Source organism: Microtus pennsylvanicus, chromosome 1 (genome assembly GCF_037038515.1).
Source record: "Microtus pennsylvanicus isolate mMicPen1 chromosome 1, mMicPen1.hap1, whole genome shotgun sequence".
NCBI lineage: Eukaryota > Metazoa > Chordata > Mammalia > Rodentia > Cricetidae > Microtus > Microtus pennsylvanicus.
This window is the reverse complement of record NC_134579.1, coordinates 167,177,359-167,460,145: the sequence shown is the minus strand read 5'-3', so window position 1 is coordinate 167,460,145 and position 282,787 is coordinate 167,177,359. Positions and strand designations below refer to the sequence as shown.

Here is a 282,787-nt window from a genome sequence, read left to right as displayed (position 1 = left end):
TAAGTAAGACTTCTTCAAATTTCAACTGCATCACAGTGAGTGGAGGCTTCTCCAGATAGCAAGTGACCATTTTCACCCCAGTAAATTCCGCAGTACTGATGCTCTGGCCTCAGAAACCAAGTTGGAATACTTCTCTACCAGATCACAGTAGCAAAGAGTCCTTTGTCACAGCCATGTACGACTAAATACTGAGACCATGTTAAGTGTTCCAGCTTACTAGAGAGCATTAATAGTTGTGAAAGTAAGTTTTGGGGCGGGAGGGGGGGATTCGAGACAGGGTTTCTCTGTAGCTTTGGAGCCTGTCCTGGAACTCACTCTGTGGCCTCAAGCTCACAGAGACCTGCCTGTTTCTGCCTCCCAAATGCTGGGATTAAAGGTGTGCACCACCACCGCCCAGTTTAAAATCTAATTTTTTTTTTATTTATTTTCGCCTTACTATTTTTATGTGTATATGTGTCTGTCAAACACACATTAAAACAAAAATAGCTGGATATGGTGGCATCGGCCTTTGATTTGTGACGAAGGGGCAGGTGAATGGGTCTCTGTGCATCTGAGGCCAGACTGGTTTACAGGATGAATTCCAGACCAGTCAAGGCTTCACAGTGAGATTCTGTCCCAAAGAAAGAAGGGGTGGTGGTGATGGAGAAGTTCATAAAATTTGTGACACTGTATAAGATGCCAGAGTAATAGTCACGAAATTTCTCGGACTCCAGTTAAGGGATGTGGCTCAGTTAGCAGAGTGCTTGCCTAACATGCAGGACACCCTGAGTTTATCCCCTAGAGGTACCTAAATGGGGCGTGGTGCTGCATGCCTGTGATCTCTGCAGGAGCGCAAGGTCATCTATGAACCAGGTGGTGGTGGCACACGCCTTTAATTCCAGCACTTGGAGGCGTAGACAGGCGGATCTCTGTGAGTTCTAGACCAGTTTGGTCTACAGAGAGAGTTCCTGAACAACCAAGGCTACACGGAGAAACCCTGTTTCAAGAGGATCATCTTTGTTTTTTTAAAATATTTATTTATTATTTATTATGTATACAATATTCTTTCTGTGTGTATGCTTGCAGGCCAGAAGAGGGCACCAGACCTCATTACAGATGGTTGTGAGCCACCATGTGGTTGCTGGGAATTGAACTCAGGACCTTTGAAAGAGTAGGCAATGCTCTTAACCTCTGAGCCATCTCTCCAGCCCCCCAAGAGGATCATCTTTGACTGTGTAGAATGGGCTACTTAAGACCCTCCCTTAAAAAAAAATATTCTTCGATATGTGAAGACAAAGACTTCAGGCTGCTTACAGGGGCTGGGAAGGCAGTTCTTTTGGTAGAGTGGTTGGCTTGCACAAAATCCTGAGTTTGGTTTTCAGCATTTTATAAAGTGACCGATATGGCACCTAGTACTCAGGAAGGAGGTGGAGGCCCACTGCGTGCTACAAAGAAGGAGACAGACAACACTGTTCCAAAGACTTTAATAATCACCACATAATCGGGTCACTCACTATCAATAAGAGCCGCAGGACAAGGACTCTGGAGGCTTGTTTCCCCTGTCAGTCGTGAGCAGCGGCAGAAGCAGGGATTATAAGCACAAAAACCATAAACTTTCGTTGCCAAGTTACAGTTACAATCTTCACCAATCGGGAATCAAAGACTAGGGACACCGAACGTAAGCCTTTCAGTCCAACCAATGAGATTCATTTGTTTTTTTATGTTGTTAGGACAGCCATAATGTCTTAGAGAACTTAAGATTCATAACAACTATTTCTATCAGAGGAGGTTGGTCAGCCATTGGAGAGTTCTCAGCTCCCCTCCGGCTTGAGAACCTGAACTTTATTTCACCCTACAGGTAAGATGGAGTCTGAAATCAAAATGGCAGTACTTAGGCCAAGGTGCTTTTGCCTGATCCGTTCATGATGAATGCAGGCAGGTGTGCTCAACTCCACTGCTTAGGGAATCATGCTGCCAAGAATGGGTTTCCACATCAATCAAATATTCTGGACAATCCTCCACGGGCATGTCCACCGGGCAACCAGTCTCCACAATCCCTCTATCTAGGTGATTCTAGATTGTGTTAAGATGACGGTTGAAACTGACTGTTGGGTTGGAGCCTCCAGCTCACCCTGGATAACCTGGAAAACCCCATTCCCGCCTCTCTCACCAAACCCCGCCCACTCGGAGTCTCCGAACAAAGGTGCCAAAATGTTCCGTTCCGAGTTCTTAGCGACTTCTCCAGCTCCTCCACTGAAGGTGCCAGCTGCCCAAGTTGCCGCCTGAAGTGGTCAGCTTTTGACCTTACTTGGGCACAAACCCGACTTGTGGCAGACCCGTCATCACCCCTCACCTACAACCTATAAAAGTTCTTTCCTTTTGGGGCATGGCTTCTCCTGCTCAGAGTAAGGCTTGGGGACTGCCAAATGATGAGGCCAATAAAAAAAAGGAAGGACTCATTTTACCTCTGTCAGTTGGAGTTTGGACTCAACCAGGATGTCGCCACAGGGCTGGCAGCAGAAGGTTGAGAACAGAAGTGAAAAAAGTCTTGAGGGAGGATCAACACGCCTTCGCCAAGTCGAGGGTCCAGACATCACTGTTAGAGCAGAAAGATCCTAAGTAAAGATGCCAAGATGTGTGCACACTGAGGAAAAAACCAAGAAGTCTTAGTGGAAATGCCTGTGAGGGAAACAACGGGCCATTTCTGCCTGTATCATGGGCATCCTTCTGAGCTCGCGAGAACAGGGGAGAAATAGGACAGTCGATTTCGACCTAAATTGTACACTGTTCTGACTGCCGATAATGCCATCCAGCAGACGTGAGAGCTACCCCTGAGAGTCAGCTGTCCCGCAGTCATTGTGAACAACCTCCGCAGGAGTCCAGGATGGCACAGTGCTCTCGTTTTTTACGACGCTGGGGGAACACATCCAAACTTGTCTACATGGAATGTGCGAAGTTTGAATGCCTGCGAATGACTTCATTAGAGCATTGTTTGACTCAAAGACGCAGGGGTGAGCCTCAAGGGTTCGTTCTGTGAGCTTTAGAAGCCTCAAGTCTGAGATTGCATGCAATAACTTGAAAAAATGTAAATAGAATCTGGGGTTGTCTGGTTAGAAGGTGATAACTGGAGTAGATCTTTGGATTTTCTAGTTCCCAAGAAATCTGTAATAAAGGCGATCTTGTCTTGGTGTTTAGCGATAAACATGCAGAACAGATTTTAAAAGGGAAGAAGGAATTGCAAATCTCCAGCTACAGCCCGAGAGTCTGTGCAGCCGGATGGTGCTGGGAACATGAGGTAGCTTGCCCCAGTTGTCTGTCTAAACAGATAAAAAGATGATTAAGCAGGCCAGTGGTTTTCAAGGGTGTTTCCCAGGGCATTGTATTCAACATTAGCTGGGATTATGTCAAAAATGCAAATTTTCAGGCCCTACCCAAGAATGCTAAAATAACAAATCCTGGGAGGGCCCGAGTTGGTGGCTTGAAATCTCCAGGACATTTTGATGCCCAGTTCAATTTGAAAACCGAGTCAGGCCTAGTCGGATTCATTTTTTTTCCTCTGACAGGAATTTGGACAGGGTCATATAAGAGTCAGTCGGCTGGCTGTGGGGATGAGAGCTAAACCTTGGCGAAAGGGAGGTTCTGAGTAAGCTGAAGGCATGAGTAAGCAGAGGTATGAGTAAATGGGGCGGTTGGCCCGTCGCCATAGCAACCGCGAGGGATGGCAGCACACGCCCTCGCGGTGGGGAGGATTGCATGCCTGTGGCCGTCAAGAGAAACCAGAACCCCAGTGTGTAAAAGTGCATGGGACTTGCTCATTTTCATTCATTCCCAGCCAAGCCATATTGCTGCCGTTCTTTTCCTCTGATAATCTTACCTGTGTGTAGCCTGAAAACACACTTTCCGTTATTGGAGGTAGCCTAAGTTCATCTACGTTGTTTCCAGAATTTGAACTACGTGTGTATGTACAGTGGAGGGGGCTGGTGCCTGAGGAGGCCAGCAGGGGGCGTCACAGCCCCCGGAACTGGGGTTATAGGAACCATGAAGGGCCTGGCTTGGATGCTGGGAACTGAGTTTGGGTCCTCTCTGAGAGAACACTCTCTTAACTACTGCTCTCTCTCCAGCCCCTGAATCCACGTTCTTAAAATATAAAAAGATGATATAGCGCCGAAGCCAACTAAGCAGAAGTGTAAGTTAAAGGGATGACTAATTTTTAAGTATAACATTTTTGTTTTATTTTACCATTTATTTATTCTTTTAAAACGGTTTCACGTAGCTGTGTCGTTGAGGTTGACCTTGAACTTCTGATCCTCCTCTTTCCAGGAGTTCTGGGGTTGCCGCTGTGTGCCAGCGCTCCAGGTTTACACAGTGCTGGGGACTGAATTTAGGGCTCCTATTTACTAGGCAAGCATTCTGCCATCCAGTTGGGCCACACCCCCAGCTGCGTGTGTGCTTGTGTCTACACTCCACGCAAAGGCCAGCAGTCAGCCCTAAGTCAGGAAGCCTGTTTTCTCAATTTTCATTACATTTTATTTCTTTGGGCAGGGGGCGTATACCACAGCATAGGTGTGGAGGTCAGAGGTCAGCTTGCGGGAGTCAGCACTCCGTTTGCGGGCCGTGCCACACAGAAATCAAACTCAGGCTGGCAGCTTGGCAGCGGGTGCCTCTCCCCGCTGGGGCATCTTGCTAGCTTGGCACACTTTGTGGTTTTGAGACAGAATCTCTCACTAGTACCCGGGGCTCATCAATTACAGTAAAGTGCTTTGCCACTGAGCCCCAGGAATTCTGTGTCTGCCTCCCCGCATGAGGTTACAAGAACACACTCCTATGTGCGGCTTTTTACTTTGTTGGTTTGTTTTTATCTTTGAAATAGGGTCTCTCTAGGCTGGCCTGGAACATTCTCTGTAGCCTGACAGAAATCCACCTTCTCTGCCTCCAGAGTTCTTGGACCAAGGGTTTGTGCTCCCATCTGGCTCATGCCCAACTTTTATTCTTTCTTTTTTTTTTCTGTGTGTGGGAAGAGGGGGGCTATCACCTGACTGGCCTGGAACTCAGAGATCTGTCGTGCCTAGCTTTTTTGTTGTTTTTGTTTTTGTTTTTCAAGACAGGGTTTCTCTGTGGCTTTGGAGCCTGTCCTGGAACTAGCTCTTGTAGACCAGGCTGGCCTCAAACTCACAGAGATCTGCCTGCTTCTGCCTCCCAAGTGCTGGGATTAAAGGTGTGTGCCACCACCGCCCGGCGCCTAGCTTTTTTTTAATTTCAAGATTTTTCTAAAATTTATTTTCTGTGCATTGGTGTGAAGGTGTCAGATTGTCTGGAACTGGAGTCACAGACAGGAGTCAGCTGCCACATGAGTGCTGGGAACTGAACCCAGGTCCAGGGGAAGAGCAGTCCACATTCTTAACCACCGAGCCACCGCTCCAGCCTCCAGGCCTAGATTTTTGAATGGGTGCTGCGATTCACCTCAGGTTTCTTGCTTGTGTGGCAAACACTTTGCCAACCGAGTCACCTCCCTAGCGCATTTTCTTGTTTGTTTGTTATTGTTTTTGTTTGTTTGTTTGTTTGCTTGTTTTGGTTTGGTTTTTGAGACAGGGTTTCACCATATAACCCTTGGCTGGTCTGAAACTTGCTATATAGACCAGGCTGGCTTTGAACTCTTAGAGATTCCCTTGGCTTTGCTTCCTGAGTGTGCAACGCCACACTTGTTTGGTTGTTGTCTGTTTTTGTTGGTTTTTTTTTTGAGAGAGTCCAGTGTACTAGAGGCTAGCCTCAAACTGTCATGTAGCAGAGTGACATAGAACTCCTGATCTTCTTGTTCCCACCTCTCAAGTACTAGGATAATAAACATGAACCATAGACAGGGGTGGTAGGTATACACTTTTGATCCCAGCAATTGGGAAGCCAAGGCGGGCAGATCTCCGAGTTCAAGACCAGCCTGGTCTACAGAGGAGTTCCAGGACAAACAGGGCTACAGGGAGAAACCCTATCTTAAAAAAAAAAAAACAGCTGGGCAGTGGTGGCGCACGCCTTTAATCCCAGCACTCGGGAGGCAAAGGCAGGCGGATCTCTGGGCGTTCGAGGCCAGCCTGGTCTACAAGAGCTAGGTCCGGGACAGGCACCAAAAGCTACAGAGAAACCCTGCCTCGAAAAACCAAAAAAACAAAAAACAAACACAAATAAGCAAAAACTGTGAACCATGAAGCTTAGGAATATTGCTTTATTTGTTTATGTAGTTAGGTATATATTTGTCATTATTGTTATTATTGACACAGGGTCTCTCTGTAGTCCAGGCTGGCCTAGAACTCATTATGTACCCCAAACTGACTTGAAATTATTACTTCTCCTGTCTCTGTTTCCCTAGTACTGAGATTGTGTTATTTCTCATGTCTGGCCATTATTACCAATGATTTGGCCGGGGCCTGGTTTGGTAGAAACACCTTTAGTACCAGCACTCAGGAGGCAGAGGCAGGTGGATCTCTGTGAGTCTGAGGCCAGCCTGGTTTACATAGTGAGTACCAGGACAGCCAGGGCAACATAGGGAAACCCTGTCTTGAAAAAAAAAAGAAATTAAAAATAAAAGAAGGAGGGGGAGAGGGGAGGCAACCTTCGTGCTTAGAGAGAAGCTTTGAGCGTTGATGACAAGCCGACTGGTATCAGACTCGAGGGCCGCATCAGAGCTTACACCCTTCCTTTTCCTTCCTAACCACACGGTTAATCAGCACCCTGCCTTGGTCTCTGCTGCCACCGTCATTTGCCAGCCTCTCCTCCGCGCACATTGCTGCTCCTGCTCCAGAAGCTCATCCTGCTAGCTGCCTCCCATGGAACCCTCCTTCCCTGAGCCGCACTTGGCGCCACATTGCTGCTCCTGCTCCTGAAGCTCATCCTGCTAGCTGCCTCCCATGGAACCCTCCTTCCCTGAGCCGCACTTGGAGCCACATTGCTGCTCCTGCTCCTGAAGCTCATCCTGCTAGCTGGCTCCCATGGAACCCTCCTTCCCTGAGCCGCACTTGGAGCCACGTTGCTGCTCCTGCTCCAGAAGCTCATCCTGCTAGCTGCCTCCCATGGAACCCTCCTTCCCTGAGCCGCACTTGGAGCCACGTTGCTGCTCCTGCTCCAGAAGCTCATCCTGCTAGCTGGCTCCCATGGAACCCTCCTTCCCTGAGCCGCACTTGGAACCACATTGCTGCTCCTGCTCCAGAAGCTCATCCTGCTAGCTGGCTCCCATGGAACCCTCCTTCCCTGAGCCGCACTTGGAGCCACGTTGCTTGCATTGTTTCATATCTGTTAGTTCGTGTGTGTGTGTTTCCTTGGCCTAATTTTCTTCTGTCTCCTTCGAACAGTGCTGTGTTTCTTCTGTGTTACTGAACTGATAAATGGAGTGTTGTCTTGATTATAGGGTATGGAATCTGCTTAACTCGGAGGAATATTTTCATATTTGTTTATTGTATTTGCTTGAGTATTTTGCTCACTTGTATGTCTGCGCGTCATGTGCTTTCTGGAACTGGAGTTATGGATAACCGTGAACTGAATTGTGGGTGACTTGTGGGAATTGAACTCAGGTCCTCCACGAGAATAGCAACTGCCCTTAACCACCAAATCATTTCTCCAGCCCCCAGAATCTTTTGAAAAAAATTGTGAGGGTGACATTGTTGAGGGTTCCACTGAGTGGTGACACATTTCTTTTCACTCCCATTCATGCTTGGGGTGACTCATTTTTGACCTTTGATCAAGCTAATCTATTTCTTATTTACTTCCTGAGAGAAGTAATCTGACTCTGACTGAGACATACTAATAAGTCTTTGAATTATTAAATTTTGTGTATTGTGTTTATCCTCTACAGTAAGAGCAGAAATTCTGCAGATCAGGGATCCAATATCTGAAGTGTGTGTGTGTCTGTCTGTGTGTCTGTGTATCTGTGTGTGTGTATTTATATGTGTGCCCATTTCTCTGTGTGTATGTGTGTGTGTCTGTATGTCTGTATCTGTCTGTGGTGTGGCTGTCTGTATGTCTGTGTGTGTCTCTGTGTGTATATGTCTGTCTGTATGTATGTCTCTGTGTGTATATGTGTGTCTGTATATCTGTGTATGTGTATATGTCTGTCTGCATGTATGTCAGTGTGCCTGAATGTGTCTGTCTGTGTCTGTGTGTCTGTATCTGTGTGTGTGATACTGAGAGTTGAACACAGACTTTCCAGGTTAGCATTGTATCTGTTTGCCTTTGCCAGACTTTTCGTTTTACACTTCCCAGCAAACACAGAACATTCCTCCATAAAGACTGACTTACTGAAGACAACTCGACAAATAGTGCTTCTTTCTCCTGCTTCGGGGTCGCAGACAGCTCAGGCCAGCATGTTGCCTTGCAACAGAGAAATTGTACAAAGCTGTGGTCCTCGCCACCTGCTGAGACGAGCCAGGAATCCCTGCTCATGCTCAACCCTGCCTACAGCTTCCCCATAATTAAAACTCATAAAAAGGGCGGGGATTCACATGAGTCTCACGCTGTCTCTCACTTCCCAGAGTGTTTGGATAGCTACAACGGATGACAACACAAAGTCTGTTGTAGCAATGATCCTCTAGCCAAGTCATTGTCTCCTGTCCCAAGTCCCTGTGGAGCTGGTCTTAGTTCCAAGGCTTTTTCTTCCTTCCTACTCCTCTCTCCAGGAGGTTTGCTAGACTCTCATAGATGAAAAACATACCAAGAGCAAGCCAGAGTCAGATAGAACTCTCCCCCATCCTTGACAGTGAGATGAACTTCAGCAACCAACGACTTGAAACCATGTGGGTGTCCTAGAAGCAGGTGTGCCTGGACAGTCTAGGACAGTACTGTGCTGTGATCTCAGACTGGACTGTGTATAATAACTCTTAAAATTAGATTTTCTTCTTATCGTGCAGCTCCTGAAAGTTAGAAAGAGTAGAACTTCTATTTCCATATCATATCTGTAAGAAGGAACTTTGGGGGACCGCCCAGATGTCCTGTGTTAGTGGTGGTGGTTAGAGCCCAGGCCATCCTTGAACTAGCCACGAATCCAAGACGGACTTTGACCTTCAGACCCTCCTTCCTCCACCTTTGACCTTCCGATCCACTTGCCTACGCCTAAGTGCTGGTATTACAAGTGTAAGACACCTTGCCCAGCCAGCCCTAACTTCTTAACTGGAAAACACAGTCTGTGCTGGGTAACTGTAATCTAGTATCGGTCTTTTCAGCAACACCCACTCAGGCAGATAATAATCGCTGTTGACAGCATCATTTTCAAATTGTTGTAGCTTCTGACTCGAACAATGGCAGATACACATCTAGCTGCAAGAACAATTAATACAGCCAATAGATACTTACCCAAGACCAGAGCCGTGGATGGAGAAGGAATGCAGATCCATGCTTGGCTCATTCTGGAGCCACTCCTTCCCAAGCCCCATTTGCAAGGGTGCTCTTTCTGGGTGGGAAGAATTAAACTGCAGTTGCTGTACCTGCAAGCGAAGGATATGAGGAGCAATTCAGAGTTCCAAGATGATGACCTCTGGAGCCAGAGAGAAGGCTCAGCAGGTGAAGGCCTTTGCTGCCAAGCCTGAAGACCTGGACTTTGCTTCCTGGGACCCACACTGTAGAATCAGAGACGCCACCAAGTTGTCCTGTGATCACCACATGAGTGCTGTGGAACACACACACACATAAATCTTTTTGTAAAATGACCACCTTTGAACTCCTAACAATTCATTTTTATCACCGACACTTCCATTTCCATCTTGTTTTCTTAGCCACTCCCCGTTCTTCTGGAGCTGTAAGTTGGAGTGTGTATCAGCTATGTCTATAGAAGCTAAACTTCTCTCATGCGATGGCCCTTAGGTGTTCATCTCGCAACAGTGTTCATATTCACCAGCATCTACTGCCACTGCCTGAATGTCTTTAGGGATTGACCTGCCTAGGGCAATGGGAAATGAAGAAAGGATAGACACACGGACAGACACAAGTACAGGAAAGCTGTGACTAGGTGAGCTGTGTGCTGTGATGGAGATGCAGCAGCAGCCAAAAACCTCAGCATTTTATACACCTAGACCAAGAATATTGGCTTATTGTAGGAGACGGGCCTAGCTAATCTTCACAGGAAGTCTCTTTAGGAGAATCTCATAGTTTCTCTGGTCAATCGTTCACAAACACTCACACGTGGACTAGAGGAAGTCTTTCCCATCCCTCCGAGCCTTCCCTAGGGTTAAGATGGCTGTGCTCATGTCAGCAATACACATTCACTCAGGGCTTTCTCCACTCCCCACAGTCTGACTCTTCCACAGACGCTCAGAGCACCTGCCAGAGATGCATCTAGCCAGACCTCAGTGCAAATCCCCATTCTCTTGCTGTCAATAACTTTAAACCTTGGGGATGGAGAGCTGGATCAGCAGTTAAGAGCAATTGCTGCTCTTCTAAAGGACTCGGGTTTGATTCCCAGCACCCACATGAGAGATCACAGCCATCTATAACTCCAGTTCTAGGGGTTTTGACAGCTTCTTCTGACCTCTGCAGCCACCATGCATACATACAGACAAAACATTCACACATATAAAATAAGATAAATATTTTAAAAACACATAAGTTTCCATAGAGCCTATAAAGAATGTGTGGGGTGGTCAGCACAAATGATCTTATATTAAAACTGTCATAGTTACGAGCTCTGGATAGCGAATGTAGGAAGACAATCAGGGAAAATGACACCTGTTAAGTTCACTGAGGTTCCTGCGCTTGCTCTGTGAGCCTAACCCCTGTGTAGGAGGTTACTCCCTGTCCCTATACAGATCAGTGTGTGAGAATGAGCTAGCAAGATGACTCTCTGCAGACCAAGCCCGTTTCTGTGCGCAATGGTTTTACAGCCACAATTAAACTCCTGTGCCTGCTTCTAAGCATGCGTCTTTGGAACACACCTCTTTCTCATACTCAAGAGGGCACATCTGTGCATGCACCCTGGTGACAGCCTCGACCTTCTGAACCTCCCTCGGCGAAAATGGCTTCCTCCCAGATGGACTTTTAGACCAGGACTTACTATTTTAGTAGCATCTCCTACTGTCGGCTTGCTGCCGTCTTCCTGGCTAAGGTCTGAAGTAAAAATGTCTGTCGTGTGATCATAGTAAAACACGTTTCATTTACACTTTCCTTTTAAACAGACTGAATTCTTACTGTGCAGATAGAAGATTAATGGCTTTTAAATTTTTCCACTTGGGCTGGAGATAGAGTTCAATAGTGTTGTCCAGCATCCTCAAAGCCCGGGGCTTCAATCCCAGAAAACCTGGTTGCATTCAGTTGAGCACAGTGGTGCATATCAGTAATCCCGGCACCCTTGCCGGCACCCCCGAGGCCTGCATCTCAGGAATCAAAGCCGTCTTTGGCTAAGCAATAAGTTTGAGCTACATGAGGCCCTGACTCCAACCCTCTCCCCCTTTAAATCATATTGCCAGCTCTAGAAAGGTAGTGTCATTTTATTAATGCATCTAGGTTTCACTTTTCCTGTTTTCTCTCTCTCTTGTGTGTGTGTGCGCGCGTGTGTAGGGTGGATGAGTGTATGTGTGTGTGTGCGTGTGTGTAGGGTGGATGAGTATATGCATGTGTGTGTGCATGTGTGTGCGTGTGCACATGTGTGTTGGGTGGGTGAGTGTGTGTGTGTAGTGTGGGTAAGTGTGTGTGTGTGTGTGTGTGCCTGTGTGTGTGTATAGGGTGAGTGAGCGTGTGTGTGAGCGTGTGTGTGTGTGTGTGTGTATAGGGTGAGTGAGCGTGTGTGTGAGCGTGTGTGTGTGAGTGTGTGTGTGAGTGTATAGGGTGAGTGAGCGTGTGTGAGCGTGTGTGTGTGTGTGTGTGTGTGTGTGTGAGTGTATAGGGTGAGTGAGCGTGTGTGAGCGTGTGTGTGTGTGTGTGTGTGTGTGTGTGAGTGTATAGGGTGAGTGAGCATGTGTGTGAGCGTGTGTGTGTGTGTGTGTGTATAGGGTGGGTGAGTGTGTGCACCCATGATGAGGTCAGAGGAGGAATGTGTTTTCCTTTATTGTTCCCCACTTTATTTTTTTTAAGATTTATTTATTAATTATGTATACAGTGTTCTGCCTATATGTTTGTCTATAGGCCAATAGAGGTTGTGAGCCACCATGTGGTTGCTGGGAATTGAACTCATAACCTCTGGAAGAGCATCCATTGCTCTCAACTGCTGAGCCTTCTCTCCAGCCCCTCCCCACCTTGTTTTTGAGGCAGTCTCCCACAGAACCGAACGTTTGTTGTCCTGGCTAGGCTGGTCAGCCAGTGAGTCATTGGGATCCAGCTCTGTGTTTCTGCCTCCTAACACTGGGGTTAGGAGTACACAATACACAGCTTTGCCAGACTTCTTTTTTTTTTTTTTTTTTTTTTTTTTTTGGTTTTTCGAGTCAGGGTTTCTCTGTGGTTTTGGAGCCTGTCCTGGAACTAGCTCTTGTAGACTAGGCTGGTCTCGAACTCACAGAGATCCGCCTGCCTCTGCCTCCCGAGTGCTGGGATTAAAGGCGCGCACCACCACCACCCGGCTCCAGACTTCTTTTTTTTGTTTGTTTTTTCAAGACAAGGTCTTGCTAGACAACTCTGGCTGAGATTCGCCTGCCTCTGCCTCCCAAGAGCTGTGTTAAGTTAAAATCGTGTCTTAAAGTCACTGTGCAGCCGCACGCCTTTACTCCCAGCACTCCGGGGGCCGAGGCAACTGGATCTTTGTGAGTTGGAGCCCAGGCTGGTCTACAAGAGCTAGTTCCAGGACAGGTTCCAAAGCTACAGAGAAACCCTGTGTCAAAAACAGAAACAGCCAGGCGGTGGTGGCACTTGGGAGGCAGAGGCAGGCAGATCTCTGTGAGTTCGAGGCCAGCCACCTGGTCTACAAGATCTAGTTCCAGGACAGGCTCCAAAGCCACAGAAAAACCCTGTTTCAGAGAGAGAGAGAGAGAGAGAGAGAGAGAGAGAGAGAGAGAGAGAGAGAGAGAGAGAGAGAGAGAGAGAGAGCGCAAAAACAAAAACTGTAAAGCCACTGTGACTGCCTAAGACATTTGTAACAGATTTTTCTCCTTTTCTTTTTCTTTTTTTTGGTGGGGGGGGGAAGGAGAGGTGGAGACAGGGTTTCTCTGTGTAGCTCTGACTGACCCAGAACTCGCTCTGTAGACCAGGCTCGTGTCATGCTTTTCACAGGGTGAAAGAGATCCCAACTCCAGCCCCCTTATGTCCCTGCTTCCACAGTGTGTGCTCCGGGGCCTGCATAACAGCTCCCAGTCCTGCTATTTTTTTTTTGTCTTGTTTTTGCATTTTTGGTTTTCTGAGACAGGGTTTCTCTGTGTAGGCCTCTCTCTCCTGGAACTCACTCTGTAGACCAGGCTGGCCTTGGGCTCAGAGATCTGCCTGCTTCTGTTTCCCGAGTGCTGGGGTTAAAGGTGTGCACCACCACTACCCGGCATCTTGTTTTGGTTTTGAGACAGGGTCTCATGTAACCTAGGCTGGCTTCAGACTCCCTGTGTAGCTAAAGATAGATTTGCACTCCTAATCCACTTGCCTCTCTCTACTTTTTAAGTGTTTGGATTATAGGCTGGGCCACCACATCAAACTATGTATCATCTTGGGGTTTTTTGTTTGTTTGTTTTGTTTTGTTTTGTTTTGTTTTGTTCTTTTTTCAAGGCAAGGTTTCTCTGTGTAACAGCCCTGGCCTTCCTGGAACTAGCTCTTGTAAACCAGACTGGCCTCAAACTCACAGAGATCTGCCTGTTGCTATGTATCATCTTGTTTTTCTTTTGTTGTTTTTTTTTTTTTGTTGTTGTTCATTTGTTTGCTTTTAATCAAACTTAGGGTCTCACAAATGCCAGGCAAACACTCTGCCACCTACGTGCACCTTTAACCTACTATTTTGTGTAGGTGTGTAGTATTTGTGTGTGCATGGTTTACCTGGGTATCTATGTGTGTGGAGAACCAACATCAGGTGTTTTTCTCAGTTGCCCTCCACTTTATTTTTTGTAACAGTTTCTCTCACTGAGCCCAGAGCTCACCAATTGGCAAGACTGAAGGGCCAGCAAACTCTAGAAACCCACCTGCCTCTGATTTCCCAGAACAAGAGTTACAGATGCATGCAGCTATGCCCCGACACAGTGTTGAGATGCATACAGCCATGCCCAGACACAGTGTTGAGATGCATGCAGCTATGCCCAGACACAGTGTTGAGATGCATGCAGCTATTCCTAGACACAGTGTTGAGATGCACACAGCCATGCCCAGACACAGTGTTGAGATGCATACAGCCATGCCCAGCCAGTGTTGAGATGCATGCAGCTATGCCTAGACACAGTGTTGAGATGCATACAGCCATGCCCAGACACAGTGTTGAGATGCACACAGCCATGCCCAGACACAGTGTTGAGATGCATACAGCCATGCCCAGCCAAATGGTCCTCCCATTTGCATGCAGGCTCCCTTCTGTTTTTAGTAAGACAGAGTCCAGGCTAGTACGGAACTTTTTTTAAAATCCTTCTGCCTCTGCTTCCCAAGCCACACATAGCTAAGTATTCTCCTAATGAGACATTCTTCTGGGCTCTTTTGGTTCATACTTATTTTCTCAGAAGTTGTGCAAGTGGGTTGCTCTATTTTGGAGCAAGTTTCCTACTTTAATGCCACAGAAATCCCATAATAATTCATCGGGGAGTTTTCTGTGTGGACATGACTGTAAGTTCATGAACACAAAGGGGCATTACCAGTGGCTTTCGGTGAGCTCGTGCTAACTTCAGACACACTTGAGGAAGAGGAGAGATCTCCACCTAACTGTGGTAACAGGTTCTACTCGTTCCTCCCCCCACTTTCCTACTCATTTTTCCCCATGGAATCTGTGTTCCAAGAAACACAGCACAAACTGAGGGTGCAGAGCTATGCCTCAGGTAACACTGGTGTCCTTCCGCATCCTGCACACACCAGAATGCACTGTTGAAGCTTGGTACATATGTGGTAAATCGGGCAAAATCCGTTTATGGATAAAAATCCAGCATATTCCTGAACAATGAGAACAGCACTGGCTCAGGGAAGAAAGAACAGCTTGACTTTTTCTGGTGCTCCCAACACTAACACCACACAGGAGGGTGGAGAGGTGGCTCAGCAGTTAAGAGCACTGTCTGCTCTTCTAGAAGACCCAGGCTCCACTCCTAGGACCCTCATGGTAGCTCACAAACCTCTGTAACTGCAGTTCCAATGACTTCTTCCGTCTCCAAGGGCATGGGGCACAAATGTGGACACACATACAAGCAAAACACCCTTAAACATAAAATAAAAACAAATATTCAACTTTCTAGATATATCTCTATTCAGTATTATATCACCAAATGCAGTCATGTTTGATTTAAAGTTGAAGGTTTGCCGAGTGGGATGGCACCCATCTTTAATCCCAGCACTCCGGAGGCAGAAACAGATCTCTGTGAGTTAGAGACCAGCCTGTTCTAAATAGTGAGTTCCAGGCAAACCAGGGCTACATAGTGAGGAGCTGTCTCACCAGCAAGACACCTCAGCAAGTAGAGATGCCTAAGAGCAATGGCCGAATCCTGCAAGGCAGAAATAGAGAAGTGACCCCGATAGTTAGGTGTCTTCTGATCACCGTGTGGCTTCTCCAACATCACCCACACCACCTTCCCCCATCTCACCCCCACACACATGGAGTTTCAGCCGGTATTTTACATGCCTGTAACCCCAAAACCTGTAAGGCTAAAGCAGGAGGCTCACAAAGAATTTCAAGTCATCTTGGGCTACATAGTGAATTTCAGGCCCAGCTGAATTAGGAGACCCTATCTCAGTGTGTGTGTGTGTGTGTCTGTGTCTGTGTGTCTGTGTGTCTGTGTATGTGTGCAAGGTTGGAGGACAAGGGTAAAGTACACTAAGAAAAAGTAATTTAAAATTTCTTGTGATTGTTGTGTTTAACAACACAATTGTGTTGACAGTGTCCTGGGAGAGATACCAAAGGCTGATTTCAAGTGTCATAGAAAACACAGCCTTGCGGTGCTGGGACAGGAGAGAGTCCACAGAACAGGGCTGACTTTCAGTGCTGGCTTCCTGCTCCAGATGTCACTGCATTCTAGAAGAAGAAGGCTAAAGACATGTCTATCATCATAATGCAGACTATAACACCTACATACAGGTATCTTTCCTAATAGAGAAGCAAAAGAGAAAAACTCAGGACGTTTTTTCCACCCCACGCGTGCTAAGCCCTTGCTCCACCACTGAGCGACACCACACCTCACGTCAACTCTTCAGCTGCTTCCTAAACTACGAACACCATACTGAGGGACACTGAGGTCCCTCCACAAGACCTCAGTGCTTTTCAGGAGCAAACGACCTTGTGGTTGAAACAAGAGTGCCAGGAGGAGACCAGAGAGGACACCGCAGCGCATCCCCCATATGGCAGGCACTGGCTTATCCACCAGGGCAGTTACAACAATCTACACGCACTGGCTGCCAGAGGAGCTTGCTGTGTTCCGGAGATAACCTAGAATGTCTATCAGGAAGTCCTGGTTCCTATCAGGGCTCCAGCTCTCTGAGCTTTCCTCCTTCCTTAGGCATATGCCCAACGGTGTTACACGCTTGGAGGGCAGACAGCCTTGTTCACGTCTCTAGCCCATCTCGTGTGTAATGTCTTGCTGATAGATAATGTGCTATTGGATGATCGATCACTTACCAAGTACTATAAAGCAGCTGTGAAACCAATTTTTTGCTTTTTAAAGATTTTTATTTTATGTGCATTGGTGTTTTGCCTGCCTGTATGTCTGTGTGAGGGAGTTGGATTCTGTAGTTACAGACAGTTGCTGTGAGCCACCATGTGGTTCCTGGAAATTGAACCCAGGTCCTTTGGAAGAACAGTCAGTGCTCTTAACTCCTGAGCCATCTCTCCAGCCCCTGGATGTTGTTGTTGTTTCAATGATTTTTTTTATTTTTATTTTATGGCATTCTTTTGCTTGCCTGTATGTCTGTGTGAGAGTGTTGGATCCTCTGGAACTGGAGGTATAGACAATTGTGAACTTCCCTGTGGGTGCTGGGAATTGAACCTGGGTTCTTTGGAAGAGCAGCCAGTGCTCTTAACCAATGAGCCATCTCTTCAGCCCCATGAAACAGTTTTTAAATGTCACTTAAAGGCTGTTTACAGACTTTAATGATGCTTGCTCTTATTTATTGTAGCACCCTGGTGACTTAGTCCAGTGAGAAAGGTCTATATTGCCACAGCAGTCTTTGAGTTCACCTTGGTGGACTCAAAGCACACACTGTGTGTCCTGCGCTCAGAGAGCAGTCTTAAGAGTTCAGCTCGGTGGAGAAGCACACACTGTGTGTCCCGCGCCCAGTGAACAGTCTGTGAGTTCAGCTCGGTGGAGAAGCACACACTGTGTGTCCCGCGCCCAGTGAACAGTCTGTGAGTTCAGCTCGGTGGAGAAGCACACACTGTGTGTCCCGCGCCCAGTGAGTGAGCACAGTACCTTCACATTGATGTCTGATGACGGCATGACCAACAATAAAGGGACTTGCTTGCAAGGGTTCCTGCTCATCACTGACTAAAAGCATTCAAATGTTTGTTTCTGGACGGGAAGTGCTTTCGGGTAACACTCAGGCTCTGATCTTAGAAGGAGAGCCTGCAGCCTCCCTCAGCTCATCCCAAAGGATTGCCTTCTAGGTACAGGACTTTATCCTTTTAGCTTTCGTGAAAGCCAGGGAATTTGGAAGAGGATAAAATGTAAGGTGGGGGTAGGGGGTAGGGGAGGAAAGAATGGAGGGAAGGAAAAAAGCAAGAGAGAGAAACTGAAGTGTTTTTCTCTACGTTAACCAATCATGTCATGTTTTTAAAAAGTGCGTTGGTGTCGCTGTCATCCGGGAGTCTCACTATGTAGCCCTCGCTGTAACTCTACATAGACCAGGGGCCTCCTAAGGGCTGAGGTCAAAAGGCCCTCTCCACTCCACCAGACCTAGTGGGATGAAAGGCCGGAGGCAAAAAGCTCAGACAGAGGAAAAGTTCCTAACCCGGAACTCACCCTGTAGACCAGGCTGGCCTTGAACTCATAGGTCCTCTTGCCACTGCTTCCCAAGTGTTGGAACCAAAAGTGTGTGCCACCAACACCTGTGGAGGAAAAGTTTCTTTAGGCTATGGTGTCAGAAGTCTCGGTCCATGGTCACCTGACCCATGCTGAGGCCGTGAGTCTCATCCGGGAGTGATGAAAGAGAACATTGCTTGTTGAGAAGCAAAGATGAGCAAGCAGAAGGGATTGGGATCATGCCCCTTCAAGAACATACCCCATGGACAGACATAGCTTCCTTCCCCTGCACTCCTCCTCTGAGAGACAGCATGCTGGGGGCGGGGGCGGGGCAGGGAGGGCACCTACATGGGAATTGTTCCCAGAGACTCAGGTATTTGACCTCTTGTTCGTTAGGGAGTGGCACTACTTGATAGGGGATAGGTTTTGAGATTTCAAGTGGCCAAGCCAGGCCTAGGGATCCAGACAGAGAACTCTCAACTCCTTCAGCGCCAAGTCGGTCTGCCTGCTGCCTTGCTCCCGGCCATGACATTAATGGACTAAACCTCTGAAACCAACTGTAAGCCAGCCGCCAGTTAAATGTTTTCTAAGGGTTGCTGTGGTCATGGTGTCTCTTCTCAGCCACAGAACAGTGACCAAGACACATGCCTTCCCTGTAGCAGGGCAAGCTGACCAGCAAGTTTTTAACACAGCCTTTGGAAACATTTGGGCTCCACCACATCAGGTAATAGGAGAGAGAAGCATATTTTGAGGACATTACTGTTTACTGGGTCTGGAGATCAGGCTCTGCCCTGCTCTAAATCATTCTATATCGTATAAAACAGTGGCTTTCCAGGCTCTGCCCTGCTCTAAATCATTCTATATCATATAAAACAGTGGCTTTCCAGGCTCTGCACTGCCCCAGGAGACTCCATTTTGAGGTAGAAAAATGACTGTGTCCCCGCCCTCCAGCACAGATGAACGAATGACTGATTCCTGGGAGCAGAAAGGAAGCCATTCTATAAATTTTGGGGGGTGAATGGAAACTGTAGAGGTACATGGTCATATTAAAGTTCTATCAGGCCCAAGACTGATATCAGACTGAGAAAAGGGAGCAACTCCCTGGGGTAGTTTGTATGAAATGGCCCCCAGAGACTCACAGGGAGTGGTGTTATTGGGCATCTGGTAGCTCACAACTATTTGCCTTTCTAGCTGGCCTCCAAATTCACCCCCACACCCATGACATATGCTTACACAGACAAATACACATAAATACAAATAAAATAATCTTTAAAAAAAGAGTGGAGGCTGGAGGGTTGGCTCGGTGGCTAACAGCACTTGTTGCTCTGGTAGAGGACTTGGGTTCGATTCCCAGCACTGACATAGCAGCTACAACCTCTGAGGGCATCAGACATGCACACAGCGTACTGGCGTACATGCAGGAAAATATCTATACACAAAATAATAAAATAGGTAAGTATTTTAAAAATTAAAATAGAAGAACCAGCATTTGCCACAGCCAGGTTACCAAGGTAGGAGGATTAAGGGATGAATATGTTGTCACTGAAATGGCTAAATCTTATAAATTCCATACAATTTTTCCAATATTTACTTTATTTTTAATGGTGTGTGTGTGTGCGTGTGTATATGAGTACAGGTACCTCCAGAGACCAGAGTTGTTGGATCCCCCTGGACCTGAAGTTATAGGCAGTGTGAGATGTCCAAGAGGGATGCTGAGAACTTAGGATCCTCTGAAAGAGCAGTCTGTGCCCTTCACTGCTGAGCCATCTCCCCAACCCCAGCCTAACACTGTGAAAAGACACATACGTATCTATGTTGCTAGTAGCATAGTGTACTTAAAATGGGATAGTCTGGATACACGCAACTGAAAACTATGTAAAAATTTACAATATAGCAATAGACATATGGGGTTGGGCATAATAGCCATGCCTTTAGCTGTAGCATACAGGAAGCAGAGGCAGGTGGATCTCTGTGAATTTGAGGTCAACCTGATCTAGATAGCAAGTTCCTGGACAGTCAGAGCTATATATTAGAGAGCCCCTGGAGACAGAGAGGAGAGAGAGAGAGAGAGAGAGAGAGAGAGAGAGAGAGAGAGAGAGAGAAGGAAGGGCCTATGGTATAGTAAATGGTGCTAGAGGAAGATTATAACTTCTATAATAATAATCATAGCTAACATTTATTTGTGTGGCAGGTGCATATCTTTCTGTTCAGATAGCTTGTTTCTTGTTTCTCTAAGGCCCCGTTGTTACTAAACAGCAGGCGCAAACCATGACCTCAAGGTGGCAACTTAAACCTGGTACTCTTCATCCCTGCTGCACGAGCGACTGCACTGATGTTTATCATCTGAGACCAGCAACCATCGCTCGCCCTCCAGACTGAGACTGTAGTCATAGGGGAGGATGAAGCTGGAAACAATGTCCAGCAAAGAGCCAGACTTGCTGGTTGTATCTGGGAAACGGGGATAACAGAGATTAGAGAGAAGAGGATGGCGGCTGTGGCCACGTGCACGACCTCACTCCACACATACTGAGTTTGCGCTTTGAGGAGCTTAAGATACATGCAAGCTTCGCATGCGTACGTACACTGTCCAGAAGGAATCATGACGTCACAGCGAAGTGGTGATGGTGATTGCTAAGGAGCCGAACAATCTAGAAACAGGAACGAATTCTCAGGAAGAAACCGTACCTCTCACTGACCCTGCTTCAGGGTCAACTGTCAACTGGTTAATTAAAGAACTTTAACGGGGCTGGAGAGATGGCTCAGTGGTTAAGAGCACTGCCTGCTCTTACAAGGGTCCTGAGGTCAATTCCCGGCAACCACATGGTGGTTCACAACCATCTGTAATGAGGTCTGGTGCCCTCTTCTGGCCCGCAGGCATACATGTAGACAGAATATTGTATACATAATAAATAAATATTTAAAAAAAATAAAATAAAGAACTTTAACGATGGTGCAAGTCCAGGGCCAAGTTATCTTGGGTCCTCTTTAGACCATTAATGGCCATTCATTGCCTACCTCTGTGTGTGAACCAAAGTCTTTGTGATCACTCAATAAATGCTCTTGAATCTACAGACACTACACAGATCCTGCCAAGCTTAAGAGTGTCGGGTAGTATCTGAGCCCTATGGCAGAGAATCCCTAAACTGGCTTCAATTTGCCTACTTAATGTTCACCAATGTATCTGAAATGTACCCTGATCATCACACTCTCATGGAACTGCTCCCACACTGAACATGGGAGTTGGGGTGACCCAATCTGTGTTCCCAGGCCATGACCAAATGTATTTGGCTCCAGAAGAAGAAAACTCTTATTTCCTTTGAGATGAGAGTTGTGTTTATTTTGTATTTACAGGATACAGAAAAACGTATTTGTCTTCTGAAGCAAGCGATCACTAAATAACCCAAAACTTGGGGCTCTACTTCCTCAGCCTTCAAGCGCCTGTGGTTAGAGACCTGAGCTCCTGAGATCAGCAAACTTACCAGAATTTAAAACATGAGCCTGGGGGCTGGAGAGAGGGCTCAGAAGTTAAGAGCATTGCCTGCTCTTCCAAAGGTCCTGAGTTCAATTCCCAGCAACCACATGATGGCTCACAGCTATCTGTAATGGGACCCTCTTCTGGCCTTCAGGCATACACACAGACAGAATATTGTATACATAATAGATAAATAAATATTATTTTAAAAAAAACATGAGCCTGTTCATTATTTAATCTCTGTAGTTTTCTTTTTAAACTGAGATTCTAACTTTGCATGCTATGTGCTAAACCACAAAACACGCAGACACTTTTGCCTGCATGTCTGCAGACCCGAGGACTCACCAGCAATGGCAAAGGGGACCCATCTGGGAGAAAAAGTGTGGCTGGGAAACGGTGACGAAGGATGCTTCACTGTATTTGCTTTATACAATGTATATGTTTATGTGTTCAATTATTGAATATTATATGCACACTCTATATGAGTCAGACAATTAAATGAGCATAAAATGACAAGCAGAAGCCTGGGAGTGGAGCAGACCCTAATACTTTCAGTGCTTTATACACTACTGCCACTCCCTACTGTGTAACTTCTACCAAAATTGATATTTGAAAAAAAAAATGTATGTGCGTGCACGGGTATCCAGGGGAGGGGAACCAATAAAGTTTTGGTGCTTGTGAAAACAAGGGAGTTGAAACATTTTGGCCTCTGGCTAATGTGGGAAAAACTCAGCTATCAAAAATCTCCAGATAAGGTTTCACAGAGCGCCCGAGGCGGTTTCACTCCTCACAATAGCCACAGTGTTGAAACAGGTTTGGTGGTGGCCAACCTCCCCGCCCATAGGCTGCAGGGCTTTTGTGCGCTCTTGTACAACGAACTCATTCCGACAGGACAGCTCGTGCCACCTTTTCAACCTGAATTGCTCCACTGGGTTCCAAACAAACTCTAGATGGTGAAATGCATTTCGTGAAAAGGAGAGTGGTCAAGTTAATTAGGATTTTAGCAGGTATCCTGCCGCACACTGCAACCCCAGCAATTGTGAGGTAGGAGCGGGAGGAGCGGGAGTTCAAGGCCAGTTTTGGCTACTTAGCCTGTTCAAAGTCAGCCTGGGCTACCTGAGATTCTTCTCCCCTCCCCCCCCAAAAAAGCATGAGACCAAGAGAGGAAAGAGAGAGACAGAGAGATAGAGAGACAGACAGAGAGAGAGACAGAGGGAGAGAGAGAGAGACAGAGAGAGAGAGTCAAAATTTTTTGGAATTTAGCTTTGAGTGAGCATGGTCTGTGAATACAGATTCAAGACACTCCACATCTTGACTCTGTATAGTCTTACAGAAGTCCTAGCCAAGGCAAGTTGAAAACACACTGGTGAGTACACAGGCCTCAACTGCTATCTGCTGCCATTCTTAGCTTTTGAATTGCAGGAAGTTAGTGGTCTGCTAAGTTAATAGATTCCAAAAGACTTTCTTAAAACGTCTCTTAGTCACAGCATGTTAGTTTCGACACAGAGGTGGGCAAGGAACAGTCATTTGTGGAGCTAAAGCTAGCCTAAGATGAGGACCTGCACCATCCCAAGCTCTCGACATCTCTGGAGTTTCCGTCTTTGTGGCCACAGCCACCGAAACACATGTTAGGGCAGAAGGGGCAGAGGCTGAGTGAGGAGATGCTTTTGCAGAGGGCGAATTCCATTCCCAGCACTCATGAGGAGCGGCTCACAACTGCCCGTAACTCTAGCCTCTTCAGGCACAAGCACTTAAGCGTACTTAAAAAATCTTTTAAGAAAAAGACGGCATCCTATCTTTCTTTCTTGAGACAAGTTCTCACTGTATAGTTCTGGCTTGCCTGAAACTCACTGTGTAAACCAGACTGGGCTTGAACTCACAGAGATCCACCCATCCTTGCCTCCTGAGGACGCTGGGATTGAAGGAATATTATCACCATTCCGGGCTTGATTTTTCCAGATATTGAGAATTTCTTCCAGGAGTGGGATAGAATGGTGTTGGGGGAAGTGTGACTAGAATGTCTTATCCAGTTCACCCTGCGTGTGGTACAGGACGTACTGACAGGTATACTGACGGATCCTCGGGGTCTCATGCTTGTAATCCCTGTCTTCTGGCTGTGTCGTCAGAAGTATATCCAGTCAGTTGCTCATCTTCTGGATTATCAGTCCTTAGGAGCAAGCTGTGAAGCAATGCCCCACGACTGCTTGCTCATCACCAGGCAAGTGCTCACCTAGCTCCTTTGAGGCTCTCCACCTAGGTGTTGGTGGGGTCGCCAGGAGCTTCTGGTGACTGTACTGTCCTTCAGGGTCTAGCACTTGGCTTTGGACCTTTTCCGATACCATCCCAAGTCAGCAGTGTTCCTTTCAAACACGCTGTGACCTCCTCTGGCTGTGGTGAGCATGCCGTACAGCTCAGTGATGTCCTCGCTGCACCCCACAATCTTCTCGTTGTTGGTTAGTTCAGTCTCCACCCAGATTGCATTTATGATTGCTTGATTTTATGCATATGTGTTTTGCTGGCATGGAAATGCAATAGCTGTGTGTCGGGTGCCTGCAGAAGTCAAGAGGGGGCATAGGATCCCCAGGAACTGGAGTTACAGATGGTTGTGAGCTGTCAGGTTCTGAGATTCAAACCTGGGTCCTCGGAAAGACCTGCCAGTGCTCTTAACATTTTTCCTGTTGCTTCAGGCTGCATTCTAAAATGCCAGGAAAGATGATCACAAACTTATTGCTGTCAGTCTTGAGGAGCTCATTGGTGTCGGGCAGGGAGGACAACTGGGTGGCCTCCGTGTTCTTGGTATGCATGCTGTCCAACCATTCTGAGGATGACCAAAACCTACCAGGACCTGGACACCTGGGAATGAAAACTGGCCTGGCTAGTTCACTGCACCCTTTGTCCACTAAAGCCTTATTAGCTCCAAGGCAACGGGGCTAAATAATACTCCAATCCCAGGAGCACACACTGCCGAGCATGACTCTGCCTCTCCTTCCCTGTATGTTTATACAGAAATAATGTTTTCCTGTATCTTACCCTCTGCAATCCATCCACCTCATTATTCAAATTCATGAGACAAAACCCAGAAAACTGCTGGTTTGGGGTGGCCTTGGTGACTGTGGAGTTCCTGGGAACCCAGTCGTTCAAGCTAAGCACAACAGAGGTGAGAAAATCTCCATTATTCTCAAAGACACTCGGAGACACTCAGATATTCCTGTATCACAGGCCCCAGTATTTAGTTATTTGTGTGTTTATTCATTTATTTATTTTTGGTTTTTCGAGATAGGGTTTCTCTGTAGCTATGGAGCCTGTCCTGGAACTAACTCTTGTAGACCAGGCTGGCATTGAACTCAAAGAGATCCACCTGCCTCTGCCTCCTGAGTACTGGTATTAAAGGCGTGCACCACCGCCCGGCTGGCATTAGTATTTTAATACACCAATGAACACAGAGTGTAAAGTTAGCTTTGGCCATCTGTAAACTGTTGTAGTGTAGTGGTGGGTAAGAATGGACTACAATATACAACAAATCCACGTGGGAGTCTATATGGGGGTGTATGAAAGAGAAAGTTGTGCCGGTAGACCAGGAAAGGGAAGTGAGGCAAAAGAGAACGAGAGACAGGCGGAGCTCACTTTTTTTTTTTGTTTGTTTGTTTTTTGTTTTTTGAGACAGGGTTTCTCTGTAGCTTTGGAGCCTGTCCTGAAACTCGCTCTGTAGACCAGGCTGGTCTCGAACTCCCAGAGATCCACCTGCCTCTGCCTCCTGAGTGCTGAGATTAAAGGCGTGCACCACCATGGCCCGGCCCGGAGCTCACTTTTATTTTTATATTTTTATTTTTTGGTTTTTCGAGACAGGGTTTCTCTTAAACAGGGCTTGGCGCAGGTGTACAGACCTTACAGCAGCCACGCACGTGATGTAGTGACGTAGGGCCATAGGCTGGCTAGACCTTTGCCTGAATACTGACAAGAGCAGGCACGGCTGTGGGACCCTGGGGCTGGCTAGGCACTTGCCCAAATACTGACAGGTGCATCTTGCCAGGTGACAGGGAGCAGGCCAGCATAATGACTGGATACTAACATAAACGATACTGATTTTATCTGGATTATTTTATGGTGTACATCTACCCCGAACTGTTAAGATAGACAGGAGATGGCCATCAGCAGGTTTGGAAGCCAGGGAAGAAAGTCCTTCATAGTCAACTTCAGACACAACCTCCCATTTCCCATTAACACACACCGGTGTAGGGAGAAATATGGCTGCTCTTTCCCAAGATCCAAAATATGTCAAAGGGGGGGGGGCTGGAGAGATGGATCAGTGGTTAAGAGCATTGCCTGCTCTTCCAAAGGTCATGAGTTCAATTCCCGGCAACCACATGGTGGCTCACAACCATCTGTAACGAGGTCTGCTGTCCTCTTCTGGTCTGCAAACACACACAGATTGAATATTGTATACATAATAAATATTGAAAAAAAATATGTCAAAGGAAAGAAAATGGAGGTATCAGACTAGCCAAAGCCCAAGGAGGAAAAGCTACTTCCCTGGGTCAGAATAGAATCTGAGTTCTCTCTTTGGTCCTATCTGGAGATAAAGACACTCCGATCAGTCTCAAAGATGATAATAGCATTACACACATATACACAAATAAATACTCTCTTAACAACTAAATCAGAAATATAGTCTCATTCAGTAGCAATGCTATTTCTGATAAAAGAATCCATAAACATGCTATTATTACAAGTGTGCTCTGCCAGAAACACACATGAACACATTAATGTCTTTCCACAACGTCAGAATTTATTGAATAACAGTAAACCCGTCAAGTTCATTTTAAGGCTATTTGTCATATAATTCCCACCTACCTGGTAATCACTTGATAATTCACTCAGGTGAATACAGGTTCTTTTATGCCAATCTTAATTACTAAGATAACTCTCATATCATACCACACAGTAAATATATCTGCGCATGTATGGCTTACAGAGAGAATATCAGCTACAGAGGCTGCAACAGAGTTCAAAGGATTCAGGGCTGGGCTGAGCATCTGTGTTGCCAAATCAAGCAGACCAGGGCCAAGAGGAGCTGCCGCTGCCGCTGGTGCTGCTGGGGTCGGGTTTGAGAGCAAGGCTGAACAAGGTTTGGAGTAGGAAAGTCTTCGCTGTCCGAGCTCCCGGCAGGGGAACAGGTGGACAGGCAGGCAGCTGAGGAGGCTGCCTCAAGTGTAGGAAAGTCAGCTGAGTCGGGAGTCTGGGGTCCTTTACACACGCATCAGGTATCACAGGATAGGCTGGTATAGGGCCATGCTATCACAGTGTCAGGTCCATCACTTCCTGGGGGCCAGGTGAGAAAGTTATACCCTTCCCAGCATTTGGTGTATCTGTTCCTAGCCTGGTTTCTCTGATACGTTTTAGTACACCTATGTACCCCTATAGCTGCAATTCACGCCTATAAACTTACAGACTCCCGCCGGGCGATGGTGGCGCACTCGGGAGGCAGAGGCAGGTGGATCTCTGGGAGTTCGAGACCAGCCTGGTCTACAGAGCTAGTTCCAGGACAGGCTCCAAAGCCACAGAGAAACCCTGTCTCGAAAAAACCAAAAAAAAAAAAAAAAAAAAAAAACAACTTACAGACTCCCTTTCTACTTCCAGGAATAGGCTACTCACCAGTCTGTGCTGGCAGGTGGGGTACAGCTATCCTCTTTCAAGATGGAGGCAAAGGCAGCTTGCAAAACGGAGGCTCCTAGGGCACTGAATAGCTTGGAAGGCCACTGGTTTACTCGACCGAAATAACCTGGAGTGCGGCATAACCAGATCTCAAGAGCTATCTTGCTTAAAAGATGATAATCACATTTCCTTACAGAGCTGTAACTCTTGGTGACTAGGTGAGGGACTGGGAGAGCTCACCAAGCCTGACCTCCTGGCGTGAGAAAGGTCAGACCGTGAAAACAGCTGCTTACTCCAGCTCTGTGTCCACAGGAAGTCTTTACCCCAATATAGGCACCATGATTTTGTTTTGTTTTTCAAGACATGGTTTCTCTGTATATCCCTGGCTGTCCTGGAACTCACTTTGTAGATCAGGGTGGCCTGTTGGGGAATGTACTTGGGACTCACACGGTTTAGTTAGTAAGGTGCCACTGAAGTCACATGTCCCAAGTGATTAATTTAAATTGGACAGTCCACATTTCAGCTCTAAGGAACCGAAACTGCTTTCAGGAAGATGCAGTGACACTTTGAAATTCACCTGCATTTTAATGTTACCTTTTGCAAATGTTTAGTCCAAACTTGCAAAACTCTTCCAGTCGTGTTTGCTATTGCAGTTTATCTACATGCACTCAAGCTTCTGCTTTTGTTTTTGTTTCCTGCTTCATCAGGGTGGTATGACCTACACAAAGGCAGGAAAATGACTGGTCTCCTGTCCCCACCAGCTCATCTCTCTAGGTTTTCAGTCTCTTCATCTAGAAATGTTTGAGACAGACATGGTGGTACACATCAGTCGCAGCGCTCCAGAGGCAGAGCCAGGCGGATCTGGGATTCAAGACTAGCCTGGTGTACATAGTAAGTTCCACCCAGCCAGCACTACACAGTGAGACCCTATCCCCCCCCCCCAAAAAAAACCTTGCAAAAGCAAGATTTACAGCTCAAGATCAATATATAAATACACATTATTTATACATATGTATGTATATATTATGTATATTTAGAGAGTGTCTCTTTGTAGCCCTGGCTGTACTGGATCTTTTTTTTTTTTTTTTTTTTTTTTTTTTTTGGTTTTTCGAGACAGGGTTTCTCTGTGGCTTTGGAGCCTGTCCTGGAACTAGCTCTGTAGACCAGGCTGGTCTCGAACTCACAGAGATCCGCCTGCCTCTGCCTCCCGAGTGCTGGGATTAAAGGCGTGCGCCACCATCGCCCGGCCTGTACTGGATCTTGATAGGTAGACAAAGGTGGTTTCAAACTAAGATCTGTGGACTAGTCTTCCAAGCGCTGGGACTAAAGGCGTGCACCACCACACCCAGACACTGACCCAGCATCTTGACTTGGCCTATCAACTCAAAACTCCTCAGTTTGCAATGAGAGAAGCACAAAAATGACATGTTCAATTCCTATCATTTTTGGCAGAGTAATTTTATCTGAATCTATAAGTTTAGGAAGCTCTGGCTATTGTCTTGGATAGCCTTTTACTTGGATAAGCCTCACCCTGGGAATACACCTTCCTGATCACGGTATCCCCTTTTAAACATCTGTTCTAGTAAGAGCTGACTTACTGCAGCTGATGAGAATACTGATATTTAACTAGTTGGAGATAAAGATGTCCATTCCAAGCACTTGAACAATGACAATATCAATGGATGTTAATAAGCAAGGGGGAATTTTTTTGAGGGGTTCCACCTGAAGACGAAGAACTAAAGGAAACTAATGACCGCTAGAATTGACCTCTTCCAGGGATGAGTTCCCATACTGTTTATCCAATGAAAAGTGGACAGCCCTGAAATCACATACATGAAATATGAACTCAGCAATTTCATATTATTTGTGAATGCACACACACATGCATATGTGTAAAACAGTACAAAAAAAATACTAACTTGTGGGAGGACACGGGAGGTTCAGAAGGGGGAAAGTGACAAAATTCTATTTCAACTAAACACAAATTATAAAGCTTTAACTGTATGAATGTGCTGCCTGCATACACGTGTACAAGCATGTAATTCTCATCATGAGGGTGTTGAGTCCCCTGGAACTGAATTTAAAGACAGCGAGATGCCATGTGGGTGCTGGGGACTGAATACTCAATACTGCTGGGCCATCTCTCCAGCCCTTACTTGAGGTTTTGCTGTTGTTTTAGGCCACTGTGAATGGGATGGCATCCCCTGATCTTTCTCAGCAAGTACAGAAAAACTAGGACCATCAGTGCATGGTAGCACATACCTTAGCCCCAACCCAAGTTCAGTGGCCAACCTCTTCTACACTGTGAGACCCTGTCTGGGGGAGGGGGGACCCAAAAACTAAAGTTTTTGTTGTGTCCTAGGAGTGTGAGCGGAGGAGGCACCACTGTACTGTATCTTTTGAAGGACATGCTGGCTTCCCCATCAGTACTGCTTTGTTATATTGAGTTCTGTTTGTTTCTTCAGGGCTTGTTACCATGAAGGGAGGTCACACTTTGTCAAAGGCTTTTTCTGCATTACTGAGATTACTGGACTTGAGAGGAATCTTAAATGTCTCTAACTATGCTTGTGTCCCTGGGCTGAAACTTACTGGTTCTGGTATTTTGAGCTGTGCATGAGCTCAAGAAGTCCAGAATACTTTTGGCTTTGCTGGAGCTGTTAGAAGCCACTCAAAACCTGGGTCATCTGATTCAATGCTGGTTCAATGTGTTCATAGCACATTCGTTACATGTTAACCATTCAACCTCTAACATTTCACCTAACTAGTCTAGCCTCTCTCAAACCTGCCTTCAATTTTCACTAATTCTGTTTTATTTTAAACCAATCTGCTTTGAGCGCCACACCCTCTTATGCTGGGACTGAAGGCATATGGTATCACAGCCCAGCCCTCATTTCAATGATCTTGCATTCCCACTATAGACTGTCAATGGAAAGTTTATAGTTTTATACACTTATTTTTTTTAAAGATTTATTATTCTGCCTCCCTGTATGCCCATTCGCCAGAGGGCCAGATCTCATTACAGATGGTTGTGAGCCACCATGTGGTTGCTGGGAATTGAACTCAGCCATCTCTCCAGCCCCTATACACTTATTTTTTATGCATCTATACTTGGCACTGTGGTTAGCACTTATTGCATACTAAATTGAACAAATGAAAAGCTTTTGTGTGAGGGGGAACAGACATCGGGGGTTAGAGGACAACTTGTGGAAATTGGTCCTCTACCGTGTCTTTTCTTGTTGGCTTTTTGAGACAAGGTTTCTCTGGAACTTGCTCTGTACACCAGGCTGGTCTCTTTTTAACTTGGAGATCCGCCAATCCCTGCCTCCTGTGTGCTGGGATTAAAAGGTGTGCCACCACACCTTTAAGATTAATTAAAATCATCAGGCTGACCTCCTGGGATTACAGACAGGAATTCAGTCAAGACACTTATCACCCAGGCAGCAGTAAAGACACTTCTAACAAAAGACTTCTAACAGATGAAAATAGAAAGAAAACTGGAAGTCAGGAAAGCACAGAACTCAGCTGAAACACACGCATTCATGGGAGAGCCTAAAGGCAAGAAGGGAAAAGATCCAAGCAGAGCCAATGGTGCCTCTTCCGCTTCAGTAGCAACAGTGGAGGGGGTGTGGGGAACTCAGTCACACAGTAGCATGTATTCGTCCAGGAGAATAAAGGCATCAAATTTACTTATTTGACTTGTGGCACAAATGCAAATCTCTTATGCTCACTAATTTAACATCGAAATTCTCACCAACAGTTCTATGCATCATATACAAGCATAGTGTTTGATTTTTTTTTTTCCCCTAGGGATATCTATTCCATCTACAGGGCTCACGTGATCCTCTTACCTCAGCTACCTTTTAGCTGAGGAATCTAGTCATTCCAATCCTGGTTTGTTAAACAGAAAACCAGCAAAGCATCTTCTAATTTAAGCCCATCCGAGAATATCAGAACATAGCATTTTTCATGCTTACTAGTCGAGAATATCAGAACATAGCATTTTTCATGCTTACTAGTTAAAACAAGCAAACAAAAACCCCAAAGCAAGCAACCAACCAGCCCCCAAAATGACCAGGAGCAGAGATAGAGTCCCTGCCAAGCAAACTTCAATAAAAAATTGTACAAGACCCCTACTGATGGCTTCAGAGTCAAATCTATAAAGGGCTGTATGTAAACTTCTACCTTCAAATGCTTGTGAAATTCTCTAGTTTTTGGTTGATATCAAGCAACAGAAAACTTTCTGAATGTTACTAGACAATTAAGCAAACTTTTATTGAAGTTTACATTGTGGTACAGAAATACATTTCAACCGATTAAAAGTCCAACACCAACAAAGAAATTATGGCACCAAAACTTCCCCTCTTGCAATCAAACTAGGATCACTATCCAATCTACAGTTTGTTTTCTAGGCTTCTTTCCACAAACCTATGCAAACTTCAATATTAGAATTCATAATTCTATAAGATGGAAGAATCAGACCGCAAACTAACAAAATCTACTGGGTTACAAAGTTAGCTTAAATAAGCACTGGCCCTCCAAATAGCAGTCCAAAACATTAGCTGCTGTGCTCACTATAGAACCACACTGATAAAGCTGATTGGAGGCTTCCCCAACGAAGCCTTCAATCAACAGCATGCTTAAAGTAAAAATCCAGACAGTGTTCCAACCACTTGATTCCAAACCAAGTAGATTCTATGTTTAGAAACGCTAAAAAAGTGTTTCATTATAAATACAGAAGGAACAAGACATCACTGTATCAGTCCAGAAACACCAAGAAAACAGTACAAGGGCAATAAATAGGAAATTTTAGTCCATTCTGCTCTTCTCCCAGCAGTTTATATACCACAATATCTGCAATTGCCACTGACATGCCAACTCTTGAAAGCCTGTGTTTCTAGCCCCAGCCCCCACTGACTATCTGTGTGTGCATATACGTTTACTATCTGGACAGTCCTCACTCTGGGCAGCCTTTCATTTGGTCATGTGAACAGCATGGTAAAGGAAGACCATACAGGAAAAGGTGAAGTCAGAACAGCTCACATGCATCACACACAAAAATGCAACTTCTAAGTCACAGATAGAAATGCCACAGATTCTGTTTTGAATCAAATTTTCCTTTTAGTAGAAACTGATGGCAACAGGTTAAAAGTTGACAGTGCGTACTGAGGTCAGAATGTCTAGGATTGACTATCTGCTTGACTTAGTGGACTTACTTCCTCCTGTCAATACTAAGTTAGTGAAGGCATGGCAGACACTCCATGAGAGTACAATGCATAGCCTACTGTTTCCATTGAGTCCGTAATGAGTTCTCCCTGCTAACCCACCCCTGGAGAGAAAATGCTTTTCATTTGATACATTCAGTTTTGTCATTTGTCTTCCACAGTTCAAGTCAATAAGAAACATTATGTCTTAACAAAAATGTCAGAGACCATCTCCGAAATCCCCCCACTTGAGGGGGGGATATTTTAAGTCCAGTGTAATAGTGTATTGCTTTAATTGGGGGGTGGGGTGGGCGTGAATTGAGAGAAGAGGGGAAAACTTTGGTGACAGAAGAAATCAATCACAGGATTATAAATGCAGGAAGAACTATTGAAACAGTAGGACACAAAACAGTCACTGGAATCAGCATTTTCTTACAAGGACTCAACTTGTGGAAGAAAAACTTTAATTGCCATTGCATAAAACACCTGTATGAAGTAAAAATTGGTTTTGAATAACATTAGTAGAGAATATGCTCTAGAAAGTGGAGGTAACTGGATGTAAAAACTCTGGCAGCAATTTAATAGAACAGTCGCAGATGTTCAGTTGAGGCCAGCATCTAATGAGGACGAAAGCCTTGTCTGTGGGGGATTTTGGATGATGCCTGCAGAAATATTACACTGTTCATAAACCAAATTGAATCATTTTCACAAGTGTTGTAGAGATTCATACAGTCAAAGTTCTTTTCTACATGCACTTCAATTCCACAGCAAGAGTGGCGTAGAACACCTAAACACAGAAGAGAGCATTCATGCAAGATATCTAACTCCTTGATAGAATAATGCATACACTTCAAAATGATTACACTATCATTACATCTAGGGCTTTCTGCAACTATAAGGTGGTGGTCATGGAGAGCACAGCCCCCAGGATCAAAATCTAGAAAGTAGCCACCACCTCCTGTGTGTCTTCTCTTTTTGCGTTTTTTCTTCTTCATTTTTCTTAATCAACTCTGCTGTTGTTGCTGCTTCTTAGCAAAACTGGTAAAAACAAAATTGTAATCATTGAACATAGCACTCTGGCAATCAAGACGTTTAAAACCTTCAATCTTCTGGGGTGAAGAAAGCACTGTGCGACATTTAGAACTCTGGGGAAAGATGGAAACAAGCATTAGTACTTCCAATCTCCAGACTATTTTCAGACAACAGTGATGCTGTCAATAGATGACTACCTCACTCTAACTGCAGCAGCAATAAAAAGATTGATTTTCTTAATGCATTTATTTGTGTATGTAGATGTCATGTGGTGAGACGGGGTTGTATGATTCCTTGCCATCTCTGTGTTTTGTGAGCCAGCTGATGTGGGTGCTGAGATCTGAACTCGGGTCCTCTACTAAGGGTGCTCTTAACTGCTGAGTTCTCTCTCCAGTCCCAAACTAAGGCATCTTTTTTCTTGTGGGCTGAAAAACAGGCTGTCTTATGGTTTCTGACCAGGCTGTCAACAGGGAGCAGTGATAGAAAGGAGCTTGCTAACTGGGTGCCATATAAAACAAGGATTGCTGAAAAATCTAATGAAGTATGTAAGGTTTCTCTGCTCCAAGTAACCCCAGTGAATGGCACCCAGCTCTCACCCTGTTATACATTCGTGGCAATCCCATTACCCCATTCACCTTGAGGTCTTATCACTCATAGCTGCCAGATTAGTTGGGCTGGGAAGTATTTGCCTAGCATGTGCAAGATATGGTCAAAAGAGAAAAAGAAAACAGAAGTCAAATTACCTGATTAACAAACAAGGTGGTCACAAATTTTCCTGGCTTGAAGACTTCCACAACCTTCCTGATCAGGTCATCATAGGAGGTCTGACTTAAGTTTGTTTCAAAGCTAACATAAGAGAATTCTGGTTCTGGAGTGATGTGAATAGTCCAATATGTTCCCTTAGAGAAAAGTTTTATTGTTATTAATAATACAAAGGGAAAATACAAATATTAAGACAATTACGGAAGATTCTAATTACTTACATCCGATTTCATTCCATTCATCGAGTAGCCACAAGGATTGAACAGTGTGGCATCAATGACAGAACCTGGTATCAGGTCACGAATTCCACTCTCACGAGTGACATCCTTTGCAGTAACACCATCTTTCATGTAGAACTGGTCCATAACTGCTGGGTCAAGCTCACTCATCAGAATTTCCAGGGTTTGATCTGGCTGACTGATTACTCGGCTCTCTGGGAAATCCAAAGTATACAAGTACCTAGACAGAAGCAGAACATAATCCACAGACAGTTCAGAATAAGCCTTACATTGGTTCTTTCAAGAAGCCCATGTCCAGCCAAGCAGTGGTGGTGCACACCTTTAATACCAGCACCTGGGAGGCAGAGGCAGGTGGATCTCCAAGTTCGGGGCCAGCCTGGTCTACAGAGTGGGTTCCTGATGGTCAGCTAGGGCTACACAGAGAAAACCCTGTCTCATAAAACAAAACAAGCCCATGTCTCCCTCTCATAATGGCCACACTTTAAACCTCACAGCAGTTTGTGGATGCCTGTTAAGATCAAGTCAGTCAACATTCCAGCCTGGAGTGGAAGGGGGGAGGGGTGTCACAAGGCCCCCAACCTCAATAGAAAAGACAGTGACAACTGATGGCTTCCGAGGGAAGAAGAGTCAGCTTTCTTTAAGGGTTCTAAGTGGCTGACCAAACTCCAGTGGCTAGCTGCTCAACACCCAGGAATCCAAACACTCACTCTACCACAGAACCACACCCCCATCCTTTTCCCTTTTTGTCTCACTATATGGCCTTTGCTGGTCTTGTTCCTCTTCCCTCAGCTTCCAGAGCAGCTAGGATTAGGAAGCATACATAGGCTACCAAGGTCTAGCTTAAAAAAACACTACTTCCATTTCCTCAAAATCCACACATATGGGCAACAAAACCAAATCAAAATTACATACCAACAGTCAGAATTCATACGTCCCATACAATATGCTGCTCCATCTGTAAGGAAAGAAGATATTTGGTTCATTATTAGCCATTCAATAAACAGTATTATTTGGCACCTATTAAAAACATCAGTGAAGAGAAATTAAAGTGGGTGAATTCTTAGAATGCTGTTTTAAAGGTCTGCTGTATGAGCTGCTGGCACCACATGGCATCACCGTCATGCCAACACCAGGAACCAAATCCGGGTCCTTGGCAAGAGCAGCAACTGCTTACACCACCCAGTTCCTCCCCTTTGCTCTTAAACACCCTTTTTTTGGGGGGTAGGGGGGCTGCCACTGATACTCTTGAAATATAAATGGTTGAGACAACTACCAGAAAACTTTACCTTCTTCCTAAACTCCCACAGGGCAGAGAATTGGCTACTTTCCTAGTCTTCTAATCAAGATAAGCCGTTTTACTTACATATCCTTCCCAAACTTCCCTTAGCACAGTAAACCAACTTGGAAATGACACCAAGTAAATACCCACCACTCTCTGGCAGCACGTAGTGTCTGAGGTCATAAATTACTGGCAAATGTCTGAAGTCTTTTTATTTCTTGAAGTGTTGAAGATCAAATTCAGGGCCTCATACATGCTAAGTATGCGTTCACCACTATTTGTGAGCTACACATACCTTACCCTTAGATTTTCACCTTTAAAGCCATTCCTGTAAGTGATTTTGCAAAGTTATTAAGACGTCTTAGGTTTAGTGCCATCTACCTCATTTTTTGGGATACTGGCCCTAAAGTCTGCAGAATAGGCAAGGCTGTGAGCCACAGAACCTACAAGTCTCTGCGTCTACAGTCCCAACACTACAAACTCATTCCACCACACCTGGTTGGACCTGTCCTTATTTTAAATGTAGATCAAATTTGGGTCCTTATATATAGCAAGCAACTTAAAATTAATTGTACTCTCTCCCCAGCTGCTGTCTTTGAAACAAGTTCTCATTATCTGGCCCAGACTAGCCTTGAATGTTAAGGCTCAAGGGCTCCTTCAGTCTAGTTAGTAACCAGGGAACAGGTACAAGCCCCCTTGTCTTGCTTCCCATGACATTCTGTTCACCTTAACAGTACTGACATTATTTTTACAAGTGCACAATACAACTTGTAAACCCACAACCAAAATTTGTCTGAGATCTTTAACACCCAGGTAAAGAAAAACAAAGCACAGAGAATATAGTGCTACCCCCTGCCCGCCCTGTAGCAAATAATTTAAACAATCCCAGGAGTTCTAGTCCAGCCCCAGACCTCAAAGATCGTGAGACCCTGCTTCAGAGATCACAACAAAACACCCATGCATCTTTAAATAGTTGCATCCCCAACTTTAAAAGACAAGAATTACTACATTCTATTTTTACTTACTTGGGAAAATTGCATTAAGAAACTCGATTTCTTCCTGGAAATTCCGGTGTGGGTACCCTTGGTGAGAAGGCTTCATGAAATTCTTACGAGAATAAAAGAAGCTCTTAAAAGAAAGAAGAGAGATCTTTAAGATTTTTCCCCTAAATCAATTTTTCTACATATAGAAAAGACAAGAAAATAAAAATGTTACAAATATTCCAACTGTGAAGCACAAATTAGTGACCAGAATGACATTAAAATGCATACTTTCACTACTGCAATGTACTTTTTAAGCTGGAATGGAAAACAGATCTCACGATTCAGGCTTACATGGAAAGTGTTTTATAATAGTCAACACTAAGTGCCTATGTTTTAGATTTCTTACAAGGATAGTTGAGTAATTATTCATAACTATACTAGTGGTGCAGGTATGCTGGTTCACAGCTTCGATCTTTGCACCAAGGACACCAAAGCAAGAGTGTAAGTTTGAGACCAGCCAGGACTCCAAAACCAGATGCCCCTCATTTCCACTCCCCCAAATAGGCTAAGTGCAGTAATGTGCACCTACTAATGAACTCCAGAAGAAGGGCAAGAGAACTGAGTTTGAGACAAGCTTAGGGTATGCCCCAAAACACCATTAGCAGGGCAGTCAGTATAGTTTAGTGACAGAACATTGGATCAGCACCATGTGAAGCCTAGGGTTCAGTCCCAACCACAGGTGCAAAGAAACCAATTCTGACATCAATAACATTCCTTTCTTTGAGGTAAGATACTGAAATCTAACCAAAACAAAAACCATTATCAGTTTTAAACATGTCCAGCACTTACTTGAATTGAGTCAAACCCACTGTAATCCCTAGCAAGCTTCAACAGGGGAACCAGTGCTTTCAGTAAGAGGGTGGTACCACATGTCTTCAAAATGAAACGTCTCTTGGAGACAAACATGCTACTCTCACTGCAACAGAAAGGCAAGCGATCATTACCCCAGCATGTATTACTGAGAATACAATTAGTGTAATGTACATCAATATTTGTAATTTTTACATCACCATTGGATATACTTTATATTAGAACTAGAAAATTAGCTCTATATCCGTTTATAGTTCATGTCTATAGCCTACATTCAGTCATTCCTCATTCTACACATACACATGTTAATTCTGAACATGTGGAGTACATGCATTTACCCTGAGATTGTGTGATTTTATTTTCCTTTAGAGTGAATAGAATTCAGTTTTATTTCCCATTCACTCTTATGTCTGGATACCACACAACAGCCTAACCAAGTGCGGCTGGTAGAGTTGTGTGCTCACCACTCTTTACTAAATACATACTTTTACCTCCCCTTAGACACGACTGCTCTCGTATGGTTTTTTCACTTAACTAAATAACAAGCCTTTTGAGTAAATCAATTCTTTTGTAAAACATTATATACTTGGCATGCTGCACGGTAAACATTTTGACAAACATTTGCGTATGCCAACACAGACTTAAGTGTTTTTTTTTATTATTTTTTAATATTGATTGATTGATTGATTGTGTGTGTGTGTGTGTGTCTGCAGGCCAAAAGAGGGCACCAGACCTCATTACAGATGGTTGTGAGCCACCATGCGGTTGCTGGGAATTGAATTCAGGACCTTCGGAAGAGCAGGCAATGCTCAACCACTGAGCCATCTCTCCAGCCCCCAGACTTAAGTTTTAAAAAAAGATATTATGTATATTTATTGAAAGGCCCAAGGTTTACAGTATAAACTATTCAAAGCATTTATTGGTTAAACAAACCTTGGACAGATGTGGTACCATGACAGCTAGGTTAAGGCAAGGCTTTAAAAAAAAAACCGATCTAGAAACAAAAAAATTCTATTTCACACCAGATTCTTAAAATGGAAAACAGATTCTGGTAGAAGAGTGGTATTTCACAAAGACTATGATCAGGACAGCAACTCAACACCTACAGCACTTACCTGAGTACATAAGCTTCCTGCTTGTCAGTCTTTGTCACACTTATGATTGAGCATTGCACATCCTTCAAAAGGACATCCCACTCAGATCTGTTAATGCAATGAAACTCACAATTAACAACAGTACTATTTCTACCAAATTTTACTCTTTAAGACCTTAGTCCTCCATTGTTTGAGATGGAACCTGGTCCATAAGAGGTAAGTACTCTACCACTGAGTTATATTTCTAGGCTCTTAGGAATTTTAAACAGAAAATGTGACATAGTAACTAAAACCATTTAATCTATATTTGAGATAGCCTGGAATTCATGTACACAGGCTGGCCTCCAAGAGATCTGCCATGCCTCTGACTACTGAGCAAGCACTGTTATTATGACCATTTCACTTTTTCTTCTAACTTAAAAGCCAAAGGGGCTCACCTGATCTGGGAACTGGAGCTACAGATAGCTACAGATGGTTCTGTTGTCTAAACTGGGAACCCAATCCATGTCCTCTGGGAGGGCAGTCACCGCTCTTTATCATGGGGTCCTCTCTCCAGCTCTCCATTACTATTAGAAGCAAAGAGTGTGTATTTCTTTTTTAAAAAACCGTGCTCTTTTTCTTTTGAGACAGGGTTTCTCTGTGTAGCCCGGGCTAGCTTTGGACTTGGGAGATCCACCTGTCTCTGCCTCCCAAGTGCTGGGATTAAAGGCGTATGCTACCATCACCCAGCTTTTTTTTCAGTTTCTTAACAGTTACTTCAATACTTACATTCTAGACCTTATACTTCCTTGCTGGGATTTGAGCTGTTCTTTGCACAGGGTACAAACATCCTTGGCCTTTACCTACTCCCACCCCCAAGCTATGCCAACCAAAACACCTCCAAATATTGCCAAATGTCTCCTGGTAACAATTGTCCCCAAATAAGAAACACTGACCTAAGTCAATGAGAAAGTATCCTTTAAAAACAAAAATTATATACAAGAATATCTGATTTACGTATTTGTTTTTACTAAGCTTTGATAATTTAATCATTTCCAACCACTAAACTAGTATGTGATCCTAATAGGTTGGTTTTGTTGGCTACCAATTTGAATCCCATGCTTAACATCCGCAACATCAAGACTTACAAACAGACCAATTTGGTGAAAGTTAATACAGGCTAGTAATCTTGGTGCAGAATTAGGAATAAGGCACATATCTTCAACCATTATTACTGATTACACTAGACTTTCTAAACAGATAAATACCTAACTCAGAAATGCCTTAGCTAACTATAAAGTCCCACTGTCTTCATATCATGTAGACAGCAATAAAACCTTTCCTCTTTAAAAAACAAAGAAACATGGGCTGGAGAGATGGCTCAGTGGTTAAGAGCATTGCCTGCTCTTCCAAAGGTCCTGAGTTCAATTCCCAGCAACCACATGGTGGCTTACAACCATCTGTAAAGAGGTCTGGTGCCGTCTTCTGGCCTTCACGCATACACACAGACAGAATACTGTATACATAATAAATAAATATTTTAATAAATTTTTTTTTTTTTTTGGTTTTTTGAGACAGGGTTTCTCTGTGGTTTTGGAGCCTCTCCTGGAACTAGCTCTTGTAGACCAGGCTGGTCTCGAACTCACAGAGATCCACCTGCCTCTGCCTCCCGAGTGCTGGGATTAAAGGCGTGCGCCACTACCGCCCTAAATAAATATTTAAAAAAAATAAAAATAAAAAACAAAGAAACAAACAAATAAACCTGTCAACACACCTTCCTGTAAAGCTAGCAGGTAATTATTCCAAGACAGACAACATGTTCTTAAACCACTCAGTTCTGCCCTCATCAGCAAAAATTACCATAGATGTTAATTAATAGACTGTCAGAGGTTCCAACAAGACATTATTTACAAAAAGTGTATCTTTCCACATTTCTTTTTTTGGGCTTTTGGCCGTAAATGTATGCACCTTCATAAATCATTTGGTTGCTAAGCCAACTGACTTAAGAGTTTTAAGTCAGTGCTTCCCTTTATCCCATGATAGAAGAAAAACTACTGACTACTCTGAACATCACCACTGGTTGAAGAAGCATGACTGGCTGCTACTAAGATGGAGGAAACAAACACTATATAGTTATCTCTTACTAAATAGAACTTAACTGTCTAGTTAAAAGCTGTGTGCTGCTTGGCACTTGTGAATATGCTTTTAACCTAGCAATGGAGAGGCTAAGGCAGCTCCAGGCCAGCCTGAACTGCACAGCTGTTATGTTAAATAATATATGTTAAATAATCATATAAACTAATCACAAGATGATATTAAGCATCTCTGTAGTACTTATCAGGCTGAATTCCAATTCCAGCCCTCCTCAAAGTGAAAGTGAGCAGCAATTACGGAACAGTATAGATCCCCTTCCCACACACAGGAAAGTTAGCTCTAGAAGAATACTCCCAGCATAACTTATAATAGCCTAAAAAAGGAAACCCTATCAAAAGAGCACATTAACATTAAACAGCCACAAATACTCTATCAAAGTCAAGACCACCCAGTTAAAAAGGCAGAAGGGAAGCTGGAGAGATGGCTCAGTGGTTAACAGTAGGTTACTGCCTACTCTTATAGAGGACCTGGGTTTGATTCTCAACACTCACATGGAGGCCTTTATTTTTTACTCTACCACATCGTTATTCTTTATCATTTTTATTTTAATTTTTTTTTTTTGGTTTTTCGAGACAGGGTTTCTCTGTGGCTTTGGAGCCTGTCCTGGAACTAGCTCTGTAGACTAGGCTGGTCTTGAACTCACAGAGATCCGCCTGCCTCTGCCTCCCGAGTGCTAGGATTAAAGGCGTGCGCCACCATCGCCGGGCCGCTACAGACTATTTTTAAAAGACTTTTATTATTACTGTGTGTTTTGCCTGTATGTATGGCTGTGTACAACATACATTCCTGAGCCGGGCGATGGTGGCGCACGCCTTTAATCCCAGCACGTGGGAGGCAGAGGCAGGCGGATCTCTGTGAGTTCGAGACCAGCCTGGTCTGCAGAGCTAGTTCCAGTTCCGGGACAGGAACCAAAGCCACAGAGAAACCCTGTCTCGAAAAACCACACACACACACAAAAAAACATACATTCCTGGTGCCCACACAGGGACTATGAAATCAGATTCACAAGATAAAAATACTTGAAACTCAGTTGGGTAGTGGTGGCGTGTGCCTTTAATCCCAGCCCTAGGGAGGCAGGAGGAACTCTGTGAGTTCAAGGCCAGCCTGGTCTATAAAGTTGAGTTCCAGGACAGCCAGAGCTGTTGCTGTTAACACAGAGAAACCCTGTCTCAAAAACAACAAAAAAAACTAACACACACACACAAAACAAAAATGTACACAAGGAGACAGAACAATGCCAGTAGGCAGACAGAATGAAATCAGATCCAAGAGAAGAGCTACATCCAGTCACCTGAAAGGTTCGTAGAAATGATGGTACAGGGATTCTATTGCCAGAGACTATCTGAACAAGGTGGCCTGAGATTTTAATCTATAAATCCAAGTGATTATATAGCACTTCCTAAGTAAAATGCCTGGTTTCAAAGTTCAGTTTACCTAGTCACTGTTTAAAATTCAACAAAAGGCTGGAGAGATGGCTCAGCGGTTAAGAGCACTGCCTTCCAAAGGTCCTGAGTTCAATTCCCAGCAACCACATGGCGGCTCACAACCATCTGTAATGGGGTCTGGTGCCCTCTTCTGGCCTGCAGGCATACACACAGACAGAATATTGTATACATAATAAATAAATATTTAAAATAAAATAAAATTCAACAAAAGCTACCAAGTTAGTAGTGAGCACAGAGTTTGACTAAGGTCTCTTTCTGAGAATCTTATACTCAGGCCATCACTAACCCTAACCCAAGGTAGTCCTCGTGTCAAGTCACAAAACACATAGTATTGTAGCTGCTTACAACAACCTCCAAAAGCAACCACTGTGCAGAGGCAGGGAAATTTCTACAGTTCAAAGGCCAGCCTAGTAAACAGAGTGAGCTCCAGGACTATTTAGAAAGACCCTGCCACCAAAATAAATAAATTAAAAAAGGGGGGGGGGATTCAGGGCTACTACCCACATTAGGTGGCTCACACGTATGTACTCAGGTTCCAGGGAATCTGATGACCTCTTCTGCCCTCCAGCACCAAATCCAAGTGCACAGCCCCAAACAACTAATAACTAAAGCTTATTCATGTGCTCCCTTCACGTGAAGTACTCTAAAGGGGCATTTTGTCTTAGCACTAAAGCTTGGAAAGATGGATTCATTTTGCTTCAAGGGTCTCTTCTATTCCCTCAAACCATCCATACACAGAAATCACTTTCAAGTGAGTTTTGTATCTAAATACGAAATGTAAAACCATCGTGGGAAAACATCTTCCAGACTGAGATTAGCAAAGATATTTAAAATAGGGTATTACAAGAGCTACCAGGGAAAATTATTACCAATAAACTAAATGTATGCATATGCATGCAGTAGCCAGATGACAATTTAGGAGTGTCTGTCTCCCTTCAGAAAGGGCTCATGAATCAGCCCACCTCTTACCGGACCCTGCCTCCAAAGCATGAAGCATGATTAATAAAAGCTCAGAGAGAGAAATTGGGGTTCAACCTTAAGATCTAAAAAGCAAGCCAGGCCAACCTGGTCTACAAGAGCTAGTTCCAGGAGAGACTCCAAAGCTACAGAGAAACCCTGTCTTGAAAAACTACACGGGGAAAAAAATCTGAAAAGCAAGTCAGCCAGCCACTGGCTCTTACCTTGACCTCAGTATGAAATGGCAATCCTGCATTCATGAATCTCAGAATGAGACTGTTTCTGAGAGCTGTCTCCTCCCGCATTATAATCCTCTGTAATTCTGGAATTAAATATGTGTACCTCTACTGCCTGGTTCCTATGGCAAGCTAGTGCGTCTACTGGGATTAAAGGTGTGTTATTGCTGCCCTGTGTATAAGGCTGGCCAGTGTGGCTGTATTACTTTTCTGATCGTCCGGCAAGTTTTATTTATTAAAATACAAGTGAAATGCCACTATTCAAGTACAAACTTAAACAACCCCCCCCAAAAAACCAGAATCAAAACAAAACAAAAAAATGGGTTCTGCACTGCAGAGAGATCAAGTTCAAACCCTAGTACTTGGCCAACTCAGAGTATCTGCCCAGCTCTAAACCCTAAAGTCCCAGTCTCCTGATAGGATTACAGGTGAGCAGCACTTCCTCAGGCAGTGGAGCAAACCTGAAATCCTAGCAACAATCCTGGCAATATACAGGCAAGACACCACCTCAAAAATGAAACAAAATGAAAGAAAAATATGTGAATCCAAATTTACTTCTTAAAAGAGCATTCCAAGGATACAAGACGGATTGGGAGGGGGATCACTTTGCAGATCAGGCAAACTGCAAGCTCATAAAGATCCAGGGCCTCTGTACCTGAGCACCAAGATTAAGGCACACGTCACCACATCCATCAAATTTTATCATTATTGTCTATGTGTATCTGACATGCATGCCACGATGTACTTGTGTATGTCAAAGGACAACACTGGGAGGTGTCTCTCCAACTTTTATTGTGAGCTTCTGGGATGAAACTCAGTTTCCAGGTTCGCTCAGCAAGTCTTTATCCACTAGAGTTCTTGCCAGACTGAAATCTTACAAACACTAGAAGATGTTCAAGTCCACCATTCAGCAACACGTGTGTGTGTGTGTGTGTCTATGTAGCCCTGGCTACCTGGATCTTGCTCTTGTAGAGAGAGCTTCAATGCCTGCCTCTGCTTCCAGGATGGTAAGATTAAAAGCATGTGCCACAATACCCAGCATTGCATTCTTGAAAGCTGCCCCCCAGGCAATATATTCCTCCATCTGTTAGGCCTTCAGTCTACCACTGACCAGTCTTGCCAGATGAGTTTGCACTTCTGTTTTACGGAAATGAAATCTAACAGTGTGCACTTTCGTCTGGCTTTTCTCAGCATATCTGTTTTCAACAGCATTCATGTGGGGTTTTTTTTGGCATATATGGTTCATTTATTGTTGGGTAGCATTCTGTTGTATGGCTTTACAGCTATCCATTCGCTCTTTATTTTATTAAAGGTATGTACCAATTCCTAACCACCCCTCTTCCCTTTTGGGGTTATCACAAAACTGCTATTAAAATTCTTAAGTCCCTTTACGGAAGTAGATTTCCTGCTTTTGCTAGCAAACACAAATTGACCAATTGGATCCTTCTTTTTTTTTTTTTTTTAAATTTTCAAGACAGGGTTTCTCTGTAGCTTTTTTTGGTTCCTGTCCTGGAACTAGCTCTTGTGGACCAGGCTGGCCTTGAACTCAGAGATCCACCTGCCTCTGCCTCCCCAGTGCTGGGATTAAAGGCATGCGCCACCACCGCCAGGCTGGATCCTTCTTAAAACTATATACAGCCTGGTTATGTTAAAGTGGTCCTCTGCTTCTTGCAAGTGTGAAAAAACAATGCTTATTTCTAAACGCATGGTATAGTATCTTTTACTATTTATTTTTAATTCTTTCTATATGCTTCAAAGGACTGCTTCTTTATTTTAACTGGTCTGTTGATCTTTTAACTTCAGCTTCTATTCTGTTCACATTTTGATAGCCATTGAAGATTGAAGGCAGTATTTTCAGCAATGACATGTAAGGACATTCTGATTATCAAATACTACTCACCACAACATAGTTTAATGAGTTCCAAGACTAGCTTGGTCTACAAAAGTTGAGTTCTGGGCCAGGCAAGGATATATGGGGAAACTCCTAAACACAAAACCCTGAAAGTTTATTTTGTTCAAGAGTGGGCTCAAAGTCTGGATAAAAATAACTCAGTGGTGGTGCATGCCTGTAATTCCAGCACCCTGAGGCAGGTAGATCTCTTGAGTTTGAGGCCAGCCTACAGGACAAGTCCCAGGACAGCCAGGGCAACACTGAGAACCCCCGTATCAAAAAAGAAACAAAACCTTCCACAAAATACCAAATTGTTATTTGACACCTTTAACATAACATTTTATATCACTAATACTGTTTTCTCCCCCCCACCTCGGTCTAAAAAAAAAAAACCAGAATCAAAAACTGTTAACACCTTGATTGCTGTAAATACCAGCTTACTTAATCCTATTACCCCATGGTGTTTCCATTTCAGAAACGTTGCAGGGCTCCTCCAAAAGACTTAAGGCACTGACTAGGTAGGTTTATCTAACATCTACTGTTTTCAGACACCTTTAAACCCTCATAGTAATAACCAATGCGCAACTTCTTTATTTTGATCGGTCACTGAAAAATAGTGAACTTCTTTCAGTTCTTTCGAACAGGTTTCAGCTACTACTTGCATAAAGCTAGCTGCAGAAGAGTGCTTAGGACTATAATGTGTTAAATGTTTACGAAGCATGTAAAAATCACACTGAAACAGTAAAAATTTCAGTTGTTTGGTTACACACAAAGTTAAGTGTGGTTTTCGAACATCCTCAACCCAAGACACACATACACACACAGTTTATTTGCCTACATGTGCCTGTGCTCCACGTGTGCAATGCCCACAGAAGCCAGAAGAGGGATGTCAGAACCCCCGGAACCAGAGTTACAGATGGTTGCACGCAGCTATGTGGATGCTGGGAATTGAATCCGGGTCGGTCCTCTGGAAGAGCATCCAAGTGCTCTTATCTGCTGAGCCATTTCTAGAGCCCGTTAGACTATGAGGTTGGGGAAAACAACATCTTCCCTTTATTAAAGGTGTGACAGATTTCAGGCATACAAATGTTTTTGTAGTTTCCTAGAGAATCCCGTCATTCGGTTAGTACCAAGATTTTCTAGGAGACGCCCATCACAATCACCAGTTTTCCATCTGTGAGAGCAACAAGCTTCTCCGTGATTATTATGAGATTAACGGTGAGGTGTTAAAAACTGAAAACGGCACACATGGCAAACGAGACATGAAAACTAAAACCATAAACGCTGCAGCTCCATTTCCCCCTACAATGGAAACCTCCGCAGCAACTAGTAGGAACTGCGTTTCCCAGTGTGCCTTAAAGTCTCGGCAGCACGTGGCCGCCGGGATTCTCTTCTCGCTTTTTGTCAGAAGACGGTTGCAACGCGCAGCCAACATTCCTAAAACGCCCATTGGTCCACACCCTGGAGCCAGGCTCCCGGAGGGCCCAGGAGCTCATTGGTCCGCCTCTCAATGAACCGGACCACGTCGGTTCCTCCGTCACCCTAGTGGCAGTTGCGCCCCGAGGAACATTGCGAAGCCCACGTCGCGGCCCCCAAAGCCGGCAGCTGGAGCCACCGCCGGGTCCATACATTGTCACCATCAGCCGCACTTCTACGCGCGATTCCATTCTCCACAGGGAGACCACCAACCGCTCTGCGCGCGACCGCCTGTGGTCGCGTGTGACCGCCCGGGTGCGAGCGGGGCCCCAGGTCCCTTTGCTCCCGCTGAAGGCATTAAATAGGTCCCGGGGCTGGCCGGCCTCCACCCCGCGATAGCGAACAAACCCCTCCGTCGCCGCGCTCGCCCGGACCTCCCCTCAGTAACAGGTTACACAACCCAAGGTCAGGAGACGCGGGGGTAAAGCCCCGGACGGTCCCGGGGCGCTTTGCTGCAGGGCACGTCGGGGCGGCGGCGGGCCCAGCACTGCGACACGGCCGCTCCCGCCCAATCCCGCCGCCCGAGCGCCACGCGCGGCCGCCTAGCCCGCGGCGGGAGGCCTGCTCGCAGCCCCGCGGCCCAGGCCCGCCCAGCTCTCGCCCGCGCCGGCACGCCGAGCCGAACCACACCTGCCGGGGAACCGCACGCCCCCAGCCCCGGCCTCGTTACCTGAGCACGCGGCCGCGCCGGCCTCCTCCCCTCCCCCAGGCGGCCCCGCAACGGCGGCGGCGGGAGAAGCCAGTTCCCGCCCGCCGACCTGGCCCCACCTGAGGCCGAGCCTCGAACCTCGCCGCACCCCCGAGGTCCCCCGCACCCACCTTGGGATGGTGCGAAGATCCCCAGATCCCTGGCTGGCGTCGGACTGCTGCCTGGAGAACCAGACCTCCAGCAGTTTCTCGGTTCCTTCGAAAAAATGTGCAGCTTCCATCACCGTGAGACTAGCGAACAACCAACAACCACAGAAAATCAACTAAATTAAATCTCTTCTCCCGCCGCTCCCGCCGCCGCTGCGGATTGTTCCAGCTGTGTTACTAAAGTTCAGGTTCCTTTTTTTTTTGCTATAATTTTATATTAACTTTTTTTAAAAAAAGGACTAATAAAATTTTCCCGGCTATTTTTGTGAGCGAAAGTTGAACGTGAGTCTGTTGGAAATAGAGGCAGATACAGTTCAGTCTCTTGTAGTCCGCTGCTTTCCCGTTAGAGAGAGTTGAGCGAGCGCTAGCTAATGTCGCCGGCCATACTGTGTAAGCGAGGGCGCTGCGTGAGCGCAGACCTTATATAAGGCCTCCTCCCCGGCAGGCCAGGAAGTGACGCAATAGCCCCGCCCTCGGGGCCTCATAGGGGCAGCAGCGTGTCAGTCAAGCGTCGCCGAGCGCCTGCTGGCTGGCAGCGGGCCTACGGGGAGTGCAGGCGACTACCAGCTTGGTTGCAGATGGAGTGGCTGCTGTTCCTTGAGCGGGAGACTGCACTGTTGTCCGGCTGGGGACTTGGGAAGCTGGGGTTGCTTGTGGAGCTGTTGGGGAGAGCGGGAGCTAGACAAGGTTGTCCCCCGCTGCAGACAGCTGGTTAGCAGAAAAAAACGAGGGAGCCTTGAGGGGCGTCTGCGAGGCTCGGCGGGGGCGGTGACCACTGCTCGGTCGGCGTGGTGGCTTTGATCCTACGAATTCACCGCTTCAGCCCAGGGTTTTGGGGTTTTGTTTGTTTGATATATTTTTTTAAAAACACCATTCTTTCATGTGCTTCCTCGAGACGAATGCTGCCAAGGCTATAAAACTCAACGTTGTCAGTGACGTACGCGTTGCCCGGGGTCGGACTGGAATGCGTTTTAATTCTGCTCGTGCTTTATCTGATGTGGGAATGAATGCCGCTCTCGACGGGTTTACACAATAGCCAGAAGCGTTGTCTTCCTATTTCAAAAGAGAGGAGCAATGGGGCTCCCAGCTTTGGAGGGCTCCTGCGCTATCTACCTCCCACCGTGTGCCTCGCCTAGCTTGGGAGTTGGCGGGGTGTAGCAGCCACCTTTATTACCCCGTGATCCCATAGGTCAACGGGTGGAGATTTAGTTTGCAAAACTTTCCAGGAACTAGATTTATTAAGCATAACACGAGATTGTTTGGCAATTTTTGTCTTTGTCTGTTCTTAAAGGGATGAACTAATTGAAAGTATTTCTCTCAACCACCACCACCCCGCAAATTTACAGTGCTGTCTCAAATACCTAAGAAGGATTTTCAAAGATATATAATAATAGTATAAACAGGTACCGAGACTTTTCACTTATGATAAACTAAAGCATAAATTAGGGGTCAAGTGTTGAATTAGTTATTTATCTTAAGTAGTAAGAGATGGTGACAAAGTTATTAGTTACTTGGGAATACTGGGGTAGGGGGAAAGTCCCCAATCTTGTAAAATTAAAAACTATCATTGTCAATGACAAAGTGACTTGTCCTCATTGTCATTAAAGAAACACACTGTTGAAATTTGCTTTCTGCTACCCTGAAGGCTAGCTCTTCTCTTACAAGGGAATGGAGTCACACGTCTCCATGAGATGAGGTAGGTGCATAGGCTTTTGCCATGGTTTTTAAAACATCTAATTCAAAGTGGGAATTAGGACAAAATATAATGTTCCTTATTTATTATAATAGTTATTCAAGGAGGGATGTGGTTATACTTGGAATAAAGATTAAAGGAATATTTCTGTGTTTTACAAGCTGTTCAATTATTTGATGGTTGCTTATTGAAGTAAAGACTCTGCCTACTAAACCACCTCAAACACTAATTGTGGTATAAATATAATTTGACTTATAATTACTTATAATTAGTTGCTTTTTCAATTACTATTATGTTTTTCCCAACTTAATTTAAGTTAACGAAAGTGCCAAGAATCTTGGCAAGGTAAAACATTGTTAATTTAACACAGGATAACTTAGCTAGTGTCAATGAGTTGCATTGTTTCTTTGTAAAATGTATCATTTTTCTTAAGGGCCATTATTATATTATATTATATTGCTCAAGTCACTTGTACTTTTAACTAAGGCAGTTAGTTTTTGCTTATATTTCACAAAACTGATTATGTCCAGAAGTTATTTCTCAACATTCTTAAACTAGTCTTTCCTTTTTTTTCATTTTGGTTTTTTGAGACAGGGTTTCTTTGTAGCTTTGTAGCCTGGAACTCACTCTATAGACCAGGCTGGCCTCGAACTCACAGAGATCCATCTCCCTCTGCCTCCTGAGTGCTGGGATTAAAGGCACGCGCCACCACCCGGCTAGTCTCTTTCTTTCAATGACCATTCTTTCCCACTTTAAAGAAAAATGAGAGTGATGGCTCAATTGTTACCAGGAGTTGTTGCTCTTCCAGAGGACAGAGCCTGCTTCCCAGGTACACATGCTGGCTCATATTCATCTGTGACTCCAGTTCCAGGAGATCCAGCAGCCTCCTCTCTGGGCACCAGGCAAGCACAAGTTATATATGTACATGTATACATACAGGCAAACATACACAAAAAATAAAAATAAAATTTTTTTCAGAAGTGTTTATTTTACATAGTTTTGCCATCTTTTGCTCTTGTCCTAAGAATTACAGCCAAGGACTTCAACTATATGGCCTAGGCTGGTATTGGCCTTGGGATCCCTCTGTTCCTGTCTCCTAAGTGCCAGGATCATGACCACTCATTTTCTTTGTAGTCACTCCCATTGGAATCTTACCCAGTTTGGGTGGAGAGAAGTTGGGGACTGAGTCCAGAGTTTCCAAATGCTAAACATATGCTGTACTACTAGGTCTGCGTGTGTGTGTGTGCTTGTGTGTACACGTATGTCCTCATCTTACATGTGGAGATCAGAGGACAACTTTGGGAGGTTGGTCCACAGAGGTCCCAGAGATCAAACTCGGGTCATCAGACGTGGTGGCAAACCTTTACCCACGGAACCATTTTTCTGGCAGTCCAATCCCCAACTCTAAAACTCTTTACTTAACTTCTCCCTTCTGCTATCACCCATTTTTTTTTTCTGTAAAAACTCCCCCACAGGTGGCAAGGTAGATTCATATTTGTGGCCTGTTACTCTTCATTGCTCCTTCAGATCCCAGAAATGGGTTTTTATCCTTGGGGATTAAATAAAAGTGGTAGTTTTCAAGGTCCACATTTGGTCAAACCTAATGGTTCCGTCTTTAAATAGTGATGTAGTATATCAATCCCTCCCCGCAAAGCTGGGGTTTGAACCTAGGGCCTCAGGCAAGCTAGACCAAATATTCCTAGCTGTGCCCGTCCTTCCTGAAACACTGCTCTGGCCTCTTGTGGTAGTAGCCTCTTTGGTTTTCCTTTTACATTGGATTTTCTTCCTCACCCTCTCCTCTGCCTTTCCCTTTCTATGCAGTCTTTCCCAGATGAGACTTACTTCGTCCAGTTAATACTTTTTTGTGGCCCATCCATCTAAAAATACCTTTCAGATTTCTGCCTTCAGCCCAAGCATTTCCCTTTCATTCCAGATCTTGGCGGGGCTTGGACTACTCCAAGGCCAAATGAACATCCAGTTGCTAACATACCTAAAAAGGATGCTTCTTTTAACAGCAAAATCCATCTCCTTCCCATAAAAACACAAAACCCAGTTGTTCCCCAGTACCCTAGCTGACCTTTGCGCCTCTGCCCTTGCCTCTGTGTGATATACAATATTCATCTGCAACTGTGGTTGCTCAAACCCAAAGGTGTCCTTGATCTCTTTCCCGTAGTTCCTCAAGTGCAATCAGTTACTAGGGCTCATCAAGCACCTACACTATTTCCAAAATCTGTTCTCTTTTCTCTGTCCTCACTTCTCCCATCGTCACGCTCTGAGTCCTTAGACGAGTCCTCTGGCTTGTTGCTGTCTCTTAGCCACGTCAGTTGATTGACTTGAGGCAGAAAGTGATATTTTTAGAGTACAAGCCTAGCTTTAACACTTAGAAAAAAACTGCATGCAGGGGCGGTTGGGGCACACACCTTTAATTCCAGCATTTGGGAGGCAGAGGTAAGCAGATCACTAAGTTTGAGTCCAGCCTGGTCTACATAATAAGTTCCACGACAGACAGGGCTACACAGAGAAACCCTGTCTCAAAAAGACAAGGGAAGGGTAGAGCAAAAACTGTGTTATCCTAGCTGTCCTTGTTTCATTTCTAAAATAACCTGACTGCCGGGGGAGGGGGAGGGAAATGGGAGGCGGCGGGCAGGAGGCAGAAATCCTTAATAAATAAATAATTTAAAAATAAATAAATAAATAAAATCACAAACTGAAAAAAAAATAAAATAAAATAACCTGACTGAAACCAAAACAATCAGAACCCCACCTTACTGGAGAAAGGGATTTATTCTGCTCACAATTCCAGGTTGTGTCCATCACCACGGGGACGTTGACATTGCAGTGGCTGGAACTTGAAGCCTCAGTTATATCCACAGTGAAGAGCAGAGAGGAGTGGCTATAAACGCTGGTTCTACTCAGCGCCATTTCTCTACTTTTCTTCTAAAGATCGTCTATCTATCATCTGTATTTTTTTAAATACATGCCTTCATGAATTTATGTGCACCAATGCTCCTGGTGTGTCCTTGTAGGCTGGAAGAAGAACTGGAACTCCAGGCAGCTGTGATCCACTACATGGATGATGGGAACTGAGCCCTGGTCCTCTATAAAAAGCCACAATGTTCTTAACCACTGAGCTATCTTTACAGCCCCAATTTCTCTACCCTTTAACAGTTCAGGATGTAACCCTGAGGAATGGTATTGCCCACAGTGGGTTAAGTCTTCCCAGCTCAATTAAGGCAGTCATGACAGCCACAGACAAGCCCACAGAATAGCTTTATCTAGACAGTGTTTCATTGAGGTCCTCTTCCCAGGTGACAGGTAAGACTGGCCATCACACTGGCCCTCTGTGCGAGCCCATCCTGAAGACTGCGCCACCACCATCATCTCTACCATTCACTCAGTCATCAAAGCCAAACTAGCCTTTCTACCTTTAGGTAAATGAATTTATCTTTCTTTTACTCTTTGTAGGACTTGTTCACTCTTTTGTTTTTATCCGTGGAGACAGACATGTTGTCAGCATGTAGCCCAGGTTGGACTCAAACTCTTCGTCTTCCTCCTAAGTGCTGGGATTGCAGGTCTGAGTCATCAGGTCTGCCTCAACTTGTTTATTCTAGTAATTTGAGGTTTTGGTTTAAACGTTTCTTCTGGGAGCTTACCTATGATGGAGGGTGCAGATGTAGTGATCCTCAAACACAGTGATTCAAAAAAGATTAAAGTCTGTTTATCCTGGCATAACAAGCAGAGGCAGGCAGATGGTCCAGAGTAAATGGACAGCTCTGCCCCGGGAGATTGCTAACCTGTTTTTCTCCTGGGGTGTGTTGATAGAAAAAGAAAGACAAAACAGTTCTGAAACAAGAGTCGTTTATTTCAAGCCTCTAGGGAAGACCCTACCTCGCTCGGAAATACACTCAGGGTAACGTCTGCTCCTAAGGGACACTGTTCCACCAGGACATGGTTCCATTAGTAAAGGGATTGCAGAACCATTTGTAGTCACAGAGGGAAGTAGGCAGCCATCAAATCAACAGACTCCAAAAAGTTGGGGAAATCTGGGCTAGCAAGATGGCTCAGCAAGAAAAAATATTTTTCTCCAAGCCTGATGACCTGAATTCCACCCCTAGGGTCCACATCGTTGGAAGGAGAGAACCAACTCCTACAAGCTGTCAAAATGTCCTGTAACCCTAACATGTCTGTCCCCATCCCCCCCACCCCCACTAAATAACTAAAACCAAGATTCTGGTACCTTTTCCTTCCTAGCCAGAAAAGCTCACTTGACCTTAAAATAAACTTGAGGACAGAGCTGCTGATAGCACATGCCTTTAATCCTAGTGCACAGGAGGCAGAGGAAGGAGGCTCTGTGAAGTTGAGGCCAGCCCGGTCTACAAAGTGATCCCCAGGACCGGCCAGGGCTATGAAAACAACAACAAAAGTTCAGGGCTTTAATCTAGGAGAGACACATAAAATGGTGTCAAACACAGAGACACAGACATCAGTGGTAAATAGCTGTCTTAGACTTCATTCAACCTGGACTGCGTTTTTAAAGTCTGAGACGTGATCTATGTCACCCAGGTTAGCCTGGAGCTCACTCTCCTCCTGCTCTGTTCTTGCCAGTGCTGGAATAGCAGGCATGTGTCACCTTCCCTGGCTCCATATTACTTTGTTGTTGTTGTTGATGTGACAAAATGCCCGACAAAAGCAGCATAAATAAGGAAGGGCTCATTGTAGTTAATGCTTTAAGAGGGAATATACTATAATCCATCATGCAGTGAAGACATGCTGGCAGGAATGTGAGACGGCTGGTCACACTGCATGAGCAGTCAAGAAGCAGAAGATGATGATGACTGCTGGTACTGCACTCACTTCCTGCTGTTTATCCATTCTGGTACCCCAGTCCATGGGATGCTGATGCTCACACTCAAGGTGGGAACTCCAGTCCATGAGGTGCTGATGCTCACACTCAGGGTGGGTACTCCATCCATGGGATGCTAACGCCCACACTCAGGGTGGGTATCCCAGTCCATGAGGTGCTGATGCTCACACTCAGGGTGGGTACTCCATCCATGGGATGCTAATGCCCACATTCAGGGTGGGTACCCCAGTCCATGGGATGCTGATGCTCACACTCAAGGTGGGAACTCCAGTCCATGGGATGCTGAATCCCTCACTCAGGGTGGGTACTCCATCCACGGGATGCTGACGCCCACACTCAGGGTGGGTATCCCAGTCCATGAGGTGCTAATGCCCACACTCAGGGTGGGTACCCCAGTCCATGGGATGCTGACGCCCACACTCAGGGTGGGAACTCCAGTCCATGGGATGATGATGTCCACACTCAGGGTGGGTACTCCAGTCCATGGGATGCTGATGCCCACATTCACGGTGGGAACTCCAGTCCATGGGATGCTGACGCTCACACTCAGGGTGAGTAGCCCAGTCCATGGAATGCTGATGCCCACACTCAGGGTGGGTACTCCATCCATAGGATGGTGAATCCCACACTCAGGGTGGGTACTCCATCCATGGGATGCTGACGCCCACACTCAGGGTGGGTATCCCAGTCCATGAGGTGCTGATGCTCACACTCAGGGTGGGTACTCCATCCATGGGATGCTGATGCCCACACTCAGGTGGGTACCCCAGTCCATGTGATGGTGATGTTCACATTCAGGGTGGATCGTCCCTCCTCGGGTAAACTTCTCTGGAAACATCTTCAGGGACATTTCTAGAGGTGTGTTTTCTAGTTAACTCAGAATCTAGTCCTGTCGACAATTCTAACCACGATAGGCTTCTTAATTTACAGTGCTCCATCTTCCCTGAAAGTCCCAGCACTCTAATCAGTGAAAGATGCAGTCTTTGTTCTCATGACTGAAGCTTGTACATGTCTCGCCACATTCTGCCCTGCACGAAGAGGAACTCAAGAGTTGGAGAACAAGCAATTTCTGCATACAAACATGATCTGCAGAGAGCATCAGTTTGATTTGTGCCATAGTTTGAACAAAATTGGTCCTTACCAAAATTTAGTTGCTGCCAATGTACTGGCATTAAGAGATGATTAGGTAGTGGTGATGCACAGCTTTGATCCCAACACTCTGGAGGCAGAAGCTTGTGGTTTCTGTGAGTTCAAGGTCAGCCTGGTCTACAGACCAAGTTCCAAGATAGCCAAGGATACAAAGAGAAACCCTGTCTTGAAAAAACAAACAAACAAACAAAAAAAGATACAATTCTACATAACATATACTCCTGTATGTGCTGTTACTTATCTATTGCTGGATAACAAACCATACAAACTTTAGTGGCATAAAATAGACACTATCTCCCTCTTTCTGTGGATCAGGATTTCCACATGGCCTAGCTGCAGTCTCCACCCCAGGGTCTTTTACAAGGCTATAATCAGGTTTTCATTTTCTTTTAATCAGTTTGAGCTGCTATGGTAGAAGACTGTACAGAGAACCTTAAGAACAATAAGAGTTTGTTTCTCATAGTTCTGGAACAGGAAGTCCAAAACTGGGTGCCAGAGTTGGGTTCCAGGAGGGCCCTCTGCCAAAAACCACCACTGCATGGGGAAGAAGATTCGGAAGCTCTCAGAGTCCTCCTCCTCCTCCTTTTCTCTCCATTCAGGAGGATTCCACCCTAAAAACCTATGGACTTTCTGAAGGCCCTATGTTAATATCACATGGGGAGTGGGATATCAAGCTATGAATTCAGGGGGCTGTGACAGAACATTCAGTCCTAACAGCCCACCCTGCACTCATATTTCGAGACTCAACCGGGAAAGGGTTTTCCAAGCTCATAAGCTTGCTAGCAGAATTCAGCTCTTTCTTAGCTGCTGGACAACCGAACACCTTTGCATCATTGCCACACTTTTTTTTTTAATTAAAAATTTCCACCTCCTCCCCTCTTCTCATTTCCCTCTCCCTCCCCCCTTCCCTCCCCCTCCCTCTCCAGTCCAAAGAGCAGTCAGGGTTCCCTGCCCTGTGGGAAGTCCAAGGTCCTCCCCCTTCCATCCAGGTTTAGGAAGGTGAGCATCCAAACAGACTAGGCTCCCATAAAGCCAGTACATGCAGCAGGATCAAAACCCAATGCCATTGTCTTTGGCTTCTCAGTCAGCCCTCCTTTTCCACCACGTTCAGAGAGTCCGGTTTGATCACGTGCTCCATCAGTCCCAGTCCAGCTGGCCTTGGTGAGCTCCCGTTAGATCAGCCCCACCGTCTCAGTGGGTGGGCGCACCCCTCGCGGTCCTGACTTTCTTGCTCATGTTCTCCCTCCTTCTGCTCCTCATTTGGACCTTGGGAGTCATTGCCACACTCTTGTTGAAGATGATAAGCAAGCTGCTTTGAAGGATAATGGAGTCTACAGGCCCATGCTAGGCAAGTGATCCACCATTGAGCCATACCCTGCAGTCATTCATATGCTTTCGGTTTGAATTAAAAATAACCAGATCCTGAAGTTGGCTCTTTCTTGTTTGTGAGAGTCCATTTTTACATTTTCAGGAAACTTGGGAGGGAGTTGATATCACAGTGGTAGCACAAATTTGGTTATGGTCAAATTATTCACTTCAATGAGATAGTGAACACCGCAGTAGGGGTTCTTGATACCGTCAAAAAGGTGTTAAATGTTTACCAACTCTGCTGCTTGGTTTTAACTGTTGACTTGACCTAGCCGAGAATCTTAATGTGCAATCGTCTAGGCCATCGCTGGCTTGTGGTCCTGTCTGTGGGGATATTGTTCTGACTGAAGATCCAGCCTATTGTAGGTGGCGCCATTCCCCAGGCAAAGGGTTCTAAGCAGTATAAGAGAAGTAAAAGCTAGCTGAGAGCAAGCAAGGATCCATGCGTTTATTCTCTATGCTCCTGACTGTAGAGATTATGTTTTAAGTTCCTACCTCAATGTCACCAAGATAATGGACTGTGACCTAGAATTGTAACCCAAATAAACCCTTTCTTTCACTATGGTGCTTTTCACTGGGGCATTTGTCACAACAACCAAGGCACCAACATACCACTGGTTGGAACAAACCTGTGAGGCTAATGGTGTTGAAAACATGGTTTTTTTCCTCATGTGACATATATATGTATATATACACACACATATATATGTGATGATATATATGTATATATATACACACACACACATATATATGATGGTACTACTACAAAATATAGGACAAATGGAAGAAAGAAAACACCACTAAGAAAGAGAAGGGAAAGCAATGGAGGCACGGAAGTGGAAAGAGGGAAGCAGCAACAGAAAGACCAAAAGCATGAGTGGTTCACATAAAATCATAAAACAAAAGGGTTTCAGACACAGGCTGGAGAGATGGTTCAGCAGTTGAGAGTGCTGCCTGCTTTTCTGAAGGACCAGGTTTGATTCCCAGCACCAACATGGCAGCTCTCTACCGTCTGTAACTCCAGTTTCAGAGGACGCATCACCCTCTTCTGACCCCATGGGCACTGCATGCACATGATGCACAGACGTGTGTGCAGGCAAGCACTCACACAGGTAAAGTCAAAATTAAAAGACAAATTTAAGTGACAAATATAACATCTCAAAATCTCTTTGACTTTTTTCGAAACTACATGGACTTAAGAGATATGCCAAAATACAAACAAATAAACAAAAAAGCCGATTGGGGGGGCAAACATGAGAAAGCTGTATTACTTGGAATGACTGTTCTGTATTGTATCTCAACTTATCAGACATGGATGAAAGACAAGAAACAGAACTAGTGTGGTGGCTTATTCCTGTAAGTGCTGCCAGTTCAAGGCCAGCCTGGGCTATAAAGTAAGAGCCTATCCTTATAAAACCAAACCAAGCCGAACAAAAACAAAGAGACAAGAGAGGGAAAAAATAAAACTAGCGAGACTATGGCATCAAAATATAGCAATCTTGATGTCTCCTAGGATGAATCAAATACTTAATAGCTGATGAAATAAAAGTGGCGTGTGCCTGGGTCCCAGCACTCTGAAGACTGAGAGAAGAGACTATGGCTTTGATGTCAGCCTGGGCTACATAGAAACTTCAAAACCAGCAACCACAACAAAAACAGCCTGACAACAAGCTTAGTGGAAGTGGACAAAGCCATTTATAAGCAATGTAGTTGGCTATTATCCTGCCAAAATACACTGCCATAATTTTCTTCCTTCCTTCCTTTCTTTCTTCCTTCCTTCCTTCCTTCCTTTCTTTTATTTTTTATTTCTTTTTTAATAATTTTTTAAGATTTACTTATTTATTTATTATGTATACAATGTTGGCATCAGATCTCATTATAGATGGCCATGAGCCACCATGTGGTTACTGGGAATTGAACTCAGGTCCTCTGGAAGAACAGTCAGTGCTCCCATCTCTCCAGCCCTAGTTTTTATTTCTTGAGACAAGGTTTCTCTGTGTAGCCTTGCCTGTCCTGGAACTCTCACTCTCTAGACCAGACTGGCCTGGAATTCAGAGATCCACCTGCCTCTGCCTCCTGAGTGTTGGAATTAAAGGTGTGAGCTACCACTGCTCTGCCAAAGTGATTATTTTCAAAAGTGTTTGGGCAGCCGGGCGGTGGTGGCACACGCCTTTAATCCCAGCACTCGGGAGGCAGAGGCAGGCGGATCTCTGTGAGTTCGAGACCAGCCTGGTCTACTAGAGCTAGTTCCAGGACAGGCTCCAAAACCACAGAGAAACCCTGTCTCGAGGAAAAAAAAAGTGTATGAGCAGTAGGAAGACGTGTCAGAAGGGGACTTGCTGTATGAGCAGTAGGAAGACGTGTCAGAAGGGGACTTGCTGTATGAGCAGTAGGAAGACGTGTCAGAAGGGGACTTGCTGTATGAGCAGTAGGAAGACGTGTCAGAAGGGGACTTGCTGTATGAGCAGTAGGAAGACGTGTCAGAAGGGGACTTGCTGTATGAGCAGTAGGAAGACGTGTCAGAAGGGGACTTGCTGTATGAGCAGTAGGAAGACGTGTCAGAAGGGGACTTGCTGTATGAGCAGTAGGAAGACGTGTCAGAAGGGGACTTGCTGTATGAGCAGTAGGAAGACGTGTCAGAAGGGGACTTGCTGCTCCTGCAGATGACCCAGGTTCAGTTCTCAACACCCACATCAGGTGGCTCATGTCACCTGTTACTCCAGTCCTGGGGAGCCTGACACCCTCTCTGCTCTCTTCAGACACCTGTACTGGAATTATAGGCATGAGACAATGAGACATCACATTCAGCAAAAGCTTATATATATATACATATATATTCATTAACCTTTTATATTTTGAAATAGGGTCTTTCTCTTTTTATTGATTTTTTTTGTTTCCGGCCTTCTCTGAGCGTAAGTTGTTCAGGTCACCATTAGGGGTTTCCTGCCTCAGCTCCCCAAGCAGCTGTAATACAAGGTAGTTTACACCAGGCTTCTGAGTTTCCATTTGAGGAGTGGCTATTCCTTTTCAATTACATTTTTAGTGGATGAGGTGAAGTGGGCATGGCATGGCATGTGTGGGGCTGTCGGAGGACAACTTGCAGGAGTCCTCTCTCTCTTGCACCGTGGAGAGCCAGGGATCAAACTTCTCTCTGGACTTGGTGGCCACACTTACTTTCTGGCTGAGCTATCTCATTGGTCCTTGGGACAGGTTTTTCGTTTTGTTTTGGTCTGGTTTTTTATTTGTTTGTTTGTTTTTGTTTTCAGACAGGCTCACTTTATGCAGCCCAAACTGTCTTGGAACTCACTTTGTAACTGGGCTGGTCTTGAACTCACAGAGATTCTCATGCCTCTGCCTCTCAACTAAAGGTGTTCGCCACCATGCCTGGCTCTTGGAAAGTTTTTGATGGAGTATCCCCAATGATTGCTTCATGAAAACTTCATGTCTACCAGTGACACAGAAAGACTAGGGAAGGGTTAAGAGTCTGAAGTTTAAGCTACGGCTTTTAAAGTCTGCAGGGGACAGGAGAGATGGCCCAGCTGTTAAGAGCTCTCCCTGATGTTCCAGAGGACTGTGGAGGAAGAGTGGATCACAGCCGCCTGTAACTCAGTTCCCAAGAGTCTTACGCCCTCTTCTGGCCTCCACAGGCTCCTGCATACACATCATCCACATACACAGACACACCTGTCACATACACTCCCATAAACACAGCACAAAAGTAAAAATCAAATAAAATCTTTTTTTCTTTTATGAGACAGATATCCCTGGCTGCCCTTGAACTCACTCCGCAAACTAGACTGGCCTTGAACTCAGATATTCTCCTAATCTCTGCTGCCAAGAACTGGGATTAAAGGCGTGTGCCACCACCACCACCCAGCAAAAACAATTTATTTTTAGAACTTGTGCTTCAAGAAATAACAACCTTAACCAGTTGCATGCTGTTTTATGCTTCTCTCACCCCCGAGAGTGGGTTTCTCTGTGTAGCACTTGGCTATCCTGGAACTCACTCTGTAGACCAAGCTGGTCTCAAACTACGGAGAGATCCACCTGCCTCTGCCTCCCAAGTGCTGGTCACTGGTTCATATTGAGCTACATACTTTTCTCCCTCCCTTTCTCCCCCCTCCCCCCTCCCTTTCAACCCTCTCCCATGGTCCCCATGCTCCCAATTTACTCAGGAGATCTTGCCTTTTTCTACCTCCCATGTAGATTAGATCCATGTATGGTCTCTCTTAGGGTCCTCATTGTTGTCTAGGTTCTCTGGGTTGTGAATGGGTAGGCTGGTTTCTCTTTGCTTTATGTCTAATCGGGTGGCTTATGGTTTTAATGCCAATATTTGGGGGGCAGAAGCAGGCCTATCTCTGCAAGCTTGAGGCAAACCAGGGCTACAAAGGAGACCTATGTAGAAAAAGAAACAAGGAGAGGGAGAGGGAGGAAGAGGCTGGGGCTACAGCTCAGTAGTAGATATAGGTAGTGTTTAGCATGTTGGTAGCAATGGATTTAATCGCTTGTTGTGTTACAACCAAATGTTGCAAACTGTATAACAAATGCCACCTTTAGACAGAAAGAAAAGCTCCTATCTTCAATCCTGAATGCACCCTACCATCTATGTATCCTACCTTCAATTCCCACCCAGTGCTGGGGATGAATGCAGGGACTCACGCTGAGTTCTGCTCCTGAACCACGTGTGACTGCAATGTGACTTCATTAAAAGACCACCTGGAGGCAGGAGAGATGGCTAAGGGATAAAGGTGCCTGGCACCAAGACTGGTGAGTTGAGTTCGAGCCCCAGGATCTGCATGGTAGAAGGAAAGAGAGATCAGCTGTTGTAGGTTGTCCCCTAACCTCCACCTGCACGCTTGCTTGCACAGGTGAGGGTCTACACACTAAGTAAATGCATAGATAAATCCCAATAAAATAAATTTTTTTGTTTTGTTTTTTCGAGACAGGGTTTCTCTGCGGCTTTGGAGCCTGTCCTGGAACTAGCTCTGTAGACCAGGCTGGTCTCGAACTCACAAAGATCCGCCTGCCTCTGCCTCCCGAGTGCTGGGATTAAAGGCGTGCGCCACCACCGCCCGGCCCAATAAAATAAATTTTAAAAACAAACACAGCAGCACACACTTGCGATCTCCTAAACATTCTGGAGAAGGAGTCAAGAAGGTCGCGTGGTCGTCCTGGGCTACACAGTCAGTTTACAGTCAGCTGTGGCTGAAGGGCAAGCCTATCTCAGAAACAAAAAACCACAACAACGGGAATATAAGCGGGCTCCGTCACGTGGAATCAGGTGGGCGTGGCTGGTGTGCTCTGGATCAACCCCTTCGGCCCCAGGGAACCACTTCTCTGTTCTGTGCTATGTCCTTGAAACCAAAGGCAACTGGCTACCAACGCCTCAAAGATTCAGGTCACGTTATTGCTGATGCTGAAGTAGGGAAACCCCTCTCATTGAAACAGAAGGATTGGAGCCTGTCCTGGAACTAGCTCCTGTAGACCAGGCTGGCCTTGAACTCACAGAGATCCGCCTGTCTCTGCCTCCCAAGTGCTGGGATTAAAGGCGTACACCACCACCGCCCGGCTGAGATTTTTTTTAAATAACAAGAATAGATAAAGGTTGAATGATTATCTTCTGAAGTTCTCTCTGTCAGTGTGAAAGCAAGAGACTTTGGCCTGCTGAAACATCTTTTCCTCGTGTTAAGTACCCATGGTCTTGTTTCTCTTAGAATGTTAGAGAAATTTACCCATAAATCAAGGTAAATCTGAAATAGTTGAAAATGGTGACTGGAAAACATATTTCTTTTGCAAAGGCTTATTGATTGATTGATTGATTTTGTGTGTGTGTGTGTGTGTGTGTGTGTGTACATGTTCTGTCTGGATGATTGTCTGTGCACATGCATGCCTGGTGCCTACAGAGTCAGAAGGCGTCATCCCCTGGAACATGTCAAGAACATGTGGGGGGGGGCTGGAGAGATGGCTCAGTGGTTAAGAGCATTGCCTGCTCTTCCAAAGGTCCTGAGTTCAATTCCCGGCAACCACATGGTGGCTCACAACCATCTGTAATGAGGTCTGGTGCCCTCTTCTGGCCTGCAGACATACACACAGACAGAATATTGTATGCATAATAAATAAATATTAAAAAAAAAAGAACTGAACCTGCTACTCTGCAAGAGGGCCCTCTGCAAGTGCTCCTAACTTCTGGGCCACTGTAGTTAAGTGCTCCCAACTACAGTCCCGAGAAACAGTTTTCTTTACCAAACACATTCATAGCATTGTTTTTTCCATTACTTTTTGAGACAGTGTTCCATCTTGTAGCCTAGGCTGTCTTAGAACTCAGTATATACCTCAGGCTGGGCTTGAACTAAAAATCTCCCTGCATCACCCTCCACCTACTAGAATGACATAAGCTACTGTAATGAGTTAAGTAAAAATGCTGTGACTCCCTGGCTGCTGCAGCGGCAGAAACACTGCAGGTCCCTGACCGGCGGCAGGCAGTGGGTCCCAAGAGCAGCCAGTCCTAGGCAGGGACTGGCACAGGTCCCCAAGTAGTGGCAGTGGGCCACAAGGAGAGACACACAGATGGGCTTGCCACGAGATCACACTGCAGGTCTCCAAAGGCGACTGGTCCCAGACAGGGAACCATGCGGCTGGGATAGGCACGCCATGCGGAGTGAGACTGGATATTTATTTAGTGGGCAGGAAACCCCTAATGGTCACCTGAACAACTTACGTTCAGAGAAGGCTGGAAACTATAGCTCTGTCGTAGAGTTCTGCACAAAAAAATCAATAAAAAGAGAAAGACCCTATTTCAAAATATAAAAGGTTAATGAATATATATATATATAAGCTTTTGCTGAATGTGACGTCTCATGCCTATAATTCCAGTATTCAGAAGACCAAGATAAGAGGATTACCATGAGTTCAAGGCCAGTCTGGCCTATACAGTCATTTCCAGGTCAGCTAGAATGAGACCTGACCTCAAATATGAAAATAAAAAAAAACAATAAAAAGTAGTATTTTTCATTTTTTGAAGTGAATTTTAATTCAATTCTGATATAAAGGCTGTGTGTTTGTGTTGTTTACAATTATTAAATACTTATACAAGAAAGATAGATACCAATGAAAATTATCATCATAGTGGAAGATAAATTATTTCTGCTATGTGTAAAAATGAGATGACTCCCTATGGCCTTTTCAAACATCCTCAGTGTTATTCTTCTCCTCCTCTCTCCCCTTCTATACGGATGTACCTTCCCCTTCCAAAGTAAGGCTTCCCCAGTTTTCCCATTTCCTCCTTCATATTACTTATATTCTTCAATCCCCTCTCTAGTGCTCCTCCACCTCCACAGACCCATTTTACTTTCCTTGTTTGGGCAGTTACTCCAGGTTATATACTCACATCTGAAGATATGGAGCTAGGACTTCTGGTGGTTTGAAAGAAAATAGCCCCCAAAATGAATGTCACTATCAGGAGATGTGGCCTTGTTGAAGTAGGGATGACCTTGTTGGAGGAAGTATGCCATTAAGGGACGGACTTTGAGATCTCTTTTGCTCAAGCTCCACTCAGTGTGACACTCAGTCCGCTTCCTGTTGCCTTTAGATAACAATGTAGCTAGATGTAGATATAATGTCTGCCTGCACATTGCCATGCTCCCTGCCATGATGATAATGGCCTGAACCTCTGAAACTATATGGAGCCACCTCAATTAAATACTTTCTTTTGTAAGAGTTGCTGTGATCATGGTGTCTCTCCACAGCAAAAGAAACCTTAATTAAGACAGAACTACAGATGAAAGAATACTTGGAATTTGTGTTTCTGGATCTGGTTTACCTCATTCAACATAATCCTTTCCAGGTTTACTTGAAAATTTTTTCATTTACTTGCCAATATTGTTATTTCATATTTCCAAATTAACCTTTTAATTTCTTAAGGCTTATTCATTATGCAGTGTTCTGTCTGCATGTTTACCTGCACCCCAGAAGAGGGCATCAGATCTCATTATATAAATGAATGTGGTTGCTGGGAATTGAACTCAGTACCTCTAGGAAGAGCAGTCGATGCTCTTAACCTCTGAGCCACCATTTCTCCAGCCCCTAACCTTTTTATTTTCATTAAAAAAAATTAAATCATGGGTCTGGGGCAATGGCACTGCTGGTAAATTTCTTGCCATGAAAATGAAAAGGCCTGAGTTTGTATTCCTAGCACCCACATAAAAGCCAGGAATGGAGATGTGGTCCCTGCTTGTAATCCCACTGCTGGTGGAGGGGGCAATAGGATCCTGGGGTCTTGTTCACCAGCTACTATGGCAGAATTAGTGAGCTCCAGGTTCAGTGAGAGACCCTATTTCGATGAGGTAGAGAGTAACTGACGAAGACATCCAAAGTCGACCTCTGGCCCCACCCACAAAGCAGTTGTGGGCTAATCATGGTGGTGGTATATGCCTGTAATTCCAGCACATGGGAGGCTTAGGTAAGGGGAACCTAGGCTCCCATAACAAGATCCCCTCTAAAAAAAACTTTTGTAGACAATTATTTGAACGAAACATTGTAATAATTTAGCTTTGATTTTCCAAATAATCCTAGTGTTGCTTTATTTCCTTTCTACCCTCAAATTACAATGCAGGAGTTTTATAGGGAGGAGTGATTCCCGTCTTCTTGTATGAACTCATATTCCTTTCATAAACCTTGGTGACCCACATAAAAGTTAGTCATAACTCATCTGTATTCAGGGCTCTTGTGCGAAGTCCTCTGTTGCTTAACTTGACAGGCCTGTAATCTGAAGTGTGAGATGGGGAGTTGCCGACAGTTCCCAGCAGTAGGATCTTTAGCAACTAAGGTGTGGCATCACCCAGGATGCGGATAAAGGACATTCCTCTTGTCATATATGTTCTGTTCTATATCTTCTGTTGCATGGCAAGCTCTAATACAGACATTCCAATCCTTAAATAAAGGGAAAAAAACCAAAGGAAAGGCAAATGCAGCTACCCCAAACTCAAAGTCCTGCACAACTCCTGAAAATTCCTGGAGACAGAATCAGTTGGATTTTTCTTCCCCACTGCCAAGTTGTGCAGGCTCAGAGAAGTTTCCCCACAAGAGCCCAGGAGCTGCTCTTTTCCATCTTCCTCTAGGAGAGGCAGATTCGCTTCTGCCTCTCTCCCCACTTCTCTGTTTCCCCCTTCTCTGTCTCTTTCTCCTCCTCCTCCTCCTCCTCCTCCTCCTCCTCCTCCTCTTCTTCTTCTTCTTCTTCTTCTTCTTCTCTCTCTCTCTCTCTCTCTCCCTCTCTCTCTGTTCCCCCCTTCACCCTTCCTCCTCATAACCCCCTGAATAAACATTCAACCTCACCCTGTAATTTATAAAAAAAAGAAAAAAAAAGAGCCCAGGAGCCTACAGATCACAATTACCAAGGCACACAGGTATGGCTATGTGGCAGCCTTTCACAAGATGTTCAATGCGGAACCTACATTCATAAGCATCCCATAATGAAATAGAAGAGTTTCAAGACTGTGAGCACTGGAAGGCACACTGCGGGGTTGGATGAAGAGCTCCTGACCTCTGTTGTTGGTTCCAAAATCTTAGGTAGTTAAAGCTAACATGCAAACTTAGGCCTCTGGGTTCTTTTTGTTGGTTCCTCTCAGCTGACTAGAATATGCTAAGGTTGGGGTATGACTTTTACTTATTCATGAATTAGTGAGTTAATTCCTATCTAATGAATTAACTGATTAAATTAACCATCTGTTCATTCAACAAATAGTTATCAAGTACTTATATATGGCACTGTGTTAGTTCCTAAGAGTATAGAAACTGAGACACAGGGGCTTAGTGGTAGACCAGTTGGCTTACTAGAGGTTAGAGGCTGGAGACTTGGGAAGGCAGGTTGGAAAAGTCCCTGGTTGAGTTAGGGCAGTCCTGGTGAGAACTCAGAAGACAGCTGTAATGGGAATGACTAGTCATGACCAGTGATCAGAATGTTGGTAGAAACATGACATAAAGGCAATTTTAATAAAAGAAGATATTGGAAACTGGGATTAAGATTATCTCTTCTCGGGGCTGGAGAGATGGCTCAGTGGTTAAGAGCATTGCCTGCTCTTCCAAAGGTCCTGAGTTCAATTCCCAGCAACCACATGGTGGCTCACAACCATCTGTAAAGAGGTCTGGCGTCCTCTTCTGGCCTTCAGGCATACACACAGAATATTGTATACATAATAAATAAATAAATAAATACTGGCTGCAGAGCCATTGGCCCTGAACACAGTCATGCCTCAACACACTGCTCTTTATTTTTTTTTTAAAAAAAGGTTATCTCTCTTTTGACAAAGTAGCAAAGTAAAAAAGTAGCAAAGGAAAGAGCTTTAAATTTAAGAGATATGAACTAAATTATATGACAGAAGACATTTCTTTTTTTGAAAGTTAAACAAAATTCACATTTTATTTAGATTGAAATAATCTGTACAAAGTTGATTTTATTCACCAAAAATAACAGTAATATTTTCTGTATTATTTTTTAGATAAACCACAACACGTTTATTTTTGTAGGTTTTGCTTATAAATCAAGACACGGCGGTAGACACAATCATGTACGAGAAGAAAACAGACAAGTTGGTTGCCTGTATGGATGGCCTTTTCCTGTCTTCACCGTGAAGTGGAAGTGAATTTACCTGTGAAAAGGGCTATGGAAATGTGGGCTCAACAAAGGAATGTAAACAACAATAACCAAATGGGAAGCGACTGCTCCTGGCTCTTCCATTCACATGTTCCACTGAGGTCCTTCTGTCCTGAACAAACTACGCTGAAACCTGCTTGCTGAACTCATAGACTTCTTTTGTAATTTCTGTGATAGATCATCATACAGCTGGATTCTGTTGCTTTTTTTTTTTCCTTTCTTTTCTGCTCTTGCAGTCCTGAGGCATGCGCTTGCACATGCTCAGCAAGTGCTCCACTGAGCTATACCCCAGCCGTTTTGTTTTTGAGACAGATTCACTATGAAGCCCAGGCTGGCCTAAAACGTGTGATCCTCAGGCCTCTGCCTGGCAGAAGACGTTTCTAATGTAACCTCTGTGTTTGTTTACTTATTTTTTTTGAGATGATACTATTCCATTATGTAGCATAAGCAGGCTTCTTTCTAATTTATTTACCATTTGTTTGTGTTTGTGTGTATGCACACACAGGTGCGGACGTCATGGAAAATACAGAAATCAGTAGATAACTTTTGGGGGTTGGCCACCACACTTGTGCAACAAGCGTTCATGCCATTGAGCCAGCTCGCTGGCCGTTGGCTAGCTTCATAGTCACATATTCCTGCCTTTGCCCCCCAATCATGTCTAGTTCTATGGCTCCTCTCTTTCTTTGTGTTTCATGTGTGTGGGTGTTGTGCTTGCATATTTGTCTGTGTACCACATGTGTACCTGGTGTTCAGGGAAGCCAAGGGTGTTGTTGGATCCTCTGTAACTGGGGTCACAGATGGTTGTGAGCCACCACGTGTGTACTGGGAATCTCTGAAATTGGGGTTCTCTGAAAGAGGAGCCATTGCTCTTAACCACTGAGCCATCTCTCTACTGCAGCTTTCTTTTAACCCCACACAATACAGTGAGAGGAAAATGATGTCACAGTGGAAATCATGATGAAAAAGGACCCAGAATTCCGAGATTTGAAGGATTTTTCAGCTGGTATGAATGAGGAGAGATGTGTTCTCGCATACACAAGGGGTAGGGAGATCATAAAGAATGTGGCTAGAAGCAAGCCAGCTGTCATTCTTCAGCACTCCAAAGGCATTTCAGAACGTTTCCTTGTTCTTCTTTTTTCTGAGGGAGGTGTGTGTGAGAGAGAGACAAGGTTTCTTGTGAAACAGTCCTGGCTGTCCTGGAACTTGCTTTGTAGACCAGACTGACCTTGAACTCACAGATTCCTCCTGCCTCTGCCTCTGCCTCCCAAGTGTTGAGATTAAAGACCCATCATCGCCTGGCTTGTTATTTTCTAGAGACAAGACGTTGTGATGTTGTCCAGGCTGGTTCTAAGCTCCTGAATTTAAGCATCCCCTCCCTAAACATGCCCCACCTAAGCCTTCCAAGTAGGTGGGATTTCAGGCATACCCCATGAATGCCTGGCTCATTGCTGGGATATCAAAGCTGCCTCCCTTAAGCCCAAAGTTTGAGGGAGGCTGAGTGATTTGGGGGGACTAGACCGGGCTCTGTCCATGAACTTGTTGCCCCAGATCTTGGAAGTCTGCTCTTAATTCCAGCACAATGCCTTGGCTGACTCAAGCCAGGGTTTAAGCTAGGTGTGGTTGGGAGGCAGCTCTGAGGAGCTAGGCAGTAAGTGTTAGCAGTTGCTGTGATAATTCTGGTGCACAGAGCTCATAAATTTGGTACAAAGTTGCTCCACCTATCTGTCAAATGCTGTATCAGATAGCCCAGAGCAATGCTTACTGTAGCATCCTGGATTGGACCAGGTTGCTCCCACGACTGGGAACCGTCAGTGTGGGATGCTAGCCTGCAACTGCTGCAGGCACAATTCTCTGATACTTCCCGGATACTCCCACCTACAGCAGCAGCTACTGTGTGTCGGAGTGCATCGCAGCACAACACCTCGGAGAGCCAACTTCCTACACGGTGTACCGGGTGGGTGGGACACAGAGTCGAAGCAGACTTCCAGCTTTGGTTTCGTATTGTTTACTCTGTTCCCTTTTCGGCCACTCGGGGTCTGTTTCTTTCTGACTTCATCTTGCTATGAAGGAGGTGTGGGTCACCTCCAGTGGATTTCAGAAAACAGGAACGTTAGTTCCACAAGCTCTCGGTGGGAAAGAGAATTTACTTTGAGATGAACCACTCTTTGAGTCTCACTCCTTCATTATTTATTACTTATTTATTATTCCCCATCTGAGTTAGATGAGACTTTGGACTTAAGGTGTTAGAAAGAGTTGAGGGTTCACAGTTATTGGGAGGGTTTATTTCACATGGGAGAAGGATATGAAGGGACAGAATATAGGCCCTGAATCTATCCATTTGATTTTACAGATTTATCCTAAAAACATGCAGTAGCTTTAGCCAAGAAACCACACTCCCCTTTTAACAAGTGAACTTCACAGTGTTTATCTCTCACGGAATGAGAAATGTTTCTTTTCCTGTGAAGGAACTGTAGCTACCTACCACACCTAGCTCGCTGTTCTGGGTCTCCCAGCAACCCGATTAGCCAACTGGGGGAGGAGGTGGCAGTCGGTTCCACTCAGTGCCCTCTTCCTTAGGCCTGGTGGCCTCCAGCCTGCTTGAGAAGGCTTTCAAGGAAAGAGGCTGTCCTTTGACAGGAAGCATGCGGTTTTCTGGCCCTGCACATGATAAACTGGGCAAATATGCCTTAATTTAGAATTCAGAATTAGGACCCCCGGTATCAGCCATGTTCTTTAGTAAGCAGCACCCCTCCATGGCTTCTGCATCAGCTCCTGCCTCCAGGTCCCTGCCCTGTTTGAGTTCCTGTTCTAACTTTCCTTCAGGATAGACTGTGACAGGAACATGTAAGCCATCGTAGTCCTAAGACATACATACATTTTGAAAAGAAAAATTGGATGATACACACCAAATAGCTAACAGCAGCTACTTTTCCCACATGAGCGTGGGTATTCAATCTGAATTTGTATATAAAGTCCCTTATTCATTGAATAATTTCCCAACGATCTTTCACTATTTTTGCTAGGCAGGTGCTCTACGACCGAGGTACATTTCAGCCCCTTTAAGATGTTTTATTGCATGATGACTATTTACTTGAGGAAGTCCATACTATAAAGTCAGTTCTTTTCAGCTTTAGCTTTTCCTGTGTCTTGAGCTGAGAGTTCCAACTTCATAACATTTCCTCAATCTGTGTGGATGAGGCTGGCCTTAAAAGGGGGTCTTCCTGTCTCGGCCTCCCGAGGGCCGGGATTAAAGGCATGAGCCATCACTGTCCAGCATGTTTTCTTTTCTTTTCTTTTTTTGGTGTTTTGAGACAGTGTTTCTCTGTAGCTTTGGAGTCTGTACTGGAACTCATTTTGTAGACCAGGCTGGCCTCAAACTTACTGAGATCGCCTGCCTCTGCCTCCCGAGTGCTGGGATTAAAAGCGTGTGCCACCACAGCCTGGCTACGTTTTCTTATTCTTATGGTCACTGTCCTCTCTCTAGCACTGCTAGAAAGGCCCTCGCCTCCAACCGTTGGCATTATCCCACCAGGCAGACACTCGCATCCTCACAGCCAACTTGGCTGTCACAGTATAGTGATTTAACTGTCACGAAGCTTTCACTGGACACTAGTTTTCGTGTTTCTGTGAAGCAAATTTCATAGATGGACTTACACATGATCAATCAGATGACTTTAGACTACACGAGCTGGTATAAATGCACAGCCCCTATTCTCAGCTACCCGGGAGGCTGAGGAACTAGGCTCACAAAATTCCATGAGTTTGAGACCACCCTGGCAGTCATAGAGACTCCATTTCAATAAAAAAGTAATGTCTGTTACTACATGTTATCTGGGTAGACTTTATCTATGACTGCTTTATATCACATGTAAAGAAGCTCCTTTGACTTAGCTCCCGACAAATGCATTGTTAGTTAAACTTTATAATCAAACCAAAACAGAACATAAAACCCCACATGTTTAATATAGCACATGTAATTATCATGCTGTATATCTCTAGTACTGGAAGAGATAAAACCTCCAAGTACAGTTTCTCCTGAGTGAGTATGGCTTTCAAACCATCATAAAGTTGAAGAATAAGCTGACCCATTAGAAGCTGGAACATATACATATCTGAACTACCAGAGTCCATGTGCTGAGAGGCTTGGGTCTGGAACCCTGCCTTGGGGTGGCAAGGAAAAGAAAAAAGGACAGACACATAGATGCATGCACATAAAAGCTGGGGTTAAGGGCTGGGGCGTGCAGATGCTGATTGAGTGGTCTGCTACCAATAAAGCCTGGAACCTCAGTGTGTGTATCAGGCCCAGTGCTAGGGGAGGGGTTAGCTCATTTCGGTAGCAGGTTTCTGTAAGTGGGCAGTCTCAGGGTGGGAAATCCGGGAGGAGGAACCTGCACTTGCTAGTATTTGTACACACTGGTCACTTGCTCACCCTCGGACCCTGGGGGATGGCTTTGCCATCCCTCTGAGCCTCACCCAGGAGGGCTTTGCTGTTCCCAGCAGACTGATGTACTCAAGTCATTGACATGGTTGTGTCCATGTCAACAATACACATTCACTAAGGACTTCATTCAGTCGAGGTTTCCTCCATCCCCTACAGTGGAGAGCGCACATGTGTATGTGTAGGTGTGTTTGTATATGTGTGTATGTGCATGTATGGATATGTGTGTGTATATGTGTGTATGTGCATGTATGGATATGTGTATGTATATGTGTGTATGTGCGTGTGTATATGTGTGTATGTATGTGTGTACACTAAGGATCAAAATGTTCAATGAGACAATCTTTATTTTATTTACCTTTTTTTTCGCAATCCATTTTTTAAAAAAGATTTCTTTTATTTATATGTATCCGAGTGTGGATGATGACAGAGGTCAGAAGAGGGTATCAGATGCCCTGGAACTGGAGTTACAGTGGTGATAAGCCACGTCACATGAGTGCTAGGAACCAATTCTGGCCCTTTGGAAGATTGCGAAGCACTCTTAACCACTGAGCACTCTTTTTACAATCTTTGAATTCATGTTCTACTTACTTGTAAGTCTGTGACCATTTGCTCTGTAGTGTTGAGGCATAGACTCTAACCCCGAGGAAGAGCTCAATAACCGTCTGTTATGCTTTATTGCATGTTAGAGCCCGTGGGCCCCAACAGAGACTGCTATTTTCCCTAAATTGACTGGTATGGAGTCGGAAGGAATAATCAGACACAGTTTACACGGTCATCACGGAAGGGCATCTCAGGCTTCTTCTCTCCTGAAGATCTCCCCGCCTTTATTATCCAAACAGCTTTTATACCAACACATAAACTGAGCGGGAAAATGCACCAGACCCATCTCCTAGGTAACCAGATGAATGGCGTTTTGTCACATCCGCATCTACCTGTCTGCTGTGTGTGCTAGCTGTCACGTAGGCTTGAATCAGCATCTCTATAAGGCATCCTCCAAATTACTGAGAAAGGAGCAACAACATTCTGACCCTTTGTTAGGCGGAGACAGCCTGTCTGCAGGGCTACGTGACCACCTCAGGTGGGGCCTATGGCTTTAGTGCCTGGTTGCCACGCCATATCGACATATGGGCCTACAATTGCAGTGTCCATGCGCATGCTCTTATCTTATTGAAACGTAGTGAGAGTGTTTATTTCCAGAGCAGTCAGTTCCTGTCCAGGAACAGAAGCCAAGGAGAAAACGTTTGTGCAGAAGCCGTGGGATGGGTTGTGCGGATGAATGACAGCCCAGTTTCACACTGTCCATCCAGTGTGAAAAAATAAGTCACCCCTTTTCCTGATGAGTCACTGTAGTGTCTGCTGTGTTCCCACCAACACCAAAACAAGGTACTGGCTCAAGTTAGGGCTGGGCATGGGTGTGTGAGTACTCAGTGCTCACGTGACCCACGGTGCCTGTGGTCTGAGCACCACTGTAGGTGCTCTCTGTCTCCGGCAGGTCTCCGTTGCTCACACTCATGCCTCACTATCCAATCAGACATCATTTACAAGACATAAACGTAGGCTTTGCCAGTAATGCCAGCACTCGGACGACTGGGACAGGAGTACTGGTATTTTAGTCGTCCTCAGTTACATAACAAATTCTAGGTTAGCCTGAGTTCCCTAAAAGCCTGTTTCTTTTTTTTTTTTTTTTTAAAGATTCATTTATTTATTTATTGTGTACACAGTGTTTGGCCTCCTTGTATGCCTGCAGGCCAGAAGAGGGCACCAGATCTCATTACAGATGGTTGTGAGCCACCATGTGGTTGCTGGGAATTGAACTCAGGACCTCCAGAAGATCAGCCAGTGCTCTTAACCTCTGAGCCATCTCTCCAGCCCCCTAAAAGCCTGTTTCTAAAAACAAATAAGCAAACAAACAAGTAAACAAATGAAAAAAACCCATAAACTCAAAGATAAACTTGTTGTTACTGGAGTTTTGGGGCAGACGTCCTGGCTCCAGAAGTTGTAACAGGCTCGAATCGGCCACTCACCCTAACATGCCAATCAAGGTGATAAACAGCTGTACAGCACAGAGACGGGAGAGCTCAAAGTTCTTGCCAGCCCCTGAGACTTTGAGAGAAGAACTGAAGGAAGCTGGCGGGAGATGGTGGCTGCACTGGTCCATCTTAGTCCTGGTTCTGCAAGAGGTGCTGGTGAAGTTGTTACTGTGCTCACCACTTAATTTACTGGGGCTCTAGGTGTAGTTCATATGCTTAGGTCCGTGTGAAACTGGGGGTTTAGTCCCCAGCACCAAACACTACCAACAAAGCAAAACAACAGAAAACTTTTCTCCCCTCGGGGGACAGGAGTTCCAGACAGAGTTTCTCTGTGTAGCTATGGTTGTCCTGAAAGTCACTCTGTTACCAGTCTGGCTTCAAATTCACAGAGATCTCCTTGTCTCTGCTTCTGACGTCCCGAGATTAAAGGTGTGTGTCACTACCAGCAGGCTTTTCTTTTCCTAAAGAACTTTATAACTAAAATATGCTCATCATTATTCAGCGAAGCGTAATCTTTTCTCCGTAGAGGGTCTTCCTTCAGTGTCCGTGGCTGCTGACTGATAAGGGTAGCAGATGCCGAAGGTTTGAATGGCTAAGGAAATTTCTCAAAATAAAACCAAGCATCTAGATGGACTCAGTGTTAGAGCGCTTGCATGACACAAGCAAGATCCTGGATTTGCTCCTCAGCTATGCGAACTAAACTAACAAATGAAGCACAGGATATCTGCCTCATCTGGGGTGGTGAGATGGTTCAGTAGTTAAGAAAATGTATCTCAAGCCGGGCGGTGGTGGTGCATGCCTTTAATCCCAGCACTCGGGAGGTAGAGGCAGGCGGATGAGTGTGAGTTCGAGGCCAGCCTGGTCTACAAGAGCTAGTTCCAGGACAGGCACCAAAGCTACAGAGAAACCCTGTCTCGAGAAACAAAAAACAAACAAAAAAAAAAAAAGAAGAAGAAAATGTATCACAAGCCAGGCAGTGATGGCGCATGCCTTTAATCCCAGCACTTGGGAGTCAGAGGCAGGCATATCTCTGTGAGTTCGAGGCCAGCGTGGTCTACAAGAGCTAGTTCCAGGACATTTCCAGAATATACAATATCTTCTTCTGGCCTTTGAAGGTAATTGCACTCACATGCACACATGTTATAGAGACACACAGTCACACACATAATCAAAAAGTTAAAAAAAAAAGAAAAAATTGCTACATCTATTGATTTTCCTATCACAAAAGATTTCCCTTTAGGACATGATGCTGTTGGTAATGTTTTATTAGCCGTAGAGGGTCTTTCAAAATTGGAATCCAGGTAATTTATATCTAAAGTCCCAGCATTCAGGAGCTGGAGGCGGAAGACTGCCATAGAAAATTGAAATGTATTGTCAAAAACCCTGCCACTGTTTTAGCAACTAAGTTTATGTATTTGAAATCCTTTGTTGTTATTTCAACAATATCTACTGACTCTTCACTATAAATAACTAGATTTAGGTAAATGACTATCTTTGCTTACTCACTAGCCCCAACCTCAGGCTCCTTTTATAATTCTCTTGCTTTTCTACCACACCTAAGGTGAAGGTCTGAGTCCTTTGAAGCCATCTATGAGGCTAGGATCAGCTCACTCTAAATTGTTAACGCTGACACTCTGCCTCTTCCTTTGAGTCACAGATGCTCTTTATGACATCTAGAATGATGACTAATGGTCAGGTTTTAACTTACCGTTCCCAGACCCATCAGAGAAATCACTGCAGTAACTACAGCGTTAAGAAATTGATTTTTAAATAATAAGACTTAAATGTTGAAATTACTCCTTAATCCACTGACTCCAGAATGGCTATTATGTTAGTCATGAAAACAACATTAATCTTGCCATATACATCCATCAGAGGTCTTGGGTAACTAGGTATATCGTCAACAAATGGTGAGATTTTTGAAGTGAATCTTTTTTTCTGAGCAGTGGGCTTAAGATATTGAGTGAACTGCATTTGGGGAAAAAAGATGTGCTGTCGTGCAGGCTTTGCTGTTCCATTTAGCAAGCACAGGCAAATTATACAAAGATTTTGTATAATTCGTAAAGGCTTTAGGATCTCCGGAATAACAGATAAGCACTGGTGACTTAAGGTGAGTTGGGCGTGGTGGTGATGTTATTCTTTTTTAAAAAATGCTGCAAGATCCCAGCGGCAGTAGGCAGCAGAAATGCTGTAGGTCCCAAATGGTGGTAGCGGGCCATGTGGTGGCAGGCAGTGGGCTCTGGGAGCAGCTAGTCCCAGGCAGAAATGGCTGCCGGTCCCAGAGCGGTGGCCTGAGCGGTGGTGGCAGGCCATGTGGTGGCAGACAGCAGGCTCTGGGAGCAGCCAGTCCCAGGCAGAGGCGGCTGCTGGTCCCAGAGCAGTGGTGGCGGGCCATGTGGCAGCAGGCAGTGGGCCCCAGGCAGAGATGGCTGCTGGTCCCTGAGCAATGGCTGGTCCCAGGCAGGGAGACACATGGCAGGCGGGCAGAAGACAAAAACATGGATAGACACGACATGCAGGGTGAGGTTGAATGTTTATTCAGGGGGTTATGGAGGAGGAAGGGTGAAGGGGGGGGACAGGGAAAAAGGGAGAGAGAGAGAGAGAGAGAGAGAGAGAGAGAGAGAGAGAGAGAGAGAAGAGGAGAAAGGACAGAGAAGGGGGGAAGCAGAGAAGTGGGGAGAGAGGCAGAAGCAGAAGAGAAGCTGCCTCTCTGAGAGGAAAATGGAAAAGAGAGCAAGCTCAGGCCGGAAGCTGAAGATCAGCCTGCCTCAGCGGATGGGGAAGGGTAATGGGTGTGGCTTGTCTCTTAAAGGGACCAAAACCATAACAGGTGATACACACTTGGCCGGCACAGCTCTTGGGAGGCCAGGTGCTTTAGGGACTTCTCTCTAGGTGACAGCTCGGCTGACGGGAGGAGAGGGCTGTTTTGGCTCACAGCTCAAGGCACTTCCATTATGATGGGGAAGCTATGGCAGCGGGAGCTTGAGATAGCCGGTCTCATGGTATCTGGTGTCGGGAAGTAGGCGTGGACAAAAGCTGGTACTCAGGTTTAATTCTCTCTCTCTCTCTTTGCTTTTTGTTTTTTGGTTTTTTGAGACAGGGTTTCTTTGTGTAACAGTCCTGGCTGTCTGAAAACTCACTCTGTAGACCAGGTTGGTCTTGAACTTACAGAGATCCATGTGCCTCTGCCTCTTGAGTGCTGGGATTAAAGACGTGTGCCACCACGCCTGGTTCCTATTTCTCCTTTTTATTCAGTCCTGGACCCTAGTCCTTGGAGTGGCACCACCCACAGTTAAGTTAGTCTTTCTACCTCAACTAACTTAATATAAACAATTTGATGGAGATAGCCCAAGGGTAACCTAGCCTAGGAAGTCTCTTCCGTACGTGGCCAGGGGCTAACCTAATCTCTGTAACTCCTCACAGGTATTCCCAGAGGCTTGTGTCCAGACCATCTGAGGTAGACCTTGTAACTGTCACAAATGAGCCAGGAAGATTGAGAAATCAAAACTAGCTTTGACTGCATAGTGAGCTCTTTTCTCAAACAAAACACAGTAAAACAAAACACCTTACATAAAGTCATCAGTTGTACTAGTCTCTAACAAGGAAGGCAGCTTGGCATGAGGCCAGACATTGATCTCTCTCCTCTTTATGAAAGTCCTTGATGACAACTTCCTCCAGGTACAAATGTTTCATCTATGTTGAAGAAAAATCTATTGTTTGTTGTAGTCACCTTTATCAAAGTCTCAGCTCGGGCTGGAGAGGTAGCTCAGTCATTAAGAGTGAGCATTTGGGGCTGGAGAGATGGCTCAGTGGTTAAGAGCACTAGCTACTCTTCCAGAGGTCCTGAGTTCAGTTCCCAGCAACCACTGGTGGCTCCCAACCATCTGTAATGGGATCAGATTTCTTCTTTCGGTGTGCACGAAGACAAAGCACTCATACATAAAATACAAGAATAAATAAATCTTGAAAAAAGAGAGCGAGAACCTGCTGCTCTTCCACGGGACCCAAGTTCAGCTACCTGCTCTCACACTGGGTGGCTGTGTGCTCGGTTGGTAATTCTCTTGAGATACACTGTGATCCCTTGGTGAAATATTGCTTGAAGTCTCCTCCTGTCTTCATTCCATGATAGACTTTGCTGACTTCGTCCCATCTAACCGCCCTACCCCCCAAAAAGAGACTATATAAGGTGCTGTATTTTTTTATTTTTTTATTTTTTTTTATTTTTTGGTTTTTTCGAGACAGGGTTTCTCTGTGGCTTTGGAGCCTGTCCTGGAACTAGCTCTTGTAGACCAGGCTGGTCTCGAACTCACAGAGATCCGCCTGCCTCTGCCTCCCGAGTGCTGGGATTAAAGGCGTGCGCCACCACCGCCCGGCTTTATTTTTTAAAAATATTTATTTATTATGCATACAATATTCTGTCTGTGTGTATGTCTGCAGGCCAGAAGAGGGCACCAGACCTCATTACAGATGGTTGTGAGCCACCATGTGGTTGCTGGGAATTGAATTCAGGACCTTTGGAAGAGCAGACAATGTTCTTAACTACTGAGCCATCTCTCCAGCCCCACTGTACTTCTTAATAAGCTTGCTTGGCATAAGACCTAGCTCATGCAAGACCTCACAACCCAGCTTTCCTGTCTTCTTTATGTTTTCATCTCCTGGCTACCTTCACTTAGGACCCTGTCACCGAAGAACAACCTGTTGGTCCAGGTCAAGACAGATAGTCAGGATAAAAATCAGAACCTGAGGCTCACTCATACACAGTGGTATGATGTCAACCAGTCATGATCATGAGACATTTCTAACTGTAATGTTCTTAGTCCACAAGATTATTAGAGGAATAAAAAGACACTATGAAATTGTGTCCCCTAACAGTGCGGGTGTGCAATAAATGTTACTTTCTTTTCTTTCCCTTTCTTGTGCCCTGGGTTGGGGCATGGCTCAGTAGTAGAGCATTTGCCTAGTATGTTCAAGGCCTTGGGTTCAATCCCTAGCAGTGTAAAAATAAATACAAAAATAAAAAATTTCTTTTTCATGCCTTACTTAGAATGCATAAAATGACTTTCTACTCTCATGAAGTATGTTGATGATGGTATGTTATATATCCATGAGAAAATGTAAAATATTAAAATAATTAGCACTTGCTTATTATTAGCACATAAGATGCAAATTATAAGATTTCCACAAAGGACCAAATACAGGTTACAAGAAATACATTAAAAAGATTAGAAGTTCAAATTGTGGGAAACTGAGTAGGACAAGATGCCTGCCATCATCCAGAGATGAAGGTAGTTAGCTCCCTTATGAAAATAAACAGTTACGAGAATGAGTTTAAGATGAAACACCGAGCTTCCTAATCACCATACTCAGAAAGTTACATGAGGAAGTTATCTAAGGACCATTTCCACCTACCCAGTTAAAAAAGATGGATCACGTGGATCACTGACCCAAGAACATCAAGCAACTTAATTGGATGTATTTTAGCAGTGCGATTGGAGAGTAACTGCTAATCTATCAAGACACGACTTTTAAAAGTTTTTTTATAGCAGGAAACTAAATATAGGTGAGATACAGGTTGAATTTCTTCTTTTGTGCAACTAAAAACCAGCATAGGCTAAACTAGAATTGCTGAAGAAGCTCCCTAGGGATGGATCAGCTCTACTTCTCAGAAATCTTAACTCACACAACCAGAGAACAGGTTATCTGTCTGCTGCGGACACGACAGAACTCCATCCAGAAGCATTCTAGTCTATATAGGAAGCAGGTAGACAACCAAAAGAAACTCGTGCTTAGAGGATGAGAATGTGGCTCAGTGGTAGAGTAGTTATCCAGTGTGTGTAGGGTCCTGGGTCCTAAGCCCCCACTGCAAATAAAAAGTATTTTGTATCTACTAATATGGACCATGTCTTCATTATCTTAAATAATATCAGCCTGCTCAACGGGAGTTATTCCCAGTAAGATACATAAAGCCACACTAATCAAAAATATATTGAAAACAAAAAAACAAAATACAAAATATTACGCTTTATGATTTTAAAGAAGAATATTAAGCCAGGAGAATCTTCATGAGTTCAAGGCCAGCCTGGTCTACATAGTGAATTCCAGGCCACATAGGCTACATAGAGAGACCCTGTTTCAAAAAACAAAACAAAAATACCCAAAGAATCAAAAACTAAAAAACCACCAACTGAACAAGAAATAATAAATAACAAATAAATAAATAGAAGTATTAGCACAGACATGCCTATGAATTTTCTAAGAGTTTAAAACAGAAATAAATAATATTTGAGAGATGTCATAAATGAAAATATTTTGGCAATCATCCATAACGTAGTAGTGACATTGTTGTTTATATGCCTCTAAAGAGTATCTTTAAGTCCACTAAAGATACTTAAGACATTGAAGTCTTTTTCTAGCCAAACAATCTAGATCTACAATGTTCACACTGAAGAGCATAGACTTATTTATTTAATCAGTATTCAAACTACTTATAAGATTTTTGATATAAAAGAATAGTCATATCAGAGGTTAGAACCTGTGTTACGATGCATGGTCACCAGAATATGCCTAAAGCCTTTTCTGGGAGTCTGGACGTTAGGATCTGGGTAGCAATTTCCTCCTGGTTCAACAGGTTCATTAAGATTCAGGATGTGAACAGCTCACAGGTCTCAGGAAATCCCTGAACTTATCAGATTCATAAGGCCCCTGCTGGAGAGATAAGACACCCAGATCTGTGGACTGCTTGCATATTCAGACAGCTTCAGGGTTGGAGCTTTCGTGAGTCAGCACCCAGGCTGGGGTTAATCTTTTGGAGATGCAGCTGCCTTTGAGTCACCCGTGTTCCTGTAAGTAACCTCAATAAACTTTTTAACATGCTGAATTGGACTTTGGTAGGCTTGGCGTCATATCAGTGCCTTATCTGGGGTGAGGAGAAGTTGGTTCATGTCTCTGCAGGAAAAGCTGTGGAATAGGACCAGTCTCATAATCTGAAGACTGTTTTAATTTGTTGATATGTGCACTAGCAGCCTCAGCATTTCAACATGTATTAATGCATTTGCACCTCACTGTACAGGCAGCCATTGGCCTCCTTCCCTGCGACGCTGGGTGCGGTGCCACAGGCCTGTAATTCCAACACTTATTAGGTGAGTCAGGAGGAACAGGAGTTCAAGATCCTGCTCAGCTATGTAAGAGGTTCAGGACTAGCCTGGTTTAAGACAGATGCTGATTCAGAAAACAAACGGAAAAAAAAAAATGAAAGCCCAAACTCAGAGCATTTCCCTGACATACATAGACAGGTGTGGAAGAAATCATATTTCTCTGTTTAAAGCTGACTTCTATGTGGTTTATAAACCGTGATGAGCAATCATGTAAGCTTGAAGAGGCCGCCCCGAGTCTGCTTTCCCCTTCCGTTCACACATGCAGTGAGCCCGACTTGAAAGATTGACAGCTCATTTCCCCTCAGGACTGGTCCGCTGGAGTCTGGGCAGGCACGCCTTTCCCTTTCACTTGAACCAAGTTGCCAAGGTAAGTTTCTTTCATCGTGGGTTATCTGCCTGAGCACGGCACTTTCATTTTTAGAGCGGACCTTTCACATTCTGCGCAGGCGTGCGCTTATGACTTGTTACCTGTGGGGTCATTATCTCGGAGGGCTGTGAGTGTTTGTTTAAACGAGGGAGTGGGGTAGCAAACCACCAGCAGGGAACACTGGAGCTAAAATGTTCAGAACTGGGGAGAGGGCTTGTGGAGTGAGTGCCACGCCGGCCAGCAAGAGCAGCCTTGGGAGCCTTTTCTCTGTTTTCCTGGAAACACTAAGTCATAGACAAGGAAGGTTCCTATGTAGGGGTGCTGCTGTCATCTTGAAGAGATTTAACAAACAATACCTCCAGTTCTCTGAAGTAACCAAAACCTTGGTCCAGGGATTGATCAATTTACTGGGTTATTGTTTTGAAGTTATTGTGTTTATTGTATATTTGAGGGGAAAGAGGGTCTTTTGATCTGCCTACAAAAGAAAATAATTTTAAAAAAAATCTATATTTATTGAGGCAACGTTTTTCTGTATAGCCCTGATTGTTCTGGAACTAGCTCTGTAAATCAGACTGGCCTCAAACTCAGAGATCTGCCTGCCTCTGTCTACTGAGTGCTGATATTAAAGGTGTGCACCACCACGCCCACCTTATTTTTTTATTTTTAATGATGTATATTTCTGTTGTCTGTGTGTGGGTATGCGCAGGTGAGTACATATGGTTCTCCTTCTTCCTCGGGATCATGGGCTGCTGGTCCTCCACGGGGGAGAGAGCAGACGTGGGGAACAGGGTTTGGAGGGCTGTGGATATGATAGAGGCAGCCCTGGAGACGATTTCAATGAGACAATGCAACTTTATTCCAGAGTATAGAAATATGTAGGTTTGGGGACAGTAGCTGGGGAGTCGCCTAACTTGCCGTAAACAACACACTCCTATCATAAGACTTCGTATGTGATATTAGGGTCCTACAGCAAAGCTCCGAGTCCAGGTCTTAGTTACCGTGTCTGCAGCAGGGAAAGGCTTCTAGCAGGGAACTGTGCCAAGAGTCACGCTAAAGATAAATGAGGCGTCCAGGTTCAGAGACAGCTCTAGATAAGGTCAATACTCTGGACCTAGAGGGTTTTTCCAGATAAGGACAGGGAGAGAGCTGGAAGTCTCACTGGGGAGGGAGTCCCTTATGTCGTCGAGCTTGGATAAAGCTATCGGGCCATTATAGACTGCAACCTCTGACCAGCAAGGCCTCCCAACAGGTGTAAGTGTCTGCAGAGGCCACAAGACAGTGTTGGATGCCTGGACCTGGAGTTATAGGTGGGTGCCTGGAACGAACCAAACTTGGGTCCTCTGCAACAGCAGCATGTGTTCTTCTTATTCCAGCCACCCTTGCTGCAAGTGGCCAATGTTAAAGAACCTCACCACCTGAAATTTATCTCAACACGTTTTTTCATAAACCCTGGGAGAGAATTGCTAATATTTAAGACAGAAAAACACGCTACACTTAAAGACCTCAGCCTCCAATACCAGGAAACAAACCTTGAGCCAAAACTGTGCTCCTCTCTAGAGTCCTTGCTGATTGTGACACTACAGCCTTTTAAGGGGAAAGGTCTCCTGAACTCAAAGGGTGGGGTCTCTGAGTTTAGCATATCAGTGAAGTACTAAATAGGATATAAGGCCATAATATAGGAAGCTAATTCTATTGTCCTACTCTACCTTGGGGTTCCTGTATCCTAGGAATTTATAAGTTCAGGGGAGACACTAGCTGGGATATAAGACATGGCTGACACCCCCCTCCCCCACTGGAGCAGTCTCTTAGATGTGACATTGAGATGACCATGTGACTTTTGTTTGGATGTGTATGTGCTGATTTGACTTCCACTGATTCATGTATGTTGAACCATCCTTGTGTCAATGAAATAAAATCATCATGATCATGTGTGTGAACTTGTCAGTGTACGTGTACTGTTGAATTCAACTTGCAAGTATTTTGGGGTTTTTTTTGTTTGTTTGTTTTTTGGTTTTTCGAGACAGGGTTTCTCTGTAGCTTTGGAGCCTGTCCTGGAACTAGCTCTGTAGACCAGGCTGGTCTCGAACTCACAGAGATTTGCCTGCCTCTGCCTCCCGAGTGCTGGGATTAAAGGCATGTGCCACCATCGCCCGACTAACTTGCAAGTATTTTGTTGAGAATTTTTTTGTCTATGTTCTTCAGAGAAATAGTTCTATGGTTTTGCTGCTGTTATGCTTTAGATTTATTTTATTTTATGTATATGAGTGTTTTGCCTGGATGTCTGTGTACCATGTATGTCTGCTTTCTGAGAGGGCACTGGACCCCTGTAGTTGTAAGCCACAACTGGGAACTGAACCTCGGTCCTCTTTGGGAGCAACTAGAGCTCATAACCACTGAGCCATCACTTTATCCCTGATCTACAGTTTTCTTTTTTTTCTCTTACATCCCTATCTGGCATTGCTATCGCTGGCCTTACAGAACAATCTGGGCAGTGCTCTCTCCCACTCTATAGAACATTTAGAGGAGCATTGGCACTAATCTCCTCCTCTAAGATGTGGTAGAACTCAGAAGTGACTCTATCTGAAATGTAACCTTATTTGAAAAGAAGGTTTTTATAAATGTTTTCAAATTAAAGGAAGGTTGTAGTTGAAAGAATTAGAATTGGCACAGGACTCACTCACTAAAATCAAGTTCTTAGTACAAAGGAGATCTATTTGCCCCAGAGGGAAAAGGGCAGGGAATAAGAGACAAAGACAGGAGACAGAGGATGAGAGAGAAGGGGAAGAGATCAAGAAGAAGGGAAAGGGTTTTAGTCCTAGAAGGATAATAATGGACTTTCTCTGGATAGAGAGGAGACAGACGTGGCCCACAGGCAAATGGCAGATTATAAAGTGGAAAAGGGGAAACCCCAAGTTAGGATGAGGTGTTCAATTTTAATTGGGCAAGTTAATTAGAGCAGCCAAAAGGGGACTTTTGATTGCTAGACTTGAATTTAATACTTTGATAGCTGGATGTTGGTGGTCATCCTGAGGAGGAAGTGACCAAATAAGGCAACAGAACTTGGTGGGTAGTTTTAGAACATAATCTAACAGTTTATTGAGGAGGAGGGAAAGAGGACAGGTAAGATCTTCCAGAGCCATGTTTGCCATGCTTGGGCCTACTAGATCCCTTCAGCTTAGAATGGACCCTAAATATAATATCGCTGATATCCTTGTAAGAAGAATTGAGTCCACAGACAGAGGGAAAATGGCTACGTGAGGATGAAGTGTACAGGAGTTAACTGTGCACAGACACAGTGAAGATGCTGTGTGAGGATGAGGTGCACACAGGAGTTAATCTTCTCTAAAGCAGAGTGAAGACAATCCCCTGAAGTTGGAACCATAGGGATTCTCCTCCTCTATAGGCTTCAATTGGAACACAACCCTTCAGACAAGGTGATTTCAGGCTTCTGGTCTCCAGGCCAGTGGAAGCAATTGATTCCTGTAGCTATTGAGTTGGAGGTAGTTTACTGTGGCAATTCTAGAAAGCTGACATAGGCATGAATGAAGCCTGTATTTAGGAACTAAGGTCAAGCAGCCCTCTGTCAGCTAGGTCTTTTTCTTAAAAATCTGTGTATGTTTGTGGTATATATAGTGCACGCCCTTCTTCATAATCTCTGTGTGTTTTATGTATAGTGTATGTGTACATATGTGTGTAGGTACATACGTTTATGCATACTTGTGGAAGTGTAATGTATACTGTATTGGTAAATTGTTTGATCTTACTGTGAGGCTGGCTCTAGAAGCAGAGCTGACCTCCACACACTACTTGAGACCCTAGTATGTGTGTCTCAAAGTGTTCTTGTTGTGTAACAGAACATTGAAACATTCTATCTCTTCAGGGAAGCTCCTTAGACAGGAAGGTAAACAACTCAAAATACTTCAGGAAGTTCCTGAAACTGACCAGATTCACTATGACCCTCCCTGCCAGGGTAAACAATAAAAACAGTCCTTCTAAGACCAAGAGTCAAGTTGCACGCACACATGAAAAAAATCTATGAGAGGAGATGAGCTGCTTGGAAGAGGGGCAAACCAACTAAGACACCTGGAAAGGACACAATCCAACCTCTTGAGCAGCCTGCAGGCTCTGCAGTGTCCTCCTGGTTCTCAGCTTTTGTGAGCTGTCACCTGTGCTGGGGTGGAATTTGATGATGCAGCTGCCTTTGACTCATTTCTGCTTCTCACCCACATTCCTGTAAGTAACTTCAATAAAACTTATTGGTTCACCAAACTGGACTTCTGGTGGTATACATACTTGGTCTGTCATGGGCTCCCTATCTAGGGTGAGTAGTCAGGTGTGTGTGTATGCGTGCACGTGTGTTATATGTTGTATCTTTCCAGGAAAAATCTTGTTACAAGATTCAAGTGTATTCAAGGCTGAAGGTCTGGAACCTTCTGGGAGAGTTACTCATGTAAATCTATGCTAAAAGGCAAAGGAAGCTGCACTCTTAGTTCTGTGGGCAATGGCAGCCACAATAGGTGGACTGCTCAGGAAAAGAGGGGCTTTGATCCACTGCTTGGCTTCTTCCTCCTACCTTCATTCTTTTGAGATCCAGACTACAGGATGCTGCTATCCACATTTAGGGTGAGCCTCCCTCAGTTGCTATCTCATGTTAATCACCTTTGCAAATGCCCTTTACAGGCCGAGACAGAAGTGTGTTTTAGTAATCTCTTAGGCACCTCTCAATCCAATCAAGTTAAGCAAGATTAACCTCATAAGTCCTCTCCTTGTCAACCTGACCTCCGAATACATTTCCTTATGGCATACTTAATCTCTGAACAAAGATAGCTGTAAGGTCATAGATTATTAGTGCTCTCTATACTAATATAAGAAGAGTCTTTAGCAACTCTGGGTATAATCAAATTGGAGTACCCATTCCAGAAGTCATAAAGCCAGCTAAACAAATTCATTCCTACAAATCTATTTCTTAAAGTCACTTTTTGTATCAACATGTGTTTTACAGTTGCCTACATGTGTAGAATATGTGTGTGTGTGTGTATGTATGTGTACAAATACACATGTGCATATACATACACACACATACACACAGATATATGATTTAATAGGTTGCCTTATAGATTGGAGGCTGAATAGTGTAATCGTGGCTGACTGCAGGCTGGTCAAACAGTAGCAGCTTAGTCCAAGAAAGTAGTAACCTCAGAACAAGTGGACCAATGATGCAGTCCTATTGTTAGGCCGAGGGCCTTGGGAGCTCTCTGAGGATGTGGTGAGTCAATTTTGGAAGGTGGAAAAGCTGGAGTCTCAGGTCCACGGTGAGGGCAGCAGTAGGTGCACCCTCTAGGAAGAGGGAAACTTGGGCTCACTCCTTTCTCCCATCTTTGCCCCTCCAGGCTCCCAGTCTGTCAGTGCCACCCACATTTAGGATGGGTCCTTTCCCTCAGCTGATGTTGGGCATGTAACTGCCTCTGAACACACACACACACGCACACACACACGCACACACACGGGAATATGCCTCACTGATCTCCTAGGTTTCTTTGATTCAACCAAGTTGATAACCATTATTGGAGCTTTTGAGTAACGTGACCCATCAGTAGAATCTCTGCCTCCATAGGAATGGGCTTGCCCTAACACCTGAGGTTTTTATGCACGGTCACTCTGGGTATAGCTTATGAGAAGTATGGTTTCAGTATAGACACAGAGCTCAGCATGTGGAGCCTCTTGTTTTTGGTTTTTTTTTTTTTTGGTTTTTCGAGCAGGGTTTCTCTGTGGTTTTGGAGCCTGTCCTGGAACTAGCTCTTGTAAACCAGGCTGGTCTCGAACTCACAGAGATCCACCTGCCTCTGCCTCCCGAGTGCTGGGATTAAAGGCGTGCGCCACCACCGCCCGGCTGGAGCCTCTTGTAGAAGGAAATCTGAGAGGGGTTGTTGTGTCCAGATTACGACCCCCAGAGGGAGACCACCAGAAAGGCCCAGACTGTATTAAGCAAGGTTTAATTAGCATAATACAGACATGTTCGGAACCCCTGTCTCCAACACCTCTGCAGCAAGGTAGAAAGAGGAGTTGTATCTCATCTGTGGGGTAAGTTTTTTAAAGGTATAACTACAATAAGGCTTTCTGAAGCTGCTTTTGTCATGGGTGCAAGGTCTTTTGCTCTCTCCCATCCTGCTTCTTTATCACCAGGTGGCTGGCTGGGCTGAGCTAAGTGACCTTGTGCTCAGAATCTCCCGGGTGGGAGAGGGGAAGGCCACTATCTTCCTGGGAAAACATTCTGCTAGGAAATTTCTTCTCACCCTTTTGAGAATAAGGGGTGAGGGTCGCACAGGGTATTTTCACATCCTTTACATTAAAGTGGGTAAAGGAGCTTGCCATCAAGCCTGCCAGCCCGAATTCGATCCCTAGACCAACATGGTGAAAGGAAAAATATCAAACCCTGTAAGTCATTATCTGACCTTCACATTTGTGTCATGGCACGCCTGTGCTTACACAGCGCGCGCGCGCGCGCACACACACACACACACACACAACACTTTTTAAAAGACTGCATAATAATACGTAGGTGGAAATGTCATCAGTGCTGGGCATTGCACACAGGGTCGATGAATATTTCTGTTGTTTCTGGGTCTTTCCTTTTCACACTATAGAACTCAAAAACAAAACTGAAAAACAATAACCCACATTATGTCACCTTGCAAGACAGAAGAGTACTGCAAGATGTCCTCCAGAGTCTTGAATGGTGATGAATGTATAGTTGGTTTGGTAGAAAGAGCTTTGGAACATCTATGGAAAGGTAGAGAGAAAGCAAGGTGAGAGTTGGTCTGCGAAGCCGTCTTAATTATGGCCCTAGGGATCTTATCCTATAGCGAGTCCTGGAAATAGGATAACTCATCAATTTCCCCGAAGTGAGGGGAGAGGGCTGGAGGGCTGGGCTTATTTTTTTCACACTTATCTATTTATGCGTATGTGTGTGTTTGTGTGTGTGTGCATGGGCACACGTGTGCCTTGCCACTGCACATTACATGGCGGTCAGGAGACAATTTGTGGGATTCAGATCTCTCCTTCTACTGTGTGGGTCCTAGAGATCGAACTCAAGTCGTCAGGCTTGCCAGCAAGTGTCTTTACAGGTTGAAGCATCTCACCAGCCCATGGCCTCTGCATTTACCAGAATGTTTTTTACCATAATAATAACAACAGGGGCTGGAGAGCTGGTTCAGAAGTTAAGAGCATTGCCTGCTCTTCCAAAGGTCCTGAGTTCAATTCCCAGCAACCACATGGTGGCTCACAACCGTCTGTAATGAGGTCTGGTGCCCTCTTCTGGCCTGCAGTCATACACACAGAGAGAATATTGTATACATAATAAATAAATAAATATATAAAAAATAACAACAGTAACTATTGTTTTTGTTTTTTTTTTTCAAGACGGGGTTTCTCTGTAACCATCCCAGCTGTCCTGGGACTCACTTTGTCGCTCATTTCCTACATGCTGTAGGAACGCGGCATGAGCATAGGCTAAGGTAATTCCTGAAGGCTGACAGCAGGTAGGAGTCTCAGTAACAACTTCAGGGATTATATACTTGTGTCCAGAAGAGTATCTGGGAAGCCGGTCAGATCACACACCATACAGGGTAGGATTCAGAATAAACTCTTGGCCTGCACTGCTAAACTGTGTGTGTGTGTGTATCCATGTGTGCATGAGTGCATGCTTGTGTGTGGAGGCTAGAGAGAAACCTCTATTAAATAAAATATTTAACTTGTGTGTGTTTATTTGAGCTTATAAGAGGACATCAGAAGACAACTTGTGGGAGTTAGTTTTGGTTCTCTCTTTCCACCGTGTGGGTTTTGGGTGGGGATTGAACTCAGGTTGTCAGGCTTGGTAACAAGTGCCTTTACATGGCTGAGTCATCTTGCTGGTCCATTTAAAAATTATTATTGCTCAATTGTACCACAAGGACATGTGCTCAACTATGTTCATAGCAGCTTTGTTTGTCATAGCCAGGACCTGGAAACAACCTAAATGCCCCTCAATCGAAGAATGAATAAGAAAAATGTGGTACATTTACACAGCAGAAAAAAAATAATGACAGCTTGAATTTTGCAGGAAAATGGATGGAGCTAGAAAACATTATTTTGAGTGAGGTAGCTCAGACACAGAAAGACAATTATCACATGTACTCACTCATAGGTGGTTTTTAAACATAAAGCAAAGAAAGCCAGCTTACAAACCACAATCCCAGAGAACTTATATAACAATGCGGACACTAAGAGAGACTTACATAGATCTAATCTACATGGGAAGTAGAAAGTAGAAAAAGACAAGATCTCCTGAGTAAATTGGGAGCATGGGGACCTTGGGGGAGAACTGAAGGGGGGAGGGGAGAGGCAGGGAGGGGAGCAGAGAAAATGTAGAGCTCAATAAATATCAATAAAATAAAAAAGAAAAAATTATTATTATAGGCAGGGTGGTCGTGGCACGTGTCTTTAATCTCAGCACTCAGAAGGCAGGAGGATTTCTGTGAGTTCGAGGTCAGCCTAGACTACAAGAATTAGTTTCAGAACAGACTTCAAAGCTACAGAGAAACCCTGTTTCAAAAAAACAAAAATTATTATTACTTTTTTTTCACGATAGTGATTCTCTGTTATCATCTTGGCTATTATCATCTGTTATCATTCTGGAACTCACTTTGTTAACCAGACTGGCCTTATACTCAGAGATCCACCTGCCTCTGCCTCCTAAGTGCTGGGATTAAAGGTATGAGGCATCACATCACCTGGCAAAAAATTATTTCCTTAAAGATAGGATTTCACTAGATTCACTATAAAGATCAGTATGGCCTGGGACTCACAGATATACCAGCTTCTGCTCCCCAAGTGCTGTGATTAAAGGGCTTTATTACAATTTTCTCAATGGTGGACAGGATGGAATCCAGGGCCTCAAGTATGCTCAGTAAACATTCTCTCACTAAACTCTATCTTCTTTATAGACAGAAGTTCCTGGCCCACCTGGTCTCGCAGCTGTTCAGTCCCAAAGAAACACACAGAGGCTTATATTAATTATAAACTGTTTGCCTATTATCTCAGGCTTATTACTAACTAGCTCTTACAACTTAAATTAACCTATAATTCTTGTTATGTTTAGCCACGTGGCTTGGTACTTTTCTTAGTAAGGCTTTCTCAGCTTGCTTCCTCTGCATCTGGCTTGTGACTGGTGCTCTGCCTTTCCTTTTCCCAGAATTCTCTTAAGCTGGTTTCCCTGCCTATACTTCCTGCCTGGTTACTGGCTAATCAGCGTTTTATTAAGTACGAGTGACAAATCTTTACAGTGTATAAAAGCATTATCCCACAACATACCCCCCCCCCCTTTTTTTCTTGCCTGAAGATCAGAAGGTAAAACTAAGCCCCTCTAGAGGCCAGGCAGGGGAGGAACACATCATTAATCTCAGGATTTGGGAGACAGAGGCAGATGGATCTCTGTGAGTTCAAGCTTACCTTGGGCTACACAATATCAATGCAGAAACAGACCCAGGTGGTGGTGGGTCACACACTTTTAATTCTGACACTGAAGGGGAATATAAAACAGGAGGAGACAGACGCTCAGGGCTTAGTCTGCAGTGTCCCAGCCTTGGTAGAGGTAAGATTTTTCTAGTGGCATGCAGTTTTGCTTTTCTGATCTTCGGTTTGAACCCCAGTATCTGTCTCTGGGTTTTTATTATTCATGCTACACTCCAGTTTAAAAAATTTCTATTTATTCTCAAATAAATACTCATTTATATCTGGATCTACAATTTAATATTTTAATTCCTATGAAAAACAGGAATAAACAAAACATATCTTTTAGGGATTTTTTAGTTAAGGATATAATGGGCACAAACCCCATTATTTACAAAGAACAACTGTATCAGTTACTTCTTGCGTTGCTGTGACAAAAGTCCCAATAAAAGCAAGTCAGGAAATGTCTTAGTTAGGGTTTCTATTATGAAGAGTCCCCTTGACAACTCTTATAAAGGAAAGCATTTAGCTGTAGTGGCTCACTTATAGTTCAGAGGTTTAGTCCATCACCATAGAAGCGAGGCAGCATGTGGGCAGACGTGGTGCTCGAGTGGTAGCTGAGAGTTCATACATCTTGACTCATAATTCCAGCACTCGGGAGGCAGAGGCAGGTAGATCTCTGTGAGTGTGAGGCCAGCCTGGTTGACACAGTGGATTCCAGGACAGCCACAGAGAAAGAAAAATGTATTCTTAGGGTTAGACATGAAGCTCAGTGGTAGAATGTTTGCCCCAAATGCACAAGGTCCTAGGTTTGGTCCACAATACTAGGACAAAAGAAAAAATCTGATATTCCAACATTGTACATACACTGTATGATTTCTAAATCTATATATTTCGACCAATATTTTAATTGTAGAGTAAAAGCTTCTCTAGTTGTTATTTTAATTTTTATTCCTTGTCAGCATTTCAAAGTCAGTATGTCCTAACTAAATGCATCTACTTTCTCTCAAATGTTGCTTGTGATCCTGCATTTCCTACTTTGTCAAAGTTTCTACCATATTGCTGAAGTTCTAAACCTTAAAGTCACGTGGGAGTCTTCCCTCTTCATGAACTCCACATTGGATTAACCCCAAGTTCTGTTGAATTTGATCCCTAAACAATGCCCAGCACGTGTCCTTTCCTTACACCGAACACTGCGGTTCCACAGTTCATGTTCTTACCAGCACTAATGTGATAGCCCCTTCACTAGTATATCCCTTTACTCTTTCCTCAACAATATTGTCAGAAGCATTTTAAAAAGCAAACAGACTGATTATACTTCTCCTTAGCTCAGAAGTCTTTGATAAGTATGTGTAGTACATACTTGTAGTCACAGCCCTTGTGAGGCCAAGACAGGATGTTCCTGAGTTTGAAGCCAGTCTGGCCTACATAGTGAGTCCCTAAAATAGACTGACAAATCTTTAATGACTTCTTCTTACTTATAGAACAATACAACCTAAGACATTGAGCATAAAGACTCATAATTTGGCCTCTGCTTATTTGTGCTGTCTTCTCCATTCCCTTTCTTCAGCTTAGTCTCGGGTTCAAACTGGCTGCTTCCTCATGTGTCATGTCATGACAGTGCACAGGCCGTGCTAGCTGCTGCTCCCTGCCTTCTCGCTTCTTCTTCAAGGCTTTAATCCATCCTTTAAATTTTAGCTCACTCTTTTCCTTCATGAAGGCTACTCACCCGGCCTAGAAATAATCCTGCCCGTTTCCCACTGTGCTGTGTGCCCTGTCAGTTCATGTAAAATTTGTGCGCACATCTGTTAGCTGGGTCTGCAATACTAGTGAACTCTGGTTCTTTCCTCGCCTCCCTTCTCTTCCCCTCTCTTTATAGCTGAGGATGATCTTGAATTTCTGATCCTCTTGCCTCCACCTCCACTGTTGGGGTTCCATGAATGCTTGTTTATGCCTGAGTTTGTGTGGTGTGTGGGACTGGAGACAGGGCTTTGTGCATGCTGGACAAGTACTACAGCAGCGGAGCCGCACTGCCAGCAGTAACTCTCATTCTTAACTGGAACAAGATCTTGGCCTTCAAGATTTGAGAAAGCAGCTCAGCAAAGGGCTGTGGTAGGAAGAGCAACCCCACCCTGATTTTACAGGAGTTTCTGAAAATCTACAGGCAATGTACTGTGGTACTGTGCTTTTTTTTTTTTTTTTGAATTTTCGAGACAGGGTTTCTCCGAAGCTTTGGTTCCTGTCCTGGAACTAGCTCTTGTAGACCAGGCTGGCCTCGAACTCACAGAGATCCGCCTACCTCTGCCTCCCGAATGCTGGGATTAAAGGCGTGCGCCACCACTGCCCGGCTGTACTGTGCTTTTTAAAGATTAAGAGTTTACTTTCCATGTTGCTTAGGGTGGAATCGGGCATTCCTCCTTTTGTTCTCCTACTGGATGTTACATAGGGGTCCTATCCCAGCACCATTCATGTTTACGTCTGTGTCTGAGCACATAACATAGGAGACATGCCATTATAGGGGAGGAAAAATAACCTCACCATCCTTCTAAATTGCTTGGTTAGTCTGCAAATTAAATTGGCACAAACAAGATTAGCAGAAGAACTACCTAGGTTGGCTCCAAACTCCCGTGTTCAACAGATTCTCCTTGACTCTGCCAAGAGCAGGTAGGTCTACAAGTGACCATTCTGCCTGTTCTAAGAGAGCAAGGTTAGTTGTAGATGTATGCACGGGAGTCCCACAGAATGAAACTGCAAGGCCAGATGATTGAAGCTCATGACACACAGAAAGGAACAAGAATTTCAAGTTTTAGTAGGTAGTGGGGACAAATTAATTAAGGAAAGTTAAGACAGCCTCCCCAACAGTAATATTGTCTACGAATAGCTAAGTTGCTTTCCTGATGCAGATACTTTATAAAATTTCTCTTTAACATTCTCTTTACAAAAAATGTTCCCTTATATTTTATTTTGGGTAGTGGAAGGGAGCCGAAACTCGTGTGCTGGATGGATCTCAATTTCTTTTAGTTTAAAAATAATCAACATGCAGAGGGACACATTTTTAGCGTGGCACGTTCACATTTTTGAGGTGATGTGTCCTGAGCCCCAGACACCATAAACGAAGCAATGTCATGATTAAGATAAATTTCTTAGGCCTCCTAGGTGAGCCTATTATGCACAGGCTGTAAAAACGCTTTACAACCCAGCAAAAAATGATTGTTTTTCAAACGCTGCATTTTCCAATCTTCCAGGCACTTTAATTGTTCTCAGACAGATGGTTAAAGCTCGACTACCGCACCCGCATATGCTAGGATAAAACCCGACTAGAGCGCCAAGAAAAAGATGATTGGCTGTGGGCCCCGAGAAGTTACACGGTTCCCCTAGCAAGAGCTGGGAAACCGCTGAATGTTCAGGTTTTGAAAACGGTTTTTGCATCGTAAAGAAAAAAGATTAACCTATCAGGAAGAACCGAGCACAGTCAATTACCAATCAAGAGCGGGAAAGGAGCCAAAGCCGGAGATACCTACGCACCACAGAGGACGTCATTCTTCAGCCTCTGCCAATAAGCCGCGGCAAGGGGCGGGGCAACAGGAGGATCGATTGCCCAAGAAAACAAACAATGTGTAGTACAACTGTCTAAACCCCAGCCCTCGGCTCCGGATGCCCTGGAATGAGCTCCCGAGCAAGGCGCTCGTGAGGTGCTCCCGGCTTTCTTCGCCCAGGGGAGTCGGGGCCGGTTGTCTCCTTTCCAGCAGAGCAAAGGCTTCCCTCCCAACAGCTCCCACGGGCTTCCAGAAAGCCCGCTGTAACTTCGCGCTATAGTTTACAGGAACAGCGAGTCGCCGGCTACCTGAGGGGGTGGGGCGGCGGCTGTGCGCAGGCGTTCTTGCCTGGTGGAGGCGTGGCCGAAACGGCCCGAGGAACCCTGGGAACTGTATTCCTCGCGTTCGAGAAACTGGTGCAGCTCCCGAGGTCTCTTGAACTACATTTCCCAGGATGCCTCGCGACCTCGGGGCGGGCCGTTTGGTTTGTTAATGAGTTCGAGAAAGCCGCGGCGCGGCCCACCAGGTTCCAAAACAAGGAAATGAAGGGGGGAGGCGGGACTGTGGGTGCCTGCGGGAGCCTCCGCCGCCACCGCGGAGGAGGAGGAGGCGGAGGAGGTGGCTGCCTCGGCCGCCGAGGAGTCCCTTGCTGAAGGCAGACCGCGGAGCGGCGGGCGGCGCGCGCGAGCCCGAGCGGCGGCTGTTGGAGAAGTGGAGCGGCGGCGGCGGAGGGACTGAGTGGCGGCGGCCCCCGCGTCCCGGTTTCTCTATGGGGGAAGCAGACAATGGATTATGATTTCAAGGCGAAGCTGGCGGCGGAGCGGGAGCGGGTGGAGGATCTGTTTGAGTACGAAGGGTGCAAAGTGGGACGCGGCACCTACGGGCATGTCTACAAGGCGAGGCGGAAAGATGGGTAAGAGCGCGGGCGGGGGAGTGGGCTCGCCCGGTCCCCGCCGCTGCGGCGATCCGGAGGGCTGGGTGGGTCGGAGCCCACGGGGCGAGGCGGCGTGGGTCGGGAAGCGGCGTCCCGGGGCCGACTCGGGGACACTTGTACTGCCGCCCCCCGCTGGCCGGTCGCGCCCCTCGAAGTCGTACAGCGCAGCCCCGTCGGGGGCGTCGGTCCCGCCGCGACTCGCCGCCGCTGCGTGCTTATAGCGGGCGACGGGACCCGGTGGAGACCGCGCCTGGAGGTGGAGTTGAGAGGTTTGGTCCCGGGGGACTCGCAGAGGTCTGGGAGGGCTTGACTAAAGAGTTACCGCTATGGCCCTGTGCTGGTGACGGTCGTAGTGGAACTTCCAATCGGCGCAGCGCCTTCCCGGGGCGGCTGTTTGAATGCTCGCGGGGGCGCCGCCCGTGTGGTGGCGGCGCGCTTGGGTCCTAGCAGGCCCTTGGGGGTCTGACTCCCTGGGCGCTGTCAACCCAGCCAGCATCCCTGTGACTTACCTGCGGGCTTCCTGACACTGACAGCTCACCTGCTTCCGATTCCACGTCCTAACGTCCTGAATTCAGCAGTCTGAAGATGGAGAGATAACTGATTACTACAGGCGTTTGGTGTTCTTTAGTGCCTGCCTTTCCTGCCTCATGGCTATTTTAGGCATTCCTCCACCCCCCTTTAAGACAAGGTCTCTCTGTGCACTCCTGGCTGGCCTGGAACTCAGAGATCCTCCTGCCTCTGCCTCTCAAGTACTGTGATTAAAGGCATGCTCCACCACATCCCCCCCTTTTTTTTTCTTCAAGAAGAAATCTTGAGTATTGTATCCTCCTGTCAAATGACTGTGAGCTTTGGTAGTGTATATCGAGAACCTAGACCATCAAGCACAGAAAACTGAGTCACAGACTCGGACCTGAACCACAGATTCTTAGGAGTTGAGGGAAACTATAGGAATCTCTTGGGAAGCATTTATAGATTGTTTTATTAGTAAAAGACAAACTTGATAATGTATCGCGATGTCTTCTTCAGGGCAGAGCAGGACGGGTAGCTCCTGCTTCTGGCGTACAGATGATGGGTTTAAAGCCTGTTGTCTCCTTGGTCCCATCTCGGAAGAAATTCCTTTTCCCTGGGTTCTGTAACTAGGAGAGACAGTCTCCGACGCTAAGGACTGTCAGACTATACAAAAGAGAGTTTTTAGGATCGTAGTGGAGCATTTTGAAAAGCAGATTGTCACCACAATCTTCTATTTGAAGTGCTAATTAGGGTGCCTTCTTCACACTCCTGTAATTTGATTGGTTGGGTAAAGAACTCTAGCATCAAAGTAGGCAGTGTACATGCTAATTTTATAAGAGAAAAAAAGCATAAGCGTATGAAGTGTTTCATATACAGTGCTCTGAAGATTAAAAGTACTGTCCAGGTTTCCAGGATGACTACTGTTGCAGGTACAACTGTACAGGCCAAGCTACTCAGCTGAACGAGTTGTTTCTTTTAATTACCATGTGTCCTTGAGCGCTCGCCAGGAGCTGTAGGGTACTATAATTGACTTGTACTTTGTCTTTGGAGTACCCACTCTAATGGTTAAATTGGTATTCCAGTGGGAATCCGCCCTGGGATGTTTGAGAAAAGGAAATCCAGTGCTACTGTTTGGACATTGTTACAAAATAATTGAAGTGGATCTCCCCCCCTTCCATGCTAACTTTGTAATACACTTCATCTAGAATTAAAAATAGTTTTAATTTAAAATATTTTTATTTTTGCCTGGAAACTTTGAGAAAATTTAAAAATATTCTGATTTTGAATTTCATTGAATGACGGAACTTGCAACAAAACCCATTGCCTGCCTGCTTCTCCGTGTTTTCCATTATGTCTTTCTAACAGATCTTGATTTAAATACACTTTTTCCTTGAGTAAAAGTGATAAGTCAGATAAATAAAATAAGGTCAGTTGTATGTTCAAGGTAGAATTAAAAACAGCAGCAACAACAATAACAAATGATTTATAGGCAGAGGCAGGCAAATCTCTTTGAGTTTGAGGCCAACTAGGTCTACAGGTCGTGTTTCAGAACTGCCAGGGCTACACAGAGAAAGTCTGTCTTGAGAGACAAAACAAAATAAAAAACCCTCAAACCAGACAACCCCCTAACCCCAAAACCAAAAAATTCCTACTTAGAAATACTAGTTCAGACCACTGTATCACATGTAAAACAAACCGTGATAGGTTTTATTTATCTTATTTTTCTTGGATTGAGTGTTGGTCTAGATTCCTGGATTTACACTAAACACCCAAATCTCTTGTTGTGGGCTGCTGGTGGGATTAGTTTTATGTTCATTACTAATCAGCAGTTTGAAAGAACAGAAGGTTTTGGTGATGGTTCTCAACAGTGGTGCAGATTTGCTTAGTAAAAGATTTTACCCTCTGATCATTGTGAAGTACTGTTCACCTCTTTTCAGGTTTGATTTTGGTAAACTGTGGGAAAAACAGTGATGCTTGATGCTATCGTAGGGAGCAAGGGAGATGTGGGCCTGCTTGAGAGAAATGACTCCAGCATATATAGCACTCTATGGTTATATCCACACACTAACATATATCAACAAAAAATGGTTAGGTCTTTAGAATAACGGAAGACATAACCCTCAGTAGAAAAGCCTTTGCTTAAGCTTTAGTGATAGCTTACACACAGTTCTTCAAAGTGAGATATTTAATATAGGCTGTATCATGCAGTGTAAATTTATAGCACGCTAGAAATGCAAGATGTGTCTGGTTTTTTAATATTTAATTGGTGCATAAAGATTTACATACTTGTGTGGTACTAGATGATGTTTTGATCCATATATACATTGTATACTGATTAAATCAGGGTAAAGGTGTCTCCTTGCATATTAATGTGTCAAAAACACTCAAAATTCTTGTTTCTAGCTTACTTGATCATGTTGGATATCATGATTATATACAGTTTCTTTGCTGTACAACATGGCACCAGGGTTTATTTCCTCCAAGGTTTTTTTTCCTTTAATAGTTTTTGCTCACTAATTTTTTTTTGTTTAGAAGGAAAAATTGATTCCCTTTAACGAAAACAATCAGACTTGGGCCCTCAAGATAGCACGTCGGGTAGAAGGACCTGTTGCCAAGCATGGGGCCAAAGTTGGCTCATGGGGATGCACATGGAGGAAGGAGAGAACCATTTCCACAAAGTTGTCCTCTGACCCCTACGGCTGTGGCATGTGGGCTCCCTCTCTTCTGAGGCATTCAAAGTAAATAAGTGACTAATAAAATAAAATCAGGTTTACCTAAAATTCACTTATTAGAAATATTTTGTGTGGACTCTGGCATCCATCTGGAGGTCAGGAGACCTCACTGCTTCTCATCTATCTTTATCTAGTTCTGGGGCTGAATTCAAGTTGTGCTCCTGGCATTATCAGACCTTCACCTGCTGAACCATCTTGTTGGTCCAAATTTATTTTTGCTGGGGATAAATCTAGGGCCTTGAGACTACTAAGCATGCAGTCTGCTCTGAGCTATGCTTCCAGCTCCAGGATATTTTAGATTTTTTTAGTCTGAGTGAGAAGTTATGCAGTTTTTCTTTATTAGTAGAAAGTTCTAGGCTGTGCTGGGGATGTAACTGAACTGGCAGAGTGCTTGCCTAGCACCCCGAAGGCTCTGGGTTGTACACCACGTAAACTGGTCTTGTAATCCCAACTCCTAAGCGTGTGGAGCCAGGAGGATCACAAGTTCAAGACCATACTTGGCCATATATGTCTCAAAAACCAAAACAAAACTGAACATAAAAATTTATAGTGACAAGCCTGAAGACAATGCTTTTCTAGTTAGGAACACTTTTAATAAAAAGATATTGTTAAAATGTCTTTTCATTAAAAGGGCCAGAAAAACCCGACGCCACAGCGTAGAGTTCTGTATGAACACTTGGCCTAATGTGAGTTGCATTTCCAAGACTAAAAACAAAGTTTTTGATTCATGTTTTTGAAAGGGACTTTAATTCAGTGGTTCTCAGCCTTCCTAATGGTGCAGCCCTTTAATACAGTTCTTCATGTCGTGGTGTCCCCCAACCATAAAATTATTTTCATTGCTGCTTCATAACTGTAATTTTGCTACTTTTATGAATTGTAATGTAAATATCTGATATGCAGGATGTCTGATATGTGACCCCTGTGAAAGGGGTCGCGGCCCATTGGTTGAAAACCTCTGGTAATTAAAAATGAAATGGCTGCCAGGGCTCTTAAGGAATTTGAGTTCTTTTCTGTGAGTTGGAGGCCAGCCTGATCTACACAGTGAGTTCCAGGCCAGCCAAGGCTACACAAAGAAATCCTGTCTAGAAAAAGAAACAAACAGGAAAAAGTTTCGGTTTTGTCTTAAGGTTTCAGATGAGTGGTGTGTGATGTTTTAATGTGTCATTAAGTCCTTTACAAGTAGATGTAAGTACTTGTGGGTATACACGGGCAAATAGTAGGTGCAGCCGCATCTGCCTATTTCGAGTGGCGTTTTCACAGTTGCTTGGTAGATGAGCATGTTTGCCTTTTTATTGGTGGCTTCTGGAGGCCGAAGAGTGGTTAGCTCTGTGATAATAGTGTTTTCCAACTGTCAAGAACTTTAGACCGTCTAGTCTGACTCCCCTTTTTTGCACATGGGAAACTCAGAGCTCTGAGAGGTTTGTTGAGCCCATTGTCACACAGCACTTAGGAAGCCTGCGGTCTAGATAGGAATTCTTGTATTTTGTGGTACATTTTCCTTCCTAATGAGAAGCAAGCCAAAAAAGCCAGTTTGCCTCTAGCGTTGGTAATTTTATTCTGAGCACTCCTTTCATGAAAAAAAAAATGTACCCATACCAGAAATATGGAAAAAATGACATGCAAAGGGCATTTATAAAAGGAGTGCAGAGGAGGAGGCAGCATTCGGGGTAAAGCTCAGCGCTTGAATAAGACTCCAGATTCAATCCCCAGCGCAAGGCAAACAACAGAAGAGACTGTGTGCCTAGCTGCTTCTGCTGTTGCTGCGGTAGGCCTTTATTCGCTGTGCGCGGCAGCGGGATTGGGGTCTGCCTTCAGTCTTTTCTCACCGTGGACAGCGATCCAGGTCGCTGCCATTGTCATTTCCTGAAAATTAAGTCAGGCATATTTTATTTTTGTTTGGGAAAACTGTACATTTCTTATGTCCCACAGGATCAGATCTACTCATCAGTACCTTAATTAGGCATCGAAGACATTTGCAATGAGATCCTGACCAGTTCCCTGATTCACTTTCGTAGTGCTGGACTATGTTTTCTAGGACTTAGGTCTTTCGTGTCTGACATTTTAACTAGAATGGGGTTGTCATTGTCCCGATCTCTTTATCCTCACTATCTGCCAATTCTTGCTCATGCTTCAATACCCATCTCTCTGCTTTCTTCCAGAAGTCTTTCCGTAGTCACTCGCTGAGCTCAGCTATGCGTCGCTTCCTCCTTCCCGATGTAGCATCACTATAAATGATGTTACAGTCTCTCAGAAATTGTTAGCTTCAGTGTCTGCTTCAGGGTTGAGTACACACACAATCAAAACTTATGCTAGCTGTGTGTATGGCACATACTTGTAATACCACCCATTACTCAGAAGCTGGAGGCAGGAGAAACACGGCTTCAAAGCCCAGCCTGGGTCTCATAGTGAGACGTTGTTGGAAACAAACACAAATTGTTGAGTTTTTAAAAGTGCCACAAATGGGAAAATGTGTTCTCTTAACCTAAGAAAAGATTGAAATTATATATATGGGTGTACACACATATACATAAAACATGCATACATGCATGTACCTATGTATGTACATGCACACACGTATGTGTATATAGTATACACACAATCTGTACACATAAATACATACACAGTACATAAATACACATAAGGTATATAACACATGTATGCATAAAAACCATACATAATGCATGTGTACATATATATACTCACAATATATACATTGTATATATGTATAGTTTTTTGAGACAGGGTCTTACTGTGTAGCTCTGGCTGGCTTGGAACCTACATGCAGATGCGGCTGGCCTTTGACTTACAGAGAACCGTCTGCCTCTACCTTCTGTGTGCTGTGACTCAAGACATGCACTAATAGGCCTGATTTTCCCCCCAGTGACTGTTTGAAATTGAAGTGGTGATGTTATATGAAAGAGGTGACTAGATATATTTCTGTAGCATTAACCAGACCCAGCGATTTTAGACTAACCTGAACTTGAACGTCCGATCTCTTCCCCACCTTTCAGTGCTAGGGTTATAGGCACAAGTCCCAACAACACCTGGTTAATGTAGTCGCTGGAGGCAAAGCCAAGGCTTTGTAAGCCTAGGCTGACCCAGTAGCAACGTAGCTACTACATTCCCAGCTCTCTAGCTCTAGTCAGTCAGTCTGTCAGTCTCTCTCCCTCTCTCTCTCTCTCTCTCTCTCTCTCTCTCTCTGTTTATATAATTTTTTCCCCTAAGGAGTTATACCTTTAAGCTGCCTCCCTCCATTTTGGGACAAAGGCTTGCTATGTAGCCCAGGCTGTTTTTGAACTCGCCATCCTCCTTGTTCCAGACTCCAGAGTGCTGGGACTGTAGGCGCATACTATCTATCATACCTTACAGTTTCTTTTAATAGATGTTGAGAAGGAAAATAGTTATTTTGAAATAGTAAGCATTTTCCCTCTTCGACCAGACCAGTTTTTGCTAGACTGTGAATTCTGTCTTATGTGCTTTTAATAGCAATTTTATAGCAATGCTTAGGTAATGTCAGCACTCATATATTTTAGGAATTCTTTTTTGATGTTACAGATTTATGGTAAAAGTTATTTTTAGCATTTAGTAAATGAGGTAAACATTGGTTTATATTATATAGCTTACTTTTTGTAATACAAACTTTCAAAAACTTTATTTTTGAGGCCTAAGGGAAATAATTTTTCAGTGACTTTTGATAAAAGCAGTAGTCAGCAAACTTTATGAAAGAGCAGATATATTTAGATCTTGTGCAGCCCTCTCAGTTGTGCTGACCTGCAGTTGAGTCTGAAGTAGATAAGACCAGTGTTGTAGATACTGTAAAAGGAGCTGCGCCAGGCTTAGACATGAATTGAAGATTCCTAATTAGTATTTCAAAACAAAGTATTTTGTGGGCGGAAGAGGTGGTTTAGCAGTTAAGAGCACTTTGCTACTCTTCCAGAGGACCCAGGTTTAATTCCTAACACCCACATAGTGGCTCATAATCATCTGTAACTCCAGCTCCAGGGTGTCCCATGAACTCTTCTGGTCTTCATGGGCACCATCCATGGATGTGGTACACATAGATACATGTAGGCAAAACTGATACCCAGAAAATAAAAAATAGATCTTTTAAAAAAGTATTTTGTAAAGTAAACAACATGCTTATTTAATAGTTGCCAAGGACATGAAAAGTAGGCAGGGTGACAGATCTTCCTGTCACACACTTTCTTCTCTGGAGATAGCTTCTAGATGGGTTTTCTTTTTTATCTATATTAAGTGGGCCATTTGATATGATAAATGCTGTGGTCTGTATATTTCTCTTCTTAAACTTCTACTACTTGAAGATTGCTCATTGCATGTTTTAGGTGCAGAATGGTTTGTTAATAGTCTTACTGTTTTCTAGTTTGTTGGCGTGTTTTGACTGTCCCTCTTGATGAAACGTTAGGGTTGTTTTTAGTACTGACGCTAGTAAATATCCTAGTAAGTGCAATTTTGCATATTAATATAGCTGGAAGTTAAATTCCTAGAAACTCTTTACCTTCGGAAATAATGACTTGAAATTTTTTGCTAATACTGTGATGTACAAGATACACATCTAAAGACTGGAGATTAAGAAGAGGCTTTAAAGATCCTCATAGGACAAGTGATGAATTGTTTGCTTGCCGTAGGACACGTGCATTACTTTTAGATGGTAATGTTTTAGTAGCATAGAGTTTTAAAATATAGTGCAGGTAAGTATTGATGAAGGAAGTATTTTTTACTTTTTTGTCACTTATTTTGGGACTTGATATACTGGATAAATAGGTTAATATATGATAATAAATGAACCTGTTTTTGAAAAATAATATACAGTCAGGGTTAGATGTTTCTATAGACTATTCATACTTAATATATAATAGTTTGACATTTTCTTGGTGGTATCATTAGGGTAAGAGTACTTAGATCTTTTTTGCATCTTAAAAGCTGAATTTTCCTTGGTATGGTACACACCTTTAATCCCAGCAGTGGAACATAGAGGCAGGCAGGTCTCTGTGAGTCCAGCTAAGTATATTAACAAGTTCCAGGCCAACCAGAGCTGTGTAGTGAGAATTTGTCTCAAAAACAAACAAACAAATCCCAAACCCAAAGATCATCCCACCTCGGTGTTTGTAAAAGATGAACTTGTTGTTTTGGTGTTGAGGCTATGCAATGTTAGTACTCCCTTTTGGTGCTAAAATAGAGTGACAAGAAATTCTATTTTTAGAGTTCATTTTAAAGTTAAGTAACTAACTCAGCCATTTCTTAAAAATAGTGTTTTTGGTCTGGAACCATGCAGAGTTAGCCAATGATGCTATTTTAAAGATTTTGTCCATGTATAAATAGCCGAGAGTCCGACACTTCCTGGAATAGCTGTTTGGAGCATGCACCATGCAGGATAAAAGAGAGCCTCAAGGGAGGTGACAGGATGTAATTCAGAATACGGGTGTGCAGCAGTCAATTTTTTTAAATTGAGGTTTGAGTTCTACTGGCGAGCAGAGAAATAAAAAATTTTAAAGTCCCCAGATAATTGATATTCTCAAAAAATATCCTTAATTTCAAATATAGTAAGTCCTCTCTTATGGTACTGGGGGATCAAACAAATATAGTAAGTCTTACTACAGGAAAAGCACAGCTTTCTTGTAGAGACTTTAAATGCATTTTCTATTTAAAAATAGAAAAGAAAAGAGTAGTTTATAATACAATACTGTGTTCCAAACACAGCTTTAAATTTATGTTTGCTGTGCCCCTTGTACATGTGGGTTTACCATAATCCTCAACTGCATAAGGGCCACATGAAGTTTGCCCCGTGTTGTTGAGGTGCGATGTTTGCACAGCCTTGGGATCCTTTGTTTAGCAGTCCATAGGTAGGTACATAGAACATTTCAAAGAAAGTCATGTAAACACATCGCATGGAAGCTTAAAAGCATTGGCTTTCCTCAGTGCTTTAAGTCACTTTAGAGAGACAGTAGCAGTAACCGCACCGCAGGACAGGAATGCTGGCCAAGCCCCAGAGCTTTTGGCATGCCTACTTGAGGTTCTGGGTTTGGTTCCCAGCCCTGCAAGAAAGAAAAAAACATTTTTTACACGCAAAATGAAAAAGTAAGCTAACTTTTGAGAAAAGCAGTGATGCTGCATGCAGCTTTTGAGTTGCTGGTGAGCATATTTAGCTTTTCCTTTTTTTAAGGGTTTATCTGATTTGTATGTATATATGCTGCGTGTGTAGGTGCCCTTGAGACTAGAGGAAGACCTGGAGCTCGGTAGAGCTGGAGTGCCAGGTGCTTCTGAGCTACCTGACATAGGTCTTTGGGGAGAGCATCAGCAAGCTCCCTTGAACTGCTAAGTCATTGTTCTAGCACCCCCCCCCCCCGTGACCCCTTAAAGAATTGTGTGTGTGTGTGTGTGTGTGAGTGTGTGACTGTGAGCACATGTGCCATGGTGCATATGTGGGGGTCAGAGAACAACTTGGATGTGTCCTTTCTTGCCTTCTCTCATGTGGATGCTGGGGTTGAACTCAGGTTGTCAGGCTTGGGGTGAGCCCCTTTAGCCTGAGCCATGTCTGCCCCTGCCCCTTGAGTTTATTTTACAGTCATTTCAAAAATAAGAGTGCTCTGTGGTAATAATGGCCTGTTAGCCCAGCACTCAGGTGGTGGAGGAGGATCCTCAGTTCAAGGACAGTCTGGGTTACTGAGCAACGTGCTGCTTGTTTCTCAACAACTGTCCTTACCACCACCAACCAGTAAAAAACTTTCCAGCAAAAAACCTATAATGAGTCCACTTGGTGTGTAAAAGTTTTAATCCAGTTTTCCAGCAACTAAGAACTTACCTGTCTGTCTAGGCCAGTGGGTCTCAGCCTTCCTAATGCTGCAACCCTTTAATACAGCTCCTCATGTTGTAAATTACCCCAGCCATAAATTTATATTTTCCTTGCCATGTCATGACTGTAATTTTGCTACTGTTATGAGTCCTGTAAACATGTGTTTTCTGATGGTCTTGGGTGTCTTCTGTGAAAGGGTTGTTCAACTCAAGGGCGTCGTGACCCACAGGTTGAAAACCACTGGTCGTGATGTTAAATATTCACACATATCTTTGATAGACTTTGCCTTGAGTCTGTGCTGTGCCATGCCGTGCTCAACTGCACTACTGTGGTGTCCCTAGGTAATAGGAAGTTGTCAGCTCCATTGTGTTATGGGACCACCAGTATGTGTGATTTATCATTGGTTGAAATTTCATTATGCAGTCATGCATGACTAATAGGAAAATGTACAGAACCAGTGTTGTTTGTTGATGTTTTAGTGGAAATACTTTTACTTTTATTTTTTTAAATTATTAAATATAGCTCTATATAGTGAAAACCAAACTTTCAACAGTGCAGTTGTACATAAAATGTAAAATCGCTTCTCAGAAGTAAACAATACTGTTAACCCTCTTATTTTATTCTGTTGCTCGGGATCAGACCTAAGGCTTTGGAGTGCCAGTAAGGTGTCTTGGCTGGTAGAAGTTCTTGTGGCTAAGCCACAAGGTGGGAAGAGACATTGAATCTTTTGACTTCCATGCATGTGTGTGGCACATGCACAGCCACACCCATACACAATAAATAAGTAAATAAATATGATGATTAAAAAAGCCTAAGACATCGTGCGATGTTGATAACTACATTGAGCTGCTATCCCAGCCTTTAGCAGTATAACTTTAATTAAAACTTTATTACCCTTCTTTGTGTGTGCACTCATGCCTGTGTGCTTTAGGTTGTAGATATTCTAAGTTCTTATATGTGTAAAAATGTACTTTATTTTCATACTTGGTTGACAAGTTTGGCTGTGTGTAGAAATTTTAGAATTATTAGTTATTAAAATTTTTTTCTAGTACAAAACTACTGCTTTTTTAGAATACGTCATCCATGGGACATTTATTTGAAACTTTTTTATTCACATATGTTATTTATTCTTCTCTCATACATTATATCCTGACCTTAGCCTCCCCTCCCTCCACTCCTCCTAATGCCCTCTCCTGTTTTTATTCTTTAAGGAATTTTCAGTTATTTATGACTCTGCCACTTAGAGATGTCTGGAAGGCCGGAATCTTCCCATCTGCCTTGCCTCCGGTGTCTGTAGTGCTGTTTCTTATTGGGTTGATGACTCGGCACTAATTTGAACTCGAGAGGTTAAATTTGTAATGAGCAGTTTTAGTCTTGCGCTTCTCATCTTCCGCTCTGGTTAGGGAGCCTTTCATGAGCCCCTTCTTTTGTTTGTGAATACGAGGGGACATTGAGTGCTGTTTCAGACGGGCTTGAGTAGCTCAGGTGGCCTCCGGCCTGCTATTTGGCCAAGGGCGGTCGTCAGCTGCTCATTTGGCCTCCTCTACCTCCTAAGTGCTGAGATTACAGGGAGAATTCTTGTGTCCTGCTACTGATTGGATTGTTTCTTCATGCTTTCTTCTTCAGGTTTATGTGTTAACCAGCATTCTCTTCTTTCTTGACTCTTCCTTCAGTGCCTTTTGAATTCGCTGTCAGTATTCAGTCTTCACACTTCTGTATTAGAGATTTTTCCTTTAATTTCCCAGGTTATTTGGTCTTTAGTGGGGCCTGGAATCTTATTTATTATGACTAAATTCAAGATTCTGAACTTCTGTTTTAAGAGTTTCCAGTGTCTTGTTGCTATAAGCAGTTCTTTAATTTTTTTCATAAGTAGCTTTTAAATAAATTTTTAGGTGTGTTGTGTGTGTGTATGTGTGTATGAGAGAGAGCGCTGGTGGTGTGAGGATTGAGCATGCTCATGACATACATGGCTTGCATGTGGAGGTTAGAGAACAGTTTTCGGGAACATGCTCTCTTCCACTTGCTGAGGATGTTTCCTTCTGCTGCTGTACAGCACAGGCTAGGCTAGTTGGCCTGCAAACATTCTTTACCTCTGCTAGGAATTCTTTTCTTATGTTGTTGGGTTTCATTTGTTTAGTATTTTGAGACAGGGTCTCATTATTTAGCCCTGACTGGCCTGAAATTCCCTAGGTGTCCACAAGCTATCCAGGATGCAGAGATCCAATTGTCTCTGTCTCTCGAATGCTGGGCTTCAAGGCATATGCTGCCAGTTAAGGAATTCTTCAGTAGATCTCTTTTTATCTTTTATTGCCATATATCTTTCTTTTTTCCTTCTTAGGTTTTCTTATAATCTGATGCTACACTAAGACAGTAGGAATGTTTTTCTATTTAACTTTCAGATATATATGTATTTCACTTACTAATATCTAGGGCCTTTGAGTGGCTGAATTACGCCTGTTTAAGTGCTGTGCTTCCTGCAAATTAGATCTTTGTATTTTCTAAAAGTTTTCTTGTTTAAATGACTAACAAGGAAGGGACAGTTTTGTTTAATCCCCTGCACATCCAGAAAAGGTGGGGCAGTAGAGGCGGGTCGTGTTAAACAGGTGTCATGATAGAAAGGACTGGCACAGTAGTGACAGGGTTAGATCACATAGTAAAGACAGTCATGTCACAAAACTCCTGTGATAGAAATGATAGAAATTCCTGTGGTAGGAGTTTCTGAGTGGTCTCTGCCTGTCCACATTTCCATCCCCCAGCCCATCTACAGAGCTAGTCCTGTTTTTGCCAGTCAGGGTATCCATTCTCTGTCTGCCTTCTACCTGTGGATGCATTATTCCTTGTAATCGTTCTTCCATTTGTGTAACTAATTTACTTAGAACTTTACTGCAGTCCACTTGGTTCCTTCCGTGAACCAAGTATTGTGGCACAGATATAACACAAAGGCAAATGGGAGGTATAGTCTGTTTGCAACACCAGGATGTAATATACAGAACAAATTACTAATAACAGTTTACAAGGCATGGAGGGGTTCAACCCAGGGATTCACATTTGGGGAATATTTTGGAAAATATATTTGCTATGTATTTCCCACTTAAAATTGATAAGACGTTTTACAGACGTGTGATTAGAAGAGCAGAGGCAATGAATTACTTGAAGGAACCTGCTTTCTGTACATACCAAGACGTTTGTATTTGTACATAGGGATGCAGAGCAATATGGCAGCATGCTAAGGCGTGAGCTTAGCATGTACAAGATGCCAGCATGGAGAGGGTGAGGTGGGCACGAAGTCCAGATGCCGAGGAGCTTTTGGTAGCGGTGGGGAGAGGGAGTCAGTTGTCTTTAATGGTGCAAAGTTGGTCTGTTGATCGACTTGCGACAGGCACTCACCTGTGAGTGGTTAGTTGGTCAGTGTAAACTGGATTCGGTGTCAGCCAGTGGGGGAACGAATGAGAACAGGGAGTTGGGTAGGTAGGAAAATGGGGGTGGATGTGGGAGGAATTGGGCGGGGAAATACACATCAAAACACAGTGTATGAAATTCTCCAAGATTTCATAAACCCCTTTTGCTTTAAAAAGAACAACATGTAAATTTCTTTATTGGAGAAAGCAAAGCCCTTTGTTTGAAGCACGTGCGCTTGTAGTTCCAGCTAGTCTACGGGCTGAGGAGGAGGCTAACTTCGGTCTGGAGTTCTGTGCCAGCCTGGGCAACATACCAAAACCTTGTCTCTTAGGAAAGTTTAAACTATCATAAATGTATTAATTTGCATATTATAAAAACCAGTATATGAAAACGACAGTAAGGAAAGCTAGGGATTTTTAGAAAAATCACGAAGAATATAGTTGAGTGTGATAGTGCACACCTGTACTCTCGGAATTCAGAGCTTGAGACTGGGAGATTGAGTCCTGCCGGGTCACCTAGCAAGGCGAAGTGACCTGACAACCAAACAAGGAAGGCAAATTACATGTGAACACTCAGAGTAAGTACTACTAGTATTTTGGTCTATTTTCTTACAGTGTGTTTTAAAAATAATTATACATAAAATTCTGTGTAGCTACTTGGGAGACTGAGGCAGGAAGATCACTTGAACGCAGGGTTTTGAGATCTGGGCTACATATTGAAACCCTATTTCAGGGGGAAATTTTTGATAGAGGGGTGGAGAAATGCCTATTCAGTTAGAAGAAGTGCATACTGTTCCTGTAGAGAACCTGAATTTGGTTCCCAGCATCTGTATCTGGTTCCTAGCACCCACTTTTGGGGGCTTATAGTTAGCTGTCTGTAACTCAAGCTTTAGGGGCTCTGAAGTCTCTGGCCTCCATGAACACCTTCACGCTTGTGCACATACCTATGAATACACAATTGAAAAAATATAAATCAAAAAAGAAAAAGAAGAAGAGAAGAAAAGTTGGGTGGTTGGTGCATGCCTTTAATCCTAGCTAGTAGCTCTCGGGAGGCAGAAGCAGGTGGACCTTTAAGTTTAAGTCTGGTCTACATGGTAAGTTCCAGGCCAGACCCCGTCTCAATTAAGGAAAAAAAAGATCCAATTCAGTGTGCTTTAGAATGTTTACAGAGTTTTATAAAATACTACTGCCTAATTCCAGAAGATGCTCATCCCCAAAGGAGCCCTGGACCTTGGGAGTCCTTATTTGTTCTCTGATCTCAATTCTGGCAAGTGCTATCTGCCTTCTGTCAGTGAATGATAAACAATCTGGCCTTTTATGACTGACCTACTTAACTCAGCTTATTTTCAAGGTATACCATGTGGCAGCATGTACTAATATTTCCTTTTGTGGGTGAGTAATAATACAGCCACATTTTGTTTATCCATTAATGAAAATTTGTTCTCTCTACTTTTTTGGCATTTAAGAATAATGTAAATATGTATACATATTTTTGTTTGAACATATGTCTTCATCTGTTGAGCATATACCTAGAAAGTAGAATTGCTCAGACATATGGTAATTCCAATATAGAACTTTATGAGTATTTGACAAAATGCGTTGCACATTGGGTGCACCATTGTACATTTTTACCTAGTGTTTATGTTCAATTTGTCTTTAAAAAATATTTCTAGTCTTTGAGTTTTATACATGCATTCAGTGTATTTTGTATCTGTTTTAACTTCCTTCTCCTCTTGTGTTTTCCCAAATCACCTTGTCAGCTTCATATCTTTTTGGTCTCTGTCCCCATGTCTGTCTGTCTCTCTGAATAACTCCCTGAGTCCAGTATATGTGCAGGAGCATGGTTGACTTACTACTTCTGTGTTTTACTATTACTTATTAGTCTCTGTTCATTGTAAGAACTTTGAATTTGTGTGTGTGTGTGTGTGTGTGTGTGTGTGTGTGTGTGTGTGTGTGTATACAGACACAAGCACAGACATGAATGCTCATGTCTGCATGAAGTGCCATGTCATGTTTCTGGGCCAGAGCTGATTCTCCTCTTCCTCCTTTAAGTGGGTCCTGAAGATGAAATTAAGTCACTAAACTTGCTCAGTAAGTGCTTCTACCTCCTGAACCATCTCAGCAAACCTGTCCTCTGTTCTTTAAAAATACTGTAACTATTCTAGTGGAAATGATTTTCCCATAGATTTTTATTTTCCTATTGGCTTATGATATTTAACATCTTTCCATGTACTTACTGATCATTTATTTATATATTTTCAAAGAAATGTCTATAGAAGTCTTTTTCCTATTAAATTGGGTTCTTTTGATTATAACATTTTAAAGGTTTGTAATTATTCTCTTTAATTGCTTGTACATAATGTTTAAATTTTTTCTCTTTTGAGACAAGGTCTCATCAGGTATACCAGGCTGCTTCAAACTTGGTGATTCTCCTGTTAGTCTCTCTCTCTCTCTCTCTTTTAATATTTTTATTTGATTTTATATGTATGAGTGTTTTCCTTGCATGTATGTCTGTGCACCACATGCAGGCCTGGCACTCACAGAGTCTGAGGATCCCCTGGAACTGGATTTACAGACAGCTGTGAGCTACCATGTAGGTACTGGGACTTGAACCCGGGTCTTTCTGGAAGAGCACTTAGTGCTCTTAAGTACTGAGCCATCTCTGGCTCCTGCTTTAGTCCTTTTCAGTGCTAGGCCTAGGATGTTATAGAATTGATCTTGGAGATTCCCTGGAGTACCACAGAAGATTTACTCAGGGCACTGTGGACATTTGGGTTTCTGAGAGAAACTCATCTGTCAGAACTACCAGCTCTGAATCGTTGGCATCTTCCCTTTTAGGTTGTGCCTTTTAGGACTCTGGTTTTGATGTCATGATGTTGGGAGCCTAGATGTTTAGCTTATTGTGATAAATGTAGTGGCATTTCATTTGTATTTTAATAAATAAAACTTGCCTGAGGATCAGAGAGTAAAACAGCCACACTGGCCAGCCTTACAGACAAGGCAGCAATGACACACAACTTTAGTCCCAGTAGCCACACTAGCCTGCTATAGAAACCAGGCGGTAGTGGTGCATGCCCTTAATCTCAGAAATAGAGAGGATTATTAAAACGGGAGGAGACAGCTCTCAGACACAATCTCATTCTGAGATTCCTGGAGGCAGGATCTTCCTTTTTGAACTGAGGTAAAGGTAAGAGTCAGTGGCTGGCTGTTTTGCTTTTCTGATCCTCAATGAAATGCCGCTACAGATAAAAAAGCAACTGGTTTGCAAAAGAAATGATGTGGAGCAGGAAAGAAGACTGGAGATACTGAGTCTGATTCCAAGAATTCTTTTAAGTATTGTTAGGTTGGGGAGGGGAGAGACAGCTCCCTCCCTCCCCCGTCCCCTCCCTTCTCTTCCTTTCCCTTTCCTCCCCTCCCTCCCTCCCTCCCTCCCTCCCTCCCTCCCTCCCTCCCTCCCTCCCTCCCTAACAGGGTTTCTCTGTGTAGCCTTAGCTGTCCTGGAGCTTGCTCTGTAGACCAGAGATCTGCCTGCCTCTGCTCTGAGTGCTGGAGTAAAGGCAAGTGCCACCACTGCCCAGCTTTATTTCTTATTTCAACATACGAGTATTTTATTAATATACAAATATATTTTGCTTAGGCAGAAACTCTTAGTAAGTTGCCTCATCTAAGTACTTCTTAGCGGGAATTGTTTCTTTTTACCTAAGGACTGAACAGATTGCTAAGATCCTAGCTTGTGAATGGTGGCGATCCTTTACCTAGATATGGTCAGTGCTTATTGGCTACTTAGTTTTCCATATTCAATAGATATCTTTTTTTACTATACAGTATACAGAACTTTTACTCCTTTTTACTTGTTGGGCATTTAGAGACTTTCTGCCTTAAAAGGCAAAATCTAATTTTTGTCTACCTCTGTAGCTGAGGAGGACTACCTTAAATTTCTGATCCTCCTGCCTCCACCTCTCAGTGCCTGCACTAAGGTACTTGCCCAAATAATGTGGTGCTTGGGATTGAACCCAGAGTTTTCAGTGGCAACATACCAGCTGAGCCATACCTGAAGCCCAACATTTAAAGTTTCTTTATATTTCAAACTAATAATTACTCATTTCTTCATTCTTCTATGTTTTGGTTCATGTGTGATTCCTCCCCCACTCCATAGTGATGTAAATTGATTTATTGTGCCAAATGCTGTAAGTTTTAAAGCTTTTGATAGCTATTTCCAAATTTATAAATAATTTCATGCACTACCACTAACAGTATATGAAAGTGTCTCTAATTTATTTATTTATTTATTTTGAGACAGGGTTTCTCTGTGTAAAACAGTCCTGGCTGTCCTGGAACTCATTCTGTAGACCAGGTTGGCCTCAAACTCACAAAGATCCTTCTGCCTCTGCCTCCTGAGTGCTGGGACTAAAGGGTGCATTACTATACCTGGCTTCATTTCAATTCTTTAATTGTGTGTGTATGTGTGTGTGTGTGTGTGTGTGTGTGTGTGTGTGCGTGCGTGTGTGAAAGAGGAGAGAAGGAGAGAAAGAGAGAGAGAGAGAGAGAGAGAGAGAGAGAGAGAGCGCGCACACACGAGTGTTCGAGCTGGCACATACTTGCTTCTGAATGGGTATGGATATCGGGACAATTTTAGGACTCAGTTCTCTTCTCCCTTGGGTTCCAAGAATTGAACTGAACTCGGGCTGTGAGGCGTGAGTGGCAGCAGGCTTACCTGCTGACCCGTCTTGAGCCCCTCGGTTATGTGGTACATTTTACACATGAAACTGTCTCTGTTTTAGTCTGTGATTGAGAGCTGGTGGCCCTGTGGTCTAGCTCTTTGGAGCTGGAGTTTGTGGTGGAGGTTCCTGTTGTACTGATCTTTACAGTTGGTAACGTCTCCAGGCTGTTTCTTGCAGCAGTTCCCCCATGTAAAGGGATGCATTTATACAGTCTTTTCACCTACAGTTTTCTACTTTTATATTAAAAGTCATATTCAGAAATGCAGTCAGTTAAGAATCTGACAGCTTTCTGGCTAGCTGTATTCCTGCTGTTACTTACCTTAGAATGAAGGAAAAGTTTCAAAGATACACACTGTACCATTCAGGAAAATGGTGTTCTTGTTGGCTTTCTATTGTTGCGATAAACACCATGACCAGAATCAACATGGAGAGGAAAGGGCTTGTTTAGGGGCTTAAGTGTCTGTCACAGCCCCATAGCTGAGGGAAGCCACAGCAGGAGCTGAAGCAGCTACTATGGAGGAACACTGCTTATTGGCTTGCTCCCTATGCCTTGCTCAGTATGCGTTCTTATTACACACCTCAGGGCAGCCTGCCCGGGGTGGCACTGCCCACACTGCCTGGGCTCTCCCACGGCAGTCATTAATGAAGAGAACACCCCACAAGCTTGCCTATGGGCAGTCTGATGGAGATCGGTTCTCAACTGAGAGGCCCATTTCCCAGTTGACTCTAGCTAGTGTCAAGGTGAGAAGAAACTCTCCAGCATGAACGGAGAAGAAATAGTGTTCCATATTGTGTTTGATGTAGAACTTATTAGCAGCATTAAACAGAATTTCTTGCTAAGGAGTAGAGGGCAGAAGCCATCCAGCTTTCCTTAAAATGAGCAGAGAGCATACACAAAGACACTTAGGTGTGTAGAGCTCTCATTTTGACTTCATGTAGAAGAAAACCTGATCATTATCATTGTGAAAAAATAAGGGCCAGGTATAGTTGCACATGTCTTTAATCCTAGTGTTTGGGAGGCAGAGACAGGTGTATCTATGTGAGTTCTAAACCAGCCTGGTGGTCTACATAGTGAGTTCCAGGACAGCCAGAGCTACACTGTGAGACACTGTCTAAAAATAAAAAATAAAGGGGGCTGGAGAGATGGCTCAGTGGTTAAGAGCATTGCCTGCTCTTCCAAAGGTCCTGAGTTCAATTCCCAGCAACCACATGGTGGCTCACAACCATCTGTAATGAGGTCTGGTGCCCTCTTCTGGCCTGCAGGCATATACACAAACAGAATATTGTATACATAATAAGTAAATAAATAAATTAAAAAAAATAAAAATAAAAAATAAAAAAGCAAACAAACAAAAAAAGAAATAAGAAATTTGATTTTTTTATTGGAACAAAAAGTCCAGGGATAGTTTTTGATTACTTGAGTATATTATCAAGTGTTCAGCTCCTTCTGTCTGTTCTGTGGCTTCTGTCTAGGTCATTGGTTCTCAACCTTCCTAGTGTTACTTGGGACCCTTTAATAACCAACCGTAAATTATTTCATTGCTCTTCTTATTTTGGCTTTTCGAGATAGGGTTTCTCCATAGCTTTTGGTTCCTGTCCTGGAACTAGCTCTTGTAGACCAGGCTGGCCTTGAACTCAGAGAGATCCACCTGCCTCTGCCTCTGCAGGTGCCACCACCACCTGGCTTCATTGCTATTTCATAACTAATTCTGTTACTGTTAACGACTCCTACTGGAAATATCTGATATGTGATCCCTGTGAAAGGGTCGGTTGAGACCCGCAGGTTGAGAACCTCTGCTATAGCTGTTCCAAATGATTGTTGTGCCTCCATCATAGACAGGATGAGGAAAAGGGGCTGTGTCAACCAAGTTGTGTACACGGCTTTCAACCAGGCCGCAGAGCCAGCTCTCTAGCACCTACGTTACCATGGCATCAGTGTGGAAAGAAGTTCAGGATGAGCCAGTATAAGGCAAAGTTGGGAGTTTATGAAAAGCCATTTTAAACAGATCTTATTAAGCACAGGGGCTAACAGAAAAGAGTATTTAGGGAAAGAATAAGACATGGTTAGGTGCATATGGACTTTTCAAGGGAGAATAGCACTTTGTTGTCTTTATAATAGTCGTATGTAGAATGTTGTTGATTTCTGAAGTCATTACTGCTAAGAAAACGGAACGAAGTCACAAAGTGGTTGCTGAGGTGCACCTGACAGGTCACATTTGGTAAGGGCGCATTGCAGCACGGGGCTGCAGGTCGCTAGGGTGTAGTCACTGTTAACAGCCTCATTTCCGAAATTCCCAGGTGCCTGCACGAAGAGTGAGAGTCTGCCTGAGGTCATAGACACTGAGGCCTTAAGCCTGCTTTATTATTTAATATTTGGAATTTTCTACATGAAGAGATGGATGTATAGTTGTTAGATCACAGGGTGAGAGTACCACATTCTTCAGAAGGGCCGAGTCGGGGCTGTGGAGATCCAGCGGGTCAGCTGATTGCTGTGCGAGCACGAGGACCTGAGTTCAGTTCCCAGGGCCTGGGTAGAAGGCCAGATGTGGCGGCTTTAGTTTATAACCTAGTGCTTCTGCAGTCAGATGGGTGGTGGAGACAGACCCCCAAGAGACCCAGGGCAGCTCACCTGGCATGCAGTGTCCAACAGAAGAGACCCACTTCAGACAAGGGGGGAGCTTGAGCTTGCCCTCTGATCTCCACAAAGTTGAGCCAGACTGTTAAGCTCCTATCAGAGTAGGATGCTGCCCCCTCTCTTTGTCCTTGCCTACCTTTGCTTTTGGCCTCTCTCTGTTATTAGGCAGGTGGTCTTTTGCTGTTTTTATTAGTATTTTATTGTGGGACTGTTAAATGTCTTCATTTGTCTATTGATTATCTTTTGGGTGCCCTACTCTTCCCTTCAGTAAGCGTTAGATGGTGGCTAAGATTGTGCTTTTAATTTAAACTGTATAGATTTATAAATCTGATTATACTCCTTAGGCGAATGACTCGGACAAATTAACGCTGTGTCTTTGTTTTCCTCATTGGGAAAATGTATACTAGTGTCTACCTTGTGGGGCTGTTGTGAGGGCATGAGGTAATCCATGGGAAGAATTTAAAACACCTGGCAGAAGCTCTGCTCCTTGGGGGTGGAGTGGCGTGGTGTGGCGTGGTGCGGCTTGGCACATGCCTTTAATCCCAGCACTTTGGAAGGCAGAGGCAGGCAGATCTCTGTGAGTTCGAGGCCAGTCTGGTCTACAGCATGCCAGTCAGGACTGATGCATAGAGAAACCCTGTTGGAAAAACAAAACAACAGAAAGAAGCTCTGCTGCTACTGTTAAACTCTATGCACTGTTTTTTGTGGAGGGGAAATACCTAGAAAAGTGTACTGTTTCAAAATAGGTATCAGCAAACACAGTCTTAGCACGCTTTCCAATAAAAGCTGCAAAACCTGTGCCACCTCAGGGTTGGGGTGATGTCTAAGCCTTTGGTTTCAGTGAGGTATGTGTAAGTTGTGAAAAGATTTATATATAAAGTGATAGGTATTTTCTGACTTTTAGTCATCAGCAATTTCAGTCATCAAGAAAGGGCTCATGAGCTGTGTATCCACTCCCCAGGCATTTGTTCTGTAGAAAGGTTAGATGTTTGCAGGATTTCTATAAAGGACCAGTATACACACAAATAGGCCGTGCGTTCTTCTGTGTATGCTGAGTTCTGTAGTGGTGAGAAAGCAACACTGTTTGGTTTTTACTTAAACAAATAAAAGTCTTACTGAGCTCCATGACCCTTGACTTTAACCCCAGCATGAGAGCCAGAAGCAAGTAATCTTTGTAAGTTTTGAGGCAAGTTCCAAGCCAGCCAGGGTTACATAGTAAGTCCCTGTTGCAAAAACCAAGCCAATGCCCCCCTCCCCAACCTAAGTCTTGTTTCTGTTTTTCATGATTTGACATATCTAACAAAATCAAAAGAAACTTCACTAAGGTACATGTAGTCTTTGAAGTTTGCTTATGATTGTATTTTTTAAATAGTAGGAAAAAACTAAACCAAAGCAACTATATGCTTTTAAAAAAAGGAGCCAGCTTTGATAAAGAAGCTAAAAGAGGTGTGGGAGGAGACATTCCTGCTATTTTCAGATTTTATGTTACTGTGCTTTTACCTGGTAAGAAAACCTTTGTAACAGTTCAAATGGTCTATCCCACTGCATGGAGGTGTCCGACATCTGCACCCTGTCTTTCCCCACTCCCATAGCACCTCAAGAGGCTGGGAAATGCAGTGCCCTGCTTTCTCCCTTAGAAAATCAGTTGCCCTGATGAGAAGAATGGATTCATATTGATTGGTATAGTTAGTGATGGGACTGTAGGCTGCATTGGGATGGAGCGCTACGATGTGAGACAGATAGACTGTTTTCATTATGAGCTAGCATTGTTCATAATGTTTAGGAACAAACTCGTGAGTCTTACTACATTTTGGCAGTGTGTGCAGAGGAAACAAAACAGACACAGGTGAGAGTCTTTTGAAACACATGAGCCACCGTGCTGGAGAGATGACTCAGTGTTAAGAGCACTGGCTGCTCTTCCAGGGGTCCTGAATTCAGTTCCCAGCAACCACATGGTGGCTCACAACCCTCCATAATAAGATTTGGTGCCCTCTTCTGGCCTGCAGCAGACATACAGGCAGAATACTATTTACATAATAAATAAATCTTTTTTAAAAAAAGCACAGAAGCAATGTCATTCAGTAAGTACTCAGGATGAAGGTTGGCAGTACATTTGCGGAGGAAAAAAAGATGATGACCATGTGGGCCTGGCTAAAGAATTTGGCCTCTAACCTGGCAGAGAATGAGAGTAATGCATTCCAAATGGAGTAGATTCCAGTAGTTCCCAGGACAAAAATAGGCATTTTTTTTCTGGTTGTGCAAGGAATATATGTTGCAAAAAGGGAACCATTAAACACTGTGATAAGCTCCTCTAATCCCTTTTACTAGAGGTGGCCACCATCCAGCACCTGCATAGTCTCACAGAAGGTAACTTTGTAGTTACTTCTCACAGTGTGGGTGGCACAGAGGGCAGGAGAGTGAGAGCTGGAGCCTTAGGACAGAAGTGATGAGAGATGCTGTGTTTCTGGTCCCTTTGGTAGCTGTTGGGTAGACAGAATAGGGCCGGGGAGGCTCAGGACTTAGGAGGTAGAATTCAGTGACTGGTTAGAATTCAGTGACTAGTTAGAATTCAGTGACTGGTTAGAATTCAGTGACTGGTTAGAATTCAGTGACTGGTTAGAATTCAGTGACTGGTTAGAATTCAGTGACTGGTTAGAATTCAGTGACTGGTTAGAATTCAGTGACTGGTTAGAATTCAGTGACTGGTTAGAATTCAGTGACTGGTTAGAATTCAGTGATTGGTTAGAATTCAGTGACTGGTTAGAATTAAGTGACTGGTTAGAATTCAGTGACTGGTTAGAATTAAGTGACTAGTTAGAATTCAGTGACTGGTTAGAATTCAGTGACTAGTTAGAATTCAGTGACTGGTTAGAGGAGAGGGGTGGAGCCAGAAGACTGGCCAGTAAGAAGCTTGAACCAGATTGTGACATCACTAGGCAAGATTTGGATAAGTGATATTGACACATACTTTCTTAAATTTATGTTTTTGGTCATAAGTTGCTATAGTTTTCTTCTTCTTATTTTTTCCTTCCCCTCTTCCCTCCCTTCTTCTCTTTTCTTTTTAAGACAAAAGCTCACTCTATTTCCCTGAATGGCCTGGAGCTTACTAGTCTGGTTTAGAAGTCACAGAGATCAGCCAGCCTCTACCTCCAGAGTGCTAGGATTAAATGTGTGGGCCTCTATATCCTGCTCCTTTTGATAATAGGCCTCATAATGGGTGTGAGGTAATATTGGAGCGAGGACTTTTGTTTGTTTTGAGACAGTCTGCTAAGTAGATGAGGGATGAGGCTGCTCTTGTACTGGCAATGTTTGCTTTCGCCTCCATATGTCGGAATTATAGCCTGTGCCACTAGGTCAGCTTCAGGATTTTTTTGTTAATGTGTGTATGCGCGTGTGTGTACACATATTTGTGTACTTGTATGTGCTACAGGCATGTGTGTGTTGCTCAGAAGACACCTTGTGGAAGTTACTTCTCTTTCGTATGTGTTTCAGGGATTGAACTCAGGTTGGCAGGATTGGTGACAGAGCACTCAAACCTGCTTACTGAACTGCTCCTCCTCCTCCCAGAGACAGGGTTTCTCTGTGTAACAGCCTTGGCTGTCCTGGAAATTGCCTAGTAGACCAGGCTGGCCTCCAGTTTACAGAGGTTTGCTTGCCTCTGTCTCTGAGTGCTAGGACTAAAGGTGTCACCACCACACCTGGGTGTATCAGAGTTCGAAACATTTCTTTTTTTCTTCTTTCCTAGTTATTTGGTGATACTTTAAAAGAGTGTTACATAATGGGATCGTATCTCTAACAGCTAGTAAATATATTTTGGAGGTTGTTTTCCCCTCCCACTTTTTGTTTGGTGACTCTGTCTCACTATGTAACTTAACACTGGCCTTAAACTTAAGGCTTCCTGCCCTCACCTCAATTCTCAGATGCCCAATTATCTTGGAGGTTTTAAGAAAATGTCTGTTACTAGGAAAGTGAAACAAATAGATAATTTTTAACCTGATTAAATATTTAATATTTTATAGGAGTAGTTTCTGAAAGTATGTTCCCTGGTTCTTTTTGTTTTACGGTACTGGAGCAGAGTTCCTTTCCCCCATCCTGCCTAGCTGCTTTCTCATTTCAGTATCACCTCAGAGCTAAAGCTTGCTCTTGGAATAGCTGCAGCTTCCTAGTTTACGCCCCCTTTCCCTCTGCGTTTGCTCCCTTCCTGTGTGTGTGTTTAAAACAGCACAAGAATGACATAAGAAACTTTTAATGACACAAATCCGTGTTAAACCAATGACAGCTCTGCTGTTGGTGGCCTGGCATCTAGCACCTGAGTGTTGAGTTGAGTTGCAGGAGCACACTGGGTTCCTGGTCCCACTGCCTCAGCAGGTCCCACTGCTGCCAGTCTGCAGTCGTGGTTTCTTCAGCCCTCAGAACGTTTTTAGGAGAGACTCTTTGGCCTGCTTGACTTAATGGTACATAAGAACTCAGTAAACTGACAGAATGAAGATGAACTGAGATGCCAAGAGAAGATTTCATTGCAAGCGCCGTGAGCAGAGAGATGCCTTCTCCCAGAGTGACCACCAGGTCTGCCATAGCTAAACCTTTGACAACCCTTCATTGGCTTAAAGCACATGAGAAGATCAGCTTCTTGTTATCAGGTGTACATCATCTCTGCCATGTGGGACATTTTCTTAGGGATATAAGAGCAATACTCCATGTGGCCTGATTGTCCTCAACAGCCACATCATCCACAGAGACAAGTTTGCTCGGAACAGGATCTAGGGGAGCCAGACAGAGTTCTGGTGTGCAGTGATGGGGAGTAGTCCTCAAGTGATCTTGGTTCTAGGGCCACAGGAGGGACAGTCTGCAGAGCTGAAAAGGAATACACTTCCATATCATGCCATCTCTTGCACTGGCACTCCTTGCCTACACACACACACAGGGCTTGCCCTGGCTTAGCTTGGAAACAGACGAGAAGTCAGAAGACTTTCTAGGGAGACTTGGGTCACACCAGAGGGCTCCATCGGAGGGTTCTTCTTTTTACTTACTGACGGGAGCCTTGGAACCTAACTTCCCAGAGACTCAGTGCCTGCCCCTGAGGTCTCTCCTGTGTTGACCTCTTTGGGGCTTGAAATCCCTAGCCCACTACTGCCTTTGGGTGTCTCAGTCTGGCTTCTGTGCTTGAGCTGGCTGCTGGGAGCAGATGCTGAACTTGGGAGGATGAAGGACGACGCCAGGTTCTCTCTGCTCACGTGGATTTAGGTTTGCTGTCATCTGTTGCTGTTCTGATGCTCTGACATTTGTGCCACCTCCAATAGACGAGACACGATGGACCCCGACATGTCCACTCTTAATTTCTTGAAGGCAGTTTGTAGGCTTTCTCCTCCTCTCCATCCTTGACTTCAGATTGCATTGTGAAAGTTCCTGCACTCCTATGGATGTTCTCGTTAATACTTGCAACTGGGGTGCTCCCAGGGATCTGGCCTATCCTCAACCTCTGCCTGACTGACCCAAATCCAAACCCTGCAGCTAGAGCCCCTGGTGTGTTTTAAATAGTTCTCTCCCTATATTCTCAATAATTTCTAAGAAGAAAATGTGCTCTGAACTGTAGGAATCTCCATATTCTATTTTGCGAAGTTTATTTTTCTATTTAATTAACATCTTTTATTTTCCACATACATATATGGGCTCTCACATAATTAAAAAACAGTTGGTACTTTCTGTTTGTATGCATTCACGCCTTTTTGTTCTATTAGTTTTTTTCAATAGCATAAATCTGTTTTTTTTTTTTTGTAAGTGTATATAGTAATTCAAGCTCAGTGAGTCAGTGTTTGGTATTTTTACATATTCAATTGCAAAATATATGATGACCTGTGGTGTTAATTTATGTTGTTGAGTTTCCTGTCAGCTCTGAAGTCTGAATCCTTGGTAGATATGTAGACTTAGATAGACGTTTGCCGTTTTATGTTTTGGGAAGTGTAACTTTAAATCTACATAGACTGCCTTGCTTCTGCTGTATTCATGGTTTCCAGGAGAGCTTCCAGTATGGACCTCGAGTGTGGGAGGCGGCAGACTCTTCAGTAGAAGATAAAGAGTGTTATCTTCTAGTGTCACTGTGTGTGCTGGGGAGGCTTTCTCTGAGTGTCACCAGAGAACAGGGAAAACAATACAGCAAATGACCGCTGTGGTCAAATTTAAGATACATTTAATTCATATTGCTAAAATCAGGAGAGAGCGAGAGCGAGAGAGCGAGAGAGAGAGAGAGAGAGAGAACGCTCTAAAACTCTGGGGCGGTGAGAGCACTCAGTGGGTAGACACTTGCTGCCAACAAGGCTGTTGCGTTTTAATCCCTGGAGCCCACGCAGTGGAAGGAGAGAGCCAGCTCCTGCAGGTTGGCCTCTACTGCCTCATGCACACTGGCGTCTGTGTGCTTGCTTGCATGTACACACACAAGTAAATGTAACAAATCCTAGAAAACTGTATAGTGCTGGATGGTGGCTTTCCCTCTCTCCACCATTAAGATTCAGAGTAATTAGTGAAAAGAGAACACTAGTATATTGTCTAATGCACTGTCATTTTCTCAGACTTAGCTGCGCTGTGGTTTCTTCCTGGGAACTTGTCCAAGTCATTATTCATGTTGTATTCTTCCCTACTGCTCCTTTTACTGAAAGATTGCTTCACAATAAATAGAAGGCAGCCTAATCCGTGACTCATGACTGGAGGATAGACAGTCTTATGTTAAGTTCCATGTGCCAGAAACGCTGCTTTCCAATATGCTAATTATCTCTTCCGAACTTGTTAATATGCTCTTCTCTCAAGTTTGCTCTTGTTTTAGTAGAGAAACAAACACATCCCACATAGTTGTAAAATATGATTTATAGAAGCTTTTTAATGAATTGCTTTTAAAGAAAATAATGAGATTAGATGAGAAATTGTGGCATACTTTTCTTGGGCGGTGTTTCTTTGATGAAAAAAGGGGCCATTTTGCTATCTACATGCCGACTATTATACTCTTATGAGTCTGCACCGCTGCTGATGAAGTTTCTCTGCTTTCCTGGAACAGTTCTGTTAAAGAGAGTGCTGTGTACATGCATGTGCACACTTCTTATGAATGTGCCTTGAGTGTTGGGCCTCCCCTTCCATCTTGTCCAGTTCACACACCAGAGTGCAGCCTGTGAGCCCCATCTGCAGATTCTCTCTGTCTCTAGCTCTCTGTAGGTGCACAGGGGTCACAGGCATTCCGGATGCATCCGGATTTTATTTTGATTTGTTTTAGGCTTTTATGAGGCATTAGAACTCAGGTCTTCACACTTGCATATTTGCATGACAAGTACTTCTACCTACTGAGACGTCTTTCTCAGGTCTAGTAGTTTTTAGTTTTCATTTGGAGACAGGTTTCAGCCTTCTCGCTGTGTAAATCTGGCTGAGTTAGAACTCTCTGTTGTGGACTAGGCAGACCTCCAATTCTCAGATATGTTCTTGCCTTCGTCCCTTGAGTGCTGGGATTAAAGGTATACATCAACACATTTGGCTTAGATTTTTTTCTTTAATTAATAAAAGCAGCTTACATACTGCTATACTCCAAAGCATAAACTTAACAAGTTTAATAAATTAACAAGGTTAATTTGTAGATAGATTTTGAATAAGAATTAGAATAACTGTTTTTGTTTTAATTTTAGAGTAATTGTTTTATGTCCTTTGAAGATTATGCTCTTTTAGATATTGAGTAAGCAGCTGTACATCGCATCTCCTGTTCAGGATGTGTGGTTTATGTGAGATTGGGTGGTATGCATTGTTCAGTCTCTGGTTGTGCTCAAGATAGAGTCAGTCCATTTGACAGTCAACTCTCACTTCCTCCTGCTGCTTAGTGGCAGCAGTTTCAGGCTGTTTAGTGGGGTGAACTATAATTTTACATCTGAAACCCTGCCTTTTCCTTTCTTCAGTGAGTATTTTTAATTTGTTGGTAATAATTGGAAGTGATTTTCTTGAACTTTTCTGTACTGTAGCATAAGTTCTAATAGGTTTTAATAATAAAAGTCTGGAGTCAGATATAGTGGAAACCATTGAGAGACAAGGAGCAAAACCACAGCCGCCTTACCTACTCAGCTTCCCAGCTGAGAAAGTACTGAGTTCCTGTCTCCTCTCACCTTATCACTTCCTCTCTCTGCCCAGCCATGCACTTTCTGTCTGTGCAGACCTCCAGACCTCTATGGTTAGCTAGTAGCTAGCTCTGCCCTCCGTTCTTAGGCAAGCTTTATTTGTACAACAAGATATTACCGGGCCAGTCCCAGCACTCAGGAGGCAGAGGCAGGTGGATCTCTGAGTTCGAAGCCAGCCTGGTCTACAAGAGCTAGTTCCAGGATAGGCTCCAAAAAAAAAAAAAAAGATATTACCACATTATTTCATTTCTAAATTAATTAACTATTTTTATTTGAATTATGTGCATTTATTTAATGTGATATGCTATGTATTATTAAGAATCTCAAAGAGTTACTCTTAGGAAAACAAAAATTCATCTCATTTACTCCCCTATCCCTTATTAGTTTCTTTGAGAAATGAAATTAACTATATAGTTATAAAAAATTTAAAAATTAATTAAAAATCAGAAAGAAACTGTGTGTGTGTGTGTGTGTGTGTGTGTGTGTTACATACGTACGTGTGCATATGTATGTGTCCGTGGGGGTGAGAGGCCTCACATTCCCTTTGGAGCAAGAGTTACAGGCAACTGACTGTAAGCTGCCCATTATAGGTTGCAGGAACTGAATTTAGGTCCTCTGCAAGAGCAGGGCATACTCTGTTGAATCATCTGCTGAATCATCTCTCCAGGGCATCAACCCCTCACCCTGGTTTTTTGAGAGAGAGTCTCATGCCATTTTGCCTCTTGTTATATAGCCAAGGTTGACAGTGAACTTCTGATTCTCTTGTCTCAACCTCCCAGGTGCCAAAGTTACAAGCGCATCATCATACTTGGTTTTACCTGGTGCTGGGAATTGAACCTAGGGCTCTGTGAGTGGTAGTCAGGCACTATCTCAACTGAACTACATCCTCAGCCTGATGTATGTATGTATGTATGTATTTTATATATGAATGATGGGACCATTGTTTTCAAAGTGCTGTTGTTACAGGCTCTGTGCACCCTTCTGTTTCCACGACTTGACTTTCACATTTCTGTCTCCCTTCAAAGCTGTAGGCATTTGAACATCTCCTTTTACACACTACCAAAGTCCTCAACTTAAGTTCCCTGAAACACCCCCAATCTGTCCGTTTTAACTCAGTAAATGTACACTGTTCCTCATTGCCCAGCCTGCTAACAGGGCCATTCTTGGTTGTCTTTCACTTGCTTCTTTACTCTTGTTGTGCTGGCACTGTGCCCTAGTTATCTTTCAGATCCATCTACTCTCTTGATTTCTTCTGCCACCACCCTAATTTATATTATTGTCCCCATACACGTAAATTACTTACAAGGTAATCTTTACTAGTTAAAGTAGTCTCTACTTCTTCTATTGTGTCTTCACACCTCCAAACTACCCATAGGGAAACAAACTGTTCACGATTTTTAACTTTATGTTTAGGATGACGTTCCGGTTCCTTCATGTGACTCACATGTTCTGCTTCGTTCGGCCCTGCTTGTCTCTTTGTCAGTGTTTTCCCTTCCCTTGCTCTAAACCAGCCTTCAGACGTATCATGCTCATTTGCATGTGAGCCTTGGCCGTGCTGTTCTTTTCTCAGGAGTATAAAGACACAAAAAAAATTGCTGTGGTGATTAAAGCTGAATCTCTTCTGCTGGAATATTGCCCCCTCTGCTAAACTCATAATCTAGGAGGTGTTACTTACCCTGTCGGCTTTCTGTGGGATTGTAGCATGTAATAGGACTCAAGAGTCTGTGTTGGGTTGGTTTCTGCCATGTAGTGCGTACCATGAAAGGACAACTTTTTGCGGTTCATAACAAATGTGTTGTGCTGTAGGGTGGTACCGATTTGTGTTGATTCCAAAAGCTGATTAATGGTAAATGGAAAAGATAGCTCTTCAGTATAGATTAAGAGTACAGTGGCTCCTCTTTACTGGTATTTACCTTTGATTTTAATTGGATAACAATTTAATTAGTGTCTTGGTTTTTAACTTATTAGTGATTTGAATTTAAAATTCTTGGATTGGCATTTGTATGAAATACTTAACTTGATAAGGCTAGATTTGCCTGAGTAGTTTGTTTTTAGAAATCTTGTAGCCCAGGCTAGCCTTGGACTCACTGTGTAGGTATAGATGACCTTGGACTCCTAATTCCCCTGCCTCTACATCCCTAAAGGTGTGTATTAGTAGGACCATTAAGTAAACAAATTCTGGAGAACATATATGGAAACTCTTGGAAAAAAATGGCTATTACATAAGCAATTAATGATTATTATAGAAAAACCAGAAGAGGTAAAGATAGTAAAATAGTAAAAATAGTCTCTCCATTGTTAATAATTTGTGTAAGATGTATTTTATAGTACACACAGTACACTTTGTGATACAGAAATGAGGAAATGGTTTTATAACTTGCTTTAAATGTTCTAATGCAGGGCTGGGCTTGGAGGCACACACCTTTGATTGATGTAGGAGGGTCTTCTGTCTATGTGTTAACTTTCATTGGTTAAATAAAGAGACTGCCTTGGCTTTTTGATAGGACAGCAGCTTAGATAGGCGGAGTAGACTGAACAGAATGCTGGGAGAAAGAAGCAGAGTTAGGCAGATGCCATGGCTTTCCTCTCTCAGACAGACACGGGTTAAACTCATGCCAGTAAGCCACAGTCAAGTGGTGATACAGATGATTAGAAATGGGTTAGATAAATATGTGAGAGTTAGCCGTTAAGGGGCTGGAGATAATGGGCCACGCAACAAATTAATTAATACAGATCTCCGTGTGATTATTTCGGGCATAAGCTAGCCAGGTGGCCGGGAGCCAGGCAGCAGGAAGTGGCCCACTGCTCTTTTCACATTTGATTCCAGCATTTTGGAGACAGAGGCAGACTGATCTTTGTGAGTTTGAGGCCGACTTGGTCTACATAGTGTGGCCAGCCAGGGATATAAGCTAAGACCCTGTCTCAAACAACAGCAAAAACCAACAAACAGTAATAAAAACGGTTCCAACACAATTTTATTTGTATGTTTGTCTCTGAAAAAGATAGCTAACATTTTTGTTTGGCTTAATGATTTATGTGCCATGGTGATTCAAATTTCAACTAAAATCTTCTAAACCAATTAACTTTTTCCTTGTAAATGTATTTCATAGATTGTTGATCTTATTGAATTAGGAAAGAAACAGTGGTTAGCATCAACTAGGAAAGGTATGCTCAAACCCACACTTAACTAAAAGAGGATGGGCTGGAGTGACTCAGTGGTCAGAGCACTGGTGGTTCTTGCAGAGGACCTGTACTCTATTCCTAGCACCCACATGGTGGCTCACAACTGTAACTGCAGTTCCAGGGGAGCTGATGCCTCTGCTGACCACTTCACAGATAGCAGACATTTAAACGGTGCATATACATATACTCAGACAAAATACCCATTCCCATAAATTAGTAAGTCTTTTTTTTTTTTTAGGAAGATGCCTCAGTGGCTCAGGTTTGAAAGAACCATCCATGATGGAAAACTAAGATATTTAAAATGTAAAAAAAAGAAATATTGATTTTAGTATCTTGAATCGTAGTAATCTTTTTGAATATTTTGTTTTGAGTAAATTCTTAGGATTTGAAGTACTTTCATAGAGTATCTCAGAATGAGGCTGGAGGTTGCCTTGGGTCTAGTTCAGTGGTAGAAAGGAGGCTTAATTAGTCCCTAGACAAAATGGACCCAAGGAAACAGTACTGCTTGCTCTAATGATCTCACTCTATCTGATCCGACAGAGCTAGACTTGAGAATGACAAAATATTTGTATATTTTTCCATTCCTTGCAGACAGAAGCAGTTGCTTTCTGGTGAATTTTAAGACATGCTGTTTACTATTCCAGGGAAAATATTGATATAAGGTTCTAACTATCATTTTTATTTGATTTTTTTTCACATGTATTTCTTTTTGTCGTTGAAATTTTGCAGTGCAGGAGTGTGTGAGAAGATTTTTCCTGGGGAGACATAACACCCCCCCCCACCCCTCTCTCTTTACTCACCCCAGATAGATAGTCCAGGACACACAACATGTATACACACACACACACACACACGTGCATGTGTGCATATATACACACATACCCACCCACACACTCCCTTTACTCACTCCAGCTAGAGAGCCCAGGACAGAGCAAAGTAGGGATACCACCAGAGTCTCACTTGGTAAACCAGTGAGCTTGGGAGCAGAAATGACTCAAAGACAGATGCATCACCAAAGCCCACCCCAGCACTAGTGACAGCTCATAAAAGCTGGGAGCCTGGAGCACACTGCACAGCCTGCAGGCAGCTCAACAGGGTAGACAGTGTCCTTCCAAGTGACTCAGTTGATGTAAACCTTTTCGAGTCAGATGGGCTTGTCTTAGAGTCTATGTAGCTTGGCTTGTCTGAGGGTGAGTCTCCTCAGTCTTTACTGTTTACTCTTGGGAGGAGGGGCATAGTGAATCTGGTCAGTTTCAGGGACTTGCTGAAACTATTTTGAGGTGTTTATTTTCTGTCTAAAGGAGCTTCTGCTGCAGGATGGACTGTTTAATGGAGAAAACCTGCTATACAGCAGAGGAATCCAACTGGGACCTTGCGTGTGCTAGGCGTGATAATTAATCTTCTTTGACAACCTGATGAGACCTGTAATCACCTGGGAGATGAATGGCCTTTGTGCATGCCAGTGGGAGATTATCTTGGTTGCATTAATCGAGGAAGCACCATTTCCTGCAAGGATCCTGGACATCAGCAGGTGTCCATTGTTCTTTTCTGACTCTGGATACAAAGTTGCCTTGACTTTCCTGCTCTGGTGCACAGCATTGAGCTGTTAACTGAAGTTTAGGCTTCCTTCTTTAGTTGGCTAGCAAGCACTCTCCTACCTTAAATGACTCCCCAGCCTGCCTCTCCCTTTTCCTCCCTGGTATGTTGGGCTAGGGCCCAGGCTGAAACTTGTAGACATACCTATGCCTTCCTTCTCTGTCTTCTGGTAATCTGGGACTGTAGGCGTGCTCCACCATACTGTTGGGCATGTATCTGGAAAAGGAATTTTTCTAGATTTTCTTACTACTGTGGAAAATTTTAAAAGTAGATCAAGACTGGTAAAGTTTATTTCTAGGCAACAGATACTTAATTTCTACTGCTTGTAAGTTTCCATGTTAGTGACTTCTTATTTGGAGATGGAGTAAGGGATATGAGTTACTTCGAAGTAATTTTAGTAGTTTATGGTAAGATCATAGAATTTTTAAAATGCTAACATAATTATCTTACAATATTTTTAAATATCCTACAAATAAACATTCATAGCTATTTTTCCTTCTATGGAAAATAGATTTTCTCTCTTCATAATATATCCTGATTACAGTTTCCTCTCACTTCCCTCCCAACCACACCTACCCCCTTCCATCTCTTATTAGAAAACAAATAGGTTTCTAAGGGATAATAATAAAATATAGCAAAGAAAGTATAATAAAGTAGTAACTATCATATTGGAGTTGGACAAGATAAACAAACAGAAGAAAAAGATCCCAAGAGAAGGTCTGTGAATGAGAGACCCACTCACTCACACTCAGGGGTCACATAAAACTAAACTGGAAGCCATAATACATACACAGAGGACCTGGTGCAGACCTGTGCAGGCCCTGTGCATGCTGCCTCAGTCTCTGTGGGTTCATGCGAACTTTGATTATGTTGATTTACAGGGCCTTGTTTTATTGATATCCTCCATCCCCTCTTGTTGAAATAAGGGCGGTGGGCTGCGTCCCCAGCACCCCGCCGCCCGCACGGCTAGCTTTACTCGAAATAATTACATGGAAACTGTATTCTTTTAAACACCGCTTGGCCTATTTCTATCTAGCCTCTTCTAGGCTAGCTCTCACACCTGGACTAGCCCATTTCTAATAATCTGCTGTAGCCCACGAGCTGGCTTACCAGGAATGATCTTAACCTGCGTCTCTCTGGAGTGGGAAAATCATGGCGACTCCTCTCTCAGCTTCTTTCTGCCAGCCTTCTGTTCTGTGTACTCCACCCACCTAAGGGTGGGCCTATCAAATGGGCCTAGCAGTTTCTTTATTGCTTAACCAATGAAATCAACAGATTAATATATGACACTCTCACATCACCCTCTGGCTCTTACACTCTTTCCACCCCCTCTTCCTTGGGTTTCTGAGTCCTGAGGTAAGGGATTTAATAGACCCCTCATTTAGGGCTGAATGTTCCAGCATCTGTGTGTAGATTCACAAAGGAATGGTCCCAGATTTCAGTATTTCTGAAGGGTATGGGGAGGGCTTAGAACCCTTGCTCTGAAAGTGTGAGGCCCTGAGTTTGGATCTGCCATCTCCACATCCAGTGTGGGCGTTATAGGTATGAATAGCCATGTCCAGCAATTTCCACATGGGTCTTGGGGATTTGAACTTAGGTCCTTATGCTCAGGCTCACACATAAAAAGCTGGATATGGCCGAGTATTCCTGTAATCCTAGCATTGGGTGGCAGAGACAGGGAGATTGGAGAGTTGAGGGAGCTTGCTGTCCATTCGCTCTTACAGAAACTGAGATTGCAGCTATGTGAGAGCCTGTCTCCAGGTTAAGGCAGAGATAGAGGAAGACAGTGGGTGTCATCTTCTGGCCTCTGCATGCATATGCATGGGCATCTGCATACTCACACTGTGTTGTGTGCTTATACCATACAACATACATACACAAAACACATTTCTGAAATAATGGCTCTGTCCTCCCATGTTGCTTGTGGTAAACCCAACTTGAAAATGTCTAATTTTTAACATAAGACAATGTTTTACATAAAAGGTTTGGTTTACACTAAATACTTGCTACTGGATATGTTCTTAGACTAAACTTAATTTTTTTGTTTAAGCTTAACACTTTTGATAGTCATAATTGTAGTCATTACTGCAAATATATTTGTTTTAAGGTCACTTTGACCTTTTTTTTTTATTGAGAAAAGGAAAAAAAAACAAGTTTCCGCCTCCTCCCAGCCTCCCATTTCCCTCCACCTCCTCCCACCCTTCTCCCCCTCCTCCCACCCTTCTCCCCCTCCCCCTACTCCTCTCCCCCTCCCTCTCTAGTCCAAAGAGCAGTCAGGGTTCCCTGCCCTGTGGAAAGTCCAAGGTCCTCCCCCCTCCGTCCATATCTAGGAAGGTGAACATCCAAACTGGCTAGGCTCCCCCAAATCCAGCACATTGCGTAGGATCAAAACCCCGTGCCATTGTCCTTGGCTTCTCATCAGCCCTCATTGTTCGCCATGTTCAGAGAGTCCGGTTTTATCCCATGCTTTTTCAGTCACAGTCCAGCTGGCCTTGGTGAGCTCCCAATAGATCAGCCCCACTGTCTCAGTGGGTGGGTGCACCCCTCGTGGTCCCGACTTCTTTGCTCATGTTCTCCCTCCTTCTGCTCCTCATTGGGACCTTGGGAGCTCAGTCCAGTGCTCCAGTGTGGGTCTCTGTCTCTATCTCCATCCATCACCAGATGAAGGTTCTGTGGTGATATGCAAGATATTCGTCAGTATTGCTATAGGATAGGGTCATTTCAGGTTCCCTATCCTCAGCTGCCCAAGGAACTAACTGGGGACATCGCCTTGGGCTCCTGGGAGCCACTCTAGGTTCAAGTCTCTTGCCAGCCCTAAGGTGGCTCCCTTAACTAAGAATTGTGCTTCCGTGCTCCCCTATACAACCTTCCTTTATCCCAATCATCCTTTTTCCCCAAGTTCCCCCCATCCTCCCCTTCTCCCTTTTCTCTCCCCATCTCCCCTTACCCCCATCCCACCCCACCCCCAAGATCCCAATTTTCTCCCCGGCAATTTTGTCTACTTCCCATAGCCAAGAGGATAACTATATGTTTTTCCTTGGGTTCACCTTCTTACTTAGCTTCTTTAGGTTCACCAATTGTAGACTCCGTGACCCTTATTTATGGCTAGAAACCAATTATGAGTGAGTACATCCCATGTTCATCATTTTGGGTCTGGGTTACCTCACTCAGTATAGTGTTTTCTATTTCCATCCATTTGCATGCAAAATTCGAGAAGTCATTGTTTTTTACTGCAGCGTAGTACTCTAATGTGTATATATTCTACACTTTCTTCATCCATTCTTCCATTGAAGGGCATCTAGGTTGTTTCCAGGTTCTGGCTATTACAAATAATACTGCTATGAACATAGTTGAACAAATGCTCTTGTCATATGATAGGGCATCTCTTAGGTATATTCCCAAGAGTGGTATTGCTGGGTCCAGGGGTAGGTTGATCCCGAATTTCCTGAGAAACCGAAACACTGATTTCCAAAGTGGTTGCACAAGATTGCATTCCCACCAGCAATGGATGAGGGTATCCCTTCCTCCACAGCCTCTCCAGCAAAGGCTATCATTGGAGTTTTTTATTTTAGCCATTCTGACAGGTGTAAGATGGTATCTCAAAGTTGTTTTGATTTGCATTTCCCTGATCACTGAGGTTGAGCATGACCTTAAGTGTCTTTTGGCCATTTGAACTTCTTCTGTTGAGAATTCTCTGTTCAGTTCAGTGCCCCATTTTTTAATTGGGTTAATTAGCATTTTAAAGTTTAGTTTCCTGAGTTCTCTATATATTTTGGAGATCAGACCTTTGTCTGTTGCGGGGTTGGTGAAGATCTTCTCCCAGTCAGTAGGTTGCCTTTTTGTCTTAGTGACAGGTCCTTTGCTTTACAGAAGCTTCTCAGTTTCAGTAGGTCCCATTTATTCAATGTTGCCCTTAATGTCTGTGCTGCTGGGGTTATACATAGGAAGCGATCTCCTGTGCCCATCTGTTGTAGGGTACTTCCCACTTTCTCTTCTATCAGGTTCGATGTGTTCGGACTGATATTGAGGTCTTTAATCCATTTGGACTTGAGTTTTGTGCATGGTGATAGATATGGGTCTATTTTCATTCTTCTACAGGTTGACATCCAGTTATGCCAGCACCATTTGTTGAAGATGCTTTCTTTCTTCCATTGTATACTTTTAGCGCCTTTATCAAAAATGAGGTGATCATAGGTTTGTGGGTTAAAATTCGGGTCTTCTATACGATTCCATTGGTCGACTTCTCTGTTTTTATGCCAGTACCACACTGTTTTCATCACTGTAGCTCTGTAATAGAGTTTGAAGTCAGGGATGGTAATGCGTCCAGAAGATCCTTTATTGTATAGGATTGTTTTGGCTATCCTGGGTTTTTTGTTTTTCCATATAAAGTTGATTATTGTCCTCTCTAGATCTGTGAAGAATTTCGATGGGACCTTGATGGGGATTGCATTGAATCTATAAATTGCCTTTGGTAGAATTGCCATTTTTACTATGTTGATCCTCCCAATCCAAGAGCAAGGGAGGTCCTTCCATTTTCTGGTATCCTCTTCAATTTCTTTCTTCAATGCCTTAAAGTTCTTGTGAAATAGATCTTTCACTTCCTTGGTTAGAGTTACCCCAAGATATTTTATGCTGTTTGTGGCTATCGTGAAAGGTGAAGCTTCTCTGATTTTCCTCTCTGCTTCCATATCCTTTGTGTATAAGAGGGCTACTGATTTTTTGGAGTTGATCTTGTATCCTGCCACATTACTAAAGCTGTTTATCAGCTGTAAAAGTTCTTTGGTGGAGTTTTGGGGGTCGCTTATGTACATCATATCATCTGCGAATAACGAAACTTTAACTTCTTCCTTTCCAATTCGAATCCCTTGATCCCATTATGTTGCCTTATTGCTATTGCTAGAACTTCAAGCACTATATTGAAGAGGTATGGCGAGAGTGGACAGCCTTGTCCTGTTCCTGAGTTTAGTGGGATGGCTTTGAGTTTCTCTCCGTTTAATTTGATGTTAGCTGTCAGCTTGCTGTATATAGCTTTTATTATATTTAGGTATGACAATGACAAAGAGCTTCTCATGTCTAGTGTTGGATTTTTTTTTTTTTTAATTTTCGAGACAGGGTTTCTCCGTAGCTTTTTGGTTCTTGTCCTGGAACTAGCTCTTATAGACCAGGCTGGCCTCGAACTCACAGAGATCCACCTGTCTCTGCCTCCCGAGTGCTGGGATTAAAGGCATGCGCCACCACCTCCCGGCTTTAGTGTTGGATTTTTTTAAAGGTGTCTTTGACTCTTGGAAGGAGCATTGTCAGTCCAGATGTGGAAATTTCATTCTAACTATGTGTGTATATTTATGCCTAGACTTGGGTTTGCATTTGTGTTTTCTTAAGCATCAATGAAGTCTTTTTTCTCTTTAAATTCTTTGGCTTTAATTTCAGTGAGTGTGTGTGTGTGTGTGTGTGTGTGTGTGTGTGTGTCTTTAAACTCCATAAATTCTTTGAAGTTTGTGATTGCTCTTTGAAATTCTGGTCCTGGCATTCATCTAGCTGATGGTCACTGGCAAACCTCTCTGTAGATTGATAGTGTTTGGGAAAAGATACTGGTTTGCTCTTTCATATTTTTAGTATTTTTGTGTTGAGATCTGGGTATGTGGACTTCTTTTGTTCTAAATTGTAGTATGTGCAGGTGGGTTGGCCTGGAGGTTGGAAATGGCTTAGGAGGAATGCAGTCAGGTGGACAGAGGGGGCTAGGCTGGCGTATAGGGTGTGCCTGCTGGTCCAGTCCTAGAATGTGAGGGCAGGTCCGGCTGGGTGCAGAGGGTGGGTGGGATGTGGCATAGGAGAGGCCTGTGATTTAGGGGATAGGGAGGGTTGATCTTGGCAGAAGTCTAGATATTGGTTGTGGCACAGGCAAGGGTAGCCAGAGGGGCATAGACACTGGATATGGGACCTCGGTTAGATCTGGCAGTTGGAGGGGGTAGGTGGAAGGGAGGGTCAGATAGAGTCGTGGGGCTAGACAATAGAGATGGATGTCACTATCATTTATTAATTTATTTTTTCTTACTTGCTTTGAAAAAGGTAATGATAAAAATTTTAATTTTTTTTACCTGTCCCATGCCTGTAACACAAGCTATCAGGAGGGGGTGGGGCAAGGATTCAAGTTCAAGGCCTGCTTAAGCTGACTACCTAACAGGACCCTGAATGTAACAAGGCTCAGGATGTAGATCAACAGTAGTATGTTCTCCTGGCAAGGGTCTCAGTTTGGTCAGTACTGGAAAACAACGTGCTGTTACATAATAACAACAGTAGTTCCAAAGAAATGATCACTACTGTGATGGGTGAATATTGGATTCACTGAGTAATTCAGAGTGATAATAACAGGAAGCTAACTTTTGGTTCCTATTATTCCAGATACTTAGTCTCTGTTGTTTTTTTCTTGTGTGTGTGACTGTTTTAATTGGGGTTTCTATTGTGAAGAGACATCATGACCACAGCAACTCTTAAAAAGGAAAACATTTAATTGTGGTGGTTTGCAAGTTTAGAGGTTTAGTTCTGTATTGTCTGGGTGGGAAGCAAGACTGTGTGCAGATAGACATGGTACTGGAGCTGAGAGTCCATACAACTTGATCCTAAGGCAACAGGAAGTGAACTGTCGCTGGGCGTGGCTTGAGCATAAATGAGGCCTCAAAGCTTGCCTCCACAAGACCACACTTACTCTAAACAAGGCCACATTTCCCAGTAGTGCCACTGCCTATGAGCTTATAGGGGACAATTACATTCAAACTACCACAGTGACATTAAGCTTTCTGGCCTGCAAAATCAAATTGTCACATATTAAAGGAAAGGACATATGTTGATATATTCCAGCATCTTCTTAGAAGTAAAAGAAATATTGGCAAGATTAAAGTGTCACAGAGTTTGAAGAATGAATGTCTTATAACACCATAATTTTAGATTCCCAAGTTTTGATAATGGTGTTATTTGAATTCTATTAAGATTTGGAAAAGCAAACTTACAGGATGAATCTCTAGACTTGTTTTCTCTGGGATGTCAGAGGCAAGTGTGTCTTCACAAACAGTTCTGTCTCTCTGTTCTCCTGGCTTTTCCTCTTTTTTGAGTCCTTCAGAACTGACCTCCTTACCCATGTGCTTCTTCTAGGTTGGCAGTACCACGTCCACAGGCTCAGGTTGTCAAGTGTTAGCTCTAATCCGATCTCAGTTTTGTTTTTAGTCTTAGTTTATTCATCCCTCCTCACTCCATCCTCAGTTTTAGCCATGCGTGGTAATGATGCTTAAAACCCCAGCAGCTGGATTACCATAGGGTAAGTTCAATCGGGACTTCAAAGTTGGACTTGAGGGCAGCCTGTGCAGCATAGCAGGACACAATCTCAAAAAGCCCAAGCCAGACTATCCGATCTCCCCTAGAAGACTCATGTCAGCCTCACCCTTCACCTGCCCTTTTTTTTTTTTTTATATATATTCACTTGGGACTGCCGGTCCTCAAACGATTCCCAAGTGTTTATTTCCTAGTCTTACTCTCACCCCATGCTATGAAGAGCATTGCTCTTGAGAGTAGAAGGACATGGTGTCAGAGCTGCCCTTAGATGCTGCTGTGGTCTCTTCATGTCTAGGTGGAGATCTTAAGCTCTTTTCAGATCAGAGCTAACAGTCTGTTTTCACCTCACAGTTACCCCGTAGAAAGTTTTACATGCTTCAGTCTTACTTAGTCCTTCCTATAACATAAATGTCCTGCTTTGTTTTCTGTTGCTGTAATAAAACCCATGACCAACGGCGACTTGGAGAAGAAAGTGTTTATTTCATCTTGACAGTTACAGTCCATCACCAAGGAAGCCAGGGCAGGGACTTGAGGCAGGGACTTGAGACCATGGAGGAATGATGTTTTTTGGTTTGCTCTCCATGGCTTGCTCAGCTGCTTTCTAATACGACTCAGGACCAACTGCCCAGAGGTGGCCCCTACCCACAGTGGTGGGGGGCTCCACCATCAATCACTAATTAAGAAAATCCCCAGACTTGCCTGCAGACCAGTCTGGTGGAGGTATTTTCTCAGTTGAGGCTTCCTCTTTCCAAATGACTCTAGTTTGTGTCAAATTGACAGACCAATGCAATAAACTCTTTTAGACAATTGTCATTGTGTTTGGAATGAAAGTTTATCTCCAGGTCTCAGTTTAGGTTGAGTCATTGTTTCCCTGGTGGGTGGTATTACTGTTCCCACAGTCAGACAAGGTAGTGGCCTTACTTATCCCCAGCCATCTTTCCCGTCACGTACACAGACAGGGTGGTTACTAAAGTTGTCAGTTTTGATTCAGAAATGTGCTTATTTTCTCGTTTATTTTATTCACCTAATTTTTGGAGACAGGGTTTTGTGTATAGCCCTGGCTCATCTAGAACTCTCCATGGAGACCAGGCTGGCCATGAACCCACATAAATCCACCTGCCTTTGCTTCTTGAGTACTGGAATTGAAGGTGTGAGCCACCATGCTTGGCTTAGAAATATCTTTTAATCCGTCATTTCTTCCCATGTACTCCTTCGTCTTTTCTTACCTTGATGCTTGATGCAGCCTACCAAGTGTGCTCTGCCACCATTTTCCCCTTCTGTAGCCATCACAATTAGCTTTCTGAGCAGTAATCTGTGAAGCTATCTTTTCTGTTCTTAGAAATACAGCCTTTTTTTTTTGAACCTCATTCTTTGCTGTCATTGCACACCTGGTTCTGAGTCATCCTTCTGATCATGTATTGTTTCATGCTTGTCTGTTTGCCTGGATTCCCCAGCAAACTCTTTTCTGCTCTGGGAACTCCTTCCGTAGAGGGATGACCTGAGTGACCTTCAGCTCCAGAAGTCCCTCGCATTCTGTGGGGCCTTCCTTGTGTATGTCCTGAGGGCAAGGAGCACAGGGGTTTCTTGTTTTTAGTTACCTCTTACTCAGGGTGCCACAAGATGGGCTGTGATATTTGGGGTAGTCAGTGTCCCAATCTTGTTCTTCTCTAGAGTATGGCGTAGTGCTGATGAAGGTCAAAGTATGGTGTACAATAATAGGACTTCTCTGTTTTCATCAGAAATAAAATAGATTTTAATCTTTATTTGAAGGTTTATTTTTATTGCAAAGGTTTTTAAAAAGATTTATTTGTGTGAACATGTGTGTATAAATGCACGTTTGTCTGAGTACATTGTGTGCATTTGGAGAGAAGAAGACGGTCAGGCGCCCTATTGTGTCATTCTCTGCCAGTTTCTTTGAGACAGGGTCTCTTCCTGAACCTGTACAGGTGTGTGCAATATACTTGTACAGACAGCATTAGCACTTTAGAAAGGTCTACTCTCACTTATTGTGGGTGTATGTGTGTAGGGGCACGTGTGTTTAGGTCAGAAGATAGCCTTAGATGTTGTTCTTCAGGCATCTTCCACCTTTTTGTTCTTTTGAGACAGTCTCAGTGGCCGGGAACTACCAAGTAGGCCAGCAAGCCCTAAGAAGGTGCCTGCCTCTGCCGCCCCAGGGCCAGATTATAGGAGTGTGCTTCCACACCAGAGTTCTGTTTTTTCCTTTCCCTTACAACAAGGTAGGTCCTTTTCAACCGGAACTGGAGCCCCAGTCTCACAAGTGCCTTCATGTTCTTCAGTAGTACTTGGACTTGTTCTGCTGCCACTTGGAGGGGTTCCAGGAAGGGGACACTCGGCATAGATGACAGCAGTAAGCTTCCCTGCCTCATGCGGAAGTTAGACAACTTGCCCCTCTCCTTCCGCTAGGGCCTTAAACATTGAGCTGTCTGACCAGCCCCACATTCATAGTCCTTTTTTTTTTTTTTTTTTTTTTGAGACAGAATCTCTCTAAATAGTTCTGGCTGTCCTGGAACTCACTCTGTAGACCAAAGTGGCCTCTAACTCAAGAGATCTACCTGCCTCTGCCTCCTGAGTACTGAGATTACCAAGACAGGTGCCAAGTTTGGTGCCTGTGGTCTTTATGTTAAAGTTCTGACTATTGTCAAAGAGTCTTGTGCTCCCGAGACCTTGTCGTTTCTTATGCTGAATCTCATAGGTGCCTCTTGACCATTCATCGTGTGACAGCATAAGACGATAACTGCGGACACACACATACACACACATACACACACACACACACACATACACACATATACACACATACACACACATACACACACACATACACACACACATACACACACACACATACACACACACATACACACACATACACACACACATACACACACATACACACACACATACACACACATACACACACACATACACACCACATACACACACACACACACATACACACACATACACACATATACACACATACACACACATACACACACACATACACACACATACACACACATACACACACACATACACACACACACACATACACACACACACACACACACACACACACACCATTCCCTCTCAATTTTAAAACTTTGAATCTTAAAATTAAAGGTTTTCCAGGGTCTTATTAATTTAGTATATGAAAGTTATATTTAAACTTTTTAAGTGAAATAATTACTAGGTTTGTTCCTTGTTTCTATCCATATAATTTAGGGTAGGGCCTATGCTTTAGTCTGTTCTCAAGCTTTCAAATTCCTTTGACAGCCTGGATATGAAATTAAAAAACTATTAATGTGATGTGTTAATTTTGCACTTTTTGACTTACTGCAAAAAATCTTAAAGTTTCCATAGCAACAATAACCTATCCAGATTGTGTAATATTCTTTACAGTATTAAAAATAAAACTGCAACTCCATGAGTTTCTGGAGCACTTCATGTAGGAGAACTGGGAGTTGAGAGATTTCAGTGAAAAGAAAGTTGTGATTGAATGTGGATAATTTGTCAAAAAGCTTTTTATAATTTTAAGAATTGATAACTTTAAATATTCAACAGCAGATAGCTGGTAGTTATATGAATACTAGACACGAAACATGTGCATTGTGAGTATTTGTCTCAGTATCCCAAGCGCTCTGGGCTCCATGCATCAGCTGCTCCTGCCTCAAGGTAGGAGGTGGTTCTAGCTTTAACTGCTCTCGGTCACCTGCTTGTGCTCTTTAGTGGTAATAAATGGTCTGAGAAGCCAGGAAACAGGGAAGAAAGAGGAAAAGGATCATAAAAGCTTTTCCTGATGTTTGTGTTTGCTCTCTAAAACATGTCTAATGAACCTGGTATGGAGGCACAAGTCTTTCATCTCAGCACTCAGGAGACAGAGGCAGGCAGATCTCAGAGTCAAGGCTAGCCTGGTCTATCTAAATACCAGACTAGAGCTTCAGACCAGTCAGGGCTACATAGTAAGATCCTGTCCTAACTGCTCCCGTCATCTGCCTAAGTTAATCATGTTGAAAATACCAAACATTATTAAATAGGCAGTTGTTTTTGGAGTATCAGATTATTTTGGATCCCCCTCCATGCTAACTTAAATCCATTATATTACCAGTACCATTAAGTAGCTTGATTCTTGCATCTTAACATGTGCTTTTAATTTTTGTATACTCTCAAGTGTACATTTAGATGTATATACTTAATAGTAGTATAATCTGTATATTTTTCTAATATTCCATAGTTCTTCATTGCTTTCCATGGCTTTGTTGTTGGGGTTTCTGTCCTGCTCAGTTCCCGCAATAGTTAAGTCCAAAGAAATCACATAGAGGTCTACATTAGTTATAAACTGATTGGCCTATTAGCTTAGGCTTCTTATTAACTCTTATAACTTATATTAGCCCATCATTCTTGTCTATGGTAGCCACGTGGCTCGTGATACCTTATTCAGCGAGGCAGACACATCTTACTTCTTCTGTGGCTGGGTCACGACTGCCGACCAAGCTTTTTCCTCTTCCCAGAATTCTCCTGTTCTTGTTGCCCTGCCTCTACTTCCTACCTGGCTACTGGCCAATCAGTGTTGTATTAAAATACAATTGACAGGGTACAAACCATTGTCCCACAGCAGGCTGTGATAAAACACTGACCAAAAACAACTTGGGAGAGAGGTTTTATTTTATTCCTACCACTGAGGGAAGTTGAACAGGATTCTGGAAGCAGAAACAAAAGCAGAGAGGAGTGCTATTTACTGGCTTGTTCTCCATGGCTTGGCTTAGCTTGCTTTCCTATACAACTCAGAATCACCTGCCAAAGGGTGGCTCTGCATGAGTGGGCTGGGCCCTCTCACTCCAGCCATTGATCAAGAAAGCGTCACACTGACCCGCCCGGAGGCCAGTTTCTCAGTCCCACTTACCCGCCCGGAGGCCAGTTTCTCAGTCCCACTGACCCGCCCGGAGGCCAGTTTCTCAGTCCCACTTACCCGCCCGGAGGCCAGTTTCTCAGTCCCACTGACCCGCCGGAGGCCAGTTTCTCAGTTGTGCTTTCCTCTTCCCAGGTGACTCTAGGGGAGCCATTTTTTTAAAAAATGAAAATAAAATAAAAGATGCTTAATTATCCTGATTGGCATATAATGGAAAAAATAAATAAAATACTTAGACATTTTATTATTAATCTATTTATTTATTCATTCATTTATGGGAGGAAAGCATTTATAATTCATTTATTTACCCAAAGTAGGTAATTAAGAAAATATTCAAAAGAACTTTATCTTCCCTCCTTCTGTTGTTTCCATCTGTCTGTCCGTCCGTCTGTTCATCCGCCCACCCACCCATCCATTCATCCATCTATCTGTGGTAGAGATTAACCCTAGGGCCTTTGGCATGCTAGGCAAACACACTACCACTGAGCTACATCCCCAGATCACAATGGTATGTTAAAAGGTACATTATAAATAACATCTAAACTCTTTTGTTTACTATTAGATATAGAATGGGAAAAATGAGAAATAGTTAAGTATGACAAATGTGCCAGTTCTTTGTTGTTGTCCTTTAATAAAACCATCATGTCATGTGCATCATGTGCCTCTAATAGAGGCTCCTGGTCTTCCTAATGCTGTGGCTGTATAGATAGGTTTTGGTTTTTTGAGACAGGGTTTCTCTGTATAGCCCTGACTGTCCTGGAAGTCGGTCTGTAGATCAGACTGGTTTTGAATCCACAGAGTTCCACCTGCCTCTGCCTTCCAAGAGCAAGATTAAAGGTGTATGCGACCACTGTCCTGCTAAAGTTTACCAGTTCCCCTCCTTTTCATTTTGTCAGTGTTAGGGATTGAACCTAGGACATTCTACTGGAAGTCAGGAGATCTACCACTGTGCTGTGATAGCTCCTGCCCTCCAAAGACTTTTTTTTTTTTTTTTTTTTTGGTTTTTCAAGACAGGGTTTCTCTGTGGTTTTGGAGCCTGTCCTGGAACTAGCTCTTGTAGACCAGGCTGGTCTCGAACTCACAGAGATCCTCCTGCCTCTGCCTCCCAAGTGCTGGGATTAAAGGCATGCGCCACCACCGCCCAACGCTCAGAAGACTTTTTTGTTTGTTTTTTGAGACAGGGTTTCTCAGTGTAACCTGGTTGTCCTAGAACTCACAGAGATCTGTCTGCCTTCTGAGTGATGGAATTAAAGGTGTGCGGCACCATACCTGGCTGCCGTGACCCTTTAATATAGTTCCTGGTGTTGTGGTGATCCCCAACTATAAAATTATTTTGTTACTACTTCATGACTATAATTTTGCTACTGTTATAATGTAAATATAATGTAATAATAATGTAAATATCTGTTTTGATGGTCTCAGGCGACCCCTGTGAGTACCCCACAGGTTGAGAACTGCTGGTCTGGATAGTAAATATTTGCAAATATCTGATAGATTTTGCCTTGAGTGCTGTGCTCTGCTGTGCTGCTGTGGTATAATAGGAAGTTGTCAGCTTAATTGTGTTATAGGACCACCAATATGTGTGATTTATCATTGGTTGAAATTTCATTATGCAGTCACGCATGACTAATAGGAAAATGTACAGAACCAGTGTTGTTTGTTGATATTTTAGTGGAAATACTTATTTTTATTCTTTTTATTAAATATAGCTGTACATAATGAAAATCAAACCTTCAACAGTGCAGTTGTACATAAAATATAAAAGCTTTTCTTTTTACTGTCTGTTTCTAATTTCCTTTGCTTCTCAGAAGTAAACAGTACTGTTAACCTCTTATTTTATTCTGTTGCTCAGGATCAAACCTAAGATGTCTTGGCTGGTAACCAAAAGACAGAAGTTGGAGGGACATAGATCATGTCCCTGTTGTTAGAACAAGCCATGACATGATTTGTGTTTACCAGAAAATCAAATCACAGTTATGACTGTCAGCTGGGACCATCTTGTGGCTGCTCTGGTGTCTGTACACTGAGGATATTAACTATTAAAGTAGCCACTCATCTGATCCCCGCCTCTGTTATTGAAACACTATATTGTATTGGTTAAAACCCTGATAACTGTTAGGCTTCCCTATATTCCTGATCCTGTCTCCATTGCTTGGTGCTGTTTTTTTTTGTTTGTTGTTTTCAGGCTTTTCAGGTTTCTCTGTGTAGCTTGACTATCCTGGAACTCCCTCTGTAGACCAGCCTGGCCTCAGACTCACAGAGATGTCTGTCTGTCTCTGCTGTGCCAGCACTGCCCGGTTACCTCACTGCCCGGCCGCCTTTGCTTGTCTTCGTGCCTAACTGCTGCATTTCTCTGGGAGTTTGGAGAAAGCGATGTTGGTGCCAAGTTTGGAAATCTTAAAACACTTTTGCTTGGCGCCTTGGAATTTGGGGCCAATTAAGTGAGTCTGGTAGTTTTTATCTGTTGGTTATTTTTTAGTGATGGTTTATAACAGAATGCTTCTGTAGACTGCAGATAATTAAGAGGGGAGTGATAGTCATCTTACAATATGTTTGAGTTTATATTTATCCTTGTTTACTCTTTGAACTAGAGCTGTTTAATATTCTATTCTGTTCATTTTGCCTTTCATGTTTTAGTTCTGTCTGGTGTTTTCATTATAACATGATTTTTTTGGTATTTCATATTTCTATAGTAGAAATATTATCAAAAATAATAAGCAGTGCATTGCATAGTGAAAATGTTTACATGTCATTGAGAGACTAAATACATTTCCATTGTTTTTATAATTATAATTTTAAATCTAAAAGTAATATATGGAAAAATAAAGCTGTTTTGTTTCTTTTTCACACGCAGAAAAGATGAAAAAGAATATGCACTGAAGCAGATCGAAGGCACAGGGATATCCATGTCAGCTTGTAGAGAGATTGCAGTAAGTAGATAAAGATGGTTTATTTTGTTACCAATATTGCAGTTTATTTTCAAAGAAATTAATATAAAATATGCAATAATGTATTACTTAATTGTATATTAAGTGGTAATTTCACAGATTTAATTTTAGGATATTTTATATAAAATGGGAAAATCTGTAACAAAATCATTTGAAAGCCACGTTTGAACATTTTCTTGATGATTTGATATTTGTAATTTAGAGATAGTGAATAACATAATTGCGTTAGTGAATAATTATTGAAGGTTATTTTTCTGTAATTTTAAGTCTAATATTTCTTTTTAAAAATAAGAGATTTTACTTATTTGTTTATATGCATGCATGACTACACGAGCTTATGTGTACCATGTGTGTGCTAGTGCCCAAGGGGTTAAGAGGGTGTCAGATCCTTGAACTAGAGTGACAGGCACTGTGTGTTGCCTCATGGAAGTGCTGGTTCCTCTATCCGAGCAGTAAGTACTTGGAGCCACCGAGCCAGCTCTCCAGCCTCAAGTCTAATATTTCTTTATAGCAAAGGGGTGTATATTATTAAATCATGTGGTTTAATTTTTTTCTAAAATATATAGTGATAGATTTTACAGATTGTCACATAAATCAGGCCATCATATTAGAATAAAAAATTTGTTTGAGTTAGGGTTTCTCTGTAGCTTTGGAGCTGTCCTGGAAAGCTCAGAAGACCAGACTGGCTTTGAACTCGCAGACATCCATCTGCCTCTGCCTCCTGAGTGGTGGGATTAAAGGCGTGAGTCCCCCCCACCGCCTGGCAGGATAATTTATTAGAGAAGGATAATTCCTTTCCATGTCTTTCTCTAACTACTCTTGCAATAAGGCAAGGGTAGCCATATCTGATGAGGATTTTCTAAGTACTAATCCACTACATTTTTACAATTCTGTGAAGTACTTTTAATACTTATATATTTCATATATGAAATATGCTTATATATGAAATAAGTCTACCTGTTTCATACCAGAAAACAGACAAAACTATAATTCTGGTTTTGAAGGCTTACTATTGCAGTTTCTCATTTTATTTCATCAATAAGGTTTTTTTCTTTTCTTTTTTTTATTGATAAAAGGAGAATAATAAAGAAAAAAAAACAAATTTCCACCTCCTCCCTTTTATTGGGCTTTATTGTGCTTTTCATTTATTAGAGACTATTCCCTCTAAATTGTTAAGTATTTAAATGAGGTATGCTTAGTAATTCAGTAATTCTTTTTTCCCTTTCCTTTCCTTTCCTTTCTTTTTTTTTTTTTTCAAGACAGGGTTTCTCTGTAGCTTTGGAGCCTGTCCTGGAACTAGCTCATGTAGACCAGGCTGGTCTTGAACTCACAGAGATCCGCCTGCCTCTGTTTAGTAATTCTTAAATAGTTGTTTACATTTTTCATATCCATAGGTGTGTGTGTGTAGATTAGATTTATTAAGGGAAAGTTAGAAAACTACTGAGAGCAGGAGGGATTCCAAGGGTAGAATACCAGGTCTCTCTCCCTTTCTCTCTTTGTCTCTATTATTCTGAGACAGGGTCTTACTATAGAGCTCTGGCTGGCTTGGAACTTGTTACATAGACTAGATTTGCCTGGAATTCAGAGACCCTCCAGCTTCTGCCCCTTCCCAAGTGCTGGGATTAAAAGCATGTAGCATTTGCTGGCAAGGATCTCTACTTGAACGTAACTCTTATATCCACAGTTCCACATTCCTGCCTTATTCACTGGAAACATGCCATAATTCTTAGTCATAAGAAAACGTGGTGTTAAAAAAAAAAAACTCACAACAAAAAACCCCATGACATGGCAGGAAGTCTGTAGGCTTGGGTGTTTGGCCAGGTGGTAAGTTAGTGGTAAGTTCAGTTTCTCATCTGTTACTACTTAATTTTGCTGGCCAGTAGAAGGCTAGCGTTATAAGGGACGTGGGAATCAGGCTTCAGGACTGGTAGCTTAGGGACACCGCACACAATATCATTAACCAAAGAGAAGAATTATTTTTTACCTTTATATGTCATACATTGCCAGACCAAATATTTTCTAGTTGATATGGGCATGTAGTTAAAAGATTTTGATGTGGAAATAATTGGGGAGGACCAATTATAAGGGCCAATAATAAGTAAAATTATTATTTTGAAGTTATGGTGAATAAGGCAGGTTTGGGTCCTAGAAAAAGAACTTGTAGTTGGGTTGTGAAGTTGGGATTGTATACAGCAAGGCAAGAAGTTTACGAATGAGGGTGCATCGTCATCTCATGGCTCACTAAAGGACAGTGCCCTATCACCACAACATTGTGTACAGTTTTCTTTAGATTTGCTATGTATGCATGTATGCATGTATGTATGTATGTATGTATGTATGTATGTATGTATAAATGTTTTGCCTGTATGGATGTCTGTGCACCATGTGCTTGCCTAGTGTCCAAGGAAACCAGAACAGTCTGTCTGATCCCCTGAAACTAGAGTGAGAGACAGTTGTGACCCACCATATGGGTTCTGGGAATCAAACCCGCGTCCTCTGCAAGAACAGCCAGTGAGTGATCTGAACTGCTGAGCCATCTCTCCAGCCCCTCACTATTATTTTGAAACAGTGTTTCATATTGTTGCTCAGGCTGGATTTGAACTTATTATTTATTCATATTGTAACCCAGGCTGGATTTGAACTTACTATTTATTTACTATTTAATCATATTGTAGCCCAGGCTGGCCTTGAACTTCCTGCCCCAGTCTCCTGCCTCAGTGTCTCATGTGCTGGAATTACAAGGTGAGAACTTGTACACCTGGTGCCATATCACACGTTTATTCTGTTTGAAACTTATGGGCCAAGTCTGAATTGTAGTGCTTTATGGCTTTACAGTATGCAACAATAGGGTGTAATTTTGGATGATGAACACGCCAGGAGCATGTGAATATTAGCATTTTAGGTTGAGATTACAAAGAAGTTCAAGTATAAAGAATCTTGTATTTGTAGCCTGTGTGATCATATAGTTGCTACTTAGAAACATGGTAAATATCATTAATTCATATCTACTAGTTTGCTTCATGGTTATAAAATTTAAACATGTTATTTATAAAAATATCAAATGCTATAAAAAAGGATGGTAAAATCATTTGGTATACCAACACTTAATCTTTATTACTATTTGTATATATATTTAAGACCATTTGCTTTGTAAAAATTGCCCCCCAAAGAATAGTCTATTACCTTTTTGTGGAGTGTGCTTTAATGTTAAGTAGTACAAATGTATATTCCAACTATAAAGCTAATTAAACAATTTATTAATCATTCTTGGTTATGTGGGATATATAACAAATTGTACAGTGGAACTCCTTAGTCCTCTTAAAAATTGAGATGTTTGCATAGCAAAGAGAGGCTAAAGGGTTATTAGGGCAACAGGCTAAAGAAATTAGGCTAAATAGGTACCTTATTCTTTTTGAACTATTATGATAAAACGACAGAGACTAGATGTCATGAAAGCATCTGTCTGACCCTTCTGAAGACCAGAACCTCTAATATCAGTGCACTAACAGGGTGAGTCTCATATGGGCCTAGTTCCCTGTTTATTACAGATTGCTGGCCATCCTTTCCTTGTGTCTTTCTGTGGTTGAAAGGATGCAGGGAATCTCCCCCTTTTAGAAGGGAACATTCACAAGGCTTTGTTTGCTATCTGACTTAATCACCTCCCACCTCACAGAGGGCCCAAGAAGTAGTGGCTTCAGTTTGGACATTAGGATTTAAAATTTTGAGTTGGGGCTGAGGCACTTAAACATTCAGTTTATTTAGCACTGGGATGATGGCTCGGGAAGGTGCTTGCTGCACAAGTCTGCAGACCGACTTTATCCCTGATACCCAGTAAAGCTGGGTGGGCCTGACTGCATTTTTGTGTTTCTGAGGCAGAGATGGAGGTTCCCCAGAGCAAAATGGCCAGCTGGACTCACTGAATCAGAGAGCTCTGGGTTCAGGTGCGAACCCCTACCTCAGTAAGTAAAGTGGAGTACAATCTAGGAAGACACTGATGTCCACACATGTGGCTATACATGCACACATATCACATACATAAACACAGAAAACAAAAACCTCATTTGTGTTATTGCCAGAGAGCAGAGACAGGCCAAGAAGCCGCCTCTCCCCCAGTGCTGAGAATTGAACCCAGCACCTCATATAGCAACCACTGAATTTCCAGCACTAATCCTGGCTTGTCTGCTTGCTGCCTCTCTCAGTTCTGGCCTGCAGTGCTGAGAAGTCGTACTTCCTCAGTGACTTCTGCTTGGCTATTTCCAAATCTATGTATGTGTCCATCCACATTCCAGCTCTGGTGTTCCCAGGGTGACAGGGAGATCAGCTGTTAGGAACTGTCACTTTCATCTTTTGTACTCACTGTGCAGTAGGTAGGCAGGAATGGAGTGGCCAGTGAAGGACTTGACTCTGCTTGTTTTCGCTGTTGCTCTCTGACTGGGCCAGCCGGCCATTTATAAAGTTCAGTAGAATGCGTATAACTTTAGTATAGATGGACAAGCCTTTGTTTTTTTTTAAATTATGAAACAGAATTGGTAGAATGCATATTAGCTGGTAATTAACTCTGAGACAAGCTTTGAAATATCCACGAATAAAGCTGTTTAAATTCTCCTAATTTATATCTATAGAATTAACATTATGGGTTAAATTTCATGTTAAAAGTGGAGAAGTGCATGGCATTAGACAATAATTTTAAGAGTTTTATAAATAAAGTTTTTATTAACTATAAAAAAGTAGAGAAGGTGCTGGAGAGATGGCTCAGAGGTTAAAAGCACTGGCTGCTCTTCCAGAGGTCCTGAGTTCATCCTCTTCTGGTATGTAAACATACATAGAGGCAGAATGTTGTATATATAATAAATAAATGAATCTTAAAAAATAAAAAGTAGAGAACTGTCTTGTTGGAATTATTTTATTGTATCATTTTATGTTTCAGCCTAGAGATCCCTCAACTCTATGTCCAATCTTGTGAAAGTATAGATTTGTGGAACAAGGACTATAACTCAGAATTTTACCCTTCCTGTGAAAGGATTAGATTTCTATGAAAAGTCTCTAAAAGCTGACCACTTTTTTAGAAGATATTTTTTAACAGGATGTTCTATGGTGATTTTTTCATAAAAAGTTTACATGGTTTTTAGAGCAGAACTAAAGAAATTTTATGTGCTTTATTTTGAACAGAATCTCTACTTTTGGATGTTTTCTTCTTTTTTTCCTTGTTTTTTTGAGACAGGGTTTCCCTTTGTAGCCCTGGCTGACCTGGAACTTGCTCTGTAGACTAGGCTGGCCTTGAACTCACAGAGATCCGCCTGCCTCTGCCTCCCAAGTGCTGTTATCATAGGTGTGCACCACACCCTGGGATCCCTGAGTTTGGGGCCAGCCTGGTCTGCATTGGAATTCTAGGCCAGACAAAGCTACATGCATAGTGAGACTTTGTCTCAAACAAACAAAATATCTTCTATATTAAAGTATAAAATTTACTATGTTTCTATGTGTGTTTGTATGTATCTATTTATATCTGTGCACACCTTATACAAGTGCTTGTGTGTCCATGTGCGTGTGGAGGCCAGTGGTGGCTGTCAAATGTCTTTCCTAATTGTTTTCCACCTGTTTTTTTTTATTTTACATAACATTTTTTTTAAATCTTTGGGAATTTATAGTGTGTTTTGAGCATATACGCAGTTCCTCCCTTATCTAGCCCCTCCGCTTTCACCTTCTGACATCTTACTTGTTGAGGCATAGTTTCTTCTTTAATCTGAAGTTTGCCCGTCTGGCTAGACTAGCTAACAGCAGGTCTCAGAAATCGCCACCCCCCCCCATCTGTGGCCGTGCACAGGGAGTACAGGTGTGTGCAGCCTGCTTGGCTGTTATGTATGCTGATGTTAGGCCCTCCTGTTTGCATAGAAGCAGTTCACTGACTGATCCATCTCTTCACGCCTTAAACTGGAAGCTTTAATTCAATTAATTTGAACAGTGATCCTGGATGACCATTTATCTGTTATTATTTATTTGCAGAGAGTGTGTACATGTAGGCACGCGCGCGCGCGCACACACACACGCACACGCACACGCACACGGTGGCCAGAGAACTACTTCCAGGAATTGGTTCTTGTTTCACTTTGTGGAGGCAGTCTCTAGTTGCTGCACGACACACCCCAGAGTGGCCGGCCCATGAGCTTTTGGACTCACATGCCTATCTCTCCTCTCACCATGGGAGTGGGGTTCAGGGATCACAAGTACTTGTTTGTGTGTGCATACTTGGCAGTCATGCCATGTTTGTGGAGGTCAGAGGGCAACCTGTACATGTCAGTTTTTCTTCCCACTGTGTGGGTTCAGGGATTAAACTCAGATTGTCAGACTTGGAGGCAGTTGACTCTCAAAATAAGACATTAAAATGAGGGAAAACCACAAAGAAAACTAAAGATATATTCCTTGGATTTCATTGTAAGGTGGGAAAGAACTTGGGTTCTGGATTCAAATAGATTTGGGGTTGTGTAGACTCCATCATGCCTCCTGCTTGTCTTGAACAAGCTGATAGTGCTAGGACCTATTTTACCTATGTTTAGGTACCTATAGAGATGAGGATTTTTCTTTTCTTTTGAGACAGGGTCTCTTTGTGTGTAGCCTTGGCTGGCCTGGAACTCATACAGAGAAAAGGCTTAGAGATCCATGTGCCTCTACCTCCATAGTACTAGGGTTAAAAGTGTGCACTACTATGCCCAGCCTTTTTTATTTTCTTTTTGTGGTCAGCTTCATTTTTATGTTATAAAGGGTTTATTTTTAGGTCACAATTCAAAGTACAGTCCATTGTGGAGGGAAATGAAGGGGCAGGGACTTAAAACAGTGAACTCTCATTTCCCTGAGGTTGACTCTGCTAGTATTGTAGGAAGATACATTATTGATATCTTTAACAGAAGTCTGCTAAATATTTCTTTGTTTGTTTATTGAAATAGATAGATTCTAGCTGTGTAACTTGCCTGACACTTGCCACTGGGTTGGCTTTGAATTTGAGGCAGTTGGCCTGCTTCCGCCTCTCAGGTGGTGAATTACAGGTGTTCCCCACCATGCCGAGCACGTACATACTCCTTTCAGAAGTTCAGTACTTGGTATTGTCTTTGAATACTAAGATATTTGGACAGTCTGTCACAACAGAACATACACTTGTCTCCCCCAGCTATACCAGTTGGTAAATACTGGGCACTCCTTTTTGTGATACTTTGTGAAGCAAAATTTTTATGCTTATTAAAGTCTTTTGAGTTTTTGAAACCTGGAGTACCCTTTTCCTCAGAAAATGTTGAAATAAATGGTGCTGGGGCCACAGTCTATTCTCTGAAAACCCGTCAGTCACTCAGGTGCCTGGATTAGGCTCTCTGGAGGGGAGCTCTTATCTGCTTATCATTGTGCTATGGGGAAGCACATTCTCTTACTTGTAAGTGCGTGTTCATTGATCTTTGTGTTTTGCACACGTTAGCTGTTCTGCTGCTCAGCTCCAGCTGTAGCAGGATATGCATTGTGGATTCAAGTCCTGTACTGCTGCTCTTGAGACAAGGTCTCAGTATGTAGCTGAGATTGGCCGTAAATTTTCATCCTCCTGCCTTAGCCTCCCAAATGGTGACAGGCAGGCTCTTTCAGGTTCTTGGGGTGTAAAAGAAAGAATAACTGGAAAAAATGAGACAAATGCAGGGGTTCTGTGGCAACCAGGAAGAAGAACTAGTATGTGTCTTACCCAAGCCGTACAACTTGGAGCTGGTTCTTTGAAGACAGGGTGAGCTAAGGGACTTGGGAGGCAGCTGGTGGCAGGGTGTCACATGTAAGTAGCTGTGTTATGTAGCTAGAGACCAGTGGACAAGGCAGCCTAAGCAGGGAAAGTCCACAGTGAGGTGGTGACACGGTAGTGCACATGGTAGAACACTTACGTGTGGTAAGAGAAAGGATTTACTCCAGCCCCAGCGCTGCCGTAGAGACAGCCTCACTTCCTGTTCTGTTTGTGTTTCTGCTGATAAGAGGTGCTCACAGAAACCCGTTGGGACAGTGCAGTCAGGATGAGACCGGGTGTTAGCAGATACCCACAGGAATTAGACTGTATTTCGAAAGCATGAAGCATAAATTTCAGTTTTATAAGCTTCTTGGCATACTGAGCAGGTCTGGTCATCGAGAAGATTGACTCTGTTGTTTTTCTTAGAAGAATGTTTTAATTAATTGGAAATCCTACACCTTGTAGATTTTAGTGATACATAATTTTTTGAGGGGGTGGTGGGTGATCTGCCTTTCTGGTATGTCTGCCAAGGTTCTTTATATTTCTTATATTAAAAAAACAGGTACATAAGCTCATATTTACCTGTGGTTTCAGACTTGAGATGTTGCCAGCATGGGGTTCATTTGAGTGTTTTCTCGTTCAGCTTTTAAAAATCACCCCCGCTCTACCCTGTGTCTGTTTTTCTTTGTGCTGGACATTGAACTCAGGAATGCATGGTAAGCATGTGGGCGCCCACTGCATCACACCCCCAGCTCCAGGATTCTTAACGCTAAGGTTTTCCAATGTAGTGATTCTATCATGTTATCAATTAAATATATTTTAATACTTCACGGCATTCTTCTTTGTCCTTGCCAGTTTTTATATTGTGTGTCTTTGTTAATTTATGTTGAGTGCTGCCTATTTTGTTATCTTTCTGAAAATCATAAAGTACATTTTGTTCTTAGCACACTGAGCAGGGAGTACCAAGAGGGATGTTCAGATTCGGGTGAGCTGCTGCACCCTTTTCCAGTGTTACTTACTTCGATGTTTTTTTAAATTTTTGTTGTCTAATAATAAGCAGAGTTAATTTGAGATGACCTTAAAAGTGTATATCGGTTTTTTCACATATACACACAACACACGCACACACCCCATCCCAATGTGCTATTGTCTCAGTATGAACAAAAGATAGCGTGCTAAAATAGGCTTCTGGAGTTATGGCAGGTTAAGTTGGTAATAATTAAAATAGACATTAAACATATGTAGAGAAAATTATTCCCTTCTGTGACATTAGATGAACTTGAAGTTGATGTCTTAAGTTTTAGTATCGTTTAAAAATTTGTATATTCCCAATAACTGATCTCTGAAGTTTTGCATAGAACATATTCTATTCTACAAATGATTTAAGAAAAGGATAATATGTGGGTTTTTCAAGTAAAATCCTCGGATATGAAAGGTCCCATTGGTTTTATTACAGTGTACTTTATACTTGCAATAAGAGGTGCTTTACTTCGATGGAACTAATTTGTCAATTTATCCAAAACTACTTCTCTTTATCCCAAGTCTGTGATTTCTATAAAAGGGCCAGGCTATCAAATACTCCCCAATGTGGGCACATTTACTTGCTGAGACATCCTACTGGTCTATAAAATTAGATGCTTTTAATCCAGTGGAAAAAGTAGGCTAAAAGACACCTACACAACTCATTGAACATGGAGACGTTGAGCTTGTTCCTACTTAGGGCCTTCACCCCTACTGACCAGACCAGAGTTTACGTTACGGGAACTCTGCTCACTACCAAAGCAGAAAGGGGAACACCAACCCAGCTGTAAACCCTTCTGTCTGCAGCAGTGACTTGCCTGCAGGGTGCGCCCTGCACTAGTGACACAAGGTGTGTGGGAGTAACCAACCACTGTCTGATTGACTTTAAGGCCTAATCCATGAGATGGAACCCATTCCTAACACTGCTCTGATGGTTATGAACCTGAGACTAGATAGGCCGTGGACCTAGGGGAAAACCAAACACTCCAACAAAATGATTCCTGATGACATTCTGCGATATTCATAAATCAGTGTCTTGCACAGCCATCTTCAGAGAAGCTTTCTCCTTTAGTAGATGGGAATCAATACAGGGACCATAGCTAGACAATGTGCAGTGAGTGGAAGACCTTGGAACACTTGGTACTGTATGGGATAGATATCTCAGAGATCCACCTGCCTCTGTCTCCCAAGTGCTAGGATCTAAGTTAGGAAGAACATCTATTTTTGTTTATAGCAGACAGATCTATAATCCCACGAGAAAGAAAGACTACTAGGTACTTCTGAAATAAACTTTGCCACAAAGAACAAGCAATACAGACTCCAGAGTGAGGCTGAGACTTGGAGGAAAAAAGCCCACTCCTTGCAGTAATTTTGCTATAGATCAAAGAATATTTATTGCAAGGTTCTGAAGAGTTATAGTTATATATAGAAGGGTTTTCTTTTTTAAAAAAATAAATGGAAAGAAAACTATGAGAACAAGTGCATAAGTAACAAGAGAAAATAACTAAATTTAAGAATCAATTATAGGATCAAACTATTTGTAGTATAATAATAAGCTTTTACAGATGTTTAAATTCAATATAAGAATTTTGGTAAAATTTGCATTTTTTCATAATCTATTGAACTGTGATACTCACAAATTAATATTAAGTAATACATAAATTATTTTGTTACAACACTGATGAACAGTGACTCAAAAACACACACACGCGTGCAGGCGTGCGCACACATACACGCTCTCACACACACACACAATATATATTTCAAAAGGCTTAAGATCTAGAGGTAAAGAGTAACAACCTATATCATTCTAGATACACAAACTGTTTTACTCAGCGATACAGTATAATTTACAGTTTACTAGTGCTATATAACAGTCCCACTACTTTGAAAACACTTAATATTACTACCGATGTGGTATGTTAAAAATATCCCGATTGTGGATTTCATGATTGTTTACGATGGAACTTTTTTCTTTTTAGATATTAATGCTTCTACTTTTTGAAAGCTCCGATTTCTTTTTTATTTTAAATAGTTTTTGTTTGTTTTGCCAGGTAGCGGTGGCACATACCTTTAAACTCAGCACTCAGGAGGCAGAGGCAGGTGGATCTCTTGAGTTTGAGGTGAGCCTGGTCTACAGAGTGAGTTCCAGGACAGCCAGGGCTCTGTTACACAGAGAAACCCTGTCTCAAAAAAAAAAAAAAAAGTAAAAAACCACAACAAGAAAAAAAAACTTGGGAAGAAAGGGTTTATTTGGTTTACACTTCTGTCATAGTCTATCATTAAAGGCAATCAGGATTGGAACTCAAGCAGGGCAGGAATCTGGAGGCAGGAGCTGATGTAGAGGCCATGGAGTGGTGCTGCTTACTGGCTTGCTTTCTTATGGTACCCAGGACCACAAAACCAAGGGTGGGAATGCTCACAGTGAGCTGGGCCCTTCCACATCAATCATCAATCAAAATGATTCACAGGCTTGCCCACAGCCAGTCTGGATGGGACATATTCTCAATTGAGGTTCCCCTTTTCCAAATGACTGTCTTGTGTCAAGTTGACATAAAACTAACCAGCATACCGACTTGGACACCTCTTCCCTCCACCAGGGTATTTAAATTAGGCCTGGGACATTTCCAGACCTTTCTTGTTAATAGTTAGTTACTATGTAATCAGTCCCTCTCCTCTTTGCTTCTGGTGTGAGACTGGATACAGAAGCATCCCTGGGCTGGAAGACAGGTCTTTCCTGAGTAGAGCATCTGATATACTACTCAAGACAACTGTCATTAATGTATCTTTGCTAATGTAGTGCTGTTATCTTATAAAATATCTCTTAATAATTTGTTTTCCAAGTAAAGAAAGAATATGTAAAGCAATACTGTTAGTGATTCTAACATGACTATCTTGGCTGCATTGTGAAATACTAGGATTATCTTTTTCTCAGATGGAGTCACTAACTGTTCTTTGAAGCTACTGGTATTTCAGAATGATACTAAAATGGGTTCCCATAGCAATATCCTACCAGTTTCTTTTGGCAAACATTGCATCTTTTTACAAGTTAGATGCAGAAAGAGAAGTGTTTTCTGAGTTTATTTATAAAACCAAGCCAACAGTTTAGTCTTTATCTCTCAAGAGATAAAGGAAAGGATTGTTAGATTACCAAAAATTAATGAAAGATTTTTACATGAATTTCATAGGTAGCCTATTGTGTCTCTTTGTCCTCTTCCCCCTCCTCCCCCTGCCCTCTCCTCCCTTTTTCTCTTCTTTTTGTTTTTTGAGACAGTTTCCCTGTGTAGCCCTGGCTGTTCTGTAACTTGCTCTACAGACTGAGCTGACCTTGAGCTCTGCCCCAGTGCGGAGGTGAGTGCTGGGATTAAAGGTGTGCACCACCACTGCCACTCTCTGTGTTTACTCTTGTGTAAAAGTTTATTTTTTTAAGAATAAAAAAAAAGATTTACTTAAACAGCCACACTCAAACTCCTCAGGCACCCCGAGTTTAATAATGGAAGTCTAGTTTAAGGTGCTCGTTGCCTGTGCTCAGATGTGCTTGAGACTGTGGTAGCCATGCCTGAGTGGTCCTTTGAGAGTTTGCCCAGCTCCTTGGCTGCCTGGGATTTTGTGTGGTTTGGCTAGATTGAGTCGGGAGGGAAGGTCTAATGCACGAGGGTGCAGGTGAAGTTGCTTCCCACTGTCTGCCTTTAGGAACACACATGCCTCTCATTATTTGACTCTTTTTCTAAGAAGTATTAATAACATTAATCTGGCGTTTTCTCTAGTTTTCTTCTCTAAATTTGATTTAGTGTTTTGTTAACCCAGACTTCTGAGGTTTTCAGCATTTCAAAAGCAAACCTAATTCCATGTTTTTTAGTTTGGGTCTTTTTGCTTGATGCAGTGTGAGTTTTCAAAGCATCAGATTCAAAGAAATCCTTTGAAGCTAGCAGAAATTAGATTTTAGGAAGTTAGTATTTAATATCCTTCAGTAATCGGTTCATTTAGCAGATTCCACATACTCAATATGTATCAGAAAAAAACACAGAAATACTTCAGTTCCAGTGGACCTTACCTGGTAGGGATCGGCTGAAGAACCTTTCTTCTTGGCGTCCTCCCACTTTCTGCTCACAGGGTCATGACAAGGCCTCCTCTGGTTGGTGCCGGCCCCTTAACTGTGTAACTTATAATTCTGAGTGGTGGTGTGCGTTTTATTTTCTATTTGTGTGTTAGTTTTAGACTTTAGGCACAGAAACAAAGGTCCTAAGTACCTCCTACTTTTCCAGTCAGGTTAGATGAGCTCTTTCATTTTCAAGATTTATCCTTAGTTTGCATGTCTTAATCTTATTTCAAAATGCTTTTCAACTTCAGTTTCATTTTTACTTTAAAAAATGCTTTTGAAAAAAGGTCTAAGTATGTAGCCCAGGCTCGCCTCCAACTCTCACTGTAGCCCAGGGTGCCCTTGAGCTTGTATGACTATTTCTGTCTCAGCTTCTGAGTGCTGCCATCAAGACTGGTTGGTTCACTTTTGCTTCTGTTGCCTCGGTCTAAATCCTTAGTATCTTTTTTTTGCCTAACTTTTAGCAATAATGTTCTGTTCTGCTTGCCTCTCTGCCAGCTTGTCCTAAATATAGCCACTGGATTAATCTCAGACTGCAGACACAATTAGGTTACTCTGTAGCTGCAGAATCTTAGCCTTGTAGACTCAGAAGGCTGCAGTAGACACTTTGGTGTCCCTCAGCATCCTTGAGGCGAGTCCATATGGTCACTTGTGGTTTTTTTTTTCTCTTTAACACCAGGTGCTTGTTGATGTGTGATTCTTCTTTTTCCCTTTATATTTCCAGACACTGGAGTGGGTAAAAGGGAAGCTTAGGAGTTGATGTTTAGCAGTGATGTGCTTGTGTATCAAGTTGTGAAGGGATGAGCTCACAATTGCTAATTTTGGTTGTCAACTTGACACACCTGGGAAGAAGAAGCCTCTCTATCTGATTGACCTGTAGGGATTTCTTGATTACTAATTAATCTAGGCTGGTTGGTTGTGGGAGGTACCTAGGCTGTTGGTGGACCTAGACTGTAAGAAAGGTAGTGGAATATGAGCCTGGCAGCAAGCTGGAGAGCTGTATTTATTTCTCTGTGACTTTTCCTATAGTTTTTGCTGGAGCTCCTTCCTGACTTCCCTTAGACTGTGACCTGGAAGTATGAGCCAGTTAACCCTCTCCCCCCATGCTGCTTTGGTGAGAGTGTTTAATCACACTAAGAAAAGCAAACTGGAATGTTCTGAATAGTATTGCTAAGGAGGCTGTCTCTGTGGCGTTGGGTCTGTGATGCAGTTAGGTAAGGTCTTTTATGTACTTAGTTACATTGTTGTGGTTCTGATTTGATTGTTCTTTTTAAAACAACTTTTTAAACTAGTTTTTAAGGAGTGCTTATTGTATGTGGTGTCCTAGTTTATGGAGTAAATGACTACCATTTGTAACCGATCTTTGTTAACCCCTCCCTAAACAACAGAAAGGGAATCATCTAGTACTTGATAGAGAGCAAAACACCACAGTCCACATAAACAAAACCGAACAAGCTCTCACATGAGTTGAGTCCATGCTCTGTTCATGTGGTCATTGATAGTTGAAACACTGAAGGGCCTCGGACTCCCCCCCCACCAAAAACAACAACAACAACAATACAAGTAAGAACTAGAAGCCACCCACTATGCTATCAAGTTTCCTGAGAAAGCCACCTAACAAAACTCACCTGCTTTTCAATTAAATGCTACCCTTTATTGCTGTCACTGTAAATTATCAACCCTGCTTTAAGGAAATAAGAAAATAGTTTCTTCTAAGCCAAAATACAAGTGATCATAGTTTAAGGAAAATAGAGCTTTCCTGAATGACCTATCTCTACCGTGGAAAAGCTTGGCATGGTTTTAAAATTGAAGTTTAATAAAATGTTTGAACCTAAAGGTTGTCGTCTGTGTTAGTTCATTTTTTGTTACACTAAAAACATACCTGAAGTTGGTTAACTTTATAAAGGGATTTATTTTGGTCTTAGTTTTTGTCTTACTTAGGGTTCTGTTTCTGTGAAGAGACACCATGACCACAGCAGCTCTTCTAAAGGAAATCATTCAATTAGAGCGGCTCTCTTACAGTTCAGAGGTTTAGTTCATTATCATCATGGCAGGAAATGGCAGTGTACAGCAGACGTGGTGCTGGAGGAGCTGAGAGTCCTATATCTTGATCTACAGGCAACAGGAAGTGAACTGTCTACCACACTGAGTGTAGTTTGAGCAAAGGAGATCTCAAAGCTCACCCCCACAGTGACACACTTCCTCCATCAAGGCCACATCTATTCAAACAAAGCCACATCTTCTAACAATGCCACTCCCTTTGAGGGCCATTTTCTTTCAGATCACTACAGTTTTGGAGGTGGAACATCTAAGATCGGGTGACCCTGTTGATCTCTCCTTTGGTGAGGGGCCAAGTTTATATGATATCAAGGCATATATTTCAGGTGGGAACAAGCTATCACATTGCCAATTGGAAACCAGAGATTAACCAAGGGGTGTGGCTTCTCATATGTGTTAACTCAGGACTCCCCAGGAACCACCATAACCCTTTCCCATTGACCTGGCAACTTCTCATCTACTAGATCATTGCCCCACTAAGGACTATAATTCTAACCCATGAACTCGTGAGGGTACAAATCACACACCCATACCATACGATCCGTGGTTCTTAGTTTCCATAAGTAAACTATGTGAACTTTATGACTGGCTTTTTATAGAATGGGGTCCTCATTGTGATCTGCTGCCTCTGTGAGCTGGGATCAGGGCTGTGTGCCACTTGCCTTGGGTATAATGCTTGTTTTAGGATGGGTGGTGATGGTTATACTCCTGAAGGTGTTCTGGAACTAATTGAATGTGTTATGTAAAAGCGTGAAAATTTTCATCTTGTGATTTTTACATTGATTGAAAAAAATTACTCAGAAGCTGGGCATGGTGATACATGCCTATAGTCTCAATATTTGGGAGGCAGAGGCAGGAGGATGTGGAGTTTGAAGGCAGTATAGCATACACAATGAAACCTTGTTTCAGAGAGAGAGAGAGAATATGAATGAATTCTGAGTGATATTATAATTCTTTCCTTAGCGAAATAGTACCAAAATGAATGAATTCTGAGTGATATTATAATTCTTTCCTTAGCGAAATAGTACCAAAGTTAAAAAAGCTAACCATTGTTTTGTTTTTTAAATAATTTTTAGAGAACTTGAAAACATTGTGGTAAAATGTACAGGGTTTAAATAAGTGCTCTTGGAGCACATTTCAGTAAGGAGCTGCGTGTTTGGGGGCTTGTTGGAAGGCAAAGAGGCTTCAGAACTTGTCGCCTCTGTTCAGCCTGTTAGAGCCTGTGTAGCCTGGGCCATTCTTACAGGTAGGTGGCCTTCTCTTCAGGTCACCTGGCATCGTTCTCACACTCTTTATGGCATTCTGGAGCTGCTTGAGCTCTTGGTGGTGTTACTGTCACAAGAACATTTGTCACCCAGGATTTTATTCTGCATTTAATGTGAATCTCTGACTCCCTCTAACCAGCCTTTAACCTTATTGTCAGTCAAGACGAGGCTTTCTGTAGATGCTAATAAAATAGATCCATACAGGTCAGCTACTTCTCAAGGTCAGATATTATTTGGTATTTGTAGTCTAGTTTTATCCAGTGAATGTCTTTTGAATTTGAGAAGATAGGTTATCTTGAGAGTCACTTTTTTTTGCAAGTAGGTTCCATAGAATGCTAGAACTGGAAGGGTTTGTAGGACATGTGGACGTTCTTATTTGGAAGAAGGGAGGCGTCTACCACAAAGGTACATTAGGTAAGGTTTCTTACTGTCTCTTGGAGGCTTGTAATGTACACAGCCCAAGAGAAGCCTTGCAATCTGTACATCCAAGAAACTTGTTGAATACAGCACTTCCTAAACTGAAACCAATAACAACTGCTTACTGTCATTCTAAATGCTGCACACTGTAGACAATTTAATGTTATGCTTCTATGTGAATGTCAGTGCACCGGGTTCATTTACACCCTCATCACTACAAACCGATCAGCAGTAGCCTATGCTGTGGTGCTGTCATGGCTAAGATGTCACTGGGTGATGGGAAGACCTCAGCTTTGTTTTCATCTGAGAGGTCCACAATCACTTAGGTGACCCATTGTCATTATGCCGTTACATAGCTTGTAATTAGCGAGGATGCTGACAGCATAACTAATAAATAAACAGTTGATTACTTTTATTCTCAGTAGAAAATAGCTGGTCTGTTGTTAACATATGAGCATTTGACATTAGTATTATTATCACAACATAGTCTCCATATGACTGTAGTGTAGGTCATCTCCCATTAGGCCATTTAGTGTAGGATTTTGGCTTCTCATATACTTGAATTTATTTCTTATTTTTTGTGGGCCAGGAAGAGAACCCAGGACCTCATACATGCAAGGCCAGTAAGCATTTTTTTTCTGAACTGCACCTCCATGTTGTAAGGAGGGAGGCTGCTTGTTGGTTCCTAGCTGCTTAGCTCCAAAATAATCACACAGAAACCATATTATTTAAATCACTGCATGGCCCATTAGCTCTAACTTCTTACTGACTAACTCCTACATCTTAATTTAACCCATTTCCATTAATCTGTGTATCGCCATGTGGCAGTGGCTTATACCAGGTAAAGTTTCCAGTGTCTTGTCTCTGGTGGTGACTTCATGACTTTTTGACTCCGCCCTTCTTTCTCTCAGCATTCAAATTAGTTTTCCCTGCTTTTGCTATAGGGCCAAAGCAGTTTCTTTATTCATTAATGGTAATCACAGTATACAGAGGGAAATCCCACATCACCTCCAGTATGAATTGGAATCTTTTTTTTACAAAGTGATTCATTTGCTGTACAGCTTTTCTTGTTTTTGAAAGCGTTATTATGGATATCTAACACTTGTAAATGGTTAGATGAGTTGTAGCACACACAGCATCCATCCACACCCCATTATTTGTGCAGTGGTTGACACCAGCAAGAACACGGAGCCTACAGTGTCAAGGACCAGAACCCTCTGATTATTTTAGTGATGTTGTGGTTTGAATATTTGTGTTTCCATGATTGTTTTCACTTTGGAATCCTAACCCCTATAGTAATAAGCAGTTAGTGTCTTCGTGAGAGACCCTTGCTTCTTTCATCACAGGCCATTACAGTGAGACAGGAAGGCTGTCACAGTCACTGAATCTGCTGGCACGTTGATTTCGGAATTGCCAGCTTTCAGAACTGTGTGAAATAAATTTGTTAGACCACCTAGTCTGTGGTAATATGTTGTAGACAGTAGCTCAAATGGACCAGACAGGCATTTATTTTATTTTCATCTAGACTTGCTATCTTTTAATGGATGCCCTAGTGCCACTGCCGAGGGTCGTTCCAGCATGGTTGGCTCCTGTACTGGACAGAGAGTCAGGGCTGGCCGTGATGGGCACAATAGTCTCAGTGCATTCCCACGTGCATTGCTGATAAGCCAGAGCAGCTCTCTTGTAAGCTTTGGTACTTAGCCAGAGTCAACAGTTTATCGTGAGTCTTTCCATCACTCTGGCTTTTGTATTATTTATGCTTTCTCTGGTTACGGTGTTCTTCTCAAATGGTGTTGATCAGAATATTGAAATTAGAGTTAATGCTAGAGACTTTATTCCATGATGATAAATTTCTAATGTCAAACACAAATCATCTTTCTTGGCATATATCACCAACAAATGGGCGGAGTGCTTATAAGACGTTTTCTCTTGGATATTGTTTTTTGGTCAGACTCTGCCGTGTATCTGTATCAGTACTTGGCATGTATAGAAATTTCAAGAATATGTTAGTTATTTAAAGTAAGTTTTCTGCCATGATTGTGAACTAGATTTAGAGTTGTGGACTGGGCCAGCCTGGTCTTCATAGTAAGTTTCAGGACATCCAGGGCTCTGTAGAAAGATCCTGTCTCAGACAATACCTCCCTATCCCGCCCCCCATCAACCTAAAAACCTGAATTGTAGATTGGATAGAATTCCAGGGTTGTTACTTATTTTCTCCCATAGATAATTGGAAAAACCACTTTGTTTTTCCCCTAAGAAATTGATTTCTAATATGGAGGATCCTGGGTAATGTTTAGTTGCCTTTATACATGATGAATCTGTCAATTTGCTGCTTCTCTCTCTCTACACTTCACTTCTTTCACAAGGCAAAGCTTTTCTAATTGCCTTTTCCTTAGGCAGATTCTGAATAGAAGAGTAGAGAACCAGTTGCAGTACCATGCTGTTATTTAAGACTGGTTTTAGTATTTGACACAGAGTTTCTTTGTGTAACAGCTCTGGCTGTCCTGGAACTCACTTTGTAGACCAGGCTGGCCTCAAACTTAACAGAAATCTGCCTGCCTGTCTCTGCCTCCTGAGTGCTGGGATTAAAGGCATGTACCACCACCAACCAGCACTTAAGACTATTCTCATTATCTGTAGAATTTAGAAACTTTTACCTAATAAATTTATTTTCTTTATTATTGTTGTGTGTGTGCCCTGTGCTTGTGTGATGCGCCCGTGCCAGTAGAGCGCAGTAGTGGGCAGTTCTCTCCACCCTAATATGGGCTCTGGGTGACTGAGCTCGGGTGAGCAGACTTGGGAGCCACAGTGCTTTATCCACTGACCGTCCTAGCCCAGTTCATCTTGTACCATGTTAGTGGTTTCCTTGTTAAAACAGTAAACTGGTAGAATGCGAACATGTTGTATTACCCTTTAAATGAGAGGTCATATTGCAGTGTCATCATGTCGCTAGAAGCACATGAAGGAAGAACTTCTTAGAAGGTTGGTCAGAAACCTGCCCTCCATGAACCCTTACAAATATATGCAGATAGGGTGATGGGCTTGGAGACAGTAGGAACAGTGATGTCGCTAGGTCATGTCCCCTCTGTCTTCTTACCTCGGGGGAATAAAACAGGAGAGAGCCAGTGCTCAGACGCAAATCCTGCATGCTGCAGAGAGAGTCACCAGGCGGCACACTCAAGAGTGGACAGCTTCAGAACAGATGGAAAATCTTTGCCCTGGTCAAGAAACACATGAACTAGCCCAGTCTAAACTAGTGGTTCTCAACCTGTGGGTCATAACCCCTTGGGGAGTTGTTAAATGACCCTTTCACGGAGATCTCCTAAATAATCAGAAAATATAGAGTTTACATTATGATTTGTGACAGTAGCAAAATCACAGTTAGGAAGGAGCAATGAAAGTAATTTTATGGTTGGAGGTCCCCACAACATGAAGGCTGGTAAAAGGGTCGCAGCATTAGGGAGGTTGAGAACCACTGTTCTAAACCAATACTGCCTGTTGGAGCTCCTTGTGGTGAGGTAAGCACCTGTTGCTGTCCAACAATGAAGCCTCAAGTTTGCAACCACTTTAAGTCTTACAGTGTAGGTAGAAACTAAATAATTACCTACAACTTGAAAACAGGGTCTTCTTCTGTATGTTTTTATATTAAAGAGTTAGACAAATATATAAAGGTTTTTATTATAATACTTATGACATTAAGTACGTAATAATCAGAGCAACACAAATGTACTATTTAAAACCATCTTTTAAGCCCAGACAGTGGAATACTGGGGCAGCCATTAAAACTACTGACTAAAGTGGATGGTTATTGAACAAACATTTGTTTATATTATGTAAAAAGGACTCGTTACAGTTTGGGGGGGGGGTTGAAAATGTTGAAAAGTATTATGTTTTATGTGTATGTATATTGATAAGTAGAATCTGGAACTAAGGCATCAGAAGACTTTGTTTATAGTGAGGCTGTGGCTCAGTAGGAGAGTTTTTATCTAGTAAAAGCAGGGAGGGTTTTCGGTGACCCCCAGTTACAGGGTATGTGGTGAGGGGACTAGGGAAGACGAGGGAATTACTTTACCTTTAGTTTGCTATTAGCTGTGTGACTTTGTATGAGGTACTTTATCTTTTAGCTTCTGCAGTTTTTCTGCTATGAGAGACATCTAAAAGTAGTGCCTTTTTACCCTGAGGAGCTTTCTCATGCAACACCCCTACCCTCCTCTAGTGGAATCCCCCTCCCCCGTGATTTACCAGAATGACAGTGGACATGAGAGAGTAAAGGAGCCTGCAGTGTTCTTTAGGTCATTTATTAAACGTGAAATTGTTCCACTGGCCCCAGGCGTGAATGTAGGGTGGTGATGCTGTAGACGTCCGGGAAGTGTGTGTTTAAGGGTTGCTACATGAACATCAGCATGGGAGAACTGGAGCACCCGTCTGCGGTGGTACCCAGGGTGTTGTTGGCATTGCACTCTAAGAGCAAAGATGGCTTTCAAGACAGGAAGGGAGTTTATCAGAAAGGCACCAGAGAGACTCTGACTTCAGCAAAACCAGTCTCGCAACTTGGGAAAAAGAAGTTTGATGAGAATCAGTGGAAAGGATCCTGATGGATCTATGCTTTTGGAATTCATGCCATAAGATGTATTAAAAACAAAAAAGGGACCTTTGTGTTGCAAAGTAAATGCACAACTGAAAAAAGCAAACCAAATAACTCAAGTCTATCTAATTGGATTTTTTTCAAGATTAAATGAAATAATGTAGCTGTGTGATTTAGCACAGGATATGGATCATTTATTTATAAAATATAGTAAGTATAATATACAATTATATATTATCTGTATACCCATATGTTTATAATTAATTAATATGTACTATAGCAATAAATTTAAATATTACTTTATTATAACTAGTAATTATTATTTATTAATTCCAGTTGTTTTTTATTATTAGTCAGTAAATAGATGAGATATTAATATATGATGTTTATGCAATTGTATAACATTTATATTATATGATATATAAAATATAGTAAATGTCATCTCTTTTATGGTCATGGTGATTGTTATTATTGTGAAATGTATATGTCAGTAGAGACAAAATTAGAAGGTATATACCAAAATACTCTCTGGTTAGTTGCCTTATAGATGACTTGTATGTTTTTCGTGTGTGTGGGGGGGTGGCGGGGGAGATTGGTCTTGTATTTGAACATATATGACTTTTGTAACTTGAAAATGCTTTAAACCTTTTGTGTGCCTGAATCAATAATGTTAGGCATACTGTTAATTAAAATGACTCATGCTAAGTAGAAGAAAGATTTATGATCTCTAATATAAGTTTCATCATCCTATTTAAAATTGCAACATCGTTTTTATGGCCATAGAAAGGAGAGATAGCTCAGTGGTCAAGAGCTCTTGCTGCTCTTGCAGAGAAGCCGTGTTTTATTCCCAGTACCCACATAGCATATAGCTGCCTGTTGCTAGAGCTCCTGGGACAGTGCCCTCTTCTGTGCTCCTCCATGCACATGGTGTGTATAAACTAACGTGGGCCAAAGCACAAGGTAATCATTAAAAAGAAAGAAAACCTGTGAAACCAAGACTAGTGGAAATGTAATAATATAATTGAAACACATTCCTCTATGTTGAATTGTACTCCATTCATCTGTCTGTCTGTCTGTATGTCATCCATCCATCCGTCCATCAATCCATTGACAAGGTCTATAGTCCTGCCTGTACCAGGAACTCTCTTTGTAGAACAGGTTGCTCTTGAATCCCTAGAGATCCACTTGTCTTTGCCTTTAAAGTGTTCAAATTAAAAGCATGTACCACCATACTCAGATTTAGAATTACATTCTTAATCATAATTGCCTATGAGGAAGACATCTTGCATCTTTTATACAAGAGCAGATACTTAGAGTTATTTGGAAAGGTCCTCTCATGTGGAGACAGTAACATACAGCTTAGGCCATTCCCAAACTTGTGTGTAGCTGAAGTTGACTTTGAACTTTGAACATCCTGCTCAGTAGCAGTCTTGGTTTTCGATTGCTTATCTCTGGGTTCAGATTCAGCAGCTCCGGCAGGTATCTGAGCTACAGGAAAAGCTGTATGCGAGGGCACGGTGACACGACTGGACCACTCTGGATAGAAAGACAGTTTATTCGGGGAGTCCCACTGGTGGGGAACGTGCTGTCAGTCTTATGGGAACAGAGAACAGGTAGTTGTAGGCCATCACAGTCTAGATGTTAGTATGGGGCTGTTTGTGGTGATCAGGAACTATATGCCCTTTGTCCATTTGAGGTGGATAATGGAAATGGTGGCTTTTTCTGACCAACAGAAACCACTTCATGGGATTGCTGAGCAATGCTGAGTTTAGGTTTTTGTTTACTGGACAGCAAGCCTCCTGGGTATCACATCAGTCCCGCTTGAGGAACCCAGAATGTTTAGGACATTGTCAATAGCATTGCCATTTTAGGGCTCACTTTGAACCTAACAGAAGCCTCATTAGAGTATTACTTTAGGTGGGTAGGTAAAAAATTGAATTTCTAAACTTAGTGGCAGAGGTCTTTTGTATTTCATTTTGTTTTTAGTCCCTGCTACTTGTTTAGTTCCAGACTCCAGAGTATGTTAGTATGCATTTTTACAAGGATCCAGATCTTAGGTGGCAGTCTAGCTAGAGAGCCAAGCGAGTCACTGAACCCAGTAGCTGTGGCACGTGTCTGCTGGAAGTGCTGGTGAACGTGCTGCCCTTGTAATTGAGAGAGGATGGAGATGGACTAGGGAGGGGAAGGTATGCAGGGCAGAGCCTCCACAAAGGCTTGAGCTAAGGCTTCAAGATGTTTGTGGGTTGATAGAAGAGCCTGTGTAGGAGGTGGGCAGGCTGCAGCAGACAGGAAGCCATCAGGGCAGGGATGGCTTTAGGTTCAGAGGAACTGCTGATACAGCCCCGCTGCTCTGAAGCTTGATGAAAGCTTAACACAGGCTTAGTTAGCTTCATTAGGCGCTAGAGACTTAGAACTAAGGTGCTTTGAGCTGTATTTGTGTGAGGTCCTGATGGTTTTGTTTTTAATGGTGTCATCTCACCAAGTCACCATCCTCCCACCCCCCAAGAAAGTCACCATTTTAAAAAGAGCTTTGTTAGTTCTTGTCCCACTGTATCTTTTTGCTACAACTCTAAGGGACATTGCTGTTGTTTGTTGTTGCTGTTTTACATTTTTTTTTTTTTTTTGGTTTTTCGAGACAGGGTTTCTCTGTGGCTTTGGAGCCTGTCCTGGAACTCACTCTTGTAGACCAGGCTGGTCTCGAACTCACAGAGATCCGCCTGCCTCTGCCTCCCGAGTGCTGGGATTAAAGGCGTGCGCCACCATCGCCCGGCTGTTGTTGCTGTTTTAATGTTTTGTTTTTGTTTTGTGAATTTAGGTAAAGGAAGAGGAAGCTAGGAAGACATGCTGGGGATTACTAGCTATATTGTCATAGGAGGTCTTACTAACATAGTCCTGTGCTACTTGATTTTTTAAAAAGTCATTCTGTTAAAATTTAAAATCTTCAACCAATTACACATTAATTGGGGCTAAAGTAAGCAGATAATTAGGAAAGAGTCGTGAAATTTGTGTAGATGTTCATTTCCCCCATATATTCTCCTGTTCCCTTATTTTTAAAATGTTGTTGTCTCTCATGTTGAAACAAAGCAGAGTGACACAGAACATTCCAGAGCCCTCAGTGATCCTCTAGTCACTGCCTTAACCATAGAGGCAGCCTAGCTTGTGTTGCATCTTGCCCTTGTTTCTTCTTGAGTTTAGTTTAGTATTTGCATTCCCACACATGCCTGGCCCCGCGGGTGCAGCGAGTAACTAAACAAGAACAGACATGATAATCTTGTCTGTGGAGTTTAAATTTTCAGTAGTGAAAGCTCTTCCTCTTGGTTTCTAAATACCTCCAATAGAATTTGATAGTCTAATAGGAATTTCCCCAAGCTTTTTAAGATTGTCTGTTCTCAATCTAGAAAATTTAAATATTTAACGTACTACATTTACTCACTTGTTGTATGTTGTAGAGATTCAAAAGTGATGTGGCGTGTGTGTTTGGAGGTCAGAGGGGCAGGCAGCCTTCAGGAGTCTGTCCTCTCCTTCCACCATGTGGGTCCCATGGGCTGAACTCCGGTCATCTGGTAGCACTTTACCCGCTGAGCCAACTCACCAGCCCATAACATGGAAAAATCTGAATCTGTGTTTTTCTTTTTCTTCAGCACTAAAGTAGCGATTGTAAATAAACAGCTTCTTACAGCCTTTTTGAAGTTTTCATAAAGGTTAAAGAAATTCCAGAAAGATTGTATATCTAGTTTTACTTTGACAGTTACTTTTGTTAGTATCTTTCCATCTCAACAATATTCGTGTTTTATCTCAGTAGTTTGAGATAAGTCACGCTACTGTAGCATCTCTTCACCTAGTTCCTCCTGATGCCATTTAGACAGTGTAAGCTTTAAAAAATCTCCCTGTTCTGAAAGATTAAAACACGTCTCTTGCCAGGCGGTGGTGGCGCACGCCTTTAATCCCAACACTCGGGAGGCAGAGGCAGGCGGATCTCTGTGAGTGCCAGGCCCAGTCTGGTCTACAAGAGCTAGTTCTAGGACAGGCACTAAAGCTACAGAGAAATCTTGTCTCGAAAAAAAAAAAAACCAAAAAACAAACAAAAAATACCCCACGTCTCTTTGGCTTCAATTTGCGTTTTAAGTAGAAGTAGTCATGTCATTCCATCTCTTGTATTACATTTTTTGGATTGATTTTTTTTTTTTTTAAGAAACGGTACAAATCAGGCAGCATGGGTCTTTGCTTAGATCAGATGGGGTTTACAAGCTTGCCATTGGCTGAGTCTAGTAATAGTCAACGCACACACACATACACACTTGCACATAACATGCAAACAACATGCACACATCTACACACATGCATAAGCGTCTTTGAATAGATGCTAAATATCAAACCCCAGAAATCAAAGCTTGCTTTGTAGTGTGTACATATGCACTGTTACATTTATCTAATTATTCATTTTCAATAAACACTTGGGAGTCAGACATCAGGGTAAGAACCTGAATGATCAGAGAAGTGGCAGAGAAGCCACCAGTGTTTTGTCTCTTTGGCTCCTCCATCCAAGAGAGATCCTCTGTAAGCCCCACCCTACTCTTCCTGTCTCTCTCTCTGTCCTCAGTCCTCCAAAACCTCTATAGCTAATTTTGGTCAACTAGTAGGTAGTTATGCCCTCTTATTCAACACAGACTATGTCAGAATGTGCTCAAAACGACAGTACACCCTTTTTATCTAAATAAAAAGGGAAAGTTTTAACTCTTAACATAGTAAAACTTATACAATAAGAATAATTATCAGGTTAAGAATTACATTCGCAATGTCCAGTCCATTTGCACTTGGCAAATTCATTATCTATCTGTCATTATCTTGGTGAGTCCAAAGTTTTGTATCTAATTTACTTTCTACCCTAGCTTGAATTACCAACTCAAAACTGCCTTTTTATGTCTTTCAATCTTATACACTTTACATCTCTTTTTTGTTTCTTTTCTGAAGTTGATAAGAAGGAAAACTGTTTAACTCTCTAGTTTTCAACTCCCATCATAGACCCGAGAAAGATATAATATTACCCGAGTAAACAGGAAGTACAGAGCAAACAATCTCCAAAACTAAGAAATGACAGAAACAACTGGCTGCCTAGAGCGTCATCCAGGGTTCCTCTGTAACGTGGGGGCATCCATCTTCAGCCTACAGGCCTAGAATATCTGGCAGACTTTTCTGTGAATCAGGAATTTTGAAGAACTATCCTGTCTTGTCTAGGGAAATGTTTGGCAGTCACTTTCTTTTGTGTACTGCTTGTCTAATTTGGGCAGCATACTGTCACCAGTCAAGGCAAAGGCTTTTTTTTTTCTCCCCCAGTGGCTAACTTTTTCCAGAACGAAAGCAAATTCTATATGGAGTTTCTTCAATGTCCATCATCTTCTCTGAAGTAGATTGATGCTACCAGGAGCAGACATATCTTATTGCCATAAATAGCCTTGTTGTTAAAACATCTTAAATGCCATATTCTGTAGATCTCTAAAGTGTTTGAAGACTACCTGTCTATCTAAAATATATGTTTGTTTGACCTTGAAAACATACCTAACATGGCTACAAGTTTGATTGTAATAGGTGACTACTACTACCCTGCATTTCTTTATTTTCCTAAGTAGTTTGTAATAATAACTTTCAAAGATAAGAAATTTGCATTAGATTGTTAAATGAACTGCATGGGTATAATACCTTAAACAAGAGTAGAATTGTATGTTCAGTATGTTCTAACAAAAACAACTAAAATTTGTATTATACAAATAATTATACAAAAATGCCTTAAGCAAGAGTAGAAACATATATACAGTATAACAAAATAACCTTAAATTTGTATCTATATACAAAAATCCATACCAATGTAAAATATTTAAGAATTGTAGTTACTTTTTTAGTTTAAAAGTAGATTCAATAATCTACCCTTTTAGTCTGTCATTTCTGTATCCCCTTTTTCTTTTTTGAATGAGATCCCTGAGTCTAATCTCCTTTGTTCTTCTTTTTTCCTGCGGTTACCAATAACAACTTGTAATCATCCCCCTAAACAATGATGAACTTTAATAACCCACCAAATGACCAAAAACTACACACCCCATCTCTTTGGAATGTGGGTGTCATGTTCTCTAGATTGCTTCCTGTTGTCTGGAGGGCGATGGCATCTCTTTGGGACTCTGAGAAAATTGAGACAATGGTCAAGTCCTGGGAGAGCTATCTGAATCATTTGTTGTCCAGTCTCTGTGTAAAGAGTATAGAGCTTATCTAAAATCCTGGCTAGAGCAATAAGGCCGGACCATCTCAGCTAGCTGCCTTGAAATGTCCTGCGGAGTTTGTAGTTCAACACTGATCTTTAGGTGGTGTTTGTCAATTTAGTAGCATTACCACAATCTGGGAGGAATCGTAGTTGTGGGGTCTCATCATCCTTCTCACATCTTCAGAGTTTGCTGCTAAGTTTGCTGTTAGGTATGGTCACAGTTCACTGCAGGAAACTTAAACATTTTAAAGGTCCTATGCAGCAGATTCGGAAAGGTTAAAGGACCATGATTTGTTAAGTATATCCAGATTCTTGATTCTTTGTTATAGAGACTCAAGCCTAGAATCATGTACAGGAAGCTAGAAGAAGCCTTTTTCTCAAGTTAGTTACCACTTTCTATGACCATTAATATCACGACAGAAAGTTTAATACATACAATATATATTAATCTTATAAATGTTGAGATATTTATACCTTAAGAAAAGTTTTGAAGAGTCAAAACCAAAGTATTACGAGATTAGTGTCAATAGAATAGAATAGTTCCTTAATTTTGGTTTTTCTTCTGTCCCATAGTAGGTGACTCTTCTGACATGAGACAGATTTTGGATTTTCCTTTAACAGTGCACTAAGCACAGAATTATTGACAATTACAGTGCAGTGAGTTTTTCCTTGTTTCTTCCCCGAGTCCTTCCTCCCTGTCCCCTTTCTCTCTCTCTTTTTTTTTTCTGACAGTGCCTTGAAGTCTTCCTGCCTTAGTCTCCCAAGGGCTAGGATCGAGGCTGCTCAACCACACTTGTCTGACTTTTCATCATTATAATTTAGTAATTTCTAACCTTTTAAATCTAATCATTGTTACTGTATTTCCATGAAAGCTCTGCATCTGCTAGTTTGATTCTTTAGAAGAGATTACAGTTGGACTATCTAGCTTAGTGGTGGATGCTTGTGTGGTACCTGCAAGGCCCTGGCTTGGAACAGACATTATTATTTTCAGCACCACACAAAAATACAATAAACTTCACACACTTCATATAAACATAATTTTTAGTACGTGTTGATTGAGCATAGTAGATGCTTAGTATAAAGACAAATTAAAATTAATTATTTCTTTGGGTAAACTCACCCCTCTCTGTTTTCTTGTAATACAGACATAGGTTTATTAGCAGACTCGGAGCAGAGTGGTCTTGTGTGACAGAGACAATGCAGTAGATACTTCCTGGCTTGTGTTTAGTTCGGAGCTTTTAATTGCATTCCTTGTTACTTTCGGTAAAGCGTCTGGTGTGCTTTGGAATGAAGGATGCATGATTGATTAATTTGAGTCTGATTTCACTCGTTCGTCATATTTCCTTCGGAATGTCTAAAAGACATTATATCTAAAAGACATTAATCAATTTGTGTTGGTAGTTCAGAGGTTAGTTATTACTCCAAACCCTTAAGTATAATTTGTAAATAGTACTGTAATTTCCTATAATGTCTGAAGTGGGCATCTAACCACTGGGATTTAGAGAAAGGCAGAAGGGGTGGAGGGTGCATGTGAGGGATGGATTAGAATGCGCCTGAGAATTAGGAGATTTTACCAGGCAAACTCCAGTTTCTGTATTTATTTCATCTTCATATTTTAACTTTGTATATTCACAGTACCATTTGTAACAGGTATTTTCAATATTTTCATATGTAATATATTACATGAAAGCTTACTTATGCTTACTTAAGCTTACTTATATCCTGTCACAGTGAGGGAGATGTAAACTTATTTATTTTAGATCTCACTTGACTTAATATTGCTCTCAAGAAATATGTGCAAAACTTGAAGTCAGAGAAAAAAAGAACCCATTTTTTTTTTATTGTGTAGAAAGATAAATCGTTTTCAAATAGCCACAATATTGTGATAGACTCTGTTGAGGAGTGTTTCAGGCACTTTGTAAGGTATAAAATATGCCATTTTCCATCATGACTTATTTCTTTCTGCCTTGAGTGGTTAGCTTCTTAAAGAAATTACAGTAGAACTACATCGCTTCCCCCTTCCCCCCTTCAACTCCTCCCAGTACCCTCCTTCCAACCTCTCCCACGCCCACCCCCAAGTTGGAAGCCTCTTTTGCTTTGTTATTATACATCTCCTCTTGCTTCCCCCCTCTGTGTATGGTCAAATGTCTATAAATATAACCTTCTGAGTCCACTTTTGTGTGTGTGTGTGTGTGTGTGTGTGTGTGTATGGTTTCAGGGCTGACCATTCTAAATTGGACAGGCTAGTTCTTTTCCCTGCAGTCATTAGTTGCCTGTTCTTTGTCTAGAGGTAGACCCCACAGAATTTCCCCCTCCAGTTTAAAATGCCTGTCGATGCTGTCACTTCATGATCTTGTTTGTCCAGCCATTTCTAGGGAAGACTGTTTCACAGAGGGCCTCCTGGTATTCTACTTCTTATAATCTCCCCCCCCCCCTTCCCTGAGCCACAGATGTAGGAGCTGTGGCATAGTTCTGTCTGTGGGGACTCTCCGTGTCCCACTGATCTCTGCATTGTGTCCATTTGTGTTTTCTACGATGGTCTCCGTTTGATGTAAAGACAGAGGAGGGGTGGGAGGTAGCTACACTTAGCCAGCAAATGAGGCTCATGCGCTTCTTGGTGCTTATTTCCTTTTCGACCTAAGTACAACTAGAGCTCCGTTTTTATCAAGATATTATCTTATGCTATACATTCTGCAGAGATCATCACATTCTTTTGTCTTAACGTTCTTGCAAGAAATGGCAATTAAGAGTAATAACTATAATTTGTCAGGAGTTTGATTTGTTATAAGCATTAAGTTTATATACTTAATCACTCTACATTCATTTATTCCTTACTGAAACTGTTTTATGAGGAGATAACTTGATCTTCCACAAGACTAAGAGTTAAGTAACTTACTTTGTATCATACTGCTAGTGAGTCAGGACCCACTTGTATTTTTTGCGTCCTATGTGATGTTGTATTGTAACAAGTAGCTGTGGGGAACATTGACCTTTTGGAGCTTATGACTGGTACCTAAGCATCGCTACTAAAGTGTGTGTATGTGTGTGTCTGTGTGTACATGCATATACATGTGTGTGAACACATGAAAAATAAGAGGAACCTAGAACCATAGTTGGGTTACTCTGCTTCTCAAACCCCTTTCATAATATGAGTGCCACCTGCTGGAGGGTTACAGTGCACCTAATATGATTTTGCAATACTAGATTCAAAAAGGCCTGTCGAAGGCGTGAAAGTGTCAAGTTTCAAATGCTGATTATTAATGATTGTTTTTAGGCTCATTCCCCAGTGATATTGGGCAGTTCTCCCAATTTACTATAAAATTCATTGCTTCATTTATTATGTTGTTTTAAAAATGGATTTATTCAGTACTTTCTAAAATAAAGTCATGGCATTTTTTTTTTAATGTAAGAGAAAGTTTGTTGACTCTGTGAGTCATATTGTTATTTTAAAGAAATGAAACAAGAATAGAAAATTAGTTTTATTTTAGGAAAAGTAAGTTATTGGAGTATAAGGATTTTAGAATCCCTTTAAAAAATGTCTGGAACCCTAGGGAGCGTTATAGACAACACAAAAGGTATTGTGGGTAAAAATAGAAATGGGGAGCATATTAGACAATACGAAGAGTGTGTGGGTAAAAATAGAAATGCACGTTGGGATCTTTAGCTTGGTAAAGAATCCTGAGGCTCGGTAGAGTAAATAGTGCTTTAGAGAAAATCTTTCGAGCTCTATCTTTAGATTTGTTTGTGTGTGTTTAGGACAATGAAAAGTGGGTGCTTTTTATAATGCTCACATGTTTGGAAGGGGAATCAGATAAAATCTGTGTCCGTTGGACCTTCTTCACAAGGTTGCATTGCTATCAGGTTAGCACACTGAGTATCTAGCACAGAGGTTAGCTTTTAGTGTTGTCTTAGGAAAGTCATAGCCTGCTGAACTGCTGTTTAGACGGCTCTAATGTGTATTTGTAGTTGCACGATACCATGTAGAGCAAATGTTTGTTGAACAAAGAGAAATGTGGTTTTCATCTCACACTATTAAACAAGTACTAATAATAGTTTACCATATATTTTTATAAACAAATCATTTCTATGGATGTTCAAAATATATCACATTTTAAATGTTTAAAACATTATATCGCAACATTGTAGTAGTAAGTCCCATTAAAGTCTTTTTTTGGGACTGGAGATACAGCTCAGAAGAGCATTCACTGCTGTTCCAGAGGATGTGAGTTGGATTCCTAGCACCCACATCAGGTGGCTCACCACTGCCTATAACCCCAGCTTCAGGGGTCTGATGCCTCTCACCTCAGACACCTACAGACATTTCACATACTTGCTATACACACACACACAATTTAAAAAATCTTTAAAAACCCTTTAGTGTATATATCTGAAGCTGTAATATATGAATATACCATCATCCCTTTAGTGTCTGTATCTGAAGCTATAATATATGGATATACCATCATCATCAGTTTTGTTATCATTGAACACTAAGGTTGTTTATTGCTGTGCCGTTTGCTGGCTTCTGTGAATAATGATAGATAGACTCAACTTTTTGCTTGCCATGAAGTCAGGGTAGTGATACACTTTTGAGTGATTTTTATCTAGGACCTAGGGTTTTGTTTGTAAACCGGTCTTAAAAATACCCTCGAGAGCTGATGGCATGACTCAGTGATAACTGCTTACCTTGCAAGTGTGAGGACCTGAGTTTGCAGCCCTAGTACCCACATAAACAGCCTGGGTGCAGGTGCTTGTGATTGTTAATCCAGTGCTGGAGGCAGACTGGTGAACTTTCAGTGAGAAACCCTTGCCCAAAAGTAAAAGTGGAGACCGCTGAGGAAGACACCATGCATGGTGGCTTCTGGTGTCCACAAGCACATCCTTATGTTACTTTTCTAGTGGCGTATGTATTAATTGAAAAAAAATACACTCAGAAATATTTCTGATAGAAAATGGGTTGTCAAAAGAAAGCAGCATTTTGCAAAGCTGTTGTTTTCAGGTAGGCTCGTGAGATTTAAGTCATTGACAAATATTATTGAGTGCTTAGTTATGTCATAGGTGCCATTTGAGCACTAGGGATATAAAATCAACAAAAACTTTGCTATTATGGAAAATGGCAAGCAACAAATAACTTCAAAAAATTGCAATGAAAGAGCCAAAGAAGACTTTCTTCGGAGGTGATATTTGAGACTAGGCTAAGCTCCCTCCTCTGCTTCCCCTAACTGTTGCCTTTGCTGTTTCTGAGAAGAGCAGATGGAGTTGAAGGCAGGGGGAGTAGAGGTTACCATGCCTGTGTTTAGCCCCTAGACACTGAAATGAAGATGCTGCCTTGGGGGAAGAGATGTGGGCAGAAGGCATGGTTATAAGTAATTTGCATTCGTGTTATTCAAATCCCATAAAGTAGATGAGACCACCAAAGCTAAATACCCTCCAGACTCCTTCAGTGTGCCTGGCACTGTGTCATTCCCCAGGGATACAGAAGTAAATTAAAATTGGCCTTTGAGAAGGTCCTGGTTAATAGGGAGGCAGATGTAAACGGTTAACAGAATAAACTGTGTATATATTCTGCCTAGTGCACGGTTCAGTGAGACCAAGTCTGAAAGCCCTTCTACACTTCACTGTGCTCTCTCACCGCCTCAGCAGCCCATCCCTGCGCATGCACAGAAGCCTTCACAGTGACTGACTCTCCTTTAACTTCAGAACGATTTTGGGTGTGGTGGTGCCGGGGGGGGGGGGGGACACAACTGTTTCATCCTGTATTGGCTAGAATGACATAGAACTAATGTGTCATCTAAACAAAAAGCAGTGCCGCTTGAGCCAGCAGCACAAAGGTAGACACCATTAGCTGAGCACCTGCTCTTCTTCCCCCCACCGAGGAGAGGGATTGTTAGCCTTCCTGCCCTTCAAGTAATGTTGTAGCACAGATTGTTATTAGAATTAGATGGCAGCGAAACATTTGCATAGAATCATTTTGCAATTTGAAGTGTTCGATAAACAGGTAACAAAAATGAAAAAGCACTCAACAAAAGTCTAATGAACTAAAGACATGAAACTGCTTACTAAGATAGGTGTTATGGTGAGCGTTTGTTTGTTTGTTTGGTTTTTCAGTGGTTGTTTGTTTTGTGAGATAAGGTTTTTCTGTAGCTTTGGAGCACGTCCTGGAACTAGCTCTTGTAGACCAGGCTGGTCTTGAACTCACAGAGATCCACCTGTCTCTGCCTCCCAAGTACTGGGATTAAAGGCATGTACCACCACTGCCCAGCAGTTTTTCAGTTTTTATTTTTTTTAGCTTTTTTATGTGTATGGATGTTTTGCCTGTATGCATGTCTGAGTACCACATGTATGTAGTACCTGTGAGGGCCAGAGGAGGGCGTCAGCTCCCCCTGGAACTGGAGTTTCAGAGCGGCTGTGTGGGTGCTGGGAATTGAACCTAAGTCCTCTGGAAGAGCAGCCAGTGCTCTTAACTGTTGAGCTATCTCTCTAGCCCTATGGTACACATTGGTGACACCAGCACTTGAGGCTGAAGGATCACATGTCCAAAGCCAGCCTTGACTAACATAGGTTGCTTGTTTGTTTGTGTGTGTGTGTGTGTGTTTGTGTGTGTGTACATGTACACATTCAGAGTCTCATACATGCAGGGAAACATTTTTCTACTGAATTGTGTCCCATCCCTATTTATTTATTTATTCATTCATTCATTCATTCATTTAAGATTTCTGTCTCTTCCCCGCCACCGCCTCCCATTTCCCTCCCCCTTCCCCATCAAGTCTCCCTCCCTCATCATCCCAAAGAGCAATCAGGGTTCCCTGCCCTGTGGGAAGTCCAAGGACCACCCACCTCCATCCAGGTCTAGTAAGGTGAGCATCCAAACTGCCTAGGCTCCCACAAAGCCAGTATGTGCAGTAGGATCAAAAACCCATTGCCATTGTTCTTGAGTTCTCAGTAGTCCTCATTGTCTGCTATGTTCAGCGAGTCCTGTTTTATCCCAGGCTTTTTCAGACCCAGGCCAGCTGGCCTTGGTGAGTTCCCGATAGAACATCCCCATTGTGTGCCCATCCCTCTTTTTGCTTTTTGTTTTGAGATGGAGTCTTACTAAATTGCCCAGGCCCTGAATTCAGTTTGTAGCCCAAGTGGGCCTTGAAGTTTAAATTGTCCTGCATCAACCTCCTGAGTAGGCCTGTGATTATAGGACTTTGTCAGCATGCCTGGGGAGCTCCTGTCTTTAAAAAAATAAAAAAAAAATCAATTACTGTTCTCTGTGCTTATTAATTCTGCACCCTGGTTGAGTAGTGGGAGGCAGGCACATTTACAAGGCTTTACCCTGAGCCCATGCCATCGTTACTGCTGCCTAAGTAATGTGCAGGCTTTGGTTTCATGTGCTGATTTGGTCTGTCCACTTTCTTGTCAGGGTGAGTTGAAGCTTGTGCACTGTGAGGGCCCTTCTTTTTAGTGTAGAGCCTCTGCTGTGTGAGTCAGCTCTATACCAACGTGATAGATCCCTGAGAAAATCAAATGTCTTTGGGCAAAGGTTTGTTGTGGTTTACTGTTTCAGAGATTCAGGCCACGGCTTCTTGGCCTAGGGCTTGTGATAGCACAGTGCCTCACAGCCAGAGCGTGGGTGCCTTCGGCAGCAGAGACCTCTTGATAATGCTCAGCCTTTTGGGGCAGAGGTTGAACTGACAGCCCTACTTCCTCCTCTACTTCCCAGTATCGGTGTGGACTGGGAACTTTAGCATGTATGATTTTAGGAGATGTTTAAGATCCAGACTCCAGCCATTTATTACCTCCAGTCTATCAGCGCACACAATACTCACCATGCCTGATAAGCCCCATAGACGCTAGAGTGGATAAATGTCGGGATTTTAAGTTTTCTTTCCTCTTTTTGTGAAATATATATTGAGCTCTGATACTGTGCTAGGTTGGATATAAATTGTCATGTACATGTATGTGCATGTTTGTTAAAGCCAGAGAGCAGCCTCGGGTGTCATTCCTCAGTCCTTTCTTTTGTTATTTTGAGATGAGGCCTCTCACTGACCTAGAACTCAATAAGCAGGCTAAGCAGACCGGCCAGTGAGGGAGGCAGCCCTCCGCTCAGCCTCCATCCCACCGTCTGCCTGTGTTCACCCTGGTACCACGACTGACTTTTTCAAAAAGCATTTTAAAATACAGGTTCTAAGAACTGGATTTCAGGTCCTTGTGTTTACAGATCTCCCCAGACGCAGTTAATTCCTGTTAGTGGCGTAGTGTTCATTTTATCATTTTACATCGCATCTTTTAAACCCACCCTATGTATGAAATGCACATAACACACGCGTGCTGTAGAAAAGCATCTGAAAGGTGCTGACAGAATTTTTCTCCACTGATGCTATTGGAAAGCCGTTTTCCCGTTCATGCAGCTCACCTTGCACTTTTAAATTTGAAAAGTTCATCTGGAAGCTGGGCAGTGGTGTACACTGCACATGGATAGTGAGTTCAGGTGTGGCCTGGGCTATATAGTAAGACCTTGTTTCAAATTCAAAAAATCTGTTCAAGTATGAGCAGAATTCCCTTCTAAACCCCTGCTTGTTGATGAGTCACGATCTCCTTCTTTGTCTTGCATTCATTCAGCTTTTGAGAGAATTGAAGCACCCCAACGTGATCGCATTGCAGAAGGTGTTCCTTTCTCACAGCGACAGGAAGGTGTGGCTGCTGTTTGACTACGCAGAACATGACCTTTGGGTAAGTTTAAACTTGCTCTGCCCAAAGGGTTGTTTTCTGTAGGTAAGGGGCATGTATGCAGGCAAAATGTCCTACTAATGCACGGGAAAGAAAGCTAGCTGTTCACTGCAGCTCAGAGCAGCTGAAGTAAATGTTGCTTTTAAAAAGGCAGTATCTGTTAGACCCGGAAGTTTCCCCTGAGGAAGTTTGCTAGCATAAGAGACTCGTTCTCTGCAGGCAGTTAACGGCAGTCTGGTGACATGCACAGTGAAAACTGGGTCCTTTTTGTGGAGTACACACGGCTCAAAGTTGATCCAGTGTATGCTTGTGAGTAGGTTTTAAATGAAAGTCGCTCTCTTACCATATCTTGATATTTAAAACTGTGTCTACAAATAAAACTATGCATATAGTTTTTAGAATGCCTTATCAATACATAAAAGAACCAGAGCATTTAAAACATTTTGTCTCTAAAACTGCACCCCTAAAAATCCAAATGTGACAGTTAAATTATGGATAAATTTGTTTTAATATGTTATAGTGTGCCTTCTACATAAATCAGAAAATCTTTCTAAGAACAGCTGGACAGGCTTACCAGGTCTGGCATGTCTTCTGAAGTCCATGCTGTCAGAGAGCTGTTGTGAGAGCTTCCACTGTTTCTCTTAAATTCTTCTTAATAAAAGTTACATTTTAGGGCTGGGTAGATGGCTCTGTAGGTAAAAAGTACCTGCTCCCAGATATAAAAACCTGAGTTTGATTCCTCCAAGATCCACACGGTAGAATGAGAGAACCCATTTCTATGAGTTGTTTCCCATGCACACGAGCGCGCGCGCACACACACACACACACTACATTAATAAAATGTTTTTAAATGTTGTTTTGCTTATCATGATAATGCATACCTGTAATTCAAGCCCTTGAGAGGTGGAAGCAGCAGAAGCAGGAGTTGAGGTTATTCTTGAGCATGAGTTTAACATTATCCCAGGCTTCCTAAGGCCCATCTCAAAACGCAAGCTTCTTCCCCATTTGTCATAACCCTCCGTTATTTCTACAAAGCTCACTTGATAATGATAAAGCTCACTTGGGTAGTCGCGTGGGCTGCTGCGGCTCAGCAGTTAGGGCCTGAGTGGGATCTGATGGAGGCGCAGGTGGGAGTAGAGGAGGCTGTAGCATCTCCTCCCTTGCACTACAGAGCTTTTATAACCACATTTAACACGTGATGTGAAAATGGCCTCTGGTTATTGACGCCTCAGCCGTTTGTCTCAGGTTTGAGATCAAACAATTATTATTTCAAGTTGTTAAAATTCTCCAGTTTCTTTTCTCTGTTCTTTGTTTTTTTATTTTTTTTAAATTTATTTATTTTTGGTATATAGTGTCCTGGGCACCAGATCTCATTATAGATGGGTGTGAGCCATCATGTGGTTGCTGGGAATTGAACTCAGGACCTCTGGAACAGCAGTCAGTTCTCTTAACCTCTGAGCCATCTCTCCAGCCCTCTCTGTTCTTTCTGTAATATTAAATTGTAGGGACATAACACATTGTTTTGTGCCTAGAGAAGGTAGTACTTTCCCAGTAATTCAGATATATCCATTGTCAGTGATGTTATCCAATATACTAAGTACTGACTTTTTATGTAACAGCCAGGATTTACAGTTTGCCATTCTTTCTTCTCCCATTCGCACAGAATATTACCAGTACTGTTCTTAGGCATGTAAGTGTGAATTCTTTTTACCTTTTGAGGCTATTTAGTGGAAATCTTAGTGTTTTTATGCGATCTGACCATTATAGACCCACATTAACATGGTCACATTCATCCCCCAAAACATTTTTTGTTTTTTTTTGTTTTTTTTTGTTTTTTTGTTTTTGTTTTTTTTTTTTGGTTTTTCAAGACAGGGTTTCTCTGTGGCTTTGGAGCCTGTCCTGGCACTAGCTCTTGTAGACCAGGCTGGTCTTGAACTCACAGAGATCCGCCTGCCTCTGCCTCCCAAGTGCTGGGATTAAAGGCGTGCGCCACCACCGCCCGGCTCCCAAAACATTTTTTGGACAACCTTATTACTCAGAAATTTTTGTATCATTAATTAAAAAGTTCATTGTAAAATACAGAGCATTTTGATTTTGATTTTTGTTTTACCTTTGGCAGAGATATGAGCGGACTATGTTATTACAGTATGTTTTATTTTCTAATTTTAGCATATTATTAAGTTTCACCGTGCATCAAAAGCAAATAAAAAGCCCATGCAGTTACCAAGATCTATGGTTAAGTCGCTGCTTTACCAGATTCTCGACGGTATCCATTACCTCCATGCAAACTGGGTGCTTCACAGAGACCTGGTAAGTCGCTCCTCTTCATACAATTATAACATTAGCTAAGACAAATTTATAAATACATACCAAAGGAGGGATAAAAACTTACCTGTAACCTACAATCAAAAGACTGGAAGCTGATGGCATGGTGGCTGCTGTCTGTAATTTCAGCACAGGAGAAGCTGGAGTAGGAGGATTGCCATGAAGTCAAGGACAGCCTAGGCGGAGTGAGCCTGTCTCCCCTCTTCTGTCCTCCTCTCCCCACCCCCACCCCCTCTTCTTTCTCTCCCTTTACCCTTTGCTGAGTGCAGTAGTGGACACCTGTAACCCATACTCAGCTGGGAGATTGTAAGTTTGCAGCCAGCCTGGGCTGCATAGCAAGACCCTGTCTAAAATAACAAAGAACCAACCAACCAAGATGATCTTTAAACATCTGATGTCTGTTATTCCATTAAATTAATCCGTAGCCATAAAGTGTCAATGTGATTGTTAAACAAATAGTAATATATAATTTTAATATTCAGTTAATATGTAAAGCTAGTGCATAAAGTACATAAAGTGTCAATGTGATTTTTAAACAAATAGTAATACATAATTTTAATATTCAGTTAATATGTAAAGCTACTGCATTTCACTTCAATTATTCTTTATATAAAAGCACTGATAATGAAGGTTGACTTCTCATTTCTTTCTCCTTAAGACTTAAGCTGAGATCATGACATTACCTCTTGCAAAAATAATGTTATTACCAGCATTACTTAATAGTAAATAAATGACTATTTACTATTAAATAAATAGGTGGTGGTGGCGCACGCCTTTAATCCCAGCACTTGGGAGGCAGAGGTGATCTCTGAGTTTGAGGTCAGCCTGGGCTACAGAGCGAGTTCCAGGACAGGCTCCAAAACTACACAGAAAAACCCTGTCTCCAAAAACCATAAAAAAATGAATAAACACATTTAAAAACTAGAACATACTTATTAGACGAATTAGTCACAGTGCAAATGTTTGGTATTATATTTTAATTCAGAATATATATAATAAACATTTATTAATAATCAAATTATGTGCTAAGTACTCATTTTCTTTTCAGCTTAGATTCTTAATATTTTATTTAGGATAACTATAATCCTCATAAGTTTACCCTTTAAGTGTTATCCTCCCCTTGTGTGATTTTATAATAATTTGTTTTTTTTTTAAGTTTGCAAATTTTAGATCCAGAAATGATTAGGGTTAGTTTAGGTAGGTTCCAGCTTTATTAACTGAGGAGAATTATTTGCTACAGAAAAGATGGAATTCATAAAGAGATGTAGTTAGTACCCTTTAGTACCTTGTCAGTCAGACCTGGAGTCTGCCTTGACCTCCTCTTATTGTGACATTGTAGTTGAATTGCAACCGAATAATAGTGACCTTGTGCTCACTATTCATTAATTTAGCATTTTAAAGGAATTTTAAGGCTCTTTAAATCTTCTAAATTTCCAGTTTTGAATTTACCATTAGTCATTATGTTTTAAAGTGGTTCATTTTGGTACTTGAGATTGCTTTGAAATCATACATAGATAGCATTTAGGTTTTGTATTTTTAAGGTTCTGATCACATTTAATCAACAGTGAGAATCTTTTGTTCAGGACTGAGTTAGTGTTTTTCTCATGTTTTACAAAGTTATTTGTTCTAAGTAGAAGAATTTATCAGTTTCTTTGTGATACTGTGATCTGAACGCCTACTGGTTCTATTCAGTGTGACTGGGACTCAGTTTTTCCTGTTTAACTTTGCTCTCCTTTAGTTTCCTCTCTCCTGGTTTTGTCAGCATCCTCTTCCTTGCAGAGAAACAGACCTACCCTTTATACAGACCTTCTTTGTGGTTTACATCCAGAGCGTGACATTGTCATGTCTAATACCTTTTCTACTCATCTGTTTTTATCCCCTGTGCCTCCTTCCTTGCTCAGGCCCTGATATATTAGATCTTTCTTTTATCACGATATCAGCTTCTGTTTTTGTGTTCTTTTAGTCTTTCTCCTTCTAGTCCATAATAGACCTACTAGCCACTTATTAGCCTCTCAGGAACTTTGGGATATAATCTTAGAAAAAGTAAAGTTTAAGTTTCTTATTTGGTTTTCAGGATCTTACTGGATATAGCTCTAATGACTTCAGATGTTTACTTTACTCACCCCTCCACCCTGTCCCTTGCTGCATGCTTTTTAATATTGGTTATTCCTGTACTGTCCTAAGGTTTCTTGCCTTAATGCCTTGCATTTCCTTGTATTATTATACTTTGTCTCTACATACTTAAATGTACTGTTGTCTTTCAAGGCTCAGCACAGATACTAAAGCTTGGGGCTGGAGATGACTCAGCAGTTAAGCACTGGCTGCTCTTGTTAAGGACCTAGGTTTGGTTCCAGGCACCCACATGGCAACTCACAGCTGACTGTAACTGTAAATGGAGACTGTGCTTTATTTTCCTAGCCACCCAGACCAAAATAATCACACAGACACTATATCCATTACAACACTGTTTGACCAATGGCTCAGGCATATTCCTAACTAGCTCTTACCTCTTAAATTAACCCATTTCTATTAGTCTATGTATCACTATGAGGCTATGGTTTACCAGTAAGGTTCCAGCATCTTTCTCCTTTAGTAGCTACGTGGTATCTGCCTGACTCTGCCTTCTTTCTTCCTCTATTCTGTTTGGATTTCCTGCTTTGCTATATTCTACCCTGCCATAGGCCAAAGCAGCTTCTTTATTAACCAATGGTAATAAAACATATTCACAGCATACAAAGGAGAATCCCACATCATACTAAATACTAAAGCTTGGTATTGGAGATGGCCCAGCAGTTAAGCACTGGCTGCTCTAGCCAAGCACCTAGGTTTGATTCCAAGCATCCATATGACAGCCCACAGCTGACTATAACTCCAGTTCCCAGGGATCTGGGGCTATCTTCTGGCCTCTACAAGCACCAACCTGGTGCACAGACATTCATGCAGAAAAAAAGCACCAATACATAATAATAAATTTAAAAATTTAAAGCTTACTTTCATAATCTATCTCTACTTTGAAATGAAATAATCATTTCATTGTTATTCATTCCTGTTATACATCATTTTTATTCTCTTATGGTATTTGTTAATATCTATAGATGTCTTAGATCAGCAGTTCTCAACCTGTTGATCAAACAACCCTTTCACAGGGGTTGCTTAAGATCATTGGAAAACATAGATACCTACATTACGATTCATAATGGTAGCAAAATTACAGTTATGAAGTAGCAATGAAAATAATTTTATGGTTAAGGGTCATGACATGAGGAACTGTATTAAAGGGTCGCAGTGTTAGGAAGATTGAGAACCACTGTCTTAGATCATCTCCCAGATTAAAACTTTCTGAGAATCAGGGTTTATGATCCTTGTTGTATACAATAAATGTTGTAGAAAGGCCAGAATATTTAATATTTCATTTTTGTTACTAAATACTTAGAACATTGTCTTCCATGAACGTGCAATATTTTTATGTCTGTGTAAAATAAGGGGAACTAGGAATGATACAGCTGTGACGGCATCAGAGACCCTCTCAAGAAGGTTAGAGTCTAAGAGAAGCACCATGACATCAACACCAGCACTGATAAGTTAGGGAGAATGAGATTGTAGTCCTTCAGAGGGGAAGACTCAATGCTAGTTTTTCAAGCTAAGGAGAGTTACAGTGTGAATATGGTGGGGGAATAGGGTGATATTTCAGAGAGCAGGTAAAGTTTCAGCTGGATTTTGACATGGAACTTGGGGTTTAGTGAGCAAAGGAAATCTATAGGAATGTTGGTTATAGAAATTCTAAGGTGAGAAGGCCGTTGTATTATCTCAGAAAGGACACGAGTTTTGCCTGGCTCAAATAGGAATAACTGGTGTAGGACAAAAAAAGATTTGGATTGCAGCTTGACTGAAGCAGGCCCCAATTATCTGGTATTTGTGAGTTTGTTTTAAGGTCCTGAAACTTTGTGAGCAAAAGAATAGATTCCCCACTGATTACAAAAACCTTTTTCCTAAGGTGAGCATAGTGTTTCCATATTTTCTAAAAGAGGCTCTGAAGTATTATAGTGCTTATTTATATTTTCCCCTCACAATTACTGTATCTCTCCACTATTCATAAAGTAAGTCTAATGAAATCCGGGCATCTCCTAGTCCTTTCCATTGACTAGGATCTTGATATCTGTCTGTACAATACTGTCTTGCTTTTGCTCAAGTATTTTCAGGAATGGAATGTTCAACCTACACATATACCTTGTCATCCATAGAAAAATGTATATAAAATAGGAATATGTTATTAAAAGGAGACGGAGATGTTTGAAATCTTAGTGAGCTGAAGAACAGGGTGGAGGCTTTCAACTGCTTTATTTCCCATTGCTTCACATGATTTGTTAGTCAGCTGTCTGTGTGCTCATTGTCTCTAAAGGACCATTTCATAGGGAAAACCTGGAAAATCCGGGCAACTGTAGTAGTAGAAGAAAATATAAGCCTGCAGCTTGATAATGTAAGCAAAGGAAATTGAGAGTAACTAAAAGAGAGTCTAGAGTTCATATTAAAAAATACTAAACCTCAAAAAGATTGGTATTTTTGTTTTTTTCTGTGTTTGTTTTCATGTCTGGAACAATATTTCAGTTATGTGATTTTGAATCCTAGAATGAAATACAAAAGCAGAGAATTTTAAAGCCACTAACAAGATTATTTGAATTGAGGACTTGGCTTTAAAAGGAAAGGAGAAAGAGCTAAAAGTATTTCTCTTGGCTGAGAGACAGTGAAGGAGAGACATAAGTCTATAAATATCTGAGACCTGTAAACAGTTTGAGAGAAAGCTGTACTTGAATTTTACAGCAGGATGTAGTGCAGAGAAAGATGATGAAATACAGGATGACTCACGTTTATGGGCTTTGCTCTTCTGGACTTGGAGGAGTGCCAGCATGTAGTTGGTAGCCTTTCTACAATGCGAGCTTCTTAGAGCAGGGTACATATCTCATTGATTCTGTCCTGGCGCTGGCTTATTGTCTGTGCTTGTGAGTTACTAGAATGGAATCTCTGCAAAATATATGACACTTCACATCATTCTTCAACAAAGACAGAGGTGTGCTGGCTAAATGGTGAGGTTACATAGATTTATTGATCCTTTGTTTCACAGCATTGCTACTGGGCCAGCGGCATAAGCCCAAAGACAAATCAGACTGTCTTTTCACTCTCAGATCCCGGATCCTGGCCCAAGCTAAGTTTGCCCTTAGTGAAGATGGCAGTGAACGCTCAGGCCTGGCTTGGCTGTTCTCTTCTAGACAGTGTTTGTGCAAGTCCCACCCCAAAAGTTAGCCTGCATTCTGAATAGCTGTGTCTTCATTTAGTGAGTTGAATTGTTATTTTAAAGTCCAGAGTAGGTGCTGGAGAGATGACTCGGTGGTCAGGCATGTTTGCTGCACTTGCGAGGACCTAGGGTGAGTTTCTAGCACCCACATGACTGCTCCCAATCACTCTTAACTCAAGTTCCAGGAGATCCGATGCCCTTCCTGGTGCCTTGGGTCCACACACATGTGGTGCACACATAAAGGCAAAACATACTTACAAATAAAATAAAAATAAATCAGTCTTTACAGAAAAGCTTAAAAGTTTCTAAGCTAGCCATTAAGTTTGTTTCCTTCACTGTAACATGTGTAATGGGAACTTAAATGGTTGATTCCCTGTTTTCATGCTGAGGTTTCTGGATTCTTCCCGATGGCACCCCTGTAGGTGCCCCTGGACAGCCCGTCCACACTTCAGGCATGCCTTCCTCACACGGAGTTCCTGCAGCCTAATACTCTTTCTAGCCTGTCTGCCTACAGCAGAGACCGGGTGCAAGTGTGTGCGTCATTCTTCCTGGATCTTAAGATTATTAAAAACTAGCCTCTGTTCCCTGTAGTTTATATTTTGAATATTGCAATTATTTTTTGCCAAGACTTAATATTTAAAATATGGAAGTTTAAAAAAAACTTACATCAACTAATGTCAAAATTAGTAAGTATGGGGCTTGAGAGATGGCTCAGAGGTTAAGAACACTGACTGCTCTTCTAGAGGTCCTGAGTTTAATTCCCAGCAACCATATGGTGGCTCACAGCCATCCATAATGAGATCTGGCATTCTCCTCTGGCCTGCAGGCATACATGCAGGCAGAACACTTTATACATAATAAATATATCTTCTAAAAGAATTAGTAAATGCTTTGGATAGCTTATTTTCCATGTTTTCTCTTAAATGAGATATTGCGAGATGCTCCGGAGGCAAGAATGCTGTGCTAGTCACATGACTTTCTATTTTTTTTTTACTTATTAAGCTAAACTTCTCCTTGAAGAGTTACTACAGCAGATAATATTTGTCTGAATAGGACTTAATTGCTCTGTGATAGTCAGTTTTACATGGTAACTTACACAGCGTTAAGAGGGGCAAGGCCCTGAACTTCCAGTCCTGAAGCAAGCCAGGCTGTGTGTCCTTTCTCTCTGGTCTTAGCTGTGCCTGCGAGCTCCTGCGTCAGCCTCCTTGAGGTGACAGCTGTGACCTGGAATAGAAAGCCAAACAGACTTCTTCCCCCTGTGGCATCATCAGGCTATTTGTCACAGCAGCGGAAACAAAACCAGAATCTGTTCTGATAAATAGAAAACAGGAACTGCTGCGGCTGGGCTGCAGAGGAAGCTGATCCACACCCATAATCCTTGAGGAATTAAGTTTGTTAGGGTGAACGGGCCTCAAGGCTTTTTGATTGGGCCTTGAGGTGGGAAGGAGAGCTTCAGACAGAAAAGTAGAGGATGTGGTCTCTAAACGTGGCAGGCTTTGAAGGGAGGGAGCGGCTTCCTGGAGAAAAGCTTCATTAAGAGAGAGAATGACCTGGGCAGCCTTGCACTAAGGAGATGAGGCGGGTGGAGCTCTGAGTTCAAGGTCAACCTGGTCTATATAGCAAGTTCTAGGACAGTCTGGTCCACTCAGAGAAATACTGTCTTGAAAAAACAGAGCAAACAAAAAGAGTGAGAATGAGGGAGAAGCGGAGGGAGGGCGGTGTCAGCCAGCTGTGAGAGGGACAGGGTATGTGGGCTGACTTGTGTTTTGTCCACTTGCTGCAGGCCCCGGCTATGTGAGAGGAAGGGGCCTCAGCTGAGAAAATGGCTCCCCATGATCAGGCTGCAGGCAAGTCTGTCGGGCATTTTCCTCAGTAGTGGTGGTTGTGGGAGGGCCCAGCCCACTGGTGCAGTGCCACCTCTGGGCAGATGATCCTGGGTGCCATAAGAAAGCAGGCTGAGCAGGCTGAAGGGAACTAGCCAGTAACTAACATTCTCCCATGGCTTCTGCTCCAGTTGGTACCTCCAGGTTCCCACTTTGAGTTCCTGTCCTGAGAGGTACAAGATGAAATGAACCCTTTCTTCCCTAAGTTGTTTACAGCCATGGTGTTTCAGCAAGGCCCTAGAACCCTAACTAAGATGGCAGCAGGGTCCTTATCCAGGTGGTTTACATGTACACATGCCCACAGAGAGACACATAAAGACACAAATAAAAACTGGTGTTTTCTTTTCACCAGGTCACGTGTGGTGGTTATTTTGTGGGAGCATACTTTCCTCTGAGAACATGTATAGAGATGAGGGATGGAACTGAGTGTCCCATAAGTTCTCCAGTGCGCTCCTGCTTTCACAGCCCGTGGCCTGTGATGTGTCTGTGAGCTTTGCAGTCTGGTTTGGGCCTGCCACTTTGTGTGGAGAGTGTAGCTGGAGGAAGTTCTAGTTCTTTGACTCAGGGCCTCAGATTCTTCTTCAGTAGAACAAGAGGGTCAGTTTGATCAAGAGGGTCAGTATAGTAAGAGTGAACATAAGCACACGTAAAAATTGAGTAAATAAAACAGGAAGAACGGAGGGTCACAGTTGGTCTTCGGACTTGGAAGGCCATAGTTAAAACTGAAAAACCCATTCAGGGATGCTGTTTAATTGAGTGAGTTTTATTTGAATGAGTGTCATAGATGTAAATAGAAAACTACATCTTGTGATTGTTGTTTCTGTGAGATGTGCTTCTCAATGCTGAATCTGGATTCCTGCTGCTGCTAGCAATAAGGAGAAGAGTTTGATTAGTTTTTCCTTTTGACCTTGAAGCGAGTTAGGTAAATAGCCCTCCAGGTACGTGTGTTTGTTTTGGATGGAGCTTTTCATAATGATTGCTTTTTATTGATTCTTGTTAGGGGAAAGAAAATCTTATCTTTGCTGTTCAGGCCTATAACCACTTCTAAAGGCAGACAAAGGAGTGCATTGTTAACTGCTGGCAGTGCTAGGTTGGCAGGCATTGTTTAACGTGAGTACCGAAGTTGGATTAACATAGCTGTTATATTACAGATACTACCAGCCTGCCTTATGGTAAAATTAAACTCACCATGTACTTGGCATTACAGGTTGCTTCTAATTTACAGATAACTTACCTCTAGCAGCAAACATGAAACTTTATGATTAATACTTCCTCAGTTACAGATAGCATTTTGGGTAGTGGCTAGGTGCTCTAACAGAGAAGGCCTTTAAGCCTACACTGTACCAGTATGAAAGCAATGACATTACTGAGTATAACCGTCTTTTAAAACTGCATTTTTTGCCAGACAGTGGTGACACACACTTTGGATCCCAGCACTCAGGCGAATCTCTGTGAGTTCTATGCCAGTCTGGTCCACAGAGTGAGTTCCAGGACAGCTAGAACTGCACAGAGAAACCTTATCTCCAAAAACCTATTTTTTTTTTTGTCATTGAGTATCTATGGAGGGAGTACTTGTTTACAGACTTAGAACTTGCTTTGCAAACTTACTCTGACTTCCTAACATGTACTAGACACTATACTGAGCACTTGGAAATATAAGAATTAATAAAATGCAACCTCTTCTCTCAGTGGGTCCATTGCGGGGGAAATTTAAATAAGATAGTTATAAAATAAAAATGCTTTAAAAGAAACTACAGGGCTAAGGTTGTAGTTCACTCATAGAACACTTGCCTGGTAGAACGCCTGTCATGAGCAGCAATGTTCTTATTCTAGTAGCACGCATGTTTGCACACACACATGCTCACACAGAGACAGACAGTTTGCAGGGGGCATGGATACCACCTGGATGGTATCACTGGAACAGAGGAAAGGCAGAAGAGCAAGGAGGAGCAGCTATGGAGGATCCTAATTGTTCTGTTTAAAATTTGGGTTTTCCTTAACTGGCTAGGTTTTTAAGAGAGGCCGCTCACAGAGAATCTGTTTAAGGACTCGGAGTCATAGTCAGCTGCTGAGAGAACATGAGGGTCCACGGCTAGCTGATCAGAATACAGAGAGGCAGTAGTGAATGTTTAGGGCCTGAGATAGAACTGAGGAGCAGTGACTAAGTTTACAGTGTAAAGGGTGGCAGGACCGAGGTCTGTTGCGGGAGGTCCTTCCGCTCCTCCAGCCTATAGCCCATTGGGCCGTGGTCTCTCTCCCTTTAAAAAAGTGGCCACTTCCCTCTCCTCTCTCTCTTCACTTCTTGCTCCGCCGGCTACTAGACTCCCTTCCTGGTTGCACAGAGGGCTGTTGTCTGGGACGGTGATCTGTAAGTTTTTTCCCCTTTAAATAAATACCACCCTATTAATCATAATTCCAAACTGGTGTGGCATTGTTTGTGACTTACGCCTTCACCTGGCGCCCAACGTTAGGTCCTCTCCTTCCCCCGCTCGGCTGCCGGCCGCGAGTTCGGCTTGGCATGAGCCCTCCCTTCTTCAGCCGCGGCCTGTGCCTTGTGGTGGCCTTGTGGCTTGTATCTTGTGCGTGGAGCCAGCAGTTTAATATAAACTATCACGCACTGGCTTTTCTTGCTCAGTTCTTTATATTTTTCTTTTAGACACCTCAGATTGACTCAAGTCCCCAGGTACCCTATCGTCTGCCTCCCCACTTGGATTTAAACTCCACAGGCCCACGTAGTCTCTGCCCGCGTGGTTTGCTCTTTTCTGAGTCGTTTTTAAATCTCCCTTGCAAGCACAGCTCTTAAGTGGCGCGAACCAGAGCACGCGGTTGCCGGTTGCCGAAAGCTGCAACCCCTCGGGGTAACTCTGTCACATGGAAGCATACACAGCTTCCAGGTTACTCTTCTCTACCCCTGGATTCTGGGTTTATGGTTCAGTGTACGGAATTGATTTAATTACATTTACTTTGTTGAGCAACTTACATTTCCCAGTTTTTAACAAATACTAGGCAGACTCTGAAACAGGACCCTGTTTTCGGTGCGACTTGGCAACAGCGCCACCTGCTGGATAATAGGTAATATGGCAGTTTTCGTTTCCAACACGAATTTTACTGTTCTGGTTACCAGTACAGTGGGTTATATCATGCAAGGTTTATATGACTATGGGGATAACTTAATTTACTGGTTACTAGGTGTCAGTACTCTTTTGCATATTCTATCATTTAGGAAGAATATGGCACTCCTAAGAACCATACAATCTTTACTAGAAATTCATGCAGGTCAGGAGATTCAGGATTCAAAAGAGACAATAATAAAGACAATAATAAAAAGACTTGATATGATTGAAGAAATGATTGGAGCTGGTGAACAGAGTAATAAGGCACAAGGACAGGATACAATGCCAACACCAGCTATTAGAACTGGCTTACCCAGGGTTTTAGCGGCATACCCTATACTTAATTCTGACAAAGCGTCAACTTCTAAAGGCTCAAAGGGAGTCAGAGAAGTTAGATGGACGCCAATAGCAATGAATGATCTAAAAGAAATTAAGCAAGCTATTGTTAATTTTGGCTTGCACTCTGCATATGTAAAGGAAATGATAAGGACTTGGGCTTCTAATGCTAGAGCTACCCCCCCCCCCCATGATTTCCATCAGTTAGTGTCTGCAGTTTTAGATAATGGACCTTCCTTGATGTTTGGAATTTATTTCAGAGAAGAATCCAAACATATGGAACAGCAAGGAAGAGCAAAAGGTGTCAAGGTTTCCCAAGATCAAATTCTTGGTGCAGGAGAATATGCTGATCCACAGGTCCAAGCTCTTTATGATGATGAAGTACTGTGTCTATGTCACCAAGCAGTTTTAAATGCTTGGAATAGGATACGAGATCCAGCAAAAAGGGTTGAGTCATATACCAGAATTAGGCAGGGACAGAGAGAACCCTTTATTGACTTTTTGCAAAGATTAATTAAGGCTCTGGACATAGGGGTAACAGACCCAGAAGCTAGACGAATACTTCTTGAATCTCTAGCTTTTGAGAATGCAAACATAGAATGCAAAAAGATAATTGGGCCTTTAAAGTCTAGATCAGCACCTATGGATGAATGGATTCAGCATACAATGAATGTTGAGACGTTTAGCTATAATGATGAATCTTGGGTAGGAGAAGCAATTTCCACAGCAATGAGGAGACATCAAACTGCCAGGTGTTTTAATTGTGGTAAATTAGGACATCTGAAAAGGGATTGCAGGCACAGAATTTCTAAGAATAATATCTCCTCTGGGAATGACAAAAATAGGAGACCTCGGCCTTCAGGTAGATATAGGAGATGCGGTAAAGGCTGACATTGGTCCAACGAATGCAGGTCAACAACAGACAGACAAGGCAACCCGATACCATCGGGAAACTCCTTGAGGGGCCTCTCGCAGGTCCCCAAGCCAACAGTGGCCCAGTCATTCCCAGTCACAGTGGAGAACGTGCCTCACCAAGAAAATTAAAAGCTCCAATTTCTGCTGAAAAAAGTAATACTGGTCTAAATGATGAATTACGCGTGGAGGATGAGTCAAAAAACCCAGTAGGACAGAGTAAACGTATATTTTGGCAGACTTCTATTAACGATCAAAGACCAAAGCTAAGAGTCTGTATAAATGGCACTTTTATTGAAGGCTTATTAGACACAGGTGTGGATGTAAGTATCATTACTCCAGAATCTTGGCATCTGAATTGGCCTCTTCAAGAGGTAGATGTTCAGTTTCTGGGAATTGGAACCCTATCTCGTGTAAAACAAAGCACAAGATGGGTTGAATGCATAGGACCTGAAGGGCAAATAGGAAGACTAAGGCCATATATAGCTAATATTGCAATAAATTTATGGGGCCATGACCTGCTACAGCAATGGAATACCCAGATTAACATTCCTGTAGTTCCAGGAACTCATAATTCTGGGAAAGATATGATGAGGTATTATGGAAAAAGGTCACCAGCCATTCAGGCTGTACAAGAACATACAGCAAATACCAAACCTTTAGAGGTACCAACAGCCCTACCTTTCAAATGCCTAACTGAGAAGCCAATATGGATCAAACAGTGGTCTCTAGCTGAAGATAAATTACAGGCATTGGAACAGCTGGTGCAAGAGCAACTAGATGCTCACCATATTGAAGAATCAACCAGCCCTTGGAATTCTCCTGTGTTTGTTGTAAAAAAGAAATCTGGTAAATGGAGAATGGTGACAGATCTAAGAGCTGTCAACAAAGTAATTCAACCTATGGGCCCACTACAATCTGGAATTCCTTTGCCTTCTCTATTATCAAAAGGATGGCCTCTTATAGTTATTGATTTGAAAGATTGTTTTTTCACTATACCATTACAAGAAGAGGATAGAGAAAAATTTGCCTTCACAGTGCCTACTTATAATAATTCTCACCCCAATAGGAGATATCAGTGGACTGTCCTCCCATAGGGTATGATCAATAGTCCTACATTGTGCCAATATTTTGTAAGTAAGCCATTGGAAATAATTCGTAAACATTTCCCCAAGCCCATAATTTATCATTACATGGATGACATCTTGTTATCTGATTCAAATAAAGATACTTTAGAAAGGATGTTTGAAGAAGTAAAGAAAGTCTTGCCTAGGTGGGGATTACAAATTGCCCCCGAAAAGATTCAAAGAGGAAATTCTATTAATTACCTAGGTTACAGAATAGGGTTAGAGAAAATTAAAACGCAAAAGGCACAAATTAGGAGAGACCGGTTAAAGACTCTTAATGACTTCCAAAGATTGTTAGGAGACATTTCCAGTCTACGACCAGCTGTTTGGATAACACCTGATCTAATAGTTAATTTAAACAAAACCTTAGATGGTGATAAATATTTGAATAGTCCAAGAAAACTGACAGCTGAAGCAGAAAAGGAACTGACAATGATTGAGGAAAAATTACAGGAGGCACATGTGGATAGGGTGAACCCAAATCTTAGCTGCATCCTAGTCATATTGCCTTCCAGAATTTCTCCTATAGGGATTCTAATGCAGAGGGAAGGTATTATTTTAGAGTGGATATTTATACCTAATAAACCAATTAAAAAATTAAAAACTTATGTGGAAAAAGTCTCTGAATTAATTATAAAAGGTAAGCTGAGACTTCGTCAACTAGCAGGTATAGACCCAGCAGAAATTATAGTGCCTTTTACTACTGAAGAAATAAAAAAGTTATGGGAAGACAATGAACCGTGGCAAAGAGCTTGTGCTAATTTTTTGGGAGAAATTAATAGCAACTATCCCAAAAGTGGTAGACTTAACCTCATGAAAAGAACTTCTTGGATTCTTCCTAGAATTGTACATGATGCTTCAGTAACTGGAGGCCGTACGTTCTATACTGATGCAAATAAATCAGGGAAAGCAGGTTACAAGTCGGATGAATTGAGTAAGGTGGAACAAAGCCCTTATAATTCTGTCCAGAAGGCAGAATTATATGCCATTCTTATGGTGCTAAGGGAATTTTCAAGAACCTCTTAATATAGTTACAGATTCACAATATGTAGAAAGAGTTATCTTGCATATTGAATCCGCTGAATTTATACCAGATGACACAGAGTTGACTTCATTGTTTATCCAGGTATAAGACATAATCAGGAACAGGCTTTGTCCGATGTACATAACACACATCCGGTCCCATACAGGTCTGTCTGGTCCTCTAGCCCAAGGCAACGCTGAGATTGATCAATTATTGATTGGAAGTGTGTTGCAGGCCTCAGAATTTCATAAGAAGCATCATGTCAATACTAAGGGCCTAAAGAAAGAATTTTCTATTACTTGGCAACAAGCTAAGGACATTATAAAGAGATGTCCTACTTGTTCTTTCTATAATCAAACACGGTTGCCTGCAGGGAGTAACCCAAAGGGTACAAAGAGAAATGAAATCTGGCAGATGGATGTGTTCCACTTTATGGAATTTGGTAAATTAAAATATGTACACCACACCATAGACACGTATTCAGGTTTTCAATGGGCTACTGCCCTGAGCTCAGAAAAGGCTGATTAAGTAATCACACATTTATTGGAAGTTATGGCCATCATGGGTATACCTGCACAAATAAAGACAGATAATGGTCCAGCATATGTATCAAAGAAAATGAAACGCTTTTTTGATTATTATAATATAGAACACATTACAGGTATACCAAATAATTCTACAGGTCAGGCAGTTATAGAAAGATCAAATCGTACTATAAAGGATATGCTGAACAAACAGAAAGGGACCGAAAATACCCCCAGAAATAGATTACATAATGCTTTATTAACCTTGAATTTTCTTAACGCTAATGAGAAAGGAAAGACAGCAGCAGAAAGACATTAGATAATGGAAAAGTCTGCTGAATTAACTCAACCGATTTACTTCAAAGATGTGCTGACCTCTCAATGGAAGCCAGGAGATGTGCTGCGTTGGGGAAGGGGTTTTGCTCTTGTTTTCACAGAAGAAGAAAAATTGTGGATACCATCAAAATTAATAAAAGTTTTGATTTGAAGAGGAGAAACCTCTTGGAAAGGAGAAATGACAACTCATCCACAATGATGATATTCATACAGGTGGTAAGAAAAACATATAGAATGGGGGCAGGGTTCTGTTCTTATCTCCACAGGAAAACACTCATCTTTGAAAAATTCAAGGGACCCTGGATGTTTGGATACTGACAGATGGAAAAATACCTGCCCAATAGGAAATATCAAGAAAACTGAATGGGTTGTGTAAGTAAAATGTATTAAACCATATTTCTAAATTTATAGAGTTGGTTTTGAAGTTGGACTCTGGCTCAGTCCCTCTCCAATTCCAAGCCTGTTAGTAAGAGAAAAACCCAGAGTTTCTGGAGTTTCTGTCTCATGTCAAGAGCCATGATATGGGACAGAAAGAAATATGAGTTTAGAAAACATCTTTGCTTTTCTTCATATCTATCATACTTTTCATTGAATATATCTATCATGTCTTTCATATATATATATATATGTCTATATGATTAATGTTTAAGTTTTTCACAATGAACAATGAGTTTTTCCTGAAGTGACATTTGAAGTTTCCAGGAAGAGAAGATGGGGCCCCACAACAACAACTTTACCTGGTTGATATGACGTCATGATACTGATAGCGCTACTACAAGACCTGTTTTGGGTACCAGCTGCACAAGACGATCCCAACTTAGTTAGCTGAAATGGTGCACATCTTGTACAACATTCTGGCCAGACCTCCACAAAATACTCAGAGACTATTTGCAATTTTAAAAGACATTGATCTTGAAATTTAACCATCATTTTACTTTCACAGGATCCCCCAGAAAGAATGTTGCCCCCATGACAGCTGGAAGTAATTCTAGAGGACGATGTCCCCTTTCCCAGTAAAATTTGCACCTGGGTTTAGGGACATCATTTAGGGGTTGGGAGGTTGGGGGAGGAATTTTATAAGCTCATGGATCATTTTGGGAAAAAAAAAGAGGGATGATGGGATAATATATTTATAATTTGAGTTACTGTTTTTAGACAAATATATTGGTATCGATTATTGTATATTGATACAAAGTTATATTGACTATTGTATGCATGCATGTTTCTACCTCTGTTTAAAACATTTTTTATGTATTGACATATATTGTATTGATATATATATATTGTATTTATTTACCATATTGCAGTGTACATTTCTACCTCTGATTAAGATACTTATATAATGTTTGTGTATTGATATATATTTACCATATTGCAATGTATATTTGTACAGTGTTTATATTTGGAGGTCATTATCCTCATTTGTTACACAGTTGTTTATTGTCTTAGTCTTTAAGTTAGATACATATTGAGAATTATATAGATTAATAGTCATCTAAGTTTGTCATTTATAATTAGACTAATGAGGTTCTTTAGATATATAGAGATTATACTCAGTATAGATAGATAATCTTCAACCTCTTCAAAGATCTGTAGAAAATGGCCTATAATCTAACTCAGAGTTTCGTGATAGTGAGACACAATTGCTCCTGGCAACAGTGCTCTATTCCCGAGAGAATGTTGAGCACCAAAGACACTCCACCTGGAGCCTTTCTTTTTGGCAGAACTGGCTTTGGGGCAAAGAAATGCCCATACTTCAATCACTGACAGAGATACATAGTGTACATCAATGGATAAAACAGGACTGTCATATCCTGCCAAGACAGGGTAAGATAGTTTTGAACAGTTGCCTGCCTTTGAAAATGGTATGTCAGTTATGTTAGGCCTTAGCCAAAGTTGGTTGCTTCAATGCTGCAAACGTGACTTTGGGTGATTGCCCAGGTAGCTAGTTGTCTCTGTGATTTCTTGCATGTTTTGGAAGTTGTTTTACTGAACTTCCTAATTACCCAGGTAACTTTATTTCCCTTCTCAGATCTTTGATGAGGTTGAAGACTATATAAATGTAGTTACTTTTCTCTCATGACTTGGCCAGGTTATTTATTATACAAGACCTAAGCTAGTTAGAATAGGATATTTTGTACTTATTGTATATAATTTCGTAGTAGGTTTAGAACTCTCTTACTTAAACAAAAGGGGGAGGTGTTGCGGGAGGTCCTTCCGCTCCTCCAGCCTATTGCCGCTGAGATACCAGCCCATTGGGGCGTGGTCTCTCTCCCTTTAAAAAAGCGGCCACTTCCCTCTCCTCTCACTCTTATTTCCTGATCCACTTCTGGTGACTAGACTCCCTTCCTGGTTGCACAGAGGGCTGTTGTCTGGGACGGTGATCTGTAAGCTTTTTCCCCTTTAAATAAATACCACCCTAATAATCATAATTCCAAACTGGTGTGGCATTGTTTGTGACTTACACCTTCAGAGGTCAAGAGAGTACCAGGAGAAGATAGTTTTAGTAGGGAGAAGGGACAGTTGTCATGGACGAATGGAGTTTGTGGTATCCGTGGAAATGATCTACTTCCAGTTGACAAACTTGGTATGTTTTAGCATTTCCTGATGCTTCTTTTAAAACTGGGACATCGCCCATCAAAAGACACTTGTGCCTAACCCAATAGCTGGGTGGATGGTGAGCGCTAACCATTGACAGTTTAGTTCATACGTGTACTTGTTCCCTAGCCAGTTAGTGAATGGGAAGATTCCAGGAGATGAGAGCGATAGGGCTCTCGTTGCTAGTGTCTGGAAAAGTCCGTTGACTGGCTTCTCTGCATTTCTTATCCCTCTTTCCATCCCCGCACAGTACTCCTCTCCCTCTTGGTTTCTGTTTGTTTTCTTTTTAGGTAGCCTTAGCTATCCTGGAACTTGTATAGTTACATCTGCCTCTGCTTCCCAAGTGCTGATATTAAAGGTATGCCCTGTACCCTCCTATTTTTTTTTTCCCCTTGAGACTAGCTTTCCTTTCCCAGACTGATCTTGAACTTGCTAAATAACCAAGGAAGGCTTTGAAACCTGATCCTCTTGCCTCCACTTCCCCAATGCTGGGATTACTGGCATGAGCTACTATGTCTTGCTATATTTTTAAATGCTCAACTATTCAATGAATGAGATTGTTTTGAGGTATAGATAGTTATGGCAGACTAATGTCTGCCAGTGACTACTGTGTGTGTTCAAGAAGAGAAATCACAGCGCTTCTTCCTTGGTAGTTACTTGTTCTAGAGCACAGAATCTCATTTGTTCAGGGCAACAACGAAAAGCGATGTTCAGGAATGAATCTCCTGGGATTGTACTTCTGTATCAAATGGGAAGGGAATTGTACTATACTATATTTAAATGAAAGCATAATTGTAGCCACTAATAGCAGGCCAGCATTGTCCATTGTATAGAAATTAGCCCAGCTTAGACTCTCCTGTTATTTAACACTGGGTAGTTGTGTTTCTGGTTTTTGTCTTTGGTGCTGTTAGAGTCCTGTTGAGATTGCCCACTATGCTGAAGTAGGGGCCGCGATGCAAATGGAGCAGAATGCTGTGGATCTCTGTGCTGTTCTATTTATGATACGCCAATTAACTGAAGTAAATTTAACCCTGTGGAATAAGTGATCCTATAAAAGGAAAAGCAGATTTGGAGTCTGTGTGAAGTATCCTGAGTGTGGGTTTACGACTTACCAAATCTGCAAAAATGCAGATTATAAAACCTCTGCTTTTTATAATCATGTTACTATTGCACGTTTTCATGACTTGCCTTTACGATAGAATTTAACTAAAGCAAACCCAGTAGCATTGATTTTTGTCTGTTTGATTTCATTGCTGATAACTTAAATGTGAGGCATCCGGCTTCTGCCATTTCTACTGTTGCTATGGTAACTAAAGTGTGCAAACCCAGCAGTATCACTTTCTTTCACAGCTGGCATTTGGTGTTCACAGTAAGAAGAGTTTTGGTGAAGCGTGGTCTGTGCTAATTGGGGTGTAAGTGGGTCAAGACAATTTTGGTATGCTTCTTTTTGTCTGTTTAGGGTCTGTGGGCGGGGGTATGGATGTTGAACTACACAGTTCTTTACCCCCCCCACATACATACTTAAGTTGATATTCTTAAAGTTGGTCTTCTTGAGAATTCGGTAGAGTTGTTCTAAGACCTGCTTCGTAGCCCTGTACACCCTTGGTCATTTCCTTTGGTTTATTGTTTTTATTGAGCTATATAATTTTCTCTCCTCCTCCCCCTTTCTACCCCCTTCTCTCCCCTCCCCTTCTCCCCCTCTTATGATCCCCATGCTCCCAATTTACTCAGGAAGTCTTGTCTTTTTGTACTTGATTATTTCTATTAAAGAAAAAGTGAGAAAATACTCTGAAGAGTTAAACATATTTCAGTGGTGGACACATAGTTTTTTCTTGTTATTTTTTTTAAATGTAAGTATCTTGTGGCCAAATTATATATTTACTTATTATGAAGGGGAAAGTAACTCCCCTTAGGAATGCACTTTGAGAACCGACCTGTCAGAGGGTAATCATTCTTCGGTTTCCAAACCCTGCTCTGAATTTGTCTCTGCCTTCTTTACACAAGCCTTCATTTCATTAGTATATCTGGATTCTGTAAGTAAGCAAAAACTGTTTTTATTGGGCCACCAATGACCTAGTCATCCATTCAGATTTCATTGTTTATGTCTGACGGCCACTTACAGGGACCCTGCACTGTCTAGATATTCACCTTTTCTCTCCCCCTCTAACCTTGGTCTCATGCCTCCCCTTCCCCTTTTCTTCCCTCCTTCCCCTCTCTCGAACACCTTGCCCACCTGCCCCTATTGTGGCAACCCTTAACAGCTATCAGACCCACACTTAAGAATCTACCCCGTTCTGGTTTCACAAGGCTCTTGCTTAAAGCAGAAGCACTTGAAGCTCGTCCATTGTGCCCTGCCCTGGTGACCACCATGGTTCTTCAGATCCTGTAGTTAACCAGGATCATGCTTGCCTTGTATACAGTAGATAGCTCCCCCCTAAAGACCAGGTGGCACACTCCGTGCCACACCTCCTTCAGATCTTGAACCTTCTCAAAGAGGTTTTCTGTAGAGTATAAACGAAAGTTTACAAACACTTGAAGACAATACCTTCCAATCCCATTCCTTGTCTCATTTTGGTTGCTTGCATCATCTTACTATGTACATACAAAAATATTTGCAATATTTATTTCTGCTAAAGCATAAAACTGCCACAAACTGTTGAGAATCTGCCACTTAACAAGTAGGCTATTACCAGCAGCATGCTTGTTTTGTTTTCTCCCTGTCTGGTCTCTTCTTCCTCCTAAGAGGTAACAAATGGCCTAGATTTTGAAAACTCTCATTCTCTTCATTTAAAAATAGGTTTATCTCATCATGTGCACCCCTAAATAGTATTTTTTTTTTTTTTTTAGTTTTTCGAGACAGGGTTTCTCTGTAGCTTTGGAGCCTGTCCTGGAACTAGCTCTTGTAGACCAGGCTGGCCTCGAACTCACAGAGATCCGCCTGCCTCTGCCTCCCGAGTGCTGGGATTAAAGGCGTGCGCCACCTCCGCCCAGCTCCTAAATAGAAGATTTACCTCTGCTTTTAAGTTATATGGAAATGGTGTTCTGTTATAGGTATCTTTTCATTTCTATCTTATTTGTATTTCAGTGCTTTTTAAAATTATGAACTGTGTTATTACATTCTCTGGTATTATGTAAAAGTGAAATTACTGATTCAAAGTGATTGAGTTATTCACTTTTGCAAGATTATACCAAATTATTTTCCAAACAGGTTGTAGCGGTGTATTTACACCAGAAGCATATGGGAGTTAGTGCTGCTGCACTAAGGTTGCTCAGGTCTTGACTCTTTGCCCAGTCATGCAGGGCGAAATGCTGTCTCGATGCTCTTTCTTTGCATTTTTATCATTACTGATTAAGGTTGAGCATATTCCAGAAAGTGTTTGATTAAAGAATATTTTCGCTGTAGTTAAATTTCTGAATATTTTTTTCCCAATCTTCCGTATGGTTTGTTTTTTATTTTGCCTTGTAGCAGATCTTGCTTTCAACTTGTAAATAGTGTTCCTGTGTATGCAGTGGATTTCATTTGCTTTATGTTTTCATGATCGGAAATTATTTCAGTGTAGCAAAATTTATCTTTTTTATGGTCAGAAATTTTAATGTCTCTGTAAATAAGTGTGTTTGGTGATGGAAAGATGCTCAGTGGTCAGCCATTACTGCTCTTGGGCAGGACCTGAATTTGGTTCCTAGCACCCCCATTGGCAGCATTCACAGCCTTCTGATCAGGCGGATCTGATGCCTCCTTGCTTCTGTGGACACTGTATCATGTGCACAGCCATTTCCACACATAGACAGATAAAAATAAAGTAAATCTTTGAGGGAAAAAGAAGCAGCAGTAGCCTACCAGTATCAGATTGTCTTAGCAAATGTCATGGTGTATCCCCAGGAAGCTAAGGCAGGAGGATCCTGAATTTGAAATCAACTTTAGTTACATGAGTTATAGGCCAGCTGGTCTCGGTATCGAGTTCCTATAGGGGGATATTTTTGCATTGTTATTGAAACTGGTTTTCATTTATATTTTTATTCCAGTTGAAATTGATGTATTAATGTGGGATTTCCCTTTGTATGCTGTTGATTAATAAAGAAGCTGCTTTGGCCTATAGAAGGGCAGAATATAGCAAGGCAGGAAATCCAAGCAGAGCTAGAGGAGGAAAGAAGGCAGAGTCAGGCAGACATAATGTAGCTGCCAAAGGAAAAAGATGCCAGAACCTTACCAGTAGGCCACACCCTCATGGTGATACATAGATTAATAGAAATGGGTTAATTTAAGATGTAAGAGCTATCTAGAAATATGCCTGAGCCATCAACCAAACAGTGTTGTATTTAATAGAATTTCTGTGTGATTATTTAGGTCTGAGCAGCTGGAAAAAAAGAACAGTCTCCCTTTACAATGTATATATGTTATAAGTTAAGGATTCATTTTATTTTGTTCTATCTTTGGGTAATCTATTATTGCCCTGCATCATTTTTTGAATAATTCTCCACTGACTTCAAGTTCTCAGTGTCCTGGCCTCCTAGTTCCTCACTCTGGTCCATTGGTCATCTTACCTGAGCCTCTTCTATAGATCTGAAACAAGTCTTGATGTTTTGTTTTGAGCCCAATTCCTATACCCACTCTTCCACCCTCCAACATACATCTGTCACAAATGCCTTGGTTATTCTTAGCTCTTTGTTCTTATTTAATTTTGAGGTGCTGGAGATGAAACCTAAGTCCTTGAACTTGCTAAGTCCTCTGCTGTTGAGCTGCAGTTTTATCCTTGTTTGTTTGATAGAGTCTTTCTGTGTCCCCGGCATGGGGATTGAGGTGATATATAGCCTAGGTTGCTTAATTCTTCTCCCAGCCAGACTCTGTCCGTTCCTCCCTCTTCCTGGCTTTCTTTCACGCACAGACTGTCACTATATCGCCTAGCTGCCCTCAGACTTGTGCTTCTCATGCCCCCATCTCCTGAGTTGTGGAATTACAGACACACCCCACTACACCCAGCTCATAAAAGGTGTTAGGTCCTTCATGGGGTTCTTTCATTTTTCTGTCATTAGTGCATCTCTTCTTACCTGTGCTTCCTGTGTTCTTGTTCCAGTTGTCTCAAGGATTTATCATCCCCTTCTGGTTTGTAGTTCTGCGGGATCTTTTTAATATCACGTTTGTTTGTTTTGTTTCTCTGGTTTATTTATTCTTAAACATCTCAGGCGCACACTTTCTTATGTCTGGACTTCTTTCCTGACATAACACTCAAAGTCATAAACTTTTCTTCTAAGTGCAGTATCAGCCTTCTTCCACATGTTTGGTAAGATATATTTTAAATATTTTGGTCCTGAGTGTTTTCCTCATTTTTGTATAGCTTTCTTCTTGCCCTGATATATATATATTGGATTTTTGAGACAGGGTTTCTCTGTAGCTTTTTGGTTCCTGTCCTGGAACTAGCTCTTGTAGACCAGGCTGGCCTCGAACTCACAGAGATCCGCCTGCCTCTGCCTCCCAAGTGCTGGGATTAAAGGCATCCGCCACCACGGCCTGGCCTTTAGAGATATTTTAAAATTTTCAAGTATGTGTTAATTTTGGCATATATTTTTATAATTGTCCTTGAAATGATCTGTGTATGTATGTCCACGTGTACTTGTACACATGCACTCTCGTGATACACTTTTGCATGTGCCCTTGGAGGCCACAAGTGGGTACCAGATTCCCTGGAGCACTAGAAACTGAACTCACAGAGCTCCGCCTGCCTCTGCCTCCTGAGTGCTGGGATTAAAGGTGCGCATCACCCCCACCCGCAAGATTTTCATAACACTCTATTCTAAAACTCTCTCCATCTTCCCTTACTAGGTTTAAACTCCTTGAAACTCAGGTCATCATGTATTTCCTTTTGTTTCCTGAAAGTCTGCTCTGTCTGTAACGTTTTGTAATCGACCTGATATCCATTGATAGTTACCAAACTTGAATTTTGAAGGTTTGGCTTTCACCTGATGCTGTTTTACCCATTCTGCCCTGGTGACCTTATTTTAGTTACCATGGTCCTCTAGCAGTGACTTTTAGTTGAAATCATCCGGTCGCACTCTCTAGGCTAGAGTGGCTTGAGCATCTCATGGTATCAGACTCGGCCCCTGCTCTACTAGCACCGCCCCAGCCAGTTCCTCTCGTAGTTTGAAGTCCCACAGCAGGCACAGCTGTTCTTGTTTCACGTGAAGCCAAGATCTCGGTGTGATCTCTGTTTTGATTTTCATTATTTTTTATCCTTTTTCTCCCAGTCACAAAATCCTATGAACTTTTTTTCTCTAAAATGGTTCTCCCCCTCCCCATATGCTTCCCCTCCCCATGTGCTTCCTGTCTTCACACCGGTCCTGGTCTCTGCCTGACTGGTGGGAGGGAGAAGGCTCTGACCCTGGCCCTGCAGGCAGTGAGCCTGCCTGTTACTTCCTTTGCACTTTTGTGTGTGTGCTTATTGCTCTCATTGAAGAGCTTCCTTAAGACAAAATCAGCAGCATGGAAAGGATCTTAGAGAGAGCACGAGAGAGTGTCTCAGAAGACCGCTCGCTCTGTCTGTCCATCTGTCTATCCACTGAGTAAACGAGCACAGTAAATTCTGAGTACATCCACATTCTCTTCTGAGTTTTCAGAGTTTGGCTCCCTCTCCCCCATATGTTGTCCCAATTTGTTTCCACACATGTACAGGTAAGGACTGTGTGAGTTGTGTGAACATCTCTGGCTTATTCTTTCTATGTAGAGCTCTTATTAGCCTTGGGTTTTTTTGTTTGTTTGTTTTATGTTTTTAAGACAGGATCTCACTGTGTAGCTCCACTGTCCTGGAACTCATTCTGTAAACCTGGCTGCCCTGAAACTCACAGAGATCTGCCTACCTCTGCCTCCTGAGTGATAGGATTAAAGGCGTGCACCACCACCGCATGGGTTGGCTTTGGTTTTTATTGTCTTACATTTTGAAATTGTATTTGGAGTTTCTTACTTTTGCTTTTATTATAGCTGATGTGAATTCTAATGGAGCCTGTCTGTATGTTAGTGATGCTTTTCTGCAGTCATCCAAAAATACTTAGCAAGGAATACTCATTTGATTTACTTAAGTGACAGTTGTTATATTGTGTTTTGAAATTTTTATATTAAAAATAAGTGTATTTAATTTATGCAGGTTTTTAAATTATGGGGAAAATAGAAATAATAGCTTTAATTGCTTTGTAATAATTATTTATATGACACCATTTTGAAAACAGGTATATTTTCCTGGCAGAGATGTTTATATGAATGTAGTGCTAACTTCAAGAATATCAAATGCTTTAACTGTAAAAGGTGCTTAACCTTTAATTAGTTTAGGCTGAATCAAAATACACAAATTATATTTTCATATGAGAAAATTTCCATTTTGGAGCATGTCAAAAGAATAAATGTAGTAATTTGAATGCTCTATTTTTGTTTCTAGAAACCAGCAAATATCCTAGTAATGGGAGAAGGTCCTGAGAGGGGGAGAGTCAAAATAGGTAGGTAATTATTCCTAAAATGATTGATGAAGAAACCGAGGTGATTGCAAAGATGTTGTCCCTTTTAATACCCTTATTAAGTTGTTGATTTTAAAATTACTTTCTTAGAGTGTTTATAGAAAAGATGTTGGAAAATGTAGGTAGTCTATAAATGCAGTTTTTCCACAGCTTGTTCCTCAAAATGAGATGCTGTCATTCTTAATTGAGGCATCAGTTGACAGCCTCCCCATGACATTTGCTCCCAGAGAGTATGCCGTGTGTCTCCACCATTCTCCAGCACAGGGCCCCAGCTTACGCCGTTCTTTCCTTAGCCTTGCCTGTGTTCTCTTCCCACATCCATTGCCCTCCCCTAACTTAGTGCTTCCCACTCCTCGTCCTCAGCAGCACGGCTCTGGCCGGGCATTGTCGTCCCTGTTGAAATGAATGCTTGAAGGCCTCACACTTGTCTGTGTTTATTAGCCTAGGAAGGAAGGGTTTTAACGAAACTTTGCTTGCTACTGGAAAGTTGATGCTGGGGGTGATACAACCTGACTGCTTCAGCATGCCCTGCTGCTTGCTTCCTACTTTGGCATCTTCTTCCCCAGTCCAGTTCCCTAGGAAGCTGTTCTAAACTAGTAAGCCTGCTTTGAGCCTCTGCGTGGTTGGCGTGGATTGACCTCCATTGAACACTGTATTGGCATTGTGTATACCTCATAGGTGCTTTCCCCTCCTGGTCCTTTCCCATTATTTGCTTTTATTTTTAACACACGTTTTCTTATAGGCATTTATTGAAAATGTATGTTTTACTCGGCAAAAGTGAAAATGAGATAAAAGCTGGCCCCGCCCATGAGAAATAGTCATGTAAACGTTTTACCCTGCAGTGTGGTTCTTTGTTATGTTACCTCAGCCACATAGCTGCCTCCTAAAGGGGGAGGAAAAGTAAAGGAAAGCTGGACTTAGAAGAGCTGCGCCTTGCTAACCCTTTAAGCCACGGCTAAGGTTCCTGCACTGAGACTTTTCTCTACTGCCCCGGAGTTTCTCACTGGTTCTCTAGTGCCTGCTAGTTCCCTTGATAGCTTTAAAAACTGACTGGTTTTCTTAAGCTTCCTGTATTACAGCATTGTCACTTAGCTCTTCTCAAGCTCCTCCTGTTCCCTTAAACACTGACAGTCCTCCCTCCATTTTAAATTGAATCTTACTTCTGTCAGTGTGAAACACGGCCTTGTCCCCAGATGAAGAGAGAATTTATTCTGAGCCAATCACAGTAATTGTGACCTCTGGGCATGGATTTAGGTTCGCCTAATAGTTCCATTGTTGGAGCAGTTACAACAAACGTTTGTAGTCACAGAACAAAAAAAAGCATGTATCAAGGCACCCCCCAGATGCATGGGCAGAACGTCCTGTAGACAGACAGCTTCCAGCCAGGTGGGTGGCAGGTGTGTGTGACCTGGACAGACGGACAGCTCTGCCGTGGGTCTAACATACTATCACATTCTTAGCTTTCATGTTGATGGAAGCTGGAGGTCTGTTAATACGTTCTGGAGCTTTTACCCTATGGCTGAAAAGATAAATCAGACACAGAAACAAGGAATAACGAGATCCTGAGATCACTTGGCTCTGGACCTGCAAAATTCCAGGTTTCCACAACCACAAAGTCCTAATCATTAGCCTGGCTGAACCTTTAACATGGGGCCTGACATTTTTCTGAGAACTCCATTCACAGTTCCCCTTCTTGGCATGTACTGCATTTTGTACATGTAGAGGCTGGAGGTTGTTTTGTGTTGGGAAGGCTCATTTGTAGCATCTAATGAAGGTGAAGCCACGTTGACCAGAAAGCAGTGTACAGGAGAGGGGGGTTATTAGAACCACAGGAAGGAGCCCCCACATCCTATAACATTGCCGGGCGGTTGTGGCACACGCCTTTAATCCCAGTACTCGGGAGGCAGAGGCAGGTGGATCTCTGTGAGTTCGAGGCCAGCCTGGTCTACAAGAGCTAGTTCCAGGACAGGAACCAAAAAGCTACGGAGAAACCCTGTCTCGAAAAACAAAACAAAACAAACAACCAAAAAAACATTGTTAGCTGTCAGGATCCAGGTCAAATTTGTTTTGTTGTTTTGTTTTTTGAGATAGCAGTTCACTCTTTAGTCCAGGGTGGCTTCAAACTCAGAGATCAGTTGCCTCTGCCTCCCAAGAGCTGGGATTAACCACTGCCCAACCTTTTCTCCCTTTTTGCCCTCTCTGTCTGACATGTATATTTACATGTGACAGATAATATAAACATTATATCTAAAGTAAAAATAGTCAAGAACATAGTATTACCTAAAGAACTAAAGGTAACAGGTGACAGTAAGAGAGGCATTTTAAACCAAATCCCGATTCAAAAAAGATCTTTAAACTGTGTTTTCCCTGTGTCTATAATCATGTATACTCTATGAAATATTTTGTTTGGTATTTGTGATATGTGAAACAATTTATTACTGCTTTGATTTTTGGGTTTTGGGAGGACAGTTTGATTTTTTGTAGCCATAACTTATGTGATATGGCCACTTTTTGTTTTAGGATTGATTTTAATGTCTGTGTCATTTTAGGTATTATTTGTGATTTATTTGTCCTGTTATTGTGGTATTATACTGGAAAGCCTGGGAAAGTAAATGGATAAGAGTTACATTACAGAAGAAAATCAGATTATAATAATTTTAAAATTCCTTCTCAACATTATCCTTTATGTACCAAGTGATGTTATTGTTAGGGGAAGACAAGGGGCCAAACCTGTGCAAGATCAGCATTTGTGGGCATAATAAAGCCTTATTTCTTATTTTACAATGAGAAAGGAAACTGGAACTCCAGTAAGTTGTTTCATAATTTTACCCTCTGATGTACTGTTCATTGTCAGAATTAGGAGTATCATTTGGTAATTTTAAAGAATATTTTTATTTGTTTATTGACAATTTCATACATTTATAAAATATATTTTAACCATCTCTACCCAGATAGTAATTCAACCCACCCCCTCTCACTCTTATGTCATTTTTAAAAACATGAGTTCATTTAGTGCACAAAGGTTTATATGCACAAAGGTCTGCCTGATTTTGGACAACCTGCCAGTGGTCGTACCTTCAAAGATAAAATTACACCACTCCCACCCCCAGAAGTGTAGTAATATTAGTGGCGGGGCTGCATCCCCAGCACCCCAGCCACCTGCTAGCTTATGCCCCGAAATAACAACACACAAACTGTATTCTTTTAAACACTGCTTGGCCCTTTAGCTCTAGCCCTTACTGGCTAATTCTGATATCCCGGTCAGCCCATCTCTAATAATCTGTGAGCACCGGTCTTACCGGGAAGATTCTAGCCTACGTCCATCCTGGGTCGAAGCTTCATCGTTTGTGTTTGCCCGGGAGCGGGGCATGGTGTTTCTCTGAGGCGTCTGCCCCCGAGAGGAGAGCTGTCGAGTCTGAGCTCACTTCCTCTTCCTCCCAGCGTTGTTCTGTTTACTCCTCCCACCTATGTTTTAACCTATGAGGGCCAGCCAAGCAGTTTCTTTATTGCTTAACCAATGAAATCAACAGATTGATATATGACACTCCCACATCACAGAAGCCATCAACTTCCAATAGCTTCTGAGTTAGAGGTGGGGCCCAGTGAGCAGGTCTTAACAAGGTAACCCTTGCTGTGAGTTCATGAGCCCAGTGGCCATGCCATGTCCAGGAGGCAGCACTTTGCAGCACTCTTCCAGCCTCTGGCTCTTCCGTCTTTCCACCACTTCTCCTGCAGTTTCCCCGGATGCCAAGGGGCAAAAAGGTTTTAAAATTTTGGCTTGCACTATGGAAACTCTGAAGATAGATTTAATCAGGAAACATAGGTTTTTACGGTATGGTCTCTTAAACAGAAGTTTTTTCTTTTTGGAAGAATAAGTTTATGTATTTAAATATAAATCCTTTAAAAGATACATGGTTAAAAGATTACTTTTAGTACATCTGCTCTAAACCTTCTAATTTAGTACCTGTACATCCAGAGATGTCTCCTTTGAGCCTAGAGCTTGTACAGTTTTGACACCAACACCATGGTGTTGTTGACTTCAGAGACCACTGTCTTTAGAGTGTTGTATACATTGAGTCAACTAGTCCTAGAGCTTGTACAGTTTGATACCAACACCATGGTGTTGTTGACTTCAGAGAACACTGTCTTTAGAGTGTTGTATACATTGAGTCAACTAGTCCTAGAGCTTGTACAGTTTGACACCAACACCATGGTGTTGTTGACTTCAGAGAACACTGTCTTTAGAGTGTTGTATACATTGAGTCAACTAGTCCTAGAGCTTGTACAGTTTGACACCAACACCATGGTGTTGTTGACTTTAGAGAACACTGTCTTTAGAGTGTTGTATACATTGAGTCAACCCAAAGCCCCTGGTTGTCAGTACAGTTAGTTGTTGTATGGCATAGACAGCCTTGAATTTATTGTATCACAAACAGTTTTGTTAGGAATAATAATATAATAATACAAATGGTTGGAGCCAGTTAATATTTTTTTCCTTTTTCTTATTAGAAGATTCTATTTGGTTTTTGACTCTAGCTTGATTTAAAATTGAGGTATTCCTCAAATTGAATTCCTTTTTAGAAAATTTAAAATTAAAAATACTGCCGACATAAAGAGTAAAATTTTTAAAAGTTATACTGAATAATGAGATTTTTCAGTGAAAATATTCGAGTCATTTAAAACACCAAGATTTGATGTAAGTCAAGCAAACACTCACATGCATGATTAGTAAAAAAGACATAATACTGTTGCCCTCTTTTGTAGTTTTACTAAAACCAAGATTAGCAATTTACCAGATAGGAAACTATGCCAAGGGAAATGTAGTATTTCTTAGACAGTTTTCAAACCATCTAAGCCCAAAAGAGTGAACGTTAGGCGTACTGTCTGAGTGGTTGGAGTTCAGTCGCTTGGGATGCTCAGTTGTTGGTGTAGTGCAGGATGAGTTTGTGGTTGTGTCTGCAGAAGCTGGTCCAAGTTCAAGGTGAGAAATACAAATGGAAGAATTACCCTCTCAAGTTCTCTAACTCAAGAGGTGCTTCAAAGTACAGACAGGGTCCTTCTGTCCAGGCTAAAGGACTCTGAAGCATAAGTTCAGTTGACAGTCACCCGGTGTTAGCTCTTGTCATTTTGTTTTTATCTAGGTGTTCAGTCTGGGAGAACTTTGTAAATAATTTTGGATTTTTAGAGTTGTTTAAGTCTCATAGTAGTACATAATGTCTCATTATTAGAGGTGACTTGTACAGTCCTTTGTCCATCTTTATGTCCAGTTACTGTCAAGTTCTAGGGGCAGATCAAGTTTGTCCCATGTAGTTTATTCACAAACAATCACAATAGAGTGTACCATTTGTAGTAATAAGGGGCGGCGGGGCTGCGTTCCCCAACCCCCAGCCGCCTGCCCGGCTAGCTTATGCCCCAAAATAATTACACAGACACTGTATTCATTTAAATACTGCTTTGGCCCATTCCTATCTAGCCTCTTCTAGGCTAACTCTCGCACCTGGACTAGCCCATTTCTTATCATCTGTATAGCGCCGGTCTTACCAGGAAGATTCTAGCCTAAGTCCATCCTGGGTCGGAGCTTCATAGGGTGCATCTTCCCTGGAGCGGGCAGCATGGCGTCTCTCCTGCGTCTGCTCCAGAGAGGAGAGCTGTCGAGTCTGACCTCACTTCCTCTTCCTCCTGGCATTCTGTTCTGTTTACTCCTCCCACCTATCTTCTAACCAATGAGAGCCAAGCAGCTTCTTTTATTTTGGTGGAACCAAGTGAAATCACTCACCTCTCAGCCAGAGCCCTCTTCACTGTAAGAAAGGGCAGGAGAGGCCTGGAGACCTGCCGTGTAGATCTGAGATAATAGTTCTCCTCCTTCATTTTAAAAGCTAAGCAGCAGAGAGACCCATACAGATGGAAAGATGAATTAATAAAAGGTGAAAATTAATAAAAGATGAGTAATAAAAGATGAGTAACTGGATTACAGGTCAGTAAAATGATAATGACATTCTTTAACACATTCCAGGGGGCCTCAGAATCTAAAGTTTTTGCCCAGGTACTATATAGACAGTGTGGATCCTTGTCCCTCTAGGCTTTAAGGAGAGGCCATGACGGGCTGGGAGTTTGATACAGAACTTTGTCTTGCTTGGGAACTTCTAGAGAATAGAAGGAAAGGGGGATACGGATTCAGAATAGGCAAGGTGGGATTCTTTATTCATTTCCTGCTCTTTAACACCTTTTTCTTTTCTTTTGTTTCTTTTCAAGACAGCATTTTTCTGTGTAGCCCTGGCTGTCTGGGAGCTCATCTGTAGGCCAGGCTGGCCCCGAGATTCACCTATCTAGATTAAAGGGGTACGCCACTACTGTCTGGCTTTCAACACCTTTCTTGTTTCTGTAGTTTCCAAAACTCTTTCTGGTTTTCTTTTGTAAATTTGCAGTTTTATCATTTCTTAGGTGCTTTTAAACTCAAACTGAAGTAGCCTTCCCATTCAATATATTTTGCTTTATTGTGTACAACTTCTAGTTTGGAGAAACAAGACAAAAACACAATTTAAGTATGTTGGATGCTCCTCATTGCACATGCGGGGTAAGGGTGGATAAAACCAAGTTATAGTTTGATTGGCTTTCCTAGTTTTCCAAATAATTGCAAGTTGAATTAACTAATTAAACATAAAGCCAGGTGGAGTTCCCTGTGGCCGTGGTCTTCAAACACTTCCTCCTTTGGATTCCTGCTTCCCTTTGTTTTGGTAGAGGTATCTTTTCCCCTGGAAACTGTATAATCTTGTATGCTAGCTAGAGAGATTTGTGTTTTGGATCAAATATATTTGCCACTTGTGGGAAAAACTTCCTTGGGTCTCATACCAAGGTGGGTTCTTCCCATTGTGTCTGGGGTTTATTCTGAACATTTACAAGAATGTGAAAAGACCTAAGATACTGGGTTCCCACCTGTTATGTGTCTTCATAGTGGAGCTAATAATCTTCCTTCCAGGAAAGGGGTGTGTTGTCTCATTCCCTGTGAGGTTGGTGCTCATCTTGACCCTGGCACCTCTATCTTGATCTGGAAAGGAGAGGTACCTATCATGTTTGGTATCTTTATGATCACGAACCTGTATAATTTCTAAGCTGAAGGGATGGAGTTCCAGTAAGCTGGAGCAGACCCGGAAACCGCACACTTGGGTCTTGGAGATGCTAGATAGCAACAAGTGCTCTGGAAACAAACAATACAAACAAATGCTTTGATGGGTGCTTGAGATAAAAACAAGGGCATTCGCTAGTAGTCTGCTCAGAATGCAAGACTGTCAGTCCATCAGCTACACCAAAGGAGAGGCTCAGTCCCCAGAAAGAAGTCAGCAGCATCTACCCAAGGAGACAGTGTGATTGGCTGGACACACAGGAGACCTGCTGTAACTGCTGCCAGTCCAAGTGAGTCCTCTGATGGAGGCAGACCCTCTGTGAGATGTGGACACCAAGTAGAGCTGTTATCTCCAAGTGAATAAGGGGTTTATTCTGAGCTAAAATGAGGGGCCATGACCGAGGAGCACACATTTAAGTTGCCTTGAAAAACATTTCAATATGGAGGCAGTTGCACAAACTTTTATAAACCCAGAACAAATCATAAGTCAAATTTCCCAAATAAGTGGTGAGCATATCAAGTAGATAGGTCATAGCAGAGTAGATAAACTGTGCCATGGATTGTAGATGTTTCCAGTTAGATTATTCACTTCCAGCCTGTAGGAGCTAGTGGTCTGCGAGTGCATCCCAAAGGTTCTGCCTGATGTTTGCAAGGATGGTAGGTCAGACACAGACAGCAAATGGATCTGCAGCATTCTTACTTGTTTTCTTTGGCGTTTATGTCCCTGTGTCCCATGTTAATGCATCCCCATTGTTTCTCTACGCCTACAAGGACCTTGATATTCACACTTTGGTTTCATTTACCATAATTCGTTAAAATCTCACTCTGAAATCCATTTTCTCTATCAAAACTGTCCCTGAAAAGACCTGTGCCTATGACCTCTGTCCTAGCACTCCCTGTTATTACCATGGGGCACCAAGTCTCCTGAGCAGTCTGGCCCAAGGCTGTCTGACATTATGCCTGACTTTCTGTCTTTGGCTTTTGCTGTTGCTTCTGCACTGTGCTCCTGTTGTTCTCATTAATGTGCTTTTTCAGGACACCTTCACTGACTGGGGACTCAGCTTCCTCTACAATTATTTCTTTAAGGAGTTGGCAATCCATGATCTCTAATTCTAGATGTTATGAAAATGATTCTACTGTTTAGATGTCCACCCTCTATCAGAAGTCTTTATTGTTATCTGGCCCTCTTGGCAACGCAAGTTCCATTGTCCCCAAGAAAATTCTTCATCATCACCATCATCATTTTAGACTCTTTATTGTTTTTGTCATTCACAGTGTTTGCTTTAGTCAATGAACCTAGTCAATATAAAATTGTGTTCTCTGCTCAGGTCAGTTACCTATTGTTAAGAATTTTAAGATAAGAATTTTAAGATTATAGTTCTGTTAAAGATTGGGGATAAGTTAAGAATTAAGCAATAACTACCAGTAAGAGTAATTATAATTGATTAAGCCCTTATAAACTGTGTTTTAATGCCGTTTTATGTGTCTATGGAAATCCACCACCATGCTACTTCCACAGCCCCAGAATTACTGTTTAAAGACAGTATAGTGGGGACTGAGGGAACTCATAGTAGGGTGTTTGTATGATGTGTATGAGACCCTGGGTTCAATCCCAGTGGTATAAAAAAATGTGAGACAGTGGTCTTGTACCCTGTCACTTGTATTGTTTTAATAAATGCTGAGTGGCCAGTAGCTAGGCAGGCAGTATAGACAGGGCAACCAGGTAGGAAGTAGAGACAGGACGACAAGAACAGGAGACTTCTGGGAAGAAGAAAGGGTCAGTCTACAGTTGTCACCCAGACACAGGGGAAGCAGAATGAGAATGCCTTGCTGATAAAAGGTACTAAGCCACGTGGCTAACACAGACAAGAATTCTGGGCTAATTTAAGATGCAAGAAAGTTAATAAGAAGCCTGAGCTAATAGGCCAGCCATCCAGTTTATGATTAATGTGAACCTCTGTGTGTTTCTTTAGGACTTAATGACTGCGGGATTTGAGTCTTAAGGCTTTAGTATAGTTCTTTTTGGGCTCCAAAGAGTTGTACAGTTGAATGGTTAAAAAGGTACATTGTGCCCTGTCCTCCCCAGCAAGCTCAAAGACCCCTTCCCCCACCCCACCCCAGTTTGGCTTGTGCCTTCAATCTTAGTACTTTACAAGTTGAGATGGGAGGATTTTCTTGGGCTATATAGTGAGGCCAGCCTGGGCTAAGAATAAGAACCTTTCTCAAGAAGCCAAAAATATTTAACAGTCCTTGTCTAACATCTCACCTCCCTCCCTATCTCAAAAGACTTAAACTTCGAAATCCAACTCAAGTTCTGTTTTCAATTTAGTCTACTTTTGCTGTGTTTAAGAGCAGGCTTCCAATGGTACCTTGAAGGAGATAGAGACCCTCCCACTGGGGGACTTATTAGCACATGGTAGAAACCCCATAGAACTGACTCCTGTTACCTGGGCGTGTTTGTGTGCTTCTGTCGTGCAGACTCTGGTGTTGGCTCCTTGTCTGCTGTTAGATACTGCCTAGTTAGCACCACACACCCACACAGGGTTCTCGGTGCTGCCCTGGCTGTCTGTCCTAGAACTTGCTCTGTAGGCCGGGCAGACAACAAACTCAAGAGATCCACCTGCCTCTGCTTCCCGAGTGCTGGGATTAAAGGTGTGCACCACCACTGCCCAGCTTTCCCATCCATTTAATTGAACAGTTCGACATACTTTTTATTTTGAAAAACAGTCAAGGCATTGTTTAGGTAATTTACTTTGTCTAAATTAGTAATTATTTGAAAAGGCTCCTATCAGCTTCAGTAGGATGGAATTGTACTTATTTTCTTCTGGCGTTGGCTTTATTTGACAGTGAATTAAACAGAATTAAGAGATGGAGCCAGGCATGATGGCATATGCCGTTAGTCCCAGCACTTGGGAGGCAAAATGAGTTCCAGGACAACCAGAGTTACATTGTGAGGCCCTGTCTCCAAAAATAAATAAATTACTTAATTCATTTTTAAAAACTTAGATAAGAGGTTGGGAATAAGAAGAGAAACACTAGTTTTTGCCTCTAATATAAAATGCAGCGTCTCATCACACATTCCCACCACCATATTTTCCAGCAGCAGCAGCAGCCAGCACATGTCACTCAGGGAAGCGGGTATTTTCAGTGTTGTGTCTTTTCATGAAATAATAATTATGGAGCTTGCTGGCCAGCCAGCCTAGTGAGTGTGTGTTTAGCTCAGGGAGAGAGCCTGTCTCAAAAAATAAGATGGTGAGTACTGTGACACTAAGGTTTTCCTGGGGAAATACTACACAATTGTCTACTCACCCCAGAGAGGGAGTTTATGGCAGAGCAAAATAGGGTACCACCTGGGATCAACTTTGTGATTGGTGAGGGGTAACTCTTATAGGAGCAGAAATGACTCAAAGACAGCTGTCACCAAAGCCTGCCCAGCACAGGTGACAGCTCACAAAAGCTGGAAACCTGAAGCACACTGCTTGCAGGCAACTCGGCATGTTGGAAAGTGTCCTGGAAAAGTGACTCAGTTGGTCCGAACCTCTTCCAGGGAGGTGGGCTGGTCCCTGCTTTTTCTGGTAGCTGATCTGTTCTCTGTCCTTTTTGTTTGGAGCGGGGGCTTGAGATGGGGGCTTCTCTGTGTATCCATCTGTCCTGGAACTAGCTCTTGTAGACCTGGCTGGCCTCGAACTCACGGAGATCCACCTACCGCTGTCTCCTAAGTGCACTGTCACCGCCAGCTCTACAGCTGGGTTTGCCTGAGAATGACTCTCAGCAGTTGTTAGTGTATCCTTGGGAGGGAGGGGCATAGTGAATCTAGCCAGTTTCAGGGCCTTCCTGGAGCTATTTGAAACCAGAAGTTGTTTCCCTTCTGGTTTTTTCAAACACACCATCCCAGCAAGGAAGTTCCCCTGGGATAGATTGTTTCAATTCCTAAGAAATGGCTAGGCAACATAGAGTAGTAGAGAAAGACACCCAATACCAGCGTCTGCCCCTTCATGTATACTTGAACACATAAGAATGTAGCTACTAAATCAAAACATGGTTTTTGAGTACTGATGATTTGCTATTCCTGTGAGCATAGACAAGTAGTTTGATTGTCTTTGACTTTAGAGTCTTCATCTCAGAAGTGAGAAGCAAAGTATTAACTGGTATTCTTACAAAGGTGAAGTGAGGTTGTATGGTGTGTGTAAATGCCATTTGTAAAGTGTCTTTTAGATGTAAGGTACTTCTTATTCATGAAATCATAAAAAAAGATCTCTAGAACCTTACAATGACAATACTTACTTTGTATACATCTTTGTTGAATGAATTAGTATAGCAATTTTTCTATATATGTTATAGCAAGTATCTGTTCTGTGTTTTATGTGTGTCCCTGGGATTGTGTATGATGTGCTGATACAGTCCACTTTCTAGGAAAAAGGTCCCCATAAGGTATTTTCTGTTTTGCACGCTCTAATTGCTCCCCCATAGCCGATTCCACTTGTCCAGTCCACTGTCACTGAACACAGAGTTGGGAAGAGGCACATATAAGTCAGCCCTTCTGAGTTTACAGCACCTGATTCCAGCACGTCCTGAACTAAGTAGTGTGTAGAGTTAGTTCTCAGATGGGGAGGTGTACAGTCTCTAAACAAGAGCCTTTGGAATGTTTTATTTGCTCCTGAAAGCCAGGAAGTAGAAGTTTAGATTCAGATCCCACTTTTGACTCTGAACTAATGGTTTGCTGTTGAGGGATCAACATACTTTTAAGCTTTAGTTTCCTTGTCAGTAAAGCAGACAGCATAGAAGTCTGTCTCAGTAAACAATGCAGTTCCCAACCAGGATGCAGGCTTTAGAGCAAGCATTACCAACTCCTGCGTAGCAATGATAGCATGTCAAGTTGAGTTTTATGTATTTATTTTCTTTTTCAGCTGACATGGGTTTTGCCAGATTATTCAATTCTCCTCTAAAGCCACTCGCAGATTTGGATCCAGTGGTTGTGACGTTTTGGTATCGGGCTCCAGAACTTCTCCTTGGTGCCAGGCATTACACAAAGGCCATTGGTAAGTGTCAAGATGGCTGACAAGCTGAGCGCTCCTAAGTGTAAAATAGCCCATTGTAAAGCCAGTGCACATGGAAGCAAGGGCTTGCACGTCTTCCTTTATGCTGCCGCAGCTGTTGATCTTCACATTACTAGGACAGGAGTATCATGCTGGAGAAAATCTCCAAGTGTCTAACCAAGACACGGTATGATGTTCCATCTCTCTTGATGCTATAGTCTGCAGAACAAGTTTGTCCACTAAGGCAGTCTTGGTAGGATCACGCCACTCAGCAACTTGCCAGACGACCGAAAGGAAAAAGAGCTAGAGGAAGGAAAATAGTTATAAACATGTTTGTTAGGATTTATGATCTTCCTTATAACGGAGACTCTAGAGATTTTACCACCTGACCACAGAGAAGACTCAGGTATGGATAAGGAGTTAGCAGGTGAGAGTCTTCCTCAGCTCTGGAGATCTCTTTATAGCGAAGAAAAAGAGAAGGCGAGGAGAGAGGAAGCAGTGGCCAGGCTCTGGGTTGATAGTGTTTGTGTTTCCAGGAGAACTTCTTTACATATTCCTCCTCTTCAAAGCTGCTGCCTCTGCTGTAGGCAGTAGCAGCCTCAACACCTTAGCTGCCATTGCCTCTGTTAACAAGGGCACTAAGTGGAATGTGCCTCAAAATTCACAAGCAACACAGTCCCAATTCTGGTTAAGAAGCTGCTGAAAATGGCATGCTACTCAAAGCACTGAAGTGCTGTCCCTGTGTCAGGAGATGCATGATTAATCCCTGGGTAGAAAGCAGAAGGTCTGAGTGTCCAAAATCCAGATTCTGTAGCATATGGCCAAAATATGTGTTAATATAAATATAAATTATTATAAATCAGTGTGACTATAAAATATTCATAAATTACCAAGCACTTGCAAAAAGTGTTCTCAGAGCTGTGGGGACAAGTGTGTTTGACCAGAGAGGAATGGGAGTATGACACTGGACCTGTGTCCAGCTGGATCAGAGACTGCTGAGGCCATGCTGTCACTAGAGTGACGAGAGCTAAGTACTCGTGTGGCTCTTTCCTTTTCCGACCTAATGGATTTGCTTTTCTCGTTATCTAGGTCTTTTCCTACCAGTTACTGGGAACAGTGCCTTAGATAACTTCAGAAGGCAGAAGTAGTCTGAGAATGTGGGGGGGGGGGGGCCTTAGCTGGAAATCGATAGATAGAACCATAAAATAAGCAAGATGGAATATAATTTCAGGGCATGGGGGGATGGCAGGAGTGTTCATCCTTTTGGCATTGCAACATGTAAAATGATCTCATCATCCATAAATGCATTGGGCCATATTCATAGCTCTCCTGGGACTCATGCAGCTCAAAGGCTGAACATGCCTGGTAGATGTGTGGACTCAGAAGCAATCCATATGCCCCTGGCCCACACCTACAAGTAGTATAACATATAAAAGGGGGATTACCCATTAAGAAAAGAGTTATTAGTCAAAATTTTTTTCTTCTAAAATTATTTCTCATTGTCTTACTTTTTTCTGTTGTTCTGACAAAAATACCATAACTGAGGCCACTTATAAAAGAAAGAATTTAATTTGGGGCTCATAGTTCCAGAGGGTTTACCCATCATGGTGGGGGGGCATTCCAGCAGGCAGGAAAACATGATCGAAACATTATCTGAGAGTTTACATCTTGGCCCACAAGCTGGAAACAAAGAGAGCTAACTGGGAATGGCATAGGTATTTGAAACCTTAAAAAGCCATAGCAGTGCCACACCTCCTCCAAGGCCACACCTCCTCCAAGGCCGCAGTTCTACCAACTGGGGACCAAATAGTCAAATAAGACCCTATGGGGCCATTCTCATTCCAGTGACCATACCTACCAAAGTTAATGTTATACATACAGTAAGTCCTCAGTAAATCCAGCTTTTCATGGACTTCCCTGCACAGTTCTGCTGTGTCTCTACACCCTGGGGAGCAGCACACATTTGGAGAAGCACAGTTGTGGAATTTTTCTTTTTCAGCTTCCCTTTGCTGTTGGAAGGAAATAGATGTGGTGGGTTTGCTGTTGTTATTTGGTTGGTTTGAATAAATGTAATTGGGTATAACTTAAAAATCAACTGTTTTTTCCCCTCAGGTAAGGAGAACTGAAATTGAATTTTAACCAATTTGTAACTTTTCTGCCCAGTTAATGAGATTTAGTACTTAAGATAAAAACATACTTACCAGATACTAATTCCTGAAGTGCTAGTACTTGGGAGGATGCTGATGCAGGAAGGTTGTGAGTAGTGAGTTCAAGGCCAGCCCAGTACACACAAGCGAGATCCTATCTCATCTCCAAAACAAAATCATAAGTCCTAATAATCCATTCACAGTAGAAGTTAGGAGGTTATTAAGATAGAGAAAAATAACTTCCAAATGAGCTATCTCTGTGTTTAGAATATCTACAGGTACACACTCACTCATTTTCACTTCTCTCCAGCCCTGGCTTGTGTCAGGAACAAGTATAATGATGCAAGAGCTAGACGGAAATACTGAATTATAAGATAATGTTGGCAGGAGGCAGAATTTAAAATATTGCTTTCTTCTCTGAGGTTCTTTATGCTAACAGTTCACAGAGAAGTCTAGATTTTGCCTTTTGTCCCTCAGAAGTACCAATCAGGAGTTGACATGATTGGCAGCTCACAGTAGTGTAGCCCTTGTTAGAAGCCAGGAGGAAGCCAGGATGGAGCCATTAGGGACAAGAGTGACGGATGGGAAAGGATTAAAAAGTTGACACAGACTGTATGTGGTGTTAAGGGATGTCCGTGATGACGATGGTGGCTGTGTCATGAAGGAAGATTAGGTCATGTTTTATAGCCTTAAATGATAGCAGTAATGGGGGTGGTAGACAGCCGTTACTGAGGGCCATTTCCCATTATCCAGAAGGCAGATTTCTTGGAGGGAAATGTCTAAATGGTCAGACAGGAGAGGCCTTCCAGCATGGCTTCATGTTGGGCAGCCTGTTTTACAGCAGAGCGCACTGACGTTTATTCTAGTTAATGGATGTGATTAAACTCTTTGTTTATGTAGTTTATCTTCAGGATGTGTTTGGCATTGTGGTAAACTATTCTTTTTTGTATTCATAGCTGTATTTTTCTATTCTTAAACTTACTAAATAACTTTTATCAAAATGAGCAAATGTGAATATTTATCTCAAAAGTTAATTCATTTATGCATATAGCAAAACATTGTAGGTATAATCTTAGTTCTACAAATACATTATGTCTTGTAACTTTGAGTAGTAAAACTCATTAAATTATTTAGTGCTGATGGGATCAAGCCTGAGGTCCTATGCATCTAGACAATATCCATCAAGTAAGCCACGATTCTGCCCCCTCACAAGCTTTGTCTTAGGACAGCTAATGGGACTCTGTCCGGCCGCCGCGTGTCACACTGGTGTCATGCTGGGCCTGCTCATTCTTGTTTTGTGTGTCAACTTCGAGATTCAGAATTTGTTCGGGGAAATGGACTCGGGGTTTTCTAGGCAGAGTTCGAGTTTTCTATTTTGCTCTCTGTACAGACTTAAGAATTTATTGTGCTAACTGATAGGAATATTGTTTTATTCTGTCAGATCTGAGTGTCATGAACTGTTACATCAGCAGTTAAATGCCTCTGTGATTAAAGTAGTGGTGACAGTTAGAAAAGGATTCATTGTGTCGAGTGTGGGAGCACAAGCCTGGGATCCCAGCACTTGGGAAACTCAGGCAGAAAGCTCACACATTTGAGGCCAGCTTTGACTATACAGTGAGAAGTTCTCTCAAATTCCCATGAGGAACTTTTTTTTTTTTGCCAAGTTTAGGTTTTTTTCTAAACCTTTCTCCACCAGGAAATTTATAAGTAAATGTTTCTTTTCTTTGGCTTCAGAACTGATAAGGCATCCCATATTATTTGTGTTAATCTGTTTTTCACTGTGTGCCACCCACATCCACACGTATGCATGCCTTGGGAGACACATGGAGGTCAGAGGAGTTGCTTCTGTTCTTCTACCTTTGTGTGAGCACCTTTAGCCCCTGAGCCATCTTGCTGGCTCTGTGTGTCTTACTTTTAAATATCTAAGGAGGCTGGTTTGCACTTTTAACGGAGCTTCTGATTCTCCTACTTCCCACAAACTCAGGTTACAGATGTGTGACACCATGGCTGTAGGGTTTGTGGTACTGGCTTGAGCCTAAACCTTTGTGTTTGTGCATTCAAGGCAAGCATGTTATCAACTGAACTAATCTGCAGCTACTGTATGGTTCTTCGTTATGTTTATTATACTTTACATATTGCTCTACTAAAATATATTTTTGTCTGTATTGGAATTCTATCAAGGAATTGTAACTAAGGAAATTAATGCATTTATATAAAATGTTTTCCCTTTGTAGACATATGGGCAATAGGCTGCATATTCGCTGAATTGTTGACTTCAGAGCCTATTTTCCACTGTCGTCAGGAGGATATAAAAACAAGCAATCCTTTCCATCATGACCAGCTAGATCGGATATTTAGTGTCATGGGGTTTCCTGCAGGTAATGTGTTACCCTTTTTAAAATATCATTTGGAGTTATATTTCAAACGTGTTTCTTTGTAAGAACATGCATAAAGTTTGTTTTATGTTTATTTTTAAACTAAAAAAATAGGAGACTTTTAATAAGATATTTTCTATAAATAATTTCTTTAAGATAAAGACTGGGAAGATATTAGAAAAATGCCGGAGTACCCAACACTTCAGAAGGACTTTAGGAGAACAACGTAAGTGACCCTGATTACTGTAGTTCTTCTGTGCTGGGGAAACAAACAAAAGCCTGGACCAGTAATGCCTGGACACCAGAAATTAATTTTCTGACAGTTGCAGAGGCTGGAAAGTCCAGGATGAAGGTGTGCTGGCAGGTTTGGAGTCTGGTCGGCTTGACTGCTTTCACTTTAAAGAGTACCCTGTTGCTGTGTCTCCTCTGGTGGGAGGGCAGAAGGCTGTGAACTGTCTTAGAGCCTCATTTCTGAGCCATCAGTGCCATTCACAGACGCAGAACCCTCCACAGCAAATGCCTTTGAGGGGCCTCCCTTTTGATACTTCCACTCTGGGGATTAGATTTCAGCATGAACGTGCTGAGTGATACAAATACTCAGGTCCTTAATTGCATATTGTAGCTTCAGTAGAAACATGCACTTATTTTTAAAAGGATAGAGGTTTAAACCAGAAGCTTGGGGTTGGTTTACTTGTCCTGTAAAAAAGAATATATTCCAAATGATTTTAACTATATACCCAATTTAAGGCTGCCATATCTAAAACCAGAGGCCAGGCCTGATGACACACACCTTTAATCCCAGGACTCGGGAGGTAGAGGCAGAGGGATCTCTTGAGTTTGAGGCCAGCCTGGTCTACAGAGTGAGATGCAGCACAGCCAAGGGCTACACAGAGAAACCCTGTCTCAACACCCTCCCCCAAATAAAAAGTTACAGTTTTAATACATTTTAGGCCTCAGTTCAATATGATTGCTGTGGTTTTATTCCTACCTGAGTTGGTGACTGAGATGCTGTCATGAAAAACTAGGAAGGATGGCAAGGAAGAGCACATGGTCCAGGATCCAAATAAAACAAACTGCTGGAGGCAGACATGTTGATTGGACATGAAGGGGCGTGCAGGCCGGCTTTATTAGCCAGGGTTCTCTCTGTAAAGAAACAGACTGGTGTGTGTGTGTGGGGGGGGGACAGACAGACAGACAGACAGACAAATATGTTGATTGGACATGAAGGGGAGTGCAGGCCGGCTTTATTAGCCAGGGTTCTCTCTGTAAAGAAACAGACTGGTGTGTGTGGGGGGGGGGGGGCAGACAGACAGACAAATATGTTGATTGGACATGAAGGGGAGTGCAGGCCGGCTTTATTAGCCAGGGTTCTCTCTGCAAAGAAACAGACTGGTGTGTGTGGGGGAGACAGACAGACAGACAGACAGTCAATGAGTGAGTTCTAGTAGCTTGGCTTATAAGATGTAGTCCAGTTAGTCCAACCATTGGTCGGTCATCTCATACTAGGAGTCTGAGAATTGAGAAGCTGTTCAGTCCACAGGGCTGAATAAGATAGGTAGACTGCTGCCACACACAGTGAGTCTTCCTGTTCCAGAGGATCTGATAAGAGAATTCCTCAGATTCCCAGGACCTCCCTGCAGCTCACAGCTCTCCATAACTCCAGAGAGCTTACACCTTCTTCAGGCCTTCAGTAGGTACTGCTTGAGCATGTGGTACACAGAAATGCGTGCAGCCAGAATGTCCACGTATAGGAAATATTTTTTTTTGATTTTCGAGACAGGGTTTCTCTGTATAGTGGTTTCTGATTATGAAAACACTGACAATGGTTTATATATTTATATATATAATTCATATTTTTTATATTTTGAAAACATTTAAATTTTATTTCATACATAGGAAATAATACAAATATTGTATACTGAGAATAATCAAATGAATATCTTTCCACTCACCTCTTAGTCTAAGAAGTAGAATGTTACTAAGTGTGCTGATGTCTCTGGGTACCTCTCTGTTTTCCCTCCTACAAGGAAGACTGGGTACTCAGGATTTTTGTTTGTAATCCCACAGTTTTAGCTCTGATATTTATTTAGTTTGATATGTCTTTGAGCTTTATGTAAATGGTGTCATTCATCTTCCCTATTCAGTTTTGCATATTTATAACATTTCATTTACTCTGAATATATTAACAGTTGGTTTGCCTAATATTTCTGTTTCTTTAATATGTGGATATTTGGCTGTTTATAGGTTGGAGATTGGGGTTTTTGTTATTGTTTGTTTTATATCGTAGAAATGCTAGTATAAGAGTATTCTTGTATGTTCTGATACTCGTGTTTAAAAGTGTCTCTAAGCTAGGCCTGATAACAAGGGCCTTTGATCCTAGCTGCTCAGGAGGCTGAGACAGAAGGGTGGGTTGAAGGCCTGTACAATTTGGTGAGACCTGTCTCAAAATAAAAAGGGAAAGATGTAGGAAGATGATGTTGGCTGTAGAGCGCACTGGCCTAACATGCATGACCTACTCGCCATCTCCAGTACTTCAAGAGCAGACACCAAGTCAGCCGTCTCTTAGAGGGAGCGTGCCTCGGAGCCATTTCTGGGTTTCAAGACAGATGTATTTTTCTGCTCTAATGGTTACACATAAGCGTTCCCAAAGTGACTATAGCACTAAAGACTCTGATATGTCGTGTTTAACAACTGGGTTTTTTTTCATAATGTGTTGGTATTCAGTAATGTGTTTGCACATAGAAACCTGCCTTAGAACTGTCCTTTAGGAATACAAATCATGTGTGTTCCTATCCTTGCAGGTATGCCAACAGTAGCCTCATAAAGTACATGGAGAAACACAAGGTCAAGCCTGACAGCAAGGTGTTCCTCCTGGTAGGTGCTCCCCACTGGCAGCATGGTGTTCCTCCTCGTAGGTACTCCCCACTGACAGTATGGTGTTCCTCCTGGTAGGTGCTCCCCACTGACAGCAGGGTGCTCCTCCTGGTAGATGCTTCCCACTGGCAGTGGGGTGTTCCTCCTGGTAGGTGCTCCCCGCTGGCAGCATGGTGTTCCTCCTCGTAGGTGCTCCCCACTGACAGTATGGTGTTCCTCCTGGTAAGTGCTCCCCACTGACAGCAGGGTGTTCCTCCTGTGTCAGCATCCAGCCCTGACATAAATTCTTTCTCAGACCAGAGGGAAGGCGTAGGAGTAATTGAGGCACAACTCACATGACTTTATCAAGAGGGAGTTTTTAGGGATCCCTCATGAAACCCTGAGTTCACACCCTGAAAATTCACCCGTGTTTATTCTCCAAACTGCTTTTATGCCAAAATGTAATCTGAGGGTGAAATTCATTAGCATTCTGTTTCCTAGGTAGCCAGGAGATTGACTGTGGTCATATCCACACCTTTCTATGCCCATTTTGTCACGTCTTCCTATCAATGTCTGCTCTGTATGCCTGCTCTCTCACGTAAACTGAGTTAACGCCTCTTTCCCAGGCAGCCTCCCAAATTTACAAAGAAGGAGCAGAGCGCCGTTAGCAGATCCTGACCCTTTGTCTAGGATGGCATCAGTTTGTCTCAAAAGGCCAGGTGACCACCTCCTGTGTGGCAGGTGCAAACTGTGGCCTGAAATTCTGGCCACAGTAGAAATATGGCCAATGTAGAAATATGGCCAATGTAGAAATATGGGCCTGTGCAATATGCCCCTACAATCCACTCCCTCTTATTAATTTTAATAAACCTGTGCTTCAGCACAGGACAGATTATCACATCTGCCTTAGGCAAAGACTTCCCCTTTTATCCAATTTACCCGTCTTTGGAAATGGGCATCTTAATTATGTGAGCTCCTGTCTTAGGCACCCAGGGAGGAAAAGATTCAAACCCATCTCTACTTTGTGAAGAAAAGAAATTAAGGGAGAGAAATACCTTTGGGCTCTGTGTCTTGGAGCCATACTGTTTAGTCAGGAGAAATCATAATGTTACATGAATAACCATGCTCCTAAAGACTGTAGTCTCTTATTTAAATGAGAGGAGGATTGCCTGAGTTAAAAATGTTTCTTCAGCTGGTTTAGAGCACCTCTAAAATTTTTTATATTGTATCAAAATCTAAAATTCTTAACATATGCATTAAACCTAAACATTTACAGGGTGAGTCAAACTTTTCTCAACATCTTAAAAGCAGTTACAAACATTATCAGGTCAATATCATAATTAACAATAAATCCACAATTAAATCCAAACATTTATAGGGCCCATCAAACTTTTTTCAACACCTTATAAGCCCTTACAAACATTATCAGGTGAATACCATAATTCTAGAGTGGAAATTAGCAATAAATCCACAATTTATCATATCACAATCTTCTTAAATCCATATTAATCAAAAGACAAGAAAGGCTTTTTTGATGGGTAAGAGTACAATGACATTGTTGTTATCAAATTCCAGTTCCAGTCTCTTGAGCAGCAGTTAAACCCTTAGGCTGCCCCCTCTTAAGTGAAGAGGGGTTTCAGTCATTCCTTATTGAGTCTCTCTTTCCTGAGGGAAAGTTTAGTGCTTCTCTCCCAGCTGATACCTGGTCAGCTCCTTTGTCCTGTTTACTGCAGAATTGTCCCAGCTAGTCTTTTCCTTTGAAAAGGAAGGAGAAATGGAGGGGAGGGAGTATGAAAGGGGAGGGGTTGGAGAGAGAGAGAGAGAGAGAGAGAGAGAGAGAGAGAGAGAGAGAGAGAGAGATTGATTGAGAGATTAATTGCTGGATGCTTGAGAAATTAAATCTTATTCTATTGAGAATCGTCCTTGACTTCTAGTCTCAGTTTCTTAAATGGTTCATATCAGAAAAAAAGAATTTTAAGGGACCTTAATGGTAATTTCATAAATATGTATATAGTCTACTAATTATACAGTGAGCTGGGCAAGATGATATGAGGGCTAGCAAGATGACTCATAGGTAAGGGCACATGCTGCCAAGCTTTGACAACTTGACTTTGTTCCACAATCCCTGGACCCTATGTGGAAGAATTTACTCTAAACACACACGTGTGTGTGCATCAGTGTGTAAAAGGTGTATTTGAAGTCCATTGTGTCAGACATTGATACAAAAGTCAGTCTTCTCATGGGCTGTCACATTTCTTATGTGTTGCTCTAGCTTCAGAAACTCCTTACCATGGATCCAACGAAGAGGATCACCTCAGAGCAGGCTCTGCAGGACCCTTACTTTCAGGAGGACCCCTTGCCCACATTAGAGTATGTACTCTTTCTTCTCCACAGTCTTTGCTCCAACTGGATGGTGCTGTATGCTGCTGAGTGCCAGGGGAACACTTCCCTGACTTGTACTGCTATGCTCATGAAGACTGCACAGAGAACATCTCCTCGGGGAAAGGCCCACACCAGCTTCCTAGATGAAAGCCAGAACAGAACAGACATGGCTCAGGCACAAGCCACGCCCATAACCATGGGTGCACAGACAGCCTGCAGGGTTGGAAAGAGCCCTTTCCAAGCTCGTGCTCTGGGCTTGTAGATATTAGAAAACTTTTTTTTTTCCTGGAAGGGAAATTTATTTTCATGTTTAAGCAAAACAAAGTCAGTTTAGTTTGGTGCTGACCGAGTGAGTAGTGCGGACGGAGCTCCGTGTCACACGTGAGCCTGCTAGCAGCAGTCCAGCGGTCCCCCTCGGCAGTGAGAGTGGCAGTCTGCAGGACTGCTTCAGTTAAGTGTTCGGAACGTGGCCTGCAAACACCAGTCATGGTAAAGTATAGGATGTAGGTTAAGAAAGAAAAAGTAAATTTTTAATTTTAAAGTAAGGTGATAAAGTCACACATTTTAGGTATCTCTTGTTTTGTTTTTCGAGGCAGGGTTTCTCTGTCGCTTTGGAGCCTGTTCTGGAACTCACTCGTAGACCAGGCTGGCCTTGAACTCACAGAGATCCACCTATCTCTGCCTGGCTAACATGTATTTCTTTTTAAATGGTTTAGTGTGTTTGCTGGTTGCCAGATTCCATACCCCAAAAGAGAATTCCTTAATGAAGATGAACCGGAAGAGAAGGGCGACAAGGTATAAGCTTCGTGCACCACTGACTTTCTGAGCGGGAGAGCCGCAAAAGGATAATTGAGGGGCATGATTTGATGATCTATGCCTATGCCCGCCTTTCATCTAGCATGCTTATGTTGTTCTTTGTGGGAGTTTGGAGACTGGAGGTGTACTTTGAAGTTTAAATTGAACTTCCTGTTTTGTCTTAGTAGCCCATTCTATTCCTAGTTCTTGCTTGTTTTGTTTGTCCAGTGTCATCTCCACCCTGCTCTGCTTTCGTGGGCCTTACTCCATTCCTCTATGCTAACTGGGAGTAGTAGCCACTCACACTGCTCTGGTGTCCAGAGTCCTGATGAAAGGGCTTTGAGTGTGATGGTATTTCCTGTGTGCCTTATGGTGCCCACTGAAATGCTGTTTCATTTGGAGATGCTACACATTGCTATTCGGGGCTCACTATGTTAGTATTTGGGAATGATGTATTTTGGAGGTTACCCATCTCCATTCTTTCCAGTCATCCCATGTGACCAGGTTATACCCCAGGTGTGTCACCAGTCACACGTGTATCAAGTAGTGAAGTCATGTGACCAGGTTATACCCCAGGTGTGTCACCAGTCACACGTGTATCAAGTAGTGAAGTCATGTGACCAGGTTATACCCCAGGTGTGTCACCAGTCACACGTGTATCAAGTAGTGAAGTGCATTTTCCATTTGTCTGGCTTAACAGTAAATCTCGAATCTTTCTCCCCCTCCTGACTCCACTAAAAGAACCAGGGACAGCAGCAGAATCCGCATCAGCAGCCCACGGCCCCCCCCCAGCAGGCGACAGCCCCTCCCCAGGCTCCTCCTCCACAGCAGAGCAGTGCCCAGACCAATGGGACAGCAGGGGGAGCCGCGGCGGGCGGGGCTGGCGCTGGAGCAGGACTGCAGCACAGCCAGGACTCCGGCCTGACCCAGGTGCCTCCAAACAAGAAGCCCCGCATTGGGCCTTCGGGTGCAAGCTCGGGCGGGCCAGTTATGCCGGCAGATTATCAGGTACTCCGTGACTGCTTCTTTTTGGTATGAAGATATTTTATGAAATGGGAAATTGGCTTTTAACCAATTCTCTTAGAGCTATATAGTTCTTAGCTCCAGAACCTGACCTGGAAACTAGAAGGTTATGTTTCTGGCATTACATGAAAGGGAAGATTTTTTAATCACGTTTCATGCAATTGTGAGATATTTTGTATTGTGACTTATCTTAACACCCCAAGGAGAGAAAGGAGGGAGGCGGGAGGCTCCTTAAGAAAATGTCAGAACTTTATCCATATTGGCCACAAATTAGGTAAATGTCTTATTGGACAAATTCAAGAACACTTAGAGTCTTGAGAACGAATGCTTGAGAAATGACCAAGGCTAAGCAACAGCTCTCAGAAGCAAATCCTACTGGAATTATGTTAACTCTAGATATGCGTCTTGTGTTCAGACAGAAAGGAAATTATAGCTGTACCACTAATTAAGGAAGCTAAAGGGAAAAGGCTTTTCTCACATCTGGTTCTAGGATTTATAGGGAGTGAAACCTCTAGGGTTGTTTGAGCACACTGTCTTAAAGCATATCATGTTCTGTTTTCTTGTATTCGATTCTGAGTTACTTTCACCTTGTGTTCAGATTGGACTATTCTGTGAGGAGACTCTGCCTTGTCAGTTTCCACGGGTGAGATTTTGGGTTGTTTCAATAAGCAGATGTGATTATTACTTCAATAGGAGGAGCCTGGTATAGTGGCTCACCCCTGGGACCTCAGCTCTCGAGAGACTGAGGCAGATAGGTTGTGGAGAGTTCCAGGGCCAGCCTGGCCTCCATAGTGAGTTCTAGGACAGCCCTGCCTTAAACACACACACACAGGCACACACACACACACACAGGCACACACACACACACACACACGCACACACACACGCACACGCACGCGCACACACATACAAACACGGGGGGCGGGGGGAGATGCATTTTTTTCCTATGGAAAAAGAAAATACTGTCTTTATAAAGTTCTATCAGCACAGTGCTCAGCCTAGGGAAAGCTGCCTGTCTACTGGTCTCTTGAGGCCAGCCGTGTAACAAATTGCTTTGTTTAATTTTTAGATGGGAAATAAGATTTATTGGTGAGAATGTTTGGTTTGGATGTTACCTGACATTTATAATACCTCCCTACTGCTAACCTGCCCTATCAACCTTGCTTGTTTGCTCATTGGCAGGTTCTCTATGTCCCTAGTTTCTGCCTCCAAAAACTCTGCCTTAGAGTGATTTCCCAGTCCCCACTAATTATGGAAGTGGGAATGAACAGTGTGCAGTTATATCTTATGGATGCTATTTTTCCATTTACTAAATTAATTGTTTCATTGTCAAATGTTATCCTGTAAAAGGTTAAGTTTGTTTGCCTTTCTTTACCAGTGTAGCTCACCCTCCCCACTGCACAGCCAGATTCAACACCAACCAGGGTAGCTGCAGTCTAAGCAGGCTGCTGTTTCAGATAAGCAGAACATATCAGCTGCTGTGGATCGGAGCCAGGGACCTCATCTCTGTCCTGCTGTGGTTGGTATCTTGAGCCCCTCTCTGCAGTCAGTAACCCCCACTTTCCTGTTTTTTTCTAGCACTCCAGTTCTCGCCTGAATTACCAAAGCAGCGTTCAGGGGTCTTCCCAGTCCCAGAGCACACTAGGCTACGCCTCATCTCAACAGAGCACACAGTACCACCCGTCTCACCAGGCCCACCGGTACTGACCACTGCCTCTGCTTGCCTAGGACAGCGTAGCACAGCCTCCAGCAGGGCGGGGTCTGCATCGCAAAGAGCCCCAGAGTGAAGACTGTGATGCCGTCGTGCAGAGCTCACTAGAGAGGAAACCTTTGCCTACTGAGTGTTCTGAAGGACGACTATCTCTTCTTGGTTGACTTAGGAAGAAGATCTTGTGAAGTGTCCCCAGCCCTCTTCCCGCATGAATTTCTCTGGGACTTCCCTGGTGAAGCCTCTGATCTGCCCCAGCACTTCTGCATCCTTCAGCACTTTCTGAAGGAGTTCCTGGTGCACCTTTCTCACGCTGTAGCAATCATTATAATTTATCTTTTCTTAGGACTTCAATGTTTTAGGAACAGGGTTCCGCGGTGTATAGTTTTATACTTCATGAACTGATTGAACAACACAAGTCATGCACCTTTTAAAGCACTACACAGTCTTCACAGACTAACTGCTTTGCTCTTGGAAGTCTTAAAAGAAACTGTTGCTGTCCCAAAGTACTTTACTATGAGGTTTTTATTTATCTCTTTCAGGGAAGGTCTAGTAAAGGCAAGCGTGGGACAGAGGGTCCCACAGCCAAACCAGTGTTGATCTTTGCAGCTGCCGTGCTCATGCTGCGGAAAGCTGAAGTGGTTGGTGGTTTTTATAATCATTCATGAGGAACTTAGTTCCCAGAAGCATCATATTCTGAATAATATTCAGTAATTAAAAATTATAATTTTAACCTTCATGTAGCTAAGTCTACTCTAAGGGGGGTTCAAGAGCTTTGATGGAACATGGTCCTTTGGGACCCACCTGGGAAATCTGAAAAGACTGTAAACTGCACAGGGCTTCACAGAGGAGTCGTGCTGATCAAGGGACCTTTCTTCCCCTCCAAGGAGGCATCGGCCTCTCCAGAGGAGCCTTGGTCCCTCCAGTCTCTCCACGTCTGGGTCAGCATGAGTGACTTTCTTACATAATCAAGGATACTCAGCTCGAAGCCCGTTCACTCATCCGCAGTGTTCTCCTTTTGTATTTACATTAGGCATAGAGTGACTATTTTTAAAGCATGTTAAAATTTTAGGTTTTATCCATGTTCAAAGTATGTATTATGTATGCATAATTTTGCTTTTGTTACTGAGACTTAATGCTGTCAAGAATCTTTTTATTGCACTGAATGCTTTCTTTTGCCCCTAGGAGAAAATTTAATAATTGTGCCTAAAAACTATGGGCAGATAGTGTAAAGTAGATGAGGTGAATATTTGCATTTCCATGATCTACGAATTAGAGGGGAGTTCTTTTTTAGCTACTTCTAAAGAACCCCTCGCCCTCCAGAGTCAAGAGGAAATGTAAAGGCTTAGAGCCCCCTTTGTAGTGCCGGGGGCAAGAACATCTCTGTTCTGATGCTACTAGCAGCACCAGCCTTGTTTTCAATGTTTCTTGAGCTAGAAAAGTAGCCAGTTGTTGTATATGCAAACTATATGCATTTTTAAAATCTATTCTTGTGAACTTATCTACCTGGTTATGATACTCTGGGGTCCATATTCAAGTAAAATAAGATTTTAGAAGCCAGTATACATTTTGCACTATTGATGTGATACTGTAGCCAGCCAGGACCATACTGATTTCAGCATAATAATGCTTCTGAATAATAATAAAGGTTGAATAGTGACCTGCGTACCAAGACTGACGAAGTCATGGGCGTGCTTCACGGGGAGGAATTTCTGACTGGCTCCATGATTCTTATCCCTTACATTTTAGAAAAAAAGACTCAGCCTCCTGCATAATGTAGCTACCTATATAAAGTTCTGTCTGGTGCCCTAGAGCCTGTGTCCAGGGCCACCGCTCCCTCACAGGCTCAGTGCTCTGCCGGGTAGAAAAGCAGAGAGCAACAGCCAATCCAGTGACATGAGGCTGACTTAGAAACGCCTGTGAGATGAAGGCCCTTTTGTTTACTCTGAACCCAATTGGATCCCTAAGCCTCTGCATTTTATAGTAAACAGTATTATCGGGAAGCAGGTATGTGACTGACCTCTCGAGGAGAAAGCCGGTGATTAACTGCCACAAAAGGCATCTATGCATCTCTGAAATGTTCACAGCAGCCTTCAGCAGCAACTGGGGACACGTATGGACAGAGTCCATTCTACCAAGTGGTTGTAGGGAATCACAATAAACAGAAGTTCTTGCCCTCAAGTGAGCTCACGTTTAATAAAAGACATTAGCCCCGGTCTGTGTATAGAACAAAATACTAAGTTCTTTGTATGCAAGCTGAATACACAATTCTGGCAATACACACTTACACATTTATAGGACGGCCCTAGTAAAAGTGACACACACACCGGGGACCTTCCAGAAAACTCCATTATATACACAGTGGGGTTCCACATCACCCACTGCTTCCGGCCCTTTGCTTTTCTCTTCTTGCCTCAGGGGTAGACGCATACCTGTGCCCAGTACTCTTAGAAGTAGTTTTTGTTCCTCGTTTCCTTTCTCTGTAAAGGAAGCAAAGCCTTTCATATACATTAAGGCCATAGTCCACGGGGTGGAACCTCCTGTGGGGCTTGTGAATCTTCTTAAGGGTAGAATTGACCTCGGTGAGCCTCAAGTGATTGCATTCCTCTTTGAACAGGTATTGCATACTATTTTGTCCCCTAGGGACCCAGAGGCATCCTCCACCTTACGGGAACCTCTAAGTCTAGGGAGATGTTGAAGGATTGAATTGAAAGGTTTCTGTTTTTTTATATTAAAAGTCACTTTTAGAAGTAGCTTTTTGGAGGGGTGTTTGAAAGAAAGGATTCAGGAGTTTGGGACAGGCTAGCTTAAATAAAGTAAGGTAGCTTGGGGCAGGGCTGGTATTACGAGGTTGAGGCAATCCTTTTGATGAAGTAACCATGCAGTGAGATGCAGAAATGGAGGACATGTCTATTTTTATACCTGTGCTTTTGAGACTTTAGGACTCAGAACTCTGATGCCCTGCACTACCTCCCTCTAGCAAAACTAAGACCTTTAAGACGGAACGGACGGCACCAGCATGCATGCAAGTCCACTGCCTCGTGCCTGATGCAGCAACTTGGCCAGTTCTCTGTGCCTCTGAAATGATGCTCTTTTCATCGCTAGAGGGAAAAGGAATTGGAGAGTCAAGTTTGCATCCTGCTTTGCTTTTGTAATGGGTAGCCACAGCTACACGCTGAGGAAAACTAGCAGGGAAGCTGCGACTTCAGCTCGGTGCTGCTCCCCAGGAGATGGAGAAAGGCGGGGGATAGCCATTGGGTTTAACGGAGGCTTAAGGAGTCAAGTACAAGTAATAATTTTCTACAAAATGTAGCAGTTTAGGTCCCCATAATCATCGAGAATAGTCATGAATATCATAACCCCAAAGGTCAGTGTTTGAGGACTTCAAAAAGTGCGTTGTAGCCGAGGAGGTGCTTGTTCCTCTAAGCTGTTGCCGGTAGGGAGTGATACGGATGTGTTATACGGGAAATACCTAATGCACTGTTATCACCTATAGTGAGTAAATTAAGACTATTTAATTTTTTTAAAGCTTTGTCTGGGTAGACACTAAAAGCATTATACAAAGCCAGGACTAAGGTGTCCTTTTTAATAACAGCTGAAAGTACTTTTTATATATGTTATACAGTATGTCCTTTCTAAACTAGTCTGTATTTCTGATAATTCTTATTTGTGAAATGTACCTGTCTATCTTTTTCGGTCATTTTCTGCACGCACCCCCTCTGTATGATCGTAGGTATTGCCATGGCTCTCCTTGCTCTGCTGGGATGTGTATACTCCAGGCCGGCTGCCCTCTAGCCCATTCTGGGGATGCAGGGTGTGCTGCCTCTTCAGAACTAAGGGCTTCTGCTCTGGAGTTATCCAGCCATTCTTCTCAAAGTGACAGTTTCAGCTACGATAAGTTACGTGTATTTTATATTCTTGGTTGAAATAAAATTTAATTGACTTCGTTCCTGTGTGGATTCTTTTAGGGGTAGAAAAAAAAGTTTTTTAATTGAAAAGTATTTATTACACACATACATATGTACACATGCAGGTGCGTAGGCAGAATAGTGCACTTATGGAGGTCTGTCCTATGGTTCCTATTTCTGTGATGAAATAAATCCCAAAAGCAGCTCAGGGAGGAAGATAATGATTTCATTCATACAGCTTGTAGCTTGTAGTCAAGGCAGGAACTGATGCAGAGGCCATGGAGGAGTGCTGCTTACGGACTTGCTTCTCCTGGCTTGCTCAGCCTGCTCTCTTTTAGAACCCAGGTGTAGTGAGAAGGCCAGCAGGCCTGCTTTTCGTCCCGCCCAGCTCCCGCATGGTTAGCTTTACACCTGAAATAACAACACACAAATTGTATTCATTTAAACACTGCCTGGCCCATTAGCTCTAGCCTTTTACTGGCTAACTCTCACATCTTGGTTAACCCATTTCTCTTAATGTGTGTAGCACCACGAGGTGGTGGCTTACCAGGAAAGATCCTAACCTACATCCGTCTCAGGTCGGAGAATCATGGCATCTGCCTGACTCTGCTTTCTTCCTCCCAGAATTCTGTTCTGTCTACTCCGCCTATCTAAGCTGTTGTCCTATCAAAGGCCAAGGCAGTCTCTTTATTTGACCAATGAAAGTAACACATAGAAGACCCACCTACATCACCCAAGACCACCAGCCCAGGGGTGGCACTGCCCACAGTGGGTGGGTCCTCCCATATCAATCATCAGTCACAGAAAGTGCACTACAAGCTTGCCCACAGGCCAATCTGGTGGAAGCACTTCCTCAACTGGAGGTTCCCTCTACCCAAGTGACTCTGACTTGTGTCAAGTCAACATAAAACCAGCCCTGACTGTCCCGGACCTTGTAGACTAGGCTGGCCTCGAACTCACAGATTGTGGGATTAAAGATGTGCATCTCCTCTGCCCAGCTGCAATGTACTCTTGTTCAGGGAAGTTATGTCGCAGAACCACAGGAACAAATGGGACTTGCATAAAGAAGAGAAGTCAAAGTTTTCTAAACACCACTCAAGAAAAGTATCTAGATATTTTATAAACAGCATTTTTGTGAGTGGAGTTGGGCAGCAAGATTCTCCTTTTGAAAGGCTGTGCTGTTGGGCTTGCCTGCCCATCTAGTCTGCCTTCTGAGGTCACTGCAGCAGTCAGAGGTGTCATGGAGTGAGGAATGTTTTAAGTGACAAAGCTGCTTGTTGTAAAATCGACACTATACGTCCAACTTGGCTGTTTCCCTATAGGCTTCAATTGTACATTGTGATAAAACACTTAACCTAAAGCATCTCGGGGAGGAAAGAGATCGTTTGGCTTACATATTCTGGGTCACTCAGCAAGGCAGGAGCTGATGTAGAGGCCATGGAGAAGCATCCAGGACCACCTGCCTAGGGGTGGCACCACCCACAGGTAGCTGGGCCTTCCCATATAAATCATCAGTTAAGAAAATGCCTGTCTTAGGGTTTCTGTTGCTGTAAAGAGGCACCATGACCATGTGACTCTTAGAAGGAAAGCATTTAATTGGAGGTTCAGCCCTTTAGCATGGTGGTGTGCAGGCACACGTGGTGAAAGCTACAGCTTGGTCAGAAAGCAACAGGAAGTCAACTGACACACTGGGTGGTGTCTTGAGCATAGAAGATCTCAAAGCTGCCCCCACAGTAACACACTTCCTTCAACAAGGTCATACCCACTCCAAAAAAGCCATACCTAATAGTGCCACTCCCTGTGAGCGTATGGGGACCAATTACATTCTAACTACCACAATGCCCCATGAGCCCATCTGGTGAGGGCATTTTCTCAACCACCAGCACAGGTCCTGTGCTCCTTGTAGGATAGATCTTTCCTTGGAAAACTTCTCTGCTCACCTTCCTTTCTCAAAGCCATCTGGGTAAGAGAACATGGACTGGATGGACCCTTACCACTCTTAGGTAGCAACTGGAACGTAATGTCCCTAGCAGATTGAGTTACTGGGTCAATGCTCCCAGGTTTCAGGCACTGTCAGGCCCTTACAACTGATATGGTACATACCCAACTCAAAGCAGTTATCGAATGTGACCAGTCAGAAGCATCGTTGTCTACTTGTATTGAAATCCTGGGCCAAATACTATGCCAAGTTTGTATATGGACAAAATACATAGTTTTGATGAGTGGAAGCAATTTAGAGTTTGCCGGTTGTGGGGTACACACTGTTGTGACCTCCACAGTCACTCTGTTTCCTCTTTGCTCTCTGAAGACCAATTAGCTCATTCTGCCCAGGGTGGCCATGCCTTCCCACGAAGGCTGGGGCTTTTGTAGCAAAAGAGGATGGATATTGGAATGAAAGCAACGCTTTTGTCCTTGGCAAGGTTATTGATTTAAGCACGGACATGTAGCATACCAACCAGTATAACCTGAGAGAAAGTCTCCTGGGGTGGGGCTTAGTGTCTAGAAGGATTTGCTTTCAGTTTAGGATTAACACAGTAACGTTCTCTTTCTACCTCTAGACATTATGAGTGAGAAGCCCTGATAGCCATATGGGAGCCAGGAAGAGAGCCAGTCTTGTAGGACAAGCCGTAAGAACCAGAGAGAGCAATGGCAAGAGCCCTGGAGCTGCCCTGACTCTGGACTTCTTTTCTGAAATATTGTAATTTCTTCTCAGACTCCAATTTTATTTGTGCTTTCTGGAATCAGTCAAACTCTCTAGCTCCGAGGGGTTCATCTTACTTGCGGTGTCGTGTCTGGGAAGTTTGTTGTCTGCAAGCCTTAGAAGATTACAGTGAGTGAATGTCTCTTCTCATGCCCCAAGCTCTGAGGCCTCTATATTTAAATGAGTGGCTCTAATATTAGCATTTTTAGTGTCCCTAAATTAGCAACATCGATTCCTTAGCAGCAGTGACAGGCTATGGCGATAAACTGTGCTTGGTGCTCTAACAATAAAATCCCTCCATGCCTCAGGCCACGCCCAACAGCCCCGGGCCTCTGTGTTTTCTGTGCAGGTATCAGTGTCAGGCTGGGGCCCTCTTGGCATTCAATAAGCTTGCAGCAGTCTCCTCCCCCTCTGCAAGGCACTAGAAGAGGGTCTCACCCTCTGCCTTTCAAGTCCTGGGCTCGCTCTGAAAGTACGATGAAAACCTTTCCATACAACTTTCCTCAATTATTTGGCCTCCACAAAAGAGCATCTTTTTTGATGGTTTGTGATAGATGTCTGGTTTGACGCACATGGTTTAGCATGTAATTGTATGTGTCCTGTGATGCACATGGTTTCGCATGTAGTTGTATATATGTCCTATGTAGTACGTATGTCCTGTGTAGTTGTATATATGTCCTGTGTACTATGTATGTCTTGTGTTTTCCTTTTACTAGTTAACGCTTTATCTGCCTCCCTTCACTCCCCTGCTAGGTGAATAAAAGTAGTAAAGCGAAGGTAGATGAGTAGGCTCGGATCAGTGGCTGAGAGTGCTTGTTTTACAAACATGAAGATCTGAGTTCAGATCCCAAGCTCCCATGTAAAAAGACAGGCATGTCTACCTAAGCCTGGAACCCCCAGCATTGGGGGACAGAGGTACTGCCTGACCAAAACAAAGAGCTTCGGGTTCAGAGAAAGACAGTGTCTCAGGCAATAGGGAGAGAGCAATCGAGGGAGTAGCCTACGTTCTTGGGCCTCTGCACACTCCTGTGCACGCAGAGTACATACACTGTTACAGAGTACCTGAAAAGAAAACTCCCAGCCGGGCAGTGGTGGCGCACACCTTTAATCCCAGCACTCAGGAGGCAGAGGCAGGCGGATCTCTGAGTTCGAGGCCAGCCTGGTCTACAAGAGCTAGTTCCAGGACAGACTCCAAACACTACAGAGAAACCCTGTCTCGAAAAACCGAAAAACAAAACAAAACAAAACAAAACACCTCCTGAGAGGCCCGAATAATTTGAATGGAGTCTTTATCAGCCACTGGAGAGACTGCCCCGAGCAGATTAGCAGGAAGCAGCCTCAACCTCCAGTTGGTTTGAGGTTTTGAGGGCAAACAAGGCAATTGTGACATGTACTGAAAGGGGCTCCGGAGACATGAGAGTCAAGTGGTCAGGCACCTAGCCTGTAGCTCAGGGACACAATTGCATAGGAATTTAGGGCTGGTCCAGAGACCAGTTTTACCCAAGATAGTTTTAGCACTTAGAGTATTCTTAGGAATACCAATATGTTCATGAGCTAGCATAACTGTACTTCACTAATCCACTACAAAACCACATATACCGCACGCACAGAGGGAGGACTTGTTAGAGTATTGTCCAGGCCAACAGCCTGTAATCATGTCCTAGACTCGCGTCTCTTTTAATAAGAAATGTGTAACATAGCTAAGCAGTGGTGGCGCACACCTTTAATCCCAGCACTTGAGAGGGAAGGGCAGGCAGATCTCTGTGAGTTCTAGACCAGCTTGGTCTACAAAGTGAGTTCCAGGACAGCCAAGACTGTTACACAAAGAAATCTTGTGTCAAAAAATCAAAAATAAACAAACAAATAAATTTGTAGCAGGCACACCTTTGTTCAAAATCATGGCGTCTTTAGTCTCCAGGACAACTGGAAGCAGGGTGAAGCGTAGAATGGTGGCCTTCTTGTAAGAGCGTCTACTTCTTCTACTTCGCTTTGCACGGACGCCTGCTTGATAATCCCACTGGGCGTGTCTGTCCACCTACATTTCATACTCCTGGAGGTCATAGCTATAGGGCTAAGTCACTGCCTTTCAACTGTCCCCTTGAGTCCTGATTCCAGTAACAAGAGGACAAAGCACCCTCCTCATCCCCAACCCTCTCATCCTGAGCTGATAATTACACTGTTTATGATGGTGCGGCTATCATCTGGGGCAGATTATTATAGGAACCAGACTGGCCTCTTGGGAAACAGCCCAAGGCAATAATTTATGGAACTGTCTTGCAGTGTAGAAAGAAAAACAGTCATGAGTCATTTAGGAAAACTTTTCCATATAGGGCCCAGTCTGTACATGTTAGCATGCCCAGAAAAACTGACTCCTGCCCAGAAAAACTGACATTCCCCCCAATCTAGGCTAGCCATATACCAAAACCATTAGTATGCCCTTAAATCCCACAGACTTCTAGAAGGCCCTTAGAGACCTTTACTAGGCATTAGATACCATTTTCCTGGAAATCTGTGGCTCCTCACAGACCTGGAATGAACTAAACAGTGTGAAGTCCAGCATCTGCACCTTAATGTTGTGTCTGTCCCCTTTATTTTGGGTCAGTCACCAGCTTAACTCTGTACATACTCATTAATCACGCACGAGGTATGTCCAAAACAAGTTGCTGCTTAACCTACTTCATCTTGCTTTCAGGCCGAAGACCCAAAGAACAGCCTTTCCGCTGTCTGCTTTCGTGATCTCTCACCCCAGATCCCCAAGGACACATGAAGGTCTTCGCTCTGTGTTGTGACCCTGCAGTCCCGTTGGAGTCCGGGGACAGCAGAGCCTCTCCCAGATAGATGGCCCTATGTTAACATCATCCCCCAGCAAAAGCAGTCCTCTCCAGGAACTGATTGTCCCCCAAGAGTAAGGACCTGAGGCCATCTTAGAGACCCAGAACTAAGCTGGTGGGCAGTCAGTTTGTGTACCTCTTTCCCTTCTGATGGCTAAAGAAACTCCATTTTTCAGGGTGTGGGCAGCGCACACCTTTGATCCCAGCACTCAGAAGGCAGAGGCAGGTGGATCTCTGTGAGTTCAAGGCCAGCCTGGTCTACAGAGTGAATTCTAGGACATTCAAGGCTACATGAGGAAATCCTGTGTCGAAAAACCAGAAGAGAAAGGAGGGAGGGAGGAAGGGAGGGAGGGAGGAAAGGAGGGAGGGAGGGAGGGAGGAAAGGAGGGAGAGAGGGAGGGAAGAAAGGAAGGAAGGAAGGAAGGAAGAAAGAGAAAGAAAGAAAGAAAGCAAGCAAGCAAGCAAGCAAGCTCCATTTTATGCCATGCATCTATATCTATCTTGGTACCCACCAGCCATTTGTCTGACTCCAGGCCCCGAACCCCCACCAGAAATGTACAGCCATGACTATCTGCTTCTTATGATCTGACTAACTGCTTTTTGGCTTCTGTTAGCTCACTTACACAGGTTCCCAACAGTTGTTTTGAGTTGCCTTACTTAACCTTTTAACTTGGCAGACCTGCGCAGTTCTTGCTTGCACGGATACTGAAGGTCTTCACTCGGTTTGCCGCTTGAAACTCGCTTCCCCCACACTCCTCCTTCAGGACCCGCCTGAGGTCGGGCTCTAGGGCTGTCAGCCCACCAGCGGCTAATCAATAAATCTTTTAATTATGGTTGGATTGAGTCTACCGTCTTTTCCCCAGGGGTCACACATTCCCTAACACCCTCTGGCCTGATTCATCTTCTGAACCTAAAGTTCATGTCGTGACTGGGTCCTAAGGATGGACTTGAGTTTCTTTACCCGTTTCTATTCCCACTGTGTCCATGTATTTTTATATTTCCTCTCTCTCTGCCTTTCACCGTTATCCGTCTCTTCCACTAGCCTGTTGGTCTCCTTGGACCTGGACTTGAAAACTTGGATGGTTGTCCTAGAGCCATCCACTGGTCAACCGAGACCTGCCGGAGACAAGATTATTTGTTTACTCCTGGACAACCCAGAACTTGACCTTCAACACAGCAGGCTCTGAGATGAATGCCAGAACACGTGTTTACGGGTTCACTGCCCTCGGGTCTCAAGGGCCTGCTCTGGACTAGTGGAATGCAGCAGGCGAACCCTGGGGGGGAGCCCTTTGGTGGGGGTAGTTCTCTGTTGCTGTTGGTCACGAGTTTACCTCCTGAAGCTAGAGAGGAATGTCCTATCTGGTTCTTCTTGTTAGTTTCTGATTTTTATTGAGACTCCTTATATTTGGAGTCACTGTCATTATGGCTTTCTTTAATTGTGGAAGCTTATGATAACAGTGGCTGGGAAGTCTTTGATAAATCCAGTTTTTGGGTCTCTGCAGAGCTAATAGGCATATGTCTCATAGCTGTGAAAATTAAAACAAAAAATCACAATGAAAACAGTTTCAGAGGCTGCGAGTGTGGCTAAATGGCCGAGCACTTGCCCAGCATGCACGAGGCCCTGGGTTCAATCCCATCACCAGGAAACAGCTACCCTGGAGTGTGGAGTTTGGTCATTTCCACCCTCAGCCTCTTGAGAAGCACTAGGGAGATTCCTAGTGCCCAGAGGGGTGAGAAGCCATTCAATGAGGCTTTATTAATATTTTTATCCATATTTCTATTTCCCCTTTGTATTTCTTTTTTTATTTTCTTTTTTTGTTAAATATTTATTTATTTATTTATTATGTATACAATATTCTGTCTGTGTGTATGTCTGCAGGCCAGAAGAGGACACCAGACCTCATTACAGATGGTTGTGAGCCATCATGTGGTTGCTGGGAATTGAACTCAGGACCTTTGGAAGAGCAGGCTTTTAACCACTGAGCCATCTCTCCAGCCCCCCCCCCTTTTTTTTAATTTTCTTAAACACACATTGTGGCATGTGGAGGGGGGAGTAGATGCATACACATACCTGCAGGTGAGGGTCAGAGAACAGCTTTGGGTACCATCCTGAGAACGATGCTCACCACCTTAGTGACAGGGCTTCTTTCTGGCCGGGAGCTTACCGATTAAGATAGGCTAGCTAGCCAACAAGCCCCAGAGATCCTCCTGTTTCTGTCTTCTCCAAACTGGAATTACAAGAACTGGCCATCACACCTAACATTTCTGAATGAGCCTTGGAGGAGGGGAGGTATCAAGGGGCGGGGGCAAGCTGAGCCATCTCCCCAGCCCCTTTTTCGTTTATATTATTTTTTTGTTAATGCAAAGAAACAGGCTTTGCTGTGATGCTTTCACTCAGACGATACTCTGTTCTCGCTCACTTAGCACTGCCCTCACCTTCCTCCTTTGTTTCTGTGATGTGTGTGTTCCACTGCCCTCTCTTCTCCTCTTCCCTTTGGACCATTTCTTCCTTTCTCATAAGCTTCTTTCTATTTTTATGGCCCCGTCTACACACACGCGTGCACACACACACACACACACACACACACACACATGCTCACACACACGCACACACATACACACACACATGCGCACACATGCACACACATACACACACGCATACACGAGCGCGCACACACATACGCGTGCATGCCCGCGCACACACACCTAAATCTCCGTTCTGTATATAAAAGAGAGCATGCATATTTGTCTTTCTGAATTTGGCTTATTTCACTTAACAACTATCTCCAGTTCCATCGATTTTATTGTGCAGGTCATCATTTCCTTTTTTTTATTATGGCTGAATAAGATTCCATTGTTCATATACACTACACTTTATTTATCCATTCATCTGTTGAGGGACATGGAAGCTGCTTACATGTCTTGGCTGGTATGCACAGTGTAGCTGTAAGCATGGATGTGCAAGTATTTCTGTAGTGTGGTGACCTAGAATCTTTAGGGTTCATCCCCAGGAGTGGTATAGCTGGACCTCTGGGTAGTTCTATTGGTTTAATTTCCATATTGTCTGACATGTGCACAGCAGGGTACAAGTCACCCCCTTTCCCCAAATCCACATGGGCATTTGTTGATGGTAGCCACTCTGCCTGGGATGGGATGGAATCTCGAAACACTTTTAATTTGGATGTACGTAATAGCCGAACATGATGAATACCTTTTAAAATATGTATTGACCATTTGTATTTCTTTGAGAATTGTTTATTCAATCAATTAGCTCACATATCGATTGGATGGTTCAACTTTCCAATATTTAGCTCTTGGAGTTCTTTATAGATGCTAATGGTGATACCATCAGATGCATGGTTGGCAGGATTTTCTCCGATTCTGCTGGCGTCTCTTCACTGTGTTGATGGTTTTCTTTATAAGTATCACCTTCAAAGTAGCAGGATACAAAAACAATATACAAAATTTGATGCTTTTCTAGATATTGATAATGAATTTATAAAGAACTAAATCAGGGGGAAATGATTTCAATAAAATGATAAAATACTTGAGAATAAGCCTAACGAAGGAGATGAAAGACCTCTACAATAAAAGGTCTAAAAGGCTGAAGAAGGAAATTGAACAAGACACGAGGAGATGGAGGCACATCCCATCTCCTCACAGTACTGTGAAAACCACCACACTGCAGGAAGCCACCCGCTAATTCAATACAATTCCCACCAAAATCCCAATGGAATTCTTCATAGAGCTAAAAAACTAAAATTAATATACAAAAGCATAAAAGACCTCAACTAGCCAAAGCAATCCCAAGCAGAAGGAACAATACTGGAGCTAGCATGATGCCTGATCTTCAACTATACTACAGAACTGAGGAAACAAACAGCATGGGACTGTCAATCAATACAGACACGCCCACAAAGAGAACCGAGGCGCCTGAAACACTTCAGCAAAGGCGTCAGAACATTCTCTGGGAAAGCCCCTTCCTCAAACCGGACATCCACGTGCGAAAGAATGCAGCTAGATCCCCATCTCTCACCCTCCACAAAAATCTGTTCAAAATGGAGCAAAGACCTCCATGAGCTCTTGTACTGTCAGAAGCAGATGTAGGCAAAATGCTTCAAATACACGCACGGGCAAAGGCTTCATCTCTTTAGTTATGTTTATTCCCAAGCCTTTTATTTATTTTTGAAGCTATCTCCCCTGAGTTTGAACAGGAACTCCATATTTAACACCGCCGTGTTTACTAGCACACGCTCCTCCCCTATCCACAATGTCACAGTAAAGAGCTCTGCTCCTGCCAGGAGCCACCTCAACACCCCCTCATGCAGAATCTCTGCCTGAGGACAGGAGCAGACGGGGGAGAGGTTGGCTTCTAGGATGAGAACAGACACTAAACCAACCCTGGGTGGCTTGGCTCAAAGCCAGAACAACTCTGACAGGCAACACCCAAGGGGAGCAAAGGCCCCCAGCTGGCATGTTTTCTTCCTAGCTGACCTTCAGGAGAACATGGTGAGCCTGGACCGTGAACCTGGCAGGCTGGGGGAACACTCTGTACTCTGACTTCATGCTTGAGTGACTGATACATTCATTTCTCAACCAGGAGGCCCAGGAGCATGGGGCAGGATCAGGAGTCCTGTCTTATGCAAGTCTCCACTCTTCTGATTATGCCTGTCTCTGTCTGACCCACCGCTAACCTCACCAAACAAATCTGTTTTAGACTGAGGCCTAGCTAGGATTACTTGAGCCCAAAGTTTGAAGCTAAGCACTCTAGCAAGAACTAGTCCAGAAAGAAAGAGAGAGAGAGAGAGAGAGAGAGAGAGAGAGAGTAGTCAAGCATGAGTGCACATTTGGAGTTCAAGGTCATCCTCAGCTGCAGAGTGAGTTTGAGGTCAGCCTGTGGTAGGTAAGAACCTTTCTTCAGGGGAAAGAAAAATCAATCCCTCCATTCTGTTAGCTGCATTTCAACTGCTCAATAGACACACGTCACTAGCCATGTTAGCGCCAATGCGGAAAAGCTCTGCTAGATGCCACAGGGCTACATTTTGTGCTGTTTAAAAAGATCACAGGACTTACTTGACAGTGGCTGTGCTGGCAGGGTAGCTGAGCTGCCTACGTGTGTGGGTTTGTCTAGGTTTGTCTGGCCAACCTGACGGGCTTCATGTTCCCTCCGCGGTGCCAGGGAAGTCAGCACCCAATCAGAGGTCTCCATCTATTTTATCTCCAGGGATTCCTTTGATTGTTCCTTTGTTCTCCAGGACCCACACCCATGTTTAAAATGAAATGCCTTAGTAGGTAATAATTGGCTTGCCCTTCCCCTTTTGTTAACCAGGGCTATTTATAATTACCAACAAAAGCTTCTAATCATCAGAAGACAATCGGAATTCTCATATCGTGTTGAAGTTATTCCAACCCAAACTTAGAACTTGGGCATTAGGCTTTGCTTGGCAGCCTTATCTTTGGTAAGTATACACTTCCCACATGGTGCCTTTGAAATACTGAAAATAATATTAACGTCTTCTCCCTGTCTCTGCATTGCCTTCATTTAGGGCTTGCAAGAGTCACTTAGGAGTCTTCTACTACAAGATCCCTTAAGATTTCTTGAGGTTTTTGTTTTTTTATTTACTTATTTATTAGAAAGAAAATAAATTTATTTGAACCCAGCAAGGAAATGGCTATAACAGAACTGCTTACTGACTTTCTCATAGGTTTGTCTGTTTGGCTTCCCCTAAACCCTTTCAGTGATACTGGGGTCTCGCACATGCTGGGCGAGTGCTCCATCACTGAGCCGTGCTCTCAGCCGTGTGCTGGGTGGGTGCTCCACCACTGAGCCAGGCCCTCAGCTTTCTTTGCTTTTAAAGAGATTCTGGGGTCAAAAAAAATGAAGAACTTGAAAGAAAATTAATTTAAAAGTTTATTTGTTTCATGAACCAGCTAGACTTCAGGTCTAGAGGAGTTTCAGATGTTCAAATGCAATGTGAGTGTCAGTATGTATAGACAGGAAAAGGCTGAAGTGCTCCACCAATAAAGAAAAGAAAGGAAAGACAAGAAGGAAGAAAGAAAGGGAGGGAGGGAGGGAGGAAGGAAGGGAGGGAGGGAGGGAGGGAGGGAGGGAGGGAGGGAGGGAGGAAGGAAGGAAGGAAGGCAGGCAGGCACGCAAGCCAGGTTCAGCTACAACTGTGCTTGCTTGTGATCCCTATCCTAGGGAGGTAGGATCCGTGGAGCCACTGGCCAGCCAGGCTGGGTGAATCTTGGAACTTGAGGTGAAATCCTGCTTCAAAAAACTAAGATGAAAGCTGGGCGGTGGTGGCGCATGCCTTTAATCCCAGCACTTGGGAGGCAGAGGCGGGAGGATCTCTGTGAGTTCGAGACCAGCCTGGTCTACAAGAGCTAGTTCCAGGACAGGCTCCAAAACCACAGAGAAACCCTGTCTCGAAAAAGCAAAAAAACCCAAAAAAACCAAAAAACAAACAAACAAAAAGATGGAGAACACTTGAGGAAGGATCCTGCTGACAATCTGTGGCCTCTGTACCATTACATGTGCATCGCGACATACACACACACATGCACACGCACGCACACGTGCACACATACACAGCCTGAGATATTACCAATGGCAGGGAAAATTACCTGATGCCTATCATCTGGTCAAATAGCTCAAGATTAATTTCCCCAATGTAGAGGTCAGGTAGCAGAAGAGGGTCCAAGGAAGAGAGACTGGGACCATCTGAACTGCCTCCTCTGCTGAAGCCAAGGGTTCAAGGGAGCAGCCTTTTGCTCCCCTTTAATTCAAAGATATTGGAAGCAGAGTGTTGCCAGCACTGTTGATGCAGAGGAATTGGGTTTATTATTCACTGTGCTCCTTTCAGGTCTGTTTTAGACAGGTGACCTCCACATGGGACCTCCACATGTCCTTCTGCAAAGGGGCTAGTGGGAACTCAGTCATCCAACCTTCTGGGAACACACCAGCCTGGCTGAAGCACGGCTCCCGGGGAGGGCATTGTTGCAGTGCCACCCAAAGCCCTGACATCAGGCATCAGTTTCTCACCAACATCTGGTGTTCCAAGCAAAGACAGGGACAGAATCCCAGGTTTGCAGTTAGCATAAAGAGTCCCTTCAGCCTTCGGCCATAACCCGAATTACACACTCCTCATGAGGAGGGGAACTGTGTCCACGGACTCCAGCTTGAACTCCTGGCACAGAGTTGTTTGCTTTTCAACCGAAGCTTTGGGAATAGCTTCTCAGAGTTAACGGGCATCTTAGCGCCTGATGTTTTCAGACCCTCCGGAAAACCGGGACAGTAGCAACATGTTGAGGCAAAGCCATCTCAATCCAGACTCCTTCTCGAGCGGCTGACCTCTCCCACTGTCTCCTTGTGGACTGTTAGGATTTTATTAGTAGCTTAGTATTTCAAACAAAAAGATCTGACCTGAAATGTTACAACCCTCCTTTCCCTGCTCCCACAGAAGCCTGACTTGTAAACAGCTTGCCATCTGCCTGTGTTCTTCTCCACCCTCCTGCAGACCCTCTCGCTGTTTCCCTGGCTTAACAGGGAACAGACATTAGTATGCACTTCTGTTTGGCAGCTAGGACAGACCTGGCCAGCGGGTGTGTCCGCAAGGTACTGTACGTTACCACCAATACGGAACTGTTGCCAGGGGAGCCAGACAGAAAGTCAAGACTCCACTCGTGGGGCCATATGGATATTTGGCCATCAGCACCCCTCCTCTTCTCTCTTTTCATCTGGAAGGAGCAGCAATTGTTTCCCTCCGTCTCCATCCTGGAGCCAGAATGTCCGTGGACCCCACCCACCCTTGGTTATGCCCACACACACCGCCTCTCCTAGCTGCCTCCTGTGTACCAGCAGCCGCTGGTAGATGAGCCCTTGCCTGCAGGTGCACTTCCCTTAGGGTTTAAATTCTGGCTGTTGTCTTGGGTCCGGATCCTACTTCCTCTTCTGAGAGATACATCTGTCCCCTCTACATGAGACTGTTACAAACACTGAACGTTCCTGCAAGGGGAGAGTCTGGTAGTCACTAAGGATTTAATAAACAATGCTGGTTTTTGTCATCGATATTTCCATGGCCTTTTATATCTCTTTGGTAACTAGTCTACAATAACGTGATGACAGAGGACACCAGTCTCTGTAGCAGATGTTCAATAAACTCACATGGAAAGTTTAATTCTTTGCTAGGTGTGGTGACAGCACACTACTGTAATCTTAGCACTCAGGAAGCTACGGAGTGAGGATTGCTATAAGTTCGAGGCTAGCCTGAGCTATATAGTGAAACCCTGTTTCAAACAGACTCCATTTTCAGCCCCCTCCCCCCATGAACTCCCCAACTCAGCTGAACACAGGAATCAGTCACGGTTTAGAAGTGCATTAGTTTGGGGGTTGCTTTCATGAAAATGTACTTGTTTATTTTGTGCACCTGGGTGTTTTACCTGCTTGTACGTATGTGCACCATGCGTGGCTAGAGCCCGCAGAGGTCAGAAGTGGGGGTCAGATACCTGGAAACTGGAGTCACAGACAGTGTGAGCTACCGTGTGGGTGCTGAGAATTCAATGCAGGACGTCGGAAAGACCAGTCAGCAGGCTGAACCACTGAGCCATCTCGACAGCCCCCTGGGTTGCTTCTTTTGCTTCTTCGAGTACTAAAATATTTAAGTTGTGTGAACTATTAAGTGATGTGTCTTTGTATATGTGAGGGCAAGTGCTAGCAAGGTCCAAAAGAGGGCATCAGAGCCCCTGGAGCTGGAATTCCGGGTGTTCGGAAGCTGCTATGAGGGTGCTGGAAACTGAATCCGGGTCTTCTACCGCAGCAGAACATGCTTGTAACCTCATGGGACATTTCTCCAGCCTGAAGAGGTGGTTGTCTATCATCTTCCTGTCCACACGAAGAAACAGGAACTAACCAATGGACGGAAGGCCTGTCCCGTCAACTCTGTCCTGCTTCCCCATCTCACCCCAGGAAAGCAGTTTTTCAAAGTACAAAGAGCCTGAAGGCCCCTCCACTGCTGTAGGGCCACTGGGGACTCTTACATAACATGCAATGAGCTTGATTTACAAATCCATGTTTGGACCGCTTCTCCCATCATTAAGACAAAGTGTGTTTTGTCACCAGATACCTCCTCTTGACCCAATTCTGCAGCCTTCCTCTTTCAGACTGTGCCGGAGTGAATTCTCTCTGCAAATGTACAAGTTAAAGAAGTTAAAATAATGAGCACCCTGGGCACAGTGGGGTCAACTCTACAAATGCTTTTAAATAGACATGGTGCACATTTCCCCAGGTGGACTTTACGGGGGACCCTGCTGGCTCCTTCTGCCCAGGGCTGGCCCAGGGCTGGCCGACCGCTGTGAGCGGCCCAGGGACAGAGTGGCTGGGGCAAAGGAGCTGCCCAGCACTGAACAGAGAAGGAACCCAGCAGCCCCAAACACTGCCCACGGCCTTGTGCACTCACAGCACAAAGACAAGTTCCGTTCCTTTGTGCTGTCCTGGTGTGTTTGCCAGCTCCCAGGTCACGTTGCAGGGGACCATGTGGCCCTGCAATGAAAGGCCCTATTGTGACCACTGGTCAACAAGGCAGAGCAAAGGCTGTCCGTGCCGCAAGACCAGGAACTTCCCCACTTTTACGTGCTGAGAAGTGTGTGCTTCATATTGTGTTCAAGTAGATGGGGTGGGGGCAGTTCCTTAAAAACACCCAGAGCAAGGGAAGGGAGATACTTATCTGTTCATTGTCTCCAGCTCCAGGGGCTTTTAAAAGACCTGAGCAATGGGCTTACGTTTCCCTCCTGCCTCTCCCTCTTCTTTCTCTTTTCCGCTGACATTTGTCCTTTTCAAAAACTTCCTCTCATAGCAACCCCAAGCTTCTTCTGGGGATTCTCACTCCACATTATGAATAAACAAGCAAAGCAGATTGCTTAAAAATATGTACATATATTCAATATATATTCAGTTCACATGTACAGAGACACGGAAAAGCTTTGAACACAGAGCCGCAACTGGTTCTGAGCAGTTGCTATAGGCAAATACTGTTGCATACTGAGCATGCATTAAAAATATAAATTATTGTCTGGGTGGTAGTGGCGCGCACCTTTAATCCCAGCACTTGAGAGACAGAGGCAGGTGGATCTCAGTGAGTTTGAGGTCTACCTGGTCTTCAAAGCGAATTCCAGGACAGCCAGAGAATTCTGAAAAAGCAAGCAAGCAACCAACCAAACAAACAAATTATTGCTGAGTGTGGTAGTATATGCTTGTAATGTCAAATTTCAGGAGGGAAACTGAGGCAGGAACATCAGGAATACAAGGTGAGCCTAGGATACAGAGTGAGATCCCCTCTCAAAACAAACAAATAAATAACAATAAGAAACAAATACAATACTTGAACATGCATGGATAAAGTCAGTCTCAGCACTGACCGGGTGGGGCAGTGCACCTGGGAGGGCCCAGTTTCCTTGTCTACGAAGCGATGCGCGAGCTCCCCCTTAGGAGGTCCTTGATGCTCAGCCCCAATCCCAGCTTTGCTGGTACAGCATCCCAGCTAGACGTGCCTGGGGCAGATGATCTCTAGAGGGCCCAGAAGTGTCGACATTATTTTCAGGGCAGAAATCGCAGTAGAGGCTGACACCGCCCGGACATGGCACGTGTTAGACGGAGGAAGAGTGTGGGGCCTGGGGAGCAGCTGACCTTACTTCAAATTCTCCCAACTCTTTCTTTTCTCCCCAAACAGTTCCCACCGGAAGTCTGGGGACCAGGGCAAATGCTTTTCTTCTGCCTGTCTCTCCATGGCAAATGAATGGTATGGATAGGTGATCTCTGAAGTCCTGCTAGAAGCTAATATTATGCATGCTTCTAGAAATTTCAAGAAGTGGCCACTAAGACTGATTCTGAAGCAAAAAACCAGACAAACGTTTTGTTTTTTCCTTTGAGACAGGCTGGCCTTGACCTTGAGGCTCTAATAGTCTCCATCTTGTCACCTCCAGACTAGAAGCGCGTGCAACGGCACCTCCCTAAAAATGTTTAAACCAATGACTTTCAGCCTCAGGGCCACAGACAGCACCGGGGAAGAATTCCTGAGTGGAAACAAACCCCTGTTTAATCCCCAGAGAGCTCCCGGCCGAGAGAGCCTTCTGTGGCAGGCTCCAAGTCGCTCGGTTAGCTGGTGACGAGGCAAGTAGGACTTCAGCCTGAAGCTTTTCCTGGCCACTGGGATACTGGCAGAGTCCAGAAGGGAGTTGATCTGGGATCCAAGGTCAGGGTCCCAGAATCCCCAGGACGGAATACTGCCATGGAGAAACACACCGGTAGTTCAATGGTGTGGTCCTTGCAGTCTTCAGCTGAGCACGGATCGGCATGCACACATGGGAACCATGTGAGGCTGGAGAAGGACTCACCCAAAGTGACCCGCAGAAGGACTTCCTAGTGTTCACACTGAATGGGAATAAACTGCCCTGCCCCTTTCATTCCCAGAGCCCCGAGCGGAGGGCCCCACTATTATCTCAGGAGTGGGGCCTAGGCAGCTTGACTAGAGACAGCTCTGGCTCCCCCACCAAGACTCAAAACCAGGTCTTGAAAGGACTAGACTATTAGTGGCTCCCAGAACAATACTAAAAATTGCCTTAAAAGTGCTTGGTGCTGGGCGGTGATGGTGCATGCCTTTGATCCCAGCACTTGGAAGGCAGAGGCAGGTGGATCGCTGAGTTCCAGGCCAGCTTGGTCTATAAAGGGGGTTTTAGTTCAGCCAAGGCAGTTACATAGGAAAACCCTATCTTGATAATAAAAGCAAAAACAAAAACAAACAAACCAAACAAACAAAAACCCAAAAGCCATAGTGATGAGCTGGAGAGATGGCTCAGTGCTTAATAGCTCTGTCTGATCTTCCAGAGGAGCCGGGTTCAATTCCCAGCACATGGTGGCTCACACCTGTCTTTACCTCCAGTTTTAGGGGGCCCAGCACCCTTACACAGACATACACACAGGCAAAAACAGCAAAGCACAGAAAATAAAAATAAATAATTTGAGGCTTGGCGACCCTCACCTTTAGCAGCTGGGAGGAAGAGACAGGATGGTCTCAGTGAGTTCAAGACCAGCCTGGGCTACACAGTGAGACCGTGTCTCAAATAAAATAATAAATATGAAGTGAAAGAATAACTGACATTCAATCAGGTAAAACCCCAACAACAGGGCTGGAGAGATGGCTCAGAGGTTAAGAGCACTGTCTGCTCTTCCAGAGGTCCTGAGTTCAATTCCCAGCAACCCCATGGTGGCTCACAGCTATCTATAATGAGATCTGGTGCCCTCTTCTGGCATGCAAGCATACATGGAAGGAATGTTGTATGCATAATAAATAAATAAATCTTAAAAAAAAACAACCCAACAACAGACAGGTGAAGCGGCGCCAAGGCTGTCATACTCAAGCTGTAAGACGACGATAAACTTCAGGCTGAAAAGAAGAACCAGTAAGCGTACAAAGGTCCGTACTTGCTGCCAGCATTCGGGGCCCAGAACCCACATAAAAGAACTCATGAAGAAGAGGAAGACGGATGGGCTCTGGGTTGAGGCAGTTTCTGTTGCCCTTGGCTACTTGGACCCAAGAATGAGGTCCATCAGGGGGCCAGTGTTCAGGCCGGAAATCTGGGATTCCTAAGAGGTGACTTATGCGGGTCAAATCACCCACATGTTTACCTAGAAAAACTGGGAAGAACACAGACATGTAAACGAGTCATGTGATGCGGGGGTATGAGTCAGTTGGTTCTGTTCCAGGGAGCACCAGAAGATGGAGATTGCTCTGTTTTCTTTTCACTGAGGGATGCTGGGATTGTGACACGGGTTGAACTCGGCGCCCTGGGTACGTGTTTAAATGGCTTTAGTTATTTTCAAAGTGCAGATGTTTAATTCTTCCATCCTTGAGGTACATCCCCAGCCCCCGGGAGTGGGGTCTAGCAAGGTTGTCCACAAATACCAGGATGTGAACCCAGAACCCGCTTGGAAGACAACTGCGGCCTTACTAGCGCAGGATTTGGAGCGCAGCGGGACAGGGAGAAGAAGGAAACGAGGTTGGAAAACAGAGTTGCTGGGACTAGCCACAGGGAGTAGCCCATGCTTGTCCCTGGCTCTTCTCCCATGTTTATTGAGGAACCTGTGTCTGTAGGGCCTACATTTAGCAATAGGGACAGTTGGAGGGGCTAAACCTGGACTCCCCATTACCTGCCCTGGGAGTCCTCCTGAGGACCCCACAAAGATCTCTGTAGAAAGCCAGGGAACCGATGTTGGGGTGCAACTGTGTAACAGTGTTGAACAACCCTGTGTCCCCTCTCTGGCCTCCCCTCTCAGCACAATACTGGAGAACAGCTGGTCTTTAAGGGGAAGGAGAGACCGGGGTGTTCCAGAAATAGAGGTGGGGTGGTGGGAGGAACCTAGATCAAGTTTGGACGTAGTGTAAAAAGGACCTGTCAGTCATGACCTTGCTACTCTGACAGACATACTTTGCACAACACACCAGATGTAATCATAGGAAATCAATGAAATCCATGAAGATGTTTTAAGGACTGGGGGGCTTGGGCAGTCAGTAAGGTGCTTGTGCAAGCATAAAGGTCTGGTTTGATTCCCAGAACCCCATAAACTAGCTGAGTGTGGTGGTGGAGACCTGTAATCTCAGTGCTGAGGGGTGAGAGCAGGCAGATGTCTGGGGCTTACTGGCCTAGCCTATTTGGCAAATTCTTTGAAGGTGGGAGACCCTGTCTTGGAAGGAGGTGGAGGAAGAGGAGCGGGGAAAGAAGAAGAGAAAGGGTTTTAACTTGCTGCTCTCTGTCCCAGCTGTGAGCAGGTGTTTATTAGCAGCTCAGGAGACCACAGTCACCATCACCACAGCTTCTGGTGGCCTCTGGGGACACCTGTGCTTGTGCATGTATCTTTGGTGCTGTTCTTTAGTGCACAGCCTCTTTGCGAGTAAGGAAAACTGGAGTAAGTGGTTTGGTCCAGTGAGCATCATGGGTCTCTTGTCCTTTCTTAAGCAAGTGGGGAGGAGTTTCTGCTCTTCCCTTCAGGTCCGGGATCATCATCAGGCACTGGGGGCTGCAGTCTTGGCTGGACCCACAAGAGGGTCACAGGCGATGCCTCTGTCTGAGGACAAGGCGAGATGTGAGTACACAGCTGTTCTCCTGGGAAATGTACTTAGCAACGGGCCAGCCACAGCCCAGCTCCACCCCAACTGAAGTTTTAACACTTGATTAATTTATCTTCCCTTTCACGCTGCAAGTAATACACACTACAAAATAAATTGGAACTTGCAAACAAGCAAGTAAGTACGCACCTGCCTAATCCATCCCTAAACAGCCATGACGATTAGCACTTTTGTGTTTCCTCTCAGACTGGTCACGTGTAAGACAGATATATAATATCTATATAAGTGTAGGATTTATAGTACTCAGATGACTGTTCATGATTATATACAAGAGTATATAAATGAAAGGGACATCATGTACACATTTTGGGAACACTGACGTCACAACTCTCTGTCATTTTAAATGAAGTGCAGCGAGAACCCTTGCACATAACTCTCTGTGTGTATTCTTTCTAGTTGTCTTGAATTGTAATTCCCAGTGGGAATAGTCACCAAAGCCAGACCCAAAGGAGTGATTGGAAATGAAAGAAACAGGAACGTAGATTAACTCCAAGGGCACATTCCTAGGGCAGACCCAAACCACACACACTAACTTGTCTAAGACAATTGTTTGTTTTTCTTAAAGAAAAATTCCAAATATGTCTGATAAACACAAAGGATTCTTAATGCAGGTCAGCCTAGCCTTCAAAGTTTTCACTCCGATTTACGCGGTGTAAAGTAATTTTGCTCACTTGCAATCTGTAGGTGTACCACGGGTGATGTCAGGAACGGGCAATTCTATCTCTGGGTTGTGCGTATTTAATTTTTCTGCAAATAATTCTGATATTTAAAGTTATTCTTTTTATTTCAGTGTACATGTTACTTTTAGGGCTAAGCTCCTGAACTAGACTCTTGGAGTATTATCCTTTTTATTTAAAATAATTTCTTTCTCACACTATGCCTTGATTCTGATTTCCCTCCTTCATCTCCTCCCCACTTCCCTACCCTTCCTTTTTTTTTTTTTTTTTTTTTTTGATTTTTCGAGACAGGGTTTCTCCGTAGCTTTTGGTTCCTGTCCTGGAACTAGCTCTTGTAGACCAGGCTGGCCTCGAACTCACAGAGATCCGCCTGCCTCTGCCTCCCGAGTGCTGGGATTAAAGGAGTGCGCCACCACCGCCTAGCTTCCCTACCCTTCCAACTTCACACCTCTTTCTTTCTCTCTCTTTAGAAAGCAAACAGGCAAAAAAAAAAGCATTAGTCAGGGTTCTCTAGAGTAACAGAACTTATAGACTGAACCCCTCTCTCTATATAGAAAGGGGATCTATTAGACCATTTTACAGGCTGTTGTCAGCTAATACAACAGTGGTTGCCCATGAATAGGAGATCCCACAATCCAGTAGCTGTTCAGTCCACAAGGCTGGATGTCTCAGCTGGTCTCCAGTGTTGTATACTGGGATCCTCAAGAAGCGGTCTCTCATGCCCGTGAAGAAAAGGCTCGTGAGCCAGGTGAGGGCAAGCAGGCAAAGAAAAAAAGCTTCCTTCTTCCATGTCCTTATATCGGCTTCCAGCAGAAGGTGTAGCCCAGATTAGAAGTGGGTTTTTCCAGCTCAAAAGATTCAGATTAAAGATATGTCTTCCTAACTAAAAATCCGTATTGGAAATGTTTCTTCCCACTTCAAATTAAGCAAAAATTCCTCAAAGGTGTGCATCCTCCATTTTGGGGTTTTAGTTCATTCTTGATGCAGTCAAGTTGGCAACCAAGAATAGCCATCACACAGAATAAACCAAACAACCAAGAATAGCCATCACACAGAATAAACCAAAGAAAACAAAAACCACAAAGACAAAGCATCACACATACACACACACACAAACACACACACATACAAACAATTATTTTTAATTCTTACAACAACTGCAAAGTAACGCTAACACTCTCATTTAGAGATCAAGAGAAAGAGGAGGCCATGATACCACTAGGGGTGTGCCCAGGATCTTTCCCCAAGTGGCTGTGATAGTTTTGTCAGCTTGGCAGTCTAGGACTACCTGGGAAGAGATTCTCGGTGAGGGATTCTCTGGATAAGGCTGGCCTGTGGGCAAGTCTGTGGCACGTGAGGGGAGAAGTGTGCCCACTGTTGGTGGCACTGTTCCCGTGGCGGAGACCCCACCCCATATAGGCTGGAGAACAGAAGGCGAACATTATTATTCATGTGTTCCTTTGTTCCTCCTGTTTCTTGACTCGGGATGGACGAGGTCAGTTGTCTCAAGTTTCCTGCCACAAAGATGGACTATAACCTGGTATAGCCTGGAACAGGGAGCTAAATCAAACCCTTTATCCCCTACATCACTTTTCTCCATATTTTAACACAAGGACAGAACCGAAACTGAGGTGGTTTGGCCAGAACGCCTTTCTAGGTAACTGAACCTGGATGTATGGAACGCCTTTCTGGGGGAAGAAAGTGTGACTCTCCCACAAACATGTTTGCGTCTAATTTAGAAACCGCAGCGGCTTGGGAACAGGACAGGATTAAGTGAACAAGGTACCAAAAGCAAAGTCTGGAATTCCAGATACGGCCCAGACAGGAACAAAGACCACTTGGGTCTTTTCAGGGGACGCCTCACCTTGGTTTTCTGAAAGAACTTTTGGTGTGGCTGGCTTAGCGGGGGTGGGGGAGGGGGACTCTTGAAAGCATTCTGATGCCATCTCCTGGTAAGACCAAAGACTGGACATTGACACTCACAACAAGCACGAGGAGGGCCCTACAGCTGATCCCTTGTGCACCTGCCGTTGTTGTATGACCCCAAACTGCCCTTGAATTCGTGCGCGTACCGTCCGCACTGCCAAGCTTCCAGGAGCTCGAGCGCGGCGTCTGCGAAGCTGCCGGGGTGGAGTGACGGAGTTTGTCTTATCTGAAACCGCCTCCACTCTTCCAGAAGCTGTCCTTCGGACAATTCACACCTCCCACAGTGAGTCACCAACGCAATGTTTGTATCTTCAAACAGAGGTGTTTCCGCTCTAAGCTGGTGAGACAACAAAGCCCTATTCGCAGACCGTTCAGGAGCAGAACAATCTGGGGTGTGTTTTTCTGTTTGGCACAGGAAACGAGAGGTGCATGACTCCAGTTTCTGGAATTTGGCAGCCTTCCACCACTATCTCTGATTTCGTTGCACATATTTTAACAGAAGAGGTCTTTTGGAAGACTGTGAACCCATTCTTTGAATGGAGAAAAGGCGAGGCAGGTAGTGGGAGCCGTGCGGAGAGCGCACATTCTGTTTGAGGCCTTTGGGAGCTGAGGACTCATGTTGGGCAGCAGGCCACTGGGGACCAGCTCCAAGCTGTGATCGTACAACACTCGAGCAGTGACCACATGAATTGGAGCTGGGCTCTAGAAGTCCGTTTATTGGTGAGATGGTTACAGGATCAGGGCAAACACCGAAGGCAGAGATGGCGTTCAGAATTTGGCGCTGCCTGAGAGGGTGGTGGTGTCATGTCCAGACTAGGGACACTGTGGAAGAAGCACACATTTGGAAGGGAAGACCCCAACTTCCCCTTCTGGACACCCCAAGTTTGAAGTCTTCATGAGTCGCCCAGGTGGAGACGGTCAGAAGGCAGCTGGAAACAGGAGACCAGGACTGGACCAGAGGAGGGGTAACCATGGAAACACAAAAGCAAAGAAGAACTGGGAAAGTCCTGGTTTGGGAAGCAGGGAGTTAGGGAACACATACAGAAATGGTAGAAAAGGGGGCAGTCCCGGCAAGGAGGGACTTTAGGAAGGGGGTGGCCACCGGGGAAGGTCTCCCTAAGGAGCTGTGAAGGTTGAGGAGGAACCAAGAGCTGGGCTCCTTGAGAAAATCCAGTGGGAAGCGAAGTGGTGAGCGTCAAAGCCGAGGTACAAAGGTTTTGTTTTTGCAGATATTTTAGGATAGGATTTTACGTACCCCGAGCTGTGCTTGAACTTATTATATAGTCAAGAACGACCTAGAACCCCAAACTTCCTTTGTACAGTCAAGAACTGGGATTATGGGATGCACTATGAGACCTGGTTGTTTACCAATAACTGATTAATTCCACCCAGGCCTTGCGCATGCCTGCTAAATTCTGTCACTGAGCTACAGTCCTGCCTTCCTTTCATTTTCCTTTCAAGTCTAACTGAGCTGTTGGCTAACAAAGTATTTAAAAGTGCAGCCTGGCATGGTGGCACAGGTCTGTGTTTCCTTCAGTGCTTGGGAGACTGAGGCAGGAGGATCTTGAGTTCAAGGCCCACCCAGCTACACAGTTGGGTATCCCATTTCAAAAAAAAAAAAAAAAACCAACCAAAAGAGAAAGAAAGAAAGAATGAATGAATGAAAGAAAGAACCCAAACCCCAACTGACTGAGTTGCTCGCCTCAGAACAGTCACAGTGGAAAACTTACGTCATTTTTGCTATTTAAAAGGCAAGCAGGAAATGTACAGACTTCTAAAGGCTGCCTCCTTGTCTGAACAGTTTTCTTGTTCTGCTCTTGACACACTATCACAACAAATTGCTTTAAATTGTGAGTAGGGAGAGAAGGTGTGTGGTAAATCAGAAATGGATGTAGCCGTCAAGGATGGAGCGTAACAAGAGAGTAACGCTTTCTTTTCCTGCCATGACACAGCTCAGCCGCAGCTCTCGGAGTGTGAGGACCCACAGGGGAGGAGAGGATGAGGACGGAGGGACAGGTATGTCTGCTTCTAGCCCCTGGGACTGTGAGTGTCACCTTCTCAGGAAGGAGAGTATTTCAGAAATAAGGAAGGATTTTGAACTCGCTTGTATTTTCAGCTGGGCCCCAAATCCAGTGATGGGAGCAGACAGGGCATAGAGGGAACTCCGGGAGCCTGTGTGGAAATAAGAGCAATGCAGCCACAGCCAAGGAGAGCCTGATGTCACCCAAGGCTGGAAGGACAAGAACTCTCTCCCAAGGTCCTTGGGAGCTGGTGTCACAGTGTCCTCTTGATTTCAGTCTCCTGTTCTCCTCAGCTGTGACAGAAAGGCCATGCTTGCTGTGGTAAGGCGGGGGATGCTCCACCCTCTGATGGGCCCTGAAGCACTGAGGTGTCTCAGATCCCTCATCCCTCCATGCCCACCCGGCTCTAGCACGGCTGGGTGCTCAGTTCTTGAGAGGTGTGAACATTCCTGACAGCCCTGCAGCCCTTCGACAGAAGAATTCATTGTCTTCAAATTTTGGGTTCCACCGTAGGAAATCTAGAGATTTCAGCGCTGCCTTTCTCTCCTATGCTCTCATCATCCTCCAATATCAGAGAGTGGAGTCAGTGTGGTCTACAAGGGTTCCGAGGTCCTGGAGGAATGCTTTCCTGGGAACCTCACTTCCTGCTGTGGCCCACAGGCCCGTCGACAGGGGACCAGTGGTAGCTAGGCCATGAGGTGTCATAGCCAGCAATCCAGGGACTCTCAGGGCAAGACCTGTTGGCCACTAGAAAATTTTACAATTTATTTTTATTTTGGGCTCATTTGCCTGCCTGTATATCTATCTATATGAGGGTGATAGCCCTGGAACTGGAGATACAGACAGTTCTTAGCACCATGCGGGGGCTGGGAATTGCACCCAGGTCCTCTGGAAGAACAGTCAGTGCTCTTAACCACTGAGCCATCTCTCGAGCTCCACTGGCCACTAGACATTCTTATCTTTCATCCTGACTCTAGACTGCCGGTGTGGAGGGAGACAGGGCTTCTGACTGGAACCTCCTTGGTCCCTTTGAGGCCTGAGGAGGTTGGGGTATCAGGCTGGCTGCTCTCCCATCTCCCTTGGGGGCAGTTTTCACTGTGGATTTCAGGGTTCTACTGGCAGATTGGTCCCTGGAGAGAACACAGGCCACCTCAGGAGGCCTTGGCGTGTGATTGCTGTAATTTTCCAGCTTTGAATTCGGTCTCTGGCAAGGTCAGTGGCCTCATTTCTCTTTTGTCTTCCAGACCAGCTCTTGGTCCTTTCTCACTTCTAATGTGTCCGTCTTTCCTTCCTCACTTACTAGCCCGTTTATCCTTGGCTGGGATCTCTGGGTTTGTCCTCCCCAGACAGTCTTTAGACCAGGCACCAATGCCCGCCTGCTGCAGGCGAGTGCGTCCCATACTGCATGGCTGACATTCATTGTCCTTTACAGCCAGGCCTGACATCTCGTCTTTGCTGAATCTGCATGCCTGTGGCGCCACTCTGGATCACCACTTCTTCATGTAGGGCCCACTTCTGCCTCCCACCCTTTCTCTTCTCTGCTGATCAGACTTTGCGCCCCATGAAGGCCCAGTTTTCTATTCCATCCACAGTACCCTTTCTGCTTACTCCAGAGCCCTTTCTCCTCTGAGAATCTCCACATATTAGCAGCTTACTGATGTTTAGTCACCTTCCTACTGCTATGGGTGTATTTCCTCCTGTGTGCCAACAAGCTTGCTCATTCCACTTCCTTATGTGTGTTCAGACGAACTAGCAGCTTTAGGCACTATACGCAGGCCAGCTTTTTCCTGCTGGCCCTGCTAGTTCATTCTCTGCACTGCTCATACCCCAGAAGGATGACTTTTATGGTGCATCTGCAGGCTCCATCATTCCTGGCTTCAGTGTGGTCCCCAGCACAGGCTCCATCATCTCCTGGCTTCAATGTGGTCCCCAGTACAGGCTTTATCACTCCCTGGCTTCAGTGTGGTCCCAGCTCGGGCTCCATCACCCCCTGGCTTCAGTGTGGTCCCAGCTCGGGCTCCATCACCCCCTGGCTTCAGTGTGGTCCCCAGCACAGGCTCCATCATCTCCTGGCTTCAGGGTGGTCCCCAGCACAGGCTCCATCACCCCCTGGCTTCAGTGTGGTCCCAGCTCGGGCTCCATCACCCCCTGGCTTCAGTGTGGTCCCCAGCACGGGCTCCATCATCTCCTGGCTTCAGAGTGGTCCCCAGCACAGGCTCCATCACCCCCTGGCTTCAGTGTGGTCCCAGCTCGGGCTCCATCACCCCCTGGCTTCAGTGTGGTCCCCAGCACGGGCTCCATCATCTCCTGGCTTCAGGGTGGTCCCCAAGAGGACTGGGATAGGAGAGAAGAGGTCAGGGACTGCAGGTAGGGGTTCCCGCACTCTCTGTTATTGTGTCCCCTTTTCTTTGCTATGGGTTTTGCCATAGTGGCTTTGTCATAGGTCTGGTTAGGAGGTCCTTTCCACAGGAGGAAAGAACTGTGTCTCCCTGTCACCGTTAGTACCCTTTCCCCCTCGTGGCCTTGAGGCTTACACTGTACCCTGCCACACTGCAGCAAACAGTCACTCTACTAAGATCTGACATGTTTACCTGTGCCAAACACCTTGAGTGATGTGGGTGGCCAAGCCGTCACCAGACAAGAAGCCAGAGGACTGAGCACATGTGTGCTTCCGCACAGGAGGGACTCCCACAGGCTGTAGCGTCTGCGCACACAGAATCCTGTGAACATGGTGGCTGGGCAGAGCATTTTGCCGGCGTAGGACCACCAAAGTCTTCTTGAAAACCATGCAGCGCCGGCTCTGCTGAGAGTTTCCTGTGAAGAACTGAAGAATGAAGGCCTCAGGGCAGGGCTGCAGTTGGGTGGTGTGAAGCCTGCTGCTCTGACGTGGGTGGCAGATGCTCCAACAGGGACAACTTCATTTCTTCACGGTAAAGCAAGCAGCAATAGCCTCGAGAAAAGATAAAACCGAGTCTGATCTCGATCGTCGATTCCAATCACCCCAAGTCCCTTAGGGAGTCCCCAGAGAACGTAGTTAATCAGACAAAGGAACTCCATTGAAAAGGAATTTTGATAAAGTCAATCTAAAGCATTTCTGAGAATTGAATTGTTTAAAAGCCATCCCAGAGCTACTCAGAGCAGAAATTGGTATCCAGAGGACTTGTCTCAGGCTGCACCCAGGAGGCCAGTTTTCAGTCTCAAGGATTCCCACCCAGCATAGCGCTTGTGTGTGTGTGTGTGTGTGTGTGTGTGTGTGTGTGTGTGTATTATACTGCCCAGGGCTGCTCCAGGATCCTGCTTAGCTGGAGTTAACAGGAAAAATAAAAATAAAAAAGGTATCTCAGCTGGGAACAGGCAAGTCTAAGAGACTCTTCTTTCTTACAGCCCACTAACACACAACCTCAGTTCACAACTGGATTCGGTTACGCTGGGAGAGAAAGGCGGCGTTTTTCTCTTCCTGCTGCTGTCTCCACTGCTGTCTGGCTGTGAGCAGGGTCAGCCGTGACAAAGGCGAGCCTGTGACTTGTTTGTCTTTTCAAGCCCTCCCACTGGTGCCGCCAGGCCCGAGCTGTTTGGATCAGTTCCCCGGGGACCAGTACTTGTTTGGCTTTCGGCCTTTTTGTCCAGAGTTGATGACGGGAGAGGGAGCCGTTTGTCCTATGTGACTGGCGGCACTCACGGCCACACAGAAGGATTCTGTGCTGGGGTGTCCCTTAGGAGTGGTTGTGAGAGCCCAAAGTCCTGCCCGGCAAGAGCGTGGGAATGCCCATAGGTGACCCCAGGGGGTCTTGATATTGTATTAACTTTTTCTCCTTGTTTTTTTCTTTTATTGAAAATAGATTTTTTTCTTACAATATATTCTAATTACATTTCCCCTCCCCCAACTCTTCCCAGAGCTTCCCTACCTCCCCTCCCATCTGGATCCACACCCTTTCAGCCTTCCAAGGAATAATAATAAAATAGAATGGGGCACAACAACAGGAACAAGCAGATTGGAATAGGACAAAACAAGCAAACAGAAGGAAAGGAGTTAAAGGAGAAACACACACAGACACAGACACACAAACACACACACACATTCATGTGCACAGGAATCTCCCCCCTCCCAAAAGCCAACAAAACCAGAAGCCATATGTATATGCAAAGAACACAAAGGGTTAAAAAATAAAAAGCTGCAACACAGCATTATGAGACGAAGACACCACTGCGCCCGCCCGTTTTGTATTGGCCAACTGCTGGGCAGGCGCCTACCCTTAAGACTGGTTTGTTTATCTAGTTAGACTCTCCTGGAGAATACAAATCTTTCATTTGTGAGTGGCTATCAATTGGAGCTAGCTTCTGGGTAAGGGATGGGGGCGTGGTCTGCTTCTCCTCTCAGCTCTGAGACCCCAAGAGATGCAGACCCTGCCGCAGTCTCTGGGAGTTCTTGTGTGCATCAATTTGCGTCTGTCCTCCATCCCCTCGGGCTCTTACAATCTTTCTGCCTCCTCTTCCTTTTGGTTCCCTGAGCTGTGAGGGGAGGGATTTGATGGAGACATTCCATGGGGCTGAGTGTTCCAAAGTCTCTCTCTGCACATGGCCCCGCTGTGTATATATGTGTTTGCTCCCATCTGCTGCAGGAGGAAGCTTCTCTGATGATGGCTGAGCAACACAGTGATCTAGACTATAGCAGAAGCTCATTAGGACTCATTTTGTTGCGATACCCCTTTAGCAAGGTGTTTCTCAGCCTGTGGGTCTCGACCCCCTTGGAGAGTTTGTATATTAGATGCCTACATTACAACTCATAACAGTAGCAAAATTATACTTATGAAGTAGCAACAAAACAATTTTATAGTTGGGGGTCATCAAAACATGAGGAATTGTATCAAAAGGTCACAGCATTAGGAAGGCTGAGAACCACTGCTTTAGCCGAAAGGTACTATTTGATTTTCTCGTAGGTCATTCATTGGCTCTCTAGTCTCAGGTTCTGGACCACCCAAGCAGTGGTTCCTTCCCGTATCACGGCTTCCATCTCATGGAGTGGGCCTTAAACCAAACCAGATCTCAGTTGGTTATTCCCACGCCTTGTGCCATATTGCACCAGCATGCTTGTAGGCTGGTTACTGCTGTAGATGGAAGGCTTTGCAGCTTGGTTGATGTTTGCCTTTCTGTGTTGAATTTTTAGTGAGACAGGGTCTCCTATAGCTCGTGTTGGACTTTAACTATGTAGCTGAGGCTATCCTCAAACCCCTGGGCTTCCTACTCCAGCCCTCTAGTGCTGGGACTGCACGTGTGCCTCATTGCCCCCAGCAGTACCTGCGCTGTGTTTCAAATATTAGGAATATTTGAGATTCAGAGTGTACTAAGCTCTGCCTTTAAAAAAAAAAACTTCTCTATATCAACTCATTTAATCCTCTCAATTTTGTGAAGTAGGTATTATTATCTCCCTCACTTTACAGATGGGAGAATGGAAGCCCATAAAGGCAATTTATGTGTTCAAGGTTGTGCAACTAATAGGTGGTTCAGAGCCTGGGCTCATGGGACGGGCTGCCAAAGAGTAGATAATGGAAAGTCTAAAACAAGGACACAGGAGTTGTTTAGCTGCCGAACATCCCAGGACTCTCTTTACCTCTTTCTATCGTCCCCCCTCCCTCCCTCCCTCCCTCCCTCCCTCCCTCCCTCCCTCCCTCCCTCCCTCCCTCCCTCCCTCCCTCCCTCCCTTCCTCCCTCCCTCTCTTCGTTCCTTCTCTTCTTTCCTCTTTCTTTCTTTTTGCTGGCGACTAAATCTAGGACCTCACACAGCTAATGGTGCACTCTGTTTCTCTATTACTTAGCTACATGCCCAGCCCTGATTCTTACTTCCTGTGTCCTTAGCCTAAAGATACAATGTCTCAGAAAGGGCTGGGGGTGTTTGTAGTTGTCAGGGCATTGGCTCAGCATATGCAGAGCCCTGAACCGGAGCTTCAGCTCCATGCAAACGAAACAAGCACCAATCTCAAGAGAAGACTTTCAGCCTCGTGTCCACCCTCTGGCCCAAAGCATTGATCATATGCCCCATTTGGTATGTTGCTACGGCAACAGAGTAGGCATGGCTCTGCAAAGGGGACTTGAAGTCCTGGGAAAGAAGAGGGTGGGCTGGGGGCAGCAGAGGCGACGGCTGGCCGTTGGCATTTGTTATCTGTCTTGGTCGCTTTAAAGCCTCAGATGCACCTAGTTGGTGGGTGTTCAGGAAATGCTGATGGTGCTCAACTTCCTTCCACTGCAGCCTGCCAAAGTCAGAACAGGATTGCTTCCTGTCCCTCCCCCACCCTCCGAACACTATTATTATTACTTCTGTCAAGCCAAGTAGGGTTTTAGAGGTTATAAATTACCGCCTCTCTTGAGTGTCTGCTTTTTTTACTTTTCATCCGACTTTCTTGATACCCATATAGACATTACCTCATCTAGAGTTCTCCCTGAGCAACCGTTAGGTCAGGGTAGGACCTCTGCTAGGGGCTGTAGTGGCTCTAACGGCCTCTTACCTTGCAGTTTCTTCTGATAACTAAATACGTCCCGATGCCCTAAGCTACCCACCAGATAAGTCTGTTATCTCTGTTCCAGACCCAGCCTTCAGGACCTGCCCTTTAAACGGTTCTCCTTTGTTAACCAGTATGGGTCAAGAGTGGTCCTGGACTGTCACGGGGGGGAGGAGAGCTTCCCTCTCTAGTCTAGGGGCTACCTTGTAAGTTTTCACAGTGCCAGCAGCACAGGATGCCTTCCTGTGGGCAGCCTCCCTGGCACCTACCAGCGAATGACCTATGCTGGAACCCTGCAGGCTTCGCAAAAGCTTGCCAAGGGAGGGTGCCACCCCTTGGCCAGCTTCCCTGGCAACCCCTTGCACAGTGTTTCAGCTGATAGCGCCTTTGGTACTCCAGAGAGTGGGTTTATGGAAAGGTCAACCCTCATGACCTTCTCTACCCATGAGGTCTGGAGCAAGATTGGCTCCATCTTGAAGGCTCTTTTTGGGCTCTGGAGCTGAGGATGCAAGCTGCTCTTTCTGCGCGTCTGATAGTTTTAGTGCTCCCTGATGTCTCACGGACCTGTTCCTGCTGTTATCAGTCCCTTGGTAATCATTCTTCAGAGTTCACTTGTAGAAATTACTGTGAGGTTTCTGCCTCCTCTTTGGACTCATATATAATATATATTACACATAAAATATATATTTAATAATTACCTATTTCCACAGATATATATTTAATAATATATAAATAATTATATATAACTTCCATATCTTTGTCTATTGCTTTACACCAGAATATCTAGCACAGAACATGATTGCAAAAAATTTAAATATTTCAAAACTATTTAAATATGAGCTGGCAACTATGATGCATACTGTTGTCCCAACTGCTTGGGCAGCTGACACAGCCCAGACATTTGAGCTTTAATCAACAACATAGTAAGACCCAGCTCAAGACAAAATAAAACAAATAAGGCAGGTGTGATAGTGCACACCTTTAAGCCCAGCACTTAGGAGGCAGAGACAGAAGTTTGGGAGTTCAAGGCCAGGTTGGTCTACACAGTGAGCTCCAGGTCATCCAGGGATACACAGTGAAACTCTGTCTCTGATAAATAGGTAGGTGGTTAAATAGATAGATGGATAGATAGATGGATGGATGGATGGATAGATAGAAGATAGATAGATAGATAGATAGATAGATAGATAGATAGATAGATAGATGTTGTAGGGAAGGTCCTTTTGTTCCGACCCGCCCGGCTAGTTTACTCCCAAAATAATCTCACAGAAATTTCTGCCTGGCCCATTATCTCTAGCCTTTTATTGGCTAACTCTCACATCTTGATTTAACCCATTTCTATTAATGTGTATCGCCACTTGACTGTGGCTAACCAGCGTCCGTCTTGGGCAGGAGAACCATGGCGTCTGCCACACTGCCCTTCTTCCCAGAATTCTGTTGTCTTCCTCGCCTACCTGAGTTCCTTCCTATCAACGAGGCCAAGGCAGTTTCTTTAACAACCAATGAAAGCAGCACCAATACAGAAGGACCTCCTACAACAGACAGACGATAGATGCATGGATGGATAGATAGATAGATAGATAGATAGATAGATAGATAGATAGATAGATAGATAGATAGATCAAGAGCCTCCCCCATATCAAACAACACAACCAGGGTCCTCAAAACCACAGGACTCAGGGACCCTGTAGCACAGCCTGTTACTGCCATGTTACTGTCCCGGACCTCACTAAACAGAATTGTGATGCCAATGGCCAAGCCTGATCATCACAAACTTCCAGACCTTTCCCAGTCCTCTACATACATAAATGAGCAGGCTCAGTGCTTTGTAACAGTTAAGTATGGTGCACGGTTCTCCCGAGACCCATCATCGTGTGTTCAGCCCACCAATTAAAATAAATACAGCTCCCTTCGCACAGATAAACACACAGAATCGCAGAAGCAGCACCAAGTACAGAGAATTGGAAGATCAGCCCTTAGTTCTCTCATTGGCATGACGATCGCGGATTGGGGTCCCGAGCGGTCAAGACCCTGTGCACCGTCCAGTCTGTCCCTTGTGTTAATCACTTGCTGCTACCGCACGGAGCTGCGACCTCCCAGCCGTTGCATTTGTCATCAGTCATAGCCCTGCCATGCTCCATTTTATCCTCAAGCCAACATGGGTTGACCCACGTTTTCCTACCTTATGAAAAGCACAGCTGAAAATACCCTTGCTCACGTTGCTTCAGCTCCACGTTATTCTTCTTCCTGGGTCTCCTATTTCCGGCTCTCTTGGTAGCTGGGCTCACACGTTATCTGACCCGCTGATGAGAGATTCTAGGAAAAGGATGAGAGATCTCTGGTGAATGTGGAGATTAAAAACAAAATCAAACAGAAGGTTTCCAGGGGAGGATAAGTCTGGGAGACAGAGGCTGGGCCAAATTGGAGCGGAGGATGTGGCTTAGGGAAACACGGTTGTTAAGGATGGAGACTGTTTTCCCGCAGCCTCGCATGTTGTGACCTGTGGCTAGTGCGTTAGTCAGGCTGAGCATGTGGAAGCTCACAGGACGGCTTAGACAAACATTTCAGCTCCCAAAAAGAGTCTCAAAGTCAGACGTCGCTGGAAGTAATTGAGAGCAGGACGCTTCTGGTGATTGCTGCTCTCCGGCATTCTAAACCACCCATCACTCAGCTGCTTCCTGAACTCCCAGAGTCAGGGAACACGGAAGCCTGTCTTTGTCACTCAACTCTGTAAATGTTAACCTTCTATTAAATTTGTTTTAGCATAAAAAGACTCCTGGAATGTGTTCAGGAGAAGCTTAAGCCACGCACTACCTTAGAGCGCTCATTTTCTTGTCCGTACATAATGCTTTTTTCAAAATTTTGTCTCCCACTCATTCTTAAAAGGCGGTGCGCGTTGTGTTTCGTGCGGAGTGTTTTGCTCTTTGGCTTTGAAGATCTTGCACGTATTCTGAGTTCTGTAATAGCACCCACTGACAGTCCAGTTGTCTTTCTTGGTAGGAAATCTACCTTTTTTTTTTCTTATTTTCCTTAAAATCTCCCTTTTGAGTTTGGCCATTTCGCAGCTTTACTTCGGTGAGTCTGGGCAATGACTCACGGAGGTTCATGGTTCAGTGTGGGCCCGTGGAGTTTCCAGCGTGCTTGGACTCACAGGCCTGGCCAGTTCCGGACACTCGTTTATTACCTCGTTCCTTTGAATCTCGCCTTTCCTCTGTTCTCCTTGTCTCCTGGAGACCAGGTTGTGAGTGTATTACATAAGTGTGTCCTTTTAGCCTCCAGGTCTTAAGCCCTCTTTCCCATTTTCTAGCTTCTCATCTCTCCACTTCTGATTGTGGGTCATTTTCAGATATGCCTAATGATTTTCTTTTCAACTCTTTTTTCCTCTCTCCCCTGCTATTCCGTGTTTTTTGACTCTGAACTGAAGTTGCATGGTTCGTAGGAGACTTGAGGTTGTGAGTGAAGGCATTTACTCCACAGGTCTTTGGAATGCAGGAAGTTGCTTTGGCCATCCTCAAAGGTTGGGGTTTAAGGAGGGAAATGCTGGCTCTTGTACCTTGTGGGAGGCCCAGGGCTCTCTACAGGGGGGCTTCTATCTCCCCTCCCCTCCCAGATCTCTTCTGACTGCATGCTTCTTGGATTTTGGACAGCTTCTCTGCTCTTTGGGAGCCCAGCTGTGCACTAAAACCACACTGTGTGTCAGAGCGTTTTTGTATCGTGGCAGGACAGCCTTCAGGGACTGCCGCAATTGTGGGAGTGGATGCTGGGTGTGCAAATGCGGATACATATAGACACAGTGGCAAGGTGCATACTGGCCAGCGTCACGGCCCTCAGGTCAAATATTTGAAAAGAAAACAATGATACAGGAAATAGAGAACTGTTTAAATTTCCGTCTCTCCCTGTAAGGCCGTCTGCATATGTCACTTCAAAAGGGGCAGGAAGAGAGAGATGACTTATAGTGTAAGACTTCTTCTGTGAAGGACAGTCTGGTATTTAGGGGATAAAGGGCATTGTCAGACCTAGCAAAGCAGAAGAGGTAAGGGCTCACCCCAACTCTGTTTATAGGAAGGACCTCGTCGCAACTTTGCAATTATAGGACTTAGCTGGCAAATTCTCGTATGACCATTCCTTATGGAAACCTCTCCCCTGTCCTTGTGTGCTGGAGGGACATTCATTAGAGCCTGCAGTACGGCTTTTGACACGGACTGTGCTAAGGAGCTGGACTCAGACACCATCTTAAAGAGCTGTTTCTTTCCCACTTCTGTGGCCGAGTGTTCTGGCTTCCTGACGCTCTCTGAGAAGTGGGAGCCCCACTTTCTGTCCTTCAAACACTAGCTTGCCACAGATGTGTGCCCCCCACTTGGTGCAGAGGAGTTGGCAGCGGCCGTCTCTGTCTGGACCTCTCTGGTTGACTGAAACTTTGAACCGGGCCCTAGTTCTGGGTTGGAAATTAGTTGTAGAAAATCTGGGCTCTGAACAAAAACCTCATTTGAAAGAGCGAGTCCCCACCCCGCCTGTGCTCTAAAAGCGAAGGCTGAAACAGCTGTTGACTGTTTATACAAAATCTCTCTCTCTCTTTTTTAAACCTAACTGTTAGACAATGGCTGTTTTCTTCTCCACTTAGAAGAGCATTTTCTATTGGGCCATTTGAGCCCTCAGCCCGTGTGGCCGTGAGGGTTGGCTTGTGACTCCTTTCTTTGCCTAGGAGGAAACAAAGTCCCTTCCTTCTTTTTTCCTTTCCTTTCTTGGCAGGTTTTCACTCTGCAGCTGATTTGTAAGCGTGTGACGATCCTCCTGCCTCAGTCTCCCCAGTGCTTGGCCACAGGCGTGAGCCACCGTGTTCACTCAGATTTTGGGTCTTCAGGTCCAACTTTGATTACTCAGAGTGCTTAGCTGGGCTTGGTTAAGAACCCTGCTGATCACCTTTTGGGCCAGGTCAGCACCAGCTGTTCACGGGAGACACTTTACCGGAAGTTTCTGTGGGCCCCGAGCGTCATGACTCTCCGTCAGATCACATCAGTAAACACAGCACAGACCTGAGAACACTGGGCCTCTTGGCTTTGGCCCACCCCCCACTACCCTCTCTCTCCACTTAGAACCGTTCACAGTCACCTTATTTTCTGAGACAGGATCTCTCCCTCTTACCGGCTTAGAACTTTGGGGTCGGCTAGGCTGGCCGGCCAGTGAGCCCCAGGAATCTGCCTTCCAGCCTCCACAGTGCCCAAATAACAGCTCCATTATCTATCTTCACACGCATCCTGGGTGCTGGGCTCAGGTCGCCATACTCGTGTGGCAAGTACTTTACCAACCACGCCATCTCCCCAGCACCCCAAATGTATGAGTTTTGAGAGACACGGACACTCGGAGCACAATGGTGGTGGTGGTGGGGTAATCGCCGTTTTTCACTGAAATTAGTCTGTGCGCAGACTGCTCTTGCCTTAGGCTACAGGAGGTGTTGAGCAACGGGTTCATTTGGACTCACACATTCCAGCTTCCAGACTCCCGCAAACTCCTCCTGAGGAGAGGAGCAGAAGCGAGAAGCTGGTTGCGTAAGGGCCATCAGTTTTACAGCTGAGTGAGCTATGAATAATAGCGCCTGCGGCTTCCAATCTGCCCCCAGGACTATGATGAAACTAAGAAAATGTTTATGGGCTAGTAAATTTTTTCTACTAATTTGCAAGGCTATAATAAAGCCCATGAACTTGATGGCCTGCAGGAAGCACAACAAGAATTAGGAATGCAGCAATTTAGAGCCATAAGCCCTCTTTAAGATCTACAGGAAATGACTCCCGGAAAACAGATGAATCATAGCGTTTTAAGCAGAGAATGAAGCTGCTAATAGGCTAAGAACGAAATTTTCCCAAAAGAATTTGCAATTTCCGTTTCTCTTGCCTTAAAGGATACAATTAATTCAAGTATGTAGAGAATACAAGTCAAATTAAAACTGTGGCTGGAACACAGTGTATCTTACAATGTCATAATACTTCTTCCCTTTTTAAAAGAACCGCATACACAGCCACATTCTGCCCCCTTGTGGCTGAAATGGTTACTACATGCAGATGACACCAGTGCAGTTATTTAATAATAATCAGACTCATACTAGAAATCATATTCAACTGAGGGACGGCCTAAAGAAGGTGGTTGGTGAAGAGGCCACTGTCGGAGCATGCAGATTTGGCTGTGGTCATCCTTATTTGGGGTCACAGCAGCCAAGGGGGACCCCGACGTTTCAACAGATGCAAAGAAATAACTGTCACAGAAAACATCTTCATTTCTGTTTCCTATTGGATGCACCCACTTACAGCACAGTACTGATGGTTATTAGCACCTATAAATTACAGCAATTCCTACCATTGCATGAGGCTGGCAGTTTCCTCATATCGGCTCATGTGAACGAAAACGCCAGCTCCAGGAAGCTGTGCACTTTCTGTTGTACAGCCCGGCTGCATCCAGATTGTGAGGACCGTGTGTGTGTGTGTGTGTGTGTGTGTGTGTGTGTGTCTGTGAGAAGATGCCGACGCTGTGTGCCTGTCCCCTCCTGTCAGGAGCCAGGGCAAGAGCAGGGGAATAAAGCCACATTCTGGAGACGGCGCACACAGCGGCCCTCTGCAGGGAAATGTCTGCGTGGGCCTGTACCCCTCTTCACACAGAAAAGCAGCTTCCTAGCTGTCTTCTCCTGGGAGAGCCCTGGGAATTCAGTTCCAGGACCTTCAGGGAGACTCAGGTCCATCACAATCTCCTGTGCACTCCGGCTCATCTCTGGGATGTTTGCAATGCAGAATGCAGTGTAAATGGCGTCCAAGTGGGTTCCAAGCAGCATTGCCCTGGGAAAGGCGACGAGAAAGCAAATCTCTGCATGTCGGGCCAGATGAAGTGTTTTTTCCTCTGCCTATTTTCATTCCGCAGTTGGTCGAATCTGCAGGCACAGGGCAGGGTAACTGTTTTTCCCCATTATTATGCCGTTGTTTTCGGACTCTGAGTGTGGGTGGGGCCTGTGGTTGCTTCCAGGCAGCAGTGTACTGCAAAGCCTACCTGTGCTCACGATCGGATGGTGGGGGATCACATGGAGTGACGGCAGTTAGATCCTCCATCCTGCTGGAGGCCGCAGATGATCACATGACAAGGATCTGGGGGTGACATCTAGGAGCTGAGGGCCGCACTGTGAAGTCCTGTTCAGTCACTGCAAAAGCTGACTTTTCCAGTAGTGGTAGCCACTTGAGCCTTGCAGGTGAGCCTGGCAACAACCGTGGGGATCAGAGCAGAGACGCTAGACTCCCGGCCCATGGGATTAGCAGACAATAACTGTGAGTTCCTTCAAGACATGGTGCTAATTATAACATTAGAGGTAGAGAAGTAGAACAATTACCTTTAAACTTTTTAAACTTTGGGGCTGGTGAGATGTCTCAGTGGGTTAAGGCACTAGCCACATAAACCTGGTGACTTGAGTTCCATCCCAGGGACCCACAAAGGGGTGGAAGGTCTCTCTCTCTCTCTCTCTCTCTCTCTCTCTCTCTCTCTCTCTCTCTCTCACACACACACACACACACACACACACACACACACACCAATAATGATGCATTTTAAAAATTAAGGATCTATAAATCTGACTCTTGTATTTAAGTCTGTGGCTGCCTTCTGGTTAGTCGGTACAGACAATATGAAGGTGAGAAGAGAGGGTGGAGTTTCTCTGCCCACTCCTGTGCTTCTTTGGAAACAGTGTCTCACTATGAACTGGCTGTGCAGTGCAGGCTGACCTTGAACTCACAGAGATCGCTCTTTCTTTGCCTCCCAAGCATTGGGGCTAACGGTGCGCCCAGCCTCTTCATATTCTTTTATGGGGATGGCTATCCAACTGTTTCCGCCCCAATTATCGAAAATATCTTTATCCCATTGAATTGCACTGGTACCAACCCCCCACCCCTGTCTTTTCTGTTAACTAATCTACTTGCTGCTGTTTAATTATTGTAGCTTTACAATCATTTTGAAACTAGGTAATGTAGATCCTCCAACGTTTCTTCCCCCGAGAGAGGTCTGGACTATTCTGGGTGCAGATTTATCATAAGGTAGCAGCGGTCCTTGGCCCCAATGTCCTCAGCTAAAGTCCCTAGTGACCTCCCACCTTTGGCTTCCTCAGTCCTGAGTCACCTGCCCCCACATCTGACAGTTTGCAGGGACACACACCACACTCTTTGAGGGGTTGTGTCCTCTTTAGAGCAGGAGAGGGGCGCCCTTACTCCTTTCAGCTAACCCCAGCTCTCACAGCGTGCTCCGCAGCCCTCCCAGAGAGTTCCCGAGGACAGCTACCAGACCGCTAGTGTTCCGTGTGGGCTGTGTTCATGGTCATCCACACCCCAAAACGTCAGCCTGGTCTCTCTAAAGCATTTGCTTTGTGTCCGATATTCACATAGTTTGATACTGCACTCCAAGCTCCCCGTGTAATGTCAACTGCACACTTTAATCCGAGCGTTAGACCATTAGGCATTTTCAGCTAGACTTTCCAGTTGCTCTTTGGAGAGGGATGTTTGGGGAAGGCCATTGGCTACACTCCCCAAACAGATGGCGCCAAGTCTAGCTCTCACTGATGCCATCTTCTTCCTAGGCCCATTCAAGTTCTAGATTCTTCTGTGGGCTGCACATGGTGTCTTCAGGGCAGTCACAGGACACAGGAGGGGCAGGAGAAACCCAACAATGTTGAGGGACAGGGACTAAGACCCTAGTAAGGCTGGCATTTCCGAGTACCTTTCATGGGCAGATCTACTTTCCATGAGCTCAGAGCCCACGCCTGGTGGGGGCTTCCAGGCAGCAGCAGGCAAGTGGGATGTGGGTAGCTGCTTCCTGCAGCGGGCCAGTGTGAATGCAGAGAGTGCTGGGGACACATGGCTGCTCTCGCAGAGGGGACCGGCAGGTGAGCAGGCATTCAGCACAGTTATGCAGAGCTAATGACGTGGCTAGAAAAAAATAGGTCTCCCTCACGGTTTATTTTTGTAAAAAGGTGCTGTGGTAGTTCATTTTTAAACTGTTTTGGACACCTTTTATTAAAATAAAAGTTACCCTGTCTGCGTATGCTCCCTACTCCTGTGCAATTCTGTTTTATCACCCTGCAAACTCAAGGGCAAGTTTTAAAGCTGGTAATGTACTTTTAAAAAAAACATAGCTGATGAAAATAATAATTGAAAGTGTAGAGCTGGAGGCTGGTGCCGTGGCTCAGTGGGCAATGTGCTTGCCGCACAAGCCTGAGGACCTGAGTTCGGATCCCCAGCACTCAGGTAAAATCCAAATGTAGCGGCGTGGGTGTAACTCCAGCCCTAGGGATTGATGGACAGGTGGCTTCTAAGCATTCGGTGGCTAAATATTCTTTTTCTTTCTTTTTTGTTTTTTAAGACAGGGTTTCTATGTAGTTTTGGAACCTGTCCTGGAAATAGCTCTTATAGCCAGACTGGCCTTGAACTCACAGAGATCCTGCCTCTGCCTCCCGAGTGCTGGAATTAAAAGCATGTGCCACCACCGCCTGGCAATCGGCTAGTTTTTCTAACTAAAATGGCTCAAGCTCCAGGTTCATGAAGATCCCTGTTCCAAAAACTAAGGTGGAGTCCAATGGAGCGCTATCTCAGGTAAAGATCTGCTGTTGGGATTATACACGTGACCGAAAACAACATCTTATGCTCCCATGTCACGTTCTGTCGCTGAGGAAAGTCAGGGCAGGAGTGCCAGGGAAGCACGTGGAGGCGGGAGCTGATGCAGAGGCCGTGGAGGAATGTTGCTGGCTGGCTTGCTCCTCATGACTTGCTCACCCTGCCTTCTCATAGCACCCAGGACCAGCAACCCAGGGATAGCACAGCTGGGCCCTCTCACATCAATCATTAATCAAGAACAAGCACCAACAGCTTGCCCACAGGCCAGTCTGGTGGGAGCGTTTTCTCAATTGAGGTCCCCTCTTCCGAAATGACTCTAGCTTGTGTCAGGCTGATGTAAAACTCAGCTGCACGGAGGGAGATACCCACTGCTGTCCTCTGGTCTCCATGTGCACATGTGCACCCACAGCCATTAATATAACACACACACACACACACATGCATGCACACGCAAATTCACAAACAGTAGAGTGTCAGGGTACATATCAGCAGGAGAGTTTGTAGTTAGGATGAGCCCTGGATTCACTCTCCATCACAAAGAAGTTTAGTACCTGATAAATGAGCACTGGAATCCATGCAGAAGACACATATTGGCCAGCATCATTATTGAACATACATGTCCTTATCTTTACTCCAAAAACTTCAGGAGAACATGGATGTGTAAAATAAAAACACAACCAGCCAAACTTAAAGCCCCAGTAAAAATACATTTATGTGTATTGTGTCTCAGTCACTGTTCTCTTGCTGTGCAGAGACATCACGATCAAGGCAACTCTGAGAAAGCATTTAACTGGGGCTGGCTTACAGTTTCAGAGGTTTAGTCCATTATCATCGTCATGGGAAGCACGGCAGCAGGTACGGCAGGCGTGGTACTGGAGAAGTAGTTGAAAGCTACATCCTGATTTGCAGACAGAGAGGAAGACACTGGGCTTGGCGTGGGATTTTGAAACCTCAAAACCCACCTCAAGTGACACACTTCCTCTAACAAAGCTATACCTCCCAATCCTTTTAAATAGTGTCGTTCCCTGGTGACCGAACATTCAAATATATGAACCTATGGGGGCTATTTCTATTCAAACTACCACAGTCTGTGTGTGTGTGTAAGCACGTTTGTGTTCACGTACATACATCTCATAAGTTGTGAGAAACAGATGAGGCACTGAGAGAATGTGTGTTGTTGACATGAGCAGAGCCTTGTCAAGGACCCCAAAGGCCTCAGGCCCATGGGAATGGCAGAGCCTTCCTCTGGTGTGCAGATGTTAGCAGTGATTACCTTAAGCTAAAGTCAGTATATGCAGAGAATACCAACCATAGCCCCTTCTTCCTGAGACTTTTGAGAGACCTCTTACTGAACTAACTAACTAATCCATAGCTGAACTAACTACCCCTTCCTTGTCAGCGATGGATAATAAATCCACCCCTTCGTTCAGAGGCTTATAATGAAGGTGTCGAGTTTCCAGGCTGCTGGTGTGTCTCCATCAGAACACACAGACACCTAGTTTTCTCTCTCTCCCCCTCTGTGTGTGTGTGTGTGTGCGCGCGCGCTTGCATGTGTGAATGCCTGTTCTTTCTTCATTCCCCCTGTCCCAATTAGCTAAAATTCAAAGCCATACAGGTCAAGGCACCGTGTAGCACCCAAGGGGCAAAAATAAACAATGTCCCTCTTCTTCATCAAGACCTGAGTGATGCTCCTGGGTCAAAACTCCCTCTGCTTCCTGGGCATCCTTCCAGAGGTACTGTGTCAAGCTTCTCTGCCGTGTCTTCCACAGGATCTACCACATCCCCCCATCGCGTGATATTCACTATAGACATAAACCATATTTATTAACTCATTGACAACTTATTTCCAGTTTTCTTCTGTTACAAACAAAACTTTTAGCCCATGTCCTCTTGGGAGCATTTCACTAAGACAGTCGTTCTCATCATGTTGAGAGCAGATTAGAGGCCAGGAAGCAGAAACAAAAGTAGAAAGACTGGGAGGCAACTGTGATGGTTCAGAGACGTGATTGTGTCCGGTGCCAGAGAACGGGGCAAGGGTGTGTTGGCAAGCGTTGGAATGGGGTACACTGGGGATGTTTAAACATGGAGCACCCAGAAAAACACTGTCTCCATTGTGGATGAGTTTCTACCAATAAAATCTTCTGTCCTGGAGGGAAGTGCCTTAAGACTGGGAAGTTCTACAGGAAAACTTCCTCAAGAAGTAAACAACTCAAGAGCCTCAGGAAGTCCCTGAAACTGACCTGATGGAGGAAGATCATTGGTTAATTAATAAAGAAACTGCTTGGCCCTGATAGGTTAGAACATAGGTGGGTGGAGTAAACAGAACAGAATGCTGGGAGGAAGAGGAAGTGAGCTCAGACGCCATGCTCCCCTCTCCCGGGCAGATGCGATGAAGCAAGCTGCCAGGTCAGACATGCTGAATCTTTCCTGGTAAGACTGGTGCTACACAGATTATTAGAGATGGATTGATTGGAATATGAGAATTAGCCAGTAAGGGCTAGAGTGAATGGGCCAAGCAGTGCTAGCTTACATCTTTAATCCCAGTACTTGGAAGGCAGATGCAGGGTTTGAGGCCAACCTGATCTACAGAATGAGTTTCAGGACAGCCAGGGCTACACAGAGAAACCCTGTCTTGAAAAACAAGCAAACTACCACCACCAACAAAAATAATATGGGACCTAGGGCTGGGTGGTGCTGGCTTACATCTTTAATCCCAGTCCTTGTAAGGCAGATGCAGGGGGATTCTCTGAGTTTGAGGCCAACCTGGTCTACAGAGTGAGTTTCAGGACAGCCAGGGCAACACAGAGAAACCCTGTCTTGAAAAACAAGCAAACCACCACCACCAACAAAACAAGAGGGGACCTAGGCCATGTGTTGCAGGGCTGGGGTTTGGAATGCTAAGTGGGCCTTCTATAGCCCCAGGAAAACAAATCATGAAGGCACGAATACAGAGTGTGCAAAAATTCTCTACTGCTTGGGTCTATGTTCTTGCTGTAATAATAAGAAAAGGCCAGGTGCTGGAGAGGTGGCTTAGTGAGTAAGATCATTGGCTGCTCTTCCAGAGGACTCAGGTTCAATTCTCGGGACCCACAATGGTGGCTCACAACCATCTGTAACTCCAATTCCAGGGACTCTAATGCACTTTTCTGTTGTGAGATATTTGATTACATCATGTAAAGATATGGCACTGTGACTGGTTTACTAAAAAGCTGAATGACCAATAACTAGGCAGGAGGAATAGGCGGGACTTCTGGACAGAGAGAATTCTGGGAAGGAGAAAGGGGGAGGCACCAGCCTGATGCAGAGGAAGCAGGACATGCAGGAGGAGAGGTAAAAGTCACAAGTCACGTGACAGCACGCAGATGAATAGAAATGGGTTCATTCAAGTTACAAGAGCGAGTTAGAAGCAAGCCCAAGCTAAGGCCAGGCTCTCCTAATTAATCATAAGTCTCTGTGTCACGGTTTGGGGGCTGGAGGTCTGAAAAAGTCCGCTGTACTCTTGCGGCTTCATAGGGCACCAGGCACTCGTGTGGTAAGAGGATGTATACGCAGGCAAAATACTCAAATACACAAACTTTAACAAAAATAAAGGTCAGTGGAGCCCAAGGGGTTGGAGAGTGGAGGCAGCCACACAAGCAATGAACAAAACATGGGACTGAAGGTCAGGAGGTTTGTTGTAAAAGGGGGTGAAAGAGGGTTGGAGAGATGGCTCAGCAGAGTAGCACTTACCCTTCTCATAGGGGACAGGGTTGGGTTCCCAGCACCGACATCTGGTGGCTTACAATTGCCACCAGATCTCCAGGTCTCGGGAACCAAATGCCCTCTTCTGGCCTCTATGGACATCTGTATGCATGTGGTACACATACATGAAATGAAAACAATACCTCTTTCTTGTTTTTTTTTTTTAGGAGTTGAAAGCAGGCTGGTGAGCTGTTCCAGCAAAGTGCTGATTCTTACGGTGGATTCGCGGATGTTTCTGAGAGACTCACTCCTTTAACACTGGCTGAGAGCCGCCCTAGGCTGGAAGGGTAGAGTTTGGATAGACAGGTGACTTCACCTCCTCACCTCCTCGCGGACCGTGGGACCTAGTGAGCTATATGTCACCATCTATCCTAAGAATAGCAATGGGCGAAGGGACATTGTTAGGTATTAGGGGGAGGAGAGGAAGGAAGGAAGGTTGGGACAAATTGAAGAATTAAGTAGTACGGGTGGGAAGACATCATTTTACAACACGGTCTTAGTGTTTCTGTTGCTGTGACGGGAAACTATGACCACGGCAACTCTTGTACAGAAGAAAACATTTCACCGAGGCAGCTCCCAGTTTCAGAGGGTCAGTCCATTGTCATCACGGCGGGAATATGGCAGCACGTGGACAGACCGTGGCACGCAGGCAGAGCAGCTGCGAGTCCTAGGTCTTGAAGTTGACAGAAACACTGGGCGGTATCCTGAGCATAGGAAATCTCAAAGCCTGCCCCCATAGTGACACACTTCCTCCAACAAGACCATTCCCACTCCAACAAAGCCACACCTCCTAATAGTGCCACTTTCTATGGGATTATGGGGGCCAGTTACAGTCAAACTTCCACAAGCGCCAACATTCTTCCTTGAGTTCAACTCGCTTTTTTTTACTCAAGTGTTGCAGAGCTAACTGCTACAAAGATGGGGTGGACTTTGACAAGACCCTTAATGTGCACAAGGGGTCCTGGATGAGAGGCTCTTCCGCTCCCCCCCCCCCAGGAGATGGGGGTCTGATTCTGTCACCGACCTAATTCTCATTCAGAGCAGTGACTGTGGACGGTGGCAATTTCAAATGCCTGGGAAGGAAATCCCTCCTCTATATTAAATGTTTTCATAAACCTTTCAAACCACCTGCTCCTTTCACTCTACAGCTTCCAAGCAAGGCATACTTAGACAAACCAGGGTTCTAGAGGATATCCTATAAAGCACAATGTACTTGTGGCCTCTGGCCTTCAGCTGGCCACCTTCAAGCCCTGAGTCCCCCAGGACCTGCTCCGAGACATATTCTCAATTCTCGTTCTTACCCTTCCATTCCGGATTCCAAACAGAGCCACGCTGAGCTCATGCGTTTTGGAAACGGCTGGTTGTTTCACAGTTCAGAGAGCCACAGAGTTTTTGAGAGCAGTTGCTCCCCCATGGCACAGTTATGTTCCAAAGCTCCGCTTCCCAATGCTGCTGTAGCTAGGATGTGCAGTTCCGTCTCCACAGGCCCTAATGGAGTTTCAGAAAATGAATTTTTAGTCAATTGAACTTTTCCTACAAAAATAAAAATCCTCACACGGTTGATTGTTTCTTTTTCCCACTGGAGACAAAGCAATACGGGCAATCATTAATTACAGGCAGCCCTCTCAGAGGAGATGCAACCGCTCTCTGTTAAAGACTAGTCCTAAATACCCAGTGATAGCAGTTAATAGGGTTTGTGCCGTGTTGTGCTAACATCGTTCATTTCCCCATCTCACGACTTGGGTTTCCCCCACATACTGGAGGAAATCACCGTGGGATCACACAAATATTTTGAAGTTTGTAAACTTGAATAAATTCATAATTTCAGGACTATCTAGTATTACAGCTTACAGAGTCAGTGAGATGACTCAGTGTGCAGAAGCGATTGCCTCAAAAGCCGCACGACCTGGGGTTGATCCCCGGAGGCCACTGCGGAAGGAAAGAACCAAGTCCTGGA

The 282,787-nt window shown here is 43.5% G+C and overlaps 2 protein-coding genes and 1 pseudogene across 3 annotated transcripts; 1 reads left to right on the top strand and 2 right to left on the bottom strand.

The window, feature by feature from the left end:
* Window positions 1-31,361: 31,361 nt before the first annotated feature.
* On the bottom strand, window positions 31,362-47,963 carry Amd1 (adenosylmethionine decarboxylase 1). The gene is made up of 8 exons (XM_075945099.1): window positions 47,532-47,963; window positions 38,596-38,682; window positions 37,460-37,586; window positions 36,653-36,755; window positions 35,261-35,303; window positions 34,331-34,568; window positions 34,091-34,246; window positions 31,362-33,460 (listed from the first exon to the last, which is right to left on the bottom strand). Exons 1-8 carry the CDS (start codon window positions 47,639-47,641, stop codon window positions 33,320-33,322), a joined length of 1,005 nt encoding a protein of 334 aa, XP_075801214.1. The 5' UTR covers window positions 47,642-47,963; the 3' UTR covers window positions 31,362-33,319.
* Window positions 47,964-94,938: 46,975 nt separating this feature from the next.
* Window positions 94,939-236,669, top strand: Cdk19 (cyclin dependent kinase 19). 2 transcript variants are annotated; one of them, XM_075945082.1, is made up of 13 exons: window positions 94,939-95,216; window positions 144,072-144,147; window positions 180,211-180,321; window positions 182,488-182,628; window positions 207,208-207,265; window positions 219,311-219,442; window positions 223,821-223,964; window positions 224,118-224,187; window positions 226,763-226,835; window positions 229,087-229,184; window positions 229,913-229,991; window positions 230,733-230,999; window positions 232,593-236,669. In XM_075945082.1, the coding sequence occupies exons 1-13, from the start codon at window positions 95,089-95,091 to the stop codon at window positions 232,719-232,721; spliced, it is 1,506 nt and encodes a 501-aa protein (XP_075801197.1). In that variant the 5' UTR covers window positions 94,939-95,088; the 3' UTR covers window positions 232,722-236,669. The 2 variants fall into 2 exon arrangements, with proteins under 2 accessions (XP_075801197.1, XP_075801204.1); XM_075945089.1 differs by lacking the exon at window positions 207,208-207,265 and having other exon boundaries at window positions 94,955-95,216.
* Window positions 120,681-121,439, bottom strand: LOC142842496 (oxidative stress-responsive serine-rich protein 1 pseudogene; annotated as a pseudogene).
* Window positions 236,670-282,787: the final 46,118 nt, after the last annotated feature.

Excerpts from the sequence above, each read along its gene's own strand:
- Amd1 (XM_075945099.1), bottom strand. The coding sequence starts at position 47,641 with ATGGAAGCTGCACATTTTTTCGAAGGAACCGAGAAACTGCTGGAGGTC. Across the intron at positions 38,683-47,531 it reads GATCTTCGCACCATCCCAAG|ATCTGAGTGGGATGTCCTTT; the intron begins GTGGGTGCGGGG and ends TTGCATTAACAG. Across the intron at positions 36,756-37,459 it reads GTGGGTTTGACTCAATTCAA|AGCTTCTTTTATTCTCGTAA; the intron begins GTAAGTGCTGGA and ends CTTTCTTTTAAG.
- Cdk19 (XM_075945082.1), top strand. The coding sequence starts at position 95,089 with ATGGATTATGATTTCAAGGCGAAGCTGGCGGCGGAGCGGGAGCGGGTG. Across the intron at positions 219,443-223,820 it reads GCATTACACAAAGGCCATTG|ACATATGGGCAATAGGCTGC; the intron begins GTAAGTGTCAAG and ends TTCCCTTTGTAG. Across the intron at positions 229,992-230,732 it reads CGGAAGAGAAGGGCGACAAG|AACCAGGGACAGCAGCAGAA; the intron begins GTATAAGCTTCG and ends CTCCACTAAAAG.